General features: G+C 41.0%; 6 protein-coding genes, 2 long non-coding RNA genes and 2 pseudogenes across 21 annotated transcripts; 5 read left to right on the plus strand and 5 right to left on the minus strand.

Annotated features, from left to right (window-relative positions):
* Positions 1-2,754: 2,754 nt before the first annotated feature.
* Positions 2,755-3,684, minus strand: LOC139076959 (olfactory receptor 5H2-like). Its single transcript, XM_070582152.1, has one exon. The coding sequence runs from the start codon at positions 3,682-3,684 to the stop codon at positions 2,755-2,757; it is 930 nt and encodes a 309-aa protein (XP_070438253.1).
* A 10,756-nt stretch (positions 3,685-14,440) lies between these two features.
* Positions 14,441-15,364, minus strand: LOC103543317 (olfactory receptor 5AC1-like). The gene has a single exon (XM_008510204.2). It carries the CDS (start codon positions 15,362-15,364, stop codon positions 14,441-14,443), a length of 924 nt encoding a protein of 307 aa, XP_008508426.2.
* Positions 15,365-29,555: 14,191 nt separating this feature from the next.
* On the minus strand, positions 29,556-30,479 carry LOC103543318 (olfactory receptor 5AC1-like). The gene has a single exon (XM_070582154.1). The coding sequence runs from the start codon at positions 30,477-30,479 to the stop codon at positions 29,556-29,558; it is 924 nt and encodes a 307-aa protein (XP_070438255.1).
* A 7,187-nt stretch (positions 30,480-37,666) lies between these two features.
* On the minus strand, positions 37,667-38,603 carry LOC103543319 (olfactory receptor 5AC1-like; annotated as a pseudogene).
* A 12,482-nt stretch (positions 38,604-51,085) lies between these two features.
* GABRR3 (gamma-aminobutyric acid type A receptor subunit rho3) lies at positions 51,086-108,436 on the plus strand. Of its 7 annotated transcripts, none has more exons than XM_070582898.1 (9): positions 51,086-51,383; positions 72,242-72,360; positions 78,816-78,883; positions 82,881-83,104; positions 86,342-86,424; positions 87,376-87,516; positions 93,065-93,217; positions 102,154-102,350; positions 106,870-108,436. In XM_070582898.1, exons 2-9 carry the CDS (start codon positions 72,264-72,266, stop codon positions 107,170-107,172), a joined length of 1,266 nt encoding a protein of 421 aa, XP_070438999.1. In that variant the 5' UTR covers positions 51,086-51,383; positions 72,242-72,263; the 3' UTR covers positions 107,173-108,436. The 7 variants fall into 7 exon arrangements, with proteins under 7 accessions (XP_070438999.1, XP_070438994.1, XP_070438993.1 ...); XM_070582894.1 differs by lacking the exons at positions 51,086-51,383; positions 72,242-72,360 and adding exons at positions 72,827-73,406; positions 76,929-76,973; XM_070582891.1 differs by lacking the exons at positions 51,086-51,383; positions 72,242-72,360 and adding exons at positions 73,242-73,406; positions 76,929-77,019.
* LOC139076960 (olfactory receptor 5H2-like) lies at positions 61,360-62,311 on the plus strand (annotated as a pseudogene).
* Positions 108,437-118,715: 10,279 nt separating the features above from the next.
* Positions 118,716-136,717, plus strand: RIOX2 (ribosomal oxygenase 2). 5 transcript variants are annotated; one of them, XM_008541692.2, is made up of 10 exons: positions 118,716-119,164; positions 120,744-121,214; positions 125,822-125,941; positions 126,916-127,044; positions 127,884-127,987; positions 131,675-131,777; positions 132,517-132,688; positions 134,066-134,154; positions 135,664-135,750; positions 136,230-136,717. In XM_008541692.2, the coding sequence occupies exons 2-10, from the start codon at positions 120,783-120,785 to the stop codon at positions 136,386-136,388; spliced, it is 1,395 nt and encodes a 464-aa protein (XP_008539914.2). In that variant the 5' UTR covers positions 118,716-119,164; positions 120,744-120,782; the 3' UTR covers positions 136,389-136,717. The 5 variants fall into 5 exon arrangements, with proteins under 5 accessions (XP_008539914.2, XP_070439003.1, XP_008539915.2 ...); XM_070582902.1 differs by having other exon boundaries at positions 118,755-119,164; positions 136,215-136,717; XM_008541693.2 differs by having other exon boundaries at positions 118,764-119,164; positions 132,520-132,688.
* On the minus strand, positions 136,642-243,567 carry CRYBG3 (crystallin beta-gamma domain containing 3). 4 transcript variants are annotated; one of them, XR_011529242.1, is made up of 22 exons: positions 243,203-243,567; positions 225,079-225,145; positions 215,067-215,497; positions 202,618-208,918; positions 200,931-200,975; positions 200,335-200,450; positions 199,309-199,456; positions 193,719-193,855; positions 191,311-191,425; positions 190,109-190,144; positions 187,770-187,903; positions 184,731-184,857; positions 168,197-168,339; positions 167,963-168,089; positions 167,071-167,103; positions 161,429-161,538; positions 159,953-160,154; positions 147,571-147,710; positions 144,781-144,904; positions 140,363-140,521; positions 139,233-139,392; positions 136,642-138,392 (listed from the first exon to the last, which is right to left on the minus strand). XR_011529242.1 is itself a non-coding variant. In XM_070582899.1 (22 exons), exons 1-22 carry the CDS (start codon positions 243,346-243,348, stop codon positions 138,304-138,306), a joined length of 9,015 nt encoding a protein of 3,004 aa, XP_070439000.1. In that variant the 5' UTR covers positions 243,349-243,567; the 3' UTR covers positions 136,642-138,303. The 4 variants fall into 4 exon arrangements, 3 of the variants coding, with proteins under 3 accessions (XP_070439000.1, XP_070439001.1, XP_070439002.1); XM_070582899.1 differs by having other exon boundaries at positions 159,953-160,079; XM_070582900.1 differs by lacking the exon at positions 225,079-225,145 and having other exon boundaries at positions 159,953-160,079; positions 243,203-243,518.
* LOC139077056 (uncharacterized) lies at positions 156,849-179,867 on the plus strand. The gene is made up of 5 exons (XR_011529243.1): positions 156,849-157,836; positions 165,405-165,541; positions 177,572-177,966; positions 178,504-178,907; positions 179,508-179,867. It is a non-coding gene; the product is annotated as an uncharacterized lncRNA (long non-coding RNA).
* On the plus strand, positions 218,471-218,910 carry LOC139077057 (uncharacterized). The gene is made up of 2 exons (XR_011529244.1): positions 218,471-218,595; positions 218,766-218,910. It is a non-coding gene; the product is annotated as an uncharacterized lncRNA (long non-coding RNA).
* Positions 243,568-243,793: the final 226 nt, after the last annotated feature.

Below are 243,793 nucleotides of genomic sequence, written 5' to 3' on the forward strand. Positions count from 1 at the left end.
GATATACACACCAGATGCTTATGTTTTCAGTTAGTCTTTGGATCATAGCAATGTATGAAGAAGCAAAAATATTAATAATTGACAGACAGGAAACCAACAATGGAAATGTTGTACCGAAATGACAATCAGTGAACAATGGACATATGCAAAAACAATGATTCTGTAGGGAGAAAGGGGAAAAGCAACTGAAATGTGACCAATCCATCCCTTTTCTGTGCCTTCAGGGATCCCTCCGAGGAGCAAAAAGAAGGCAGATGACCTGGGCTCATCTTGTGAACCGGACCTCAAGGAAGACAGGGTCATGATATTTGTTTTGAATACCTATATGTTTGGTATTTTTAAAACAAACTTCTAATGAAGGGGCTTCTCCCTGATATTTTGTCATACTCTATCCCAGCAGCCAATCCTAGTGATAAGAAGATCAAGAATAATCCACTTCAGGTGTATGATGTTTGTGATTGTCATGAAAGAAACTTAAGAAGGTGAGTTGGTGTGCAGCATTCATCCCAGGCCCAGAAATCTCCCAGCTTATTACAAGACTGAAAATGAGTGATGCCCTCTTACTGCATTCTATGTCTTTGTGCTGTCAGGTTAATTTAGTTTTACAAATATTTCACGAATACTTATTTAGGACCTCATGTGTGTAAGCCACTGGGTGACCTACTCCAAAAGATAAACTGCTAAATTATAACCTAAAAGAGCTCGTAGGCCAAAAATAAGAATTACAGAGGCCAAGTATGGCCTAAGCGGAATAAATAAACTGCTAAAAGTTCAAAATGAGTGAGCATTCCTGTCTTGTTAGAAGTGATCTGGAAATGCATCACAAAAATTGTAACGTTTGGGAGAGACTGAAGATGTGATGCTGTTTCAATTTTACAGGAACAGGGCAGATGAGTGGGGAGGAATCTCCGTGGAGATTCTTGAATGCAAAAGCTTGACACTGAGAGAGTAAGATTTGTCTAAAGGCTTTCAGTACTCAATTTGAGTACAACAGAGTCCATGAGGAGAATTGTGGAGGAAAAGACTCAGAGTTAAACCAACGTTTTATTTGAAAGAACCGCAAATAGTGCCAGTGAACAAATGCAGCTTGAAATAGAAATAAATAAATAAATGCATTTAGATACCATATAATCTGTATATATAGGTACAGTCGTGGCCCAATTAATGACGTCTTGGTCGACAGACTGCATGCACAATGGTAGTCCCATAATCTTAGTACTATCTAGTCTAGATGTGTAGTAGGCTATACCATCCAGGTTGCGTAAGCGCACTCCATGACGTTCACACAATGATGAAATTGCCTAACAATTCATTTCTCAGAACACTTCCTCACGTTAAATGATGCATCACTGTATATTTGTGTACCTGTATCTATATATGACGTTCTAGATATATTTACCATATATGTGTATAATTTGGTAGCTATGATAATCCATTGAAAGTTATCAAAGAGGGATATGATATAAGGAGAGTTTGTTTACAAAGACTAATCTAGCAGCTATGTTTAGAAAGTAAGAGAATATCAGCAGGATGAACGAGATAAGTAACTAGAGTTTTACAAAACAGAGGCAGGTAGTTTTCAGGATAAAGGCCTCAGTGGTACCAGTAGGAATGTGTATAGAAGCAGTGGTGAGAGAGGAAGGACAGACATGGACCTGAAGATGGATCACCTGTTATATTTAAATAGCATGGAATAGCATGGAATTTTAGGGCACAAAACATCCAAACTCCTGCTCATTTTCGTTTCGTGTCTTCCCCAGACCCCACTGAACCCTGTGACATCACATCACCCTAACAATATGTGAATTTTGGTAACATGCATTTAAAGCTCCTCCTTGTCAACAACATAGTCCAATAACATTTACATATTACTCATTTCTTTATATTACCAGCTTCATTTTTTTTTTAATTCTAGGAAGATTGAGACCTTTTCCTTCCTATTCTGCTGCTTCTCTTTTCTTCACTGTGCCCATCTCAACTTAGGTCTCCAATCTTGTCTTTCAACTTTCTGAATTAGTGAAAGCTTTAAGATTACCCAACAACATACAAGTAGAGCTACAAAGGGCCTTGGAAGGCATCATAGACACTGAGAGGCAACTCTCTTCTGGCTCCTCATGGAATCACCTCGGTGAAGAGCTGCCTCTTACAGTCTGGCGCTGTCTTCACTGTCTTAACTCATTTCTCATGTTTTCCTCATTGCTTTCCCATTCTGTTTATTTCTCTGTGTGACATGAGAGTTGAACCCCACAAGAAGTGACATTCACCATGTCCCAAATAAAGTGAAATGAAAGGCCTTTGCTGGCTAGCAGAATTACTGGGATTTGCCTCTGTTCACCCAAACACAAACCTGCCTCCACTGTGGAGTTCAGTGTGATATGAGCCTCCAGGCTGCCCAGCTGTATTATAATCAAAAACATTATAGTCGAGTCCTGTTCAGAGGAACTCCACTATTTTAGTACTTAATGCACTTATGAAGCCACGTTGAAAATGTACAATCATATAAAATATTATATTTGCTTTCCTGTTTAATTATTTTAGTATGACATGACCATCTGATTAAAATTCTCTCTCTGTTTTTGAATAACGTACACACATATATTAAAGAGTTTATTAGGTACTCCCACTTTAAGTCAATAAAACAGTAGGACAATCACAATTACAAAAAACTTTGCACACTAACCAAACAAAGCCACATCTCATCTGCACAATTGTGTAACAGTTTTAATAGAAAGAGAACAGATATTAGTGTGAAATCTAAACACTTCTCTTTAACAGTTTTGTCAGTGAATCTATGACTTTCTTATTTCTCAGGCTGTAGATAATTGGATTTAACAAAGGAATGATGACAGTGTAAAATAGAGAGTCCATCATATCTTGGTCATCTCTCTGTGCAGATCCAGGGCGCACATACATGAAGAGGAGAGGGCCATAGTATAAAGAGACAGAGAAGAGATGGGCTCCACAGGTGGAGAAGGCTTTCCTGATGCCTTGTGCAGACTTCCTTTTTAAGATTGTGAAGAGAACAAGTGTATAAGAGACAAGAACTATCATAATGGTGAACACCTGTATTGACCCAGAGGAAATAAAAACCATCAGAACATTAATAGAAGGGTCAGTACAGGAAATCTTAAACAATGGCATGATGTCACAGTAAAAGTGATGTATTATGTTAGAATTACAGAAGGTTAATCTGAGTAAAAAAAGTACATGAAATGCGGAATGAATAAGGCCACACAGAAATAATGCCACTAACAGTCGGATGCATAGTCTATTGGTCATAATCACCGGATAAAGTAAAGGTTTGCATATGGCCACATAGCGATCATATGCCATTGCTGCCAAAAGAAAACATTCTGTGGTTGCACTGAATGCAAAGGAAAAAAATTGTAACATGCATTCAGAGAGAGAGATCATCTGATTTGTGGCAAAGAAGTTGACCAGCATCTTGGGGGTCACTGTGGATGATATCCAAGCATCCATGAAGGCTAAACTCCCAAGGAACAAGTACATGGGAGTGTGAAGGTGAGGGTCATTGCAGATGAGTGCAATTAGTCCAAGGTTTCCCACAATAGTGATGAGATATATCACCAAGAACACCAGAAACAGGGGGATTTGCCACTCCAGTTGATATGAAAGTCCTGTGAGAACAAACTCTGTCAGCAATGTTGCATTTCTAGTTTCCATATCCTTAATAGATTGCCCCTGAAATAAAATGTAATCAAAGTAAAAAAGAATATTCACCAAGGTTTTATCGAAGAAAATTTGGTGAGGGCAATTGAAATAAAACCCTACACTAGCCCGAATGCCATTAATTTTATTTGCTGTGACTTTAATACATGGAAACTATCCACGGAATCGTTATATTGGAAAAATCCAATTATTTCTATTCAAACTAGGTGCTGGAATGAACAGACTGAGACGAGAAGGAAGACATGCTAAACATGAGCATCCTTGTGGGGAAACTATTGAATGAGGAGGGAAATCTGTGTTTAGGACATGGAAGCAGCATAAAAAGTAAAAATATTAGAAGGGCCTGGATTATAAAATGAATTGAAGGCCATGTGAAAAATCTTAAAATTTATTCTTCAATCAGTAGGCAAGCACTGAAAGCTTTTAAGACAAGTAGTGGCATCATTAGATATTTTTAAAATTATGTATTAGGTTGTGTAACATAGGCTTCAGGGAGGAGAACCTAGCATCAGGGATGCTGTTAGGAAGTTGTTATTATTATCCAGGGACTCAAGCCAGATTACATATTGGAATGGTCTGGGGGATTTTTTGTGCAAAACACAGCTTCTGAGGTATTACTGTAGAAATTGACCCAGTAGGTTAAGAATGGGGGTTAATAATATGCATTTTTTCCATGGGCCCCCGTTGATTAAAGTGCACGTTCAGTTCATAGTCCACGTGTGATATCACATTGGGAGTGGGAAGGATGTCAAAGAGATAGATTAAGAAAAATGAGAATGAAGAGTCACTGGGACTTGGTGACAAACTAGATGAGAAGGCTGGTCAGTTAAGAGATGATCACTGAAAACTGAGACTGAGAACTCAGGTGCGTTGGCCAGTATATGGAGAGAGCATCCTCTGAACATCCAGGTGAGATGTACTTAGTAGCGTGAGTCTACCAGAGCTTAATAGAAATGATGACGTGAGGGTGTTCAGGATGGCTGAAAGCATAATTATGGATTCCTGTCCTTTGGAGAGGGAGCATATGGTAAAAAGAAGGAGAGCATGGATAGAAACTTGAAGAAGTTATACTAAAGAGATGACAAAATGGATATACATCATTTATCAGATGGATCACATCTGATCCTCTTTCTACCACATGAGTCTTGGTGTCAGACAAAATCTGTCATCCACGCTAGAAGCCAAAAGTTCTAGAAGCTGACTTTCCCATCCCCCTTGCACCTAGAGTAGAGGACTTAATCTAGGATTAGCCACTCAAAGCCACCCACACTGGATTTGAAATATGGGGAGAGGAAGAAAAGGGGTCAAATGAAGACAAAGAGAATTTTGGTTGCAAAGTCAACCAAGGGAACAATATCAAGACCCTGGAAAACGCAGCCTGCACCCACAACAGTGGCATCCTCAGTGTGAGCTGTGACAATCCAAATGCAGCAGCAACGACAGCATCTCTTACTGAGCTAGAGTTGGGACATGATTTTGGCTGTTGAAGGGCTGCCTTATTTCTTTGTTTCTTCCCATTTCTCAAGTGGTTTTCTCCTCCTTGCCTAACATTTCTATTTAATTTCCATTCCATGAACTAATTTCCTTTTGCAACCCAGAGCTCTGGCTCACACAAAAGGAGACAAGGGAGAGACAGAGAAGGATATGAGCAGAGTGATCAGAAAAGCAGGAGGAATTGGGAAGCTGAGTGTTGTGGACTTACAGAGAGGAAAATACTCGAGGACAACGTGAAGTACAGTGCCAAAAGTGAAATAAATGCTCTGGTAGGATAAGGAGTGACCAGATTTCACTGAGTGTGGAAATTAAGACATCTTAGTGTGTTTAGTGAAAGCAATTTCCATTTAGTGATAGAGTTGAGGTCAGAGAATAATGAGAAGTGATTGGGAAAAGTGGCAGTGCAGTAGGAGAATGAAGAGAGTTCTCCAAGATGTGGACAACAGTTTGCACCTGTCCACTGCCCATAGACAGATTTGAATTTTCCTTCTGTAGAACAATGTCATGAAGTTTTCAAAAGAGAGAGGAAAGCACTGCAAAGAGAAAGGGGATAGAAGTGGAATGGGAAATTTGGTGGGTGAAAGGGCAGGAAGAGAAGAAGGTAGAGAATACCAGTCAGAGACGGTCAGTGTCAGGAAGACAAGGCCAGGCAGAGGGAGAGAGGAAGTCTCTCTGAGGCCTGAGGGGAAGACAGGGAGGCTCAGAGGCCGGGGTGAATGTTTGTCTTCATCTCGGTTTTCATGGAAAGTGTCAACATTGGGAGTCCTTTCTTTTTCTTTTAGTAAAAATTCCATGTTTATTTTCCCTACAGATTTGTGTATGAAACAGATTTTCATTTTAAATTTTACCTTAGAAAGTCTGTACTGTTCATAAATATACTGGCACTGCCTGAAAGTTGTTTCTATATTTAAAAGTTGCCGTGTCTTTCTGTGACTGTCATTAGAACTGTCTTGCCCAGAGATCCTGCTGGTTTTACTTGAGAGCACCGTCTTCACCAGTTTTATTAGCAGAATAGAACTGAGCCAAAGACTAGAACCTAACTCAGACAACATGAATAACCAATGCCAATAATTGTAGTCGTTAAACGTATTTTTACTTAGAATGGTCTTCCTTCCATGCAATCGCAAATCACTTAAATAAGCAAAAATTCTCAAATTCAATATGTGGATACTTATTAAGTCATAAAGCTGGAAAGAGCAGGAAAGGGACATTTTCCACATTTGTCCTCTTCTCCATAGGTATAATATGTATATTTATATCATTTTATAAATCACATGTACATAAAAAATACTCAGTTAAATTTTTGTCAGAAGTAGGTGGGAGGTAGGGAGGTTAATATCCAAGTGATTTAACTTAAGAGTTAGTCAGAGAATGTCGTTAATTAAATGGAATAAACGTTTTCATCAGAATCCTCAGAAAGATTTCTTATGTAGGAATCATGATGGCCTGAATCCTTAAATTCACTTTTAAATTGTTGAATGTTCTAGTTTACCAAAACGTATGTTATGTAGTCGTTATAATTGTGCTAGCCATATAACTAAATATCATTAAAGAGTACAATTCACTCTCAGAGCTATTTTGTTTATCTAGATTTTCCTCACAATAATAAAGTAATACAGATTATTCACTATTTGTTTTCCACTTCAACTGGCTAGGGCATCCTGTAAACCAAATCAAAATTATTATGAACAGTATTATTTTCAACTTTCTATAAAAAATAATGAATATTATAGAAATCATTATCTCTTACAAATACCTGTTAAGAAATAGTGGAGATCTTTTCAAAGAGTTAGGCTTTCTAAAGTAGAAAATTATACAGCAGCACAGGAAATCACAATAACATAGGTAGCAGTTCTTTGCACACTGATTCATTGTGGAGGCTTCATTTCTCAAGCTCAGTAAGATATTGTTTGTATTAATTGTTTTGAATAGAAGAGTCAACTAATTATACAACTGTGTGCCTTTTGCCAGAAGAGGAAGGAGTAAAGAACTGAAATTCCCCTGGCAGCACCCAAGGATCCCCTCTAGGACAAAGCTAAGCTGCTCCTCTGGGCACTGTGGACTTGGACATGCGTGAGAAGTCCAGGCTGTCCCTCAGGGCATTACAGACTCCGAAATCCTAAACATCAACTCATTGCAGACAATGCTAGTTTTAACACTTGAAACTGCACTTTATGTCACTATTTTCCACCACAGATAACACTTCTGACAAGGTTATGCAAACTCCAGTTTATCTATACATTTTGGTGTTCTGAGTGCTTTGATCGGCGTGGTCTTGTCTGAGATAATCATACATGATCTTGATGAGGCCAGAGTTCTAGATTCCCTTCAGGAGCCAACCCCAGAAAGTTGTTCTCATGCAAACCGGAGCGCACATCCAGACCTGTATCTAACTCCCCAGTTCAAGCCGAAATCTGATGAGAGACCTTATTAGGCAAATGTCAGGAAGGAGCAAAGGAAAAAAGGGCAAAGGACCACAGTGGAAGGAGGCGCGGATCAGAACTTCCCAAACTTTACAGACTGTGAATCTCCTGGAGATCTTGATAAAAGGCAGATTCTGTTTCAGAGGTCTGGGTGGGGTGAGGGCCTTCATTCCCAGCAAGGTGATGCCTGTGGACATTTGCCTTCCACAGGGCCTCCTTCATTGGAGGACCTAGATTATCGGAGAGCTAGATCCCTGGAGAAGCTCAACATGGTCAATGGAGCTGGCATGCCAAGAGAGAAGCAGGAGCCAGATTGGGGCAGGGAGGCCAGCCTGGGTGGGCTCACAGGGGTTCTGGAGGCCAGGTAGGGCCTTTGTGCTGTACGCCAAATTAAAGGAACTTTATTGAGGAATTTTGAACGTGGTTGTAATGTGTTCAGCTTTCTCTTTCATGCATTAGCAGAGAATGTTTTCAAAGAGCATTCATTCAGAAAAATAAAACAATTTACTCATCTGTAACATTTTAATTTGTTATCTAAAAAATAGAAAATAAATTAACCTCCAGTGGCTACACTGGGGAAAAAAGGATACATTTTTTAATACTCATTCATCTATTTTCCTGCTTCCTTAAAATTTTGCTAATGAAAGAGAAAGAAGTGGTGCAAAAATAACATAGACAAAACAGCATTCACTGGGAACTCTGCAGAAGGGTGGGGTGAGCAGTGTGATGGGCACAGGTAGCTTCGACATGACCCGAACTTGACTTAAATTTACTGCCCCCTTCAATCTTGTGAAATCATCTCCTAACTCGCTGGTTTGCCTCTCTGTGAGCACAGAGGTCTGCATTGCTCCTTCCGGTATGGATTGTCCTTGCAATTTTAGTTATTTCAATAGGTGGGTTGGGGTATCTCACTGTGGTCTCCATTTGTATTTCTCTAATAACTAATGATGGTTAGCATCTTTTCCTGCCCTTATTGACATCTGTATGCTATCTCCAGTGAAGTGTCTGCTCAAATCTTTTACTCATTTTTTAATTGGCTTGTTTGTTTTCTAATTTTTGAGCTTTGAGAGTTCTTCATATTTCCTGGATATCTTTTATCAGATATATGATTTATACATATTATCTGAAAATCTGTGGTTTGTCATTTCATTTTAGCAATGTTTTTTGAACAGCAATTCTCTTATTTTAATGAAGTTATCAATTTTATTCTTTTATGGATTGTGCTTTTGGTATTATATTTCTTGGTTGTACATAAGGTCTATGATCCATCTTGAGTTAATTTTTTTATATTATCTGGATGAGAGCTCATTTTTCTTTTGCACATAGATAGCCAATTGTTCCAGCATCATTTGCTGAGGAAATTATTTTTTCTCCACTGAATTACCCCTGCACCTTTGTCCAAAATCAGTTGTCCATATACTTATGGGTTTACTTCTGGACTCTACTCTGTTCCACTCGTATAGTGCTCTATCTTGACAATGATGCTACACTGTCTTGATACTGGAGTTCTACCTTAAGTCCTGGAAGCAGATAGTGTTAGACCTCTAACTTTGTTCTTCTTTCTCAAAGTTATCTTGGCTATTCTACATCCTTCACATTTCCATGTAAATATTGGAATCAGCTTGTCAATTTTTACAAGAAATCCTACTGAGATTTTGATTGGCATTTTATTAAATCTATACATGCATTTGGGGAGAACTTATTTTTTTTCAATATTGAATAACCCAATTCATCTTCGCCTTTACTTATCCTTTAATTTCTCTCAGAAAAGCTTTTTGTTGTTCTACTATGTATAGGTCTTGCCCATCATTTGTCAGATTTATCACTAAGTTTTCATAAGATTATGACTATTGTACATAGTATAGACACATACATACATCTGTCTGCTAATAAAGAAATTATGCAGTGTACACACACTTCTGCAACCTACTTTTCCTGCTTCCTGTATTGAGAGTGATAGCTCAAGAGAAAGGGATTCAAGTCCCTACCTGGATTCTTTCTGCTCTTCCCTTTTTCCTTTTCCTGATTTAAGGAGACATTAATATGATGTATGAAAAGACAAGATTCTGGTGGGACCACATGGGTTGGTTTTGGGGGCATCCTAAGGTCAGCCTGTGGCTCTTACTTACCATTGCTTTTCTCTTCTTTTACCAGAAATTCTAAGTAGCTCCCCAGGCATGCTCCCTTGAACCAGGCTGTCATCTCTCTCTTCTTTCTGACCAGAGAAGTAAGCTCATGCATAGACATCCTTCCAGACATGGCCACCCCCACTTCACTTTTTCTTCTTCTAGCTGGCCACCAGGCTTAGGTCTGGCGAGCCCGGGCCAGCCTTGTGCACCATGGGTAACATGTTCTCCTCTGGCTCCATCTCTTCTAGCACCAGAGATTCAGATAGCATGCACAGGACCTCTTGACCAGGCCACAATTTCCTGTCTTACTTTGACAGCTCAGAAGACAATATATTTTACTTTGCTTTCTTTTCCCTGCACTTACATCTGTCTCTAGAATGTCTGAAAGAAAATTCAGGTACTCCTCCCAAAAACTCCTGGAAGATGATTCAGCTACTTAGGCTTATCTGTTTTGTATAAAATATATGGACTTGGACTTTGTTTGAAGATCTTTAACTAAAAATCTGAATTTTAAAAAAGCACACAAGTATTCAGGTTATCTACTTCCTAAATAAGCTTTTGTAGTTTGTGTTCTTTTCAGGGAATTTGTTCATTTCATCTAGGTTGACAAGTTTTTGGACATTAATTTGTTCAAAATATTTCTTTATTGTCTTTTAAACATGCAGCATCCGTAATGATGTTCCTTCTTTCTCTCCTGATATTTGCATTTTCTGTCATTTAACAGTTTAAGTCTTTTCTTTTTCTTTCTTGGTCAATTTGGCTAGAAGTTTGTCAATTTTATTGATCTTTTCAGAGAACCAGTTTTTTATTTCAAAGAACTAGGTTTTCATTTCATTGATTTTCTCTACTATTCTTCCCTCAAATTAATCGATTTCTGCTCTTATATTTATATATTTCTTTCTGCTTGCTTTGAGTTTAATTTGCTCTTCTTTTGTAGCATCTCAATGTGGAAACTTAGAACATTGATTTAATTCTTTCTTCTTTTCTAATATAAGCATTTGATGCTATAAATTTATCTTTAAACACTATTTTAGCTGTACCCCACACATTTAAATATCTGTGTTTTTATTTTCATTTAAATTCAATTCATTGAATTTAAAATATATTCTTTTCTCCTCTGTGACTATCTCTTTGATCCATGAGTATTTAGAAGGATGGTTTTTAATTGCCAAATATGTAGAGATTTTACACATGCTTTTCGCATTGATTTTTAGTTTAAGTCTGTTATGGGTTATATTTTGTATTAATTCAATTATTTCAAATATCAACCAGAATAGGGTTTATTTTGGTGAATGTTCAATGTGTACATAAAAATACTGTGTACCCTGCTACTGTTTGAAGGAGTGTTCTATAAATATAATGTTGGTTGACAGTACTTTTCAGATCTTCTCTACTTTTAGTGATATTCTACTTATTCTATCAATTATTGAAAAAGGAATATTGAAATCAATCTGTAATTGTAGATTTGTCCGTTTCTCCCTTCTATCAGTTTTTGCTTCAAGTATTTTGAAGCTCCATTGTTCAGTGCTTCCATACTTAGTGTTATTTTGTCTTCTTGATGAGTTACACCCTTTTTCACTTTGCAGTGTTCCTCTCTATCTCTGGTGATATTCCTGGATCTGAGGTCCGTATTTTGTTTGATCACCACTCCAGCTTTCTTTTGGTTAGTGTTTGCGAGTATATCTGTTTTCCATCCTTTTAGCTCTAATTTACCTAGGGCTTTATGTTTTATGTATGCTGCTTCTCAACAGTATGTAGTTAGACCTTGCTTTTGAATCCAATGTGACAATCTATTTTTATTTGGTGTATTATACCTTTCAGATTTAATAAATTATTGATATGGTTGGATTAAAAGCTATCATTTTTGTGTGGGGGTTTTTTTTGGTTTTTGTGAGGAAGATTCACCACGAGCTAAAATGTGTTGCTGATCCTCCTCATTTTTTGCTTGAGGAAGATTAGCCCTGAGCTAACATCTGTGCCAGTTTTCCTCTGTTTTGTATATGGGTCACTGCCATAGTATGGCTGATGAGTGGTGTAGGTCTGAGCCTGGGATCTGAACCCAGAAACCTAGGCCACTGAAGTGGAGCACGCCAAACTTAACCACTATGCCACAGGGTCGGCCCCAAAGGCTATCATTATGCTAGATTTTTTTCTATCCATTTCATCTATCTCTTGTTCTCCTTCTTTTGTCCCACCTGCTGTTGGATTAATAGACTTTTTTGTGATTCCATTCTATATCCACATTTGGCATATTATTTATATATTGTCTCTTTTTTTTGGTGATTCCCTTAGGGTATACAAGTGAGTCATAGCATACAATTTATACTACATAACACTTTACAGAGGGCCTCTTAACTGGAAGAGAGTCTCCTCTGATATTTGCCAAAATTCCCCTAAAAGAATGATTAATGTCATTTAATTTATTTTATACTCTTTAAAATCTAAATACACACTTATAAATAGTTCCCCATCACATTATCATCATCCATTGACTCAGCGTTCTGACACAGAACAGCCAGCCACACAATATGGTGTCATGAATAGTGCCCTGCATTGAGCAGTGCACACAGCCTGTACGGCATTCACAATCCCTCTGTGTACACTTTGTTTCAATACTATGCATGGAACTTATTAGTTTTCCATGAATAGTTCATAAATGTTGTCCCATTGTCTTTGTACTTTCAGTGCAATTGATAGGAAGTCAAATGTTACTGTACTTATCCTTCCTTTCTTAGTAACCCAGTATCTCTGTCTGGAAGCTTGTAGGTCTTCTCTTTACCCCTGGTGTCTGGGGCTGTTTGCCAGGAGCATATTCTCCTTGTGGTTAGTATACCATAAGTGCTATCCACTGCTTCCAGGAAATGGTTTGATGAGCCGTATTTTAGACTGAGTGAGCCTGAATTGCCAATTCTAGAATCTCCAGCTTAGAGGGTATAAATGCTCTATAGATGCCCTCCAATAGGAGATTGTCTCCCAAATACTCTTAAAGATAAATACTACAAGGTATGAGGTTTTCTGATGAGTTTAAATATTATATGGCTTCACAACACTTGTGTTTTGAGGTAGTAGTGGCCTTATTCACCATCTAAACCTTTCCCATGCCTGATTGAAGAGAGAGCAGAGAACTTTCCAGAAACGTGGATGGTTTAGGCACTTGAATCTCCATCAGCACCAAAGATGCCTCTGTGAAGTCCACCCAGTTATATGACAAGGACCATTTCCCCCGGTACTGATTGGATCTGTGGAAATTTGAATTTGTTGGCTTCAATGTGTACAGAGCACTGCTGCCTTCAGAGCTCAGCCTTGCATCCTGCTACTTTGCATACTGTTACGTCCACACATCAGGTTTTCTATATATGTGATTTTTCCTCTTAATTCTTCCTTACTGCTCAACAATATCAGGCCATCATCTGGGATTTTGCAGCAGTAACGGGCACCCAAAAATACTACAGATTCAAACATTAAATTTGGGAGATGGCCAACGAAGAAAGTCACTACACATTCCTTACAAAGCAGTCAACGAAAGAAAAATGATTATGACATTGAAGGTTTTTGCAATCATTTCAGAAATGAGAACCATTCCACAGTGTCACCCAAATTAAGATGTGTTGCATCATGTAAGTGTGAAAGTAACCTTTGTTGTTGTTTTTTGTGAGGAAGATTCACCCTGAGCTAACATTCATTGCCAATCCTCCTCTTTTTTGCTTGAGGAAAATTAGTCCTGAGCTAATATCAGTGCCCATCTTCCTTCTCTTTGTATGTGGGGTGCCTCCACAGCATGGCTGATGAGTGTTGCTAGGTCTGCACCCTGGATCAGAACTCGCAAACCCTAGGCCACCGAAGCAGAACACGCAGAACTCCAGCCACTCGGCCATGGGGCCCGCCCAAAAGTAAATTATTTTCACTTAAATAATAACAAACATGTAAGAGATTATAAGAAGAGTGACAACTATGCAGGTTTCTGAGTTTCTGCTTTATTAATCATGTAAAGATAAGTATAGTAGACTTCAAATGTCTGAGGGGATATATCCTAAAATCTTCCAAAATCTGCAAATTCTTGAATATCAATATTGCCTATATTTTCCCTGATAAAATGTACTATGTATTTTCACATATTTGAGCCATACTTTTACTCAATAGTCCACTCTTATTTTTCCACAACTTTCATTATTCTCGATAAAAGCCACGAATCTCTTATATTCCACACTTTTTAAACATTTTTTTTTACTACAAAGAAAATTTTCTCTTCAGGGGGACAATTGCCTTCAAGAAGTCACTTCACTTGAGTCTTTGAACAGTTGAGAAGCAGAAAGAATTTTGACATGCAAGCTCTGTGCAATTGCATTGGCTCAGTTACACCAGCCTCAAACAAAGAAACTTGCACATCTGCCACAGTAAAATTACAAACTACTAGATCTAATTTAGTGGGAGTTTACAAAGAGTCAAAAATTGAAAATTCTAAATGCTTAATTTAAAAAGGGATGTTCTATTTTTCATAAAGAGTTCAGTTTTATGTGATATGAAGATCTTCCATTGAAGCAAGTATCTGCTGAAGCTGACTTTCATCACACAGTCCTCAGAACCTGCCCTAGACACAGCCCTCTGTTAAAACTTAAAAAGCTAAGGTTAACTTGCACAACTCCAGACCCCCTGTATTCTGCAAAGTTTGAAAAGAACAAGTTTGAAATTTACCTTGAGAACTGTTTATTTACTTATTATTCTCCTCAAGGCACCTATAACCTCTTTGTTCCTCAGACTGTAGATAAAAGGATTTAGCAGGGGAATTATGACTGTGTAAAACAAAGAATACATTTTATCCTGATCTTCAGCTGGTCCAGACCCAGGACGCACGTACATGAGGAAGAGAGTGCCATAGAACAAGGAGACAGAGAGCAGGTGGGCACTGCACGTGGAGAAGGCTTTGCTCCTGCCCTTTGCAGACTTCTTTTTCAGGATGGCAAAAAGGACACGCATATAAGACACTATGATGGTCAGAAAAGTAAAAGATTGTATAAAGACTGAAAATATAAAAATCAGGAGCATATTAACTCTAGGGTCAGTACAGGAAATTTTAAACAGTTGTAAAATTTCACAGTAGAAATAATGTATTACATTGGACTTGCAGAAAGTTAATCTAAATAACAAACCCACATGCATCATGGGATGAAGAAACCCAATAATACATGAAACAACTAGTAATTGGATGCAGAAGGTATTGGACATCACCGCTGGATAAAGCAAGGGGTTGCATATGGCCACGTAGCGGTCATAGGCCATCACCACCAGGAGGAAACATTCTGTGCTTGCACTGGAAGCAAGAGTATAAAATTGAGTGATGCACCCAACTAGGGATATCATATGATTCTTAGATAAAAATGTCGTTAGCATCCTGGGGGTCACGGAGGATGAAGAACAAGCATCTGCAAAGGCCAAGCTGCCGAGGAATAAGTACATGGGGCTGTGCAGACGTGGATCCTTCCAGATGAGAGCAGCCAGTCCGAGGTTGCCCACCATGGTGGTGAGGTAGGTGAGCAGGAACACCAGGAACAGAGGGACCTGCAGCCCTGGACGCTCTGTCAGTCCTGTGAGAACAAACTCGGTCACCAGCGTCTTGTTTGCGTCCATCATATCCCCTCAGGCTGATCACTGCAGTGAGAGAACAGATGAAGGCCACGGTCACAAAAGACCATGAAAATAATCACATTTTACATGAAAAAAAAATGCATTTTCCTTGTTTATGTACCCCCTTTAATCAGAACACTTACCTTTTACCCTTGAGTAAGTATTTTTCACAAACAGTAAGTATTTGGGAAACTTTCCTAAAAATTAGAAGGAAAAAATGTATATATAATATAGAAAGATTTCATTACTTGTATAAAAGAAGTGAGCTTATTTTTTAATTGATTGCAATTTAATAATCATCTTCTAATTTAAAAATCTTTAAAAATAGAGATAGAATTAAGCTATTCAAATATACTAAAGATTAGTTATCAAAACTACTAGCATGCATTCTAAATAATACGGCACTTCCCTACAAATTAAGAACATACTGAAATGCTTCCTCTGACCATTATTATGTGGTGCTATCTTAGAAATTACAATGCATCTAAGATAAGAAAATTAAATAAAACAATATAATAAAGATATAATCTATCATAAAAAATTTTAGGAGAAAAATTCATATTTCTTGCTGATGTTATATTTGTATAATTAAAAAAATAACATTATGACTTTAATAAGTACCAGTACAGCACGGAAACATCATCACCAGATTTTTTTCTATGCAAGCAATAACCAACCAGAGAGAAGAGAAAGAGAAATTAAAGGGAAATATTTCAATTATAAGAGCCATAACACTTTAAAATACATTGAAATAACTTTTAAAATATGTAAGACCTATGTGAAGAAAATTACAAAACTTACCAAAGGGCGTTATACAATTTCTGAAGAAATAGGCAGCAAAATGTGTTCTTAGATAAGAAAATTTCGTGTTATAAATATATCAGTAGAATTGGAATTAATTTCGATTAGAATCCTAATTGTTTTTTAATAAATAGCATAAGCATAAAATTTACATAGCGTAAAGTTATTTTTAAAAGACAAGGAAAACATGAACAGTAAGAAAGTCAACTGTGCAGGATTAAGTATTAAAACATTAAGCCATTCCACAGAATATTATACGACATGGAAATAGGGAAATTTAATAGTGAAACCAAATAAAGATTCAAGTATATATTGTGATTTGATACTTTATATGAATGATTTTTTAATCGAGAAAAGCGATGATTTATTTAATAAATTGTATGGTTATATTTGCCAATCTACCCAGAAAAAAATGTAAGTATGGCTCCCTATTTTAAAACTGCTCCTGAATCAAGCACTTAAAAGTAAAAAACAAAACAAACAAACAAACAAAAAACCACTTAAAATATTCTAAGAAAATTTATGAAATAAATATAACTTAAATATATTACAAAAATCTTTGACTAATATAAGAAACATAAATTATAAAGATATAGTATATTTAATCTAATTTTAATTGTATGAAACTGGATTATGTATTAAATCTGTAAAAAGGAGAAAGATAAATAAAACTTTGAAAGCAATATGTGCAATAAGTATGAGAGACAAAATATTTGAACCTATCACATTCAAAGAAATCTTACAAATTGGTAAGAAAAGTCAAATAACTCAATAGGAAAATGGAATTGAATAGGCAAGTCACTGAAAAATATGTCAACACGTTCAATAGTGCAGGAAAAGAAGCTCACCTTCCCCTGCGCTCAGGCTGCACAAATAACAATAAGACATCACTTTTCACTCCTCAGATCCGCACTGCTTAGGGAGAGAAGTCGCCTGTAGCATTGTTCATGGTGGCAAAGACTGGAAATAACATGAAAACCAATCGGGATTAAGTAACAGTCAAACAAATCCTGATGTAAGCATACTAGTGAATATTATATCAGGCATTTAATAATGAGTTATTGATCTACCAGTTGACTCAAGGAAATTTCCACAATTGTTAGGAAAGTGAGAAAAGTAAGATGAAGAGAAATGTATATGAGATGATCGCATTAAACAGACAATAAAGTCTTACAATTTTCACTGTATGTCTATCTATGAACACATGCACACATATGTATTTGCAAATAGCCATATGAACATAAAGATTATATGAAATGATAGACCCCAGGTTGATAATATTTACTGTCTTTGTGTAGGTAAGAAGAGAGAATAAAGGAGGGGAAGAGAGAAATAAACAGTGTAAACAGAATTTTTAAAATTTGTGATAAAAACACTAAATGTTATCATCCTGGTCATTCAATTATAGATATTTCTCTAGGTACAGAGACATATACTCAAGGATAGTCATAAGAGTGTTAATAGGGAGAAAGAGAAAAGGAAAGAAACAAGAATAATAATGCTATTATTAATTTTAATGAAAAAATAGACATTAGTCATAAGTAATTTTTTTGTAAAAATACATCAAGTTCAGAAAACTTTTTGGGTTATGTAACACATGCTTTTGAATATTTTCAGTGGTATCTGACTTCAACCATTGAGAATGATTTCTTCCTTTCTCTCTCTCTTATTTGGGGGGGACAGTGGATAGTCAAAAGGTATCTTGTAAATGAATAAAGTTAAGTGTACAAGTTTTTCTTACAGTTTTATTCATATCCAAGTATCTTTGTTTTTTGGTATATCACTAAATATTTTATAATTTTTGTCAATATTGCAGATGGAAGTAGTTGATGTGATATTTAAATAATTTGTTGATTTTGTTCGTAACATGTAAATTTTATCTAAAAGTAAATCCTAAAGGAGAGATCCCAAGGTATTTGGAGGTGAATGCAGAGACTCTTAGATTACCTAGAAGGAGAAAATCCACCTATAATTTGGTTTGTAAGTTCCATTGTTTCCTAAGATAAATGAATAACAATTTTATACACATACTTCTTGTTGATTAAAATACATGAAAAGTTTACCTATTTACCAAAATTGGATTTGTTTAACCTTAAAATAAATCCAAAGGCAATATTTTTCCTAATGGTTCACATAAGGAAAATGGTGAGCTGTTATTTCCCACTTTGACTGATTGTAGAACAAGAAAAAAATAGCTTTAAAAATTTACTATTCAAAGTGTACACCTGCAAGGAGCCCTGGAAGCACAACACAGCAGCATGTAGACTGACTGACACGTCTCCACTGAAAATTGGCCTTATGGACGCTGAGGGCAGACCATTTCATTTCCAAGTTGAAATTTTGTCCTGAGTGGGTCTACCTAGCTTTCTTGCCAAACTAAACCTATAATTGATATTTCCGATTTTCATAATTAGGTCAAGAGCTATTAAATGTTTTGGATCTTTATCCTTAAGATATATGTATATCTCCCCATCCATTTGGAATTAAGGGGCCTAAGAAAGTTATCATTGGTGACTTTATCTCATCTTCTCATGATTCCGTGAATAAATTAAAGAAGTTTGAGCAGCATAGTTTAGTTGTCCATATCCTAATGAAGAGAATTTTCTGTAGCATGAAATAATTTATGAAACTTTTGTCATTATCATTATTTTTTTCTATTTGTCTCACTCTACTATTATTCCAAGTTTACTATTTAAAATGTCTTATTATGCATGTCTCCTCAAAAGTAGAACATCTAGTATTTATGACAGATATCTAGAATTGTCTGTCCTGAAAAGAAACAGAACATCTCATACAGTTTCCAGGATTTTCATTTCTTACCTGGATATTTCAGTAATAGGCAAATTGGAAAACTACAAATAAAGAAAACTAGACAGGTCCCGGTATTGTCACTCGGTTCTTGTAAGTCCTTTGGAAATTGAGAAACTGGTGATTTTCTTGAAGGAAAGACAGTAGGTTTCCAATGGAAAAAAAAGAAGAAACGCAAATTTCCCTCCCCCATACTCCACAACAGGGCCAGAGTCATCGTTATGGATTGCCAAACTGATGAGGCTGCTACTGCTCTCACATCCACAACTGAATCTCCTCTTAAAACCTTTAAATGAAGAAAAGTAGAAGGTGCAGAATGAAGTGATGTTTACTTATGCAAAGAATTTTCTTAGAAATCTCAACTGCAGGAACATTTATTTGCACTTTTTCAAATGATTTCATGAAAAAGTAGAAAGAGCCTTGGGATTCCCTCGGTGAAAGTTAACAATGGATTCCCTGTAGGATGAAGGCAAAGTTGTTCTACTGGGCATTGTGAGCTAGTCAGCCAATCACCCCAGACACACAAGAGTGTGACAATTAGAACCACACTCTGTGCCATCAGGGTTCACCGTGAGGGCAACTTGACAAACTGCTTCTGAGCAGTTTTTAGGACATATTAATTTCCTTTATTTTATTACTCTTGATGTTGCCACATTCCATCTACCTAATAGTTTCTTTGAACATCCCAAAGACTCATCAAGCTCAACACGTCCAAACCCAAATTTAGAGTCTTTGCAAACCCTATCATTAAACATGGGCCTCATCCTGTCTTTCCATTCTCAGTAGTGGCATCACCATCTACACCATTTTTAAAGAAACAAACTGGAGAGTCCTCCTTGACACTGAATTCCCCCTCAAACCCATGTCAAAACCATTATGAAACCCACAACTTCTCTCTCTTCAATGTCTGTTGAAACCATCCACTTCTCTCCAAATTCAAGAAAACTCCATCTCCTTAAATTAAAATGAAAATACAACCTACCAACTCTTACGGGATGGAGCAAAAGTGGTCATGAGAGGGAAATTCAGAGTAATACAGGCCTACCTCAAAAGCAAGAAAAATCTCAAATAAGTAATCTTAAAGTGCACCTAACAGAACTAGAAAAAGAAGAACAAACAAAGCCTGAAGTCAGCAGAATGAAGAAAATAATAAAAATCAGAACAGAAATAAATGAAAAAGAAACTACAAAAAACAGTAAAAAGGATTAATGAAACTAAGAGCTGGTTCTTTGAGAAGATAAACATAATTGACAGCTAGAATCACCAAGAAAAAAAGAGAGAAGAGTTAAATAAATAAAATGAGGAATGAAAGAGAAGAAATTACAACAGAAATACAGAAATACAAAGGATTATAAGAGAATACTATGAAAAACTGTATGCTCACAAATTGGATAACCTAGAAGAAATGGATAAGTTCTTAGACTCATACAACCTCCCAAAACTGAATCAAGAAGAAATAGAGAATCTGGATAGACCAATCACAAGTAAAGAAATTGAAACAGAAATCAAAAGCCTCCCATAAAACAAAAGTCCAGGATCAGATGGCTTCTCTGGAGAATTCTACCAAACATTCAAATAAGACTTAATACCTATTCTTCCCAAACTATTCCAAAAGATTGAAGAAGATGGAACACTTCCTAACTCATTCTATGAGGTTAACATTACCCTGATGCCAGACAAGGACAATACAAAGAAGGAAAGTTACAGACAAATATCACTGATGAACATCAATGCTAAAATCCTCAACAAAATGCTAGCAAATTGAATACAACAATACATTAAAAAGATTATACATCATGATCAAGTGGGCTTCATTCCAGGGATGCAGGGGTGGTTCAACATCCGCAAATCTATCAACGTGATACACCACATTAACAAAATGAAGAATAAAAATCACATGATCATCTCAATAGATGCAGAGAAAGCATTTTACAAGATGCAACATCCATTTATGACAAAAACTCTAAATAAAATGGGTATAGAAGAAAAACACCTCAACATAATAAAGGCCATATATGACAAACCCACAGCAAACATCATTCTCAATGGAGAAAAACTGAAAGCTCTTCCTCTAAGAACAGGAACCAGACAAGGATGCCCACTGTCACCACTCTTATTTAACATAGTATTGGAAGTCCTGGCCAGAGCAGTCAGGCAAGAAAAAGAAATAAAAGGGATACAAATCCCTTTTATTTGGAAAAGAAGCAGTGAGACTGTCACTCTTTGCAGATGACATGATTTTATATATTGAAATCCCTAAAGAATCTACTAAAAAGCATTTAGGAATAATAAATAAATACAGTCAAGTCTCAGGATACAAAATCAACATACAAAAATCGGTTGCATCTCTATACACTAACAATGAAGTAGCAGAAAGAGAAATTAAGAATACAATCCCATTTACAATTGCAACAAAAAAGATTAAAATACCTAGAAATAAACTTAACCAAAGAGGTGAGAGATCTATACACCAAAAACTATAAAACATTGTTGAAAGAAATTGAAGAAGACACAAGGAAATGGAAAAATATTCCATGCTCTAGGATTAGAAGAATTAACATAGTTAAAATGTCCATACTTCCTAAAGTAATCTATAGATTCAATGCAATCCCTGTCAAAGTCCCAACAACATTTTTCACATAAATAGAACAAAGAATCCTAAAATTTATATGGAATAAATAGCCAAAGCAATCCTGAGGAAAAAGAACAAAGCTGGAGGTATCACACTCCCTGATTTCAAAATATACTACAAAGCTATAGTAACCAAAACAGCATGGTACTGTCACAGAAACAGGCACACAGATCAATGGAACAGAATCAAGAGCCCAGAAATAAACCCACACATTTATGGACAGCTAAGATTCAACAAGGAAGCCGAGAGCATACGATGGAGAAAGGAGAGTCTCTTCAATAAATGGTGTTGGGAAAACTGGACAGCCACAAGCAAAAGAATGAAAGCAGACCATTACCTTACACCATGCACAAAAGTCAACTCAAAATGGTTTAAAGACTGGAATGCAAGACCTGGAACCATGAAACTTCTAGAAGAAAACATAGGCAGTACACTCTTTGACATCGGTCTTAGCAGAATATTTTCAAGTCCCATGTCTGACCAGGCAAGGGAAACAAAAGAAAAAATGAACAAATGGGACTACATCAAACTAAAAAGCTTCTGCACAGCAAAGGAAACCATCAACAAAACAAAAAGACAACCTCACAATTGGGAGAAGATATTTGCAAACGATATATCTGATAAGGGGTTAATATCTAAAATATAAAAAGAACTCATACAGCTCAACAACAAAAAACCAACAACCCAATTAAAAAATAGGCAAGAGATCTGAACAGAGATTTCTCCAAAGAAGATATATGGATGGCCAACAGGCACATGAAAATTTGTTCAACATCATTAGCTATCAGAGAAATGCAAATTAAAACCACAATGAGGTATCACCTCATTCCAGTCATAATGGCTATAATTAACAAGACAGGAAATGATAAGTGTTGGAGAGGATGTTAAGTGAAATAAGCCAGACAGAGAAAGACAAATACTGCATGATTTCACTCATATGTGGAAGATAACAAATACATGGATAAAGAGAACAGATTAGTGGTTACCAGAGAGGAAGGGGGTTGGGGAGTGAGCAAAAGGGATAAAGGAGCACATATGTACTGTGATGGACAAAAATTAGACTACTGGTGGTGAGCACAATGAAGTCTATTCAGAAATTGATAAATAATAATGTACACCTGAAGTTACACAATATTATAAACCATTCTGATCTCGATAGAATTACTTGGAAAAAAAAAGAAGCTGCTTCCGCTTTTGGATCTAGAGGGATCACATGGAGAGAGAACCGAAAGACTGTAGTATCTCAGCTGAGCCCGGTGTCTCAGCCATCTTCATTAAGGAACCAGATTTGTGAATGAGCCATGTTGGAAAATCCAGACCAATTGAGCCTTCAGGTGACTGCAGACTAGCTGACATTTCATGGAGCAAAATAACCACCCATTTTAAGCTTGGCAAAACCAGAGAATTGTGAGAGGTAATAATTAATTAGATTATTGGTAGGTCATTAAAGTTTGGTCTTTTTATGCTTATATAAATAATAGAAAAATGGAACAACTGAAACATTGAGAAAAGTCATGAAATCAACCAAGTGGGAAAAACAAAAGTAAAAAGAGGTAGAAAATAATCCGAGAAAAAATGATAGATATATCTGATAGGCAAAAAACTCCAACATATGTATATAATGAGTCCCTATGGAAGAAAAATAAATTAATTAAATAGAATTATTAACGTTTTTAAATGAGAAAACCTTATGTAAATAAAAATATGTGAATCTATATATTAATAAATCCATTATATACCTTGGGAAATTAAGTGAAGTATTCAACTTGCGGCATGGCATATTAAAACTATTTAATTTTAAAGTAAAGAGAATATCCTCTGGGTTTCCAGACAAAGGAGAGAAAACCAGGTGGGCATCGTAATTTTTCAATGGCAACATATAAATCCAGACATATTCAGTGGAGCAATATTTACAGAAACTCAGGGAAATAAATTTTCAATGATTTGTAAATATAACCTTATTTTTCTGTCTCCAATTTTGCTTCATTTTCAATCTATTTTTTATGCCATCACCAGAATTGAGCTTTCCAGATGTAGTTTCTATCTTGCTCATCACCTTTCATTGATACCCCTTTTTATGTGTAATAAAGACCAACTAATTAGCCTGACATAAATGATTTTCCATTGTCTGATCTTGCTTACATTTCCAGTCTTAGCTATGATACTCCCACCCCCATCACCTTACGTTCCATGTATATTTAAACACAGTCAAACTGGGAACACCATTTTTACATATTGTGCTTCTTCATTCTAGAATCAGTGCCTTGTGGACTCCTGCTGACTCTCCCTTATGCCTCCTGTCCTGCATCAGTGCCATCTCTTCTAGGAAGTTATCTTTGATTCTCCTCCGTTGTTGCCATGAAAGAGAGTTGAGCAGTACCTCCTTTGAACCATACAAGCATACTTTATACTTACTTCTTTTTTAGGACTGTCATTCTCCGTTGCAGTCAACATTTTTAGAAATCTATTTTTGTGTAAGTAATAAAAATTAAAGCTGCAAGAGGCAACTGATCACTTTTGAGGTGGTCAAGCTTCTTAGAAGTCTAATGGGCACAGTTTGGAAAATGATAAAGAAGAAGAAAACTTGCCATTTGAGGAAGAAGGGAGCAATAGGAGGAGAGTCACAGAAACAAGTAAATTATCTATTCAATGCAGGAATGCAGAATATTTGCTTAGGTTCTTTATGAGTCTTCATACCAAGGAACGTAGACTCTATCATGTAGCCAGAAAAGAAGTATGAGGAGATTGTAGTGAGAGATAAGAAATGGCAAAAAGCAGTGTCTTGTGATCTATTTCCCCTAGTGAAAAAGTATCTGCTATGGGATTTGCACTTCCACTGTAAACAGAGAGAAAACTTGACAAAATATATGAAATATGTGAAACAGCTATTTTTTCAGGACATTTCTCTGGCGTTGCTCATACACAATGCTTATCTCAAGTTTTAAAAGTATCTTCTGTCTTTCCACAGAGGGAACTGTTTCCACCAGAGCCTAATAACAGACCTGCACTTGTCTTTCAGAAGGACTCTTCATTGCTTTGCATCAAGTAATTCGCAAGTCCTAAATCCCCAGTGGATGCCATTGTGTGGTAGTGCTGATGTTTGCCAGAGACTCCAATCTTCGCGCACCTGCGTAGCAGACACCTTTGAAATCATTTGTGACTTAGGATGATACAGTTCCAAAGAGACTGTTTGGGCTCAGATTATAAGTCTCTAAAGTTTTTCTGTTTTCCCAACTCCATTGAAATTCGTATTTCTTTCTAGGGACTCAATATAGGGCTTAATAAAATGCTCAAGTGCAGTATACACACTCACCAACACACAAGTAGCCCTCTTCTTATCTAGAGGGTCTGCAAAGACAGTAATTTGTTTCATGTTATGTTTAGAATATCTACTGTGGTCCCAGGTCAGCTTGTTCTCCCAGATTTTATGGACTGGCCAAGGCCCTATGTTGTAGCTGGATAGATTAGTGATTTTGGATTAATCTTGTGTGTCACCACAGTTCTTAGTTCCTAGGTGTCATACTCCTCTGAGAGATAAATTATCATAGTATTTTCCACATAATGAACTAGCTTGCTCTTTATAGGAATCTAATCTGTATCTTATCTAACCGAGGTGTATGTCTACACTGGAGTGATTAACTATCTCAAACATGTGTTGGAGGCTTTTCCAGATGAAAGAACATTGTTTGAATTTCTTCTAAAATTAGAATAACAACACAAGTCCTTGGCCAATTCCATGGTAGCACAGCAGCCACCTTCAGCTCACTGTACTTCGTGAACAGCTGTCACCATCCCTGGTACAGAGAAATCTCCCAGTAGAACTATTTAGTACTCAGTCAGCGTGGATAATCTCCATGAACTATCTTTTTTCTTAGAGACCAGACAGAACTTTTATATAATTAGCCAATGAGGATTAATGTCCCTATTTCTACCACCTTTAAATCAAAACAGAAATTTATTGTTGTCCTCCAAGGGTTTGGCATCGCCTAATATCCACTACAGAGGAGAGTTTGCACAATTCTAAAGGTTCTCATTTGCGTGTCAGATTAGAAAAGGTGGGGGCAGACTTGACTAACACCCGGTTAGAAATCGGCAAACATTGACAAAGCCCTCCATCGCCACAACATTTCAAATCTGACAAAACGTTCCTTTCGACAGGATGTTCTTACTTTCACATTTCCTAGTTTGTAAGTTAATAGAACCCTGATACCTACTACCAGAGCATCACATTACCCTCAAAGTTTTGTCTTTGGCCCTCTGATGTTGCCCTCTCTGTGTCTTACTGACATCACCATGTACTGTGTCCCAGTTTCTGTTAATCCCAGAAAGCCACTTGCACCACCCTAAAGCCATTCAACTTAAACCAATCATCCATCTTCAGAGTCCCTTGCTGAAATTTTGCAAGCAGATTGCAACTCCCTTTTATTCTGTTGCCTTAACCAGTGGAGTGTCCCTGCACCTTACTCACTCACTGTGTTTTCCCTATACCCTTTGACACATTCCGAGCAGGTGTAAACAGAGCAAATTTACCACGGTCTTCTCAGCAAGGCAAGCGCAGTCGCCCAAACTACCAGGAGTTTTCCACCTCCTAGCCAGTAAAACTTCATCATCAAATTTTGTATAGCACAGCACCTTCACCAATTTATTTCTTTTTCACCATACTTTCATTAGCCACCAAAATAATTCCATGTAGCTAGGCCATCTTTGGTCACTTCTTTTCTTTTGAAAAGCACAGACTTTTTTTCCATCATTGAGCCCCAGGAGCAGGAGCTTGCTGATAAGTTTGCCATGGCTGTCTCTATGGCATTCTGTTCTCCTACGAGAAAGATTACGTAAGGGGACCAAGCATGGTGAACTGTCCTTATCCCTGAATTTATCGTAGTTTGCTTTAGAGGCATTTTTCATTGAGTGATTGTAAGGTTTATCTATACGTGATCTAAAGCACCTGCAGTTAGAACATTTCTACTATTTATGCAGGGATCTTTCATTTACTACCAAGTGAAAGAACTAGACAAGTACCTTTGTTGGTGTAAACTTGTTAGATTTCTCCCTTAACCATGGTGTTTCATTATTTGGAATGAGAAACATATACTGAAGTCCACAGGAGTCAGGCCGTTTAATTCCCTCTGTCAGACTCAGTGGATTCCCCACTATTAAACTATCACGCCCTTGATCATGCAGTCTGAGTATCCAGGCTAACAAAAACTCATCAGGTTTCTAGTGTTTATTTGTTGGCAAGATGTCCCAATTATTTAACAGTACCCCCCTGTTTCTGTAGTCCCCTGGCCTTATCCCTCTTGGATAATGAGTATGTTGACTTCTAGTTGACCAGGTAAATGTAATATCTGGAGGATCCCAGTGAAATATCTCGTAACTCGTCTTCTATTTTGTGTATTGACTCATCTCTCCTAGGTCAGTCTATTTCTTTGTGTTCTCCTGATAGAATTTCTGTTTTGTTAATGCCATTAATAACAAACAAGCAATGGTTCTACCCATTTTCCCTATTTGCCTTTGTTTACTAACTTATTTTGCTAAATCCTAGAGGTTGGAAGCTATACCATCTAAACTCCATTAACAAGATTTGTCCTCCATAATTTGCCCCAAAAAACTTCCACTACGTCAAACCAAGGATTAGTTTACAGTTGTCACAGCACCAAAGTCTCAAAAGATCCTCCCTTCCCATCCTTCTGGGCATGAGCCATTTAATAAGACCACTGTAGTAGACTTCAGATGTAGAATGATAATCAAGGCACAAGATGCAATAGACTTATCCAGTGTTTATTGACCCAGATTTATTACTTAGGTTCACTTAGCCTTAAGCAAGAATGCCCAACAGGGGAAAGAGCAACAGATGACAGAGGCTATGGGTACCCAGACACAGCTTCCAAACTCAGTCTCTGGATGCAAACTTACGTAAGTACAGAGCGCTCAGCACAGGGAAGGTGCAGGCTCGACGATCTCTCTGCTTAAGTAACTTGCTTGTCACCTAGCACCTAGAGGCCTGTTTGCCTTAAGTCCATTTTTCAGTGCAGCTGCATTCCGTAAAATACAGGCTACACAATCAACAACCTTTACATACTTGACGTACGACATACTTAGGAATGTTTCGGGGCAGCAGTCAGTTCTTACTGACCCAGCAAGAATCTAATTCCTCCCAAGTGGATGCATATCTTGAGTTGACGTTGCAGCTCTGTCTAAATGTCAGTTCCTCAGGGAGCCCGCAGACTGGAGGAGAGGACTGCAGCTCAGTTTGTAACTCTTTATTTCCAAGGTAATAAGATAGCTGGGATTTTACAGAGAAGAATTCTGATAAAGTCGTGTATTCCATGATAAAGATAGTACAATTATAAAGATAGCAAAAGAGTGTAAAAATTGTAAGACAGTTGTTTTTTGCAAATACTCCAAATAAAACATTTTATACCATGTACCTTAAGGAATAAATGGATTTACATTTACAGGTAATAAGAAGTATTTATGGGATTACTTCAAAAAGACCAATAGTAAATTATAGAAAAATGGTTTTACTCAAAAAGAAAAATGTTAAGGAAACAGATCTAGCTTATAGTGTTTGCAAAATGAGCCACAAAGGCTGTAAAATTGCTAAAGGTCACCTGCAAGTATGGATACTTTTTAAACAGAATAAATTTAATCATGAGGGATAATTTTAAAAGAAATTTTGTTATTGAGGATCAATTGGAATTAATCTTGAGAACATACAAATAAGTTGACTTTTTCCGATAATGTTTATATGATAAATGCATTTAAGTGATAAAAAATATTTATCTTATGCCTAAATTCTTGGATATTTTTAGTCTATTTGTTGAAACTGTTGACTCAACAAGGGCTAAAGCATTTTAAAAATACTAGAACAATGGGTATATTTTTATTCTTCAACAGCTTAAACATAATTCTCATTTCATATAATTATTTTTCCTAAATGAATATTTTTTAAAAACACAGATTGTTCAAGGAATATAATTTTTTTGCTAAAAGAGGAGTTGAATCATGTATGTCTATACAAGGATTCTAAAACAAATTGGAATATACATATTTTTAAGTGATCATGTCCCTGAATTGGAAGTAAATTAGTGGTATAGAATTCGCTCATGCATGTCTTCACCCATCTGTATAAACTAACCCAGGTTCTCGCCTCTAATCCAGGCTCCTTGCCTTCTACTCAGTCAGCTCCTGCTAAAACTGATAGGAACAGACACGCGATCACAGGACTGATCTCTGAAATTGCTTTTTATTACACTCAAATATTTCTAAATGTATAAATTATTGAATATCGTGCTACATGCAATATTCTGATAAAAATAGTATGTGGAGTTATAAATATAAGCTGTGATTAATTTTGATGCTCCTTTCTTTAATTCACGCCAGCTTCCATTTTTCTTCCTAAAATCCACCAATTTTTTTAGAACTTTTCACTTTTTCCTGACTTTTATCACTAAACAGCACATTTCTTCGCAGGAGTATATTCTACGAAGAGGCAGAATGTTATTTTCATCAATCTGCCCAGAGTTACTGTGTATGGCAGAGAACAACACAGCCTTATTAACTTACAGGTCCACAGCGGTGGGCTGGGCTCACTGATGAACCAAATGACTAGCCCTACAGACCAGCCTCGGTTACAGCTATTTCTCAGTAAAATTCTCAATTACTACCTGGAATTTTGGAAGTTGCTAGAAAATAGTTAATTTGCAAAAGCTACATGCTCAGATAGAAATGGAGCACAATGTTTCTAAATAAGCTAGTTATGGGTAATGCTACCAAACTCTCACTGGACCCACATCCAAGAAAACACAATAGGAGGCTGGGCTCCTGCACGTGTAGCTCACGGACTGCCCTGACCGCGGGCCCTCTGGTGCAATGGCAGAGGCATGGCTAATCTGTATGATTTGGGCTGGTTTCTGTAGCTTTGAAGAAACAGTTTGAAAATTATCTGGCAGCTATTTATTTCTTCATTATTTTTCTCAAGGCACTTATAACCTCTTTGTTCCTCAGACAGTAAATAAAAGGATTAAGTAGAGGAATTATTATCGTGTAAAATAAAGAAAACATTTTGTCATGGTCTTCAGCTGGGCCAGACCCAGGACGCACGTACGTGAGGAAGAGAGTGCCGTAGAACAAGGAGACAGAGAGCAGGTGGGCGCTGCACGTGGAGAAGGCTTTGCTCCTGCCCTTTGCAGACTTCTGTTTCAGGATGTCAAACAGGACACAGGAGTAAGAGACCATGATGGTCATAAAAGTGAAGACTTGTATAAAGGCTGAAAAGATTAAAACCAGAAGAGTATTAACTGTGGGATCAGTGCAAGAAATTCTGAACAGTTGTAAAATTTCACAGTAGAAATAATGTATTACATTGGACTTGCAGAAGGTTAATCTAAATAACAAACCCACATGAATTGCTGAATGTAGAAAACCAATGACGTAAGACACACTTATAAGCCAAGTGCAGAGTCTGCTGGACATCACTGCTGGATAAAGCAAGGGGTTGCATATGGCCACGGAGCGGTCATAGGCCATCACCACCAGGAGGAAACATTCTGTGGTGGCACTGGAACCAAAAAAGTAAAATTGGGCCCAGCAGTCAAGGAGAGGTATCACATGATTCTTAGATAAAAAATGTATAAGCATCCTGGGGGTCACTGAGGATGAAGAACAAGCATCTGCAAAGGCCAAGCTGCCGAGGAGTAAGTACATGGGGCTGTGCAGACGGGCGTCCTTCCAGATGAGAGCAGCCAGTCCGAGGTTGCCCACCATGGTGGTGAGGTAGGTGAGCAGGAACACCAGGAACAGAGGGACCTGCAGCCCTGGACGCTCTGTCAGTCCTGTGAGAACAAACTCGGTCACCAGCGTCTTGTTTTCTTCTGACATTTCCAACCTGGCCAATCACTAAAATAAAAGAATAAGTGAGGAAACATTCACAAAATAATCACAAAAACGGTGAATTTTTTATGTGACTAACATATTCATAGGAGGCACTTCTCATTCAATTAGTAGTCCTTAATTTTTACCTTCATTTGTCTGTTTTTTACACATAAAATTATCCATAATAAATGCTTTAAAATAATATTCTCCTAAAGTGACAAGAAAATTTAATGTAAATCCCTTTCAACCTCACAGGGGTTAGAGGCAGTGCTCAGAACTGTGTACACTCATCTTAAAATTCATATAAAAGAAAATAATTCCCACTTTCCCCAAGAAAAAAATAAATAGTAAAAGTAGTCAGAGTACCTTAGCAGCTATATAATACAGAGATATAATAATCAAAACATTAAGATAATGGCATAAGAAAAGACAACAGGGCCAGTACAATAGAACAGATAGCTCAGAAATCAATTCCAGTATATACAGAATGTGGCACGAGACAAATATGACATTTCAATTCAGTAGGAAAAGGATGATTGATTTAATGGATTGTTCTGACACTGTTGGCTGTCTGTCTGGAAGTAAGTAAGATTAAGCTCCTACCCTGCACCGTAGATATTTTCTGAGAAATTTAGGAGGCAATAATGTAACATAGAGATTAGAGAAATCCTTATCCAGGAGAAGAAAGCCAGTCTAAAATCATAGCTACCGGGGCCAGCCCTGCGGCCAGGCGGTTTAAGTTTGTGCACTCCGCTTTGGCGGCCCAGGGTTTCCCCGGTTTGGGTCCTGGGCCCCGACCTAGCACCGCTCCTCAGGCCATACTGAGGCAACATCCCACATAGCACAGCCAGAAGGACCTACAACTAGAATATACAGCTATGTACTGGGGGGCTTTGGGGAGAAGAAGAAAAACATAGTTAACATATAATTTTAATGCATAGCAAAAGAATGTCTAAGAGAGTCAAAGGGCATATAATAGGTTGGGAAATATATTTTGCCATGTATATGAAAGATATAGATTTATATCTGTAATACAAAAATAACTGTTGAAAATAGATAAGGAAAAGGCTAACAACCGGAACGAAGAATGAGTGAAGGAGACGATTAGCACGCGTCAGTGAACAAAGCAAAATGGCCAATAAATAAAATGAAAAGATGCCTAAATTTCTGTATGTTATAGATACACACGTGCACGTGCATGGACACACACACACAGAGATACCTCCTTTCTCCACTATCAGACTAGCAGAAATTAAAATGAACAAAAATACTCTGAATGAGGAAAGAACAGTGGTACCTTTGGAAATATGAACTGCAACAGCCTTTTTGAAATGCGATTTTATATGATCCCATTTAGTTTTTTTAATTATATACACCCTTTCATCTACCATTGTCTTTCAGCTATACCCTAGAAATAAAAGTGCCACTGCACAAGGATAAATATACACAGACTGCTGAGTACATTATTGTTCAAGGTAGTGAAGGCCAGATGCATCAACAGTGAAATGATGAGTGAATCTCAGAACATTCCTATAATGGAACATAATGCAGCCCTTAAAAAGAGCGATTCTACCTGATTTTGATTTTGGAATTTCCACATTGTATAGTTATCTGAGAAGAGTAAGACACAAAGAAGTATGAAAAATATGATCTCATTATTATAAAACAAGCAATGCACTTGAAATCCCTCTTTTACATGGAGAAACAAGTGGATAATAGACACTGAGTTTATAGCACTGATTTTCCTGGGAAGGGAGCAGAGGTAGGAATGAGGGAAGTGGAGGAGAGGGGAATCAAAATCAGAGTTCCATGAGAAAAACAGCATGTATGTTATGACTCCTTTCACCTAAAATTGTGTAAGTGACTCATGTGTGTGTATGCATCTGTATACACATTTAAAAGAGGTGTGAGAGAATGGTCTCCAACATGTTAGTAATGGAGACAGGAAAAAAGAACTCTGAAATCCTATTATTGCCTTTTTAAGGAGATGTTTTGGCACTGAAAATTCCAATATAAAATTAGGACGTAATCCTCTCTAAATTTTTGTGGATAAATATCAGTTAAATTCACAAACAGCCTTCAGAGAAATTAGCATTTTCTTTTAGGTATTAGCAATGGAAGCCAACTTTTGACCATTGAGAGTAGACGTGATTTTTTTTCAATATTCCAAGGTTTCCTGTAATTGTATAAGGTAAGGATTCAAATAGAGTAAGAGAGTTTTTTAGAGGCTTTTTTTCTGGAATTTCAGTAATTTTGTTGTTAAATTTATTCCTGTATACTTATTGTTTTGTCACTGTTGTGAATTTAATATTTGATGTTTGCATGAAGTAATGACATTGATTTTTCTTCGTCATATAAATAGTCTCTGAAAGAACTCCAAAAAGGATTTTTCTGGTGAATATGGATTCTTTTAGATTATCTTGAAAATAAAAATAAATCCATTTAGGTAAACAGATTGTTATGGTATTTCCATGCATGAAAAATATTTTCATATTTTTATAGTCATACCTCTTGATAGTTACAGAACACAAAAAATTTTTACTATGAGAATATATTAGAAAAGCTGGGTTTGTCTAATTTATAAATATGAATAGAGCTCTTTTCCTAAAAATCAATCATCAGGAGAATAAAAGATCATGAGATATTATCCTATCTTCAATAAAAATAAAGGAAGAATGAGTTTTAGACTTTTTACTTTTAAATATATACCCACAGGGAGCCTAGTATGTACAACACAGGCAAAAACATTAGTTGAAAATTAGAACCTTAAGGGATTTTTACCCTCCATAAACTGGCCCAACTTTCTTTATAACCTTAAATAAACCAAATTATTGCTATTCTTAGTTTTAATTCCTGTAATGTATAATTTAGCCAAGAATCAGTAAGCTTTGTGAGTTTTTTCTCATGAGTTATATGACAGATAACCCAAGGAGTCTTTTGAAGTTGCTCTCCGTGACTTTAGCCCATATTCTCATGATTCCATAAAATTTAAGATTTTTTTATCGTACTCAGCCACAAACCATAAGCCAGAATTTCCCATTCTAAAAAATTACAAATAAGATAGATTTTAGTTGCACAGCTTTTAGCTATGCACAGCTGCACAGCTCAATTAAGAAAACTTCACATTATAAAATAAACTCTGAATTTTTCTTATTGTTTAATTTTTAATTTTTCATTCTTCCATTAATGAAGTTTTATTATTTAAAAACTTCCCAATAAATGTATCTACACAGTAAAAATTCTAACTGAATATACATGTTCAGACAAATACGTACTTCTGTTTGTCCAGATTTCTGTTGCTGATTTCAAAAAGAAAAAAGCCTATCTATAATTTTAATTTCTTACCTAGAAGTTTTGATGTTATACAGACAAATTACAATGCTATAATAATGAACTTTATCAAAACCTCTGCACTCTTACCCAGTTCCTGTAGAACATGGGGAACTGGGAATGTGTTGGTTTTCTCGAAGTAACACAGAAAGTACAGAAAGGAAGCAGTATGATGTATGCATTGATTTTCCTTGGAAACTACAAACTGGAAGGAGATGGCATTTCTTCCTTCTATCTGCAGACCCATTCTTTACAAACTCTGAAATTCCCTTAATGCTTCCAAAAGATTCCCAGTGGGGTGAAATCAAAGTTGTTCTACTGAGCATTGTGAGCTAATTGTCAAATCATCCATACACAGCTCGTTATAACAACTAAAACGACATGCTGTGTCCTCAAGGTTCGCTGTAGGGGCATGTTAATAAAATGTCACTGAATGGAGTTTAGAATAAGCTTGTTTTTCTTCTTATTATTTCTTTTAATGATGCCACTACCCAACTACCTACGTGACTTGTCCATTTGGAAATCCCAAGGGTACCTTAGAATTAACATGTGTAAACATGAAATTAAGACCTTCCTCTACGCCCCCCCAAACCTGGTATCTTCCCGTGTTCCCTGTCTCAGGGAATAGGGTCACCAGACAATCATTTATGCAAATCATAAACCGGGAACAGCTCCGTGGCACTAAATTCTCCCTCACTTCCATTGTTTTGACCATTGTCTCTAGATTTTATCTACTAAAGATGTCTGAAATCCAATTATTTCTTTCTATCTGTACAGTTGGTCCTAAAATCCAGGATGTATTCATGTCTTGCCTGGGCTCATTAAATAACCTCCTAACTACACATCTGCTTCTGCTGACACAGTCATCCAATCCATTTTCCACACTGACACCAGGCTCATTTTTATAAAATGTACACCATTTCACTACTACCCCATATACGCACACACACTGCCCACTTAAAATTAAAAATAACTTCTCATTGCACATAGAATAACAACTAAAATTCTTAAGCCTAAATATCCACGTCCCTATACTGAGAAATAGACACAATAATTAACGTATACAGTTGGAAAGGTTTTTTGCTTTGCATGTGTATATTGTTTACAGTAACTCTACCTGAATTTAGAGATAATCCCCAATATTTTAGTGGATGGACGTAACAGAAGTTTAGTTCTCCCTTATGATGAGTATAAAGCATGTTCCCAACTGAAAGATTATTCTCCTCCCATTGATGATTCAGAGTCCCAGACTCTTCCCAACTTGTCACTCAAGCATTTTCCATGCTTGACTTCTTTCAGTGTTTGTGTTTTCCACTGGGTCATGCTAGAATGGAAAATTCACAGAGGATTCCAAATCTGAGGTCCTTGTGAGCCAGAATGTAAGTGATGTCTACCACTTCCAATCTAAACTCAATCATAGGACTGCAGGCAACTGAAACATGTGTCTAGGATGAAAAGAAAGTGGATTTGGTGATCAGCTAACAGTTTCTACTCTGCACTTCTGATTATCATTTACCACTCTGTCCACTCATATCCTATGACTCTTCTGGACTGGTCATTTATCTTCTTTTGCAGCCAAAGTCAATGCCTGTTGGAACTTGTGATCTACTCTTTCTTCAATGGAACAGGGCCTGGCTGTCCTCCAGGGCTTTCTGCCCCCTCAGCAATGTGGTATCTGTTACACCCTCCATCTACACGCCCCAACCCACCCTCTGCAAACACCTCATCCTTTGCAGGAGGGGGTCTCCTGATTACTCTCAGACATCTCCAAGAATTTTCAGGTCCTGGCCATGCAACATAGTAATGGGGAGCAGCCTCCAAAACTAAACTTCAATGCTCTCCTGCCTTCATACTCTATAGGACCAAGTTTATTTTGATGTAGCCAGATAAGAAAGGAGAAAAGCCTGAAATGATTCCTTTCCAGTGCCCTAATTGGAATCTAGGCAAAAGTCCCTCTTTTCTAAGGCTACCTGTGATAGACAAAATAACAGCCCCCAAAGATGTGAACCTGTGAATATATTAGGTTACATGGAAAAGGGGAATTAATATTACAGATGGAATTACAGTTGCTAATCAGCTGAACTTAAAGTAGGGAGATTGTCCTGGATTATCTGGGTGGGTCCATTGTAATCACAAGGTCCTTAAAGCAAAAGAGGGCCATGGAAGAGTCAGTGTCAAAGGAAGACATGACTATAAAAGGCACAGAGAGATGCAACAGTGCTGGCTTTGAAAGTGGAGGCAGGGGCCCACCAGCCAAAGATTGTAGGTAGCCTCTAGAAGCTGGAAAAGGAAAGGAAACAGATTGTCTCTCAGAGCCCACAGAAAGGAATTCAGCCCTACTGACACCTTGATTTTAGCCCAGTGAGATCCCTGTCAGACTTCTGAAATACAGAACTGTAATAAAACCTTGCGTTGCTTAACGACAGAGATACATTTTGAGAATGAGTCGTTAGGCAATTTCATCATTGTGTGACCATCATAGAGTGTACTTACACAAGCGTAGATGGTATAGCTTGCCATATACCTAGGCTATAGGGTGCTAATCTTATGGGGCCACTGTTGTGTGTGCTATTCATCTTTGATGGAAACATCATTACGCCACGCATGACGATAGAATAAATTTATGTGGTTTTAAGCCACTAAATTTGTGGTAATTTGTACAACAGCAATAGAAAACACACTGCCTCATGCCTGCCTACCATGGCCATCTTCTGTTTCTCCCTCATAATCTCCTGGGGCCAGAAGAGGTGGACTCTCCTCCCTATTCCCACACGACCTCCTTCTAACAGAGTAGCAAGTTCAAGACCCCCTAGTCATCTTTCACCTTCTTTGTTGAAAGATACACCAAAGAAGACAATAAATAAATTTAGAAAGTCTACTCTTAAGAATTGCTAAAAACCCAAGTACTAGCTTTTTCCAACTGTGAGTACCATGAGAAGAAACATGTTAAAATGGGAAATTAAATTTCCATTGTTTAATATTTGTAAAAATATTATCTCCATTGACTGTGGAACTTTCTGTGACTGTTTTTCTCCAGGGGGACTGTGACAATGGATGGCAGTCCTGCTATTATCAGCATGTGCTGACAAAACCATGTAGAATATAATAATCTACCACTAGATGACACCCAAGTTAGTAACAGTTTTTCTAGAAATAATAAAGGTATGAAGGTGACAGAGAAAGTCTACATTTGACATATAGCAATTGTAGAGTCAAGACTGCACAGTCTTACAGCACATGAGAAAAAGATGAGAAAGCCTTGCCTCTGGCCTTGGCTGCAGAGAGATGCAGACAAGAACTTTACTGAGATGCTGCAACCACGGGGAGCAACGTGCTTGGAAAGAGCCCCCAGGGCAGAAGGCAGAGCTCCAGGCAGAGAGAGGAACCAGGCTCTGAGCAAACTTGACGCATACACACTCGCTGGAGCCGGTCTGCCCCACCTTGGGCTTTGGGTTTTGTGACTCAACAATCGTTTATTTCTTCAAATAAAAACAATAGGCTAGGGATGAGGCAAACGTGTCGTGTATATGGGATATCTTTTCTTTTATTTTTCACTAGGATATTCACAAGTCCATAAGTAATAAAGTCAGGAAGCCAAAGAGGCAGAAGGGCCAGACAGAAAGCCCGCGGTTTTTCTGAGGAAAAAAAATCAATTTAAGTTACATATTTAAGAGATGATCAAGCACTCCTGCAATTTGCTAAAGATGTAATAATACATTTAAATCACATTTATATATTTTACAAGTAACATATTATTCATAATAATAGTCAGCCATAAAGTTATTGCCAATGCATAGATACACAACAATTTATACAAAATACGCGTGTAATTGTCACACTTCAATTGTTATGTTAATAAACCCTTAGTCTTTTTCAAGGGGGAAAATAATTAACACTTTTCTCAGGGCACCTAAGACTTCCTTGTTTCTTAGGCTGTAAATAAAGGCGTTTAGCAGGGGAATTATAATCGTGTAGAACAGGGAATACATTTTATCCTGATACTGATGTGGATCAGACCCAGGATGCACATACATGAGGAAGAGAGTGCCGTAGAACAAGGACACGGAGAGCAGGTGGGCGCTGCACGTGGAGAAGGCTTTGCTCCTGCCCTTTGCAGACTTCTTTTTCAGGATGGCAAAGAGGACACGCGTATAAGACACTATGATAGTCATAAAAGTAAAAGCTTGTATAACAGCAGCAAAAATACAAACCACCAATGCATTAATAGATGGGTCAGTGCAAGACATTGAATATAGTGGCAAGATTTCACAGTAGAAATGATGTATTACATTGGAACTGCAGAAGGTTAATCTAAATAATAGTCCTACATGAACTATGGGGTGCAGAGAACCAATTACATAGGGCACACTTATCAGCCAAGCGCAGTCTGCTGGACATCGCCACCGGATAAAGCAAGGGGTTGCATATGGCTACAAAGCGGTCATAGGCCATCACCACCAGGAGGAAACATTCTGTGGTGGCACTGGAAGCAAAGAAATAGTATTGGGCCATGCACTCAAAGAGGGATATCATTTGCCTCTTGTCTAAGATGTTGACAAGCATTCTGGGAGTCACGGAGGATGAAGAACAAGCATCTGCACAGGCCAAGCTGCCGAGGAATAAGTACATGGGGCTGTGCAGACGGGCGTCCTTCCAGAGGAGAGCAGCCAGTCCGAGGTTGCCCACCATGGTGGTGAGGTAGGTGAGCAGGAACACCAGGAACAGAGGGGCCTGCAGCCCTGGACGCTCTGTCAGTCCTGTGAGAACAAACTCGGTCACCAGCGTCGTGTTTGCCTCCATCGTATCCCCTCTGGCTGATCACTGCAGTGAGAGAACAGGTGAAGAAAAAAATTAACCAAGCTTCGTGACCACTGGTGTTGGATTGCAATATCTGTTCCTCTACATCAGATGCCCCTTTAGCAAGAAACGTGAATACACTCTGTTGTCCTTTTTAAAAAGACACCAAAGATTATTAAGTATATTGTAAATAATTTTGAGAATTAAAGGCTCCTTTTAAAGGGCTTTATTTTAAAATATATAATTACCTGAAGGATTATTCAGGAGATTATAGACACCAATTTGACTTTGTCCAATAATTCGTCACTCACAAATACCTTAAATTGAATGTATTGACAGTGCAATGTTATACAAAATTAAGAATAAAAAATACATAATACATTTTGTACTAAAATCTCTTAAAGCTAGACGCTGGTTTGGGTTAAAAAGTGCTTTCACACTATCTCAGAAACTCTTTCATATCTTTCCTATTGAACAAAGAATGGGATCCCTTTTTGGTACAAATGACATAGATATGATATATATACCATTATTTCCTCCTAAGACATTGATGAGTAGAATAATGAGAGTAAGTTAAAATGCCATTTCTGCTGTTTCTGTCCATTACTATATGTTACTTGATTATATATTCATCAGAACCACCCCAAATTTATAATATACTCTTTTGATTATACTGTCCTCAAAACCACTCCAAATTTCAACTGGGATCTTTTAGGTTTTCACACTAAACCTCACATGGAATCACAATCATTCATTCAGTCAACAAATATCTATTTACTGCCTTCTCAGTTAGAGCGCTGTCATTCTTAGCTTAGTCACACACAGAACCTCTCACTCTGCTGTTATGTTCACGAGGCTAAAAGAATACCTCTTTAACAGGAGAGAAGAAACAAAGACACTAGCAGCTTATCTGCAGATTGGAGATCAACCTAAGAGTTGTCATTAAACAAGCCAATGAGACAATTATTATCGAGTTAACCAAGAATGTTTTTCATATTTCAGAAGCACATAATTCTAAAATCAGAATTAGGATTTTCTTTTCCTGCTCTTTTTTTTTTTTTTCGGTGAGGAAGATTGGCTCTGAGCTAATATCTGTCATCAATTTTCCTCTTTTTGCTTGAGGAAGATTGTCACTGAGCTAACATCTGTGCCAATCCTCTTCTATTTTGCATGTGAGATGCTGCCACAATGTGGCTTGATGAGCAGTGTGTAGGTCCCGTTGGGGATCTGAATCTGTGAACCCAGGGCCGCCTAAGCAGAGGGGGAGAACTTAACCACTACACCACCGGGCAGGCCCCTTCCTGCTCTTTTTGAGATTACAAGCAGGCCTGTAAGGTCAGAGCGGAATGAAACGTTAGAAAAGACACCACAGCAGAAAGAAGAGTCAGTGTTTCTAATATCTGGATTCAATTTAAATAGTAAAAACTATAAATTTTGTTTAAACAGCAAATCAAATGAGGAGAAGAGATGAACCATGTTAATGGGCAATGAGTAGCAGACAGCTAGACAGGCAGAAAAGAGCCCCAAACTGAAAATGCATCCATGAGATCTATAAGCCTGGGAAGCGAGCGAGAAGCCTGGATCCTGCGGAAACCCAGGAACAACCTAAGCCCATGTCGTCATAATACATTTCATCAATACCAGTCGTACACAGTTCTGAACACAAAATGTGTTCTGTATATTGAAATCCCTGCCTTGGTTATCTACGGCAGGGTCTACCCATTTAGAAACAGCCCGTCTGAGAATGTGACAAGTGCTCACAAGTCTAGGAGTCACAGCTCCCGGGACAAGTCCAGCCAGGTGGGGGTGACTCCAGCACCGATTTTCCTTCTGTAACCTAGTCAGTAGTTCTTACAATGTAGCTGAAGACTTCACTCCCAGGTCTCTGCTGGCCTGAAACGTTTGTTCAGAGCGCCTGCTTTGTAATTCAAAGACAGGGAACAATGTGGAAAATTTCAGGAAGATAGAGTTTGCGAAAAATTCGGTTCTGACAAGGATAATCTTTGAACAGTAAAAATATGTATAGAAGAATTGGGATGTTTTCCATAAAAAAGTATCTAGAGTCTTTTCCCCTTAAAAAGAGAGGCTGTTGCAAGGAAAACGGTTCTCTCCATCGTCATTGGGAATAGGAAAAGAGAAAATTTGTTTGGAATTTATATTTGATGTTAAAAGGTGCTGATAGAGAAGCTGGTGACGCTGGCAGTAACCGGTGAGTGAGCACACGCTGTCAGAGCCACATTCTCCTCACTTTATGCTCTTCAGAGAAAACGACAATGAGGTGTGGCTCTTGGCAGATCTGGTGAGCTCTTTTTTTCTGCAAATTTCCAGAGAAGTACTATCGGAACAAGAACTGTGTTGAGAGGGGAGGCGTAGACTGCCCTTAAAAGCCCCAGAATTCTATGATTCTTAACCGTTGGATAAATCTCCCGATTCTATGAGTTTCCAAAGCACAGTAAAGGCCAGAATGAATTTGACTTTTAAAGACACAAAGTATTAAATATTTTTTCTGCAATTCATTTTCCTGGCAAAGAAAATTTTGGAAGCTTTGAGTCTCGATTCCACCTCTAACTTACTAAGTGATTATGCCAAAGCCACATTATGCCCCGTGTGTTAAGGTTCTCATCTGTGACGCACTGGGTTTTCTAAGGAACGTCCGCCCACAGTCCAGGAGAGTCTGTGACTCTGCTGTTTAGGGGGTAGCCTGGCACAGTGCTTCACCACACGGACTCTATAACCAAACTGCACGAGTTCAAGTCTTCATTCTATAAACATACAGCTTCTTATCCGTAAGAGCTCAGAGGAATTGAACATAATGTTTATTTAGCCATTCGGTTCAGGATTGCTTTCTGTTCCATTCAGCAGACAAATCATCTGAAAAAACTTTTTTCAGATATTTTGACAGCTCAGGAGAAACTCTTGGTACTAAAATGATATGTTCTATCACTTTTCATGGAAAGAATAATGACAATAAAATAAAGCAGTGCAATCTCACCCAATTCCTATAAGAAGGTGCAGAGATGTCATAAAATACAAATTTTCCTGAAGAACTCTTAAGGTACAAGAATGAACGTGTCAAAGATAGTTATCCATCTCACAGTAATTTTCTTTGAGAAATGCAGTTTGGGGGGGAAGGTATTTATATTTTCCCATCTTCAAGCTGTTTGGGAAGATAATGTTGAAACTCCCTCAACGCCACCAAAAGATTCCCCGTGGGATAAAGTCAATCTACGGGGCATTATAGACTGATCAACAAATCACGTCTAACACACTCTTTGTAACTATTAGTTTTATAGCTTGTTTCTTTCTTCTGAAAACAAAAGCATTACAGGTTAATTGTAGGAAAAAAATGTAGAAAATACAAAGAAAAAAATTACTGTAACCTCACTAATCATTAATAAATACAGTTAATTTTTTCATTTATTTTTCTCCCACCTTTAACCCATGCATTTAGCTATAAATAATAATTTATATATATTTATGTAAACATAATTCATATAAAAATGTTTATATACATAAAAATAAAATTATGACACTACTATACATAATTTGTCATTAACTATTTTTAACTTAATGTATCATTTACACTTTTCTATATCATTAGTTTGAAAAAATGTGGGGTTTTCCATGGTCACATAACTTTTCATAGAAATCTGTAATTATAAATTCCTATAATTGAAGCTAATTTTTCCAAGTAGGTGCACGCTGTTAAGGATCTTTTTTACAAATCTGCAATGGGACCTCTGGGTAATTGTACCAATTTGCACTTAAAATTTTCAAACAACTCATTTATCAACCTTTACACTAGCAACAAGGAAAAAATACATATATACACACACACAAACACACATATTCACATAATCGTATAGATCTATATCAATGTGTATGATTAAACTTGGCAAGAAATATATCTAACCTATATGTTTTTGGCAAAAATGTAGAACTATTAGGAGGTATAAAAATTTAATGTATGAAAACCTATCATTTTGCCTAAATAGAAAGACTTGATCCAGTAAAAGTATTGATTTTCCCAAACTAATATACAAATTTGATGCAATCTCAAACAAAATCATTGAGAGATAATTTGACTAGTAAATTCTAATTCATCTGGAAGAGCAAATGGATTTTTTAAAGAATTTTTCAAAAAAAAACAAGGAAGGGAGATGTTTCATGTCAGATACAGCCATATATCATAAAGTTAGCTGTAACAATTGAAATTATGCTTGATGTCCTTAAGCTTCACCACAGGCACAAATTCTCTGAAACTGAGTATCTGCTTCTAGACATTAGGAGGAAGAGGAGGAAAGTTGACTAAGGGCATGGACTTCATGAAGACAGGTGGGTTCAGATCTGGGTTTGCCTCTAAGGCTTTGGTTGATAACATATTCTCCAAGTTTTGATTTCCTGATTTTGAAATAAAGCTAATAATGTACAGTCACAAGGTTGTTCAAGAATCGAATGAGAGGATGTGTGTCAAGCCCCTGATGCTGTACTTGACAGATGGTAAGGGCTCACTAAACAGTGACTTTAACCACTCGTGTCAATTATTTTAGTTATGCATAAGCAAAGCAGCTAAGCTCTTTTGTTAAGGGATGTGTTTTGGTGAGCAAAATCGAGACGTTTCAGAGTGCATATTTAACAAATAAGGCCATTTTCCTTCCTAATCATGATGCCATTTTGACATGAGACAAAATTAATACTGTTCTTCTAATACCATCTAATAGTCAGTCTATATTCACATTTCTCCACTTGTTCCCAAATTGTCTTTTACAGCACTGCATGGCATTTGTTGTTTCTATCAGGACTTTTAATCCAGCACAGTCTCATTTCTTCCCCGTCCTTTACTTACTTTTGTTAATCTCAATGATTTCTTGCTTTTTTTCCATAGTGGTCATGACTCATTGGAGAAATTGGGCCAATATTCAGTTGTTTTGTGGCATTTCCACATTCTGGATTTGTCTCCTTGCCTTTGTTTGATTTGTCCTCCTATTCCCTGTATTTTCCTGTTCCCAGTGGAAATTATGTCTAAAGGCTTGATTAAGCATTTTTGGCAAGTTCCCTTCCGAGACAACACCATGAACTTCACGTTCCTCGCATCAGGAAGCACAGAAGGTGTGCTTGTCTCACTGTCGGGGAGACTCAGTGGCACCCCTGGGTGCAGGTGTAACAGCCAGCTCTCTGCCCTGCAAAGTCACCCATCTTCCTTACACCTACCAAGTGACTAGCGACACGATCCTTTAGCGCATTGCAAATATCCGGGTCTCCACCCACTTTTTGGCTAAGATTTTTAGCCTCCTTTCCTGATCTTTGCCAGAACTAATTATGTCATCAGGCGTTTTCTAAGGTAATTTTTTAATTCTATCATTTGCTCTACATTATTTAACTGGCATATTTTAACACAACTACAATATAAAAGGAAAATATGACAACAAAGTTTTGAAATGCACCATGTAAAAAGAAACAGCAATTTCAAGCAAATGTCTAAATGTTGTTTAGACTTAGTTGACCTTGCCAGAAGTTCACAGCTGCTTCTCGAGTCCCCCACACCCCCGCTTCCTTCTTGGACGTAGTCCAACTGTTAGTGATTCAGGAAAGTCTCGTCTGGAATAGCTTAGTCTCCAGTCAACAAATATGTTTGAGTGTCTGTTATCACGGACCCTAGTCTGCAATCTTTCCAGTCCTTTCCTTTGAAAGGAAAGAGATGAGTCAATTAAAATCCAAATTCTGTCTGGTCCAATGATTCTTGTTTCTCACACTTTGTAAAAAACTGGTTTTTCTATCTGTTTAAGGATCAAATTATTTCTTGCCAGAAAATGTCCATTTGAGGCATTGTTGCTTTTTAACACCTTTCTCCCAAAGAGAAATTTTATAGGTATGTGCTTTTTTTTAGGTCTCCTAAGGCTAATTTTTTAACTTATATTTGTTTAATTAAAAAAATAATTATAATAATAATATATTTTATCATGTTTTTACATTTAACTTTCAACCAAAACTTATTCATATAAACTATCTTAATTTCTCAACAGTACTAGAGCACTTGAGAGCCTGACATTTCTGTCATTACCTCGCTGTAATGAAAAGAATCCTGGAGTGGTCACATCGGCTGTCTCTGGTAGTGCAGTTTGTGACCGTGGCTCTCATCTTGGCGTGGCCCTTCGTTGGTTATATAATTTGGAAAGTCGAATTTTCACTCCCTCAGGAAAATAAATCCTATATTTGTATAGTGATTTATGCGCCATAACGTACTCCCACCTGGGTTGAATCACCTGATCAGCTGAACGTGGATACGGGTACATATTCTTGTCCTAATTTCGCAAATGAAGAAATTAAGGCACTGCCCCTTAAATTAGCATGGAACACTCATTATTCCCTTCTCTCAAACTCACTAGCAGAATTACAGGAGGCTGTCGTGGTCATTTTAGCCTCATCTGAGACTTAGGAAAAATAACACGTCTTCTGATGTGTTTTTTCTGCTATTCCAAGCTGCCTCACTTGTAAGTGGAAGAAATACCACCTCCTTTCCATTCTTCCAAAGTGTCTTAAAGTATCAAATAAGAGGTCATGAACATACTTTAAAGGCCTTGATTTAATATTTAAATATGAGGTAGGCTTTCTGACTAAGAAGAAATAGGAATTCAAAATCGAAGTGTTCATCGTGAATGTCTGAGCAATTTTAGTGATTTGACCCTCAAAATGTGGCCCAAGGCTCACCTGCATCAGAATCACCTGGGATGTTTCTGAATAATGCGGAACCTCAGGCCCGCCTGGATCTGCTGAATCCAATCCCTGTGGGCTCAGGCGCACTGAAGTTCGAGAATGACCATCTCAGGTGAAAAATCTCTGTGTCACCAGCTCCTCTTCTGCCCAAGTGACCAGTTGTAAATGTGAGATAGAGGCTCTTCACTCCAACTGTGTAAATTAAGTGCCTAGTGGACACTTTGCAATAGCTCAATGATATTCGATGGATTGATTATTCTACAGTATAATATGGCCAAAAATCGAGAACTGTCCGCCATAAATAAAATATCTGCTGAAATACGGGACACTAAGAAGGCAGGAGAAACATTTGTCAGGAAAGAACTGCAGTTTGCTTTTTTCTTTTGCTGAGGAAGATTCACCCTGAGCTAACATCTGTTGCCAGTCTTCCTCTATTTTGTATATGAGATGCCACCACAGCATGGCTGACGAGTGGTGTAAGTCCACACGCGGGATCTGAACCTGTAAACCCAGTCTGCCGAAGTGGAGCACACTGAACTTAACCGTTATGCCAGGGGACCAGCCCCACAGTTAGCTTTTTGTGAACTGTCTGGATGTGCACAGCCAGTCCCCCCAAACTGATTGTCTGATGGCAATGTGAAATAAATTGGTGTCATCTACATTTTTTTCATGAGTGCATTTGTTTCCAAACAGCAGACTCCAGGTTCTTATTTACTCCATAGAGACAGTTGGGCTGGACCTCCAAAAACAATAAAAGGATATTCGTGTGGTGAAAAATGGTGATGCTCTGTATACATCTTACACCAATATATTTAAAACAACTAAGGCCATAACTTTCCTTTACCAAGCATTTATTTATTTGAGCCCCCACCATCTGCCAGGCCCTATGCTCTGTGGCTTCATGCGTACCCACTCACAGCCACTGGCGGTTCCTAGGAATAGTAACAGCCTTGCTAAACTGTCACAGGGTAAGTCACTGGATCATCATGTAAAACAGTGCATATAGGGTACGGTCACAAGGCCGTTTAAGGAGGTGTGTCAGGAGGCAGGTGGGGAGATGAAGGATGCTCTGTAAGAGGAACCCTACAGGGTTTGTCTACGCAGAGGCTGATGGAAAACAGATTCAGTCACTGGCTTTTTCTTTAGCCACACCTGGAAGAAGAAACAGTACGAACTGAACGTATTCAAGAGAGAACAGTGTTTATCAAGAGCAGCATTAAGCTGCTTTGGAGGAGGGGTTTTGTTAATGCAGATTTTTATCATAGCATTGTCACCTGTTGTTATAAATGAAATAATGTAAGCCATGCTCTTGAGTCTGTCTTATTTCACTCAGCGTAACGCTTTTGAGATTCACCCACATCTTTGTGTACCGTGAGTTTAATCAATTTACTGTTGCGTAGAAGTCCATTCTTTTTAAACACCACAGCTTTTCCATCTTCCTATTGATGGACAGTTGGGTTGTTTTCAGTGCTTGGCTGTAAATAAACTAGCTATGAATTCATCTCTCAGCAGACGTGTGCACTCACCTCCTTGGATTTCCCCCAGGAATAGATGGGAACTGCTGTTTCATAGGACAGTCAGGGCCAGTGGCATAACTTGCTTATTTGACAGATGGAGTCGATAATTTCTTAGCAACGCCTCCGCTGTATGATAAAATTATTCTCAGTAAAAATCACAAAATAAAACAAATAAAATGGTCAGAAATAGAATGCAAACCATAAAAAATTTCTTTTATTGAACTTCGTGTTGTGGTAGTAAAAAATAAAAAATAAAGTAAGTATTATGGCATAAAACTGAAAAAGTAACAGATTAATACTTTTAATTACATTTATATATTTTTAAAAAGAAAAATAATACATTTACATTTTGATCTGTCACAGTGATGAGTAATTAATATTAGTTTCTCTTTTTGTGCCTCAACTGCAAATTTGTCAATGATTTTCCCAATTTTTATACTCTTTATACATTTATATTCAACATACTCTATAAGCAGATTCATCAATATCTCTGCTTATAGTAGATTGAAGAACTAAAATATACCCTTTGCAAGCAAAAATATTGTACTTTTCAATTAGCATGCTGTGTCGCTGCTGTAAATTTGAAACACATGTAAAAATTTCAAGTGGTCCCCTACAGTGACAGGATTAAAGTAACTCAAAATCTATTTGTCTTCACAACTGATGTGCTCTCATTGTTTTATTCCGACACTTAAATATGAGAGTATGTAATACCAATGGGACTGGAGACAAAGTAATTTAATCTAAGTAATTCCAAACTGTTATGAATTTATTCTTAAAAGGAGTTCCTACAGCTGAATTCCCAGCCATCCGGAGTGCTTGTCAAACTGAAAGTTCTCTGAATAAACTTCTAAGCGGAATGTAATGTTTACAGGTGTTTATGCAATAAAACATGCTAACGTGAAACACACATGCCTACAAGTGGGAACAGGAATGGCAGCAAGTGTTTCAAACACGCACAATATTTTCTTCAGGGAGGAATATTTTATCACTGACATTGTTTAGAATTTCTAGCCAATGTTGACAAGAAAAAGCAGGCTTACTTTTGATCACTTTAACATTGTTTTTAAATTTCATGTTTATAGCAGTTCCTTTTACCTAGCACATCGTGTCCAACTATCAATAGAAAATTACCAGGCACACCGAAAGACAAAAAGCGCAGCTTGAAGAGGCAGAGCAAGCAGCAGAACCAGACATGGCAGGGGTGTTGGAATTATTGACCAGGAGTTTAAAACTATGATTAACCTGCTAAGGGCTTTAATCGATGACGTAGACAACACGCAAGAACAAATCGGCAATGTCAACAGAGAGACGGAATTCCTAAGAGCCCAAAAGAAACGCTAAAGATCAAAAACACTATAACAGAAATGAAAAATGCCTTTGATGGGCTTAGCAGTAGACCAGACATGGCTGAGGAGAGAGTCTCTGAGCTAGAGGATATATCACTGGAATCCTCAAAAGGTGAAAAGCAAAGAGAATTTTTCCTCCAGAGGAGGAAAAATATCCAAGGACCGTGGGACAACTGAAAAAGCTGTAACAGACACATGATGGGAATGTCAGAAAGAAAAGGAAAAGAGGAAGGAGCAGAAGAAATATTTGAAGTGGTAATGACTGAGAATTTCCCCCAGGTTAAAGTCAGACACCAAACCGCAGATCAGGAAGCTCAGAGAACTCCAAGAAGGATAAATGTAAAAACTACTCCTAGGCATATCATTTTCAAAGTACACAATATCAAAGATAAAGAAAAAATCCTAAAAGAAGCCAGAGGATAAAACCCCTCACCTACAGAGGAAGGAAGAGAAGAATTACATCTGTGTTCGGAGTTGAGTTCAACTGCTCCATAATACTGATGTCTTGGCTTCCATTCTGTGTGGCTAAGTGCCCCAGATAGCAGCCCACAGAGTCACAAGTAAGTGTAAGTTCCTGGTGTGACTTCCCCAGTGCCCCTGGTGATACAGTCTCTCCTGCTTTCCAGATCCTTCCCTTTGTGCCCTCCTTAGATAAGACCACCTCAGAGCTTACCAAAACCCCACTCTTTGGTTTGAATTGAGCAAGCCTGCCTTAGCCTGGGAACCCCAGAAACATCCACCCACAGAACCTAATAAAGGCACATGCCCCAGATCCTGGTGCCTCCACTCTGCCTGCGCTCTGCTGTGACATCCCATGTAGCCCCTTGAGGTGGGCCATGTACCTCGTCCAGGACCTGTGAGTAATCAACTTCTCTGTTTCACTTTCCCTTGTGGTCTTTGTTGAACCATGGCTCACCATCCAACACCCCACTTGGAGCTCTAAACAAATGTTAATTTAACCAAATCACAACAATCTGAATTACCCTCAGAAACAATGCAAGCAAGAATACAGAGTGAAATAGTTTGTCTTGAGCCATCCAGACAATGGAATATTACTCGGTGCTAAAAAAAGAAATGAGCTATCAAGCCGTGAAGAGACATAGATGAACCTTAACTGCATATTGCCAAGCAAAAGAAGCCAATCTGAAAAGTCTGCATACTGTATGATTCCAACTTTATGACATTCTGAAAAAAGCAAAACTGTGGACACAGCAAAAAAGTCAATGGTTTCCAGGGGCTGAGGGGAGAGGGATGAATAGGTGGGGCACAGAGGGTTTTTAGGGCATTCTGTATGATACCAAAATGATGGATACATGTCATTATACATTTGTCCAAACCCGTAGAATATACAACATCACGAGTGGACCCTAATGTAAAGCATGGACTTTGGGTGATTGTGACATATCAGTGCAGGTCCATCAACTGTAACAAATGTACTGATCTGGCGAGGGATGTTGATAATGAGGGAGGCTACGCATGTCAGGAGGAAGGGGGTACCTAGGAATTCTCTGTACCTTCCTCTCAATTTTGGTATGACCCTTAAACTTCTCTGAAAAGATTGTCTTCAATGTTTCTTAAAAAGAATTTTGGAGATGAATGATGGCAATGGTTACACAATAATTTGAATGTACTTAATACCACCAAACAGTACACCAAAAAATGGGTGGGATGGTAAATTTTATGATATACGTAATTTGCCACAATTTTTAAAATTAAAGAAAAAAGTCAATCCTATTTCCATGTACTAGCAATGTAGGATTGGAAGCCAAAATTTTAAAATCAATGCGATTTACAATCCACAAACACGAAATACTTAAGTATAAACCTAACAAAAGATATCCAAGATCTATATGCTGAAAACTAGAACATGATGAATTAAATCGTAAAAGGTCCAAGTAGAGACCTTTTCTCTACTTCTCACTGACTGGGAGATTCAACGTAGCCAAGTGTCAGTTCTCACCAAAGTGATCTACAGGTTTGATGCAATGCCAATCAAAATTCTCAGAATTTTTTGTAGATAGAAAAACTGCCTCTAAAACATATACCAAAGGGCAAAGGAACTAGAATTACCAAAACGGCTTTGGTTGGAGAAGAAGAAAGTTGGAGGGTTTTTAGATGTATTTACTATGAAGCGATAGTGATCAAGACAGTATGGTATTGGCAAGAGAGAGTCGGGTAGACCGATGCAACGGAAGACATTCTGCTATTGGCAACAGGAAAACGTTTCAGCTAGAGAAAATAAATTAGCAAAGGAAGTGTCATTAATATAAATTCTGCAACTGCGTACAGAAGAGAGGAAAGCAGAGAGACGTGGGGCAAGGAGGCTGCCTGAGAAATACATGTGCATTAGAGAAAGAGTCTAGTGCCGATGGGAAGACAAAGGAACTGCCGAAGAAGTGTCGAAGCAAAAAAGGAAACATTTTTAAAAAACAGAAAAAAAAAACACATCTTTTTTAAAAACAGAAAAAAATCAAATCTTGAAAAGGGAGGGATCAAAGATGACTTCAGATTTTCAGGCGTGGGAGATGGGAAGGATGGTGGTAATTGTGACCAAAATCATGATGTTGGAAATGCAAAGAAGTTAATAGAGATGAAGATTGGCAGCTAACATTTGTGTTAATTATTGTATTTTCAATTACCAGATAATGTGCCAACTCCCTAGTATTCTCTCACTAATTCTGAGTCTACTCCTAAGACACAGGTCCTAGGGGTGTCACCCCTAATCGGCATGTAAGGTAACCAACTCGGAAAACTTTAGCCGTTGCCAGTGCGCACACAACAGTCAGGGGGAGAATTAGGACTTCCACCCAGGACGTCTGACGCCAAAGATCACATTCTCAAGCACTATGTTTTATTGTCTCCTCAGGAATTTCAAAAGTCGCCTAAATCCATCTGCCTGAGGAACACAGAAGAGCGATGGAAGTGCAGGGAGGTTAAGCAGCTTCCTAAAGACGGAGCAGTGAATGCCACAGCCCGTCCCAGAGCCGGGTCTCCAGCTCCTTATCTATTGTCCTTCCAGTACGTCACTCATGACAGGCACTTCATTTTGACAGAAAGTGTCGTTTTCCACAGTGTTCACCTTGATCTCCCAGCATTTCCACGGAAAAACAAAATGCTGTTCTTCCATCTAGGAAAGAGGCGAAACCTTAAAAATATCCTCAGTGTTCAGAGAAACCAGCAGACATCATCAATCTTCATTCAAGGTAAGTAATTGCATTTTCCTCGACAACAGCGCTTCTTCTTCTTTTTTTTTTTCCTGCCTGAATCATTTGGCGTTATACCATTAACCTTTTCATTTAATTTTGCCTGTATTGGTAAACGCCAAGTATCGGAGTCTTCCTTTCCTAAGGAAGAGAATCTTTAAACCCTAGCGTGGTCTGGACGGGAACGTCTGGCCTGTGCCGCCATCTGGTGGTCGCATTGCACTACTGCACTGTGATGAAGCTGGCTCTGCTCCGGTGTCGCCCACTTTCTCTAAAGCAGAGCAGTGCTTCAGGGTCCCGCACCCGCCGCCGCAGCGGGCTCTGTATCTCAGGAAAAAGGTGGGAGGGGAGTGAAAGAGGCTATGCAAAGGAAAGATGCTCTCCTGGGCCTCCGGTAATTCTGGGAAACGGAAGAGAAAACGCCATTTCTGGGAGCAAGGTTTTTGGAGGGATAGCAGATGCCCGTTACCAGCTGCTCTTGCATGACCAGGTGATATATTTCCGGTGAACCGAAGCAACAGAAGAAAGAAAAAAGCAAATGAACTGTGCACTTAATCACTCTACTATAAGTTTCCCTATACATAAAAAAGAGAGACTGGGCCAGTCTGAATAGTCTCAAGATCTCTCCCCATCAACGTTCTGGCTGCAATTCCCCACTCAAGATATTTGCCTACGTGACAACACGCAGACACAAGAAATTTCTGAAAGCTTAGAATTTGTGGTTGTCAGATGTTCTCGATCCAGTCTAAATAAGACCTTCACTTTCGTTTCGTTTCCTCTTTGTAGGCAAAATAATAGCTACATATCCCAAGATGAATACTGAGGACACAGCCATCCCAGCTTTCTCCTTGGCTCCTTGCCAAAAGAATAGAAGCGAGCTGACGTCATCAGAGTGGGGGAAGAGGGGACAGGAGGCAGCTGTGCGAGAGGGAGCTTAAACCAACGCAAAATTCTCCAGTGACCCTGTGATTCATTTTGTTTCCTGGTAGTTACCACTTTCTAATTTTGACAGATGTGGTTTTCTGCTCTTTCCTAAGAAGCTTACAGGGCTTGCAAAGAAAGCACGAAAGGGATAAGGTTAAGGAGCCGATTCTGCATCAAGAGACAGATGCCTCACTGTAATTGAACTGAAACCCCAAGACCTCCTGTGGGCCAGCTCTGTGTAGCCTGGGCCATTGCCTTATTGTTATGCAAACCATTCCCCACTTAAGATTAATAAGTGACAAAATATAAACTGCTTTTACTCCTCCCTGAATGTTAATATTGACACGTGCAGTTGGTCCAGCAAAGCTTATTCGATAAGGAGGTCGGATAGATTTGCCTCCGTGATTCATCCCCGCAGTGTGGGGAGGGGCACCCTGACGTGACTGACGTGCTGGTGAGGAGGCACATGATCCGCCAGGTGTTTCTGAAAACTCGTGCCCTCAAATAGCTCCACTGGTGGCCTAAGAGACAGACAGCTCCTGCTTCAGGCTTCATCCCCTTAAGTCAAAGGATGGCTTCCAGAAGACCCCTGGGAATGTCTTGCTTATTCTTTATCGGCCGCCACTGTTTGATTGTGACTTTCACAGTTAGCAGGCACCAAAATAGTCCCGAGACGATTGGACATAGAATTTTGATAAGGAGGATGTGATGTGTAAAGCACAGATTTATCTATAAATCAGAATTTCCCATACTGGATGCTCTGGAGGAGCACTCTTTTTGAAAAATATTCGTAAGCAATGTGGATTTTTTTTATAAAGGAGATCCGAGGTCAACGAAGTTGGGGAAACATGGAATTCAGCAGCACTAAACAGGCTTTTTTACTGAAGCCTTTAATGTGTTAATAATCATTCAACAGCTATATATTAAACACTAATTATATGCCAAAAATAGTTAGAAGCGTTTGGGATTCCCTCGGGACAGAGACGGCTTGCTCGCAGAGCTTCCCTTCTGGCCGGATTAGAGGGACGTGAATAACAGGCATGAAAGTGAGCTGTACCCCGTCCTCCCTGCGGGGTGCGGGGTCGGCTGGTAGCACAGGCGGTCGGAGGTGTAGGGTGCTTCACTGAGCGTGTGACATTCGAGCGGAGATTTAAGCTGGTTGGAGGAGTCAGTCACATAGACTCCTGGATGAAGAGAGTGTCCGCAAGCGGGCGGCCAGCGCCCGGCCCCGAGGGAGGAATGTGCTAGGTGTGTCTGAGGAGCAGCTGGAGGGGGTGGAGGAGGAGAAAGAGGCGAGGACGAGGAGGGAGCTGCAGATTCCGCAGGGTCTTCCCAGCCATCCTAAAGACTTTAAACTGAGGAAAACGAGGAGCCACTGCAGAGTTTTGAAGACAGGAGTAATTGATGTGACTGAGATTTTTAAGGGCTCACTGGTGGCTGGCTGTGTTGAGAACTGACAAACAGGACACAGGAAGAAGCAGGGAGACCTGTTCGCGGGGCGACCGCGAGCATTCAAGCAGGCGGTGACGGCGACCAGGCCAGGCAGGTCGCTGCCGTGTGGTGAGAGGCTCCGGATCCAGGATCTATTTTTAAGGTGGTTGGACTGGATGGATGTGCATTGTGAGAGAGGAGTCACGAAATGACAGTGTTGTTATGTGTTGAGAAACAGAAGGTTACAGGCGGATGTGGGAAATACTAACAAGCTTACTGTTGGACACCACGCTGGAGGTACTTGTCAGCCACCCAAGTAGAAACATTAGCAGGCGGTTGGATATGTGTCTCCGTCCGATTGGGCGGCTATAACGCCTCACCACAGACTGGGTGGCTTGTAAACCACAGAAGTTTATTCCTCACAGTTCTGGAAGCTGAAAGCCTGAGGTCAGAGGCCACCTTGCATGAGGGCCGCCTTCCAGGTCGCAGACTTCTCGTTGGGTCCTCACGTGGTGGAAGTGGTGAGGAAGCTCCCTGGGGTCGCTTTCGTAAGAGCACTAACTCCATTCGCGAGGGCTCCACCCTCACGGCCTAATCACTCACCAAAGGTCCCCCTTCCAGAGCCATCACCTTTGGGAGGTAGAACTTCCACATATGAATTTTGAGAGACAAAAACATTGAGACCATAGCAATATGAGATGGAATTTTGGGAAAAAAGACTGGACTGATGCTATAAATTTGGGAGTGTTTGGTGCATATATGGTTTTTAAAGCGTCCAGACTGGATGAGATCACTAAAGGAGTGCGTTGATGGAAAAGACAAGTACTGGAGTACTGCAGTACAGGAGTACTGATGTACCGAAGTACTGAGTGCAGGGCTGCTCCGCGTGACGAGGTCTGATCAAGGAGGGGGATCAGATCACGGGACTGAGGGAGGACGAGCCAGGAGGTAAAAGAAATCAGGAGAGCAGCATCCCGGAAGGCAGGTGAAGAACACGTCCCGATAGGAGGGAGACACTGGGGTGTCAGGGCTTCCGGTGGATCGAGGGAGATAAGGACGGAGACTGGACCATGGGATGCACGGCCGCCATCCTCCACGTTGCTGAAGGACCAGAGCACTCTCCCTGTACCATGCACTGTGAACTGTGCATCCCTGAGAGGCAATAAGACCGTGTGTCCCACACTCTCTTCAAGCAGAACATTGTTCCACAAAATGTCTCCAGTGTAGCCAAGAACTACCGTGGGAGATGGAGGGTTAGACACCAAACCTCGAAGCATCCTTCGAAATGAAGAGAACAGGCCCTGCCGGGGTCAGGGGTCAGTGCCCTGGAGCTCCCGAGAACCCTGAGGTGGAAAGCATGGAAAACAAACTTTGACCCCAGTGGAGTCCCCCAGCAGCCAAAGGGACAGCAGCTCAAGACCAGCAACCCCTCTTACATTTCTTCTGTCGACTGGCTCTTCGCAGAAGACGAAAGCTTACTGGCCCAGAAATACATGCAACAAAGCCTCAAACTGCTCTAGCCAGTAGGGGAGTTAAAATTAAAACCACAACATCCATTGGATTGGGCAACATTTAAAAGCCTTATAATACCAGTGTTAAAAAAGATTTTACGAATTGAGAAGCCTCATTCACGGCAAGTGCAGTTGTAAATTGGTAAATCACTTTTTGCCCCAAATTCAAAATGGATCATAGACCTTACATACAACCAAGAAATATAATACCAAAAGCACAATCCATAAAAGAATAAAATTGATAACTTCATTAAAATAAGAGAATTACTGTTCAAAAAACATTGCTAAAATGAAATGACAAACCACAGATTTTCAGATAATATGTGTAAATTGTATATCTGATAAAAGATATCCGGGAAATACGAAGAACTCTCAAAGCTCAAAAATTAGAAAACAAACAAGCCAATTAAAAAATGAGCAAAAGATTTGAGCAGACACTTCACTGGAGATAGCATACGAATGTCAATAAGGGCAGGAAAAGATGCTAACCATCATTAGTTATTAGAGAAATACAAATGGAGACCACAGTGAGATACCCCAACCCACCTATTGAAATAACTAAAATTGCAAGGACAATCCATACCGGAAGGAGCAATGCAGACCTCTGTGCTCACAGAGAGGCAACCCAGAGAGTTAGGAGATGATTTCACAAGATTGAAGGGGGCAGTAAATTTAAGTCAAGTTCGGGTCATGTCGAAGCTACCTGTGCCCATCACACTGATGAGGATTTTTAGGCTGCTTAATTTTAAAACAGTTTATGATGAGGATTTTTAGGCTGGTTACTTTTAAAACTACAGATAAGAAGCAGGCTCCGAGGAGTGGAATTTGTTTGCCCTTTGATCAGAGACAATTGCATTTGTGAAGGAAATCTCCATGCCTCCCTCTCTGCGCCAGGAGGAAGGGGGGATGGCTTTATCTCTGGAAACTCTTAATGGGGAAGGCAAGAACTTAAGTTGTTTACTGTCTGGCAACCTCATGTAACTGACCCCCCACCCCAAAATCCTCCTTTGCCTTTAGTTGAAGATAATATTTGAGCGGTGACTTCTGCCATTTACTCAATCCGGTTTGATTCTTATCTAAAAGTTGTGGGACCGCCCAATGGCCGGACCCTACCGGCACTGGTACCATTTTAACTTTTTTTCCTTTGTCTTGTAAAGAGATGACTCGCATACCCATGCCTTAAATTTAGCCCTAACCCTCAACTCGGGGCAGCAGCAGGAGCTCTGACTGCCCGTGGGTCCTGTCCCCACGCACCAGCTCTGCCTGCCCATGGGTCCTGTCCCCATGCCAGCGGGGGCAGCAGAAGCGGCAGCAGCAGAAGCTCTGACTGCCCATGGGTCCTGTCCCCATGCTATTCCACACTATTCTCTAAATAAAAGAGCACTACTGCCAGATCTTGAGAGTCTAAGAAATCTTTCTTTCGACTCCTCGGCTCACCGACCCCGCATCAACACTGCTCACCCCACCCTTCCGCAGAGTTCCCAGTGAATGCTGTTTTGTCTATGTTATTTTTGCACCACTTCTTTCTCTTTCATTAGCAAAATTTTAAGGAAGCAGGAAAATAGATGAATGAGTATTAAAAAATATATCCTTTTTTCCCCAGTGTAGCCACTGGAGGTTAATTTATTTTTTACTTTTTAGGTAACAAATGAAAATGTTACAGATGAGTAAATTGTTTTATTTTTCTGAATGAATGCTCTTTGAAAACATTCTCTGCTAACGCATGAAAGACAAAGCTGAACACATTACAACCACGTTCAAAATTCCTCAATAAAGTTCCTTTAATTTGGTGTACAGCACAAAGGCCCTACCTGGCCTCTAGACCCCCTGTGAGCCCACCCAGGCTGGCCTCCCTGCCCCAATCTGGCTCCTGCTTCTCTCTTGGCATGCCAGCTCCATTGACCATGTTGAGCTTCTCCAGGGATCCAGGTCTCCGGATAATTCAGGCCCTCCAATGAAGAAGGCCCTGTGGAAGGCAAATGTCCACAGGCATCACCTTGCTGGAAATGAAGGCCCTCACCCTACCCTGACCTCTGAGACAGAATCTGCATTTTAACAAGATCTCCAGGAGATTCAGTCTGTAAAGTTTGGGAAGTTCTGATCCGCACCTCCTTCCACTGTGGTCCTTTGCCCTTTTTTCCTTTGCTCCTTCCTGACATTTGCCTAGTAAGGTCTCTCATCAGATTTCGGCTTAAATTGGGGAGTTAGATACAGGTCTGGATGTGCGCTCCGGTTTGCATGAGAACAACTTTCTGGGGTTGGCTCCTGAAGGGAATCTAGAACTCTGGCCTCATCAAGATCATGTATGATTATCTCAGACAAGACCATGCCGATCAAAGCACTCAGAACACCAAAATGTATAGATAAGCTGGAGTTTGCATAACCTTGTCAGAAGTGTTATCTGTGGTGGAAAATAGTGGCATAAAGTGCAGTTTCAAGTGTTCAAACTAGCATTGTCTGCGATGAGTTGATGTTTAGGATTTCGGAGTCTCTAATGCCCTGAGGGACAGCCTGGACTTCTCACGCATGTCCAAGTCCACAGTGCCCAGAGGAGCAGCTTAGCTTTGTCCTAGAGGGGATCCTTGGGTGCTGCCAGGGGAATTTTAGGTCTTCACTCCTTCCTCTTCTGGAAAAGGCACACAGTTGTATAATTAGTTGACTCTTCTGTTCAAAACAATTAATACAAACAATATCTTACTGAGCTTGGGAAATGAAGCCTCCACAATGAATCAGTGTGCAAAGAACTGCTACCTATGTTATTGTGATTTCCTGTGCTGCTGTATAATTTTCTACTTTAGAAAGCCTAGCTCTTTGAAAGGATCTCCACTATTTCTTAACAGGTATTTGTAAGAGATAATGATTTCTATAATATTCATTATTTTTTATAGAAAGTTGAAAATAATGCTGTTCATAATAATTTTGATTTGGTTTACAGGATTCCCTAGCCAGTTGAGATGGAAAACAAATAGTGAATAATCTGTGTTACTTTATTACTGTGAGGAAAATCTAGATAAACAAAATAGCTCTGAGAGTGAATTGTACTCTTTAATGATATTTAGTTATCTGGCTAGCACAATTATAACGACTACATAACATATGTTTTGGTAAACAAGAACGTTCAACAATTTAAAAGTGAATTTAAGGATTCAGGTCGTCATGATTCCTACATAAGAAATCTTGCTGAGGATTCTGATGAAAACGTTTATTCCATTTAATTAACGACATTCTCTGACTAACTCTTAAGTTAAATCACTTGGATATTAACCTCCCTACCTCCCACCTACTTCTGACAAAAATTTAATTGAGTATTTTTATGTACATGTGATTTATAAAATGATATAAATATACATATTATACCTATGGAGAAGAGGACAAATGTGGAAAATGTCCCTTGCCTGCTCTTTCCAGCTTTATGACTTAATATGTATCCACATATTGAATTTGAGAATTTTTGCTTATTTAAGTGATTTAGGATTGCATGGAAGGAAGACCATTCTAAGTAAAAATATGTTTAACGACTACAATTATTGGCATTGGTTATTCATGTTGTCTGAGTTAGGTTCTAGTCTTTGGCTCAGTTTTATTCTGCTAATAAAACTGGTGAAGACGGTGCTCTCAAGTAAAACCAGCAGGATCTCTGGGCAAGACAGTTCTAATGACAGTCACAGAAAGATACGGCAACTTTTAAATATAGAAACAACTTTCAGGCAGTGCCAGTATATTTATGAACAGTACAGACTTTCTAAGGTAAAATTTAAAATGAAAATCTGTTTCATACACAAATCTGTAGGGAAAATAAACATGGAATTTTGACTAAAAGAAAAAGAAAGGACTCCCAGTGTTGACACTTTTAATGAAAACTGAGGTGAAGACAAACATTCACCCCGGCCTCTGAGCCTCCCCGTCTTCCCCTCAGGCCTCAGAGAGACTTCCTCTCTCCCTCTGCCTGGCCTTGTCTTCCTGACACTGACCGTCTCTGACTGGTATTCTCTACCTTCTTCTCTTCCTGCCCTTGTTTTCTTTTCACCCACCAAATTTCCCATTCCACTTCTTTCCCCTCTATCTTCTCAGTGCTTTCCTCTCTCTTTTGAAAACTTCATGACATTGTTCTACAGAAGGAAAATTCAAATCTGTCTATGGGCAGTGGACAGGTGCAAACTGTTGTCCACATCTTGGAGAACTCTCTTCATTCTCCTACTGCACTGCCACTTCTTTCCCAATCACTTCTCCTTATTCTCTGACCTCAACTCTATCACTAAATGGAAATTGCTTTCACTAAACACACTAAGATGTCTTAATTTCCACACTCAGTGAAATCTGGTCACTCCTTATCCTACCAGAGCATTTATTTCACTTTTGGCACTGTACTTCACGTTGTCCTCGAGTATTTTCCTCTCTGTAAGTCCACAACACTCAGCTTCCCAATTCCTCCTGCTTTTCTGATCACTCTGCTCATATCCTTCTCTGTCTCTCCCTTGTCTCCTTTTGTGTGAGCCAGAGCTCTGGGTTGCAAAAGGAAATTAGTTCATGGAATGGAAATTAAATAGAAATGTTAGGCAAGGAGGAGAAAACCACTTGAGAAATGGGAAGAAACAAAGAAATAAGGCAGCCCTTCAACAGCCAAAATCATGTCCCAACTTTAGCTCAATAAGAGCTGCTGTCATTGCTGCTGCATTTGGATTGTCACAGCTCACACTGAAGATGCCACTGTTGTGGGTGCAGGATGCGTTTTCCAGGGTCTTGATCTGGTTCCCTTGGTTGACTTTGCAACCAATATTCTCCTTGTCCTCATTTGACCCCTTTTCTTCCTCTCCCCATATTTCAAATCCAGTGTGGATGGCTTTGGGTGGCTAATCCTAGATTAAGTCCTCTACTCTAGCTGCAAGGGGGATGGGAAAGTCAGCTTCTAGAACTTTTGGCTTCTAGCGTGGATGACAGATTTTGTCTGACACCAAGACTCATGTGGTAGAAAGAGGATCAGATGTGATCCATCTGATAAATGATGTATATCCATTTTGTCATCTCTTTAGTATAACTTCTTCAAGTTTCTATCCATGCTCTCCTTCTTTTTACCATATGCTCCCTCTCCAAAGGGCAGGAATCCATAATTATGCTTTCAGCCATCCTGAACACCCTCACGTCATCATTTCTATTAAGCTCTGGTAGACTCATGCTACTAAGTACATCTCACCTGGATGTTCAGAGGATGCTCTCTCCATATACTGGCCAATGCACCTGAGTTCTCAGTCTCAATTTTCAGTGATCATCTATCAGTCACCAAATGACTCATCTCCTAGCTGACCAGCCCTTCTCATCTAGTTTGTCACCAAGTCCCAGTGACTCTTCATTCTCATTTTTCTTAATCTATCTCTTTGACATCCTCCCCACTCCCAATGTGATATCACACGTGGACTATGAACTGCACATGCACTTTAATCAACTGGGGCCCATGTAAAAAATGCATATTATTAGACCCCATTCTTAACCTACTGGGTCAATTTCTACAGAAATACCTCAGAATCTATATTTTGCACAAAAATATTCCCAAGACCATTCCGATATGTAATCTGGCTTGAGTCCCTGGATAATAATAACAACTTCCTAACAGCATCCCTGATGCTAGGTTCTCCTCCCTGAAGCCTATGTTATACAACCTAATACATAATTTTAAAAATATCTAATGATGCCACTACTTTTATTAAAAGCTTTCAGTGCTTGCCTACTGATTGAAGAATAAATTTCAAGATTTTTCACATGGCCTTCAATTCATTTTATAATCCAGGCTCTTCTAATATCTTTATTTTTTATGCTTCTTCCATGTCCTACACACAGATTTCCCTCCTCATTCAATAGTTTCCCCACAAGGATGCTCATGTTTAGCATGTCTTCCTTCTCTTCTCAATCTGTTCATTCCAGCACATAGTTTGAATAGAAATAATTGGATTTTTCTAATATAACGATTACTCCAGATAGTTTCCATGTATTAGAGTAAGAGCAAATAAAATTAATGGCATTTGGGCTAGTGCAGGGTTTTATTTCAATTACCCTCACCAAATTTTCTTCTATAAAACCTTGGTGAATATTCTTTTTACTTCGATTACATTTTATTTCAGGGGTCATCTATTAAGGATATGGAAACTAAAAATGCAACTTTGCTGACAGAGTTTGTTCTCACAGGACTTGCATATCAACTGGAGTGGCAAATCCCCCTGTTTCTGGTGTTCTTGGTGATATATCTCATCACCATTATGGGAAACCTTGGACTAATTGCACTCATCTGCAATGACCCTCACCTTCACACTCCCATGTACTTGTTCCTTGGGAGTTTAGCCTTCATGGATGCTTGGATATCATCCACAGTGACCCCCAAGATGCTGGTCAACTTCTTTGCCACAAATCAGATGATCTCTCTCTCTGAATGCACGTTACAATTTTTTTCCTTTGCATTCAGTGCAACCACAGAATGTTTTCTTTTGGCAGCAATGGCATATGATCGCTATGTGGCCATATGCAAACCTTTACTTTATCCAGTGATTATGACCGATAGACTATGCATCCGACTGTTAGTCGCCTTATTTGTGTGTGGCCTTATTCATCCCGCATTTCATCTACTTTTTTTACTCAGATTAACCTTCTGTAATTCTAACATAATACATCACTTTTACTGTGACATCATGCCATTGTTTAAGATTTCCTGTACTGACCCTTCTATTAATGTTCTGATGGTTTTTATCTCCTCTGGGTCAATACAGGTGTTCACCATTCTGACTGTTCTTGTCTCTTATACACTTGTTCTCTTTACAATCTTAAAAAGGAAGTCTGTACAAGGCATCAGGAAAGCCTTCTCCACCTGTGGAGCCCATCTCTTCTCTGTCTCTTTATACTATGGCCCTCTCCTCTTCATGTATGTGCGCCCTAGATCTGCACAGAGCAGATGACCAAGATATGATGGACTCTCTATTTTACACTGTCATCATTCCGTTGTTAAATCCAATTATCTACAGCCTGAGAAATAGGAAAGTCATAGATTCACTGACAAAACTGTTGAAGAGAAGTGTTTAGATTTCATACTAATATCTGTTCTCTTTCTACTAAAACTGTCACACAATTGTGCAGATGAGATGTGGCTTTGTTTGGTTAGTGTGCAAAGTTTTTTATAATTGTGATTGTCCTACTGTTTTATGGACTTAAAGTGGGAGTACCTAATAAACTCTTTAATATATGTGTGTATGTTATTCAAAAACAGGGAGAGAATTTTAATCAGATGTTCATGTCATACTATTATAATTAAACAGGAAAGCAAATATAATGTTTTATATGACTGTATGTTTTCAATGTGGCTTCATAAGTGCATTAAGTACTAAAATAGTGGAGTTCCTCTGAACAGGACTCGATTATAATGTCTTTGATTATAATACAGCTGGGCAGCCTGGAGGCTCATATCACATTGAACTCCACAGTGGAGGCAGGTTTGTGTTTGGGTGAACAGAGGCAAATCCCAGTAATTCTGCTAGCCACCAAAGGCCTTTCATTCCACTTTGTTTGGGACATGGTGAATGTCACTTCTTGTGTGGTTCAACTCTCATGTCACACAGAGAAATAAACAGAATGGGAAAGCAATGAGGAAAACATGAGAAATGAGTTAAGACAGTGAAGACAGCGCCAGACTGTAAGAGGCAGCTCTTCACCGAGGTGATTCCATGAGGAGCCAGAAGTGAGTTGCCTCTCAGTGTCTATGATGCCTTCCAAGGCCCTTTGTAGCTCTACTTGTATGTTGTTGGGTAATCTTAAAGGTTTCACTAATTCAGAAAGTTGAAAGACAAGATTGGAGACCTAAGTTGAGATGGGCACAGTGAAGAAGAGAGAAGCAGCAGAATAGGAAGAAAATGGTCTCAATCTTCCTAGAATTAAAAAAAAAAAAATGAAGCTGGTAATATAAAGAAATGAGTAATATGTAAATGTTATTGGACTATGTTGTTGACAAGGAGGAGCTTTAAATGCATGTTACCAAAATTCACATAATGTTAGGGTGATATGATGTCACAGGATTCAGTGGGGTCTGGGGAAGACATGAAAATGAGCAGGAGTTTGGATGTTTTGTGCCCTAAAAGTCCTTGAAAGGTAGCTTTCCTCACATTCCATGCTATTGAAATATAACAGGTGATCCATCTTCAGGTCCATGTCTGTCCTTCCTCTCTCAGCCACTGCTTCTATACACATTCCTACTGGTACCACTGAGGCCTTTATCCTGAAAACTACCTGCCTCTGTTTTGTAAAACTCTAGTTACTTATCTCGTTCATCCTGCTGATATTCTCTTACTTTCTAAACATAGCTGCTAGATTAATCTTTGTAAACAAACTCTCCTTATATCATATCCCTCTTTGATAACTTTCAATGGATTATCATAGCTACCAAATTATACACATATATGGTAAACATATCTAGAATGTCATATATAGATACAGGTACACAAATATACAGTGATGCATCATTTAACGTGAGGATGTGTTCTGAGAAATGAATTGTTAGGCAATTTCATCATTGTGTGAACGTCATGGAGTGCACTTACGCAACCTGGATGGTATAGCCTACTACACATCTAGACTAGATAGTACTAAGATTATGGGACTACCATTGTACATGCAGTCTGTCGACCAAGACGTCATTAATTGGGCCATGACTGTAGCTATATATACAGATTATATGGTATCTAAATGCATTTATTTATTTATTTCTACTTCAAGCTGCATTTGTTCACTGGCACTATTTGAGGTTCTTTCAAATAAAACATTGGTTTAACTCTGAGCCTTTTCCTCCACAATTCTCCTCATGGACTCTGTTATACTCAAATTGAGTACTGAAAAGCCTTTAGACAAATCTTACTCTCTCAGTTTCAAGCTTTTGCATTCAAGAATTTCCACGGAGACTCCTCCCCACTCATCTGCCCTGTTCCTGTAAAATTGAAACTGCATCACATCTTCAGTCTCTCCCAAACGTTACAATTTTTGTGATGCATTTCCAGATCACTTCTAACAAGACAGGAATGCTCACTCATTTTGAACTTTTAGCAGTTTATTTATTCCGCTTAGGCCATACTTGGCCTCTGTAATTCTTATTTTTGGCCTACGAGCTCTTTTAGGTTATAATTTAGAAGTTTATCTTTTGGAGTAGGTTGCCCAGTGGCTTACACACATGAGGTCCTAAGTAAGTATGTGTGAAATATTTGTAAAACTAAATTAATCTGACAGCACAAAGACATAGAATGCAGTAAGAGGGCATCACTCATTTTCAATCTTGTAATGAGCTGGGAGATTTCTGGGCCTGGGATGAATGCTGCACACCAACTCACCTTTTTAAGTTTCTTTCATGACAATCACAAACATCATACACCTGAAATGGATTATTCTTGATCCTCTTATCACTAGGATTGGCTGCTGGGATAGAGTATGACAAAATACCAGGGAGAAGCCCCTTCATTAAAAGTTTGTTTTAAAAGTACCAAACATGTAGGTATTCAAAACAAATATCATGACCCTATCTTCCTTGAGGTCCGGTTCACAAGATGAGCCCAGGTCATCTGCCTTCTTTTTGCTCCTCGGAGGGATCCCTGAAGCCACAGAAAAGGGATGGATTGGTCATATTTCAGTTGCTTTTCCCCTTTCTCCCTAAAGAATCATCGTTATTGCATATGTCCATTGTTCACTGATTGTCATTTCGATACAACATTTCCATTGTTGGTTTCCTGTCAATTATTAATATTTTTGCTTCTTCATACATTGCTGTGATCCAAAGACTAACTGAAAACATAAGCATCTGGTGTGTATATCTTCCGCCATCGCAAAGGCCGTTTTCTAATGGATTTTTTTTAGCTGTCAGACTTGCATGCATTGATTCTCTTTCTCTTTCCTAAGGGGGGGCCACAATTTTAACATGTGCACAAGGAAATATTTACAAAAATTCACTGCAGGATTGTTTATGACAGAAAAATAAGAAATAAATGTCTATCAACAAAATAATGAATAAATAAAATGTTAGTTATCCACACACTGAAATATCATATAGCAGCTAAAATTAACTAGAGCTATATCCAGCAACATCATAAATTTCTAAGCACAATGCTGAAAGAAAAAGTAGGCTGTAGAAATAAAAGTGTAATATGACACCATTTATGTAAATTTTTTTGAAACATGCACGTTTGTACATTATTTATGAATAATATATATAATAACAGTATAGCTATATATAATGATGAACACTAGATAGAGGTTGAGAGGGAAGTAAGGATTTATTCCATCATTCTGTAATATTTTATACTAAACATATATTTTAAAGAGGAAAGATATGCCTAAGAAACATAGGAGGAGGTTTTAATCCACGGGCTGAGAAGACATAACCCAAGCTAAGGAAATTACCATGATAACGCAATAACTCAGGATACAAGGTGTCAAGGAGACAAATCAATTCCAGGAAGTGTAAGAATTTCCTTCACACTATATTTCTGGGAAGGAAATGACATTCTTAACTCCTAGTGAGCAGGTCAGCTGTCGCTGTGTTGCTCACCTTGTGGTATTCCAGCTGGGGAAGTGTAATTTCACTGACATACCCACTCATTAGTACTTTGCACACATAGAGGAAGTATTTCCAGTGAGTATTTCTATTGCATGTGTGCCAAGTACCTGTAGGAGCCATAACTTAACAGTGATAGTGTGCTCCTGTCCCTCTGCCCGAGACTAATTTATTTTTTATTTATCAGGCTGTTTACCATGCTAACCTTAATCTGAACCACTTTTGATATGAAAGGAATAAACCATCATCTTAAAATGTGCTTATTTATTTGACAAAAATAATCATATAATTTTTTGTTTGTACTAATGGCAATCTGTATGCATTTGGGGAGTGAAAGATTCCTTCCTGGATTAAAAATGAGCCAGGAGATAATTTAATGTGTAATAAAAATTAAATTAATCATCTTTGTTCTCATAAGCATATTATATTGCTAAGTCATTAAACATACTCAAACGATATGGTGCTGGATTAAGGGGATTTCGTGGCCAACCTCACTGCTTTGTCTGCCGGGACGGCAGCTGAGACCCTATCAAGCAGGGATCGAGTGTCCGCAAAGAACCTCCTCTGGAAAGAGCACTGCAGGATGGAAATTGAAAATGAAAAATCTGCTCTGTATTCCTTAAATTGCTGATGATCCAGACAGATGTCTGCCTGTAAGTGACGCACATCTGTCTAATCTACTAAGACAAGAGATGCCGCATTGAAGGCCGTGTCTCTCTTTTTACTTTGATACATTTTACCTGGTACTGTTTACTTTTAAAAAGACACATGAAGAAGCAACATTGATAACAGTACTGGAAAGGGTCTACATCCCTTTCGTTTGGAAGAGATGATCCTGGCTTCCCAGTTGGTCCTCTTCACCTGCATCTGGATCACATTGATGCCAAATGCCTTTGCTGCTTCTGAAATCAAGAAGCTGCCCCAGCGGTGCTCCTCTTCAAGGAAACCAACCCGGTAAGACGCCCAGAGTGGTCCATGCATCGTTGCCCAGTTTCTCTCACCAGCTGCCTCAGACCTACGGGAACCCTAGAAACACATTTTTGGTGGTAGCACATCTTGCAGCAGTGATTGTCTCTAGGGAGAGCATTCACACTTCAGATATATCACTTCTGGTTATTATCAGAAAGAGCAGAATCTTGGGTCTCTGCTGGCGTTTGTATGCTTATTTTGGGAGAAAACAGTTAAAGGGCTCATGTAGAGATCTTCTTTCAGGGAACATATTTCTTCAATGAGTAATGAATTCATTACTAATGATGACACATGTTAAATGTTTCTTCAATTTTTTTACAGTAGAAATTAATCTAAGCCTCAGCTTCTAATGCCCAGTCCTTGTAGAGTGGATAGTTCCGTATAGTGATGAGACAGTATTGAAGGGCATTAAAGCCATTTGTTTTCTTTCAAAATTTGTTTTTAAAATATCATCCTGAATGTCAGCACATCCTCATTATTATCTTGTCGTCAATAATCAAGCGCATCTTTGGACATTGTGGTGAAGGAGCATAGCTCTCTACCAGAGTGACCAGTTCATCCTGATTTGTGGGGACTTCGAGGGTCTCAGCACTGAAATTCCCGGGAATCCCCCAGTCCCAGGCAAACGGGAACTATGAGTCACCCTACTGCCCATGTTCCTCCAATAACCAAGGAATGACCTCGTGTCTTGGGAAAGTCTTTCCTTGTCCCCAAGCACAAGATTTCCAAAATGACCCCCCAGGAGAAATTGAGGAATGAAAGTGAGTGGTATCACCCAGCTGACTTGGCAATCAACGAGGTGACAGATGTTTCAGCCAGATTCCTCTCAATGATGAATATTTATGAAGCGCTCACAATAAGATCAGGAAAGAGAACAAAAAAATTTAATAAATCCTTTGAAGCCTCAGGTTAACGACCTAAAACAAAAGAGGTGTGTGGGGTCAGAGGGGAAAGAGGGAACTAGAGTCCTGATTTCTGCTCTGCTCCTGAAAGTCAAGGCCCACCTCCCACACTCTCCCCCCGTGCTTCCACTCGCACACTCAGATCTAGATGACACGGAGTCTTGTCCAGTTTAACCACTTTCTGAGTCTTCCTCAAGGCAATTAGACAAGCAATACTGGGGATACGGTGGGTTATAACACCAGACTATGTTTTTTCAGGTTGTTTATAACAGCTGCATGGTATATTTTATCTAACTTTGAAATCAATGGAGACTGCGCAAAATACCGTCTGCCCCTCCAGCAGCAGCAGATTTGTCCAGCTTGTTTGGTGGATATGTGGATGAGGAGAAGGGAGATTGTCCTGGGAGCAAATCCGTCACACCGGCTCACTATTGGTGGCAGAGTCACTGCAGAAAAATCCACCACGTGTATTATTTAGGTGTCATGTGAGGGACAAAAGGAGGACATCTGTTCCTTGTGTGGGGTGGGAATTTTTTTCTTACGGTAGATGTCTCATTTTTAGACTCCTAAGTGAAAAGGGAACCCCAGGGTTCTGCTACACGGGCCCAGCCTGCTTGTTGTCACTTCTCCATATCCTAAATGAGGTACCCCTTTCAGCAACAAGCTAGAATACAGTTCGTTAAAATTTACATCTTCGTCTTTTGTTCTTCAGAGGAAAAATCCCCTAGGGCACTAGGCATTGAGTAAACCATCAACAAGCTTCAGAAGCAGCCGCTTGGAATGAGAGCCAGGCATCTTTCCCCAGTGAAGAGAGGAATCCCACCGGCCAGTCTCTGAGCCGTCCCTCGGCCTTTCTCATGCAGGTCCTAAGGCATTCTGACAAAAATGCAGAAACTACTGTGGAGTGTCGTTTCTAGAGCAAGAAGCCCAGGTTCTTCCAACCTTAGTATGTGAATAAATACTGTGACGTTCTCTGCCCCATACCAATCTGATAATCAATAAGTAATGAATGGATTCATAATCCACTCTTACAACTCAAGAGATCTAACAGCATGGACATGGAAGAAAGGCATGATCTGTCTTTGAAAATTATGAGTGGATTTATACACATCACCTCACATTTATGCGCATCATTTTGAGTCAGTTTTCATACAATCAGGCCCTTAAAGGCTTTGCTAATAACTATTTTCATTCAGAATATAATCTTACTTTTTACCCTAAAATTCTTTTTTTATCCAAATATTTTTTAAATATTTTATTCAAAGATCTCCTTTATTTTTAAAAAACAAAATGGGGGGACAGGTTGGTGAATAAAGTTAGTTACGGCAGGGGGAAAAGTTCCCTGTTTTGCCTGCCTGAGGAAGAGCTTTAGCTCCCTAGGGACGAAAGAGGATCAGGCGTATAGACCCACTGAATATTTATCCATTCTCTCAACAATTGTATCGAGGGCCCTCTATACGCCGAGGGCCGGGTTGGGAGTTAAGGATCCTAGGGGAACAGCACACCGTTTCTGACCTTAAGAACATGAGCAGAGTGCGGAGTCTGCTTAAATCAGTTTACAAGAGCCAATTGTTAAACACTGAGGCCGTTAAAAATAAGCATTATTAAAAATTAAATTATATAAACATAGAATTAAATATATTATTTTTAAAATAAAGGCAATAAATACTCAAAACTCACCCCTTCCTAATTTCTTTACTACAGTTTGCTGTTACTTTTGTTCTTGAGGTTATTTCCGTGCATCGTATCAGTATGGTGGAAACACCACACTCTACTCTACCTGCTCTCCTACCCTTTACTATACCATATTGTATTATTCTACATCACACTATGGGCTACGCACAGCTCTGTCATGTCTATATGGGTTGTGTTTTGCTCCATTTGTAATAGTCATTGAAGCTAAAAAAGTTAATTTTAATGTGTATACGTATACTCTTGCAAAGCAGTATGATGCAGCAATAAAATTCTATGAAAGAAACAAAATGGAAATACAAGTTCAAAGAAAACAAGGGATGATATCAAATTTCTTATTTTTAAAGAAGAGCTTATTTGTGTCTTTTAATGTGGGTATTTAGATTCATTGGATACAGTAAAAGGAGGAATATGTTTTATTTTAAATTATCACTATTTAAGTGATAAGTTTTTATAAAGTGATAAAATTTTATAATGAGAAAATTGTAGGGGCCGGCCCTGTGGCCGAGTGGTTAAGTTTGCGCACTCCGCTGTGGCGGCCCAGGGTTTCGCTGGTTCAGATCCTGCGCGTGGACATGGCACTGCTCGTCAGGCCACGTTGAGGCAGCATCCCACATGCTACAACTAGAAGGACCTGCAACTAAAAAATATACAACTATGTACTGGGGGGATTTGGGGAGAAAAAGCAGGGGAAAAAAAGATTGGCAACAGTTGTTAGCTCAGGTGCCAATCTTTAAAAAAAAAAAAATGTAGATGTCTAAATACGTGTGAAGGAGTATATAGAGTTTCGAAATTCTTTTTGAGGGTCTGTAAGCCACATAATCCTTTTTGAGAAATAGATGAGGTATAAATGCCGTCAGAAATATGTAAAATTTGGGGATGTCTGCTTGTACATCAGGAGCCCCCGTGTGTACATCAGGAGCCCCCGTGAGAACAGGTGCGTGCTGTCAGGTACTGTGGAGAGAGTGTCTCCCGCAGGCTGTGTGCGCAGTGTTCTTGGGGTCCTTAATTAAGTTCTATCCCTTCCAATCTCACAGAGAAGTTTGCCTCTGAAAAGACACATCAGTGACAGGCCATTTAGTTGTATTCCATTTCAAAGGAGTTCACAAATTGTCGCAGGTATCCACCCAAAGTTATATTCCCTTTTTCCTAAAATAATAACTAGCCAGCTTTTAATAAACGTCTACTATTTTCCAGACCAGGGGTTCTCCTGAGAAATTGCTGTCGATGCAAATCTTCATACCCCAAATGACTGAATCAGAAACTCCGGGCATGGGGCCCAGCACAGCGAGTGACTCAGATGCATGCCAAGGAAGGGAATACTCACAAAACATCTGGAGTGGGGCCTTCAACATAGGAGGCATTTAATAAAAACCAACTGCTATTGCATTTTCAATAAATAGTTCATTCTAGCTCCTGGGAAGATGTTTTCTAGTTAATTTGAGATCCTTGGAAGAAATAATTCTATGCGTTCAATTATTCATAGGATATAATGATTTATGTTTAAAATCAAACTCTGTCTTCCACCCAAAGCATATTTCTTCCTCCAATTTCCCCATCTATCAATGGCAAAAATACAAACATAGGTGTCTGAGGGTCTCAACCAGAAACTTCCCTATTGAAAGACCACACTGGGTGACGTCAGGTGCCCATAGGCCTGACACAGCTTTTTAACCAGATGCTTCAGGATGTGAAATTCTCACCATCAAAGTCACTTCACTGAGTTAGGACATTGCATCCACGAGTCAGTTCTCTGTTAAAATTTGCATCTCTTTCCTGGAGAAGACATTTATTAATGCAAAAGCATATCAGGAATTCAGAGTAGCTAGACTCCATCTGGTAGACCCCTCGGGGTCTTGTGCTTTTGCTGCTGCTGACAACGATGATGGTGATGCTGTCAGGCACATTGTTCTGAAAGGAGATGCTGAGCCAAGTCTCCAGCACCCGGGACAAGAGGACGGCTGTGTGTCACTTACAGAGGAGCTGTGCTCACACTCTGCTCCTCTCTGGACTGTCGCTGGGAAGCTTGCATCACAGGACTGAAACAAGTCAGGGAGACCCAGGACGTGCCTGGGTCCACAGACCAGGGAATAACAGGCTCCAGTTGCAGGTCAGCACCCTCCACACCCCGAGAGGCCACCCCCTGCTCTGCTTTGCCCTGGAGAACTGCAGGTGGACAGGGACCTCACTGACCTCATTATGGGACCCGGCATCCGGCCCAATCTGTTGTCACATCTGTTCATTTGTCCTTTGGATTCCTCCCCACTCCCATTGCCATCCCTCAAGTTCTAGAACCTACTGCAGTGATCCCACCTCTAACCTCAACCTGCACCTATACGTTCTGCTCATTTCGTCTCTGGAAAAACACTCTTTTCACCGGTTTTGCAATTTTGCAGTGCTCTTGTTCTTTTGTCTCAGTGAAGAGGCAGTTTTACTTGAGTGACTCCAGGAGTCACTCAGGTGCATACTTAATGCGGATTCCCAGGCCGCGTCTCATGGTACTCTGCTTTAGGTGATTGGAGGTGAAGTTTGTGGACCTAAATCTTGATCACCTCCACCCAGCGATAGTGACCAGGTTTTCCTGATGTAAAAACCATACTCCGAGAAACACTGCCTGACAGGGCATTACATCCAAACTCAGTTTGTCATTTAAGGTGCCCCAAAATTTGGCTTACCATACCTGCCCCACCCTTATACAATAAAGAGTACATGTTGACAGATCTGTGGCCGTGTGTAACATGAGCTGAGAGTACGAGCTCTTAAGTATATATTTCAGAGGACACCGTATGAACACAGAAGTCTAACCTAAATCAGAATATCCAGAAGCACATGTATCTCAAAGTATTTTTTTCCCCTTTGGAGGGTCAGCAAACAAGGAACCAGAATGAGGAAAGACGACAGCACCAAAGTGTGGCCTCTGAAATACAAGCAACTTTTCCATATCGAGGACCACGACTTCGCAACGAGACCTGGATTTGGAGGTGAGTATTATCTTTACAATACTCTTATGTCACAATCCATTGCACTGCCCAAATGGACTTGAACATTTGAAGCAATTAAGACCAAAACACAAGCAAAGATCATCAATTAAAAAAAGCAAACTTTTACAATGATATTCTCTCGAGGGAGAACAACTGATACTTCATGCATTTTAAATTGACCAAAAAACAGAGGAATATCTTTAGTAAATATCCTTACTGCTTACTAATTATAAATAGTGTGTGTTCAATAGATAGTGAATGGCTACATCCTGCCTACACACCAGCTTATTGTTTCAGCTAAAACCTGGAAATTGGATCACGTGATGATGTTCATGAAGTCTTACTGAATATTCTCGTAAGCTGGGACGCCCGGCGTTCCTAGGGGAACTAGCACGTCAAACGCCACGGCTCCCTGGGAAACACTCCGCCCAGGATTTTTCACCACATCTGGCAGCTGAAATTGTTTGACACGTTGGAGCGCCGGGGCCTGTGCTGAGCCCTCGGCTGCACCAGCTCCTTCCACCCACAGGGCCCCCAGGAAGCGGCCCTGTCACGACCCCTCATGTTCCAGTGTGGAAACTGGCTCAGAGAGGTTCGATCTGCTCCAGGCCGTGAAAACAGCAGCGAGTGGTGGAACCAAGATGCAGCGGCGGGAAGCGGGTGGAGAAGGCCATTCGAACGACATACTTGGAACAGTCTTTCCTCCCCAGATGCTCCAACGTGGGAGCAGCTGCATCACTGGGGGCGCCGAGTTTTCGAGAGACCCACGGGATGTGGTGACATCAGCCGGTTAAATTGAACTCCGCGCCTCGCTGTAAACCCGCGTTGCCCTCAAGTCTCGCGCTCCCGCAGTTCCTGCAGGGAGGACGCTCGGAGTCCCGGGGATGCGGCCGGAAGAGCAGCGGACGCGAGGGCGGGAAGGCGGCATCCTGCGGCCCTGGAACAGGGGCAGCTTTCCGATAAATGACCAGGACTTCCCGTTCTGGGGAGGCGGGACTTGATCCGAGCTCGACCGTGGTCCTGACCAGGGGAGGCGAGGCAAGCAGGCAGGTGCCACGGGGGACTGATTTATTGACGTAATATTATTACGTAGATAAAATCCAAGCTACGTCAGGTGGGGGTGAGCGGCAGGTTGTTAGTTTTCTTTTCCTGGAATCCATTGGGTTGCAGTTCTCCGGGTCTGGCTCTGACTTTATTAGATTAGTGACTCAACTTATAATCACCTGGGGGACTTAACGCCCCATCGCTGGGCCCCACCCCCGGGGGTCCACTCCCTAGTTGGGGGAGGAGCGGGAAGCTTGCTTTGTGAGTCAATTGCTAGGGGATGCGGGTGCTGCTGGTCTGGGAATCACATTTGATAACTAGGAACTGACTTAGTTTAGCAGCTTCAGATGAAATCTTGGTGGGTTTAATTTTTTGTTTTTCCAGAGCATTTCTCACATTTATTGAACCTAACTTAAGGTTTTAGAAGCCTCGAAATTAACCAGGTTTAAAGAGCCGTCCGTTTTTACTGCTGGGAGTGCTTCCTCATCTCCTTTTCTTCACATCGCTCCTCCTCAGCTGTCGCGTCCTCACCGCGATTCGAAAGACGCCTGAGCCCTGAGCTACCGTTCCCAATAGACCGTTTCCTTCCCCAACCAAATTCGCCCAAAGTTGGCACAGTATGCTCTCCAACTACCACGTAGGGATTCTGTCCCTTGGTCTCTATGATTTCATAAAAAGTTTCTAAAATCTTTTCCCGCCGCTGTCTGGAGAAAATCTAAAGATAAACGTGCGCGGCCGCGGGCCCTTTGCGCCACCAGGGGGCGCCGGTCGCACAGGAATGACTTGGACGCCCGGAATGAGGTTCTCTTCCACGCTAAGGCAAAAAGCTGCCCAAGTTCCTGTCCGGTTGGGCTCCTCAGTTAAACGAATTCCTATCCTAGAGGAAATGGTTTTTATGGGTCTATTTCAGACCGTTGAAAGCCAGAAAGATTGAGAGAAAAATGACTGTCCTTGAATTTGGACCTTGAAAGGTTGTGTCGCTCCAAGTGGCCCGAGGACCAGCCCCAGGAGGCCCAGGGAGTTAGACATGCACGAGCTCAGGCTCCACGCCGGGCTTTCTGAATCAAAATCTGCGTTTTAAGCAGATCCCCAGGTGTGTTGAATACACGGTACAATTTGAGAAACGCAGCTATAGATTACGAGGAGCCGCCCTCCGCTTTCGTTTTAAAACACGTGTGCCTTCATTCTGCCTTCCCTGTTATCATCCGCATCCCCCAGAAAAACAGAACATTGACCTTAAATTTCCACTTCTCTTGATGTGTTAGAGATACGTCTTAGGATTTTTTTTCTGAGTGAAAAAGCTTTTTTAAAACAATTTTTTTTTTCCTGAGGCTACTTTGTGAGGTTATTAAAAATGCAATTGAAGTGTGCTACTTAGTGGCAGGTGGCAAATCACCACATGATTAAGAAATTTTTCTGACAGTCATGGACGGGGGCTAAATGGTGTCCGAATGGCTTGTGTGCTCAGTCACTTCAGGCGGAAAAATCCATAAATCCAGTCAGAAACGTCAGTCTGGTGTCCGTCTGTGAAATACAGTCGCTGGCCCTCTCTTGTCTCAGTCAGAACGGCTTCCTATCCCGTGACCCATGCCCTGCTCTCTGCAGGCTGCCTTCCTGGGGAAGTCAGGCCACAGGATACAGAGACAGGCTCTGATTTATCTTCGCTTTCTCCATCCCGTCCGTAACACAGACACGCACAGGCTGCTTCCCTCTTGAGCCAAATGTAACTTCAGCACTTCTCCTGCCTTAATGTGTTTTCCTAATTAGCTTTAACATTAAAACCAGCTGCTACCGCAGTGTTTCTTACTCTGATAACACATTAGAAGATTAATTGACTCATTATGTGGAAACAGGAGGATGTAAATTTAGGGGAGCCTTTGTTTCACTTGGGTTATAAATTGCAGCTCATTTTCTTTCTTTATGTGCTCCCTACCCTTTACATCTCCCATAACTAAAGGCTTTTTGTGTTGTCTTAGAGATGATCATTTCTTTGTTTCTTTAAAGGGAAATCTGTTCAGCATCTAGAGACTGGCTACTGAGTCAAGACAAAAGCTAAGATGCAAAAGCCACTTGTAGAGTCTTTGCTTGTCTAACCAGAGGAGGGATGGGAGCCACAGTACCGGGCTGTGGTCCTGCAGTCAGCAGCTCTAGGTTTCAGGCAGTGTCTCTGGTCTCTGACCTCTCTGAGTGATTCCCTCATGGCTCAGATGGGGCTAAAGTCGGCTCGACCCAGCTAACTGAGGGCTGTAATGACCATATGAGATAGTATACATGATGGATCTTAAATGCACTGTGCAGATAAGATGTTTAACTTTTGGTTAACTCTCCTTGTCCCAGCATGCATAAAAGCCAGATTGCTGATCTATCTTTATGTTATAAAAAGAACTGCAAACGTGTGTGCTGCTACCTCATTAGCGATCCTGGGAAAGCAACACCATAATCGTAACAGTTGATATTTATTGAATTCTTACCACATTTCAAATGCTTTATATAGAAAGTTAATAAAAGTGTTTATGAAATTGTTAATATTCATGCTGTTGCATGTATTACTGATCCAATGGATAATGAGTAAGTTGTCCAGACATTTGAATGGGGTTAGGCTACGGGCCCAAGCGTCCTTCCGTTTAGTCTCACAGCAACCCTATCAGGTAGGGGCTGTGTACTTATTTCTCTCTTTTACAGATGAGCAAACTGAGCTTCCGGGCTGTGAAGGGATTTACAGAAGTCTGGCTTTCACTTGGGTTTATGTGGCTACGAATTCCATGATTCTCAGCCCATCTGCTTTATCTCCACCTTCCCTCTGGGACTCAGCTCCTTATCTGTAAAAAGAATGATCTTTGGAGCTTTTATCCAGCTCCAAAATCCTTTGATTCTGCGTCTTGCCTTTGCATGTCCCTAACCCTCCTCTCTGTCCTCAGGAGTGTCAGAGCGCAGTGTAGATTCCTAGACCCAGGAGTGAGGTGCACTTGGGCGTGGAGCACAGAGGAGACAAAAATGGGGTCAGAGAGCATCTGAGGGCAAGCACGGCCCCTTGAAATGGAAGAGCTCAGCCCCACGAGAAGAGAATAAACCAGAAGGAGGAAAGAAGAAATCTCAGACATTTCTGGGAACCCATTCCTAACAGACAAGCCATGTTTTCACCCCACTCTCAGACCAGCCTTCACACAACACTGAGGGCCAAGTGTCCAGTGATGGCATGAGTATATCCTTGTGTGGTGGCTTCACAAAACTGTCCCCAGGCTTGCAGAGAGAGTCATCAGCAACTAGCATCCACCTGAAAGTCATGAGATCCTAAATTCACGTTGCTCTCAGTTTTTGTCATGAAATAAGTGCTCTATGAGAAGCACTTATCATTTTTCGGGGCGGAGTGGACTGATTATTCACGTCTGAGTGTAGGCCTGGGAGTAGTGACTTGCATTCGTGGGAGGAGTTTCGCATTTTTGCTGAATTGCAGTAGCAATAACATTTGTTTAGTGTCATTTATTGAGCTCCAGTTAAGTTTACTAACTGTGTATTATTTCTAGTCCTCAAAGAAGTCTGGAAGGTGAACTACCACTCGGAGTTTATAGGTGAGGAAGCTCGGCTCGGAGATGTTCCTACCCGGGATCGCACGTGGTGGGTGGAGCTCAGTTCAAACTCTAGTCTGTGGCTCTGAGGCCAGAACTGTCTCCAGGACATTCTGCTACCTCTCAATACCTCTCCAGACCTTTTAGTCCCTTAAGTATTGGAGTTAAGGGGAAGATTTGCTCATCCTCAAGGGCCAGGTAGGGCCATGGATGAGATCTTTCCATGACTTTCTACTTTGATATCTCTACTAATTAAAGAAAAAAGGCAAACAAAACAAAAGCGTCAGAGCTAAGGCTGATAAAATAATAATACTGAGCTGTTCCCAAGTTAATGCTTAATCGTAATTATCATTAAACAATTTTTTAATAGAGTTATCATGATTAATGTTATAGAAAGTAATTGATCAAATATGGCAGGAGGTAGTTGGTGGTTAAGACGTAAGTGAGGCGTCCCCGAAGCCTGAAGCAGAGAGGTGTTTGAGTGACAGGCCCAGTGCTGGCTGGCTGGAGCCCTTGTAAGTGAGGAATGCTACTGAGGGTCTGGACTCACAGGACAGGAAAATCTGTGCTGATAAAGTGAAAGTAACATCAGCCATTAAAAAATGGGGGAGTCATAGATGGTGAACAGGGACTGGTGAGGCATATCTTGTTTTATCGTTTGTTGTGAATTTAAAACACAATGATAGGTGCTTTATTGAATTGTAAGCACATATATGTCACATGTAGCACATCCAGACATTAATTAGCCTCAGTAAAGAAGCTTTTCTAACCTGACCCTTCTAAATCCCAGAATCTTGACTAAAGCAGCCACCTGGGATCCATGTAGGCAAGATTTCTATTTTTCAACCATATTTTTAACTCTGGACTATACAGAGACAATAAAATTTAATTGAGAATTGGTCACTATGGAAAGAAAACATATAAAGACTATATGCATAAATATATAAATTATTTTAACATATATGTGCATCACGTTTCATACACAACACTGAACAACAAAGTTACTAACGTCGCTATCCCCTCACGGGGGAACTGGTGAAACCCTCTGTGAGGTGTAGCAAGGAGGCGTCTGGTCTCAGTCTGGGCTGGATTCCCGTGCGTCGTTATCCGGGTTCTCTGGCCCCGTGACCCTGGTTCTGTGAGACCCAATGGCAAGTGGATCTCAGCAGTCATCTGTCTGAAGTTGTTCCAGTTCTGACTTTCAGTTTGTTCTCACCAGTGCATTCCTAAGGATGTTTTCTTCATCCCAGTGAAGCTTGTGGTTACTGATGACCCGGGAGGGGCATTTGTGCATGTGCATCCCTGTGCAGCACTGTGCTGTCACCGTGTTCCTCTGACCCGTAGGCACTGCCCAAGTGGGAGAGGCTGATTTTGTGGCAGGAGAGGAAAGGCTCCCCATATATCCCACAGTCATCAACTCCATGACTACTCCACTGCCTGACTATAAAACACAGCTATTCCCATAGAGAATGCACAATTCTATGTACTCTTAGACAGGCTTTCAAAACATTGTTCCTTTCTAAATCACTGTTAGCTAAAAAAAAAGCACAAAAAACAAAAAGCAAAAAAAACTGAAAACACCACTTCTATACTAGAAGTATATTATAAGAAGGAAACTATTGTTTTTCCCAAGCAAATGTGTAACAATTATTGAAATAGCGTTTATTTATACATGTGCCTTTATATTATAATTGAATGTATACTAATATATCAATAGATTATGGAGAAATTTGTTTTAAAAAGTTTGAAAGTCATCTATTTGCAACATTGATCTCTCTCTGCTTTGAATGTTTCAAAAATAATTTTAATGATTTCTCAGTATATTACCCATCCTTCTTTCTGAAGGGTCTCCAGTCCCAGTGGGTATAGATGTCCAGGTTGAAAGCATTGACAGCATTTCAGAGGTTAACATGGTAAGTCTTTCCGTGAGATATTGGTCTTTTTCTGAAAGGACAGAAACTCAGTATTCTCCAAATCAATGGTGTTTTAATAAATCATTTTAATTATGTATATTACCTATTTTTTCCTACTTTGCTTATTAGAGTTGATGTTGCTTTCCTCTCTTCCACCCACTTCCTTCTGCCCTTGATTACAACTCCCATTGCTTCCCTGCCCCTCTCTTATCCTTCTAATGGTCTTGCAGGGGTGGACACCGTAGGACAGCGTGATATATTGACCTCTGTAACACGAACCAGGAAGAAATGTACAAGAAGAAAGGATGATCATAATTATGTGAAATATGAAATCACAACCATGAGTCTTTACCCGTAAAATGATAGACAGTTGACCCTGACTTGGTGGACTACTTCCAAATGTTTCAATTAATATTAACTTTGCTTATCCGTAGGCAAACAATAGCAAAGGACAAAGGATTTTTAAAAATTCATGGGACTAAAACTTTAATTAAGAAAACTTTGTCCACTCCCTTATAGTTTCTAGAAATCTGGAAGAGACTGACGTTGTTTTCTTTTGCAATGGAATATCTGTGTTTTGACGGAGTACGGCTTGCAAACCGCTCTTCCTAAAATCGGAAGCTGATCAACTGTAATTACGCTCGCCTCCCTCTTAGCCTTTTTCTGCCTTCTTTGCCCTTTCGTATGCTGGCTTTTTCGTTTCCTCTTCCGCCCCCCTTAACCTGGATTTACCCCCTCAGCTATTTTTATGTTTTACCGCCCCCTCCCATCATTCTTCCATTCTGTATCTCTCACTTTAGAACCACCTTCCTTGTCTACATAGTTACCGGAGCCAGTTATTATTTAAGTAATTTTAAGGTTTTTCAGGATTTTACTTTAAGAAATAATGGCTAACACCACAGCTGACTTACATGCACAAGCGAGTTATCTGTTTTCAGATGTATTTCCTTTTTACCTACTATTATTCTAACTTGTTAATATCTCAGAGCTTTTTGTAGCCCATTTTAGTATCTTTTTCTATGCCAAATAAAGAGTGCTTTATAGTTTCAAATTTTCAGTGTCCATTTCCTCGTTCTTAACTAATTCATGTGTATTCTCATATTTGAATCGCTCTTCCATCTCATTTTGTTCTCTTCAGTTGTGCTGTTTTTTCCATCATCCCGGGAGCTGCATTTCTTTCGTTTCTCATCAGTGCTTCACTGTGTGCACCTGTTCGCGACAAGGGCCCTCCCAGGTCCTCCCTGGTGAGAGGCAGCTCTGAATGTGTTTGGTTCAATTTTGGATTTGGTTTGAATTTTAGTTTTGTTCCCACCTCCCCCAAAAGTATTAAGCAGTTTACTTGTGAAAGCCTTTAGATGGGGCCTGTGCCCTCCCTTCTACCTGGGAACTCACACTTGGCTTTTCTCTTAGGTTCATCCTGCTTCATTCATTGATGTCGCCTCCCTGGTCCTGGCAGTCATTTGAAGTTGCAATTCTTAACCAAATGCTTATTGTCCTTCATTTTCTACTTTAAATATGGAAGCTTGGTTTTGGGGGAGTTTTAATAATAAAACCGGGGAATACCTCCTCCATGAATAGGGAGGCTGGAAATTACTGTCATTTCAAACTCTATTTTCCCTCTGGAGAGATCTAGTTTGTTGTTTATCCAGTGTAGTCATTTCATGTGGGTTGTTATGTGCATTAATCCTTGCATTTGGTTCCCTTTTCTGGAAGCCTTTACATGTGTGTTCTTGTGAAATTTTCAAAAGTTGCTTTGGGATACTTTTTGGAATAAAAGTGTTTTTGATACATGAACTGTAGTTTATATGTAGTGTTTTTCATAGAATTAAGTTTTGAAATTTAGATTCTGTATATAATTTTTGTAATATGCAAGTACCGCAACTAAAGATAAAAATGTAAAATACAGAGAGAGAGAGAACAAACTAGGGATCTCTTAAGGAAGCAGGGCCTGGAAAATATAAATTACTTAAATTGAAAGATCAAATAATCTCCTCATATGTATACTTAATTAATATTTTTATTATAATGATTCCTCCAACTAATCATTGCCATCCAAATACTGAGTGAAAAATTATAGGACACATAAAAATTCTAGAAAAGTCTAAACAAAATTTATGACCTGTTACATCTTGTTTCAATCTTCAGTTAATGTCTTTCTAGTCCTTATTATTTAACCCAATATTTATTTCAGTTCAGTACCAAGCCTTAAATGAAACTTTCTTTGTTTTAACCACCCAGCTCCCAAAGGGAATAGCACCAACACTACTCACTACTCAAAAATGCCTTGTTGAGAAAGTTTCAGCTCTTCCCCAACCAAAAACAGCTTTTACTGGCATTTCCTTGAGTGTCTTGCACTCCGGGAGTAGGCTCTCATTTCCCCTCTCCTGGTATAATCTGTAAGTCATCCCTGAATGACTCAGCATGCATCTAAAATTCTCATTGTCTGCACCCCGCAGCCCCCACAACTGGACCCCATCCTTCCCCCCGAATGAGGTTAGCTTTGGTATTCAGTATCGGCTGAAACTAGACTGGGTTCTCCATGCCTGATCTGAAAATGCTGTCTAATTATCAGTGACCTCCACTGTTGGCTTCTTTTACTTCTCATTTATCATCTTCCCACTCTCCCTTGTCCCACCCTGATTCATGTTAAGTGCCTGTAAGTTTTGTCCTGCTCCCCACTCAACATGCTACTCAGCCTGCTTCTCAGGATAATGCCAACAGTGGTGAGGCTGGAGTATCACTGATGTGCGCCAGTGTCTGCCATCTGACTTCAGGCTCAGTGTCTGCCCACTGACCTTCAGATCAGACTGAGCATCTAATTCTAAATATATGCTCACTGAAGCAATCCATGCAATCACCTACACCATTCTCTGAGAGTCGTGTTATGGCAATGGATTAACTACTCCATTTATTTGCCCCTACACTAATCCAAAATTACACATGGCCAATGCTCCAGATTAACCAAAAGCGGTAGCAAGATGTACCTCTATTCTGAACCTAAGGAAACAATCTCGTCTTTAATTGGTGACTGATTTGTAGTTTACTGAGATTTGTCCTTTGTTTATGTAATAAATGTCAAAATCCTATTATATATGTTAGTTCAAGAAAAACAAGTATTGTTGGGAAATAAATGATAGCAAGAAGTAGGTAATTGCAAAAGGTGGAACACGTTGTCATTGTCCACACCCAGTGACTCGGCCGAAGCTAGGAGGGCTTCTGTTCAAACAAACAAATTACTAAATGTAGCATCTGAGAGCCAAACAAAACTCAGATTATTGACCAACCAAATTCTTTCTGCTAAAATAATGTTAATATTGCTTTTTCCCCTCATCCTTACCCCCTTATAACTGGGACGCACATTAACAATTCAAATCCTGAGCCATGCTGGGTCAGAATCCAGGAACCAGCTTCGGGTGAACGTGCCGCTTTTATAAATTCACAGTAGAGTTGGAGAACCACCATGTCGTGGTATTCTCTCTGTCTCCCAAGCTGAGGAAGAGCATTGTCCCTGGCCCAGGACCTCTGACAACATGCTTTTCACTAACAGCTCAAATAAATGCCGTATCCAGGCTTCTGTGGGACTGCAGTTTATTCAACATGGAGGGCCTTCTTTAACAAAAACAATACAAATTTATGGATTCAAAATCAATTATAAAAGTGAAAATATATATTTACAATGAGAAAATAGATCAAAATGAGACACTGGGCCATGGAGTTTTGGGTCCCTTTCTTGTGAGCTCTCTTTAGGTGATAGACCAGAACACTTACATAGAAAAGCTTTCCATTTACAACCTGGCTTCCCTTCGCCTACTTGAGTACACTGTAGTTCCCAGAAAGTCTCAGAATTCACCAGAGACCAGGTGAGAAAGAGGCTCTGCAACTTGAGCTCACCGGCGTCATCCTAAGTCTACCTGAAAACACAAGATGAGCCATTCGCTTATAGGTCCTGAGACGTATTCCTACTGGCTTTGACCTGTCCCTTTTTCTCTTTGCCTAGGACTTCACCATGACTTTTTATCTCAGACACTACTGGAAAGATGAGAGACTCTCCTTTCCTAGCACAACAAACAGAAGCATGACCTTTGATCACAGATTGATCAAAAAGATTTGGGTGCCTGATATCTTTTTTGTCCATTCTAAAAGATCTTTCATCCATGATACAACTATGGAGAACATCATGCTGCGTGTACACCCTGATGGAAATGTCCTCTTCAGTCTCAGGTAGGGAGAGCTGTCTACTGCTTTTGGCTTCCTTGACCCATGGCCCTCTGCACCAAAGCTGGTGGGTCTCACTTCACACTAAACTGACAATAGTGCTGACTGTGTAGTGATGCTGGAGACTGTGACACAAGCAGAAGATGTGATTTTTCCTGATTCTAACTTCCAGATTTTAAAGCATGGTTTCCTAGTCTAACTATACACACTCTGGGTATATGTTGAGAGTGACAGGAAATAAGCTTGGACAAACAGAATTGGAGCTGAATTATGGAAATCCTCAAAAGTCTGGCCACAACTTTATAGCTACACAAAACTGCTTTTCCTCCTAACCAACTTCACCCTACCCTGCACCCCACCAAGCAGTCTTGGAATCTTGGATTAGCCCAATAATTTTCTTAACTATCTCCTTCATTTTTCATGGGAAGTTATAGTCATCATCCAAATTATCGCTAATTTCCTTACTTCCTTTTTCGTTTTTTTTTTTTTACTCAAAACGTTTGTTCTGACACTAAGCTATAACATCCCCCATTTTTAATGTGCCATATGTTCTTTTAGCCTGAGTCCTATGCATTCTGAGTGGTTTATCATAGGTAATTCTAAAAATGTTTGGTAAATACAAGCAATTCAGTTTTGTTCATGTCTTAGAAATCCCAGAAAGATTCTGTGGTAAACTGAAAAAAAATGCCTCCCCAAGAAATATCCATGTGCTACTCCCTGGAGCTTGCGAAGGTTATCTTATCTGGCAAAAAAAAAAAAAAAAAAAGAAGGATCTTTGTAGATGTGATTAAGTCAAGTGTCTTGAGATGGGGAAAATGTCCTGGATTATCTGGTTGGGACCTAAATGCAATCATAAGTATCCTCTCAAGAGAAAGGCAGAGGCAGATGTGACACACACACAGAGTAGAAGGTAATGGACCATGAAGTCAGAGCTTGGAGCATTGAAGCCGCCAGCCTAGGAATGCTGGCCGCTGCCAGAAGCTGTAAGAGGCAGGCAATGAGTTTCCCCCAGAGCCTCGGGAGGGATCAGGGCCTCTCCGACACTGCGGTTTCAGCCCAGTGTTACAGCTTCACACTTCCGGCCTCCGGAACTGGGAGAGAATACATTTCCGTTGTTTTACGTCACCAAGGTTGCAGTAATTTGTTAGTTATTAGCTAATAATCCAATTAGGATTCGAATATGGTTCTTTTGGTTCATTAAAAACATCTTGCTCATTTAGTACAGAGGTGCAACCCCCACACATTTCATAGAGGCCGTCCATAAAAAACACAGTTAAAGGAAAGTACTACCTTCAACAGGACCTTTACACCTGGAGTAACATAGGCCTCACTGGAGTCAAGCCTCTCCAGGAATCAGGAGCAGAACGGAGACACCTGGCCAAGGAATCTACTGTTTTAAATTACGTATTTTGATGAGGGGATGTCCTCTAAAGAATTAACTCACTGGATTGTCCTTACCCTGCACATTCCAAAGATAGACTTGGCCCGTGCCAGGCTCCTGGGAGGTAACCTCCAAGCCCTTGGAATGTCCTGCCTGATAAGAGCGTCTTTGTTTATGGCGGCCTTGGGCCACACCCAGAGTCAAGCTAACAATGGGATCCATGGTGGGGGCCTTGAGCCGGGTGTCAGCTGGGCCTCGGAGGAGATGGAGACTAAGGTCAGCCAGACCTCAGTGACCAACCCTCAATAAATATTTTGGACCCCAAGTCTTGGTAGCTTCCCTGGTTGGCAGTACCCGACGGGTGTTGTCACACGCTGTTCCTGGGAGAATCAAGCACTGTCCATAGCACTCCACTGGAGCAGGACAAGTGGGAACCTGTTCCTGTCTCTCCAGGACCTGCCCTGTGTTCCTTTCCCATTGCTGGTTTTCATTTGTATCCTTCCCTCGCAATAAACTGTACCTGCACGTATAACAGCTCGGATGAGTTCTGTGAGTGCCCCATCCTCTGTCTCTGATCACCCTCCACATCTGATCAAGCTCCCCATCTCCCCCACCCCAGGTGATGTCTCATCACCCCAGCTGCCTCAGCAAGAGCCCTGTGACGTGCATTTAGCCAGCATCCCCTCTTACTCCTGCAGTTTCCTCTGAGTAATTTTCCCTCCACTGACCACCGCAACCCTGCTCCTTGGCTGTAAATCCCACTTTTCCTTGTTATGTTTGGAGTTGAGCCCGATCTCTCTCCCTTCTGAAAAAACCCATTACAGTAGCCCCCTGCATAAAGTCTTCCTTACTATTCTTTAACAGGTGTCATGAATAATTTTTTCTTTACCACCACCCACCTAACCTCCTTGGTCATTAATTTATTCATGTGTCTATGAAGGAGATAGACTCAAAGACCTCAGAGGTCCCCCCAGCTTTAAAGTACTAGGAATATGCCAAAATGAGTATGTTTCGTGACGCAGTCATGCAGACCCCTCCCTGGCTTGGCTGTCTATTGATGGAGAAGACTGTGGACGGTAGAGTTCCACCCACAGGAGATGAAGTGCTTCCACTTCTCTGGTTAGCTTGGGGGCGCCGTGGGCAGGAGCAGCTGCTGCCTTTGTCATTTGCAGACTTGCTCAGGGGCCTTTTATGAACCTCTGATCTGCTATGGCGGGTACCAGAGTCTGTACTTTGAGGCAGCATCATAACACAGCAGCCTCTGCCTGAAGCTGGGAACATCTAGGAGGACATAAAATTTGAAAACAGCATCCTCATCAATATGCAAGCTTCTCAACTTAATAACACCTGAATTATGCATTGTGCACATAAATCTATAACTGAAAATGCTCTGGGCTTTTCCCGCACTCCTGGAAAGAGAACTTCCTCAGGTAAACTTGCTTTTTACCCATAGGTTTTATTACCACCATTCCAGCCTTTATTACTAGAAACTGTTTAAGTTTGCCTCTTCCAAAAAGCAGAAAATATTTAAACCTATTTAAAAGTCTTCTCACTTTGAAGTGTGGGTTTTTTTTAAGACATCAGAGCCAGAAAATATAGAGGGGGCTGGCCAGGAAATGGGGAGGCCAGAAGCGTTATTCGAACAGCAATTCACTCATTAACTCTGTCTTCAGCAAGTCACTCACCTTCCTGGCTTTGCTTCCCTGACCTCATTTGCATAGGAGATGGTGGGGGTGACGTGTGTTTTGCATTATTCCCGAAAGGCTCACAAAGGGCAAAGGGGAGGAGAGCTTCAGTGTTGCGTGCTCCTTGGCCATATGGTTAAATGATCTGCAGTTTTCTTTTTCTCGTTCTTTTGACAGGATAACTGTTTCTGCGATGTGCTTTATGGATTTTGGCAGGTTTCCTCTTGACACTCAAAACTGCTCCCTTGAACTGGAAAGCTGTAAGTCCTGCTTCCTGATGGAGCGAGTACACGTGATCTGAACACACCGTCACACGCTCGCATGTAAAAATCTTGATATAAGTTAGACCTCTTTACCCAGAACAGTTGGATTTTTTTCTCCTAAGGATAGTGGCAGATTGTCTCCCAAATAACAAAAAAATTCAGGGGAAAAAACACTTTGATAATCACACATTCTACAGTTTCCACACGGTTATAAAGGAACAGCTCCCTAAAAAGGTGTATTCTTGGTAACATTATTAACGTAGACTGACACAGACTCCCCAAATTTGGAAAGCTCGGGAATTCGTGTTCCTGCATGAATCACAATCTTCCACTAAGTGGACTTGCATTCCCAGAAAAACCCCGCTGTAGACAGAGACCCCAGTTCAAAGCCCTGGAGAAGGGTATCTGAGCCAGCTCCCTGTCAACTACTTTGACCCATCAGCTGTTTTTGACATGACATCTTAGAAGCTGACGGCAGTTTTTCATAATGGGGGTAAAACGCTGGGATGCCCACTGGGTAGCTCCCACACAGCTGCTCCTCCCAAGTCCCTTAGAGACTTTCTGTAACACTGTTTGGTTTCTGAAGAAAAGTCTTTATAAGCTTGGCTCGCTTTGGAATTTCATCCAAGAGAGCTACAAACTAAAGGGGTCTTAAGACCCGGGTCAGGCCTGTCACTGTGAGGCTGTGACATCCCTCAGTGCACACAGATATGGGAACAACCATGTGGGCACAAGAAAAGCCTGCACACTGTACCAGTCATCGGGGTCTGATCTTTGGAAATTTCTTCTTTTTGAACACGTGGGCATTATCAGTCCATTAGCAAACATATTTTTCCTCATCTAGTTTACACAGGTCATTGGACACAGCACTGGGGACAGAGCCTTATAAAACGTGGGTATAGAGCTCATGGAGCCTGCAGTTACGAGAACACTGTTTCCTCGTTGTAGATGCCTACAATGAGGAGGACCTAATGCTCTACTGGAAACACGGAAACAAGTCCCTAAACACGGACGAGCACATCTCCCTTTCTCAGTTCTTCGTGGAGGAGTTCAGTGCATCCAGTGGATTCGCCTTCTATAGCAGCACAGGTATGCTATTTTATGTGGACAAGTCATCAGCTTTTATTAAGCATCTACTGTGTGCAAAGCACCACAACATGTGAAGAGACCTGGATCCAAACAATTGTCCCATTAGGTCAATAAGATCCTCCTCCTTTTAAGGTGCATTTCCAATGCACCATTCCTTTCCTCTATTTAGACGCCTCCAACTAGATGCCTTGCTTCCGTGCTTGGTCCTGCACACTCAAAATAGCAGAGAGAGTGAACCTTTGAAAACAGAAATAGCACAGTTCTTTCCTGCTGAAAACCCTCCAGTGCTTTTCCATCACACTTACTATAAAATTCCAGCGTCTCAACAGGACCTCCCAGGACTGCATGATCTCCCTCTGAGCTCCCCCTTGATCCCGCCTCTCCTCCACATCCTGCTCTCCCCGCCTGGCCTCTTGCTTGTAGTCAAACACCCCCACCTCGTTCCACCTGCAGGGCTTCTGCTGGGCCTGCTCCTCCCTCCGCCTGGACCTTCTCAGGACCCGCTACTCATTTCATTCAGGGCTCTGTTCAGATACCACCTCCCCGGAAGCCTTGCCTCTCTAACCGTCCTTTCTCCGTAGACCGCCCTCCAAACACTCCCCCTCTGTATTTGTCTGCAGAGCACTCACCACCACGTGAAGCACATATTTACTTGGCCGCTTTATTGTCTGAGTGCCTGACTAGAAAGAAGTCAGGGACTGTCTGCCTTGTTCACCATTTCTTCCCCAGCACCTGGAATGTGCCTGGCACACGGTAGACGCTCAATAAATCTCAGCTGAAGAAATCAATCAAGTGCGCCGTTGCCCCAAATAGAAAATCTGTTCTGGGGCCACCTGGTGGCCCAGTGGTTACGTTTGCGTGCTCCACTTTGGTGGCCCAGGGTTATGCAGGTTCGGATCCTGGGCACAGACATGGCACCGCTGGTCAAGCCATGCTGAGGCAGCATCCCACATAGCAGAACCAGAGACAGTCAGGGCTAGGATATACAATTATGTACTGGGGGGCTTTGGGGAGAAGAAGAAGGAAAAAAAAGAGTATCGGCAGCAGATGTTAGCTCAGGTGCCAATCTTTAAAAAAAAAGAACTTTAAAAAAAAAGAATGAGAACTCAAGAGATTTTAAAAAAATTAACATTAAAAAAAAGGAAGAAAGAGGGCCAGCCCGGTGGCACAGTGGTTAAGTTCGCACATTCCACTTCAGTGACCCGGGGTTCGCCGGTTCGGATCCCGGGTGTGACATAGCACCACTTGGCAAGCCATGCTGTGGCAGGCGTCCCACATATAAAGTAGAGGAAGATGGGCACGGATGTTAGCTCAGGGCCAGCCTTCCTCAGCAAAAAGAGGAGGATTGGCGGCAGATGTTAGCTCTGGGCTAATCTTCCTCAAAAAAAAAGAAAGAAAGAAAATCTGTTCAAAATTGGGCCTGTATTGTATACTCTTTGCTATAACAGATCTGTTATTGGTTTGGCGACATTTATCCAAGACACTTTCTAAAATTATACTTGATCCCCATTCCCTAAAGTTAGAAGTAGCCTCCTCTTCCCTGATTGTTAGCATTCTGGGTCACTTCAGGCAGAACCCATGAAAATACCATTTTAGCTTCTTGAAGCCACACTCAGGGCAGAAAGTGTGCCACCAGCTGCCCTGAGGGTCAGCGCCGCCCTGGCTAGAGTCCTTTCACCTCCTCTGCTTTGACAATGGAGACTTTCCTCCCCAGAGGCGCTCTTCTCTGCCCTTGGACCTTGGAGAGAAGCTATCAGTTGTTATCTATAAGCCTTCATCATTAACAGAGAAACCAAACTTTTCATCAGGAGAAGCTAAACGGCTTTCTAAGACCAATAGCTGTTTAGCTCTTTAGATCCAGAAGAGATGCTCTATTTTACTCCATTATTTGTTTACATTGCTTGGGGTTCAACAGATGATGCTATGAATTGTAATAATGCTTATTGCCTTTTCTGATTTTAAATATAACACATATTTATTTTGTTTTGATCATTGGTTTATCTCTGGCATATAGTAGATGCCCAATAGCTAATTGTTGAATGAATGAATAAATGGTAGATAATTTGAAAAGAATTCAGAAAAATTTAAAGAAAAAAACCTTGTAAGCCTACTTCATGGAGATAAACTATGTTGTTATTTTTATATATTTTCTCTTCCTCATTCTTCGTCTTTTCTCTTTTTGTCTTTTTGTCTATAAATAATTATAGATATGTTTTTGTTAGGATTTTTCATTCTCAGTGCTAATTTAAATTAATGTTTAAATAAAGGAATGCATGCAGTAAACAATGATACATATTAAAATATAAATTTATAGTTTTTTTCACTTTATTATTATGATGATGAAATACCTTTGGCACATGATAAATTGTGAATAGGACTTTCTAATGTTTGACGCTATTAAAATGTAATTCATATGACGCGTATCCAAGCATATGAAGAAATCCAAGAGTATTGTTTCCTGCACAGAACATATACAGCATATATAATGATAGTAGCAATGACATTTCTTCAGGTTTTGAAGCACAGGTATCCATTAATATACATCCAGCTATCCTCTTAAAAAGAAGAGGTTAAATTTCACTTCCAAATTCCAGCTTCCCCCCTAAGCCATTGCATTGGCTCTGCTGTCTCTTTATTTGTGCTTGTCGGCCCTTTTGAGCCCTACCATGCTGGGCCAACACTGGTTGATTTTTATCTTCTTCTGGTCATGTTTTAGAGTCTATCTAAAGCCAGGCAAAATACTTGAGTTGAAAAACTTACTGCTCAGAAATGCAGTAAAACTTCTAGACTTTCCAGTGTAGTTACATTTTTAAGAAATAGCATTTTGGTTTCTAAAAAAAATTAGGTTCAAATATACATGGTTTGTGCAGTATGGGATAGTGATCCACAATCAATTAAAATTTTAAGGAGCCAGAGGACAGTTATGGTTGTAGAGCTGAGTTTCCACTTTATAGCTGAACTGCCTTCCCCACGGCCCGTCAGTGTGAACAAGCAGGTGAGGGCTGCTGTCCCCACACCCCCTTCAGCGCCCCTGGAACTCATGCACCGTGCTAGATTTACAAAGGAAAAAGAGACGACTCCCGCCCCTGAGGAATGCGCTGAACAATTACTCTCTATCGAAGCATAACGCAGAGGCTGAAAGCATAATTTCTGTAGAGAGACGGCCTGTACTGGCTCTACCACTTGGAAATGCCACCTTGGACAAGTTGACTCCTTCTCTAAGCCTCAATTCCCTCATCTTTAAATTGGTTTCATAATACTCTCTACCTCACACGGTTGTGAGGATACATGATTTACTATGTTTAAATCACTTGGAAAACTGTCTGCCCTGCGGGAAGTGCTCAATAAATACTAGCTAGCAGCTGTCATCCTCACCATTTTCATCAACATGGTCATCTTGATCCTTTCAACACAGAATGAGCCTTAGCATCAACAGGCCATTGAAGGTGACAGTCTCCAGGTGTAAAAACCTTCTTGAAGGCAAGCCTGGTGGCACAGCGGTTAAGTTCGCATGTTCTGCTTCGGCAGCCCGGGATTTGCCAGTTCAGATCCCGGGTGCGGACATGGCACCACTTGGCAAGCCATGCTGTGCTAGGCATCCCACATACAAAGCAGAGGATGATGGGCATGGATGTTAGCTCAGGGCCAGCCTTCCTCAGCAAAAAGAGGAGGATTGACGACAGATGTTAGCTCAGGGCTAATCTTCCTCAAAAAAAAAAGACCTCCTTGAATCTTGTCTTGGGACTGACTCCCCAATTTCTGCCCCTCTCTCCTATTTTCATGGCTTCCAACTCTCCAGCCCTTTTCTCTCTTTCATAAACTCACCTTCTTTCTACTGTGTGGCAACCTGAAGGAGGTGGATAGACCCTTACACCCAAAATTTGTTTCAGATGTGAAAAACAATGACTCCACACACTTAGCAAAAGGGTAGAAAGAGTCTTATTACTCACATAATGAGGTTTTCAAGAGAGAGCAGGACGGGCTCTCAAGCAGGTCTGAAAATGGCTTGAGAGAACAGGGAGAGGCGACTGGCTTGAGGGTTTACGGTGGTGGCAGTGTGGGGCTGGCGTGAGGGTTCCCTTGCACACGGCAAAGAGTGCATGGTTTGAATTTTGCTTGAGTGCCAAAGGAGGGGCTGGAGAGCTATCAGCAGTCAAATGTCGAAAAAGGAGTCAGGCACTTTGTTACGATATCCAAGGTGAGGGCTCCTCACCTCTCAGGCAGCGCCATCCTTCCTCGTTGGTAAAGGGAGCTCTTCCGGACCCACAGCTTCAACCACAGTACCGCCCCTTGGCTCCCCTTCCCCGGAGAACCACAGACAGTGCAGCATGTGTCCTGCTTGGTTGCCAAATGAATAAATAAATAAATTGTTGTTCAGAAAATTGTGAGTAGAGAAAGGACCCTATTATCTAAATTTATTTTAAGACTTAAAACCACATTCATTAACAGTGTCTTTCTTTATGAAGTACTTTCACAGCTCTTCCTTGTCTCTTTTAATCTCACAATAATTATATAAATCTATAACATGGGAGTTATGGTTATCCCACTACAGCTGCAATCAAAACTCTCAATTGCACACAGTAAAAAGCGAGGCTGTGATATGAGTAATACAAGACAATGAGTAGCTTAAAAAATAATGTCTGTTTTGACTTTAGAATACACTATGTATCTTCTATTACCCTTGGTAAGGAAATTATTTGATATTCCTGGAACGCATGTCAGCTGATGGTGAGAGAGACCTCAGAGCAGGGAGGGAAGAGAAGGCACTTACGGGAGAACAGAAGAGTCAGCGGGGGCTGCCAGGCCTAGGTCTTGGGCTGGCAGCCTGAACGTTGACCTCACCTGTCTCATCAGTTTGCCATCTCGGGTCTTCTAAGAAACTACTACTGAGACTAGCAGAAGGGTTCTGCAACTTTGCAACGCCTATGATTTTCGTACAATTTTTAACCTACAGTCCCTGTATTTGGTTATTTTTTTGCAGATTTATCACAGATAAATATATGGTGTCCTGACACCCTGAAATGATAAAAATAGTAAAACAGTCTACCAATACGCCTTCCTTCCACCTGTCTGGGAATCCGTACCTGTCTCGAGCCCAACCTGGGATCCACTGATGTAGTAACTACTGTGAGTCTTTTCCTCTAGAGGAAATGTCTCAGGTCACTCCTTATAGCTAGTAAACGGTTTATTGACTATTGCATGCGGTCGTTAGCCAGGTTTTGCACACTTGCCCACTTGCAGAAATGCTGCAAACACAGTATATTTTGGAGAAAGTTCTTTAAAGGCCATCCCACAAAATATAATTACCATTCATTCCTGAACAGCAGGTATGAAACGGAAGGGGGATCTCTGACGCACATCACTGAGCAGCCTGCAGTGAAGTTAGTTCAGGAAACACTGATGGAGCGCCAGGCCCAGGCCCTGTGCTAGTGCTGGGCAAGCGAGGGGAGCATGTTGAGTCCACGTCCCCAAGGAGCTCGCAGTTCACTGAGTGTCTTATTTCCACGAAGGAGCCTGTTCTAATAAAAACTTCGGCTTTTCCTCACAGGTTGGTACAATAGGCTTTTCATCAACTTTGTGCTGAGGAGGCATATTTTCTTCTTCATGCTGCAAACCTATTTCCCGGCTGTGTTGATGGTAATGCTTTCGTGGGTGTCATTTTGGATTGACCGAAGAGCTGTTCCTGCGAGAGTTTCCCTGGGTAAGTCTTCCCATGCCTTTGTGAAATGCTAATAAGGAGACAGGTCGTGGCGGAAGGTAAATAAGAAGGTGATAAGTGGAGAGGAAAAGAGAATGATGGTTTAGTGGGGATGCTCGGAGATGTGCACTCAGGTCACGGTTCGCATCTTGACAGCCTCCAGGGCAAATTACAATTGCACTTTTGCCTCGGGACCCCAGAGCTTAGGTATGAAGGCCACACTGACTGACCAACGCCTGGGTGATAGTAAGGAGGGAGGGTGAAATTATGAAGCGTGAGCAGCCTCACCTTACGAATCCGTCTCTTCTCCCTTTTGCGGAAACTCCGCTTCCCTTGCCCAGGTCCATTTCATTTTGCATCACAAACCTTTGCATCCTAGAAGAAAGAACCTTCAAGCTAATTCACGCTATCCTGTCTGTATCTTAATAAATTACTTTAGTGGGGGATGCTTGAATTTGGAAACATTAGTGCTAATTAGAAATAGGAGCTTTAACCTAAACTCCAAAATTGGAATCAACCGCAGTGGAATTTTAGGTATTGTGGCATTTTAGTTGGCAAGAGATTTCAAGTGGGGAGACATTGCCAGCCTCATTCAGTCACCACACCAGTGTGATTATCTACTTCACCTAGCATGTTATACGCCACTGTCATACATACCGGTTTGTGGGAACCATTTCAGACCCACTCAGCAGTTATTGAGTCCTTGCAGAGTGGAAGGGGCCAAGCCAGGCGTTTAGATAACATGCTACTTGACGAGGACTCAGGAGTCAACCTCACTTGCCCTCTGGGCTGGTACAGGGCAGAACTCCCTCATTTCGGCTGATGCTCTTTCACCTGTAACTCTCTATCCAGAGAGAAGATTGTTTTAAGTGGTTCACAATCATTATAATTATCACCCAATTCATTCCAGAAAGGGTGATTTCTAAGTTAATGTTCACAAATTGTATGCATACTTCAAAAAATCATTTGAAAGACATAATTTGTCATTAATATTAATAATTCCTCGCCCCCCTTCCCCTATTAAAAGCTTCAATCTAAAAGCATTTGAGGCTTGAGTATCTTCAAGGGAAAAAATACCATCTGAATTAGTAATTAAATTATTGTGGCTGTTCCTTTGTGTCGGAGCAGCCTTGGGCTGACCTCAGTGAGGCCATGGGGCAGCGTCGACCCGGATGGGACAGCAACGACACGTTTCCAGCTCTCAAGACAGGATGAGAAAGACATTCTGTCTCTAAAGGTTTATGAACATGATTTTCAGTAGGATTCCCGAAGCTGACTGCTCAGCTCTTACACTTGGAAAATGACAGCAGTGAAAGCTGGTTCCAGGGCAGGTGGGATGAATGCAGAACACTGAAATGCATTGAAGTTGCCCCTGAAATTATGTGCTTCTTGCATCTACATCTGATCCCTCTGGGTTAGGAAATCGCTATCCAGATTTATATAAAATAGACAAACCAGAAGTGTCCCTCTCCCCTCCTTTTTATTGTTTTTATTTTATTTTTTTAAAGATGTGCTGCCCTTTTTGGGTTTTTTGTGTGTGTGTGTGAGTAAGATTGGCCCTGAGCTAACATCTGTTGCCAATCTTCCTCTTTTTTTTTCCTCCCCAAAACCTCAGTACATAGTTGTATATCCTAGCTGTAGGTCATACTAGTTCTTCTGTGTGGGATGCTGCTGCAGCACAGCTTGACGGGCCGTGTGTAGGTCTGAGCCCAGGATCCAAACCTGGCAAACCCCAGGTGCTGAAGCAGAGTGTGCAAACTTAACCACTGGGCCACAGGCCTGGCCCCTCTGCCCCTTTTTAGTAAAGACACCTGCAGTATTCCCAAAACACAGCTTCCTACCACCTTCCAGTTCTTTCAAAGATGCTTTGCCCTCTGCTTTTCTGACTCTTCCCAAATGCTGTCTACCTGATTCTCCAGAGGGCCCCTCTGACTATCCCTCTGTCTGTCCCACTTGTCTTTTCTCAGTTGTTCCCCTCCTTCACTTCCTCTGAAGCTTGGACATTATTAAGCATCCTCTCCAAATCCAGGAGCAGTGCAGTGGTCAAGGGCCCAGCCTCATCTTTACCTCCTGAGGTGGCTGTGAGCATGAAATGGGAGCATGCATGTCAGCTGCCTAGGCTGATGCCTGGCCCACAGGGTTTGATAAAACCAATCAAACAATAAATTCGTCTTCATTGCTCTGCACTAGTCTGGTTTTTCTCTTCCTTTAGACTTTTCTTTCATTTCTCTTTCCCACTTTTTACTTCTTCCTTTTGCTCCTTAAGTCTGGGTAATTCCCTCCCAAAGCTTTGCTCAGTTTTGTTTCTCTCAACAACTGGAACAAGCTCCTTGCTTCCAATGACTGTCCCTATGAAAGTAAATCCCAAATCTGTGCCCTTATCTCAAATCTTGGTCTCAAGTCCCGATGGTGTTCCCAGCTGCTGCAGGATTTCGCCTGCAGGCACTCCAGGCACTCGACGTGTTCCAAACCAAACCGAGCCGACTGCTATTCCCCCCACACTCAGATCCCACTTATTCTCTGGACTTTCCTCATTCTGTTAAGGCCCCCAATCCATTGAGGCTTTCAATTTGAGCCTTCAGTTCCCTCCTTAGTCCCTGCCAGTGGTTATCAAACTCTGGTCTTAGGACCCACGTACGCTCTTAAAAATTATTAAGGACTCAGAGAGCTTTTGTTTTTGTAGGTTACATCTATCATTACTAGCCAGGGTGGATATTAAAACAGAATTTTTAAAAATACGTATTAATCCACTTAAAAATAGCAATAATAAACTCATTACAAGTTAACATAACATATTGCATGAAAAAGTAATTTTTTTTCTAAGCCAAAAAAATTTGGTAGGAAAAGTGGCACTGTTTTACCCATTTTTGCAAACCTTTAATGTCTGGCTTTATAAAAGGCAACTGGATTCTCATCTCTGGTCCTTCGTTCAATCTGTTGCACTTGGTTTTAGTTGAAATATAGGAAAATATCTGGCATCGCTCAGATATGCAGTTGGAGAAAGAGTCGTATTTTGATAGTCTTTCCAGATAATTGTGCATAGATTTCTTTGATGTTGCCCCAAACCTCAGCAAGTAACAGCTTCTTAAAGGTTAGTTGCAATGTGGAATCTGAAATGATGCCAGTGAATTTTTTTACTCTATTTGATTAAAATCTGTTGATCTATCTGACACTGACTAGATCTTTTTACCGTGCATTCGTCATTTGAAAATATCGATGCACCAAGTTATACAGATCTTACAAATGTTTACATAATTCATTACACAATATCTAAATAATCCCATTCATCAATATCACCATTAATCTCATCACAGAGTGTTTGAGCATTGGGAAGCTCTCAAGCTCATACTAATGGATACAAATTTAACAACACCTAATTTGGGCTTGAAAGCTCAAATTTTATCATTTGTCAAGAAATACCATTACTTATTTTCCTTGAAGTGGTAGGTCTACTTCACCAAGTTTTGAGAATATGTCTGCCAAATACCCAAGTCGAACAACCGTGGTTTGCTGTCAGCTGTTCTTCTGAGGGAAAGTGGTGTTCTAGTTAAAAACGTCTGGCTGTCAGCTCAGAACCCAGCTGCTGGAGCACTTTTCCTCAGGACAGCGTTGTACTTGCAGGCGCGGAAGTGCTTTCCACATCCTTCTCACCTCACCAACCACAGTGTTTCAAGGGCGTTAACACTCAAGAGCTGTAATTTAATACAATTAATTTTTACCAATTTTCTTTATGATGAGTGTGGGAGCTGAGGAACACAGGGACCACGCACGGGTCAGCTGGCCGCTGCTGCCCTGGTCCAGCTGGGGCAAGAGCACTTCTTCCCACCAGTGCTTTATGCCCATCAGTGCAGTGTCAACATAGTGAAAAAAGTTAATAATGTCTTAGTATTGTTAACAAACTCATTTCACTACACAGACCCTTTGAAAATGTCTTGGAGACCCCAAGGGATCCACTGAGCACCCTCAGAGAATGGCAGCTGTAAGGTATCTAACTCTGAGAGTCAGCCTTCTCAATAAAAAGTCCTCAGAGATGCTTATCCTGGATTCTCCATTCCTCTGCCTTGACCAGTGTGGGGCCCTTGTTAACCTTCCCCTGGGCTGCCCAAATAGACCCCTATGTGCCCAGGCCATCCTGCAAGGCTTTGTGACATCAGACCTGGGGCGGGGGGATGGGAGCAGAAATGCAGCCCCAGCTCCATGGGACATGGTTTGGGGTAACATCCTCTAGAGAGAGGCTGCCTTTTACTTACTGCACAAAGCTCTAGCCTGGGCTTAAGGAGGGCTCTCAATTGCTCATTTCACCTCCCGTTCTTCTTGCCCCGGTTCAGCTCTGCCACCAGAGTAATGTCCCTAAAACGCAATCACGGTGCCCTCACCTCGAATGCCATTGGAGTAAACGCTATCAGTTTGGATTCCAAGGGGTCCCCTGAGGGCTGTCAGATGAAATACAGGACACTTGGTTATATTTTAATTTTAGATAAGCACCAAATAAGGCTTTACTTTAGGTATTATCCCAATACTGCATGGGGCATACTTATACTGAGACATTATTCCTTGTTTATCTTGAACTTCTTGTTTATCTGGAATTCAAATGTAACTGACTGTCCTGTGTTTTTATTTGGTAAATCGTCAACCGTACCCCTGCCCCAATATACTTGCCCTGAGTTTCAACCAATTTGCGTATTCAGTGTTCTCAAACAGACCCCCGTGCCTAACTGCTTACCTCACCTCCATGCATTTGTTCTGGCTCTCACTCTGCCTAGAATGCCCTCCCTCCAGTCAAACGTTGGCCATCTCTCAACAGCCAGAAGCCTTTACTGATGGCTCCAGGCAGACATGGTCTCTCCCGTCTTCGAGCCACATGGCACGTTGTCTCTCTCGCTTCCACTGTTTTGAGCTTAGCTGTGGGGTGGGTTGGTGGCTTATCCTATCTCCTCTATTAGAATTTGAGTTCCTTACGGACAAGGATCATTATTACCCTCATTTTTGCCCCTGTAGTGACCAGCACAGTGCCCTGCACACATTTTGTGCTCAATGCGTAGTTGTTAAATTGCCGGTGGTTAGCCCACCAGTTTTTTAATAGCTGTATTTCAGTTACTAACTGAAAACAATGATGATTCATTGCTGGTTAAGACCCTTCCACATTTGTCGTGTTTCAAATAAAGGACAATAGAAGCCGATCAGCACAGAAGTATCCATTGCGATTAGGCAATTCTCATAGAGATAATAACTATCATAACTTGGAATGTGTCATGGGCTGCAAAACCTATTCCATCTTTCTGTTGTTCTGGTGTGGAGAGAGCGAGACTATTCTGAAGCTGCTCAAGGGTGTGTTAACCCTCCTGGAAGGTGGGGGAGTGTTGTGCTTTCTTCTCTCCCTTCTACCTCCCTTCTTCTTTCCTTGCCTCCATCTCGCTTGGTCCTTCTGCATGAGGTGTGCCATTCATGTACAATGTATTTAGTAGTGGGATCATTTACCAGGAAACACACGTGACAGAGAAAGGCAACTCAAGCTTGCAGGCATGTAGTCACCCACAAAGAAAAATGTCTAACGGAGGATATGCCATGTACCTGGAGAAGTAAATACTTAGGAGGAATTCACTTAACCATCAGAGAGGTTACCACAACTTCTAGGTAGTGGACTCTGGCGCACCTCTGTGGGATGATGGTTGTTGGATTCTGGTCGTGGAGCAGTGTTGGGATATCCAGCCTATCTTCCTTTCCCGTACATCACTTAATATTTTCTTTCTGCCCAGGCCTACAGGGAAAATGTTTTATTCATTTAAAGGTGAATGTAGACACCTCTCCCTTCAAAAGAACCACCCACAACATGGCTACTGCAGGGCAGGAACCGACTCCACGGTTCTGTAAGTGATGCCCTGGGCCATCACACTGGTCGACAAGCCTCTCCATTATGCACAGGACGACCAATGAGACACAGGATGAAGAACTCTCCCCAGACTGAAGTGTTCTTAGGACCTCACACATGTCCCTGAGTGTTAATATGGTGAGACTGTGGGGGCTCAGGGGAGCTGAGTCCCCAGGCCAAACTAACTATTGTCTCATCACACTTTCCTGACCATGCACAGCAATGCCAGTAGGTGGGAAGTCATTTTCTAATCCCAAGACAGGACCTTCCTTTGACTAAATGGTCATTTCACATAATTCACAACTCCCTTACTGAGTTGTTAACTTAGTGGATTTGGAAGGAAGACAATTTGTCAAGATCAGTGCATTTCAAAGGGGTGGCTCAAGACATAGTGAGTGTGTTTAATGCAGCTGTCTTAAGACTCCTGACTCTCAGCGCTGAGTTCTAGGAATTTATGTGTCAGTTTTCTCATCCTTCATTCCCTGTAGTCAACAATCCCTCCTTCTCACTCTCTGTTTTATTTCTGTTTTTCTTTTTCTTTTTTGGTGAGGAAGATCGTTGCTGAGCTAACACCTATGCTGGTCCTCCTCTATTTTGTATGGGGGACTCCACCACAGCATGGCTAGACATGTAGGTCCACGCTCAGGATCCAAACCTGTGAACCCCAGGCCACCGAAGCAAAGCGCACAAACTTAACCGTATGCCACCAGGCCAGCCCCTATTTTTTTTTTTTATTGCTCATTTTAAACAAGGAAAATCTAGAATTCTTATTTCAAAATAAAACTACAGTAAATTAATTGGAGTGAGCACTCTTTTAAGGAAAATGACTGATAGTTTATTGCTCTCTGGCAAATATAGATAATGCAATTTCCTTTTATTGGCCAACAGCCTTTGATTTAAGACACATGACAGGATCTGTCTGCAGGTAAACTCCTGTGTTTGTTCTAAACCCTTACTTTGTCCATTAAGCCCCATGTTACTGTCTGTTGAAAAAAATCAAGTTCTATCTTCCATATCTTTGAAAAACCACTAAGAGAAGACACTTTTAAATTTTAAAACTAATGAAGTAAGCTACTAAGTAGGAGTGTTAGTTTAGATGCATTCAGTTTTAGGAGTGAAATCCTGAAGAGAACAAGCCTCTTGGCCTGTTGAAAAGCACAAAGTCCCTTCACACTTCCTGACATCATTCTAAACTCAGTCTCCTAGCATCTTGTCTCAGAGATGCTCCAAACACAGAGATTGGTTTATAATCTTAAAAACAACAGGAATTCTCTTTTCAGGCCCAGAATGAGAGGCAGCAGGTTTACATGTAAACAGCTTGGGTCCTATACTCAGAGAGAAATGTTTCACTCCTGCTCCTGACAAAACTCGGAGCAATTACTCTCAGCTCATATTTCTTTCCTGCAACTTGTGGCTAATAGTATTTACCTAGGTTTGTGGTGGGTAAACATTCAACACAAGAAAGCAAGTTTTATTTAATCATCTTGGCTTCAGCTACACACACACCTGTAAGGTTAATAAAAATTTCACATCTCCATATTTATGTAGCAAGGAATGCAAACAGTGTTGGCTGATATGCAGATTGTTGACATTACATTGTAGAGGAACCTGGGACTCAATGAGATGGTGGCTGCCTTTAATGAGGAGAGCTGGAACAGCATTTAGGGTTCTTATTCTGCAGTTCAAAGCAGTGGGAGGATGCGATTCCGGCTCTCCCACAGCGACTGTCCAATTGCCAAGTTGTGTTGGTCTTGATCATACAAACTACAAACAGAAAAACTTAATTTAAAATCGAATAGCTCTGTAGAGTTGTGACTGTCTTTGGTACGGGCCTCCCTCAGAGGAGACCCTTGCAGACTTATTACAGACGTGTGTTGGTGAAGCCTGTGCACATTCTGCATCTGAGCCATGAGGAGTAAATCACGCTGTTCTTCCTGCTGCTCAGACTCTGTCTGCTGACATTAAAATGTCCTCACAACTTATAAAAATCATTAAGGATTCCATTTGCGCCTCCCTGGTGGGAAGTTAAGAAATAAATCCGTGCCAGCCAGTGTACATTTCAAATATTTACAATATGATACTTTCTCTCCAGGTGGTGCTCTTGCAGCCTCCCTCTGAGAAATTAGTGTAGACACAGAAGAGGCCCCCCAAGACCAGCATTTTATTAAGGAAAGCTCAGAGTCACTTCTTTCTCCATTGTCCCCCAGAACCCTGATCTCGTTACCCTTGATGCTCATGCCAGAGAATAAAGAAGGGAAAGGAAGAGAAGAAAGAGGAAAAGGAAGGAGAAGAGGATGGCAGTGGGAAGCCAGAGGAAGGGAAGAGGGGTGAAAGGGGGAGGGGAGGGGAGGAGTGTCGCGGAGGGGAGGAGAGGGAGTGACGGGGGAGGAAGGGAGAGGCCGATAGGGAAAAAAGTAACTGGCATTTGGCATTTGCTTAGTAAACAGACACTGAGCTGAGCCTCCCCTAGCACGCCCAGTCTCAGGCTCAGCTGAACTGCAGTTTCGGTAACAAGGCACAAAGCAATAGCAACAATGATGGCTTGTAAGTATTCCATATGAAAGAAAAACATGGAGAATATCATTCTTTAATGCTACTCAAGACCAGTCCCTGACAGATGGAAGATTAAAGGTTGACACGAAGACAATTTCTTAACAGTAAAAGTCGTGAAAGGATGGGGACGGGGAGTGGAAATGGTTTTGGAATTTCTTTCCTAGAAGAATATTTTAAAATTGAGTCCGTTTTACCTTTCTGAGAAGCTTAGAAGAGGAGCATGTGAGGGCAGGAAGCACTGAGTCCCTCAGACCTGTCTGACTCTGTGAAGCCTTTAGAAGGAGGAAGGAAGCATTATGGACAACAGGAATGAGGGCAAGACAAGGAGGCTGGAAGAGAAATCCAAGGAGATCTTCTTGCTTAGGCTCAAGCTGTGAACTAGGTTAACAAGCAGGATTCCTCCCCCGCTTGGATCACCAGATATTGTTCTGGAAACGTGCCCTCTGGTGTAATCCAGCACCAGATCCTGGCACTGAATAGTTACGTCACTGAGCTCATCACTGTTCTCCAATGGCAGGAATCACCACGGTGCTGACCATGTCCACGATCGTCTCCGGAGTAAGTGCCTCCATGCCCCAGGTGTCCTACGTGAAGGCCGTGGATGTGTACCTGTGGGTCAGCTCCCTCTTTGTGTTCCTGTCAGTCATTGAGTACGCAGCTGTGAACTACCTGACCACAGTGGAGGAGCAGCACCGATTCGAGAAGACAGGGAAGGTACTGCCCTGCTTTGACCCTCGGGTCCCGTCTGCAATGTGAGAAAGATTGTCCTCATCTATGTCCCTCTCCTGTCAGCACTGGGGCCCTTGGATTAAGCCCGTTTGCCTTGGCAAGATGCAAGATTACGTGGTGGTAACAATTTAACATTGAACTTTATTCTCTTGCTCTGTGCTGGCTGGTTTCTGAGCATCCTCATCCAACTCTGCCAGGAGTCTAGCGTGAGGGGTTTCTCTCAGAGTGCTCCTCCCCATTGGCTCTGTCCCTTGAAAAGAAGAGGTTGCTTCAAGTAGATGATGACGATGACGATGACAGCTAACATCTAATGAGTATTTATTACGTATTGGTGTTGTGCTAACCACCTAATGTACATTATGTCATTTAATTTTCAAAGTAACCCCAAGAGGTCGGTACTTTACCGCCCTCGTTTTACAGAGGTGAAATAGCAGATGGTCAAGGTCACGCAGCTCAAGGGGAATCAGGATTTGCTTCTGGGTCTTCCTGCTCCAAAGGCTGTGCTCTCCACCAATACATGATATGTTTCTCTCCACCCAGAGCTAGGACTGATTTTTCTCTTCTCGTCACTCGGGACAGTGATAAAGCCTAAAGGGAGGCTCTTCTCCCCACAGTATATATACTGGGAATGAGGTGCCTTCTGGGCTCTGAATGTTACCACATGTCTCTGGTGACATTGCTTAATAAATACGGATAGACGGACCTCCACTGCTCCACTTCACAGAGGCTGGAGCACCAGTGCCCCACTATTAGGAGAACTGACATAAGAGGTTCAGAAACCCAACTGATCAAATTAATTCGTTTGCTAGCCTACACTTGAGACTACACATGCACACACACACACACACACAGTTTTAATGCCATACGATCACATTGGTTTAAGAAATTCTTATATGAGCATTTATACACACCCAAAATATTACTTAACATTTTTTGTACTTCTGGTGCGAACGTTTCATCCTTTTCAGAGTATTTTTATATCCTCTTCTCCCAGTGAACCCTCATATCAGCTCCCTGATGTAGGCCTTGCAGACACTATTATCTCTATTTTTAAGATGCAGAGGCAGAGTTTTAGGGAAGTAAAGTGATTTGCCAAAAGATTCACAGTCAACAGAGCTGCACCTGCAACTCAGATCTGGAATGCGAACTCCACTCTTTCACGTCCTTGAGTGAAGGCTGAAATAGGATCTGATTTTGCTTTATTGCAGACACTTAAATTTGTTTGGTTGGCAGCATGTGAGTATGTGCCCCTGTCACATACATAGCCCCAGTAACTGCCATGCAGGTGGAGCTTTTAGACAAGCATGCAGCAAAGGTGTGTGTGCATCGCCTGGATTTGTTAAGATTTCCTTTCCGCAGATCTGGGTGGGACCCGAGAGTCTGCATTGCTAACAAGCCCCAGATGCTGCCGATCCCCTGCCCACACTGTGAACAGCAGAGATCTAGACAATCTGTGAGTGAAAGGTGACAGAGAAAAACGTGTGACAAGGGAAAGAATTTTGTTGTTCTTGTTTTGTTTCATTTTTTATGTGTGGAATGGTTAACCTAAGAAAGAGGCTCTGAAATAATTTTGGCCCACCTCCACCTAGTGCTTTGACTTCAAAGTCTCGATGTCTCCTGCCCCCACCTGCCACGCTACACACCTGCTCGCCCGATCTCAATTCTTTCTTCATTCACTGGGATTGTACAGTCTTCTGTGTATCTCTAAGAAGAGATTCTTTGGAGTTATCAATCATCATTCATTTTTAAAATTATTTTTTGTTGTAGTTGTGGTGAAACACATATAACATAAAACTTACGGTCTTAGCTGTTTTCAAGTGTCCGGTTCAGCACCATTAAGTATATTCACATTACTGTGCAACCAATCTCCAGAACTTTTTCCTCTTGCAAAACTGAAACTCTGCACACATTAAACAACTCCCGTTTCCCCCTCGCTCAGCCTCTGGAAACCACCATTCTAGGCATTCTCCTCCAAAGCTACAATTATGTCGAAGAAACGTTCTACCTGCGATTCGTGGAGTTGTGGGACAAAATGAAAGAGCACAGGATTCGGAGTCAGAAGGGGTGATGCCAAACCTCAGGCCGCCACTTCCTCGCTGTGTGTTCCAGGCTAATTCTCCTAAACCTCGTTCCGCATTTGCAAAATGGTGGGATTTCTTCCCTATTTACCTCACACGGCTGTTGTGCAGATCAAGTGATATAATAAATAAGTCTGAAACTTTGCACACTATAAAGTACTTACACAAAGGTTATGTTCTTATTGTGATTAGTACCCAGAGCATCAGCTCGGAAGGGACAGGAGTTTTCACAGGGATAGTGGGAACAGGCTGTCCAAGATGAGAGCTCTTTAAAGGGACTGGATGCCCTGGTGAGGGGCAGGTGTAAAGATATGTCTGTGGGTTTGGGGCTAATCAATGGTACCTCTCTCCTCTATACCTGAGTTGGGAAACCAGTTTGAGAGAGAGAGATGAGAGCCAGACAGATGGATATGATGGTGTCACTTTTGTTATTGGTAAAGCCATTTGGAGAAAGTGGCTTAGATCTGTGAGCAGGAGGGCTGACACTTCATCACTGAATTAAATGTACTTACTTTCTTGGTCACTGGTGAAGCTAGACAATTGGGACCCTCTCTGGAAGGACAGTCTCCTTTTACCTTATTTCAGAGAACAAACCTGGACTCCAGTGCAGAGCTCAAAGGGAGGACTCAAAAGGGACTGAGTCACACATGCCAGTTCCTCCTCCAAACCCCTAAGGTGTTGTGGTTGGGGACAGTGAGAAAGGCCAGGAATGTTAGGTTCCTCCCTGTGAAACCAGGGAGTCAGGCAAAGCTCATTTCCTACCGTCAGACATGTCCCAACCACCCGGCAGACACCAAGAGCTGAGAGAACAGCAGGGCCTCGGAAAAAGTGTCCCTGGTGGTGGCCTTTGCCCAGAAAGGAGAAAGGAGGCTATTTTCTTTCCTATCATTTCACCCAAATATTTTCCCATTTCCAGGACTTAGAACTCAGTCCAAAACAGTCAAATCTGTATTTGAGATATAACATGCCTCAGCTATGTGCTTACTTGTAGGCTGGAGTGAAAAACTGAAGACCAGTTCTAAAACTGTTTCTATTGAAACAACCAACTTATAAACTTGTGGAAATCAGAAGCCTACTAGTAAAATTGTGTATTGCAAGATTTGATCAACCATATAGATAGTTCTCAAGTATCATCATGGATAAAGAAAATGGCACCCTTGCTTTTCAAAGAAGATTACGTCTTCTTTAAGACATTAAAGACATTTTCATCAGGATAAAAAAGTGGATGTCCAGTGTGATGACGCAGCAGCGTTCTGGGTGGCTAGTGAGCCACTGTCCCTAGTTATACCCTCGGATCCAGAGATGAATGTATTATTCATGTTATTATTGGCTATCTGAGGTTAGTTACCGTCTTGATTTATTTCATGTTTATTTTGTCCATTTTCATTTTATTATGGAAAGTTTCTACAATTAAAATGAAAAGGGACAACATAGCTCAGTGTGGGTCTCTGGGTAGTTTACTAACCACACAAAATAGTCTCCACGTCTTCTGAATTCTGAATAAATTCACCCAGTAGTGGCCTGTCCCTATTTGTTCGTTTTTAACTTCCCTATAGATCAAGAAGTGATTTTGTGCTCTGAGAAAGCACCCAGTAACAGCCGCTTCCTAGACACGGCTCTGGACCAGTGAGAACCGCAGCCTCCCTCCGACTAAAACCTTAGAGGAGAACGGACTTCAGGCTCAATCTGGCACTGGAGCCGGAAAGCACCGAAATTCACTCTTTCCAAAAAATAAGCCAATTTCAAGTTGTTTGATCGGGCTGTGTTTTCAGCAAAAATGAGAAGGCTTGGCAATTTGCATTCTAGAAGAGCAGCTAAAATCATTCCGTACCCCCACCCCAGATTTATGCATAAATGGGTCACCAGATGATATTGTTCTGTTCTTGGACAAAAACACAGTGACTGGCATACTGCTACGTTTTCTCTAAAGAGGAAAAGTATGTTGAAAAACAAATCCAACTGGTTTATATTGCTCTTCTGATAAATCATATTCAATTTCAACTCACAGACTTATGGCAAACAATTCATACTGCTCAGAAACACAAGGGAAAACCCACAATAGTGTTCCCTCTGGGGAAACACACACTGAGTGCGACAGTCCATCAGGTCAGGATTAAATGAGAAACATTGACAATACCATTGTGTAACACTTATTTGTATAATACTCAAATATCTCTATGGAAATGATTACAAACCTCACTAAATCTGTGTTAAAAACAGATCTCTAAAGATAATGTTTTCCATATATTATTAAGATGATGTTTAGTCAGATACCAGAAGCAAAACCAGATTTCTGTTCTTTAAGCAAAACATTCTTAGCACTTATTGAAATTATCTATTTTTAAAATATGATTGTTTCGATTTTTACTGTAATTTCTGCTCATAAAACCATATTCATGACTTACTAACAAGAATCTTTTCTTTAGGTTTCCGGAATGTACAATATTGATGCAGTTCAAGCCATGGCCTTCGATGGTTGTTACCAGGACAGTGAGACTGACGTGGACCAGACTTCCTTTTCTCTACACTCAGAAGAGGACTCTGTGCCAGGAAGATGCACAGGCAGCCCCAGCGCAGATTCATCTCACACAAAGAGAAGAAAATCCCTCGGGGGGGACGTTGGTAAAGCCATTCTGGAGAACAACCATGTCATTGATACCTATGCCAGGATTTTATTTCCCATTGTGTATATTATATTTAATTTGTTTTACTGGGGTATATATGTGTGAAGAGGAACTCCCCATGTACACAACTTGTTTTGGAGTCAGATTATGTTAAAAACAACAACAACAAACAGCTCTTGACTATAAATTGGACGGTACTAGACTAAACTGCACGTCGGCCAGTCACCTCTCCTGACCTAAGAAGACTTGAAGTTGACTTTCAGTCGATTTCCATTTGGAAAGAGTTTAAGGCCCTGGAAGAATCTGCCTCCACAAATAAGAGTCACGAGCATACACACTATGGAAAACAGTTCCCATAGGGAAGGGCTTTGTAACTACTTCATCTGGGCCCTCCTTGCTTTCGAAAGGTAAATTTTCTGTATTTAACTAAGGAGTAAAGCTGGACTATGACAGTAATTCAAGGGGACTTCGTTCCTCCATGCTAGCCAACTCCCAGATTCCCAACAGAGCTGAATCCTCCTGGGGAAGAACATCGGCGCTGAGGTGGCACCACGGACACACGCGCTGAGATCCCCACGAGGAGCCTTCCTCTCCCATCTCCAGTCGAGTCTTTTATCTTATTTCACTATTAAGTTCCATATATTATTGAGTCCAAAGGGGACAAAAAAATCTAAACTTCACTCAGTCTTCCCATCCTAATGTTAAATTAATATACCAATCTTCAATAATAGCATCTTGTATTTTGTAGTTGAGGTATAGCTTTCATAGCTTCTTGGGAGTATTTAATTAATTAGTTACTTTATTTACCAAATGTTTCTTGACCTCCTACGTGTGCCAGGCACTTTATTAGGCATTATGTACTAAGAAACAAATCCGGAATGACATTCCTGCCATCAGTGAGTGCATAGCCTAGCAGGAACGGTGAACTGGTAGTCATAATAAATAATAAATGTAATGGATGTTAAAATGGAGCTGTGTACACTGTGCCGAAAAGGGAATCCCAAAAGAAGGAAAAGAACATCCACGAAGGGACGTGGACGCTAAATTTATATACAACTGAAGATGCTTCCAGACATGGTCTTGAGTGAAAAATTGAGTGAAATATACGTTTCCCATAGTAATCTTTAGTAACTTTGGTTGAACCAAGGAAATCAGGTCACGTGAGTATTAAATAAATGTTTGTTAAGTAGAAAAACCTCCAATGATCAGCATTCCTTTGGTAGACTGGCAGTGTGCATGCTTTTTTGTTGAGTGTTTTGTGAAAAACATTTCATTTAGAGATAAGCCCTTGGTAGGAAGTATGAAATATTTCCCGTCCTATTTTGATTTCTGGGATTGGATTAAGAAAAATAAATTAAACAGTATATTACTTTCAGTGTATTGCCATTTATTTCACCATAAAGTAAACCAAAATGATTTGAATTATGTCATGCCAGGTGAAGAGACAAATAACTTCCTGCATGTTTACCAATAACATTGGTTTGGTTCTTTGCTGTCAATGACATAGGGTTCTAGAAACTTATTTTCCTCTTTGGTGAAAAAGATTTAAAGGCAAATTCTTTCTCTATCATGACTTCTCTCATGGGCAGGCTAATTCTAGAATACTTCATTGTATTGTCTTAAACAACTTTTCCAGTTCTTTCAAAACTTTCCAAGGATTATGTTTTTCCAGGAAACTGTCCAAAATTGAGCTAATATAATTTACTTAAAGTCTTTTTCCATTTAATTATAGATAAACCATAAATAAATTTTAGAACTATTTGCTTAATGTGACTTCAGAGGGATAGTATTTTTGTGGAATTATATTTTCAAAATACAGAACAAATTAATATCCTAAGTGGTTCTTTGGGAATTTGTAGCTATTATTTAACCAGAGTACTACAGCTGGATTAACACTTCTGATTCTGACATACTCTGTGTCTAATTGATATAACCAAAAAAAAAAAATGGACAAATCTACAAATGAACAGAAAAATCTACACTGTTCCCTTCTTCCAGTTCTCTGGTTCTTCAGACATTGCTGTTTTTCTTTTACTTTGACCAATAATATTCAGAATGTCTAATGCTGCCCCTGGGCATATTCACTTCACAATTTTAAATTAAACGCATCACTGAATACCTTTGGTGATCTTGGTTAGAGTGATGGGTCTCTGTCACACTACACATATACTCGGCATTCCTCTTGAGCAGCATTCATGCACAATTCTTGGCCAATCAAACATAACTTGTGTTAATGTCTAGAAACATGGTCACTCCATTTTTCAGCAATAAATGTCTAAAACATGTTTACTGCTCAAGAGAATTATTAGAGCATTCAGAATGAGCTCCAAGGATTTTAGCCAATTTTCTTCTTCTCAGATCAGTGGCTTGTGAAGACTGTGAAGACAGAGCTGTTTCTGCGAGCTTCCCTTCTTCCAGTGAGCAACAAGTTTTCTGGTTCGGTTCTTATTTCAAGAACAATGAAATCACAGTGACCTGGGAAATATATGAGTGACAGACAGTATATATTAGTTACCTCATTTTTATTTTCGCTTCATTTACTGATCACAATCTGAAACAGACTGTGCATGATTGTTCACTGAGGGATAAGCTTGGATAAAATGCAAGGATTTGAGAAAATAAGCTGCTTTCCAAGATTAAGAAAAAGCCAGCCAGCTCTGTGAACTGCCTAAATATAGAAACAGGCTGTTTTATGGGGACTGCTCTGGAAAACCAATGAAAAAAATATATTTTTAACTTAATTTTACTGTTTTTGTTCTACTTGCAAAAGAAATACAATCTCATTATAAAAATTAAAAATACCAATTGGCAAAAAAATGTATAATCTCCTCAGAATTAAACAGTTAACATTTTAATGTATATTTTTAGTTTTTCTATGCATAACATATATTTTACTAAGGTGATTACTTTGTGTATACTTTCACTTGTTGATTTAAACACTATCATACCAAACAGTGCACTAGGATACGGTAACAAAGGGTGGACACTCTGACTTACTGAACTTACATTCTATTCGGGAATGTGTGTAAATTATGCTATTTGTAGCCAGGTTTTCTTCTCTGGATCATAAACAACTTTTCTTTTTCAATTTTTTAATTTTTTTTTCATAAACAACTTCCTATGCCATTTTTTCCTGCAAACTAATTTTTGTACGCTGCAGAGCAGGCCACTGAATGTGCACCACACTTTAACCCATCTCTTGTGGGATAGCTGCTTCATTTCCTCTTGTGGGCTGCTATAATAGGTTGCCATTAGCAATATAAAGAACATTTAGAAGCAAAATCATCTTTGAAACAAATGAAATTTCTAGACATATCCAAATTTCAGCGTTTATTCCCTTATAAGAATTCCTGTTTGCCACTAGAATCTGCCATGTTAGAGTCAGATTCACTCACCTGTCTGTCCAGAAGCTCTGGGGTAGAAATACTGCAAGTGAAGAAATTATTTTATTTTTAGTTTATTTTTTCCCCAGACATTCATAGATGGGTATGCATACACTGGCATACGCTTCATATAAAAGAAGTTTTAGCATTGTATAAAATGCTTACATTAAAGCCGTCCTGTTTACTGAAACCCTGCTTCCTCTCATAACTGTTATCGCCACTACAAGCCTTCTTTGTAAGTAGGAGAGTAACTGAGATTGCAAATATTTGCATGAGTTGCTACAAAATCATAATTTATGGCTACATTGTCTTAATCCTTGCAGGTGAGTTAGTTTTCATGAGTAAGGTCTATCATTTTGAACTGTGCCACTCATAAGCCAGTTCAAATCACAAACACACCCACACATATACACACTTTTTTTTAACGTGGAGACTAATGAGGAAAGGAATTATATCTAATTCTATAATCATTATTAAGGTCAAAATTCCAATGAGATTAAATAACACCCTCAGAGAAGCCACAGAGCAGAGGTAAGGAAATTGCTGTTTCAGCTACGATTAACTACAGTTCTGTACCTGGTGCTGCTGTTTTTCCTGGCAGGGCCTCAGGAAAGCCGTCAGTGCTCCCCTCCAACTACCTCATTTGTGGAACGGAGCCACCTACTCCTTTCTTGTAAACATTGCTTTCAACCACTTGATCAGATCGTAAAATCCTGCTTCATTTCAAAGTCATATCACTTTCCAACTGCAATTTGACTTCCCTGGATTAACAAAGATCTTGAACATTTTTTTTTTCTTGTAAAGAAACTGTGACAGACAAAATGCACTGGACAATCAAGGAGATGATTCTATCAGGCTACTGCAATAGGAAGGACATTCGTTAATGAGAACGTCTCAAAGTAAAAGAAGGGGGCCAAGAAATCCAAAGAGGCAAACAGGAGTCCTGTTTCCTGAGGAAGGGCAGAGGTGGGTCTTACCTCAGAACACACAAGAGCAAGGTGGTCATTTCTCGGAAGACAAACAGTGGGGGGGGATTTTTCGATTCTTGCTACTTTCCAGGAACCCGGGGCTTCAGATAAAGCTCAACATTGTCAGTTGTTCTTCCATTTCAATCCACTGATGGATCATAATGCTTTTTGGTCAATGATGGGATCAAGTGTGCAAGATAGATTTCAGCCACTCAGAAGAATTACAGTAGTTTTCTTTTGAATATATTGATATTTAGCTTGTTGTAGGAAACATTGAACTATATTTTATTATCAGTTAGGTCATTCGAAGGATGAGATATTACTTTTAATCCTAAGATCAATACAATTCATTATAGAAACTTATTTTCTGCAAGTGTGCTTCAAAGGCTTTCTACAAATTTGTGCTGCTTGCTAGCTGATGACTCCTTGCCCTAGGCAATCAAAAGTAGATAAAGTTATAATGTCATTAGCAACTATTTCTAAATCTATTGCGAAGTAATAAGATTTTCTGAAGTTTGATACACAAGCTTATGCCCTTTAAAACTGACACACAGTTTCTAATATTTCCAAGAAGACCAGCTAAGTGAACAAGGCATCCTAAGAAAGGAAGAGCTTGCACCCGCATCCAATTCTTCTCTGACCTCTTCGCAGAGCATTACTGCAGGTGTTCCAAGTGCTTTGCACTTTAAAGAAGTGTCATAAACACAAACCTACACAGCAAATACATTTTTAGGGCAATCACACCACCCAAAAATAACTTAAAACATGTCTTGTTAATTGGGTTGTATCTAATTGTTAATTATGTTTTGTTAATTAGGTTGAGTGAGGTCATGTTTAAATTAAATGTTTTTAGATAAATATGCAGATCAGGTAAACAGAAGAGAAAGAGAAACTTTTGTGAAAATGACCTCTAAGGCCTCAATTCCGCTAATGAAGATAACATGAATTCTAATTCTAATAAAAGAAAAGACAAAGGCTGGAGCTGAAAATGTGGTTGATCCACAAAATAATTCCTTAAAGTCCCATAGCATATCTCTTGGGGCAAGACTTAGATTTGAATGTAGAATTAATTATATTTTATTATTTTGGATAATATCCTGGTCTAGATTAGTTCAATCAGATAATTATTGCTCATTTGTACAAAAGATGGGTTATCTTTGGGCAATCCAAGCAATTAATAGCATGTTGGTCACCAAGTAATCAATGCAATATGCCATCGTGATTGAAATAATCAGCCCATTTCAAATTATTCAAGTTATTAGGATCACTTGATTCTCTCATAGCACTATCACTTACTCCTGAGTGAATTTACTGGTGGAATTTCTGATGAGTTCAACTTGGTTAATGCAGGTTATCCATTTATTATATTGCATGAACCATATGAAACAATCTGAACTTGTTGTGGGTACAGAGAGAAAGTGGCTTTATTTTTCATCAATCACTGTCCAACATGCTTAATTGGCTATTCCTTCTCCACCTTTCGCCAGCATCTCAGGTAGATCCCACAGCTTTTTGGATACTTTGAGTCATCAATCAATAAATCCATCAGTCCATCGAGCACATACATAGATATAGACAGACAGACAAAACACTCACTTTAGTGATAGAGATTCATTCTCAGCTTTAAAGCCTAGGCTGATTCAAGTCTCTTTTCCCTCCTCCCAGCTCAGGCCTAAACCCTGAGCTGAGGAAACTGTCCTAGGAAGCAGGGAGAATCTGCTCTTTAATACATACCCTCTCTCCCACCCTCCTCCATTCCACCAGGTTCAGGGGCAAGAAATGGATGGCGAGGTTAGGGAAAGATGTGGTGAAAGTCTTTTTACTTAAATGATACGTACTTTAGCTCTTTTGGCTCCTTGACGTCCTCTGGGTGGCAGGTAGGGCCAGCTTCGTGGGCATGCAACCAGTGCCCTCACACAGGGCCTCACCCTTGGGGCTTCCTGCTCTGCAGTCGCCATCTTGAAACTCTTAATTATGTAATCTTTGAATTTGTTTTGCGAGTGAAGACTTTTGGAACAAAGGAGCCTGTACCAGGGCTTGGCATTCGCAGTTCTGCTTCCGGCCCTGTGGGATGGGTTCCAGACTTCCCTTCCCACTCCCTCTGCGCCGCCCCACCTGATACCAATGGCCCCCTCCGCCCCTGGCAGGAGTCTGTGCACAGGTGCAGGCAGGGTTGGGATGGGGCACACATGCCATGGCTTTTCCCCCCGCCCTGGGCTGGCCCTGCCACGGAGTTTGGAGGGTGGCTGGACTGGAGCAAGCCTCCCATCCAGCCCCATCCGGGTAAGGAGCTGCCTGGCTAGGAGGCTGCAGGCTCCTGAGGTTCGCAGGTCTGCGGTGGGTTGGGGCCCTGACCAGGGCATCAGGAAGTCTGGTTTCCCCACCCCCGGCCGGGGCACAGTAGTGTTAGTCCGGCCTTCAGCAGGATGGGAATGTGGCAGCCTGAGGGCCACATGCTCCTGTGCATATGCCGGTGCGAGTGGCGCTACAGGGTCCCCCAGGGCCCTGAAGTCTGCCTTCGCCTTTCAAGTCCCCCTGTGCTGGCGACAGCACGACATTAAATAGTAAATGAAAAACACCACCGTGATAGTGAAGAGAGAGACTGCAGAAGAAAGGAATTGTTATATATTTTAGTACCTTTAATGCACTTTTTCCCTACTTTCAGAACAGGGAGCTCCACATTTTCATTTTGCACTGGGCCCCACCAATTATGTAGCTGGCCCTGGGGGCAAGTGTTTGAATATTGAAGCTTTCAGGGGACATAGGGGGAGGTTCTTGTGGAGGGTCACGCTGCGGGTTCACTCACATTAACCTCAAGATCTCTGGCTGACCTCGTGTGACCCCACATCTTTCCTGTCCATGCCAGTGGACCCACCACCTCCTAATGCTTGGCTTTCCTCACCCGCTATGTCACGCCCTTCGGTACTTTCCACAGCTCTCACTCAGCCCAGCAAGTGTTCAAAGACCCCTGACGTGACACAGGGTTGACATACAGTAGGTTGCCCCATGCTGCCTTTTTGCCTCAGAGAGGTGCTGTGAGGGTACCTCCTGCCTCTTTCTTTAGGATCCTCCAGGCAAGAAGCAGCCACTTGTCTGTTCACAAATCGTCCCCAAACTCCCACGGCCGCATCTCAGGGAGCCAAGAACTTTGTGACCACACTGGGATCTTCTCTGATAGCAGCCCCAGAGCAGACCAGCAGACCCCACAGCTCAGCAAGCAGACACCTGAACCTCTCTGCTGGCTCCAGAGTCCCTGTCACTCGGCTGCGGGGAGGAAGGGAAATGCCACAGCATCTCCCCTAGGCTGATGATCTGCTCTTCCCATGTATTCCCTTTCCCCACAAACCTCCCCACTGTTTCTAGTCTTCTCTCTGTGTGCTCTGAACATGGGTGATGGCGGAACTTGTTGGGGCCCTTTTAGAGAGTCCTAAGAGCCATGTCTCCTCTTGAGAATGTGGTGGACTTACCTGCAGGACAGTGTGAGGGTAAAAGCTGTCATAATGGCGACATTCTCTCACCCATCCATAACTTTCTCTGTTAGTCTCCCAGGAAACGTTTCGTGTAGGAGCTTGTTTACTTTATACAAAACGATCAATGAGTGTGAACCTAAAGCACCTGTGCAAGAGTACATCTGGTTTTTATAAGAATCCTGGACAAGTCCATTTCAGGGTTTATGGGTAACATGGTAAGAGGACAACTCTGTAAGGAAAAGAGTCACTGGCCACAGCCCGAGGTGTGTGTTCACCCACAAGTGCTGGGCTGTTGGAGAAGGAAGGCCTGCAGTATCATTTGCTCTAGAAAGTTACGCGGCCTGTCGCTGACGCTCTTAGAGACGCAGGCGCCATAAGACACTGGATGGTAAGCAAGCAAAGAAAATTGGAGTACTAACCCAATGCGATTTGGTAGACCTTGAGTAACCAGTCTCAGAATGGGAGAAAGCCATTTCCTGCCTCCAGGGAGTTCAATACATAGTTATAGACACGTGTAAAATATAATTCCAAACGGTGATGGTATACTTTTTTTAAGTTAAATATATTGATTTCCGTGAGATGTATCATAACTATAATTTTGGAAGACTTCCGCCTGAGCCATTCTTTAAAAAAATTGGCTCTTCTGAAGTTATCATAAACCCAAGGTAATTCCACGGTGATATGGCTATGTCAATTTGAAGGTGTCTCTCTTGATGAGTTTTGTCAATGGAGTGAGGCATATACGTGTAAAAGGCTCAGTTGCATTTAATTAATTCTATGGATCATGTTCAAGATGCCATAAAGGATTTAACAGTAATGCCTCTCAGGTGAATTGCGTTTTACAGTTTTAAAACTCTTCTGCCCTCTCTCTCTCACCTGAGACTCATAGCAGCTTTATGAGTTAGAAAGCAAAATTCACCATTTTTACAGATGCAGAAACAGAGGTCCAAAGAGAGGATTTGTTGATAGGCAACATGGGGCTTTGATTTAAGTCTCAGATCTGCTATCCAACGGCTGTACAATTTGGAGCCAGTTAGTCAACTTCACTATGCCTCAGTTTCCATATATATATAAATATATATATAAATTATGTATGTATACATACATATATAAATTAGTCTAATATGTATATGTTACATAGTAGGTTAATATATACATATTAGACTAATGTTGTTTGTAAAAAGTCAGGATAATAATAATGGTATAGATATTAAATAAAGTTATATATAAGAAAGAAATTACTTAGATCTTTTCTGGATCAAAGTGAATACAAATACAGAGTGGGCACCAGTCATGTAATTTAAAAAAAATGTATGTGCTTCCTGGAGTTCTGCAATGTGATGGCTCTATGAAATAAAAGAAAATTTTAAAACAAAAATTCCTAATACAAATATTAGTCATTTTACAAGCTCTTCAATGTTTGTAGGTTGAATGAGTGATTCCAGTCAGACTGATTTTTCTCCTGATACCCTATGGAAGCTGGCTTACAGAATTTCAGAGCCAATAGGGCCAACACAGAACATCTGGTTCAATCTCACATTATAAATGAGGAAATAGCCTTGGCAAAGAGAGAGATGTCCGAGTTCATGTACTTGTTAAACCCAATAACCTGAAAAAGCACATTCACACCCCCTGCCTCTTAGATTCTTTGTGTCCAGCATCACTCTGATAGGAGGTGGAGGTAGGACAGTGATGCATTTTTGCAGCCTGACACCTGGGCAGGGCAGGCCTGCTCACCACGAGGTGGCTAAGAACCTAAAGCTCTGCCTAGGAGACCACAGGAGGGATGACAAACTTGTCTCTGAAAAGTTTTTTAACAAAGCAACCCAAAGAGTACGAAAGTAAAGCACCCCTGCTGGAGTGTAACTGATTTTCATGAGAATCATGGACAAGTCTATTTCAGAGTTTATGCGCAAAGTAAGATAAGGAAGGAATGCTCTCTTTCCTCTTACTGTCTTGCATCTTGTTCCCAGGATCCACAGGAGGATCATCAGTCTATTGATCACTGGTCTATTAACTCAGAAATCTGGGGGCTTCTGCAAGCTCTTCTGGGCGGGTCTGGGTTGCTGAGTCATCTATGACCATTGTTTCCATGAGAAAATGAATTACGGGAACAAAATAACTGGCTTTTAATGATTCTTTAGAATAAATGAGTTGGGGACTGCATAGTAGTCTGCTTCTTGCCCTCTGGAAGAACTTTAAACTCAATGGACTAAAAGCAAAAGATAAAAAAACAAAGTACTACTCAAGACAGTACATTAGGAATACATAAATTCTGGAAGTTCCCTGGGCAAGATAATGGGCTAGTCTCCACTCTCACCCCCTCTTCCTTACTCTATCTCTCCTCTTCTTCTTTACAGACATGCCAGGCACCGTGTGTAGGTCTGACAAGAATGACATTTTTTTGCTTGCCATGCTAAGAAATCTGGATTATAATGAGAATATCAGAGAGACTCCTGAAAGACTAATTTTGCATCAGGGGAACTCCTATGCAAAATCTTTGATTTTCCCAGAAGAGCTGACTTCAGTACGTACTTTTGTTCTGTTAGACATCCTATGGACTATTCAATATACTGGGAGATGTTTTTTGTGTTGACATTGGAACTTCTCCATGACAGACACAAAGTACTGCTTTTCCATGTAATGGACATGTGTAAGAATTTTCCATTTTCTGAATCCCTGTAACATTAATGCTGTTCTATATTATCTCATGTAGATGTTTTGAAGTCAAAACAAAGAGCAAAGTACATCACCAATATCATGTCAAGTATATCAGAATTTTTTTGTAGTTTTTTCTGAAAGGGCTAAATTTAATGTGAACCCTGAGTTCCCTGACAAATCTGACAGGTGGCTTTTGGGTTATAGTGGGAGACAGATACAGTGAAAAAGGGCTGACAGTTGACTGACTGGTTCGACTCCAGTCTTGTTTCTGCCACTTCCTAGCTGTTTTACCTTGTACAACTTACTTAACTTCTCCTGACTCAGTTTCCTCAACTGTAAAATGGAGGCAATCACAAGGTTGTGGTGAGGGTGAAGTGAGGAGTCCATGAAATACCTGCAGGGTGCCCGACAAACAGGAAGAACCCAATTCAAGGCTTGCCATTACAGTTAGTTTTGGACAAGTGGCAGACAAGGGTGCCTTTTGTTCATTTGCTCATGCGTCACTTGACCACCAGAAACAACTGCTGGTTTCAATCGTCTTGCCAGAATGAAATAACGACTTCCTTTGGGTCCTCTTCGGCTGTCTGCAGAGCAAAGAAGGGCACAGGCCAGAGCAGAGGTGTGCCACTCACCCCTGCCCAGTCGCTGGAGCCTTCCCAGACAAACATCTTGATAAAGAGTCAAAAGCAGAGAGTGTTAGGCCAAAATTACTCAAATAATTGCTTTCTTGCTGTCACCTTAAAAGGCAAATTCACCTGTTATTCTAAAATGTGTTTATTTGGGAATAGCCAAAAGAACAGCAATTCAGGCTATCCATACTATGGCAAACCCTAGGCAAATTCAGAAAACAAACCAGGGGGGCTGCTTTCACAGAGAAAATGGGGGGAGGGGCTGTTCTAAAGGGAAGTCTATTGGGGGAGAGTGACAGTTCAGGGCAGCAACGGCTTCTCATTGGCGGAACTGTGGCGTTTCTGATTGGCTGAGCTGTGGCATTTCTGATTGGCTGACATGTGGAGTTTCTGATTGGCTGAGCTGTGCAGTTTCTCATTGGTTGAGCTGCAGTGTTTCTCATTGGCTGAGTTGCGGTTTCTCATTGGCTGAGCTGTGCTTTCTCATTTGCTGAGTTGCGATGTTTCTGATTGGCTGGGCTGTTGGCTGGTGGGAGAGAAGTCTTCCTTCAGGAGTAAAGTAGTTGCACTTCCTGTGCCGATGCCAGTGTGAACAACACACGCACTACAGTTGACTTAGTGCACGGCAGGACAGCATGAGGAGCCCACGGAAAGGGATGGGAGAACCTGGGCAACCGCCTCCCTCAACTTGGGCAGGGCTCTTCCCCCTCCGGGCCTCAATTTCTCCATTCATTAAAGCAACAGGGTTGTACTAAATACTTCCCCAAATCCCGAGCCTCATCCTGCCCCCAACTTAGAAAAGAAAACCTCATTTATTTCCTTCAACACCAAAGAAGGGGCCGCGTGGACCCAAAAACAGAACACTCGTGGGTTTCCAGGCGGCGGAAGGACCCACCACCCGGCGCAGCGTGGGCAAGGGAAGCCGGCCGCCCCGCGCATGCGCACGCCCCGCCCCGTCAGCTCGGGCCGCGTGCACGGCCGAGCCGGTGAGTGCCTGGTCTGCCGCGCCGCTGCTGGCGGGGTCGTGTCCTCCTCCGGGCGCCCGAGTGCGGGGGTGGCGGGGCAGTGGCGGGGCAGCGGCGGGGGCGGGCCGCACAGCCGGCGTGGGGATGCCGGCCCGAGGCCGGGGCGCACAGTCTGGGCCCCGGGGCAGCCGCGTGCGCGGCCTGGGCCCGCGGGAGAGCGCCCGGGCGCGGCGGGAGGGAGGCGGCCGTCCAGACGGGGCCCCGGCTCGCGTCAGCCCCCGGGTCGGCACAGGCTTCCGGAAGGCGCCGGCGGCGGGGTCCAGCGGGCCGGTGGGCGCAGGCGGCCCGCGTGTTTTCGGCCCGGGCCCCGAGATCGCTGGGCGCCGGGCCGACCCCGCCCTCCTACGAGAGGAGGAGCCGGGTCACCGGCCGCCGCTGCACGCTGGTCGCCTCCCTGGCCCTTCTCTGGGACTTGACGGTCACCAAAGTCCTCACTGACGAGGGACAAGCCACTTCTCCCTAAGACAGAACCGGAAAGGGGACTGCCCATCTCCGCGTGGGCCAGCCGAGAGCCCCTGCCCGCTGCGGGCCGGCAGGACAGTCCCGGGCGCCCGGCACCCGCCTGGGCGGTGGTTGAGGGCTGGGCGCGCTGAGAGGTGGCCGTGGGCCCCGGGAGTGACCCGAAGCTCGGGTGGAAAACTGCTCACGCGGGTTCCCGGGCCGGCTGCCGGAGGTGCCTGTTCACGGGCCCCGCTGGACCAGGGGCAGCACGGGGCGCTGTTAGGCAGGCGGGCTGCACCCCACCGGGTCTGGATGCCCGGGCGCTGGGTCACAGCTTAGTGATGTTGGTATTTTGTCTTATTCTAGTTAAAAAGCTCTAGCTTTTGAAAGACTCGGGATCGAACTATCTTTAACCTTCACTTTTCAGCTCCTAATTCGTTTTTGGGGTTTTTTAAATGGCAGGTTTCTGATAATGTGGCAATTTTTATGAATAAGCTGAGATTTGGAAGTGAGGTTCAGGGGGTGGAGGAAGTTTGGGAGCGGGCACTTCTTGCTCCAGCCACCAGGTGACACCGCTGGCCCAGGTGCCCTCCTTGGGCGGGCATGGTGCTCTGGTGAGGAGCACCTGGCTGGGGGCGGCTCTTGGTAGTTCTTGAGTCAAGTGCTTGCAGCTCAGAGAACAGCTCATTAGATTTGGGATGCCACACTGATTGAAGCCAAGTTAAAGATTTTTGACTTTGCTGTATCGCTGGCCATAGGCTGAAACTGTGCCTAGGATCTGCTGAGATAAGTTGAATTGATTAATTTGGGATAATCATATCTTCTAGTAAATAATGAATTTAGTGACACAGTGCTTGTGTACAAGAAAGACATGCTTTCCTTTAGATGAATATATAATCTGAGTGGTGTTTGAGGCTGAGTTGTATCTTGGAAGAAATGGTGTTGGTTTAAAACTGTATGATATCCTGGAGAAATGGCAGTGACCACGTAGTGTTCTCACGGAGGCGCATGAGTCATGCAAGCTGCGTGTGCACGATGCACTAACACCAACACTGGCACTCCTGGTAGACTTAACCACGTGTGTTTTGTTCTCTTGTAGGTTTGCATTTCCTCACTGCTTTGTCTTGAAGACAGCACGATGCCAAAGAAAGCGAAGCCTGCAGAGAATGGGAAGGAAGAGGGGCCTGCCCCCTGTAAGCGGGTGAAAGTGGAGGCAGCTGGCGGGCCTTCCGCTTTAAACTTTGACAGCCCCAGTGGGCTCTTTGAAAGTTTAATCTCACCCATCAAGACAGAGACTTTTTTTAAGGAATTCTGGGAGCAGAAGCCCCTTCTTATTCAGAGAGATGACCCTGCACTGGCCACATATTACCAGTCCCTGTTCAGGCTGTCAGATCTGAAGAGTCTGTGCAGCCGGGGTATGTACTATGGAAGAGACATAAATGTCTGCCGGTGTGTCAATGGGAAGAAGAAGGTCTTAAATAAAGATGGCAAAGTGCACTTTCTTCAGCTGAGAAAAGATTTTGATCAGAAAAGGGCAACAATTCAGTTTCACCAACCTCAGAGATTTAAGGTAACAGGTCCTCCCCATTGAGAATCCTCATATGGATTAAACTGCTAACGTTGGGCCACAGATCAGCGCAGGGATGAACTTGTGGTTTGATGCTGCTTAGCCTCCTGCTAGCTTGAAGAGGTAGCACCTGTTTGCTCTTTTTGTGTGTTATCTTTTGGCTAAACTGTTAGAATCTGCAACGTCTCAGGGTGGTTACGCATCCTGAGCTGCAAAAACTAAATTATATTGCCAGTTTATTAAACTGACATCACACCTCCGGGAACATGTTCTGTGGGCTGGTTTATGTTTTGACGTATGGTAGACATTTCTATTTGTTTTGCCCTGTCAATATAACTTCAGGCATGATAGCCTCAAGGTGATCATTTTCTTCTTGAAGTTGCCTCCTTTTACTGCCTACATCTACCTAAGTAGAGGCTTCAGTGCCATGACTGGATCACATACCAGATGCATCTTCAAGACAGAGACTTCACCCTTACTAACAGCCACCCAGGTGGCATTGAGGGGCAGGGTCCTGGCACTGCTCCTGGGGAGGCAGTCATAGGTGGAGGATAGCTTTGATTTGCAAGCCTAGAAGACTGGCTAAGTTTTTATTTATTCCACATCAGTGATTGATGTTTGAAAATTAATTTGCCTCCTCTGTGCTCAGTTTCTGCTTTATAAAATACAGGTGTAGAATGAGCTAACCTGCTTTTGTAGAGGTTTGAGATCTTTACATGATAGGTGGCCCAGAACAGTTGAGGGCCTGTTCTGAGTTTCAGATAAAGTTTTATCCCCCATTCAGAAATCCCCTTCTGTGACCCATGGCTGAATCAAAATGGCACCCTGGAGAAGGAGAGCGGTTCATGAGGTTCCAGATCGAGGGGAGTGGGTTCTGGCTGTGTGATGCCTCCTGGGACCTCGTCATCGCTCACCAGTAGTGTTTCCCATGACTGAACTCAAAAGGTGCTTTGTTAGATCCCATTAGGCCTCACCTGGTGAATGCCTTTCTCTTTCTTGTCTGAAGGCCGCTGAACCTATTTGTACTCTCGAGAAAGTGTAAGTACTCTTAGATTTTTCAGTACAAGTCCTCATTCCAGAGTATCCATCTCAGGCAATCAGAAGCAATTGAAATGTCCCTGGAATGCCAGCCTTTGGGCCCAAGCACCCAAAAGGACTTTAGAAATCACTTGCCAGACCAAGTCATGATTTGAATTCAGAAAACGTGGACGCCGTGGTGCTTCTCTCTGAGCTAGTCCTTGACTCTTTACTTGGCTAGAAGATGCACTTTTGTAAAACGTGGTTTTTAGACACCTAAGAACTGTGACCATAGAAGATCAGTGAAGTTGACTATATGTAATTTGGTCACAGACCATCAGAAAGTTATTATTTGCCGTACGTGTGGTGTCCTCTGGTTGTCATTTCTGTACTTTAGAATTGTCTTGGGTTTTTCTCTGTTCATCTACTTAAGCCCTGCACATTCCTGTTCCCCAATTCCAGGTGGCCAAGAATGTGTTTCCTTTGCCCTGTTGATGCAGCTCTTGGGCCGTGTTTATTTTTTTTAAAGATTTTATTTTTTCCTTTTTCTCCCCAAAGCCCCCCGGTACATAGTTGTGTATTCTTCGTTGTGGGTTCCTCTAGTTGTGGCATGTGGGACGCTGCCTCAGTGTGGTCTGACGAGCAGTGCCATGTCCGCGCCCAGGATTCGAACCAACGAAACACTGGGCCGCCTGCAGCAGAGCGCGCGAACTTAACCACTCGGCCACGGGGCCAGCCCCTTGGGCCGTGTTTATTAAAGCAGGAAGGACGAGCTTCTCAGTGTAGGCTCAGCCCCCAGCCAGACCAGGATGCACTGTGCTCTCTCCACCTCCAGTACTTGCGAGACCTATAAGCTGTAGGAGCTCACCTCTTACACTAGCAGCTGGGTTCTAAATATTGTACTACGAGATTTAGTGTGTGTCTGACGTTAATAATGTCAGGTTGGAAGAAGCCTAGGGGCAGTTCACCACTGGCCAGGTTGAGAGACCATCAAAGAACAGTTAGCCCTTTGTTCATCGGGTCTTAGAAGGTGCACAGCTTATTGGTCTAGTTAGTCTGGAAATGAGTAGGGAGGTAACCAGAGATCCATAAGTTGTTCCCCACCTGCTTTGGGAATGCATGTATCAAAAGTCTGGATGCGTTTACCAAATTCTTACACACGTGTGCACTCCTGAACCTTCCAGCAGACATTTGAAGTAGGGCGGTCACTGCGGTCTCCATTGTACAGGTGAAAGACGAGTTCCCAGGTGTGACTTTTCCGTAGCTACTAAGTAAGGACTTCTGACTCCAAACTTAAGGCATTTTCTACCATGATTCTAAAGATGTTAAGTGAAATGTAGGGCTTTGGCCTGTTTTTGCCTTCCTTTAGGCGTACACGTGGGCTTCTGCTCTTAGCCTTGGCATCAGGTCTGATTCTCTGGGGAGGTCAGTGGAGGGAAGAGGTCGTACCCAGCCAGGAGAGGCTTCCACCTTCCCTGTTTCGTTGTTCTGGGGTCTTCCTGGGCATCTCCAGACGTCATTGGGAGTCAGGAGTTAGAGGAGAAGACAGGTTTTGGGAACCTTGTTTATGCCTAAGTCGGTGTTGTGGAGCAGTAATACTTGATACTGCTTTGCGGTTTAAATAGGATTTGAGAGCAGCTTTGTGCTGTTCCCTGCAGCCTTAGGGTGGGAGCCTTCATTTTACAAATAAAGAAGTTGAAGTCACCTAGCTTATAACTACAACTTGGGCTGAGGTGGTGTGACTCCACATCTCTTTCTGGTGGGCCACGCTCGGCAGATTGCAAAGCTAAAGGTCCAGGAGAAATGGAAAAATTGTATAATTGATAGGGTTTTCGGTAACCTTTAAGAAGAAAAGAGACATAAACTCATCAATTACAGACCCAGATGCTTGAGTTGGGAGCCATAAAGTCACCCTTAGGGCCCTGAGACGCCTCTCAGGCCATCGGAGAGAGAGAGCAGCCCTGGTTTGCGGCGGCTCCAATGACTGTGCCCATAAATGTAATCACATCCGGGTCCTGCTGGCCCCTCCCGGCGTTCGTTAGCTGCTGGGGAGGTCTGCTACCTCACTGAGCTGCCGGGCATTGCCGTCTCCTTCCCGTGTAAGGACCAGCCCGCCAACCCTGAGTGGAGTGGCCCGGTGCTGTATGTGAAGATGTCTCCTAAAGCTTCTTTCATGCTGACCCAGTTCATCATGACCCAGTTCACTGCTGCATCCCGGTGTCTGGCGCGTAAGAGCTGTGTGATGATGACTTTTCCCACTGGGTGTTTTTAATGCTGTAGATTTTTTTTAATATTCAGTGGTAGGATTGACTCGCAAGTTGTGGTCATTGGTTTACTCAGCAAATGTCTTAAATGTTTTAGTGTCTTCCATGTGCCAGGCACTATCCATTCACGTCCTTGAAACTTGGGGCTCTCCACTGTCCTTTGTAGGTGACTTGTCTTTTCTTTAATCTCTTAGTGAGGCAACATAGAGTCGTGGTTAAAGGTTTGGACTCCAGAGCCAGGCTGCATGGATTTTGAATCCTGGCTCCATCATTTATCAGCTATGTGTCCTTGTGCCTTAGTTTCCTCATCTGTAGACTGGATGTCACACTAGCACTCACCTTCTGAGTCAGGGTTGCCAAGTGGGTCGTATAACTGGTGTCCTTTTAGCACTTAGAAACAGTGCTGGGCACATAGGAAGTGCTGAGGTCCATCTGCCCTAATGCTTCCTCCCCTCTTCTCACCTGCCCTGGGGAAAATCAGGTTTCTTTGTTTCTTGCAGAAAAATGTGGCTCCTTTCTGGGCCCCTCCGTCTGACTTAGGCCGTGAAGAGCCGTTAGTGACTGGAGGGAGCATGGCTCTGCCCTCGTCCTCCCCCCTGTCTGTACCCTCTTAGCTCATCACTGCTCCCGTTGAATACCAGTCTTGTGCAGTCAGTTCCCAGACGCAGATCTCTAGCCCTTCCGTCTTGCCAGAACTTCAGACTGTAAAACATGTCCACATGGGGTCTTCGCAGCTCAAACCTAACATTTCTAATGTGGAACTTTTCTTTTTTACCCCTGAAAACTTGTCTTCCAGCACGTCTTGCCCGTTTCAGTAGGTGGAACCGGGAGCTGGCTGACTGCGCCAGGAGAACCCCAGGAGTGTTCTCCCCCTTCCCATCGGCCCCGTAGTGTTCACTCCTGGCAGGGCCTGTCAGTGCTGCGTCCAGAGGCCCCTCCGCCAGGTCTCTCCTCTCTCCCTCCTCCACTGCCCGGGTCATCGCTCACCTGGGCTGCTCCCTCAGGAGCGTCCCCCTGATCCTTCTCGCTTTTCTGCCATCCATTCTCCGCGTAGGAGCCAGAGTGTCCCGGTCCTGCCGGGAGCCCCCAAGACTCCGTGTTGCCTGCCTTGCAGGCTTTCTTTTGTCGGCTCCTGTCTGTTCCGGGGTGCTGCGCGTTAGAGGGAAGGTTGCTGAGGGCAGAGGTGTGGACTCTTCACTGCTGCGTCCCGGTGTCTGGCGCGTAAGAGCTGTGTGATGATGACTTGCTAAGCGGTCGAGCACGTGTTCCTCCGCTTATTTGCGATATTTCTTTCTTCTTCCCCCCACCTTCGTTTTTTGTCTTTTAAAGGATGAGCTTTGGAGGATCCAGGAGAAGCTGGAATGCTACTTCGGCTCCTTGGTCGGCTCGAATGTGTACATCACGCCTGCGGGATCCCAGGGCCTGCCGCCCCATTATGATGATGTGGAGGTGAGAGGGGGGTGGCTGCGAGCCCGGGTCGGATCGCTTTCGGGGCTCGGTTCCGCGCTCGGCCGGGTCTCCGTCCGCGCTGCCTGTGCCCTCTCTGGGGATCTCAACCTCGCCCGAATGTTGGGCCAAACTCAAGCCCACCAAACTGGTTTCTTCTCCTCGAAAGGGAGGGCGTGTCACCAACATTACAAATGCACAGAGCTGCACATTCCTGTGAAGCAGGCCTTTGTTGAGTTTATCTGCAGAAAAGTGCGATTGGCTTTTGCTTTAATTTCACAGCGTATGGTCTTTAATAAGGTCAGTAATCCTTACGTCTGCTTTCATTCTGTTCTTTTCCTGGAGCTGCCAAAAATAGCTATCTTTTTCCATTTGTGAAACTCGGGGCAGCTTGATGAAGGCCGTGGTTTCACTGAAGCGCTGGGGCCCTCTCAGGTGTTGGGCTCACCCTCGAGTGGCTGCCAGAGTCGGCTCTGTTCCTTACGTATTTCCTAGTTTTATTCTTGTACTAATTCAGGGTGTAAACACAAAGTTATTAGTAAAAAGCTCGCTTTTCACCCTTGGAGAGCAGTGTGATATATATTTTCCAAAAGTTTTTTTTTTTTTAGTATATATTTTTAACAGAGTTTTCAAATATCTTTGGCTGAATGAAGAATAAAAATCTTGAAGTTTTCCCAGCCGCCAAGGGTTACCTGCAGGTGTTGGGCCTTCAGTAGTGTCTGAGCCTGGCTCATCCTCAGGTGGCGGGCTGTGAGCGGGGACGGGGCCGTGAGGAGGGAGACGGTGGGATGCGAAGAACGCCCGAGGCTTGAGGACGGCGGGAGCAGCGACTCCCTCCCGGTGTCAGGTCACGGGGCCTGTCCTCAAACAGGAAACCGGTGGCGGCATTCGTTCCGTGCGGAGTGCAGCGCGCACTCGGTGCCCCTGGCGGGCGGGGGTGGGAGGCCGTCCGCTGACTCGCCCGGCCGCGGCCCTAGGTTCTCATCCTGCAGCTGGAGGGCGAGAAGCGCTGGCGCCTCTACCGCCCGACCGTGCCCCTGGCTCGCGAGTACGGCGTGGAGGCCGAGGACAGCATCGGGAGCCCGGCGCGCGAGTTCACCTTGAAGGTACTGGGCTTCCGCGTGCGCGCCGCTCCTGGAGCAAGCTGCTTGAGGTTGCTGTTTGTGCGGTGTGTGTGGTCCCCATGGGAACGTGGCCGAGACTGCGGTGGCTCTCCTTCCCGTCCGCCAGCACACGCAACTTCTGAAGGAGGCTTGGTGTTTGTACCTAGAGAAATGAGCCGAGGGAGAATTAAGTTCCTTTTTCAAATAAGCTGTCTCCAAAGATAATCACAGTTCGTCAGGATCGAGTTAGGAATTCAGTGCCCACCGACTTCTCTACAGAAGCAGTGGAAGGTGTGGCCTCGGGCAGCTTTGCCCTGTCTGGGACGAGGGTCAGCCCTGGGCTGTAGGCTGCTCAGGCAGAGCACAGGCAGGGACCTCCTTTCATCCTAAAAATAATCTGTGAGGTTTGGAGCTGTTGTCTCCATTTTACAGATAAAGAAACTGAGGCTTCGGGGTGTTAACTCACAGCCAGTAAGTGGCAGCGTCTGTGTGACTTGGAGCTTCCAAGAAGCTCCGTGGAGGGCAGAGGCGGAGGGAACAGGGTTCCCAGGCACAGGATGTCATCCTTGACCTTGGGTCGGGGCGGGTGGCTTCCGGGGTATCTGGTCTCAGGCTGTGGATAGGACAGTGACTTCAGGTGCTGCACCCTCTGCAGGATTGAGCTTCACAGTGACAGGCCCCCAGGCACAGTGAAGCTGGACCAGTGGGATGGCCTGGGAGCCCAGCAGGCAGCTTGGCCCTTGAATCACAAAGGAGAGGTTTCCAAAATGGAGAACTGAAACTCCATATACAGCACTGAGAAGACATCCTAACTCCCTCCTCTTTTCTTTTTCTTCTTTTAGCCGGGTGATTTCCTGTACTTTCCCAGAGGGACCATTCATCAAGCTGACACTCCTCCAGGCCTGGCCCACTCTACTCACTTGACCATCAGCACCTACCAGAACAAGTAAACACTGCCTCCCAGCCTAGTGTCCTGGGACAGCTCTGAGTTCTGGCCCATAGCAGCCACGTTCAGAAGGGACATGAGGCAGTTGGCACTTCTCTCCCCCTTATCCACCCCGGGAGCCTCTGGCTCCCTTGCTGATGTCATAGTCCTTTAGGGTCCTGTCCATGCCATTGGTCCATCTGGGCTTCCTCCTGGGAGCACCATGAATCGATATAGAAAACCAGGAGGTGCCCAAATAAAGGGACCCATAGTCTGGGAAGACAGAGCTGTAGCTGTGGGTATGGCAGTGTGTTGGTGAGGCCAGGCTGGACTCATAGTCTCTCTCTTTTTAAAATAATTTGTATTGTGGTAAAATAATTATAGCACAGAAAATGCCATTTTAACCTTTTTTGTTTGTTTATTTTTTGAGGAAGATTGGCCCTGAACTAACATCTGCTGCCAATCCTCCTCTTTTTGCTGAGGAAGATTGGCCCTAAGCCAACATCCGTGCCCATCTTCCTCTACTTTATGTGGGACGCCTGCCACAGCATGGCTTGATGAGCAGTGTGTAGGTCCGCATCTAGGATCTGAATCAGCAAACCCTGGGCCACCGAAGCAGGATGTAAGAACTTAACCACTGCGCCACCGGGCTAGCACCTTAACTATTTTTAAGTGTACACTTCAGTGACATAAGTTACATTCACACTGTTGTGTAGCTGTCACCACTGTCTGTTTCCAAAACATCTTCATTGCTCCAAACAGAAACTGTCCGTTGAAATCTCTGGGTCTCTTAAGGTTACCACTTTTCACAGCTCATGAAGTTAAAGGAGGAAAGGCCCTCTGGGATGGTCAGACTTAGAAGCACACGCGCTGAAAACAGTTCCAGTTACAACCGTGTTCCTTTCTGGCGAGCGCCTCATCACATGACAGGACCTGGGCCGCAGCACCTTGTCAGTGGTTTATCATCCAAACCCATTAAAAGATCCCCGTCGTTAATTAGTGTGTTCAGCGTGCGGGCGCTGGGAATGCAGGCGCTGTGCTGAAGGGGCTCTGAGAGCACTTACTCCCTGGCGGAGGTGGTAGCAGGGAGACAGGCTTGTACACAGTACCAGAGTGTGACCATCCGAGCGCAGGTCTGCCGATGAGACTCTTGAATGGAGGGATGCCCGTAGCCAGGCTGGGGCTGAGGGAGGGCTTCAGGAAGGACTTGACACCCACGCTGAGCGGGACTCAGAGGATGAGTAAGGAGAGGAGCGTCAGCAGGTCAGAGGAGGAGAGGACATTTCCAGGCCCGAGGGACAGCAAGTCCCCTGCTTCAAAGCCCTAAGTTGCAAAACGAGTTAGTAAGCATACCTCTGCTTCCTCCTCTGGCTTTGCAGTGTGAAATTAACCCTGTGTGTAAGAGACTGGAGGAACCAGCTGGAGCCTGGCCTGAAGTTAGGGCTGTCTTTGCCCACAAGTAGAAGGCCAAAGCTTGTATTAAGATTCCTTTATGAAAAAGGCCCTGTCGCTGCGTTCAGGTTCCTTGCACAGCAAGGAACAGGTCACTGAGGCCAGCTCCAGAAGAGCAGGGGCATCGAGGGAGTGGGCCATAGAAGGGTGGCCGCAGGGAGGCTGGAGCCAGGAGTTCAGTGTACAAGCAGCTCTGGGCCTTGGCAGCCACATCGTGCCCCCATGAACATCCATGTGTCTTCTGGTCCTGCCATCAACATTACTCAGCTGCTGTCTTTCCCTAATTCTCTGTCTTCCGTTTCTCTTATTGCCGCCACTGGTTTTCCAGTAATTGGTTGTCGCTCCCTTGTTTTCCTTCCTGAGCTTCTGTCTACGCACAGCATTGCCTCATCATACGCTGCCATCACTTCTCTGACCTCCCTCTAGTTCCTTGAGTCTATTAGCTTTGGCTTCCACTAAGTGCCTGACTCACTATTTTACAGTCCCAAGAATGAAGTTCTGGTAGGCTGCGCTGGGTCCCCCTATCCCTTCTCCAGTCAGCTGGGGCTGGGGAAGAGCTCTCTAGGTTCTGGAAGCTGCCTGCCTAGGACTGTGGGTGGGCACCATGATTGATGTGTTAAGGCTGGACTGTGACCTGTGCCCTTGTCGGTGGTGCTGGAGCTAGAATGGGAAAAATGTAACTTAAGGACCATTGCTCCCCAGAGATGTCTCTGTGCTTTGGTCCTGATGCTCCCTAAGGTCCAGTGGCAGGTGAGGATTTGGGACCTTTTCCTAATACCTCTCAAGGGTAGCATTATTAGAACATTTGGGGCCAGCTGTGTGGGACAGTAGCAGGTTGCTTTGGCTGCTTTACCAAATTGAACTCCTCAAGAGGTGGTATTCCCAAATTTTGGAAAGGGCCAAGATCCATTCCAACTCTTAGAGCACAGAGCTCTGTTTCACTGCGATTGAATTCCTCCACGAGCTATTGCTGTAGACTTCCACCTATGACCCTGCAAAGGAAGAGCAGGCTTATTGTATGCTGTTGAAAGAGCTGCGTGTGTCTCCAGGTTGAAGTTCAATCAAAGATGGGAGGTTGGGGGGCCGGCCCATGGCATAGTGGTTAAGTTTGGCACACTCCACTTCAGCGGCCCGGGTTTGTGGGTTCAGATCCCTGGTGAGGACCTACATCACTCGTCAGCCATGCTGTGGCAGTGACCTACATATAAAGCAGAGAAAGATGGGCACAGATGTTAGCTCAGGGCTAATCATCCTCAGCAAAGAAAAAAAAAGAAAGATGTGAGATTGGGTGTAACATTAAGTCGCAAACCAGTGAGGCCACCAAGTAGTTGTGGGTGTCTTCAGGAGAGTCTGTGGCTTTTGTCCTCCTTTGCCACTTTCCGCGCAGGAAGCATGAAAGTGTTAATTTTGCTTACTGGGTGAGAAGCCAAAGGCCCGCTGACTCTCTGTTTTGTACATAGTTGGAAATTTGAAGTCTGCTGGTGACACAGGAAAATTTTAGATAGGTGAGAAGTGTTTTAAGAGGGCAGTTATATTGGCACACCTTTAGGAGCGAGCTGGTTCTAAATGCCCCAGAGAAAGCAAAGGTCACTGAACACTGATGCTCATTCCTGGAGGTTATTTTTGGCCACTGGCTTCTACCTTCTACTCCAGTAAAACCATTGCTCGAGTTTAACGAGTTACAAAATCAATTGTTTTAAAATTGTTGATGTTGGATGTTTCACTGCAGAACACTGCTCTCTTTTATAAGGAAAATACAAAGGAAAATGTGAGGTTTAACTGTTCAGATAATTACACAGTTCAGGGATCTTGCTGTTACCCTAAATGTATTGCTTTTGGTTTTTTTGCACATAAAATTTTTTTTAGATTGTTAAAATTTCCTACAAAGCTTTCTTCATAGACACTTGTCTCTGCTACAGTTGGAAACAAAAGAAACAATTGGTTCCTTGAACTTCCTACTTTGTCAGAGTATATGGTTAATTCTCTGATGTCTTTAAATTTAAGAGAAGTCGTGGATAATGCCTGGCTTCCACCTTTAACATTCCACGTGAGCGTCTGGGAGTGGGGAGGGAGGGCAGCAGTGTGATTGACGGAGGTCTTAAGTTTTTATGCTGAGTACTGTCAAATTAATTGAACTCAGAATGCCTAGATGGGGGAGTTGGAACACAATTTGTGGCTTCTGGCTTTACTAGTAATCAGTATTTTATGTATATGTCATATGTGTTCACTGTGTGTTTTTCTTGGTGTGTGTTTCAGCTCGTGGGGAGATTTCCTTTTGGACACCATTTCAGGGCTTGTGTTTGATACTGCGAAGGAAGATCTGGAGTTACGGGCTGGTCTACCCCGGCAGCTGCTCCTGGTGAGGAGAGGAGGCGGGTGGGAGAGGAGCACTGGCCACAGGCCAGGCCAGCATGGATCCCAGGTCCTTCTTCCCACAGGAGCCAGGCTTGACTCCTCCAGAATGGAGTGCTGCACGTTATGCACAACCCAAAGAATGAGGGTGTTGTGCAGACAGTCCGCTTTCTGTATTTCACAGTGGCAGTAGCAGGCACTGTGGGAATGTTGGCTGAATAAATGGCAGAATGACTGAAGAATGTGGCTTGGAGAATGGTAGATTCAGCACCCACGAGATTCCTAGTTAGGAGAGACCACTGGAGATCCTGGCCTTGGTGTATTCCCTGGCTTTCTTGTCTGTCCTGGTTTTCTGTTTGAAACAGCAGCACTGTTTGGCTAGTTTTGAGAACATGAGTGAATTAGTGCTGAGTTGAGCACAGGTTATTTTCACTGTCTGAAGCAGCCCTCCCTAGGACAGTGGCTTGCTTCCCAAAAGGCAGAGCTGAGACTGCATTATATTCCCAAGGATCCCTCTTTCTAGGCAAAGTCCTGATAGTTGATCTTTCTGGCAAACAATAGGCAGCTTAAGGTGAACAGTGGTTACAAGGAAATAATGGGATATTGTTCTTATGGGCCCCGGTTGTGTGTGTTTGTGTCCCCGTGTGTCTATACTGGGTAGTTGTGCTCAGCATACTGCTCTGGAGCCTGGAAGCTAGGCGGTAATCTGCTGGAGTCTGGGCTGGGCCTCACTTCTGTGTTTCTAGCAGGTGGAAACCACAGCTGTTGCAAGAAGAAGAGTAAGTGGCTTTCTGAGGATGCTTGCAGACAAGCTGGAGGGCACCAAAGAGCTGCTTTCAGCAGACATGAAGAAGGATTTCATTATGAACAGACTCCCACCTTACTGTGTGGGAGACGGAGCAGAGCTGTCAACGCCAGGTGGAGCTTGCTGTTTTCTTCTGGCTGGTTAGGGGCTAGCATGGGATATGTTGAGGCCTGCCTGGGTGGGCTCCTCTTTGAGCAGATGGAAAGTATGAAGCATTTTAGAAGGAACGTGGACCTAGATCTATCTTTAGTGTGTTATGGTTGGACAAGACATGTGAATTATAGCGGTTCTATGATCGAGTCCCTGTCAGTTTCATAGTAGGAGGAGGAAGGAAATGAGGCTGGAATTAGAACTGGAGAAGCAGCAGCAGTCACTGCGATTAGCCAGGATGGGGGCTATTTGGTCACTTTTGTGGTTTGGACGGTGTTCGTACTTCTGCCCGAGTGCTGACATGATTATGGAGTGATCTTGGTTTTGTCTTCATCTCCCACAGTCATAGTGGCTCTGTTGGATGCTGGTGTTCTGTGAAACTGTCTGTTCAACAGGAGAACAGAGTGAGATGTAGCTCTGAGTGTCAGGCCAGCGCTTGGGCAGAAATTCTCTTTCTCAGTAGAGTAGAATGAGAGTATGATTTTTACTAACTTTCATAAAAGCCTTATTGAGAACCACTGAAACAGACAATCTGTAAGTTCCCTTCTAACATTGATTCTATTTACATTTTTGTTATAATCTTTGGAGGAAATTTAGAATTTGTTTTTGATTGCATCTATTCAAAATAGCAAATGTTTTACCAGCACATATTCTAGTCTTTAGCAGAACAGAGTTTTCTGAGTATCAGCTTGTGGCCCAGAATATTTTATCTAAAGTTTTCCTCGTCATAACCATTGTAGTCAACAAAGCTATGATCCCTCAAGACTTTTGCCTCAACCAGGTGACCCTGTAAGGCTAGTTTGGTTTTAGTGGCTGCTTTTTCACTAAGAGGAATCCAGTTTTGGAAAGTTTTTTTTTTCTGTGAACTTTATTAGGTGGCTTTTACATGACACTATGCTTGACCTACATAGACTGAATAATTTGCCACGGTAATGCAACTAGTAATTGGTGGGATGGTGCACTTTGGACTCAGGTGGCCCTTCTGGAGGCCACGTGTAGAGCAAGAGGCGAGAGAGGTAGAGACCTGAGAAGTGGGAGTTCTGTCTGTGCTGTGACAGCTACTGCACTTCAATGGGATTGTTTCTGTCCGTTGAATGGACCTCTCAACTTCTGTTGTTCATCTCATTGTGAGTCTGTCTTCACTGTAAGAATGAGCTCCAGGAGCAGGTAAACTATAATCTCTCTCTGACTGGGGGGGTAAGCGAGTACTTGCAGAGCCTGCCCCAGGCTTGGGTTCACCTGCAAACCATTAGTAAACGTGTTTCTTGAATAGCTCCTCCTGCAAGCAGATTGAGCCTGCTGGCTTCCTCCTCTGAAGGCTGGTGCTCTGGGTTTTCCAGGTGGACAGCTACCGAGGTTGGACAGCACAGTGAGACTGCAGTTTAAAGACCACATCGTCCTCACTCTGGGGCCAGATCAGGATCGCTCGGTGAGTATCCAGAGGGGAAGAGGCTTCCTCTTTCCTCTGGGCATTTCCATCGCAGGCCCAGGTCATCCCACTGACAGATGGCCCCCACTTCTCCTCTGGGAATTCATCTGTTCTCATGGCATAATGCCATCACCTTAGGTCAGATGATGCCCAAATCTCACTCTTCTTGTTGGGCATTTGAGGTCTTGCTCTCATCCCCACAGAACCCTCCTCTGTTCCCCTCATTAGTGATTGACATCTGTCTGCTTCCCTCCTCATTCAGGCCACATTGCTTTTGCTGGGACCACTGCAGACACTGCTCATGTGCCTCCCTCTCAGTCCCTCTCCCATTCTCTTCACTGTGCACATCTATCATTACATATGGGTTTGTCGATATTTCTTAAAAAAATCTCTATCCTGTAGATCATGAAGAGGAAAATCTATATTCCATAACCTTGCCACCTAGTGCAGCTGTTCCTAAAACTGGTCAAACTGGCTAACGGATCCTAGCATCACCTGGAAAATTTTTAGGAGTTATAAGTTCCTGGGCTTCTTGTGGTCTGGGTTGGAGCCTCTGCATTTATTATTGAAAGTTCCTTATATAATCCTAAGGACCTTGGGAACCATCCCATGCCTTATCGCTTCACCCTGTTCCTCCTAATCATCTTTCTCGAGTGGTGCCCCATGAATGATCTTGGGGGGGAGGGTGATGAGATTGGGAGACCTAGATGTCTCCATATCCAGATTATTCCAGCCATCAGGGTCAGACCTGGAGAGGACTGGTTCATAATAATCGATAAAACCTCAAAGTATGTACTCCCACATCCCCATTAAAAACAAATCCTGCTTATTCTGATAAGCGATCCATTGGAGACATTCTATGTCAGACCAGGGTGTTTGACACTTATCTAAGCACTGACAAGGAATGACTGAAGATTCTGGTAGAGATGGTAACTGCACTGTGTAGGATGGAGAGCAAAGCGAAGTAGAGACTGGGAGGCTGCTGTAATTGGAATGGAAGTTTTAATAAATCACAGAGCAGGTCTTTCCCACAAGTTAATATTTTACTCCATGGTATTCATAAATTGTCAATTTATGTATACCTAGGATTGTCACATTTTTTTGATGCAAAAAAGTGCAGGCATGATGAAATGAAGAAACTTGAGTGTTTCATTGATATGTTGATATATAAATGGTTCTTTTTTCATTAAATCAAGTTTCTGAAGATGCTCTACCAGGTACACTCTATTTAATTTAAAAAAAGTCTTACGTACCTATTTACTTCACACAAATAGTAATCTGTGAGGACTACAGTGACATGTATATACATTATATCTCGGGGATGTGTGTATATATACACATACATATATATCATGACTTTTTGCCAAAAGGATTCTTTACAGTTTAATAAATTTCACGTAAGCATTGAGGTGTTAAGAGTTTTCTTAGTGTTGACCTGTTATTGGAATCTCTCCTAGTATTGAAGCACTCAATATTTTGTTTATGACTTAATGCTTTTTTTTTTTAAAGGATGAAACTCGAGAAAAGATGATTTACATCTATCATTCCTTAAAGAATAGGAGAGAGACGCACATGATGGGCAATGAGGAAACAGAGGTTTGTTCCAACTTAAATGTCTTTCCTGTGATTTGGTGGTGGCTGGGAACAATCAGTTACCTTTGATTTATGGGTAATGTGCTTTGTTATAACTGCAGTGTGGACATAACCTTTCACAAATCAAAGAGCCCTTGCATAGGGAGGATTAAATCAGACAGTTCTGTGATACAGATACATGTACCAGCTTTAAAAGATAGGAGCTGGGACCTGTAGGAAAGGTGTAATGTAACACATGGAAGCATTTCAAATGACTAATATTTCTTACTATACAAACCAGAATGCCTCCCGTGAAGTCTGAGTTTTCATATGGGAAGTGGCAAATGCTGGAAGTTATCTAATAGCTTCCCTGAGACAAATTTCAGACTTGTAAAGGATCTCAAAAACAGTGATTTATTGAGAATCGTGCAAGTTTATATGAAAATGCCACGTAAGTGACAAAATGCTGCTTATGTTTGACTCAATAGTTTATCCTTTTTCAGTCTCACGGACTTCGCTTTCCTTTATCACATATGGATGCACTGAAGCAAATTTGGAACAGTACAGCTATTTCTGTCAAGGACCTGAAGCTTACTACAGATGAGGAAAAGGAGAGCCTGGCATTGTCCCTCTGGACAGAGTGTTTAATCCAGGTAGTCTAGCGCCTTCACAGAGTCAGGTGTCTGCTGTTTATGTGCACATGTGAAAAGAAAAGCTAGGTTGATGTGCTGGGGAGTCCTGTTGCTTTGAGTCAACACATTGGGTAGGAGGGACGGTTGTATACAACTTTCCTTACCTGTGTATCTGATAACATGACCTACCTGTTACAGGTGGTCAGTTGGCCATGTGTATTAACAGAGGCACATGGAGGAAAGAATGGCAAGTTACTAAGTGTCCCAGAAAGTGACAAAACCATACTTTAAGACAAGTTTATTTAATCCAGTCTGGTAGAAAAGGCACAATTCCAATAAATGTATCATTTAAATTTAAAGGTTGTTGTTACCTGGCTTTGTCTTTGTTCTTTGGAAGAAATAACTTTTTTAAAGAGCCTCATTGGCTCTAGAAAAATTTCAAACAATTAACACAAAGAAAAATAATTTTAACTTGGATTTTTACAATGAAAATATACATACCTTTGCGTATAGACAAACCCCCCACCCCCATTAAAATAAAGTTACCCCTATAAGTTTCATTAAATAATACTGCCACACCAGTGAGAGGCACTCACATCTATGGGCATAAGGGAGTTTACAGGTGCTGCTTGAAAGATGACAAAAAAGCCTGAGATTGAAGGGAAAAAAACTAATAATACTTACATGGAAAGACCAAGTCTCTATTAAAAATACTCAAAATAGTGGGTCTTTGAGTTTAAACAAGTCACTGTTATTTTAAATTCTAAAGTGCATATAGATATTTTAAAAAATATCAGTGGTGTATTTCATCTTTCTATATAAAAATAGAGTAGACATGTTGGGATGAAGGGAACAACAGTTGTTTCAATCTGAGTTTAAAACCAACTCAGGAGAGAAAAATGCTTATGAGTTGCATAGTTAAAGCTGGTAATGATTACTTGAAATTAAGTCAAAGATGATATCCTACCTGATTTTGCTTAAATCAAAGCTATTTAAAATGGGAGTGAAAAACAGAGTTTTCTGTCATTGCGTAGATAAATCAACTCCACCTTTACTTGAAAAATAAAATGGTATGGTCAAGGCTCAATTGCTACTTGGTTTTAATCTGAACATTTGAAATTTCCCTTTACTTCAGGCAAAGAACAATTTGAGTACTCTTATACACAGGCGAAACAGTCTTTATAAACACTTCTTGAGGACAGATCAGGCAGGTCTAGAGGGAGGTCTCAGCACCAGGAGAGGTAGCCATTGGTTAGCGTTCTGTCACCCGTGAGGGTGCCTTTGTTAATACTTAGAGTGCAAGAATGGCCACAGTTGTTTGTGCTTTTTTAGTTTGAAGGACTGAGCAAAGAAGGGCCACAGAAAATACTCTAGTACTTGAGCCTTTTTCCTAACAAAGCTGAGGTCCCTCCCTGGGGTCAGTTACAAGTGTGAATACTTAGAAAAGCCTCAATAGAGAACCTTTAAGTTTAACGAATGCAGCAGCTAACAGCATATATGTTTTCAGATATTGCTAAAAAATTACTCATCTTTTTGCAAAAGTATAACTTGATCTATAGGGGTTTATTTCCCTGTGCCTTGCACTCACAGACGCATCTACCAGGATGTTAAAAACTAATACACGATGACAGCGCCTCCAGTGTCCTATCATGGCTGTTAGGAATAGGATTCGTGTGTGGTGGATAGGAGAGAAAAAACATAGACTGCAGGAAACATGGTCACCAAAACTGGAGATCACGCAGGAATGAACCTTTCCCAGCAATCATAACGTATGCTTCACGGGACACTGACTAATTGGCAAGTGCTTTGAGCTTTTCTGTGGGTAAGAGCAGTGGTCTTGGAGCTTGGTTCTGTCCAGTGATCAGGAGCGTGAGGATGGGGACTTCACTTCCGCGGGGCGTGAGCTTCCTTCTTCCTTTGCTCTTTCTAGGGACGCTGTGGATTCTTACAATATTTCAATGTCCCATTTCTGTGTTTCTTCTCCCTCCATGGACTGATTTACAATTACATGAGTCTTGTCATAATAATTTCCTCCTAAAATAGAAATTCCAAAAGAAAAGATTATTTGTTCACACAGGTGCGTAACAATTCCACAGGCTTTTGTTGACCCTGTTGGGATAGATTAATGTCATTCACAAAGCAGTCTGAAATGGGAAACTGAGTTTAAACAGGCTTAGCTATTACCCATCTCAAATCAGACCTTATTATGAGTCAATGGAAAAACTAAGAGGTATAATAGATGCTTGCATAGGCTGTGTCCCTAACTATGTGGCTCAAGCACAGAGTGCTCTGAGAGCTCTGGCTGCATGTCAGGGGCTGTGTCCCCTAACTATGTGGCTCAAGCACAGAGTGCTCTGAGAGCTCTGGCTGCATGTCAGGGGCTGCGTTTTTGTTTCTACACCAACAGTGACTATAATTAACCCAATTAAAGCAACAGCCCTGAATAATACTGGCCCTGACCTTGCTGGATTCAAAACCAAGGTTAAATGATACCTACCATAAATTCTAACTGAGGGCTCTTAAGGACTGCAGCAATGCACAGCAAAAAGTTAAGAGAAGTTTCATTCTAAGAAACAGATGACATTCATTTTATGGTTTATGTCATTTACATTTGTTCTCAAAGATCGTGCAGCAAATGAAAACTTTAAACTGTACTATATTAACAAAACCTAAGGCCTTTGTCCTAGGTTTTTTCTGCTTCATCCATATTGCTAATTGTTTTGTAGAGCATATCTTAACTTTTTTCAAGCATAATTAGAAATGACTTAACGTTTCTCTTATACATAAGGATTTCTTCTACCCAGGAGGAGGAGGAGGGCCGTAACTTAAAATGATACCTAGGGACACAAACATTGGGTTTCATCAAAGGCCCACCTTTCACATCAAGGACAAGTTGATCACTGAGATAGGAGCTGATGGTTCCATTTTTGTTCAGTCTCCACTTCTGCCTGAAGTGCCCGTGTTCAGTCCACAGGGCCACTTTAGCTCCGGGTGTGTCCCGACCACCAATCACATCGAGACATGTGTCATTGGCCTACAAGGGTTAAGAAATAAATTGGCAGCACTGTGTTTGCTGAAATCAATTGAATTGGGTCCCTTTTCTTTCATGTAAACAAATCAGACATTACATAACTGTGTCTTATCTAAAACAACTATATGGCATAATTATAATTTCTGTAAACTTTTTTTAAAGTCTTCTTTATGGCTGAAGAGGGGAGGAAATGGTACAGAAATAAACCTACTGAAACAGAGGTTACTTGTTTTTAAAAGGATATCTGCATCTGACAACATGTTCAGTAAAAGTTTGTTGAATTAGAATTAAATGCTAGACTCTGTGAGCTTACATGTATTGGGTCAAGCTTGGTTTTCTTACAAAACATCAGGTGATGTGCTAGATATCCAGACAATAAGTACTTTTAAATGCTTTTCATGTTTGTTGAAGCATAAGAAAAAAAGTAGATAATCCATCGGAGATACAATAAAATGGGTTCTGTTCCCCATCACATCAAACTAATGGAGGGGTCACCAAAAAACAGAGAAACCTACATTTTATTTTCTAAGCTTTCTCTAGTAACAGCTTCTTTCTTCTACTACTACTTCACTGTATGTTTTGAAAATGAGAAGTTTTCAACATGTTTGGAATCACAAAGTTGCTGATTTTTTCTGGGCTGTGGAATAAGGAATGTCTCACACAAGCACACTGTCCAAGTTGGATCCAGTGACTTTTATCATTGGTTTTAAATTATCATTTAGGCATATCCATAGTATGTGATAACTTTAGTTTTTACTTTAAAATAGAAACTGGATTTTCTAGATCAAAAAATTCCCGAAGTCCTCTCACTTAAATGCTTTAGTAATGCACCTCAGTGTTCATATGACTAAACAACAAAATGTTTGTAGGACATAGCATTATTTTATCATTCCATTTGATTTTGCAAGATTCTGGTTTCCAAAAGAAAAAAACAAAGACCAAAACTCAGGGTTCTGATCAGTGGGCCGGTTACCTTGGATTTAAAGAGTCCTCGACAGTAGTACCAGATCTGAGTATTCTTTCCACTGTAGGGAGAGACGCACACAGACGTGGCCCTTGTGTCAGCTGCATTTCCAGTGACTGTCAGATATTCATCCTGGGCTCGGTTCTTTATTCTAATATACACCGCAGGCTATGACGGGGAGAAACAGCCATTTAAAAAGCATCTTTTGAATCTGGATATCAATCCTTCCAAAGAAGGAAAGTGAGAGGTGACAGAATTTAGCTTATTTATATCAGTTTCACCCTTAGTCCCTTTAGCAAATATGTAAAATTAATATTTTCTATCGACAAATCCTTAGACCACCGAGCACAAAGCTTAAATTGTATAATCTCTGTTATACTTTTCTGAAAATGCCCTTTGGAGGGGTAAATGGTGAGTTTCGTTCACTAGAACCCCAGGTGGCAAGGGGCAGTGAAGAATTAGGGACTTGATGAGTTTAATTCAGTAACTACTGTGTCCTCCCTGGGCTTGACAAGGGCAAGGCACTACCTGCAGGGATCACCAACAGCTCATCAAAGACAACACAGTAATCAGACACACGGTCTGCAGCTGGGCCTGAGTGCCAAATGACGCCAGGGGAGGTCTTGAGACACCCAGGGAGCAGGGGCCCCCGAGCAGCTGTGGTAACACCTCTGTTTACATTTATACTTGGTTGAACTTTATACTTCTTTAGAGGAAGAGACCGTGCGTGTTTTAATCACTACTTAGGTATTCAAAAATTGAGTAACAAAGGACTTCATCCCCTGGACCTGGAATATATACAGGAAGTTTTAAAATAAAATATTAAATCTAGGATTTCCCTCTAAGGATAATAGCTAACATTTATTGAAAGCTTAGTATATGTCAAGCAGTGTGTGAAATGCTTTCTGGGCCACTCTGTTATCTATCAGAATTAAATAACCAGAACAACCCTTTAAGAAAGTACCATTATGTCTGGAATTTTACAAATAAGGTTAACACAGATGTGGAAAAGCCAGGGCCGTCTGCACCAAAACCCTCCCTCTTAACCAGGATGCTGTAAGGCCTGTGCTGAAATGCAATAGTTACTCTCACACACAGGGAATAAAAGACCAATTCCAAAGATGGCAGTGTGGCTTAAGTAAGATGAAGAAAGGACAGCACATGATGGAAGCTCCACAGAGACCATTCTTTCAGCCCCATGACTCAGGCCTCCAGTCTTAATATAATGAAACACAGGACACGAAACCTCCCCCACCTTGGGTCAGGTGTTGGCAACCCAATTAGAACCTTGCTAAATAACAACAACAAATGGTCTGTTGTTTAATAAGGGAGGACTTTCACTCTGAGAAGCCTAAGTGTTAGGTCAGTGCAACAAGGTGTCATGGTAAGACCAACAAGGAATACTCTACTATTTTGAAACTCAGGACAGATCAACATGGGCCAGCTGAATTTTGGTAAATTGCTGCCATGTAGCCTTCCTACAGAAATAAACATTCTGAGCACTTAAGCAAACAGAAGGACAAATTTTTGTCTGGTCATTTAAAGCAGGTGAAAAAGACCTCTACTTGGCAAAATGTTTTAAATGTTACAGATCACAACTTCAGCATTTATAGTGCAACAGGAATGTACTTAAATTTCTATGAATTCAGCCAGCTCCCACTGTAGTTATTAATTCTTGAGGCTTCAGTATATCTTTATTACAATTTACTTATTTTGTATATGTAACAAAACAGATGTGACCTTCACAGAGGACAGAGTTCCAATTATGTGAGGACCAAACATCACAGTTTTAATCAATTAACTCAAGCAAGGTACTAATTACCATTATTACAGACTTATAGTCTGACTCCTCTGTAATTATACTTTAAAACACTGATATGCATTATAAGTGCCTTGGTGACTTCCTAATTCCCAACCTCAATGAAGATTACATTTTAATTATTCCTGAATTCCTAAACAAGAATATGAACTGAAGCGGTACCAATAGCCCTACCCAAAGGAAATACAGCCTATAATACTGTTTTAGAAACTCAGATTCCTTTGCTGGGTTTCAAAGCTGTGCCTAAATAAACAACAAGGAAAATAATCTATTAAAATATTATTTTGAAATTAAATGTTAAACCAGAATAGGAATCAGGTAGTTGCTAAAGCACAACGCAAGAAGATTAACACACACAATGTTAATTGTCAAAAAACTTCTGTGTAAGATCAGAGGCTATTGTTCTGGCCATCCTTTATCTCAGGGCCCTGAACAATGGGCAGAGACATCTTCCCCAGCAAGGAACCACCTTCAAAAGTGAGGCAAATATTCTCAGCTTCCAACCTGGCTTTTAAAGTTTTTAACAACAGGATTAAGTATTATTATAGAGTTGGTAAAAGCTAAACTGAATTCCCACTTCTGCCTTGCTTATTCATAGCTTTTCAGTGGGATTACCCATCATCCAATGGGGCAGGACTGAGGAATAAGCAAGGTGTGAAGATCATGAAATCTTGCACCACACACTCCACCAGGAAAGCCCACTAATGCTTAGTATCTCTCAGAAGAGCATCTCCCGTTCCCTCCAGGGACGTGTGAATGGTGACCTATCAAAATAAATGTGCTCCCACAGTAGTATGAGCCAGATGTGTGTCAGACTCTTTACATACATCATCATATTTAGTCCTCACATGAGGCCCAGAGGTGAGCACTGGGAGCAGAACTTCACCGGTGAGGAATCTGAGGTGCCAAGAAATGAAGGACTCACCCAAAGTCACACTGCTGACAAGTGGCAGAGCTGAGAGCTGAGCCAACAACCAGAGTGGTGGGAGTGAGCACAGGGTGTGGGGTGGTGGGGGTGGGTGTGTGTGTGGGTGTGTGTGTGTGTGTGTGAAGGGGGCAGCAAGACCAATCAGGTTGATTTTTATTGTCAGTGTGTCAGATCTGAGCATCAGAGCCTCAGCACTTCCATCCACTTGCCACACTCAGCTCAGGTCCTGGAACATAGAGTTCCACTCTGTAACTCTTGATCCTGTTCTGGAGGAAAGTAGGGTGAGGTTGCTTAAGAACAAAGATTTTACAGCAGCATAGATTTGGGTTCCAATCCTGATTCTGACACTTGGACGACTTTTGCCAATTTGCTTTAACTCTCTGAGTCTTATTTTTCCATCTAGAAATTGGGAATAATAATTCCTACCTTAAAGAACTGTTGTTGGAATCAAGTGAGAAAGTGTTTCTAAAGGGATAGGAGAGAAGTACAAATGACATCTCCACTGACCAAGCTTAGCCCACCTGGGGTTTTCCCCCTCCATGGAACCTCCCACCACCCCACACATGTTCACTACTTCCTTTCTCTGAACCAGGCATTGCCTATGGCCTTTTGATGATTTCACATTGTTTCATATTTTATGTTACTATTTTGAGTTGGACTTGTTTTACTCAACAAAAATTGTAAGTTCCAATAAGGCAGAAATCATAGATATCCTTATATCTTCTGTAATTCTGTGCACAATGTCAAACATTCATTCAACCATTTATACATTAATTCCTTCATTAAACAAATTGTCCCTGAGTCCCTGCAATGTGGCAGATGCTGTGACAGGCCCTAGGGTAGAGTAATAAGCAAAACGTGCACAGCCCCTGCCTTCACAGGTGAGGAGGTGCCCCATCCAGCCACGACTATATGATGACCGTGTCCAGTGTCTTGGAGAGAAAGAACTAGGTCTTTTAGGATCTAATTTAGATTAGGAGAGAGGGTGAAAGAGGCACCCTGGAGGACCTGACCCTTAAGCTGAATTTAGAGGGATGAGTAAGAACTAGCCAAACAAAGAATGAGGAAAGACATTTCAAGACAGAGGGCACAGCCTGTGTTAGGAGTCCGAGTGGGAAAGCAGGACAGTGCCTGTGACAGACATGGTGAATAAGGAGGAGACAGTGACGGAGGAGGCTGGGGAAGTGGGGGCGGGGGGCGCGGGGGGGGAGCAGATCACACAGACCACGCTGAGGGGATTAAACTTGTTCCCCAGGTGCAGTGGGAGGCTTCTGAACAGATGACTGACAGGCAGTAGGTGTGCAATAAATACTGTTTTAATTAAATTGCCAGGATCCATCCTGAGTGTAAGGAGGGGGAAAATTCTAAATACTTAGAAAGTGAAACTAGTGCAGTCTCAGAGTTCTTGTTTCCAAGGCTTGCCATGGAGCTTACAATACTTACTTTTCCACGAAAAGTCACCAAGGTCACTAAGACTTTGGACTCAAAGCTAAAATCGTGTTGACCTTAGATACAATTTTATGAATTGGTTAAAATCTGTAAGATTCCCCATCCTAATCTGATTCCCTGTAACATAAACGGCAAACTAAATTAAGTAGTCAATATTTCAGATGCTGTGGTTTATGACATTTCTACTAGAAAATCGAGTTATTTGGGATCTTATGGTTCTTTTCTCCTTACCTGCTTCATAGGACGGAGGGAACCAACTGTTTTCCATCCACTGAATGCTGTCCAATTTGGGATTTCATTAGGCTCGAGGAGGATCTGTCTTCCCAAGAAATTGGATCCTTCATAAGCTATCCACCTGTATGAGAGCAGGAAAGAAAAAAGTGGGTGCTTAAAAACAGAAAGCAAGCTCCTATCAAAAATACCTGCTATCAGACCAAACAGCTTTAAGACTTCTAGGTTTGTAGATTTTTTAAGAAAAAAATGTACAATTCTATTTTTTAACAAAAGAACAGGGAGAACTAGGAGAAAGCCCACGGGACTGAGGCTCAGAGCAGCTGGATTTCAGTTAGGATTTTGTTTCCTCACTTCTCAAACAAGGTTCCCTCCAGCTCTGAAAGTGTACGTTCCTTTGATAATACAAAGTCTTTTTTCATCAACATTTTATTATTCAGAGATAGACCATAACTGCTCACTACTACCCAGTTAATGAACACTAGTTTACTCTTCCATCTTGGGCTCTTCATTATTTGTCTGTTGGGGCCTCTTCAATGGCTCCAGTGACTTCTCCAGACACACGTCCTCCCACAACTTCTCCAAGGCCATCAAGGACCACTTAAAATTATTCACAGAAATCCCCTGGCTTACTCTTCCTTCAAGGCCTGGCTCCTTTGCAAATCCTTCTGAAAATCCCAGGGGCCTTCACCTTGGGCCAAGATAAAGTGTGTAAAGTGTACACAGCCTGCGGTGAGTGTCTAGAGTATCGAGACTCACTTAATGGCGCACAGTCACACCCATTCCTTTACAGATTGACACTGGTTGCTTTTGTGCCACACTGGCACATTGAATAGTTGTCACAGAGACAGGATGGCCAACCAACTGAAAAGACCATCTGATCCTTTTCAGAAAAAGTTTGCCAAGCCCCGCTGTAGATAGTTATCAAGCTGGATGGCTAAGGAGAATAAGCTGTGAGTGCGATGAGGATCTGAAATTCTCAGCAGGACTCAAGGTCACTGCCAACAGTGCTTTCAGAAAGTATGTGTGGAAGATGAGGTGCTGCCTTGCCTGGTCCAGACAAAGAACTCTGCTCCCCACACCCGAGATTGGGCCTGGCCAAATTATGGACATGAACAAGACAGACAACCTTCCCTCTACCCCTTCTTGCCTTAGACACAGGTCTAAAACATCAGACTGGAGCAGAGTCAGGACAACATGACTATGGAGGTGCTTGTCCACCTCTCCAGCTTTGCAGCTTCTTTAACAGGCAGAGAAGTTTCAGTGTAACACCTGGGCAAGTTAATAACTATACTTCATTATATATTAATGTACATGAATCCCACAGTTGAAAAGCATTGAAGCTTGGCCTTTGTTACCATCACAGATCAGAGATATGGGACAATATGGGGATTAAAAAAAGCAAATGAAATTTGCCGCTGAGGGTAGCTGGCTGTGCATAAGTCGTATTCTATGAGCCATATGTTTCTAGCAAACCCCTCAAACAGCTTTCCCTATTCCTTGCTCTGTGTACCAATTCTCTTATGCAGAATCCAGAACAGTGAGAATAGGTGAATAATAAGCTACAGGGGAGAAATACGAATGTCAAGGTGAAATGGCACCAGTTTTCTACGAAAGAGTGAAGTAAGCTGGTGAGAAATTTCCAGAGGGGAGTCAATAATTATCAGTTCCACATAGGAATATAAAGAAAAGAAATGTTTAGAAATGCCGTGAAAGTCCTATATCACAGGGATGTAGAATTCAGTTCAAACAGACTTGGTGAAGTGGTAAATAATATGCTGGAATAATATGGGGATTATTATGCTTAGAGTAAATCAATTTATATTTAATAAACACCAAAACATGTGAAATGCTTTGCAGAAGAAAATGTAACCTGCTATACATGTGAATAATACAAAAGCCATTTATTATAATAGACTAATTTTCTTTATATCTTTATCACTTTATATTCTTGGCTTTCTCTTTCATTATCTCCAGATACTTAAACAAGCAGAGTTGATTATCACACAATTTAGTCCTAGGAAATAAAAACAGTCATCTTTATATGAATCATTGAGACCTTTCCGCTGACTTTTGGCATCAAACACCTACGTGCAGGAGGAGGGCCAGGCCTCCAGCCGCACTCCAGCATGGTCTGCGAGGCCGACTTTCCAGGAGGCATGAGAGCTTCAGCCTCAGGGCCCCTCACTTGCAGGCTTCTTATCACTTTCATTCACACCTAATTGATGTATCCAGAGTCTCCCCAGACTGTAAAAGTGCAGGCCCCACACAACCTGGGTCCACCTGACAGACAGCCTGAAGGAACAGCAAGTCTGGTAAGTGTGCTGGGTCAACCAGGGTACTCAGCACGAAAACAAGTACCCTGGAGCAAACAGCTGTCGGACAAACAAGAGATCAAAACAAAATACAACAAAACACTGTCAGTCTTACAAGCAGGAGATGGTCCCACCAGTCAAAGTCACTGATTTAATCAAGTTTCTCCTGAAAGGAAAGTGTACTCAACCAGCTAAGGTCATCTGGTCTACCAGCTCTAGGGCACGTGCTTTGAACACATGGCTTTGGACACCCTCTTCCAAAGGGTCTTCCCCCAGACCACTACGGGCCACCACCTCCTGGACGTGGTCCACAGTCTTCTCGGATTTCTACAGAAACCATGATTATTACACTGAGCAAGACAAGGAGTGAGAGTCCCATCAGAGCAAAGCCAGCAGCCGTTGGGGAGCACAGAGCAACTGTGCACCTGTCCTAAGATGGTGGCCCCAGCAGGCTACACCCTCATCCTGCACTTACAGTCCACTTTTCACCCACACCGACTGGGTGTAGAAGTGCAGGTCCTTGTTCAGAACAGAGTTCACAGCCTCTTCTAGATGTAACTCTCTTCCCTCACAATGTTCCAGAGCAAAAAGGCTGATGGAGGGTTCTTCAAAAACCTAAGGGTACAGAGAAGAGAGAGTGTCACCATACAGGGCAGCAGACCTCAGGGACATCTAGCCCCAACGCGGGGACCCTGGCTTCACTGTACTCTCAAATGCATCATTTACTGCGCTATCCTCTAATGACATTACACTTGAAACCGCACTGGTGAGATTAGAGTCTATCGATAATTTTTATTCACTTTTTGTACATTAAAATAAAAGTGTCGGAAAAGCAATCTTAATCTCATAGTAAAAATGGACACCTGGTTCCAACACATATTAAGGTCTGGCTGTGCTCTCACATGGACCACATATTGGACCTGACAATGCTTTTAGGAATAGAATAAACACGGAACAGACTGGCAGCCTCATTCCCAGGAGGCCACATGAGCAGTCACTGAGAATTTAAGACTCTATGGCTCCAGGCTCCTAAAAACATTCCTAGGAGGGAGGAAAAGGCATTTTTAATTTAACAACAAGCTAGAATGCATAGGAACAGGACTGATTTCTACATTAAAAGTAAGTATTCCTCGGGGCTGGCCCCGTGGCCGAGTGGTTGAGTTTGCACGCTCCGCTGCAGGCGGCCCAGTGTTTCGTTGGTTCGAATCCTGGGCGCGAACATGGCACTGCTCATCAAACCACGCTGAGGCAGCGTCCCACATGCCACAACTAGAGGGACCCACAACGAAGAATATACAACCATGTACTGGGGCGCTTTGGGGAGAGAAAGGAAAAAATAAAATCTTTAAAAAAAAAAAAAAGTAAGTATTCCTCCAACCCCTCATGTCAGACAAGAAGAGAATCAATTCTGCTCTTTTTCATTCATTAATACATGCAAGACACCATACTAGGAGACTCTAGGGGGATGAGAAATCAAAACAAAGATGGAAAACAAGGATCAGGATCAGACACCATTCTTGTATTCAGGGCATTACCAACTAGTAGCTAAATTAAGAGGATTGCACAGATGTAATGCAGCCCAGGGTAGAAGAGGATACGGCCTGTGAGGGCGCTCAGTGGAAGGCTAGATTATTTTTAGCAGAAAGGAACAGGAATCAAGGAAGCTTTGTGGACATGGTAGTGTGTGAGCTTGGGCTCATAGGATGCAATGGATTTGGACAGGCCAGAAAAGAGAGGGAAAGCACTCTGCAAAAAGGAAGGGAGACACAGTGCCTGCGACTTGTTGGGGAACAGTAAGTACGCTCATTCAGCCAGCACACAGACCCCACAGAAAACAGTATCCAGTGCTCCCACTGTCTCCTGTTGCATGTTGAGTTGCCTGCTTCTTGATACTGACAGGGCAGAGTCAGATTCATTGCCAATGGGGGGGTCTGTGAAGGATTTTGGACTGGGGACAAGGAGTGGACTGCAGTATCTGTAACTCGGTACATGAGGAGCAGAGCACTAACAGCAGGGACTGTGGCCGGTCAGGAAGCAGTAAATAAACAGTCCAAACACTGGTCTCACAAGGGGCCTGCAGACAGACTCACATTAAGAGCAAAAGGAATTCCGAAAGCGTCATTCCTGGCAGCAGTGTTTGGCATAGCAAAAGATGAGGAATGACTTAAATGTCCCTCTCAAGGAACTGGTTAAGTAAATTCTGGTACATGCACAGAGGAATTCTATACAGCTGTAAAAAAGAATGAGGAAATCTTTAAGAAAGACACCAAGAAATAGTCTTTAGAGGCAAATACAAAGTGAAGAATAGTGTACAATAGTGCACTTCCTATGCTACCACAAAGAAAAGGGAAAGTTCATGCACACACACACACACATATCTATGTGCCTGTATATACATTAAAAATTTTCTTAAATAAATAAACTCGTACCCATGCCTACACTTTGGAAGAATAGGGTCTGAGAAGAGAAAGGCATGAGAGGGAGCAAAGGTCTTCACCGCACGCCTTCTGGTACCTTCTTTTTTTTGGACCATAGGAATATATTGTTTATCCCAAAATTTAAATTGGTAATTATTATGCATATGTTTGTATGTGCATGTGTGTTTGTATTTTCTTTAATGGCCTTCAGGAAATGTATTGGCAACAACATGAGTGAAAAAGAGAGAGAATGGAAGTAAAAGTACAGTGTACGGGGAGAATACTCCAGGGCAAAACCAGAATCAGACCTAAAGTGGGGAGGGGGAAGGGGGGAAGGTTAGCATCGACAATAAGGGATGCCCAGATAAACTATCACAGCGATAAAACAGACATGGTGAGGCAAACAAACGGAATGAGTAAGTAAGCAAAACGACGTGCAGAGATGTGGCTGGGGGCAAAGTGGTATAGTGTGTAACATGCAAGGAAATATGGAGGGAAAATATGCCCAGGAGCTAAGAACTTAGATTTAGAACTGGATATTTTGAATTGAGATAGAGGCAAGATAATCTTAACAGAAATGTCCAACAAACACTGGACCTTTTGATCCCGAGTCCAGGGAAAAGGCCAAGTGTAGAGATGATAAGTTCAGCGACTCTCAGCATCCAGGAAATAAGGAAAGCCGGATACAGGTGAGAGAATGCAAACAGAAGGAGGCAAGAGGAGAGGGGCGCTGTCATATGATGGAGGTGGTGATGCAAGACGGGCCAGGGAGGTACTGAACTGATGAACGAATGAGGAGACGAGGGCCCAAGGGAAACGTCATAGGAGTAAAGGGGAGAGACAATTACAAGGAGGAGCTGTCCACAGACTCAAACGCTTCCCAGTGGAGGACAGGCTGTCTGGACTTGGCAGTCAGGAGGTAGCTGGGGGCCTGTAAGAGCTGTTTGTGTGGCGTGTGGGAGACGACGGTGGAGCCTAGGCTGTGAGGGCTGAGGAATGTGTGGCAAGAAGTTGCAGACAGGTGCACATGCTATGGTCTAGAGAAGTTGGGATAAAGAGCAGGAGGGAAATGGGCTGGTGGCCAATGAGAATGCCATGGGCGGGGGGAGGTGGCAGTGGACTAGAAAGAAGCTGAATAATGCAGGACAAGAGGAAGCAAGAGTCCAGTCCACTGTTTCCCAACTGTTCAGAACCTCTGACTGTGATCAGTCCATGAGAGAAAGGATTGCTTTGGAAAGGATGAACTATGCTTCCTCTGAAACACAAGGAAAGACAGAAAAAGAATGCTGAGAAATTCCCAGATTTTTAAAGTAGGTAAACGTGTGAGTAATTTTCTCTTTACATTGTGTAGCAAAGCTTACTTGCTGATCAGGGAAAGTCTGAAGCACATCCGGCAGAACTTTCTGCAGTGATAGGAGTGTTGTAATCTGCACTCTTCTCTGTGGTAGCTACTAGCCGCACATAGCCACTGAGCATTTGAAACGTAGCTTGTGTGACCAAGGGACTGAATTCCTTTTATTTAATTTTAACTTACTTAAGTTTAAGTAACCACATGAGGCTAGTGCTATGGTATTGGACAGTACAGAGGTAGGGATCAGAAGATGCTGGAAAAGAACGCAGCAATCCCCGCATGCAGTGAGGCAGTCAGCTAAGCATGAACAAGCTGCCCAGAAGCACTGGTTCTCCCTCAGTAAACACATAAACTGGGCCAGGAATAGAAATTCCTCTCTAGTCATTTAGTTACTAAGTGGCCACAGTCAAGATTAGGCACCTCTTCTGCTACCTGCAAAAATGAAAATTGGAAGTGTCTCAACAGTGCACAGAGGAAACGTCCTTACAGGAGCCAGAACAGCAGTAGGTTAGAAATGTAGCCAAGAGCAGACTCTGAATTACCCACTGAAAATGAATGGACAGTCAAAATCCACAGATAAGCCCCTGACTTTATCGTTGGACTTTCCTCAACATCTTCTTTTAAGCAAGCATTTCAGCTCACCTCTTTACACAGCTACTTGTTGTGTTACTAACTAGTAGAGAAGGACAGACAGGCAAGGAGCCTGGCACAGCTCACAATCAACCATCACAACCCTCCCTCACCCATCAAGAGTCTGCTGAGTAAGAGTGACTGACACATTCAAGGCACTGAACAGTGACATGATGTAGCTATTTTAAATCACAAAGGGGAAAAACTAAAAGCTTATTGTGAGAATGTAATTTAAATGCTAAGCATTATTCTATGAAAAACAGGAGCTGTATACATTTTCCTCTTCCTTTTGCAGAATGCCCACAAAGGTGTTTTCTAAAAGGCTGCCATTATCACTCAAACTGCATCAAATTCACTCCCCAATTCCAAGACAATCTAGCAATTCTGTATCTAGAAATTTATCTTAAGGAAACAATGAAAAATTTGATGGAGGGGTCAAAAAGTTGTTTAAAAATGATGCAGGGAGGTTGAGAAAAAATGTAGAAGGTGACTGAAGTAATATTTTTTATGAGTTTACATAACTCAGCAAGGATGCACTAAGAGACCCAATACATAAATGGGCAAGGAACATAACCAACAGCATTAACCTAGGAAGAAATACGATGGACGGACTGGCGTGGAAAATATCCCACTTCTCCTTTAACAACGAGATATCATCATGTGGCCAATCTACCAAATGTTTCATTTGAGAACATCTATTGCTTCCAAGCTTAAAGTTATTCACCCTCTAGAGGTGTGATATATCTCTAACTTGATTTTTCTCTGTTTAAATTGTTTTAATTTAAATGGTCTTAATTTATAAATAAATTTAAATTTATAAAGACACGATTTATAAATGTACTTAATGGTTAGGAAGACTAGGAAGGTTGGTATTAGCACTAAGGTGGGCAGGGTGGTGGGGAGTGGCTAATAGATAATCACTCAGAAATAAAGAGTGCTGAAGAACTATTTTAAAATCATAGTTCCATGATACATTTTCCAAACGTGAAAGTAGGAAGAGATGTAAACTATTAATAATCTTCAAAACTGAAGAAGACAGAGTAATCTGAACTTTCCGAGGACACGACAAAGCACTATAATTTAATTACGCTTTGAGCTCCACAAACGTGTTGGTCTCAGTCCATGTTGACTTAGAAGACAGCTAACATCTGGGGCCAAATGTTCTTAGGTGTCAGCAGGAACAGGACATTCCTGCTGGGTCAGGTCTAAGCCATGCAAAGAGGACACAGTTCCTAAGAGGAGGACGTGGTTAAGAAATAAAAACAATACTTGAATACATTGTATAAATGAAACTTTCAGTAAGAAAAGAAACCTCATCGCTCCTCATCTAAAATAATTAAATGACAATAATAGTAATAACATAGCACTTATTACTTATAAATATGAATGATATTACTGTTTAAAATGTGAAAAATTCCAAATCCCAAAACACATTCAGATTTCGGATTGTGACCCGTATTCACTCCTCTAATCCACAGTCTCCCTCTGGTGTGGGGAGAGTTACTATCCCCACCAAACAGATGAAGAACTCTCTCTCAGACTGCAAGGGAAGAGCTGGCTTGCGAGTCTAGACAGTGTGGCCCCAGAGACTGGGCTCTTACCCTAACACTATGGTTGTAAAACATTCCGAGTCCCAGTGATTTCGATGTAGACTATTGGCACGTGTGATATTATCTGAGGCGCTGGACTTCAGCTTGCTCAGCTGGGCAATGCATGTGACCCTCTTCTTACCCACCCCTCTGGCTTCCCAAGTGTGTCTCTGCCCTCTGAATGTGAAGTTCTGAGATCCTGGTATGAATACTCCACTAGGAGGACTACATTCCCATCAACACATCTTCAGATTAAATTTTTAAATCGAAGCAACTGATTTTTGACTTAAAAAAACACTACACAGACTTGTACCTTGGCTGCGTAGTTCTTTGAGTTTCAAATCACCGCTTGTGTAGAAAAGGTGTTGATAGGACCTCTGAGATACATTAATTGGTTAGACTCTAAATATAACATATACTTTCATTTAAAAAATATTTAGCAATCAGCCATGGAGAACAGCCGTATCCGTACATCCCGCCAATATCACTTCATCTCAGACTTTGCCAAACGAACTATGACTAAAAAACTAAGTGCAACTGGACTGAATTAAAGGAAAGTAACCATAATTTATACCTCACACACCATTCTATCTCACAGAAATACCAGAAAGTGTGCTGGCAGAAAGTTACTTGAAATGATAAAAGTTTAATAGAAGGCTCATAAATCTCTACTAAGACTCTAATCTGGAATCTTCTAAGTTTGGCCTATTTAAAACAAAATCATATAAATACCTTCAGCCTACCAAGTCTTGATGTTGCATAACAAATATTAATCATTGTCTGTGAACTGTTATATTATTGAGCGCTTACCACGTGCTGAAGGCTTCCCATCACCAGCTCATTTAAACCTCACATTTTATTTGATGAGAGAGTCGAGGCTTAGAGAGGTCAGAAACACACCGGGTCACTCAGCTAACACGTGATGGTCTGCAGACACCAAACCAAACTCCTCACCAGTGAACCATAACTCTTCTCAGAGAGCCTCTTCCTTTTGGCTTAGAAAATCAGTTTCATTATAGATTCACCTTTCTAACTGGGCTTCTTTTTTTTTTTTTATTTAAAGATTTTTTGTTTTTGTTTTTTTCCTTTTTCCCCCCAAAGCCCCCCGGTACATAGTTGTATATTCTTCGTTGTGGGTCCTTCTAGTTGTGGCATGTGGGATGCTGCCTCAGTGTGATTTGATGAGCAGAGCCATGTCCGCTCCCAGGATTCGAACTGACGATACACTGGGCCGCCTGCAGCGGAGCACGCGAACTTAGCCACTCGGCCACAGGGCCAGCCCCTGGGCTTCTTTTTTATCCCCTTTTTAAGAAATATTATAATACATCTCCAAAAAGAATGAGTAATATATAGATGACCATGTGCCCAACACCCAAAAGGAGTACATTTTAATTTTACTATATTTGTATCAAATTTTATAAATATATAAAACATAATAGCTACAGCTGAATTTGAATCACCCCCTCCCTAGAGGTAACCACAATGCTGAGGTGGTTGGGACTCCTTCCTGCTCATGTTTGTATACTTTACCAGTGGTGATGCATCCTTTGTTTTTGAATTTCACAGAACTGTATCTTACCGTAACATGCTTGAGTACCACATGGAGCTCGCCTTCCTTCACTGTAACTACTGGACTGCATTTCCTTGCAGGAACGTGCTGTACTGTTTCATCCATCAACGCTCCAACAACCATCCTTGTCCCCTCATCATAACTGACCCTCCTTCCACCAGCTGTGTATGAATAAGCCCACTTCTCTGCCACTAAACCGAACTTGGTGTTGTCCGATTTTCAAATGTTTGTATTGAAAGGTAATGTCATCTAATTATTGTTTTAATTTTCATTTACTTGATCACTAGTGAGGTGTAATATCCTTTGTACGTCCATAGCCATTTTTCTCTCCTCTATGAACTGCCTATTCACATCCTTTGCCAATTTTTGAAATAATTTTTTCTTTCCTGTCAATTGATTTGAAAGAGTTCTTTTCATGTTCTGTTCACTAACCCTTTGCAGGTTAAAGGGCTGCAAATGTATTGTCCCAGTCTGTAGCTTGCTGTGGAAGGCCGAATGATTAATGTTCCCCAACTTTCACCCCCCTGTGAAAATGTCCACATCCTAATCCCTGCAACCTGTGACTATGTTACCTGACATGGTGAGAGGGACTTTGCAGATGTGATGAAGAGTGAAGAACCTTGAGATGAGGATATCAGTCTGGATTATCCAGATAGGCCTACCATAATCAGAGCCCTTCTAAGAGGGAGGAAGAGGGTCAGAGATGGAGGAGAGAGCAGACCCTGGAGGGATGCACTGTGAAGCTGGAAGAGGTGAGGAAACAGAGTCACCCCTGGTGTCTTCCACAGGACTGAGTCCTGCCGATATCTTAATTTACACCAGGGAGACCCATTTCAGACTCTTCACCTCTACAACTCTAAGAGAGTTTGTTGTTTTCAGTCACTAAATTTGGGGTAATTTGTTACAGCAGCCATAGGAAACCCATACACTTGTCTTTTGCCTTTCTCTTACTGACATTTGTTGATTTATGTTTAAATTCATCCTACTCCAATATCATTAGGATAGTTTCCTAAATTTTCTTCTAAGTTTTAAAGTTTGTTTTTCACATTTAGGTTGCCATTAATCCATCTGGAACTTATTTTTGTGTTTGTGGTAAAGCAAGATTCTAACTGTATCTTTTTCCATGGAAAGGGCCAACTGTCTCAACATCATTTATGTAATAGTTCATAACAGCCCCATTGTAAAGCTATTTCCGTCACCTCCCAAATTCCATTATTTATGTAGGTCAGTTCCTGTGCTCACCCATCCCATTGTTCTATTGTATCTCCTTGCACCAATGCCCAATATTTTAATTATCATTGCTGTATAATGTAATCTACATATGGTGGGACAAGTGATCCCGCCTGTTGCTCTTAACAATTATCTTGGCTACTTTGGACCCCTATCTTTTCCAAATCAATTTTAGGATAAGCTTGTCATGTTTTATCACTCCACCCCCTAAAAAAGACAAAAGATTCTGTAAGCATTTTCCCTGAAATTTTATTAATTTGGAGAAGACCACATCTTTACAGTATTGAATCTTTTCATCTATAAAATAACTCTGCATCTTTTGTCTTTCAATGTTTTTATAATTTTCCTCATAAAGGACTTACTTGTCTTGTATTAGATTTATTCCTAAGTACTCTATAGTTTAATTGCTCTTTATCTTGTATCCAGCAACTTTTAAAAATTCATATTAACCCTAATATCTTATCTGTACATACTCTTGACAATTTTGTTTCTTCCTTTCTACCTTTTTAGGTTTTAATCTTATTAAAGTGTCTAGACTCCAGAATAATGTTGAATAGAAGTGGTGATAGCAGAGACCTTCTCTTCTGCCTGAATTTAAAGGGAAAAGTTTTGAATGTCTCACTAGGAAGTGTGATTTTACTGTAGCTTTTTGTTAGCCTTCATTTTCAAAATGTACACAGTAGTTAATACTATTAAATATATATGGGTTCAGCTGAAAATTTAATAGTAACAAAACTCTTCTATACTTTATGAACTCATGGCTTCCTCTTGTCCTGTGGCTGAATTTACAGTCCTCTCTATTCATACCTGTGCCTCTTATTCAGGACTCTTGCACAGAATGAATCACTGTCTTGCCCATTCTTATTCTGCCTCTTAAGATCATTTATGTCATCACCATCATAATTTCATTTGAAGCTTTTCTACAGCCTCTTGTTATAATGTTTCTTTTGCTTTGCCTGCTTACAGCTGCCAGGATTGGATTATTACTTCAAAGGAGGCCAAACTTCCATGCCAAGCCACCCTGGAGACACTAAAGGAGCAATGAGCAGACTCCTGCTCCCATGGAAACATGATGAAAGCAGGTTACCCCACACACTGCCAGGCTGATGCTTAAAACATTTTCTTAGGTTTCCCACCCACCTCCAGCTCCTAACCCACTGTTTTGGGGCTGTTATATAGCATAAACTTATTGATAGTTAATACACCATCGAATTCTCTCAGACCATGTGAGTCCTAAGGCTGGACACATTCTTTCTCATTTCCAATTAGAAATATGCCCAAAATACTTATTTGCAACAGAACTGGAGGCTGTCAAAGATTTGAAAATTTACAGATGAGTTAACGGAGGTCCCAATAAATTAAGTGATTTGCCCAAGGTCACGTTAGTGAGAAGCAGAACTGTAAACTATGCTCCCAGCTCCTTTCACTGTTAAAGGACATCCTCTGCACGATAACAAATGTCTGTGCACACAGAGATCAGCCTGGAGCAGACGTCATCTGCAAGACATACTGATCTCCTGTGGAGATGAAGTCTTAAGACTCCTCAACATTGTACCACTGTGATTCTTTAGCACTTTGTTACAGCACATCTTGGAATGCCAACTACAGGAAATGTCCTCAGAATTCTGAAGTTTTAACTAATAAAAGCAAAATCAAAGGATTAGCTCATATATATGGAAAAGTCAAACCAACTGGACAGAAACCTTTCCCAGAATGAATCCGGAATCACACTAGATAATGGCATATCCAGTGATATTAACAAATCTATGGAAAAAGGCATATCAATCCCTAAGTAAGAACACAGGAGTGGGAGAGGAGATACAGAAGGAATCAGAGAAGCAGCATAGCCAGAGTGCATCCAGCATTTTCCAGGGAAAGAAGATACAGAATCTGGAGAATATGAGCAATTGAGACCCTGGGCAGTCAGTCTCCTTTGTGGGGAATGTTAGCCTAGGTAAGTTAACCCCAAGACATTGACCTTATTTTATCCAAATCTTGAGCTCAACAAATAACCTTCTGATGACTAATGTAGTTTCCCATGTTCTTCCAGAGAGGTAGAAAAATGCCCAGGACAGAATTCTCAAAGCATTCCAGTCACCAGAGTCCACCAGCTACAAATTACCAAGTTGACCTTCTGGCTTACATATCACTCTCCCAGGTCTGATCAAGTCGGAGTTTCAGGGCCACCAAGGTGAAGCATGGTTGACTTCACCAAGGAAATTCTACCTCTTGAGGCCACTTCATGGTCAATCTGAGGGTGTTTGCTGGGATGCCCAATCTTGTCTCATATTCCTTCCACTTCAGCACCAAACCTACTACCTAGACATGCCTTCAACAAAGATCTTTCAATGATTTAAAACATACCATGTAAAGGCATTAAGAAAACAAATGTGCTGTCCTTACAGAAACTGAATATACTCTTTAATCAGTTCTTGGAGTGAAAAGGCTATAGCACTCAAGTCCTTCCCCAGAGGCCCCTCCACCTACACCACCTGGATTCCACGGGACTGAAACAGGGAGGCGCAACTGTACATCACAACTTATGTGAAAACAATTCTTTCTCTCCATTTCACTCAATTTTAATGACTCATTTTTGACTTCATGGATGTAAAAGAACTGTAATTGTTAAAAGAAAACTATTAATACTTAGTAATTTTTACTCTTTTTCTAAAATACCTCCCTAGAAATTTAGTTTGTTTAGCTCATTGACTTAGGAGTCCTGCAAAATCCTCTCAAGATGGTACTTTCATATTTAGAACTACATATTTTGCTTTTATAATTAATACCAAATAAACATCTGTCTGTTAGTTTGACCACTAAAAATTGCTATGAAAGCTCCTTTCCCAGGAAATGTGGACTACTTTCCAGTGCCTTTTTCAGCCTCATCAATACTTGGAGAAGCTGACTGGACCACATTATTATTATTATTATTTTTTTTACTAGTTTTCCTCCAACAGACAAAAAGCATTGGTAGCCATTTAGTCTTTCCAAGTTGGTGTCTAAGAGGCCACTGAGAGAAACCAAGGATTCTATTTCTATCCTTGTTCCTCAGCCAAGACTCTATTCTTAGCCTGATACCAAGAATACTCTATCCAGGAATGCCTTGTGAAATTAGACTACATTGCTGAGGTTGGTTCAAAGATCCTAAGTATGGCCATCATCCCTGGAGCAGCTGTGGCTGAAAGGTCTGAGTCACTCTTACCACTATTTAGGGCTTCCAATCATCTCTGTGTAAATCTCAGCTTCGGCAAATGCTCGTTGGGAGTCATCATAACTAGACATGTTGAAAACATCCCAGACCCTCACTATTTCCCAGACCCTACTAACTCAGAGCCCAGAATTGATGCCCCAGAGTAGCGATCCTGTTTTTCTCACATTTAAAATTATGAATAAATGTGATAGAAAGGAGAAACCACTTACTCTATAAATGTGGGCCTCCAAGGTGACCCAGATAATTTTGCACAGCACAGGCAGGAAAGCCCTAGTTCCCCAAAACAAGGTTTAAAATCAATACCAGTGGTGATCCATTTCTTAAATAAGTAACACTGTAAACCTGAGTAGCAGACCATGTGATTTATCTAACAGAATCATAAAATTATCAGGTTATTATTTTTATTAAGCAGCTATAACAATTACAATCATGACATCAATAGCTCGTCCTGACTGAGTGCTCACCATGTGCTGGGCATTTTACAAGCACTGTCTGATTTAACATCCCAGTGGCCTTATAAAATACTATTATCTTTTATAGATGAGGAAACTAGGTGACTTTGCCAACATCATCCAAATTGGTTAAAGTATCAAACTGGGAGTTAAGCCAAGGCCTATATTACTCTAGTTCCTGAGTTTAGCATTCCTGCTCAAAAAAAGCCCAAGAAAAATATATATAATATATAAAATAAACAAACTATATAAAAATAATATAAAAATATAATATATATTATATATAATATATATTTTATTTTTTATATTTGCCTATGTATCATTTCTTGCAACTTCACATTATCATTCATGGTAATTAAACTGGACAAGAAAAAGTCTTATAAATATGCATTCAGCAAAGTACTTACATAGTCAATGGGCTTGAGAGATTTGACTCTAGATGTTGGGCAGCCACAAGAAGTGAGGTCAGCATAGAGGCCTTCTTCTAACACACACTGATTGTTAGAAAAATCCTCTTGGTAATACAGGAGCCAGCTAAAAACCAAGCAGTCAGACAGTCAGTCAAACTGCCTCAGTTGGCAATGTGGGCTCATCATCCTGCTGTGGGAACTGGGGTGGGAGGAGGGCAGAAAAATCTGGTGTTCACCAGCAGCAAATACTCAGCATCAGTTAAAAATACAAGTTACCACCACCATTTATTGACTACCATGTACCAACATAGGCTAGGCACTTTACATGTATTATTTCACTGTGTCCTCAGTAATTCTATGGGTAGAAACATATGCTTATTTTTATGGGCAACAAAACTAAGGATTAGAAAGGTTAGATGATTTGCCCAAGGTTTAAATGATAGAGATGAAATTTTAAATAAGACATCTGTTTTAAGCTAAAAACCTTCACTTCATTCAGTACATTCAAATACAAAATCCTGGGATCAAATTATAGTGATTATCCTTATCTAATGGTGAGCTTGCTCCAGTCTAGGTGAGTACAGCAGCTAGATTCCTAGAACCACACATCAGTATATAAAATCTGTGCCCTGTACATCTGATAGTTAGCGGAGGTTTTAAAAAAGAAATGAACCCTTTAGAATCTTCAATAGTGAGTTATCTTCAATACAGCACTCACAAAAAACTTGGTTCAGACATGCCCTTTTGAAAAGAAGGAGCCCAAGGGAGAAATTACTTGGCTAATACTACTTCATTTTGCTGCATTTAGGGCCTAGCCCTATATTTTAAAATCACCAGAAGTGTATTCTGGCTGGACCAGGTTAGCTCTAGATAACCACAGAAATGCCCTGTGACCTTATAATGAACAAAAAGATCTTTTAAAATTTTAATATTTCTTCACTAGACAAAAACATTAATTTTTGATAGCATTCTATTACCTATACAATAAACATACAATATAAACATTCAAAATATTTAGGAAATAATCTAAAATAACAGTAAGACAAAAAATCACCCAGATGCTGCAGAAGTTGGCTCATCAGTGTTCTGTTTCTCTCTATTACACAATGGCTCATAAACAAGTTGGGCAAAGTTAGGAGAGGCTAATTAGCAGTTGATCAATGATTAAAAAAAATTGAGGCGGGGGTCAGCCCTACGGTATAGTGGCTAAGTTTGGCAAACTGCTTTGGTGGCCCAGGTTCATGGGTTCAGATTCTGGGTGCAGACCTACACCATTTGTCAGCCATGCCGTGGTGGCAATGCACATATAAAGTGGAGGAAGACTGGTACAGATGTTAGCTCAGGGCTAATCTTCCTCAAGTGAAAAAAAAAATAATTTCACCATGTAAAAAAACAAAACAAGTAAATCTCTGTAAATTTAAAAGAAATTTCGTTTTTAAACAACAGTAAAAAACACTCAATAAGCATACTTACCAACCCCGAAGAACTTTAAAAGAACATGGAGTGAATGAAGTCAAATCAGAAATCTCTTTTGTAAAATCTATACATTCACCTTGGAAGCTGGGTTTACTGAATGCTTTGAGCTACAAAAACAACAAACAACAATTACACAGAAAACAAGTGTTTGACACCACCACAAAAGCAAATTAAAACCTTTAGTTTTATGTCTTTATAAAAAGTTCAGCAAAATACGATACTCACTCATGTTAAGAATGATATTTTGCTTAAACTCACAATCTTTTTTCCTTACACATTTCCAGGAATGTTACATTTATCATTTTTATCTATTTCTTGCACCAGATTCTGGGTTCACATACTAAAGTGTGGCCCTTGTCCATTGTATCAAATAATTATTATCCCCTGTGGTGAGACTACATGCATAAAACAAGGAGCAATTTAGCGCTGAACACAAAGGAGGTCTGGATGGTATGCGGTGTGGTTGGTATGCCTTTTCTCTCCCCAAGTCTCCTGATCCACAGTTAATAAAGAGAAGGAGAGAGTGTAAGCTGCCTGTGAAAGCACAGGAGCAGATGGCAGGAAAGACAGCAATGACAGGATTAGTGGATGACTTATGGTGAAGAAAGACAGACGTGTGCATCATGCATTTCAGCTTACAGGCTTCAGTTTGCGGATAAAAATACCTTGAATATACAGCTTACAGTTACATACAACTAAATTTCTGCTTTAGTCCTTTTTGTCAAGAAAAATCCATGAAATCTCAGCTATAATTCCCTTTAAACCAGAGATATAATAATCTGCAACTCTAGTGGCCTTGCATCTTTAATAGGCAAGAAAAAATTAATGAGCCCTATAAATATTTCATAACACATGGGAGCCTTGAAATAACAAGGCCCACAGGTCCACCCTGCACTGACAGGCCTGCATTGTAGACTGTAGCTAAGGACGCATCCTAATGAACAGACCGCCTTCTCTCCTGCTCACAGTGCCACTGAGAACAAAGCTTCTTTGAGCAGCTGATGTTCACCTCCTTCATCTTCACAAGGGTCCTCTTAGAGACTGATGGTCTCTGAGTTCTGAGGAATCTTTTCTTAGCTATCTCTGCTCTGACCTTGCTTAGTCTGATATCAAAAATCAGCCAAAACCAGGAAGGTGAGAGAACCAATTTCCCTGGTGAACTGTGGCTTGCCTGCCAGGACTTCCTAGCATGAAACCAGGCTTTATGTGGAGCACTGCAACGCTCAGGGACTCCCTGCCTTGAGGAGGTCCAATCCAGCAAGTTCTATCATGGTCCCTCTGGTGGATACAGAAGAGAGCAAGAAAAAGGAAGTCCACAATGAGAGAGACCTCTGGAACAAGTCCCTCTATAAGAACCATTCTATGTGTCCAGGGAAAATGCCCCCAAATTCCTGGATAAGAGTATATATTTTGGTTAGTGGTTTCTTGGACTATGTTTTTTAACTTAAAGGTTTATAAAGCATGAGGCTGAAAAGTAAATCACATTTAATTTCCAAAAACGTAGGATAATCTCTCCTACATGCAAATATTATCTTAATTCACAATAAGAACTGGAAAAACCACATGAGAACAGAGGTCATGGCTGACTCATTCACGACTTATGTTCCCACTTTGTTGAATTAGTTATTTTTATATTGCTGAGCTTAAGAGTTCCATTTCAATCCATAACCATTAAGCCACAAAATGTCAAATTCTGGTCAAGTGACACTGCAAGGTAAGCATACTGCAGATGGTATAGACAGCAGCCACTTCTAGTTGTTAGTCTCAGTATTCATACTCAGAAGCATTAATTAAAATCCACACAGACACACACATACACTCACACAATCTGCCATAAAGTATCTTTTTTATTTGATGGGTTAAAATATTCTTTGATCAAACTACAAAACCAGGCTTAATGCTGATCTGAGTTTATTTTTCCTGCAAAAATGAGATATGGTATATGGTTCACCCAAAATTTGACCAGCCCTGGAAAAGTAACACCTCATTTTGACTACCTTGTAAATGCCCCCAGAATAGAATAATTCTCATAATAATGTTCTGAGGATGGTCCATAAAGAAACCAACTCTGTGTTTACTAACTATAATAATTAAATTGTAGTTTCTACTCTTGATGAAATTAAGTCATGGGAAAAAGCCATTTTGATAAATCACTACTTTGGTTTCCTTTCCAGATTAATGGAGAATAAATGTACAAACTAACTCAGATAGGTTGCTTAGAACATAGGTGAATAGTGAGATGAACAAGATGAGTTTATTTCAAACTACACCCATCACTCCATGCCATCTGGGCATGGCTCAATTCCTAACAGAACTTTTGTTCTGCTGTTTTGCTTTTGTACAGAAGCAAAAAAACCAGACGGGCACCACTGGCTTGAAAGCTGCCTTTTACACGTCTTATTTTGTATCTTCTTTAGAACTACCATCTGAGGTAGAAATTACCATCACTTTATAATGAAGATTTTGCAGAAATTCTTTTTAGTATGTACTTTTTCATTTGTGATATACATGAAGATATTTAATAGGTCTTTAATCTGACAAACTAAAAACTCAAGAATTAATTGCTGACCAGAGACAGAAGTCGTGCTTGTTCTACAATATCACAGTAAGTTTTTGAGTGTAACTTTACTTATTCCAATGCTAACATAATTTCTATGAGAAACTTTCTCTCCTGTCCAGACGAGACTGTGGCCCCCTGGACCTCCCTCACACAAACACGCCAACAAAGAACAGTCCATTCCCATTCTTCTATAAATTACACTGCCTCATCTTGTAGTGTTTTGTAGTTCTAACATTAATTACATATTATACAATAAGTTTACTTCCCTGATTACTCAGAGAGGCTTCCTTTACTTAGATAAGTAGTACTTCCTGAGTGTTTCTGGCCCTCAGAGTCTATAAAAATGATCCTGTTGTAGAACCACAAAGAAGTGTTTTCCTCTACTGCTCTTAAATCTGACTGATATTTGATTAAAACTTATATTTTCCTATCTCCCATACATCAGAAAAGTAACCCAACTGGTTAAAGATCCTGCGACCACTCTAAAAATCAATGCGGCCAAATTATCCAATATGAGAAAATATTTGGTTGTTTTTTCTTGGCCAGAATCATGTATAAAATGGAAGAGGGGTTCAATATTTAAAGAAATACAAATTTCTAATTACATCTGCAAATGGACTTGAAAAAGATTCTAGAAGAGAAAGGTCCCTGAGGGTTGGCCCAGTGGTGTAGCGGTTAAGTTCACATCCTCTGCTTCGGTGGCTGGGGGTTCACCAGTTCAGATCCCGGGCACAGACCTACGCACTGCTTATCAAGCCATGCTGTGGCAGTGTCCCACATATAAAATAGGGGAAGATGGGCAAAGATGTTAGCTCAGAGCTAATCTTCCTCAAAAAAAAAAAGGAGGGGAAGAAATGTCCTTAGTTGGGTCAAAGAGGGGAACTGGTTATAATTCCTAGAGAATGGCTGACTATAACCTGCCTGAAAACTAAACTCATTTTTATAAGATTTAATCTAATGAGATGTCTGATATTCAGGACTTGCTGAGAGAGGCAGAGATGATGACATTATGAACATAATACACATTCTGTTTATTTTTTGTTTCGTTTGGTAAAAAACTAAAAACAAAAATAAAATGCCACCTAATTATGAAGAACCATATAACGATCCTGCACATTTTGAGTTGGCACTAAGACTTAGTGATTGATCTTCAGATGCAGGAAAAAAACAATCTTCTCAATAAAAGGAGGTGTTCTGTGTCCCAAATAAGATATATCTCATCATAATATGCTGACACATCAGCAGTAATATTTTTATTAGCATAACTCTCACGATGTATATTAACCTCTACACACAAATATTTTCTGGCTTTTCTCTTCTTAGGTTGCATGAGGCTCCCTTTAAAATCACCAGCATAAAAAAATTCCTTCTCTGACTTGAACTCTGAGATGTAACCTCCTTCTTATTCCTCAGACAGGAAAAAGAACTACCCCATCTGAACACAGCATCTGAATTGTCAATCCCATCACAGCTACTTGTGAAGGAGAAAATACTTCCTAGTCACTGAGTGGAACCAGAGTGTCAGCCAAGACCCATTTGTTTTTCTCTGGGTAAGTACAAAAACAAGCACAACATTCTGAAAATTTGGTCCAATAGAAATAAGAAGAGCTTTGATACTGGGTAAACTAAGGAGGCTTTGTCTGCATGTTACCAAATATCCAGCAATCATATACCTGTCAGAACCGTTTATTTCACAAGGAAATAGCTGAGCCACATCCAGAAACATGAAGTGGGGTGATTTCACTGGGCGTTTTCTACTGCTTCCTTTCTCTTCAAGTTGGACTGGAAATACTGTAAAGAAAATCCTCCGAGCAATCCGCCCCAAACCAAACAAGGAAGTCCGTAAAAAAGAGCAGAGACATAGGAGGGGAGAAACAGGGCTTAAAAGAATGTGACTTTTTATCTGCACTTAAAACTCAGATGATGTGCAGGTTGGAATTATCCCTGTTTGACTCTTTAATTTACTCATGTTATCTTGATTGATGGGGAAAAAGTACTTTAAAATTGCACAGTTGGAGTTTTCAAAGATTCAAAATAAAGCTCTGGCAGGAAGTGTCTCCAGATAAAACAACTCAACATATTCAGAAAGGAAACGTGCCCAATAGGCCTGAGCTCATCAGAAAATAATAAAACATGAAAACTCTGAACAGAAACATGGTTAAACTCAGCTGATTTGAAATAAACACTGACGTGAACACAAAAAACATACACTCCAAGAAAAAGATTCAGCATTATGTAAAGCTAGCAAATGTCAAATATTATAAATGAATCACTGTTTTGGCTCTTTGAAAGAAATTTTCCCAAATTTCTTATTTAAAATGAGACTGAGGAAGCAATGTCTGTCACCCTCTCTTCCCTCGATGGCTGGACTGCTCATATTGTGATATGTCTTTCCTTGATGTAAAATCCTGAAAATGTGGTTAAGTGGAGTCAGACACTAAGAAAAATGCCTGTTTTGCTACTTCTAGCTGGGTGAAATGACACAAATTCTCAATCTTGGTTTCCTCATTAATAAATCGGGTTAATCCTGACCTCACAGAGCTATCAGAAGCACTAAATGAGCAAAATTTCTAGCCCCCAATAGATAACACACAAACATTAGGCTCCAGAGCATCAGTGGATCCTTTAAACAATGAACGCACTAGAAATGAAGCAGCAGGGCAGCAATGTTACCAGCGCTTTTAAGAAACATTTGATTCGGGTATTAGAAATACATTTACATAATAAGCATGCCAAGACAGCCATTTCTCTACAGTGAGTGGGCTCCTCCAAAGACAACGTAAAATACTGTGCTGAATAAGAATGTGATACTGAAGAATGGTGGGCAGTAGGACAGAAAGAGTGGCAAAGGTTCAAAACGACTCCAACATGGTCAGAGCTGACACCCTGCCATGACTGTGACAGATCCAGGCCAACATCCCCCGTAACAGAGATGGGCATCTCCTGCTCACGGGTACCAAGTGACTGCCCTGCACATGGACACATAAAAGTTATCCAGGGGAAAGAGAAAGACTGAAGAGAAGGGGAATAAATACTTTTACTAACAATTGAACAATTGTAAGAATATTTTTAAACATACCAAATGTGGAGGTTCATTTATCCCAAGTGGTTCCTGAAAAGTATATTAAAACATGTTTAAAATTGCAATCATATAATCTTTCAAACAGCAAATTTGAAAAGATTTTGAGTTTTGAAAATATCCTTTGGAAAATGAAAAAAAATGGTCTGGCCACTTTACTAGATTCCTTGAACTAGCTATGACCCTCAAAGAACTCACTGAATTACCTTATAATAATTTTAGTATTTATTACTAATTCATTTCTAGTAATATTGTATCTGGAAGAACATGTGCCCCTGTGTCCACTAGAAGATTGTGTCTGAGCTTCCACCATTCCCTTTCCCACACCATCATCTCATGGGCACCTTACTGTTCTGCACTGTTTGTTATCCACACTGGCCATCTGCACACGAGGAGATCATTCCCTCCTTGTGGATTGCCTTTCCAGCCCCACTTCCCTACCTGGCAAAATATCCCTTAAGATGTTACTCGCTGGCATGGTCCCCAACTCCCAGCTCTGGATGCCCTCTCCCCTGCTCTCTCAGCACTGCTCACATGTTACTTTCTCAGAAATAATACTGTAATTACTTATCCAGACATCTGTCTCCTCTAAGAGACAGACCTATCAGGCCTGTCTCGTTCATCTTCTGTCTCCAGTGGTCAGTGGTATTTGACATATCAGAGGCACTAAATAAATGCTGAATGAATGAACTGATCAGATTACAGAGCCATACCATCTATGTGCTAATGCCACCTACCAGCTCTCTATGGAGTCTATAGAAACTCATATGCTGTTGCATTTTTTCTCTATATACACATAATGCAACAGTTCCACTTTTAAAAAGAATGTTCCACATATTCAGTCATATGACATTACGTGCCCTGGCATTGGTTATGTTCAGACTTAACTCACCAGTTGGATAGGTCGTATTGACATGATCGTATTATTTGATCCTCCCCAGTCAAAAAAGCATTTGTATTTCCCTTTCTCTAAAATGTATTGTTCTCCACAGAAGAACTTCTGCTGGTAGGCAACCCATCTAGTAGGGAAAAAAGGAAGAGGAACAGAGGTGATGTAGAACCAAGCAACCAACCATTTTAAACACCAAAGAATCTCTCGAGGTTCTCAGAGCAGGAGACTACTTACACGCCACTTTTAACGTGAACAGATCTTGTTTCACTGCCAAAGCCAATTTCTTCTAAGTCAGAAACTTCCTGATTTGTAATGTCAATAAACTTCCCACTTTCTAGGTCAGATTCGAACAGCATGATAGAAGATTCTATAAAATTCTAAAAACGGGAAGAGCAAAGTTTAGGAAAATATATGCATTTTGTTTTATGGATTCCTGTATCTTAGCACAATTTTCACATACTTGGGGGACAATTTTCACACAAATAACTCCAGGAAGAATTTAAATGGCACTGGAAATAATTTTAATAGTCACTACTCCTAAATAATTTAAAGGAAAAAATAAGTCTGAATTTACCTTAGTCAGGAAAACATAACATTTTTGTACAAATGGAAGCTTGTCAACAGTTGGTAAACTGCTGGGACTGACAGGTTGTGACATGTAACACTAACTGTAGAGGAAGCTACAGGCTCTCTTGTTCTAAAGAGTGAGGGCCCCATGAAACAGTGCCCTGCAGGAACTGTGGGAGAGGAGTTATGAGCTTAAATGAAACAGAAAAAATAAAATTGGCTCGACAAAAAGATTGTTTATTAAAGAATCAAAATGAGAGGAAATTTTAAAAGCTTTTATAGTCAGACAACATATTTAAAACAAAAATACCAGAAACATTCTAAGACCCAACTTGATAAATCTGCAAAAGACACAGACAACTGACAAAAAAGATTAACATTAAAAACAAATAAGCAAATGTCTAATTTCACTACAAAAAATAAAGAAATTCAAATTAAAACTAGATACAATTTTCACTTTTTAAATTAAGAAGGATCTAAAAATCCAGTTTTGTCAGGGAACATTGCCAGTGGAAATATAAATTGGACAGCTATTTTAGAAGATAATTTAAAAATATATTTAAAAGACTCTTTGAGCCTGAAATTCCCTTTTTTAAGTTTCCTAAAACTAAATGATGGGCAATTTATATGCAAAGATGCTTATGATGGTGAAAAGCTTTTGGACAGTATAAATGTCCAAAAGATGCATAAACATAAGCCTTTATGCATCCACCATTTGATGGAATAAATATTACTAAGAAGAGTTTTTCATGAGCTAACAATTAAAAACACATTCTATACTTACTACTGGCCAGCAGCCTTACATGTGCCGCCATACACCACATCGATTCTCTTACTATCACCCCAGTTTACAGCTAAGGAAACTGAGTGATTTTCCTGAGGTCATACAGCTACTGTGCGGCAAAGATTGAATTTGAGTCCAAATATGTCTATTTATGTACCCTAAGCAATTATCACTGTTAGACAGTAATGTAAGAATGAAAGAGCAGGGCAAAAACTCAAACTTATGAATTTGGTAAGATTACAAACATGCAAAAACACTCAACTTTTCATTAAAAAAGCTAGAAGAAAAAATGCCCAAGAGTGGTTGTGTTTGGATGCAGGGAAGTTGGACAATTTTACCCTATGTTTTTTTTGAAATCTTTATAATAGGAATATTTTTTATTGGAAAATATAGAAAACGTTAAAAAAAAACCCGAGCCAAAGCCTCTTCCCCTCCCCATTCCTTCACTGTTGGTAAAACAAGTCTTAGACCTATGGGAAATGTCACCAACCTCTACAAGTCTCAACATCATCACTTTCTCCCCTTTGTAATATATTACAAATATAATCTCATAATAGAAGATTTCTAGGATAAACACTCATTTTATATAAACATTTTATATAAATAAACATTTTATATAAAATAGTGTCCAAAGAAACCAAAGCATCTATAACCAGAGAAAGGAAAGACATTTTTTAAAAAATTTGAGATTATGACGGTTTACAATCTTGTGAAATTTCAGTTGTACATTATTGTTTGTCATTCGTGTTGTAGGTGCACCACTTCACCCTTTGTGCCCAGCCCCCACCCCCGCCTTTCCCTTGGTAGCCACTAATCTGTTCTCCGTCTACATGTTTAACTTCCACTTATGAGTGGAGTCATACAGAGATTGTCTTTCTCTGTCTGGCTTATTTCACTTAACATAATTCCCTCAAGGTCCATCCATGTTGTTGTGAATGGGACAATTTGTTTTTATGCCTGAGTAGTATTCCATTGTATATATATACCAAATCTTCTTTATCTAATCATCAGTTGACAGGCACTTAGGTTGCCTCCACACCTTGGCTATTGTAAATAATATTGCAATGAACAGAGGGGTGCATGGGACTTTTGGAATTGCTGATTTCAAGTTCTTTGGATAGATACCCAGTAGTGGGATGGCTGGGTCATATGGTATTTCTATTTTTAATTTTTTGAGAAATCTCCACACTGTTTTCCATAGTGGCTGCACCAGTTTGCATTCCCACCAGCAGTGTATGAGGGTTCCTTTTTCTCCACAACCTCTCCAACATTTGTTATTTTTTGTTTTGGTTATTTTTGCCATTCTAACAGGTGTAAGGTGATATCCTAGTGTAGTTTTGATTTGCATTTCCCTGATGATCAGTGATGATGAACATCTTTTCATGTGCTTATTGGCCATCTGTATATCTTCTTTGGAGAAATGTCTGTTCATGTCTCCAGCCCATTTTTTGATTGGGTTGTTTGATTTTTTGTTGTTGAGTTGTGTGAGTTCTTTATATATTATGGAGATTAACCCTTTGTCAGATATATGACTTGCAAATATTTCTTCCCAATTACTGGGGTTTTTTTTGTTTAAATCCTATTTTCCCTTGCCTTGAAGAAGTCCCATTTGTTTATTCTTTTTATTGTTTCCCTTGTCTGAGAAGACATGGTGTCCGAAAAGATCCTTCTAATACTGATGTCAAAGAGTGTACTGCCTATATTTTCTTTTAGAAGCCTTATGGTTTCAGGTCTTACATTTAGGTCTTTGATCCATTTTGATCCATTTTTGAGTTTATTTTTGTGAATGGTGAAAATGAATGGTCAGTTTTCATTCTTTTACATGTGGGTTTCCAGTTTTCCCAGCACCATTTGTTGAAGAGACTTTCTTTTCTCCATTGTATGCCCTCAGTAACTCTGTCAAAGATTAGCTGTCCATAGACGTGTGGTTTTATTTCTGGGCTTTCAATTCTGTTCCATTGATCTGTGCACCTGTTTTTGTACCAGTACCATGCTGTTTTGATTAGTGTAGCTTCTTAGTATGTTTTGAAGTCAGGGATTGTGATGCCTCCAGCTTTGTTCTTTTTACTCAGGATTGCTTTAGCAATTTGGGGTCTTTTCTTGTCCCATATGAATTTTAGGATTCTTTGTTCTATTTCTGTAAAGAATGTCATTGGGATTCTGATTGGGATTGCATTGAATCTGTAGGTTGCGTTAGGTAGTATGGACATTTTAACTATGTTTATTCCTCCAATCCATGTGCATGGAATGTCTTTCCATCTCTTTATGTCATCATCAATTTCTTTCAGGAAAGTCTTGTAGTTTTCATTGTATAGGTCTTTCACTTCCTTAGTTAAATTCACCCCAAAGTATTTTACTCTTTTTGTTGCAATTGTAAATGGTATTGTGTTCTTGAGTTCTTTTTCCGTTAGTTCGTTATTAGAGCATAGAAATGCTACTGATTTATGTAAGTTGATTTTATACCCTGCAACTTTGCTGTAGTTGTTGATTATTTCTAATAGTTTTCCAATGGCTTCTTTGGGGTTTTCTACATATAAGATCATGTCATCTGCAAACAGTGAGAGTTTCACTTCTTCACTCCCTATTTGGATTCCTTTTATTCCTTTCTCTTGCCTAATTGCTCTGGACAAAACCTCCAGTAATATGTTGAATAAGAGTGGTGATAGAGGGTATCCTTGTCTCGTTCCTGTTCTCAGAGGGATGGTGCCCAGTTTTTGCTCATTGAGTATGATGTTGGCTGTGGATTTGTCATATATGGCCTTTATCATGTTGAGGTAAAAGAAAGACATTTTTAAAAAATTCTCTTGTTCTTAATTACTTACTTGTCAGCTTTCAAGGATCTAAAAATTGCTGACACAGCTAGATCACATTTCATTTGAGACCTAAGGATAAAAGATAAAGGCTTTTTCCTGAATTTTGTATTATAAAATAATTTCTAACCCATAATTGTGTTTTTAATTCCTCCTTGAGAGTAAACCTTTGGAACTTGAGAATACCTGTCACCTCGTTACTTTCACATGGTTCTTACAAAACGGGAGCCAGTGGATTTGTTCTTCATCACTCTTGCCATCCCTTCTTTTATTAACATAATGCTTTATTTTCAAAACACATGCACTTGCTGTCTCTTTGACCTCCCCTAAACCCCAATTTTACACATAAACATACGTGTGTGTATGTATATGTGTACACATGTACATACATACACACACATATCTATATTTATCTCAATATAGACATAGACCTGCCATTTTCCAGATATAAATCTGGAATATATATATATAAAATCAAGGCTTTAACAGCCTATAAATGACTTGCATTAAAGTCCCCAGGACAAGCCTCCCAATTGAAATATGATGTTTAGAGCCTGGGTGCCACACCAACAAACCTGGTTATACTGATGACATAAATGCTCATCACCCCCAGAAAGCTGAACAGGCCTGTTTCTTTCAACCTGAAAGTGTGTAACCAGCTCAAGGCACCTGTGAGGGTACCATGTCATGATGGTGGGTGAAGGGGCCCAGTCTGGGTCCTAGTCAGGAACTGGTATCATCAGCCACCAGCCAAGTCAAGTCCAACCATAATGGGGTAATGGGTCTTCAGCAGCTGTCAATTATATGGCCCTTTCTTCTCCTACTCTGGTGACTCTGGAATGTTCCATCTCTGCTTTTACTTCTTCTGCCCCTATAACTGTTCATTACTGCCTGTTAGGGTGGTAGGAAGGGGGAGTGGGGATATGCTGAAATAGTCCACGGGTCATTGTATTATGCTGGAGTAAAATGGGACAAAGATATAAAAAGATAAATACAGATGTGTGCATGTGTGCTGTTTGTGCTCTTTAATTAAGAAATAACTTATGTTATGATGTGATGTGCTTTACTTGAGCAACAATTTGCAGAAATCATAGGGTGTGGGTGGTAGGAGGATGGTAGCAGTGAGCAGGGTGAGCTGGGAAGCAAGTGGAAGGCACATGTCACTTGACAATGATGCTGCCTGGAGCTGAGCAGAGAGAGGGATCCATTGTCACAATGTTACTGGGCACAAACACAGGTTCTTTTTAGCTGAGACGAGAGTAAGCCCACGAATTTTTCTCCTGGCTGACGTCACCTGAAATAAAGCCCTTTCCTTGCCATAAGCCTGGCATTCTAGTTTTTACTTTGGCCCCTCTCGTGTGATGGGTAAGAAGAACCTGTGTTTGTGGCCAGTAACAATTTGGCAAGCCAGCCAGGAGGCTCTTTGCCAGTAGCTCCACAGCCCTGGGCCAACTGGGATTTCCTGGGAAGCGGTCCAGCAGCTGCCTAGGCGATTTGCCCTAGGGACTGCCCCCAGTACTTTCCGTCTGACCCAGCACTGATGGCCCTAGGCACATGTTTCTTGTGGCAGGGAAACAGGTTCTAGATTTGTTTGTTTGTTTTGCTTCTGGTGAGTTGATAGGCTCAGTCTGGAATAGGGTAAGCCACCTCAGGGAAGCCTTCCCCTTCCATTTATGGCAGGGCCATCTGGGGTCCAATAGGACCATCTGGGCACGCATATGGAGAGGGAAGAGTTGTAAGACTTTCTACACCAAATCTGGGAACTAGTTCACTGGTGTCTAGTTTTCCTGTGTCTCTATCTGTGTATCTGTCCATCTCTGTGTATCGGAATGGGGAACACGCCATCTGTCCCCAAGCAGAGCCTATTGGGGCTGATTCTGAGTAGATGGTCTAATTAAAATTTTAAGCCAATATCTAAAAAAGGATAATTTCCTTTTGTAACACCAGATGACCACAAAATTCTTTAGATTCCGGTGAAAAGAAATGGCCCAACAATGGATCCTTAAGTTGAAAAATTTTTAGAGAACTCTCATCAAAAACAGCTGTTTTATTGGTACCTATGAAAAAGACCAAATTAAAAGGAAAATACAATGGCTAGTCTTGAGAATGTAAACTTGGGGTCTCAGCTTCTTCTCACAGTTATACAGATGCTAATGAAAACATTAAATTAACAAAAGAATAAAAGGAAGCTAAGGAAAAATAAAGGGACTCTTTTCAACAAAGTGGAAATTTTTAAAGGAGTTTTTAAATAATAATAATAAGGTGAATAAGATAAAGGGAAAAAAACCAAAGAGAAATCAGAAAGGGAAGAGTGACAGGACTCATCCCTGCAGGATGGAAATCTTTCGCTAGTCATTAAAAACGAAAATGGGATGAATACAACAGACATGAATGAAGTTAAAACAAAGGTTTTAATAAAACACTGCCTAAGCTTGGGTGGGCTAAAGGGACCCCTAACTGGCCCCCCAAAATTAAAGGACCTCAGAAAGACCTGTTCTATTCACCTAAGTTTAAAAAAAACTTTAAAAGCCAGAAGACAAAAATCATGAGAAACCTAACCAACAATTTGTTTGGGGCAACAGTTAGAACACTAAGGTTAATAAGATTATAAAAATTAAAGTGTTTAAGCTAATATTATATAAAAAAAGTCATGTCAACATTGCCTAAATGTTTTTTTAGAAATGGATGTAATGTCTGGCTGGGAATGCTTCCCCTACACAGTATTATAATACTGAAACTTGTTAATGGAATCCTAATAAAAGTTACAATTAGAGGTATAAGAGTTGACAAAATTAAGATAAAGTTTTGTAAAACTTAATATATTTAAACGAGCTTTATATAAAATGACTACATCTCTTTTTGCCTGATTGTACTGTGGGGATAAATCACCCTTCAGACAATGTTAATTAACTATACTAAAGGGAAGGCAATAAAGTTGACTGAGCCCACACCATATGAAATAAAACTAGAGGCTAATATCAAGTACTAGAAAGATAATAAAGGCCCCCCACCAAGGTAAACTGGTGTAAGGTTAAATTATACACTTAGAAAGAGGGCCTTTGTTAAATGCTTTGTACAGACTTTTAAAGATGTGATACATTGTCCTAATTTTTTAAAACAATGACTATGGAGTCTTTGTGTGAATGTTTGTCTATATGTTATATATATATCAAATATATCATTTATATCAAATATAAATATATTTTTTATATATATATGATGTTTTACCTCCAGATGCTATGGTCAAACTTAACAGTTCCATTTAATTGAGTTAAAGTAAGCACTTACATAAGTTATTTTTAAACGTAACAGAAACGAACCCAAATATCTTTCAAGTTAACATGATAGGAAATAATCTTTGGTAAATAAAGTCTTGTTTAAGTTTGTTGGTTTGATTAAAATAGGCACATCTTCAGAATCATCAACATTAGATATAATGCAGACAAACAGCCTGAATTTACTAGTGAAATAAGCTCATGGTAACCCTGCTACAAATTTGTCAGCAAAATAACAGGTTAGAATGATAACTGATTTTTGTCTGATGTGTCAAAACCTTTACATACAATCTAAATAATTATTAAAAAAAAGGTAAACTAGGGGCCAGCCCAGTGGCATAGGGTTAAGTTCGCATGCTCCACTTTGGAGGCCCAGGGTTCACAGGTTCAGATCCCAGGCAGGACCCAGCACCACTCGTCAAGCCATGCTGTGGCAGCATTACACATTAAAAAATAGAGGAAGATTAGCAGAGATGTTAGCTCAGTCACAATCTTCCTCAAGCAAAAAGAGGAGGATTGGCAACAGATGTTAGCTCAGGGCCAATCCTCCTCACAAAAAAGCAAAACAAAAAAAGGTAAACTAATTAGATGTGAAAAAGATAAAAGTTTTTGGATGAACTTTTTAACAATAATTATGCGTTATGGTATATGTACTTAAAATAACTTCAAAACCTTTTGATAACTTAAAACCTTAGAGTTTTACAAAATTAAGTTAAATGATAAGAATTTATTAAATATCTAGGTCATTCCCACATAAGAAAAAATATTAAAACAATTAATAAACATAAAATTTATCTACTTTTGGCTTATCTCAGAGAAACTAAAAAGACTTAGATTTATCAATAAACATGTTTTGTACACAGTGAGAAATTTTCTATGAGAAAAGACATGTTTCTAGGAAGTCTGTATACAAGAAAAGTAAGGTGAATATTTTCAGTAAAAAAGATATAAAGCATAAAAATACTTCTGTTTGCTTTGTTAAGAAAGACAAATTTATCCTAAAGTACTAGGAAATAAAACAAAAGAAAGAAGATACGGGACAAATTCTACATGTAAAAATTAAGTGACAAAAGATGTATAAAAGTAAAACCCTGAAAAAAAAAGTTTTGTACATGGTCTTTTGGATGAGATTAAAATGAACTCAATTAAGTGAACGAGTTTTAATATAAAAAAATAAGCTGTTACAAAATTAAAATTTGGTTCTCTCTCGTAAAAGAATACTTTTCTTGGGGCAGGCCCGGTGGCTAAGTGGTTAAGTTCGCATGCTCTGCTTTGGCAGCCCAGGGTTTCGCCAGTTCGAATCCTGGGCGCGGACATGGCACCACTCATCAGGCCATGCTGAGGCGGCATCCCACATGCCACAACTGGAAGGACCCACAACTAAAAATACACATCTATGTACGGGGGGCGCTTTGGGGAGAAAAAGGAAAAGTAAAATCTTTTAAAAAAAAAAGAATAATTTTCTTGAACTTTTAGTCTGTTCTTGATAAAGAGATTATGAAGTTTTTTTTTATTTTGAGTAGCCTACCAGAAGGGTAAGGATTTTATGTTTTACTGAAATAAATTTCCTCTATTGTTTTTATCAGGTCTTTAATCACAGGTGCTAAGATTTTTCTTACAGCTATTTAATTTTCTGTATTGGCCTCAAAATCTTTGTCACCATGGTTAAATGAATAACTAAACATTGTTTCATAGGGCCTTATGATACTATGTAGATAAATGTTATTGATATAATGTTCAAAAAGTTATATAACATTCCTAAAATTCTCATCTGTCTTGGTTGTCAGGCATAATTCTAGTTAGTATCTTGAAATGTTATATGTCACAGAAATGGTCAAATTTCTTTATCAACTGCCATTTTTAAATGTTTTATTATTTACAGACAGTTGTTTTACTCTGATGCTTTTACAAATATGTTTCATCTTCAGAGAGATTCATGAAAAGGACTCTGACACTTGCTAGAATACAAGTTTTTGATAAACTTTCAGATTATAAAACTGAGCTGGATAAGAAATTACAAAACTGCAATGGAGAAACTGATGGCCTCATAGAACTGCTAACAAAAGATCAAGAGTTGATCTCATGGGACTAAATGAACTGATAAAGATAATTATAATATCTATGACTTTTTCTTTTGCAATATGTCTGATTTTTTAATGTTTTGTTTTTTCAGGTTCAAGGAAAACTTTTTCTCTTTTCTGTCAAGCTAACTATGACTTATAACAGTTTGGAGGATTATACCTTTGTAAACAAAATTGGAGCATTTATCTTTTTCTCCATACCCGATCCCTCCAGAATTTGGAAACTCTCAGTGAGTAAATATTGTTTTCGTGACTATACAGTTATTTACATAAGTTCAATAAGAATCTGTTCTCCTCATAACAGGAAATAATTGGAAACACTGGTTATATTACCGTGGCTTTAACTGGAATATTATATTTAAGAAAAATGTACAGACAGATATGACCAGACAGCTTTTGATGAACAAAGATTGGACTTTATGGAATAAAACCACTTGGAAATATTGGCCTACTGCCTTGCTTACAGGGTTCCCAGTAACCTTACCAGGTGAGTAAAAAAGGTCAGTTCTCTGAAAGGTGCGAGGAACCTGAGAATATTTTGGGGTACCTCGAGAGAAAAGGGGAATTCACCCAGACCTGTAGGTATTACAGGCTGAGTCTGATGACAAGTTCTTGTTCTGGCTTTCCTGGCCTTGAGAGGCCTTCAAAGTTAAATCTGAGATTTTTTATAAAAGCTTCCAACAAAACAGACTTATAGTACCTATATGATCAATTACTATTCTTGCTGTACTTATGTCAATAATTGGGCCAAGTTTATTAAAACTAGACTTATTTTACAAACCAATGAGTCTTAATTTGGCTATCTTTGGTAAAAATGAGAGTGATTTTAGAGAGAAAAATTATGTTTCAATAAAAAACTATAATACCCATTTGTGGATATTAAATTCTAGTTCTGTCAATTGTCTTTGAGGTTTTCTTTTCTACCTGTAAACTGGACTAGATCCTGAATTCTTCTAGTCTCCTGAAATATCTGGCTACAAATCTCCAAACTAACATTTTCAATTTTTTCTACCGTTTTCATTAGGAAACATTCAGAACTGCAACTGCCCTTTTTCCTGAAGTCCTGCAAACTGAAGTTGGACATCTTAACATAAACTTAAGATTCATGTCTGTTACTATGTAAGCCACTCAGAAAGATACCTGAACACCCGATGACACCATCAGAGACATTTCAAATTTCAAAAGATGCTTTGACTCTGACTTCTAAAAATCTTCTTGACTGGCTGCCCCCTGGGCTCAGGAACTGGTTTATAATTTGCTCAAACCGTTAACTTTGTTTTTCTTTTTGTCTCTCTAGAAATGCTTCTTATTAAATACCTGGTTACTTGCTTATACAATATAGGCCTAACTTTGGGAGCCCACCTGCATCATTGCCTTACTAGGAGACTGTTTCAGTCAGATGGACCAACCTACGCCCCTTATAAACAGGTATCCCCAGAGGTACCAGGTCCAGACTAGTTTTCAGGACTGTTTTATTGGATTCTCCAAGGAATTAAGCCTGTTTTTCAGGGACTGTTAAAATTTGGGTTGTCTATACTTCTTATCCTTCTGGTCAGACATGTAATGTGCCTTTAAATATTGTTTCAAAACTGCTGAACAAGGTACAAAAATTCTAATAATACAAAATGTCAACCTAAAGCTGGGGACAAAAAAATTTTCCAAATAAGTGTTAAACAGTATCATTCCTCTAACCAGACCTATGCCCCAATTCAACAAGAAGTAACTAGACCAGTCATCGCCCCAAATCCCTCAAGAGTGAGGAACAAATAAAATAGGGGAGAATTGATGCCGACCTTGACATCAGTTCCCCTGCATTAAACCCAGCATATATGGGGTTAAAACCAAAAGCACCACCCCCTTTCTCTGCTTCTCTAGTTACATTCATATGTAAATAGCCACTTCTTTAACTTTTGTATCCTCATAACCTTTGAACCTCATAAGGCAAACAGAAATTACAAATTGTTAAAAGCTCAGGTGGCCTCATGCTGGACTCACACTAAAGTTTTAGCTAATTATGGTATCTTGAAGTTTATTACAGGGAAACTGATATCCAGAGAATATCAAGAAGCTGAAGCTTCCCAGAGCCCAATTCTTCAGCTTCCCGGCACCAGAATCCACCATCCATCATGGAGGCAAACAACCAAGGATGCCCACCTGTGGATTCCCTTATCTCACCATCCCGTCTCTGAAAGCAGCCTCACAAGGCCAGAGGCAGGCTGGTAGGAAAGCACCAACCAGCAAGGCCACAGGCTCCCCCTGCCTAAAGCAGCTGCACTCCTCACAACCTTTAAAAACCTTTTCCTTCCATCTTTCAAGGAGAAAAATTTGAGGACTTACTCTCATCTCCCAGCTAACGTCACCCAAAATAAACCCCTTTCCTTGCCATAAGCCTAGCATTCCAGTTTTTTGTTTGGCCCCTCTTGTGTGACAGGTAAAAGAACCTGTGTTTGTGTCTGGTAACAACAGGACCCAGTGCCAAGTACAAGTGCTGACAGCATGTGAGTTCACAAATAAATTGACTCACATGGCTTGAGTCTGTGTCCTTCCCACTCTGTCTACCATTCCCAGGGACCTGGCTGAGGGCCACAGGAGTCTCCTCAGTGTCATCACTCTCCTCTTCCCATCTTCTGCTTTTGTTTACTCATGGCTTCTCTTGCCTTATAGCTTTTGGCTTCCTTTTTTTTCTAAGTGCCTTTCTGAGCCACTCTCCTGGTTTTGACTCTCTCTGCATTCTTCATTCAAGCCTACTAACTATGTAATATCTGACCTAGTGGACCAGTTGCTATCAATGGTGCCTCTGCTGGGCAGAGCTCTACCTCTAAGCCAGCTCCCACCACCTGGGGCTAAGTCTCCAGGGGTCACATGTACAAAGTGAGGTATAAAATATGCAAAAAAACCCCACAGAAAGCAAAAACCAAAACATCTAACTGCATTGTGCAGGAGGTGATCACAACAGGCACTCAGGGTCACGTCCAGGGGCAGCCTTATGAGGTTCCTAGCTTACCATCATCCCTACTTTACTAGGCACAATTAAATAACTTTGAAAGTCACACATGGGGCCGGCTCCATGGCCAAGTGGTTAAGTTTGCGCGCTCTGCTGCAGCAGCCCAGGGTTTGGATCCTGGGTGTGGACATGGCACCACACATCAGGCCACGTTGAGGCAGCGTCCCACATACCACAACTAGAAGGACGTGCAACTAAGATATACAACTGTGTACAGGGGGGGTTTGGGGAGATAAAGCAGAAAAAAGAAAAAAAAGATTGGCAACAGTTGTTAGCCCAGGTGCCAATCTTTAAAAAATAAAATAAAATAAAAATAAAAATAAATTAAAAAAAGAAAGTCACACAGACTTAAGTGAAGTTCTGTTGCTCAAGAAGAATGAAAAATGAGGGAATGACCTCATATCTGTACTCCCATTTCATATTTTTAAAGTACTTAAATCCACTGAAAAATCTGGACAGTTTAATACACTCTCAGGTACAGTACTCCCTATTGTGAGACAAAACTAATGAAGCAACTCCAGTTGCTTCAGGACCAAAGATAAGTCTTAAGGATCAGTAATTTGATTTTTTTTAAATTCCATACAATCCCTCAGCTCACTGGGCCCTGGAGCTCTGATGCTACAAACTCCTGATGGGCAATGTAATGAGACACCAGTGGAGATCTGGTATATCAATCAATTTAGGAGAAATAACCATTGCATATCACCTGGTTTCGGAGATCTGAAAAGAGGTACAAAGTCTGAAAATCATAACAAAAGCAAACTCAAAAGTTAAACTAGTATAAAATTGAGGAATAAGAAGCATACCAAGAAAGTTTGATCAAGGAAGCCAAAGAACAAAAATTCTTTCTTTAATCCCTGGAGTCTAATACTGCTATATTCCTTCTGGCCTCCTTTTAAAAAAATAATCAACTCCAAGTCAATATATCTGCCTGACTCATTTGGAATTAGGAACACATTTCTGGTTGTCTGCTCCAAAGCACTCCATGACACAGATCACATTATCCCTAAGAGATATGTCCAGGATTTGACCTTAGTAGATTCAGAGTGTTCCACCTACAGGAGCGAGGACATTAGAAAGTGCAGTTTTCTATCTGTCCTTTTGTTTATTTTATATTAGATCTTAGATCTTAAATGTAGCTCTTCACTCTTTCCAGGTTAGAGATGTCTGAAAGTTTAGATGGGGAAGACACATTAACTCACGGAGGCTGTGACAACCACAAGAGCTTTAAATCTTACGTCTAATGACACTTTTCCATAGACTTACAATTTTCAAGGAGGGTAGATCTTATGTTGCACTCTTATCACAAAAAATTAATAACAACAATAAAAGGGACTAGAAGAAACTCTGGGAGGAGATGGATTTGTCTACGGCCTTGGTGGTGGTGATGGGTTCACAGGCCTCTACTTATCCCCAAATTCATTGAGTATATACCTTAAATATGTAAGCTTTTTACATGTCAATCATACCTCAATAAAGCGGTTTTAAAAAAAGAGAACTTCTCCTCAATTACATGCTATGCCGTATAAAATTTTTAAGTATAACTTGATAAGTTTAAGCATTCTTATAACATATGCATATATATAATTCTAAATTGTCTAAATGTGTATAGATATTTTTAGTATATTTCATCTGAAAATATTTTAGTGAACATAAATTTAAATTATAAATAAGTTGTCTGAAAGTCATGTCAAGAATTATTCACTATATACATGTATTGTTTTGCAATGTGACCATAGCTTTATAGCTACAAATGAAATGCTAAGCAGCCTCTGGGTGAATACAATCCAGTTTTCCACTGGCAAGGTGCTCTTTTAGTCTAAGCATTCCGTAACAGAGGGAAACAGACAATACAACGTGGACTCTAGAGTAGGACAGACTTGTCCTCAAATCCCAGCTCCACGATACCCTCTGAGATGCTCAGTGTCTGTATCTATGAGATGGGAATCATGAGTCTATCTCATCGGCTCTGTGAAGATTAAGTGTAAGCATGCACGCAAAGCCATTATAAGTACTTGACAAATGTTAGGATTATTATAATGAGGATTATGATAACATCTTTAACCAGGAGCTAACGACCAATCTTTTAATTTTTAAAAAATCTAATTTAAAGAGAACAGAAGATTTTCTTTGAAGGGCATTTTTACTTATTTATATAAAAACTGTCATCATTTTTGTAAGTGCCCAAAACTTCTGTGTGCAGCAGTATTAACATGCCCATTTATGCCAATTTTTCCAATGTATATTACCATAGACTATCTATATCAAATATCTCTTAATTATTTAGTTATCCAGTGACAGGATTTACATCTTTTCATATTTTCTACTTTTTGGAGATTTCAACTAGTGACTTGGAGTTTTGTTTTTCGTTTGTTTGCTTGTTTCAGTCACAGTCAACTTTGGAAGATACAATCACATTCAATGATAACATTTCTAGGATTGGCAATACTTCAATTCTCTTTTTTAAAAGAGGAGAGAAAAAATTAAAAATTATTCACTAGTAGATGGAAGATGATTTGAATCATGACCCATAATTTCCTCAGTGTGGGTGGTCACACCTACCTAAAATTAAAAAGATGAAGGCTCTGTCTTCTTTTAGCTTGCTTGCCTTTTAGTGGTCAAGAGTGGCAGGTAGAGAAAACCCACGGCCCTTGTTTTTGTGGACTAATTATCTCAAAAATTATCTATCCATTGCTCAAGCAAACTCAGTGCCCAATCTTCAGTGGACTGTCCTATATTTCTTTCAGGTAGAAATGGTTTCCAACTCACTTTCTTACTGACAAGGATCCTTCTAGAATAAAAAATGCTCCCTTGTTCCCTGTGCTGCTTCTCCTATTCCAGCTCCTCCTAACTGATGGGGTGAGGGGTTGCTGGCCCACAGACAGAACCCTAAAGGGGCAACCCACACCACCCCTGTGCTCATCCAGAGTACACGTGGACCCAATAATTACCCTTCACTTTGTTATCACTTCCTTCACAGAGGGCTTCAGAGGCCTTGCCAGATAGTTTAGAGTTTATTTGGGTAAAGATTATTTTGGAAAGAGATTGCAGTGGTTAACTCCTGAATGATAAGAATACATCCCCTCTGAACACATTAAAAAGTCTCCAGAGCTCATCAGAAAAATGAGCAACATTTGATAAGTCCTGATAGCCTATAGAACTCTCTAATATCTCTCTCCTCTTCTCTCTGCCTTCATCAGCTTCAACCTAGAGTCCTGTAACATTCTGGACCCCTTGCCTCCAGACAACCTCCTTCACCCTTGCCTTTTCTTGATATAGTCACCAAAAAGATCTTTCTAAACTGCTAATCTAATCATGCTCACTAGGCCTAAAATCCATCAGTGTCTCATAGTCAAGTCAAGAAAAAGAACCTGAATTTCTCAACACGGCATATAAGGCCCTTCATTGTCTGGTCCTGGACTCATCCTCCCAAAGTTCTCCCTAATATCCTGACTTACCTGCATTTCCCAAACACACCAATTTCACTGATGTGAGGGTTTCTCAACCTCAGCACTATTAACATTTTGGGCCTGATGACTCTGTTGTCGGGGCTGTCCTGTGCATTGCAGGAGTGAAGCAGCATCCCTGGCCCCTACCCACTAGATGTCAGTAGCACTCCCCCCATCAAATAAGGACAATCCAAAACGTCTCCTGACACTGCCAAAGCCCCCCGGGGGTAAAGTCACACCAGCTGAGAAACACTGGCTCACAGCCTTGCCTTCTTATATGTTCATCTCTTGCTAAAACAGCACCTATCTTTCCCCTTGAGCCTGTCCTGGAATTTCTCCACTTGGCGAACTCTTGAACTTGAAACCTCAGCTCAGCTGTCTCTACTTCCAAGTGGGAGTAATTGACCTTTCTCTGGGTACCATGAGTACTTTGTGCTCAATCCAACTACAGTCAAACAATATCAAACATTTACGTAAGTGCTGTCTTCACTAGCAAACTGCCTGCTCTGAAAATGCAGGGACTGAGTCCCTGCCACTGTTTCTCCAGCACCCAGCACAATACATCTAACAAAGCAGGTGCTCAGAAAATGATTATGGAATCAACGGATGAAGAGTAAACATCGGTATTCTACAATAATCATGACAGTTAAGAAAAACTGGCAAGTCATATAAGCAGTTCAGTTTAATGCTCTCAGGTTTCAGAAACATGTTATAACCTCATGTTCAGTCAGAGGTCATGTCCAGTTTTCATGGAAACATAAGACAGATAGAAAATTAAGAATAAGGAAGCTAACTTACAGCTTGTAAATACCGGAAAGACAGGATGGGACCACTTAATGCTCCACAGGCATTACTGTCTTCGAAATCTCCTTCTTCAAGCAAGAACTGCTGGCCTTTAAAATGTTCTTTTTCATAGGCAACCCACCTAAAAATACAGAGGACACCCAATCGAGCCATTAATAAAACCGTAGTCAAGAAAGCAAGAGAGAAAATCATGACAAAGCACCTGGTTGCACATCACTGTATTTTTAAAAGCACCACATTTGTTTTGTTACCATTTACAAAGACAGACAAATGGTGTATGCTTCATGCCTCAATAATTTTTATAGTTTGGAGGCTTTTCCCAACAAAAGGTTAACTGTTGTAGAATTGCAACAGAGCAACACTCGTTAAATGGCATGACCTGATATCACATATCAATGTGGAGAATAGTTTGCCAAGTAAGAAAAAAGGGAAAGCACAAATAGCCAATGAGAAAAGTTACAAACCCACACTGAAATCCAAAGATAATCATTCTTGTTTTACTGATTAAACCCTTCTGAAAACACAGAATGATCACTATATTAAACATTTATTCAGGGTTTAATCAAAGGGACCTCTCACCAGGCTTCAGATCTAAAACAGAGTACAAGTGGTTTAGCAAAGAGGAACTGGGGCACGCAACCGGGCTGGTATTAGCCCTGGTGGCCTACGTGTATACAAAGACTTCTGTAAATATTTACAGGTGGGAAATGGTGCTCCCAACATTTTATCAGTAGTGATAATGGAAACAGGAAGCACTGTGGCAGAGTACTTTCCAGAGACACTGGTTTCTTGACTTCTCATCTAAAACTATCAGTATAGGACACCGAAGTTCTGCCATGGAACTTATTTTTTTTGTAGAGTAATCTACAGTATCTAATGCAATGTGAGAAGAGATGGTTCTAATACATGTGAACCTGCTTACATCTGCCTTCAGTTGCACTGTGTAGTCAGAGAGGGACCTCTCCAACGAGGCAGATTCCAAGGATGACTACTCTGAGTTCCTGGGTTGGAGACTTCTGAATACCAGAACTTGACGAAATGAAGCCTTGTAGGGCTGACTACTACTGTCTTTCCTTTCTCCACCCCATGATAGTTGTGAAGATATAAAAATTATTCCAAAGCACTGTTTTCATAGGGTCCAAAATAACAGAAGCCACACAGTAATCATGCATCCCTCCTTGATTTCTGTGTGTAGGTGTGCATACAGGAAGGAAGGGGGGGAGGAGTCCACAAGTGGGAATAAACATATTTTATGCATTGTAGAATATTTGTCATATGTAAAGAAACTAACATTATTTTACTCTTCAACTATTATGTGAAAATAAATTTCACAAGAAACCTTTCAAATCCTAAGCGTTCTTTTATATAAATATAGCTAGTCAGAGCATGTTTTTATTACCTGAATGGGAAAAAGAATAAAATGTATAGAAGATCTTAATATTAAAGGAGAAATTAGTAAACTACTATATAATGATGGTTCTAAAATCTTCTGCCCAGTTTTTCTCAATAGATTGTTTTTATTAAGATTCAATTTATATATCCATCTGATTTAAAAATAGATGTCATCCAACAAAAATTAAGAACCATCAACCGCACTTTCCACAGATTCCTCAAGACAACAGAGATGAGGAAGAGTCTGTACTACCTACAGATAAAGTTAAACATCTAACAAAAGTGGAAAATGGCAGAATAGTGAAAAAATAATGAAGTCAGCTGTTCAGCTCTAAATAGTGACACCATTTTTCTCCTGCAGTTGCCATATAGAAAAATGAAAGTGTGTATGTTGTACTACAAACCACATATTTTTTTTGAGATTTTTATAAAATAATTGCAAAAAAAACTTAGAAAATAACAATGCAAATCACAGTCTAGTTAATGGGAAAAACATTCAGAGCCCACAGGGAAGAAAAGACAAAAACATTTTATAGCAGGATTAACAAGAAGCATGTGTGTTTACAGATCAGAGAACACTGCAAATAAACACAACACAGTAAGAATTTGTTTATCCAAAACATATTTGTTCTCCAAGCCCCTATTACATTTTTAAAACTCAAGAATAAGAAATTAAATAATACCAATATGTCATACCAATTATGAATATGGCCTACACAGCTAACATACTGCAAAGTCTGTTATATTTCCAATTTGGCTGGTATTGCCATCACTTGATGTATGGATAGAAATTGTGAAGTCTGTTCCTAAATGTAAACCCTTGAGTGACCTTAGGTCATTTAATTTCTGTGAATAAAATATTTTAGTAGCATCTTTTGCTACAATAGCATGAACAAGTTATGTGATATTACCACAAATAACAAGAGATAACAATGCTTACATTAAAATGAACCAACATTCCAAACAAACCAATGTATCAACAGAGAGACTGACAGATGTTTCTGGAGGGATTCTAGGACCAGGTTCACAATGGCAATAAGCCATGAGGAAAGCTTCTCCATGATTTTACCCACTGGGATACAAACACAAGGCAGGTTCTAGCTCTAGTAACCGCTGACTGAGACTGGGATAGTAGTGATGACGGTTACACTGAGTTATACTTAGGGGTTCTTAGGGAGCTTCCTCAAAAGCAGTTCAGGGCCCAGGGGTAACCAATATCAAAAATTGTTGACTTTAGAAACACAGACTCAGGCTACTTCTTTAATGAGGGAGGGCTCATGGCCAATGTCCTTGGCATCGAAATTCAACTAAGATCAACAGAAGAGGATAAAACCTGGGGCTTCACTGATGTTCACAATCTGTGAAAAAATAATTTTATCTTGCAATTCTTCTACATTGCATTCAGAAATACTAGCTGTTGAAGTTTCAGAAACCATTTTCTACATTTCATCTATCCCCAAATCTCTACTACCAACAAGAGTTCACAGAAAGCTGTCAGTAACTAACATTTTTTATTTCCCACATTACAGAAGGGATATATGTTTTTAGATTAAGGCAGGTTGTTTTTGTGCTGCTTAGCACATTTTTTTGTGATCTTCAAAAACAGACTACTAAATCAAATATTGAAAATATAAAACTCACACTCCACCAATGACACGAATTGATCCAATTCCATGAAAATCCCCATCATCTTTTAAAAAATTAGGGACAGAATCTATATGTTCACTAAACTCTTTGGCTTGTCCATGAAAGTGAGGTTTTTCAAAAATAATAACCTGAAAAACATGAAAGGAAATTACTTAACATGCTCATATTTTAGAATAGATATATATTGTCTTAAGTGACGTTAAAGACCACAACATGAATAGGGACCATTGTCCATTTTTTTATTGATATACACTTACAATATAGTACTTTTTCTGATATTCACAAGGAATATATGAGTCTTTATTATCTTAAAGGTAAAATATCTTAATTGATAGTAAATTTCACTCCTATTAATATACCCAAGTATGATTACACTATTCAGATTACCCAAACTGTAGGAACATCTCATAGGGTAAACTGCCTTATAACTGGTTCTTGAATCATCTTTCTAAGTTCATTCCTCTGTTTAGAATTCAATACAGACTGGCCTTACATTTTTTGAATTTTCCATATAAGAAACAAAAACTCTCTTGAGGTTCCAGGTCATAAAGATAAATTATCTATTGATTTGAGAAAACATATGCTATTTTTTCTTATAACACTAACTGCTTCTGTAGTCATTACTGTTCACTGAGAAGAAATAGACATGCAAATTCCTGAATTTAAATACAAAACTTCCTAAGAATAAGAAATGACTGGAAACTTAATAGCATTTGTATTCCATATTCGATTCAAATTGTGGGGATAGTAATCGTAGTGGGAAACAAATTTCTAGCATTTCATTTACTTCACATTTGGGTCAGTACAACTATTTCTCTTATACCACTCTGCTGCTTGTTACTTCCTGAAGATGAGCTGCTCTTAGTACATGCAAGTGATAACAGTGGTGACAGTGCCAATCTACCCACACCATCACCTGGTCCTCTTTGTGACTAATGGCATAATTTGTGTCCACCTGGCTACCTATGACCTTGGTGAATAAGACCCCATGCTTAAACACACTAAACCAGCAGGCTATAGCTTCCTTGTTTCCAAAAACTCTAACATTATACAGATGGAAAAAAAATACGTAGTACTGCTCCTGCTGTTTTCTACACAGTAAATTTTCACAGGGTGCTGTATTTGACATAAAGTTTTATTTGGGTTTAGTACATACTACAGATGCTGAATACACTCAGACTAAGAAGCAATAACTCTTCAATGAGTAAGCCACAAACTAACATCTAACAACTTGAAAATTGTGACTCTATGATAGGCATTTCATTCATACACCTCTACAACCTGTCAGACTGCGAATGTCCAAGACCCAGCCTGCTGCACCTGAACTTCTGACTCAGCAGATGAGGAGATGTAGACAGGAGTTACTCAGCGAGAGTCACAGCTAATTCTGCAGCTATTAGATTGCTGATTCAAAACCTTGGCTACATGTTAGAATCACCTGGGGAGCTTTGAAAAATTTTCATCACACCCCAGAACAAAGTATTTCTGAGAGTGGAACCCAGGCATAAGCAATTTTTTTAAGCTCAGATATGTATGATCCCCTCATATAGCCAAGATCTATTAGACACATTCAGATGCTAAGTTTTAGAAGACTCCATCTATGTGATTGGGAGAATGGTAGTCAGTTCTACAAATTAGGAAGCCCAGAAATGGGAGGGTTGGAAGAGTTGTGTCTTGTTTTGGAGGAGAAAAGGATGGCTGAATCCCTGTTTCCACATCTCTGGAGGTGCTATGCCTAACTAAACAGAGGCCTATTTGCTTCTTTGATCACTGCACTGCTTTTCTTCCTCTCTCTCTTTACAAACATTTTATAATTCCATCTCTTCTTTTCTTTCCCCAAATGTGCTTAATCCCGGCACCACTACCACCCCAGTTTTTACTGCCTCTACTGTTCCCTTCAGATACTCATACTTACAGACTAGCATCTACCTAAAAGGAGCTATCTACACCCCTTTCTCATCATCCTTGATCTCTTTCCTGAGCATCACTCCCAAATGCCTGTTAGATATCTCCACCTGAATGTCTGGCTGCCACCTCAAACACTCCAGTACAAAAACCCAACCTATCACCTTTCCACCCCATATTAGATGCTCATCAAACGTGGCTGGGTTGTCAGTCCAGACCCCCATCTTTGCATCCTGACCTCCCTCCCAATCCACAGCGTGGGCCTCCACAATCATTTTGTGCAGTCACTTCCTACCACACAACATCCATTACCTAGGGGTTATTAACATATATTTAGGGGTTTTTTTTTTTTCCATTTTAACAGTTGGAAATACTTAGATTAATACTCACACAATTTAGTCTGCTAAAAAAGTCTGTTCGAGACTTACCTTCAAGTTCATAGGCATTTCCACTTTCAGTCCACCCTTAAGATGATGACAAGAAATTTTAATATTAGATATGTAAATATTTAAAGTGTTCAAAAGTAACTAAGTGATGTATGCAGGTTATATAAAAATCTAATTAGTGAAGATTACATACCAGTCAAGTTTAAGTTGCGGTAAATTTTAAATTTTAATTATAGAACTCTGCAGTGGTCACAATCAAGTCAGGATGCTCTACATCAATGTAGATGGGGCAAGAAATCTTAAAAAGATATTTCCCAGATTACAACCACTACAAGGAAGGAAACTGAGCTTTAGTCCTTAAGCAAATGTGACCAATTAAAGATTTAATCCCACGGCCAGGTATCCCAAAAAGAAGAGTAGAGTTGCTAGAAGATTAAAAATCTGATTTGGCAAAGTAGATTTCTAAGCCACTTAATACTAAATTTCTTTTCTACAATTGCTTCTGCTTTCTAAGTTAGAGAGAGTACTTCCTCTTCCAAGTTCTGTCAACACTTTCATCACACTTCATGTCTGTGACCACAAATTGCAGAGCATAAACAGTGACCCTCTCCCCACAAAAACCCGAATTCTATAATTTCCCTGTTTATAAATGCTACTCCACATTGTGATATTTCTTAAAATTTCTTAGTCTGTCCTGGTTTTCATTTTGTTTTTAAAGCACAGAACAACCCAAAATGGTTTATCATAGCTAACATTTAATTGAACAGTTTACCCCTCAAAGAAAAATGTTTGCAACAAAAATAAATACTGCAGGCACTTATTATCTTTAAGAAAGAGCACTGACAGAACTCCCCACTTATTATTAATGCTGAGTTTATCAATCATTACTGCAATGGAAGAGTATAATTTACAAGTAATTTTCTAATAAACATCAAAAAAACAAAGTCAGAAGTTTATGAAATATTCAAAATTTTAACAGAACTGCACTTATGAGGAAACTGCACATATTGTCATAAACTCAGCACAAAGTAAATTCAGACATTTGTCTTCTAAAAAACACTAAAACGTTCTCACACAGATATTCTCTACAATATAAAGAAATAGAAAAACAATGTATAAATAGTTTGCAGACTCAGTAGTATACATACGCATTTCTCAAGATTGAGATACATGAGCAATCATCATGGCTATTTAATTTTGGATTCATGGGGCCTTGGGAAAATGCTTCTTTTAAATTTGCTCACCATTTGAAGTGGATGCAACGATTTCATTTCTGCTGCAGAAATCTCAAAGAGTCCGCAGTCTTCCTCCAAAACTGTAGCTTGCCCCTTAAAATTAATATCTGGGTAGGCAAGCCAACTAAACAAGAAATGAATGGTTGGTTACAGTATAATAAGAATACCTGGGTCTGATTCTATAAGAACTAAAAGTAAAAACAACAACCCTCCATCACAGAATCACGCTAGCAAAACACACTAGCCAGACAGCACATGCTAGTGAGTTAACAAGTTAGTAAGTACTGACATTCTAATACTTTCTATCCTGTAGTAAGTCTATTACATATTTTCCAAGCACTAGGTATTACTTTCCTTAGAATTTCCAATATTCCAATATTTAAAAGGTGTGATACCTTAAATTCAAGCAGAGTATAATTGCAATAGCAATACCTTTTATGACTCCCATTCTTTTTTAAACTGGGGCAGTCAGATGTAGGGATTCCACCAGGCATTTTACATCTTCGACTTTTATGTTTAGAATCAATATCAGTTCTATTGGCTGCCTCAGGAACACTATCTGAAATAAGATTCCTGAAAGATCCAGCTAGCTTCCAGCTAAACTTGATAATGACAGACATTTCTCATGGATACGGTCAATGGGTCTGCCCAAGAGTTCTAACCTATGGTTGGGGGAGATGAAGAAAGATGTTTTTAAAAATTCTACACAACCATCATCAGAGCAGATGAAAACGCAAGGAGAGAAGAGAGATGCAGGTTGAACCAGGCATCACAGAATCTGTGATTAGAGCCAGTCTGGGACTGGATTAAGGCTCAACTCAGACCATAGTCATGAAGACACCTTTGGAATCAGAAAGGCTTAGTATCAAATTCATGCATACCAACTGCTAGCCTTGGACAAACCAGTTAATTTCCTCATTTATGACCTGAGAGTAGCTCCACCTGCCTTGCAGGAATAGAGGAGTAATAAACAAAAAAGTACCGTGTGGGGGCCCTGTGGGGGCCTCAATATGTACGAGCACTGAGACACTCGAGAAATAGTTCTGGCTCCAAAATCTTAGGCCAGGGACGTGTTTTTATTTCTCAGTGCCAAAATTTGGTGGACAAAATGACGATGGATGCATCTATCAAGAACCACGTCTGAATCAGTATTAAAAGGATCTTTTCGGACACCATGCCTTCTCAGAGAAGGGGAACAATAGAAAGAATAAACAAATGGGACTTCATCAGATTAAAGAGCTTCTTCAAGGCAAATGAAAACAGGATTGAAACAAAAAAACAACCCACTAACTGGGAAAAAATATTTGCAAGTCATATATCTGACAAAGGCTTAATATCCTTAATATATAAAGAACTCTCGCAACTCAACCACAAAACATCAAACAACCCAATCAAAAAATGGGCTGGAGACATGAACAGACATTTCTCCAAAGAAGATATACAGATGGCCAATAGGCACATGAAAAGATGCTCATCATCGCTGATCATCAGGGAAATGCAAATCAAAACTACACTAAGATATCACCTTACACCCATTAGAATGACAAAAATATCTAAAACTAATAGCAACAAGTGTTGGAGAGGTTGCGGAGAAAAAGGAACCCTCATACACTGCTGGTGGGAATGCAAACTGGTGCAGCCACTATGGAAAACAGTACGGAGATTCCTCAAAAAACTAAAAATAGAACTACCATGCGATCCAGCCATCCCACTACTGGGTATTTATCCAAAGAGCCTGAAGTCAACAATCCCAAAAGTCCTGTGCACCCCAATGTTTATTGCAGCACTGTTTACAATAGCCAAGACATGGAAGCAACCTAAGTGCCCATCAACAGACGAATGGATAAAGAAGATGTGGTACATATATACAATGGAATACTACTCAGCTGCAAAACAGAACAAAATCATTCCATTTGCAATAACATGGATGGACCTTGAGAGAATTATGTTAAGTGAAATAAGCAAGCGAGAGAAAGATAATCTGTGTATGACTCCACTCATATGAGGAATTTAAAACTATGGACCAAAAACAGTTTAGTGGATACCAGGGGAAAGGTGGGGTGGGGGGTGGGCACAAAGGGTGAAGCGGTGCACCTACAACATGACTGATAAGCATTAACGTACAATTGAAATTTCACAAGATTGTAACCTATCAATAACTCAATAAAAAAAAAAAAAAAAAGAACCACGTCTGAGAATCTATATCTGCTCTGATGAGTCATACATCAAAGACTTAATTGGATCCAAAGAATGACAGAATCTGTTTTAATCCCTGCAATCGTCTTTCTTGGGTATCCAGGAGTATAAATGAAATTAACTAAAACTTCATAAACATGTATGTCACCTATTGAAATATGAAACAAAAAGTGAACTTTAGTGGCCATCAATCACTGTAATAAAGAGAAGTTGATACATACACTCCTGACTTCACAGTGAAGGACACAGATTTGGGGATGTTCAGCTCTTCCAAATTGGGGACAGCTCGCTGTAGGTAGACAGGACAACATGCTGGATCAGACTGTGGGCAAAGTTCTATCTCGGGAATGCTGCAATCCTGAAAAAAAATTTGGCTTTAAAATCATCACGAGACACACACAGTCAGTTTTCTCAGCACCCAGACACGCAGCTACAATGATTCTCATTGTTCAGTTGAATTTCTCCACAAAACAACATGAAGGAAATACTGTTTTTCCTTTCTGTTTTTAAAAATAAATTTTTCTAAGGAGTTACATTGGTAATATAAAAATTATAAATAGTACTTATTGAAAAAGTATTACCCCAATTCTTTCTGCTTTGTTTTTACAAGTCTTGTTCCATTAAGCAATGTTCAGAGTTACCAAACTATTTGAGTGCCAGAAGCCTGTAAGCCTTCCTTCTTAGAAGCATAACAAAGCCACAGGGAGGAAGGGACTTAAATAAAAGGTGATCTCAGGGGGGACATAAAAAATAAATAACAGAGAGGCTACTCCCTCAGTGTGTTATCTAATTTACACTGACAAAAGAAGTAGGAATTAGAAGTGAGGGTAAAGGAAATCTGTTTTCCTACTTGTGAGATTCTATTTATTTTCTTTAGTGCAGGTTGGTTGGAAGAAGAAAGGCATCAGGAAACCTGACCCTACACTCCATCACACATCCACTGTCACCATGTCCTGTCAAAGCTTCCTTTAAAATTTCACTTGTGTATATCTCTTCTTATCTATTCCTACTGTCAAGGCACTTTGTCAAGGCCAAGACTTCAATTATGGGTCCAGTCACAACCACCAGTCAAGTACTGGTTACTCTTCATACAGCTGGGCTTGTTAGAACACCACTTTCCTCGTGACGTTCCTTGGCTCAAGACCCAAGCACGTCAAACATACACTTCTGTTTGTCTGTCTACAACATTGCATCAACCTATCGATCTACACTAACGCCCACAGCTCTTCAGTCATCTCCACTCCCCCTTCTGGCCTCTCTAAGCTTTGTAAATGTCTCCCCCATTGCTACTAAAGAGATAATTCTCTGTATTCTTATTTATGAAAATCTTTTAATAGTTGAATCCCATCTCAAAGAAGACCTCATCTTTTCTTAGAGAATCAAAACTACTGTTATTTCTTCCTTCTCTGAAATTTCAGATGTGTTTCTACCTGAACACACAATCTACCCTAGTCATCACGAATGTTGAATTATGCAACTCAAGTTTCAGCAGCATAATTCTCATCTAGGGCATTGTGAAATTCAAATGATTACGTTTTAATGAAACAGGTAAATGCAATAACAATCAGAGGTGACATTTACTAGACAGAACAATTGTATTTTTAAAATTATAATCAATTTTACAATTTTTTTTTGGAGGAAGATTAGCCCTGAGCTAGCATCTGCCTCCAATCCTCCTCTTTGTTTTTTATGAACTTTTTTTTTTTAGGAAGATTAGCCTGAGCTAACATCTGCCACCAATCCTTCTCTTTTTGCTGAGGAAGACTGGCCCTGAGCTAACATCCATGCCCATCTTCCTCTACTTTATATGTGGGACGCCCACCACAGCATGGCTCGACAAGTGTTGCCATGTCCACACCCGAGATCCAAACCAGCAAACCTCAGACTGCTGAAGCGCAACATGCACACTTAACCACTGCACTACCAGGTGGCCCCGAATCCTCCTCTGTTTGATGAGGAAGATTGGCCCTGAGCTAACATCTGTGACCATCTTCCTCTATTTTATATGTGGGACACCTGCCCTAGCATGGCTTGATAAGTGGTGCAGAGGTCTGCACTCAGGATCTAAACCGGTGAACCCTGGGCCACCAAAGTGGAGTGCATGAGCTTAACCACTATGCCACTGGGCTGGCCCCCAGTTTTACAATTTTAAAGCTGCAATTTTCTGATTTTTTAACCTTTCTCCAAACTGAGGTCTCTTAGTAATAATTATTAATCATTCTTATTAATATATATAAGCAAGTAAATTGATACATCTTATTTTCAGAAAGTTAGTTCTATAATGTAATACAGTAAAAAACATAATCTAACATATTCTTTAAAGTATAAAAGTACATTTCCTTCTAAAGTTTCATTTCAAAAGTAGCCAGAAACAACCAGAACAGTCACCTGTCAATCTTCAAGGCTCTTTTGTTTGCTATTCATAATAGAGTTCTAGTAACATTATTTAAAATGCTGCCATATTAACGTCCCCCCAGGGATCTGAGGCATAGTCCCAGCACACATTACCAAGTGTCTCACACGAACAAGCTTCCTCTGCATTGTGTTATACAACAATGTTTGGGTGGTGGGCTTTGAGTCAACCTCAACACAGAAGGAAACCGCCTAACACCAAAAGCATAACAATGGTTAAAAAATGGAAAATAAACAAAAACAAGAACACATGTTCTCAACTATCTCACAAAAGGCCCAAGTTCTCCTCAAGCTGACTGAAAAAGATTTCACTAAGTTCCATCTTCTTCATGGTGGCTATTCACAGAAATGATTTCTTTTGGAAGACTTGTATAATCCTGGATGGGCAAAAACAGTCAACACTGGCAGCAGAAGGACACTTTATGGTAACCTAGCAACAAGACACCATTTACGCTGAGTGAGGAAATGTTTATGTGGCTTCCTCCCAGGCTTCCCTAGGCATGAGACACTTCACAAATATATCTCCATGAAATGTGCAAGCTTAGACTAATAAAGCAGTTAGTAGGAACGGAGACAAGGCTATCAGCAACAGGGTAGGAAAGAGTTAGTTAACAAAAACAGTAAGAAAATCTACTTGTTTCCACCTTACGTAAGATCAGTCCCTGATCTAGCAGAGCTCTCTTTTCTTGGCTCATTAATGAAGTTACCTAAGTAACTTCTGACCATGAGAAAAATGTCATTCCTTTAAAAAGAACATTAAATGCATCGTAAACACAATAATTTGCAATTTCCACTTCTATTTGACAAAAGAAAGCACCTGACTTAAGATTCACTGCCCTGCTACCCCACTGCCAATTACGGCCACTGGAGCAAAGAGGACCTTGAGCAGAATCTACAGTTGCTGGTAACATGGTATCTTCTGCATCTGCTATACCTGTTCACAGGAAAGTGAAGATATTATGAAAGTATTATCTTTAAAGAACATTAAAGTTTTAATGACTCAGATTAGAGCAACTAAGATTAAGATGATGAAACAAGATAAAGCTGAATAAAGCTGGCACAGGCCTAGGTGAATTTGGAATAGCAACCACTACAATGAAAACGGAGCAGTCAATAGGCAGAATTTTGACAACACTGGAGAAAGGAAGCAGTCTGATGCCTGATTCACTTTGTAAAATATTTAGAACAATGCTAATGCCTTTTCCATTCAATGACGAATAGTTTTATTTTCCTTCCTCACTAAAAGTTGCTAGCCTACTCAAGATGTGGGCACTAACACCTCAATTTACAAAATGACTCCAAGAACAAACAATGGAAGAAGGAAAAAATGCAAGCATGACTTACTCTTTCTTGTAAAATATTCTAAGCAAATGGCAGATATGCAAATACCCATTTATATATCCATGCTCAAAAGACTGAATTTTTTGTTTGATTTTATTGTTGTTGGATTTGGAGGGGGTGATGAGGAAGTTGCTATCTGCAATTCTTGTTTTTTCTCCTTCTCCTTTTTCTCCCCAAATTCCCCCAGTACATAGTTGTATATTTCAGTTGTGGGTCCTTCTGGTTGTGGCACGTGGGCTGCTGCCTCAGCATGGCTTGATGAGCAGTGCCAGGTCCATGCCCAGGATCCGAACCAGGGAAACCCCAGGCCACTGAAGCGGAGCACGCGAATGTAACCCCTTGGCCATGATGCCGGCCCCTGCAACTCGTATTCATCTTTTCTTTTCCCACTAGGCCTGGCATGATGCCTGACGCTCACAAGGAAGGCACAAAACTCTACGTTATTTAAGTCTTAGAAGATTCCACCTACAAACTATTCATTTCAAGGAATTTCTGGTGAGTTAACTAATTAAGTGAGCATTCACTGCTTGCTGAGCTGAACTGCTTGCAGTTAAATTTTTCAAGGAACATGAGCACTGCCATTTATGCTATAACCATCCATCTCCTTGTAGTACCACCAAGCCACTAACATTCACCTCTGTATCTGACACAAGTGGCTCTGCCAGGAACACCCTCACATCTCCCATGCTGCCCAACTCCTGTTTCCTCTCTCGAAACTCCCATCAGGTGCCAACTGGTCCAGGGGAGGTGCCTCTTCTTTGTGCACCTGTAAAGCCCTGCAGAGCACTGCTCACGTCAGGTGGTTATGTGACTCAGCTGTCTCTCCCCTAGACTAGAAGCAAGCTGAAGTAAGAGATCATATTTCACTGTATTTCTATTCACAGTAACTACTGCAGCAGGGGTCCAAAAGCAGGCAAAATATTTGTTAGATATAAGCTTACAGTTTTGCAGAAAGTATTAATTCACACAAAATATACACAACACCTTTTAATGACAGTTGTGAGTTTTTCTGCGTGCTGTCTTTAATTTGTATGCTATCTGCAACTATCAAGGATTCAATAATATCAATGCAAATTATCATGACAGGGTCTACCTCATTTCATATGTTTAAACATATAAAGGAAATCTCCATTACTTGAAAAAATACATATCCATGACTGTCAGAGGAGGAACTGGACTAAATGGCATACTACGTTACTACTGAAGGAACTTTAAGACGACATGGGGATTCTGCCCTTATCACTAATTCACTCCTCCTCTAAACCAGAAAATGTTTTATTACACTGGAAGACCTTCCTCATCCAAGTATTAAATAGTATTTTCTAAAAATAAAACAAAAAAGCAACACTTTCCCTTCCTCTCCGCATCCTTCCTTCTCTAATTCCCCCTAACATGCACACACTCACAAACACACACGCTTGCTCATACACACACATGCACACACAGCTACACTGAGGAGTAGAAATCTACACTAGAAAAGGAAGTATTTGGAAATATCTGCTCTTTTCCTGAAGATATCTGGATGGCATACTCCTACTACTATTAAAGTAGATATATATTTTATATCACATACATTTTATTGGCCAGATTACAGGTTAATGTTTTTAATTATCATTCAGTCTAACAGTTTATAAGTTTAAATGATTATCATTGGGGCTGGCCCAGTGGTGCAGTGGTTAAGTTCACACGTTCCACTTTGGTAGCCTGGGGTTCCCCAGTTCAGATCCCAGGTGTGGACCTGTGCACCGCTCATCGAGCCATGCTGTGACAAGCGTCCCACATATAAAGTAGAGGAAGATAGGCATGGATGTTAGCCCAAGGCCAGTCTTCCTCAGCAAAAAAGTTAGGATTGGTGGCAGATGTTAGCTCAAGGCTGGTCTTCCTCAAAAAAAAGAAAAAAGGAGAAAAAAAAGAATAAAAAGATTATCATTAATATGATAGTGAAGATTAATAAGCACAGATATTAGCAACCATTTCTAAGCACTGCTGGGACACAGTACAGCTTTACTACATGACAAACAAAACAAAAAATAGGGGAAAAATCAACAGTTCTGTTACCTTTAAGACACGTTTGACAGAACCAAATACAAAGCTTCTCTGTGGACGATTTCTGTGTTGAAGGGCCCAGTCATTATTTAACACCTTTTCCCCTTCTTCTAACACACACTTCTGACCTTGGAAATGTGGTTTCTCATATAAAATCCAGCTGGACAAATATAAAAGCGTGATTAGTTATAATCAATTTTCTAAGAAATGAGGCATAAAACAAATGATACTTAGTAAATTACAGACTATCTTATCTACTTAAATTTTTTAGGCTGGGTCATTTCCCACTCTCAGCATTTTGAAACAATGATATATGCTAATTTGAGTATAGACAAACAATATAAGAATAAAAGTGTACACAACTTGGAAATGATACTTCCTGAACACAGCACCACAACCCCAGCCTCTGCCTGTATTTACATACATGTGCACTTTATAGATGCCGTCTACACAAAGCTGTTCATTTATACTAAAAACAATAGTTTAGCAATTCCAAATTCCTCTTCTATGCTAAATTTCCTGTCACCTGGGTAATAGAACGCATGTCCCATTTTATTACATGAAGACAGGTGGCATAATAACAGAGATTTTCCCTCATTTTTACACAGTACAAAGAATCCTTCAGTTCCTGAGCATGTCCACTAAACAGTGATTTTAACTATGTGGCCTTCACATTCCTTAGCATTCCACAAATTTTGAACTCACTTTCAAAGCTATGCCTCGTTCAACTGAGGACTTCAGCTCAACTCATCAACTCTGTTCTGCTAATAATACAGTTACAAAATGGTACTGAGGACATGCACTGTATATATTAGGTGCTGCTACTTACTGCTGGCTTTATGCACAAAAACAGCCTATATTTTCTGCCACAGTAAATAAAGAAAACAAGTTATAAAACATTAATAATACTTTTAAATATTCTGTCAAAAACTAGAGGAAAGTGAATGTGACTTTAATAAAAAATACAAAAAGCATTTAGCAAAAAAATACACTTAATTTTGGGAAAAAAAAGTCATAAAATTTTGAGAGATCTCTTACCAGCCCCTTACAACTTTTATCAGTACTCCATTTGGAAAGGACCATGATGTAGCATCAGGAATATTACAGTAGATCTCTTGTTTATCTCTACTTCCCTGGAGATCATAGACAACCATCTGCAACATACAGTAAGTAGGCACAATAACTAGTTTTAAGAATGCATTTAAAATTGCAAAATGTCCTAGCACATAGAAAATAAAATATCCTAAATATATAAAAGGAAACATTACTTTAAAGATTTTATTTTTCCTTTTTCTCCCAAAGCCCCTCAATACAAAGTTATGTATTTTTAGTTATGGGTCCTTCTAGTTGTGCATGTGGGACGCTGCCTCAGCATGGCTTGATGAACAGTGCCATGTCTGTGCCCAGGATTCGAACCGGTGAAACCTTGGGCAGCTGAAGCAGAGCATGCGAACTTAACTACTCGGCCACGGGGCCGGCCCCCATAAAAGTAAATATTACTTTAGATGCTAAATCTTTGAGTAAAACAATCCTTTTCTAAGTCAGCCAGAAGTGTTTACTTTAAACTTCCCAAACCTACAAGTAATCTTACTTTCCGTATTTTACCTCAGTCTACCTAAGAAAGTTACTCTTACCTTCCCAGGTCTTGGGTTACACTTCAGAGTTTGTCTGTCAACATTCTGAAATAACAAAAGTGAAAGAAGTAAGCCCTAAGAAACATCAGCAAAAAGATATATAGTTCATTTTCTCAGCAGTTACAAATCCAATCACATATTTACTTGACAGACCATTATGTGCAAGGTGCTACAGAGGAACTACAGAGACACAAAGGTAAATACAAAGGAAAACAATGCGTTGTCTCTGCCCCCTAGAAGCTTGCAGCTTAGAAGGGGGAGATGGACGATCCCATTCACGTGACAGAATCTTCTAAGTGGGGACTAAGTTAAACCTCTAGGTGAAATACGAGGAAAAGGCCAGGTCATGGAAGTCAAGGGGTATGGCAGCAGCATGGAGGTGAAGTGATGGCACAGAGAGGGTCACAAGAGGCTTCTCTGTGGAAGTGGCACTGAGAATACCTTGAAAATTAGGATTTCAATAAGTGAGGAAATGTAGCAGGTTAAGTTGGGGATAGCAGAGAAAAAAGTTCCAGGAAGAGAACATCTTGAGAAAAAGTATGGTGGGAGGAAACAGAGTGTGTAACCAGACCTCAAGGAGACAAGGCTGGGCAAACAGAATTGGTGGCTCTGTACTACAAAGTGAAGAGAGCCCACTTGAGTCAGTAGGCAATAGGGACCATTAAAGAAAGATTTCTTCCAATCTCATCATTTCTTTTAAAACGACTTTGCCTTGCAAGCTACTGGCTGGTATTCAAGTATTACTATTTGCTACTAAGGCTATTCCAGGTAAAGATACAGGTCTTGGGAATCCTAGAGAAAGTCCCATGATCTTGGGAATGCCAGAAAGGAAAGTCCCTGTTCAATGAATATTCTACATTAGACTTTAAATATTTCTAAGTCAAAGGAAAATTTAACTAAATTTTAAGACATTTTCCAGCTATAATGCTTTCAGTTCTTTTTCTTTGAATGAGGCTGTTCATTGCCCTGCTTTGTATGAACAACAACAGGAACAACTACAGTGAGCGGTTGTTGTCAAACACAAAATATTTTTAAGTATTTAAAATAGTTTTAAATATTAGGAAATATTTTCATGAGACACATAAACTCAATGGAAAGTGACAATTTTCCCACATACAGTACCTGGAGAAATTCAAAATGTTGCCACTTAATTTAATTTGAAAACTAAATATTAGCAAAAAACTGGGAAATAATTTGCTTCTCTCTTACGCCTTTTAAATTATGACTAAGCAATTTTGTTTTCTCAATGTAAAACAGTCCTGCAAAAATACACAAGAGACGATACACTTCAACCAAAGCATAATCTCTGATTTTTTTTTTTTTTTTTGAGGAAGATTAGCCCTGAGCTAACATCCACTGCCAATCCTCCTTTTTGCTAAGGAAGCCTAGCCCTGAGCTAACATCCGTGCCCTTCTTCCTCTACTTTATATGTGGGACGCCTGCCACAGCATGGCTTGATAAGCAGTGCATAGGTCTGTGCCCAGGATCCGAACTGGCAAACAGGCACTTCAGGCAGCTGAAGCAGAGCACATGAACTTATCTGCTACGCCACAGGGCCAGCCCCTAATCTCTCATTTTTTTAAAATAATCTTTACACAACCTCAAAACACTGATTTTCTTAATAAGCTTTGAGATCATTTTATGAACCAAAGCACTACTTCATTAGTTAATCATCAAAATCACTCACCTCCGTGAACGGGCTTAATCTGCCTGAGTTGTCCTGAGCATGGAAGTATTTTGACGCTGGTTCATGAAAAATCCCACCAAATCTGGCTCCTTTTTCCAAGGAATGGGTTTTGGAAGTCTGTAAATACTGATGATAAGCACTCTTTAAAGAAGAATGTAACTTAGAAGTAAGGTCAGATTTTTGTAGAAACAAGGCCTTTTCTGGCCACAGACCAATTTGCAGATTAGAGGTAGTAGGTTCATTTGACATTACATATGCATTCTTAGAAAGTCCAGTCCTTTCCTGGTCATCATCAGGGTAAAATGTGATGGAAGGATCTGGCAGCTTGAAGGTAATGGCTTCCCTCCTTCTAGCTCTCAGACTTCCTTTATGCAATGGTTCTTCCTCCTCCTCCTCCTCCTCTTCCTCCTCCTCTTCCCTCTCCCCTCCTACCTCCTGTCCATCATCTTCATCAAAATTCATCTTCAGACGCTCTGATACTGACTGGAGAAGTGATAAGACAGAAGAGGGCTGGTATGCACTCTCTCTTGATTTTGTGGAGCTGTGATGTCCAGGTGACACCTCACTGGACAGAATGTCCTCCTGAGAGCTGTCATCTTCATAAATGGGAGACAAGGCTAAGGGATAAATTTTGTACCTTTTAGCCTCCACTGATAAGAACACTTCTGAACTATCACTACCAAATGTCTCACCTAATTTAGTATCCTTTTCAAAATGATGGACGAGGTCAGTTCTGCTCTCAGACCTTTCACATGCAAGAACAGGCATGCTGTCAGCAGAAGTATCAGAAAACAAGAGCGAGTGTGTCCTTCTGACTTCTGTGGTAGCATGTTTGTCCTCCTCTTGGAGGGGTTCCTCATATAAGATAGTAAAGGAAGAATTTTCTTGTTCATCCTGAGAAACGAAGGCTAAGTTTGAGTCTTCTCTTTCCTTGTTATAATGTAGATCTCTGGTTTTGTCATCTACTGCAGTAACAGATGTTTTTTTGTCAAGCATTCTTATGGCCTCAGGTTGAAAATTCGGCATTGCTAAGGATGGGTAGCCTTCATAATCCTTACTTAGTGTAGGTGATTCATATCCCCTGAAATAGGAGGTGAGTCTGCTGTCACGCACCATTAAGCCTTCCTTTATTCCAGTGGGCTCTTCCTCCATTTTTCCAACACCCACTTCAGTATACTCGTGGGATGCTTTTTCATCCTCAAATATGGGAGGCATGGCCTCTGCTTGTGTAATGGGCAATTCCAGACCTGTTTCATTCGTTTTCTCAATGTTTACGACTGTAGATAACTCTTTGTGTTTCCTGATAGTCCCATCAGAGTCTTCTGGGGATGTTCTTTCCATTTCTAACACAGAGAGCATGGGCACAAGCGTTCCGCTTGTCTCTTTAGCATCTCTCTGGCATGCTTTTCCAATTTCTAAGGAGGCAGGTCCTGCCTTCTTGTGTGCTTCTTTCACTTCTAACACAAAAGGTACCACTTCAGTTTTCCTAATCACCCTTTCGGCACCCTTTTGGTAAGTGTTTTCCATTTCCGATATAGGCCTTTCAGTCTTTCCAGTGATCCCCTCCGTATCCTTTTGGTAGATATTTCCCACTTCTAACATAATGGGCATCACCTCAGGTTTGTCCACATCTCCCTCAGCATCCTTTGGGTAACTATTTTCCACTTCTAACCTATCAGATGACACCTCGGTCTTTGCAATAACCCCTTCAGCATCCTTTGGGTAAGAATCTTCCATTCCTAATGTAGCAGGTATCACCTCAGCCTTTTCAGTAATCCCCTCAGCATCTTTTTGGTAGATATTTTCCATTTCTGACCTAACCGATGTCACCCCAGTCTTGCCAACATCCCCTTCAGCATGCTTCTGGTAAATATTTTCCATTTCTAATGTAACGGGTGTCATCTCAGTCTTTGCAATATCCCCTTCAGCATCCTTTGGGTAAATATTTTCCATTTCTAACATAACAGGTCTCACTTCCGTCTTTCCAGAAATTACCTCAGCATCTTTTTGGTGAACATTTTTCACCTCTGACATAATAGGCATCACATCACTTCTGCCAATATCCCTTTCAGTATCCCTTGTTTTACAACCTTTTTCCATTTCTAATATGGTAGGTAATCCCTCAGTTTCTTCAATATACCTCTCAGAATCTATTTGGTATGCTTCATGCATTTTAAAAATGTCAGCTATGGGCTCAGTTTTTATGGTATTCAATTCAGCATCCTTTTCATGTGCTCTTCCCATTTCTGACATAGGAGGGACTGCCTCACGTTTCATAATATTCAAGTCAGCATCCTTTTTATATGTTTTTCCCATTTCTAACATGGAAGGTATAAGCTCTATTTTTCCCATATTTACTTCAGTATCCATCTTATGTACTTTCCCTACTTCAGACATCGTGAGGGGTGTACTTTTATTACCATGTCCTGGCAAGGTTTTTTCAGATACACATACAAGACTATCAGACAAACTGCTTTTGGATGTCCCAGGCACATGGATGTCATCATTTGCAAATGGAGGCCATCTGAAATTTAATACAAGAGTTCTAGTATCCTCTCGTCCAGTTTTGTGATTATCCACACACTCTATTTCCATTTTATCTTTAGAGTCCTCTTGGAGAAAGAAATGTGTTTTTATATTATCATCTAACCCTTTATGGGGTGTGTCTTCAGCTAGTAAAACAGTTTCTGATTCCTGCAAATCTATACTATCAGACTGTCCCACTCCATTTCCAGAAAATGAGGATTTTTGGTAGAGAACTACTTCTCTTCCTTTAATAGACTCTGTGTCACTAACTAAGTTACTTACAGAGAATAATCTACCTAACGCTTTATTTTCACTAATTTCACATGTGCTTCGATTTATTGCCTGTTCTGACACCAAGAACTCCCTGACTATATCATGTGGCTTACCACCATCACTGTTCAGGATTTTTGAAGGGTTAGCCTGAAGTTCATAAGTGCAGGTATCTTCAGTATCTTCAAAAGCATTTGTCAGACTTTCTTGGGCTGAATAAATAATCTCATTGACTAATTTCCTAGCTTGATCTTCTAACAAACAAGACACATTCATTCTATCAGAATCAAAAAGGAGACTCTTCTCACCAGCTGTAGGTGAAACACGGGCTTTTTCTTCCCCTTGGACTTCCAACATGTTTTTCATGACCTGCTCTTCCAAATGCTCTGCCAGCCGGATGCCAGCCCGTGTCACTTCTTGTGGGTTTTTCTCAGGGGTGTCTTCTTTCAGGGTACCTGGATTCATTATGCTGTCTATGGCTATATGCTCCTGGCAGGTATCAACTGTATGTTTGGATTTTAGTTCCTCCCTGACAGAATTAAAAATCTCACCAATCAATGTGTCAGCCTTTTTAAGTAAACCACATTTGAAGTCCAAAAGTTGGTCATGTGCTCTCCCCCTTGCTTCTATGTGCTCAGCAGATGCTTCAGAACACTGCAGGCTTGAGCTGTTAACTGACGCTGAAGGCTCAGCAACTGCTCCAGGCTCAGCTTCCATGGGACTGTCAAATTGGGCAGCAGTTGGGAAATTGAGATACTTTCCAGGAGGATTCCCAACATATTCCTGAAATGGAGTCACTTCTGCCTCTGTTGAGACAGATGTTTCAAATTCCAAATAAGAGCTGTTAGGGTCCAGCAGGTTAGCTAAGGAGGCACCTTCCTGTGTGACATCTGTGGTGACTTTTACAGAACCAAAATTATTGGGAGGGTTATGTGAATGTGCAGCCATGCTAGCTTCTTCAGAGCAACTAGAGGAAGATGACACCCTACCAATACCACCACTTAAGAAATGAGGGTTCTCTTTCTCTCTGAGAGACATGACTTTCTTTTCTGATCTCAGCTCAGAAGGAACATTACAAAAGCTTGAATCCTCAGAAGCAAAAGCCTTTTTTTCCAAACTGGTATCAGAACCCAGAAGAGGTGAATTTACTTTTGTGTTGTCAGTTTCTTGGAATTTTGGGGAAGTATTAGTTAAGCTGAGTTCTGCCATTTCTGAGAAACCAGAAATCTTTTTAGTCCCACAAATATCTAAAGGTTGGCAAATCACCCAAGCACTGGCTTCACAATTTTGCATCATTTGCTTAGTGACATTTTCATCACGAACAGGAGGTAAAATCCCTGATATATTACTTTTGAGAAAAGCAGAAGGATAACCTAAGGCTTCTACCTCTGTTTCCTGTATACCTTGATATTTGGAGGCCAAAGAAGAAATCTCAATTTGGCAATTCTCTTTAAGGCCAGCATTTTGATATTTCTCTGTCACCTCCTTATGATCTATCAATTGAAAACTTTTGTCCTGTTCAAACTCTAGGGAAGTTAATTCTGATAAAATAGGCTTTGCTGGCACATCTGTAATTTCGAATGAAGAAGAAACTGTATCCTGAGAAATGTCTCTGGGCTCTGTTTGGGAAATGGATATCTTGGAGACAGCTACAGTTTTTCCTCTTCCAGAATGTGACTCAACAGGAACACTGTACTGACCATCAACTTCTAAGAAAATCTTAGCAATGTTATCACTTTTTGTTTCGAAGGAAAGAGAATCAGACCTCTTTATGGTGTTCTCACTTGCTTTGGTGTTTGAAAGCATTAACTCTGTTTTATTAGGGTGTTGAGATAAAATGGAACTGCAGTCCTTAGAGATGTGTTCAGACTCAAATCTCGAGTCCACTCCAGTTAAGTGGGTGTCACTTACTTTAAGATCTAGTGGAACCTGGCATTTTTCACTATCAGGAAGAACTTCCTTGGATTCAGGAATTGCAGATGCATGCTCAAGGCGAAGGCAAGCAGGCCTTCCTGCAGCCACGACTTGTTTTGCCACATTTTCTTCTTTACACTTACTAGACTGATTGGAAATACCACCAGTGTTGACATCCTCAGTTTCAATGAGCAAAGAATAACTCTCATTCTTTAAAAGAGGAATGTCCAACTTGCTCAGCATGCCAACTCCAGAGACAAAGGTAGCGGGTGAAACGGTGAAATTTGATTCTTTAGAGTCTTGGGTAAGAGATGTTCTGGCATCAGGTGACACTTTGGCTTGTTGAGGACACTCAGAGCCAAGAATAGATTCTGAAATGTGACTTCTATTAAGTTCAAAATTCAGTTCTGGTGTTATTTTATTGTCTAAGCATGCTGCAACCACTGGTTCACTGATACATTTTACAGAGGCAGGGTCCTTTTGATTTATTCTAATAGCCTGAGGCAATTTGCCATGTGGCCTAAAATCAAGCTTTTTGTCTTCTGTTATAAACAATTGGTCATTATCTTTGAGTAATGACTCAATTCTACCTTCTGGAGCTTTTACATGACTTGAAATTGTGGGTTCACCAACTGAGGCACTTTCTGTTTCTTGCCTGATTTCTGTACAAACCAAATTTTCCTGTGAGTCTTGGGCAGATGACCTATTTCCTTCATTGACAAGTTCTGCGTCTGTCTCAGCCTGCATCTGAAAAGCAGGGGTGCTGTTGTGACCGGCAGCCTGCTCTGAGGAGTTCCCTACAGTCTGCTTGTCAGAACACCTACTCTCTGGCAACCGCAGATCTCCATGCCTAACTGGTTTATTTGAACTTGGAAAATGTGTACTTTCCTGTTTGGTAGTGTCACTTCCATCAGCTTCACTCCAAGAGAAGGCAGAAACACCAGGACTCTCAGGCTCAACATGGTGTTCTCTGTGCACCAATGTCCCATCACTCATCACAGAGCTATTTTCTTTTATTATAGTTTCTGTTGTAATTATCCTCTGAAAGTCTGGACTGGAAGGAACTTCACTACTGTTACTTCCTGTAAACAATGCTAAACATTCCAAATTTCTGTCAGTCTGAGAAACCGGTACACAACTTAAATGGTGCTGTGAGTCAGATTCTCCAGCAGTGGAGCTGGAGTTAGTCACAGAAGAAGGCGATGACCTACTTCTCTCCGGTCCCCCAGGATCGTTTTTATTTAAGACATCCTTGTAAGAAGAAATATTCTCCAGTTCTGGGTCGTTTGTCGGATGTCTTCCTGTGCTGAGATTTATTTTGCTACAATCACAGTCTTCTAATGGACACTCGAGCAAATGTCCTTTCATAGCTATGTCTGTGCAAGCTGATGATGATGGCACCATCCCAGCTTCAATGTCACTTCCAGGGCCAATATATGTGCTTGCACTAGAGTCAGAATTTTCATTTTCTCTGCCCAAGGCATTCACGGTTTCTAATGCAGTCTGTTGCCTCAAATATTTCCTGATTTGTCTGGGGCCTCGATACGTTGCATATGTTACTGAAGGCCTCTCTAGTTTACCATTCATTTGTCTGTAAAAAGAAACAGCATGAGAGTATCAGAAAATATAATAAGTAACACCTAACAAGTAAGCCCAGAAATTGTGGTGAAGTATATCTTCCAAATACTCCTACTCTTAATATGTACTAATTTGGGGAGGAAATCCTAACATGCTTTAGTTAAATCTATCTTTACTAAAAATAATAACAATAAAGATTTGACAAGCAGCATGTGAATGTCAAGGCAGCATGACTGTCTGAGCTCCTTAGAACTGTTCCCTGTCAGTTGATCATATGCATCTCTCACCAGTTAACGGAGAACACAGGCGGACAAGGCAGGGGCTTGGGTTCCAGTTCTAATCTCAAAGGAGCATTTGTCTGAAAGGAACCACTCTGCCTTTGTGCCTCACATTGGTACCACAAGATCATGGGGATACATGACTGATTTCTCCACCATATCAGAGCATCATAGTGAGCTTCTCTTCCTTTAAACTTAGATGTGAATTTGAACAGCAACTTTGAGCACACAGGAGAAGAGGTTTTAAAGGAAACCACCTTGCAAGATGTCTAGCCCACGGTACATACTCGGTATGTATTTAACTCAATGAATGACAAAATCTCCTCAAAAATCCCCTCTCGTGTTAAGTTTTTCAAATATTCAATTAGTGTAATGAGTATTAAATTGTTTGGGTAAATGAAGAAATGAAAAAGGATTTCTAGAAAAAGTTCTCCACTTTTTCTCAACCCCAGCATGAAGTTCCTGATGCTCTCAACACCCAGCCTCCTCTGAAGAACCCACCTCTGGGAGTCCTCACGCTGTGCTGTGCCACCTTCCAGCCCTTTACACACACCATTCTTTCCCCTTTAATTCCAGCCCTGGGGAGAAACTCCAGTGTCCTCCAGGGCTCAGTTCACAAGTTTTCTCCAATGCAAAGCTACTCCGGGACCCCTTCATTCCTAAAATGGGCAGTTAGCCTCTGATCTGTGGGGGCAAAGGACCCTGAGCATTTGTCATATTACATTAAAAAGATCTTTGCATGACCTTCTGCACGAGCCTGGCAGCTATTAGAAGGAAGGCACTATGTCTTAATCATCTTTGTATTTTTAAGTGCCCCATACAAGATTTGGCAAATGGTATGTGTTTCATAACTTTTTGTGAATTAATGAATGACTTAGTAAAGCAATGATAACAAATGCTGAGAAATTTATTTCAGACTGTGTTAATTCTTATAGATATAAAAGTCTTATATTCTGAACTCTAGCCGCATTTCAGTGCCCTGACCATAAAAACGTATGGTAGAAAAATTTGATGTGTGTTCTCATTTTTTCAGATTAAACATATAATTAATAAAACATTATAGAATCCATATGAATAAGAAATCCAGTTATCAGTACTCCAATAGCTAAAATAATGTATTTTCTTCTCAACTTTAAAGCAATAACATTCAGAATACTAGATTTGTCTAAATGATAAAACAGAAAGTAAACTTCCTTTGACATGTAAAATCTTCACCAACTATGCCTTTTATATATTTCTTGAATTTTAGCTGAAATAATTTATTTCAATCTGTAACTGCTGGCCCCTAAAATCATATCACACCACTACTATAAAAAATTGTACTAGTGACATTCACTTGTTTTTACTGCCCACTATAAAGCAGCTAAAGGAGATGTATAGAGAAATGTTTTGCCTTGCAAAAGTGGTTTCGGCTGCCTGAGTTTCAGGCTGGATCAAAGACTGTCATGAAACAAACTCAAAAGCTGAATAAAGTAACCTGTCTAAGAAAACATGCAAGAAGGGATAAATACATACAGGTAAATTAATGTTACTGGAGAAATCCCATATCAAAATACATAAATTATTCAGAAAATATAAGAGCCTTTCAGAGCAACATATGAACATCCAGAAGTCTGAATAAATGACAACAAATTTTACTATTTGGTTGGTTTTTCTTTCAAAGCTTTAACATTTTATACTTAAAACCTACTTTCAAAAGGCTGCCAATTTTCCCCCCAAAAGATCACCAAAATAATTCTGAAGAAATGAATACACAAAGAAATGTACACAATGTCCACAGAAATAGGCAATGAGAGATAAGGACCAGAATTTATCCTTCAAGTACAATAAACAGAGATTCTCTAACTTCCGACTCCCTCCTAACGAGACCTCAAGGCATTATATCTGCATCAACCCAGAAATGTTACTTTTGATCTAAAATGACTTCTAATAAAATAAACTACAGGCAAAAGTCCACTAAATTTCAACTCATTGTAATAATGCCTTTTGGTAGATTTGGGGTCCTTTGTTGGGGGGATCATGTTTTCTATTTTTTCAGGCTTTCTGGGTACTTTCAACTAAAATGATTAAATTGAATTACATTAACTAGTTTAAATTTCTAACTAGATAATCTCCTGTGGCACCCTGGGTGGAAATGTTAAATGCTTGTAACTAAAACGTGCATTCTTTATATACTAAACAACTATGTTATCATGTTTAAAGCATTGAACATTGACGTTTCAAGCTTAGCTTCACGTGTTATATTTAGTTTTTGCAAGTACTCATGAGCTACACTCCCACTTTTTAAAAGGTTAGTCGCACCAAAATAGTCTATTTTCTACATCATTCTTTCACAATTTGTGGTTGAGTTTCCATAATTAAATAGAATTAAGAACATAAAACTGTTCTTTAATTGGTAAATTTTTGCCTAGTAAATAAAATAGAAAATGGAAATGTCAACATATAATTTTAAAAATAAACTGAAGATGGAAAATTAAACAAAAAGATTTATTTTCACAAGCTGAAGAGAGAAAAGGGAGTATTAATTTCATGCATTAGTCATTGTGCATGGTTTGTGCATTGTGCATGGATCTATAGTTTATCCTATATAACCAAAGGTATGTGATCCAAACAATAGTAAATGGAAATGTCTAGAAATTTCAAATATTTAAGAAATTTGAAAAAATTTTACGCATTTCAGCCTAGACATAACTACCCATCTCGTGAAGGTTTACTAAGCCACCAGGTGCTGCATACAGCTGTGTGCAATTCTGGACAAATCTGGACACACCTGACACCACAAAGGTCCACCAAAGTCATGCGCCATTCTGCAAAGAAATTCTATAATAGCAGCCTGAAAATAATAGCCTCAGAGCAAAATTTTCTAATTCACTTTTAGGAAAGTATGACTGAGCTACTTTTTTAGTGTTAAGATTTATTTCTTTTCAAATTGCCTAGTTAACACTATCTTCTCTCACAATAGGGAAGGCTTTTAATTTTTCTACGTAAAGAAAAGCTGCAAAACCAGCAATTTTTTTTAAATCACAATAAAGCTTGGACGATGGCTATGAATGTTGAAAATACAAGAATTATAGCACTTTTTAAAGAATTTCAACCCAACAATGAAGTAGCTTCCTATACAGTCATGAGTCGCTTAACAATGAGCACATGTTCTGAAAGGCATCATTAGGTGATTTCGTCATTGTGTGAACATCAACTACATATAGTAAAAACAATTACAAAGCTGCTTATTATTTCTAATTAAGTGAAGATGAAATCATTTACAATGCCTTTTGATGAGGATTTTTTAAAACACACTTCAAATTATAGGTAATAACTCATCTAAATTTCGAAAACTGTATTAATAGTGACTAATAGTGATCAAAAAATTACATCTGATACTAGAGTAAGGGACAGCGCCTGTCTTTGCTCAGGTCATTCTGGTGAATTGCTTTAAGCAATTATTCTATTGATAAGGAGAGGTTTGCTAACAAGAAACAAGAAGCAATTAGCCTCTTCCATGTTCTATCATCTAGTAGTTCAGGTTTGTTTCTTCAGTACTAATCAAAACCAAAGGAGAAAAAGCACAAACTTTCCCTTCTGCCTCATTCCCATATAACAGCCTCAAAATCCCCACAATTTTAAATTACTTTGGAACTGAACAATCACCTGGAGAGGTTGTTAGAAAACTGCTGGGCCCCATTCCCAAAGATTCTGATTCAGTGGGTCTGAATCAGATTATGTGCATTTCTAATGTTTCCCAGGTGATGCTGATGCTGCTTATTGAAGGACCACACTGAATAGCACTGCTTTACACAATCCATCACAGATGTACCCCAGTTTAACCATTTTTCTGCTGTTGGACATTTGTTTCCAATTATACGTTCCTATAAATGTTTCAGTAAACATCTTTTTACATCATTAGAAATAACTTACAAGATTTTTAAAAGTTCTTGACAGATACTGCCCTAAAATGTGCCCTCCACCCTCGCACTGTATGCAAGCATCAGCCATATCAACACTGACTCATACAGAGTATGATCATTTATTATTAGTTATCAATTTAACAGGACAAAAGTTATCTTATCTTAGTTTACATCTCCTTGATTGCTAGTGAGACTAAACCTTCCTTCCACTTATTTATTAGCAGTTCACATTTCTTTTATTTGAATGATATGTTTATATTGTTTGCCCATTTTTTTTCTCTTGGTGACTTAGTATCTAAAATGCTTACCAGTTAAAGCATTCTTGGACATTTTCTGTATATAATTTTCTCATCTGCCAATTTAACATATCATTGTTTAAGTTATTTGACATAATCGAGTTTGAAAATTAGTAGTAATCTAACCTCTGATCTTTTCTCTCCTGATACTTTCCATTGTGATCATGCTTACAAAATTTTCTCACCAAAATAAAACAATAATTCACACTTAGCTACTTTTAGTTTTGTATGGTTTTTAAATATTTGCTACTCTATTTTAATTAATTTTAATATAAAAATGAGATAAGTATCAGGGATGGCCCTGTGGCCGAGTGGTTGAGTTCGTGCGCTCTGCTGCAGGCGGCCCAGTGTTTTGTTTGTTCGAATCCTGGGCGAGGACATGGCACTGCTCATCAGGCCACGCTGGGGTGGTGTCCCGCATGCCACAGCTAGAAGGACCCACAACGAAGAATGTACAGCTATGTACTGGGGGGCTTTGGAGAGAAAAAGGAAAAAAATAAAATCTTTAAAAAAAAAATGAGATAAGTATCTTTTATTTTTTTCTCCAAATTGTTAACCAATTTCCCCAAGTCCTCCTTTCTACAAGAGTACACAATGCCATCATATTCAAAGGTTCAAATCACAAAAATATGAAGGTCTATTTGTAGACTGTCTATTCTGTTCCACTTAGAAGTCTAGCAAATATTACATCAGTATGACATTGTTTCAATTAGTGTAGCTTTATCGGTACATTTTAATATCTGGTAGGGCAAGCCCCACAACAGTCTTGACGGGCAAACTCAAAGCTATCTGGGTATCAGTCCTCACCACTGTAAGATGGGTGTGTGTCTACCTCATAAGTTTGCTAAGAGGAATTAACTGAAAACACACACATGAACACACATGGAGACACTTTGGAACTACAAAGTTACAAGTTTTCATCTATATCTGACTACAGTATTACTGATGACCTTTTCAAATAATAAAAATAATCCTTAGGTAGAAATTAAATTAAAATCAGTAAGACAGACCCTTATTAGTAATAAGTGAATACTTTTATGTTACACAAAATGTCTAATGGACTCAACACTGTTATAAATATTTTTGGGGTAGAAAATATTCCTTCCAGCTCATTTGAGTAAAATGAAAAATAAGTTAGTGCTTGTTTGTTAATCAAAGAAAGAAAAAAAGGGTGGTAAAATGCTCCTTAAATTTGTGCAAGATTTCAGTTTCTTAGAGCTGTGAAAAAGGTTCATAAGGCTAGTTTTACAAATAGCATTCAATTTAATTTCTTTTCTTAACCCCTTTAATTGGATTCCACAAAGAAAAGATATTAATAGAATGTGAATACAAACCTTAGAACCATTTTTGTTCCCAAAATGCAGACACTGAACACACTGCCTGTCCTAATACAAGCAGAATTCAGACAACAGAAAACACACCCGTTCAAGGAAGTCTTAAATTAGAAATAAATCTTGTACTATGACAGAGTTAGCACCTAAAAGGTATTAATACCACTCCATAAAATAGCTCAAAAGGCCCTAGATTATATGAATGGTACACAGAATCATATAATCTTTACCCAGTAGCAGGCACATTACAGAATACTTTTTCCAGTGCTCTCAGTTAATAGAAGTAGAACTAAGTCTCGACAGCTAGGTCCAAAAGCTCAATTTTTTGGCTCAAGTAAATTTTAAACTTACTTTAACAAATCACTGGTTTCCTGTTCACTGTCTTGTGTTGTATCCAAAGAACAGGCGTCTGAGAGTTTAGCTGCATGGGACTCCTGTTCCTCTGCAGGAAGTGCCTGGGCTCCCAGGGAGCCGTTGACAGTCTCCTGCTCCCTTCTGACCCCTTCCTCATGCCGGTCACTGGGATTTCGTAAATCTTTCTCAGTTTTGTCATGGTTGTCTTTGAAAGAAGATTGCTTGGCTTCCCCAAGAGATGATTTTCCTGAAATATTGAATAAGGTACCAAGAAACTGAAAAAAGCTTTCTTTTGGCTGTCTATCGCTTTCTCCTATTTTGGCATCTGGAGCAGAACTGGAAAAGTCATTTGGCTTTTTGGAACCTTCCGGCGTTGGAAGAGTGACTGGCTTCTCAGCACAGTTCCTTTTGTCCTCAGTTTGGGGAATCTTTGAAAACAAAATAGAGAATAATAAGTATTATCATTTTAAAAACAACATATTTTGACTGAGAATCTATTACATGGCAAACTGTGCTAGATGCCAGGATATACTTGTGAGTAAGACTGATGGCTTCTTTTCCCTCAGGCAGTTTACAATCTACTGAAGGGCACAGTCAGCACACCTTTAACAAAGCTACATAGTTATATCATGAAGGGAGAAGCATAGCCCAGTGGGAACTCAGAACAGGAGTAACTAGTCCAGATGTGATGGTGGTGGAAGCAGAGGAGCAACTGAGGGGATGCTTCCTAAAGGAAGTGCCCTCTGAAGGAAGGAGACCTAAGAAATGACTGTGTGACTCCTGTGAATCTTCCTCCCTCTCCCTCTCCTCATCTTCCTTCCCCCAGCCCCCTCTCTGTGGTTAGTGAGGTGCCAGCTTCTAAGGAGTTAATATGACTGGAGGTTAGGGTACCAAATGAGAAGACTGAGAGGTAAGTATGGAGAGAGAAGTAAAGAGTCAGATCACAGCAAACCTTATGTGCATTTAAATTTAGCCTTTATTATTACAGAGCTAATGGACAGGATTTTCAAACACTCAGGACATCAGACAACACCTAAATAGACCTCAACATTTCAGCATCTCATCAACCCATGAAGCCACCACCTTGTGTAAAATTGTTGTTCAAGAAGACAAGGAAGGACAGCAGCATGGTGTATTCACTCAGATGAAAAGACCACCGTGAACTCTTCATGTTAAAGCACAAAGTCCTCACATGGGCATTAATGCAAACCGCAGACAGCGCCAGGAATTCCTGCAGAATTAAACACTTCCAGGAGTGCCTTTAACCTGCTCATAATTAAGTTACTACTAGAGCAAACTCACATTCACGTGCACTGTGTGAGGAGAGACTGAACACACTGGCAGTCCGAGTCGCACTCTTCCCGAAAGCTTCATTAGCTTTTGGCCAACGCGCGAACTCACCCTGCCCTCCAAACACGCTCCTCAACTACTTGCAAAAGGAATGTGACCCCAACAGTATCTGTCAGATGTCACGCTCACCAGTCCTTACAAAAGGAAAGCTCAAGTGTGCACCAGAAAAGACCAGGTCACCAAGATAAAACCACCTCAGGACACTGTAGGGTCACCTGATAAAGTTTGTAAGAAGCTGATCTTCAAGAAGGCAAAAGCATTGTAATCATAATGTCATTTATTCACTTCATTTCATGTTTTAATCCAAATTTAGAACAGTTTAAGGAGTGTTCCACTAACCACTAATAAAATTTAGCACATGAAAAGTTGAGAAAATGTTTAGAAACCATTAGCTCAGGAAATTAATTTCAAGCAAACAATATGTTAAATTTTCTCCCACCTTAGGAGTCAGAGGGTATTTTTGAGTGAACACATCCTGTTTCCTAAGTGTTAGGACCTTAATATAACTTGTGAGCTTCTACATTTAGAAGTCACCAGCCTCTAGAGTCACTCAAGTTCTCACCTTTTCCTGGTTTCAACACCAACCTGATCCCACTTGTCTCCACATCCTCCATCTAGCCTTCTGCTCATCAGGAACCTGCACTATAAACTGGCTTCCCGCTCCCTCCTATACACAGCAGGAAGGACCTCTTGGTTTGGCAGAAGATATGCTAGTTGGCATTTTGAAAATGCTCACGTGTACGAAAGATGTTCCTTTTTTGTCCTTTCACTTCTCCACTTAATTTGTTGTAACTGCCAATCACAAAATTTCTTCCTGAGTCAAGATGAATCAAGTCTTTAACATGAACAGAACAGGGATTCTTCCTACAACTAGTAAGAATGCTGGTCGTGCTAGGGAGCTACTTGAAGAAAGTGAACGACAGGCTGCTCACTGAAACATCATCAATATTCTTAAAACACTTTAGAGATTCATAAAAGAGTCTTATAAAATTGCGCCAGTGGTTTAAAAAAAAGAAAAATTAAAAGAACATGGAAATTACATTTTTTGACATCAATAAAATCTCAAGACAAATAATATCTGTCCAAAATACTATTTATTTCACAGCCTCTATTATTTTTACTTGACAATTCCTTTCAAAATATAATAGACGGCTTTCTAAACAAGGAAGATACATTTTGCTAAAGTAGTGAAAACCTTCATATTTAACCTTTAAAAGTAAAAATCATTTGTTTCTCCTTCCCCTTTTCATGTTCTTTGCTATTCTGGAACCCCTATATCTTAAATTCCCTGAAGGGCAGTTTTTTTTCAGTTTCCTTAATCTCTGAGTTGCTTAATTTTTCCCTATTAATCTTATAAGAAATTTGTACCAGTAATTAAAATATCCTCAACAAGAAAAAAAGTATCTGAATTTAGAAGCAAAAACTAGTGGAAAAAAAACACTACCATTCAGAGCAAACACAATAAATTCTGTATTTATATAATTAAGTTTTTAAGTCTGATCTCAAACAGCTGCTCTTTGCCCTCAGACAGTTCAGCTGGCCATAAGCTGGGGCCAATCTTGCCAGCCAACAGGATGGTCTGCCAGTGTTCTAACAAGAGAGTAGAAGGAAAGTGCTCAGGATTCAAGCAAACACCAACAAAACTTCAGCTCCCCATTGCTCTGAAAGATGTTGGTACTCTGCATATAACATATAAAAGCTACTGATGAAGGCATATGTATCTTGGGAATTTTAAATTTTTTCCTTTGTATTCAAATATGTGTAATTCAGTGCCCTTAGGTCTAAATTCATCCATCCACCTCTTCTCTTTGCTAAGCACCCAATACAGGAACCATAAGAAAGCATTAAACATGTAGATTAATAAGACTCAGCTATGGCTTCAGTGAGCTCACAATCCAGCAAGACACCCATCATCATGTCACTGTGTGAGGCTTAGGAGAGGGATGTACACAATGGAGGACAATGAACATGACTGGGGATGAGAAGAACCCACTGCAGAAGGGAGGTAACAGTGAGCTTGCTCCTGACGGGTGAGAAGAGCATTCCAGACACAGATACGGCATAGACAAAGACACAGAAGTGTGTGCAGTACGTTTGTTATCACATGGGGTAGCTGAAGATGATCGGGGCATGGAGGACAGAGAATGAGGTTGACAAGACCAATTAGAAGTGGAGGGTGAGTGTAAGAAAGCCACAGGGGACTGCCTTTTCTAAATCAGGCAACTATTTGAGAACGCAGGGCAAAAATGGATCTGGGAAACCCAAGTAGGTGAGATTACGGACTTTGTTGGGGTGGGAGAGGTATGGCAACCAACTATTTAGATGTCAAACATGTTGGATATTTAGTCCCCGGGTAACGTACAAGTTGCGATGTCCAGAAAGCGGTCAGAAGCACAGTTTAAAAATGCAATTTGGCAATACTCAGTGTGTGCGGGGAAAGGAGGATCAAGAAAAGAGCCCTGGAGAAAAGAAGATTAAAAGGCAGCACAAAGAAGGGAAGAAATCAATGAAAGATAGAGAAGGCCCATATGAGACCAGGTCATCCCTCCCTCCAGAACACTAGTCTCCAAAGGACAAAGGATATCTCCAAAAGCAAAAGGGAGTAAATGCCCAATGCCACGTGAGGTCAAGAAAGATGAGGACTGTCCTGACTGTCCTTCAGAATCAGGCACACTCACACCTCAGGAGCCATGCGCTTCCTCCTCTCTCTGCTCAGGATGTTCTTCCCCCAGAGGGCTCTATGGCTTGCTCCCCTCACCTCCTTCAGACCTCTACTTAAAAGTCATCTCTTCGTTGAAGGTTTCCCCGTCACTCTATCTAAAATAGTAAACTCCTCCACTCTGACACTACTATCTCCCTTCTGTGCTTTATTTTTCTTCTTTGTCCTTACTAGTATCGAATACACACACACACTTGCATGATGTAATATCTCTTTCTTCCTCCAGAGAGTAAAAGCCACAAGGCCAGGGCCTTCCATCTGCTGTATTCACTGCAGTATCTCTAGTACCTTGAAATGTGCCTGACAATCAGAGGTGCTCAAATATTTGCTGGATTAACAAATGAAGGAAGGAGGGCTAGAGAGAAGCCCTAGGAATGCCCAGTTGGGAAAGAGTCATGACAGTTCAGGAACGTGTGGGTACAGCCCCAGACTCAAGGTGGGAAGCAGTGCACAGGCAGCAAGAAAATGGGAATAGTCGGTAAAGAGAAGGGAACATTTTTTAACTAGAAAAAAAATTTTTAACTAGGAAAAAAGAAAAACATAAGATGACCATTTAAGGTCCAAGACAGAAGAAATGGCTTTTAGTCCCTATTTTGTCGATCAGCTCTACACCTGTTGGAAAGGGAGTAACTGCTGTCCAAGAGAGAAGGATGACAGGTTCCAGAAAAAAAAACAGAAGATGATGAGATAAAGAGACCAGAACAATCTCTAACACTTCTAATAAAGGCAAAGTAGTAGCCTTGGAGGGAGTAGGGACCTTTCCTCTTCCAAGGAAAGTGGTAAGGAAGTGGCTAAAGCCTGAGCAATTCAGTAAGCAGAGAAGACGGCGAGCGAGGTCCCACAAGTGGCTGTGACCCAGTAAAGCGAGAGGAGAGATGACAAGCTGAAGGAGAGGCACAGAGATGGAGCTGGAGCTGGGCTCCCAAAATAGAGAAGACCTGGAAGAGTCCTTCTGGGAAACATAGCAACAAGCTGAAACTAGGTGTACCAAGCAGCAGTTAGGGTCAATGAAAACTTTAAAGTATTCACTCACTCAATAAGTAATGAAAGAGCAAAATACTGTTCTAGGTGCTTAGATGCACCAGTGAAAAAATACACCAAAAGTCTTGCTTTCATGGAGCCTAGAACTCCATGAAAGAACTTATTTGCAGGTCTGGCATTAGTTTGTTACTTCCTATAGCAGGTGGAAGCTGCTGACCCAACATGGTGAGTGGCACAGGGAGCAAGGTCAAGAAGGTCGACAGGTAGAGAGTATGGCCAAAGAGTCTGTTGAGTGGGAAATAGTGAAGTGGCAGACAACTCTACTGTCTCAAGCACCTGGCTTGGGCATCCTTTTTCCCTCAGGCTCTGCCTTCATTGTGAATAGCAAGCATAATCCTTCTGAACACCCTGACCCCTCAGTTCCTCAGTACCCTCAACTCCAATGACCTCCACTTCTACTCTACTTGTCCCTACGGCCAAGCCTGGCCTTTGACTACCATAACCCCCCCACGCCTCAATCTCAATCTCAGGCATTCCCCATGTTCACACCCTCTCACCTTTCCAGCTCTCTTAGCCCACTGTCCCAGGTGTACCCAGCACACCAGTTCTCCTGCCTCATCACAGCTTCTGTGACTTCTCCAACTCTTACTCTGAACCCTTTCAGTTCCTACAAGTTTTCAGGTATTTTCTATCCAGCCATGAAATATGGCCAATAACCTCAAACCCTCTTTTCTTTGTTCCTTGGACATTCCCACCAATAAAAATTCCAGTTTTATCTTTTCCACATAAGTGAATGAGTCTTGCTTTAAAAATCCACAGGGAGACGCACAGCAATGAAGATTCAGGTTGCCAACAACTCAAGATTTACAGCCTCCACTAGGAATCAGTCTGCAACCTTCCCCCACTTTCCACAGCAGCTATTTCAAACCTATCCCACATTCCTTAAGCCACCCCCTCAATTACCCTGTACCCTGGCTCAGCAGAGGACCCTACTTTCTATTTCATGGAAATACTCCCTCACAGTCCTGACTCCACCTCTCCTCCACCTACATCACAGCAGCAATAGAACCCGCTTCCTTCACTCTCCTCACAATGAGTGGAGGAAGGACTCCTCCTCCCAAGGCTAATCCCTCCACCAGGGCACCAGTTCAGAATCCTTGGTGTCTCCTCAGGAACCTCAGTTCCTCATATGCCCTTTCTGGAAGCCTATCATTCAAAAGTATTAAGTCCAGGGACAGCCTTCTCCTCCCTCTTCACTACAAACCTTCTTAAAAGGGAGTTACCCACCCTCACTGTTTCCTTTCCCTTCCACCCAACCACTCCTGAAGCCCCTGCAATCTGCCTTCCATCCCAGGCATGCTCTGACCAGGACATCTCAGAGACACTGTCTAATTCAACGAACTTCTCTGTCTTGGTCCTCTATTATCTGTCTGCAGAACGTGAGACTGAATCTTTTCCTGAAAATCATTCTTCCTTTGGCTCCCATGACATCATTCTGAGGTTTCTTTTCCCTTCTTCCTCTCTGAATGCCCTCTCCATCTCCTTCAAGCTCACAGCCTTCTAGCCACCCCTTATATAGCATGTTTCTCTGATTTCGAGCCTGGGCCTGCTTTACTTCATGCTCTTTGCATAAGGTCTCATTTTCCACAGATTCGATTCCCAGATTAGTATTCTCAGCTCAGACTGTATGTCCAACTATCAACCAGACATCAATATTCACCTGGATGCTTCCCTGGAACCTCAAACTCAAAACATCCAAAACTGAACTTGACCATGTTGTATCTCCATTCTTCCATCTTCTGTAAGCTACAAAATTCCCATTGTTAAAAAGCCAGACAAAACATCAGGACACTGTGACCTCTCCCCCAGAACACTGCCAGCAGTGACTTAACCTATTTCCTTGCTTCTGCTCCTACTGTCCCCTAGCCTACTCTCCAGATAAAAGCCAGAGCAATCTTTTAGAATTCAAATCTGATCAACCTGAAAGGCCTCCAATGGCTGTGCACTGCCATCAGGATAGGATACAGACTCCCCAGCAGGGCATCAAGGTCTTGGTGGATCTAGCCCTGTGTTCTTGAACTGCATCTCTTGCCACTCACAATGCTTGTAATACCTAGTGTCATCATGAGCATCCTCATTCATTCTCTCCCCTCTCCTTCCCTCTCTCTCTTACTCTAGTATGACTTTGCATAATGCTATTCTCCTTGCTGGGGCCACTTATCCCTTGCTCTCACTGCCTAGGAAATGCCTACTACAACTCAAGTCTTTCATATTGGAAGTTGCCTATATATGTTCTTCCAATGGACAGCCCTAAAATCCTGTTTTCCTTGTCACCACAGAGGGAAGGCAAACAACTTCATATGCTTTCATCATGAGTAGCACTATTACCTAAATTAACAGCTACTAAAATTGGGCATTCATAAACCAGAACCAATTGCTTACTAGAGAATCCTAGTAAGTCTTCTCCTAAGACATCCGGCTGCAACACATTACTTGGCAAACTTGTCAACAGTTGAAATTCTTTCACCAATTGTTGAAATTTCCTCAATTTTGAGGAAAATATTTATTATCAGTTTATTATTACTGATATCTTGAGCTAATTATAGTTGAAGTGCTAAAATTTTAAATCAAAATCACTCTTCATTTATCTTTATCATAACTAATTTAGTTTGTGGTGGGTTGTCTAATTAACTCCACAGAGACCACTGACACATATTTGCATCAGTATTTTTCAATAAATGGATTTTACAACTAATTGTAAAGTGCAGAGATGAGCTATTTATACCCCCACTGTTAAAGAAATTTTGCTTGAGGGAGAACATTCCACTTTTATGGCAAAATTACTTTTCCACTAAAAAGTTAGAACAGGCAAGGCACGTGGGCTGTCATCTATTTTGCCCTGAGCTGGTCATCATTTAACAAAAAAAATAAGTCATGTACAACTTCTATGTTATGATATACCAGTGCTGTGATCAGTTCTGAGATGTCATAAATAATTTATTACTAAAATTAGTTAAAAAGCTGAAATTTCACTTTTTAAAAATGCTCTAGAATGGAATCAAAGTTATATCTGTAGTGTTACTTCCAGTTTTCCATTTCCATATACTTTCTGATAAAGGGATGTAGTTATACATAGTGTACCAAATAAGTACCCTTACCTGTAAGTGACCCAAGACAGTCATCCATCATATGTGATAGAGAGAAAAAAATAGGGGTAAAAACTGCTGGTATAAATAGGAAAAGTCTGAGCTACACATAGCAACGGGTACAGGCAGGAAGGCAGGGCTGTTGATGGGGCTGGAACACTGAGGAGGGAGACAAAACATGAGAATCATTCCAGGTGTCAAGACTGGGTAACTGGTGGCACCCTTTAGTGGAATAGAAATACAGAAAGAGAAGGCAATTAGGATAAAATACACTGAGTTCAGCAATGAGTATGACACACCCCACATTTGCAGGAAAGGTCCATCAAAGACTTGGCTCTACCTCCCCGAAGCTCAGGAGAACACCCTGGGTTGAAGGGACAGATGTGAGCTTTGTCACAGACTAAGATGTAGATAGAAATCAAATCAGCCAGGGCAGGTGTGTAAGGTGAGAGGTGAAAGGAATAAGATGACATACACAGGAGAAAAGCCATTCCTTCCTGTTAGGATATAAGGACTTCGATGAGAACACTGGGCCAGAATAATAAATGTGTTTAATTCTCTGAGAGCTTTTTGGAAACCCCTCTAATGTTCCTGAGTCAGTATCTGGCAGCCATGGAAGCAAATTTACTCACAAGAATCTAGAGTATGTACACAATAAGGTACACCACAAGTAGGACCATTCCAGGTCTACGACAGGTTGGAGCTGCTGTAAACCAAACCAGATATCTTACACTACATTCAACACCCAAAAACTCCGAGATAGCAAGGCCTCAGACTGGCCCCAGCCATACTGATAGGCTTCAGCTCTGGCAGGCCCCCTGGTCATCTGGACTGCATACTGACACACAGTGCAATCTCCATTTTGGGCGCCTTGACAGCACTGAGTTTTGATAGAAGCAATCAAGGGGTAAGAATTCTGACTTCTAGCTAAAGTTCAATATGTATACTTTCATGTATGCCCTCTTTTCCAATGTTACAGAGAATCAACGTTTCTAATAGCTGGTTTCTATACCATTCACCCGGAAAAAATGAGCACCATTCTCAAGCAGAGAGTTAATTTTCTAAGTTTTAGCCAGATTTTATAAGGCAAGAAGGCAACTCTTTTCCTAAGTACCTACTTAACATATACAGGCCATTGCACAAAATATATCCTACAGCTACCAAAACTTGATCATAACCCAGCTTCACATCACCAAACAACCCAAAGATCCAATTTCTAGAAAATCACTTATGAGTAAAAAGAAATGTTACAAAGTTTAGTGATTTTCAGGGATTGTTAACCACACTTATTGATGACTGTCTAGGTAGCTGTGTACCTTATACACTTTCCATGCTTATCCTGTAGGAGCAAAGAAAGCCAGTTCACAGGTGAGCTGACCAAACACATCCATGACATAGTAATGACATGTGAGAACATGTTATTAACTTCTACCATCCAAAAGCACTATTAGCTGTTAGCAGCATTTGAGAAAACATAACACAAATCAAAGAACTTACTTAGGCAAAGAGACGGTAGGAAGTCAGGTGACTCAATTCACAGATTTGAAAACTAAGGCACAAAGAAGCTTAATGCCACACAGCTTGTTGGGGGATGAGCTGGGATAAGACTACCACTGTCTATACCCCTCAGCACTCTCTTTCCCACCCCATCCTAAGATGCAAATGTCCCACAGAGCTGGGCTGGAGTTCCATGTAAAGTAATAACATGGTTCTCTTTTTGAAATGTAAAAAGAGATGATAGAATCTAAAAGAAGGAGAAGAAATTAAGAAAAATATTTGCTTAACATAAAATAATATGAATTTAAAACTATACCTTGACTGCTTCTGATGAAAGTACATTTTCCTTTTTCTGACTTGTGCTCATGGGCTCATTTTCAACACTGAAAAACAAAAACCACAGTTTCTTCTGAAATTAAAAATTAAAATCATACAGTTTCTGTGTAGAAAGCAAAAATTGAAAGGTCCTAGATCTGCAATGCTCAAAAGATTCATACACAAAATGTTTTATGTTGATTGAAACCTCTACACTTGAAAAACACATTCAAAAATGCTCATCTGAGCTTCAGAAATGTCTGAGTCCATGATGCATCATATTTTCTTATGTCGATAATCAGCGTCATGGTAATGATGCGACTGAACAACACAGCACCATGCATGACCATCATCATCTTAGAAAGTGTTAGCTCTCTTTGATTTTATTTATATTAAGGCTCGCCATAGCCTGATTTTTTTTAGTGTTTTTTTTTGAGCTGAGTGTTATTTGGAATGTATTTCTACACAGTAAATTTTTATAAACATGTAGGGTTGTCTAGAAAATTTAGGCAATACTCAAAAATAGATGCAGGCTTTTCTAGCCCCAAATGTGTCCCAGATGGCACCTTAAGGATCTGAGATTCCAGACAGTCACTTCTAATTGTCTTTTCTGCAAAACCTTCACAGATGTCTTGTGAGATGTCATAATAAACAACTTTGCCTATAAGCACATATATATGTTAGATCTAAATATTTATATCTCTGTTTCTGTGTTACCTTGTTTTCATACTTTCATAATCCTAGACCAATTGAGTAGCTCCACTCCAAGGATTATCATGATAATCTGTCCCCCATGTGCGGGGACTGTGTTTGACCTCAAGGATGTAAGAACAAGTAGGTCAGGGTTTCGTACAGTGCAGTCTGCAGGGAAGACTGACACACAAACAAACGAATAACACAGTCTGGTGCAAGTTATGACTGCTGAAGAACAAAACGCTGTGGGGCACAGCGGAAACAGGAGCAGAAATTCTGCCTGCTCAGTGAAGTGCCCCCAGAGGAGACACATGGCAGGGGAATGGAGAAGGCGGCATTTTTGGGAAACCATGTCTTATTTGTTTGCTTTTAATATAAGACTGGAGCACAGGAACTTGTGACAGCAGAGATAATCCTGCTAGAAAGGAGAATGAGACCAGAAGTTAGTGGATGCCAGGGCATGAAGAACCTGCCTGACCTGTTACAGAATCTGATCTTTGACCTCCCAGAACCGGGAAGGCTTTGTGAGGAAACAAACACAAAGCAGGAGGATGACTGAGAGCAGGGAAAACATGGAATCCTGGCGGTGGGTGTAGAGGGAATGGGGAAGACCAGGTGTCAAGAGCTCTGACCAGATGGATGGGAAGAGAAGACATGATTTATGCTACTTAGACTTTCTATCCACAAAATCCAGTGCAATTATGCAGGGAACAAATGGTAATGATAAAAAGACAGAAAGATCATGAACACATGGAAAATACAATGGATTAAAATTTCATCAAGTTGCAGACTCTACACAGGAATACTTGGACCAACAAGATACACATGCTCTTAAGCCTTTTAAAGTTGACAGGAAAAGAAAGCAAGTAAAGATAAACATGTGGGCTATGTGTTCAACACGTGGAAATCCTGTAGGAATAACCAGGGACAAAAGTGGAAAATAATATTGTACAATACACAATTGTAGCCTTTATACATACCTATAAAATAAGAAGGTCTTAACTGGTTGCTGTTTTAAAAGTACGGGGTTCTTACCTCTTTTTTTCTATTTTACTAGCTTTATCTTTTGCCACAAGGTTGTTTATAATTCAGTTTTTTAAATTAAATGTCACTTGGTACTGGTCTATTTAAGCTCAAACCAAAGAAATGAGACTGGCAAAATACATTTAAAATACATGTTATAAGGATCTGCAGTATAATCAAGAATAGTATTGACCTTTATAATGCTACTGGCTCAACACAAGGTTGACATAAGGGAAGCCATATTGTAGAAAAGAAACCATAGTGTAACTTTAAATGACCTCTGACCAACCAGCCCAGACACGCTCTGTAGATTTTGTGGCCACCCCCCAGCTGCTTTAAGAGGACAATTTTTGTTCTTTTGAGTTCCTTAGGAATGTGGTGACCCTCAGGGAGACAGCCTATGCTGATAGCCATCCTCAATGACAACTGAAAGATCAGGGTATAGGGCAGCTGCTCCATTCTCTGACGCACATCCAGTAAAACAAAGGACTATCAGGAACTGGGACCAGATGTCTGCCCCACCCAGAGACCAGCCACCTCCCGCACCTAGAGATGGGCCAGTATATAACCGGCCTGTAGTCTTTGTTCCGTGAGATGGTTCTTTTGGACTTGAGTCGGCCATCTTCCCTCTTGCTAGCAAGCTGTACTAAAGTCCTTCCTCTCCTACCACCTTGCCTCCTGACTATTGGCATGTCTTGCGGTGAGCAGATGAGCCTACTTGGGTGGTAACAATAACTTTATAAGTGCAATCTCTAACTACAATCTATTTTGAATGACCTACCTAAAAATTATCTAAACAAACAAGAAGCATTTAATGTTAGTCTCCTAGTTTCTGCTTCAAGATTTCTGGAATTCTACTTATTTGGAGTGTTTAGAGGGCTTTCTATAAACTTACTGCCTTAGCAAGATTGCAAATGAAAACGGTAAAAGTTTCTTTTCCAATACAAAAGCTTTGCAGAAAATGCAGCTCTAAATCCATGGGATTAAGGCAGAACTCAGTATTTCCAAGAGGCTGTAATTACTTCCATGCTACAAACACATACAAAGTGCCAGAAAAACACAGTTGTAAGTCAGCATGTAAGTATTTTGCATTGAGCAAACAATTGAACAATTTAAAGCTGCAATCACCAAAAGAAGTAACACTTGACACTTCATAACTTTCTGAAACTTATATCCTACGTTAAGTTTCATGAATCTTATTGCTAAACCAAAATTTCAAAATGTGTTTAGTTTTAAAGCGAACAACGCATTTTGAAATTTTAGTTTAGCTATAAAAGTCACTGCTTCAAGTAAAGCTTTTTTTCCTAGATCACTAGCATCCGTCCGTTCTTAATTGGTCTCTGGCACCCTCACAATTGCTCTGCTTCAATCCATTCTTCCTGTCACAGTGAGCATTAATCTGATCAAGACACACTCTTGTCCAAATTCCTTCAGCAAATCTCCATCAGGTGATGAATAAAATGAGTGGTCCTCAGCATAGACACAGAAGGGTATTCATGACCTGGCTCCAGATACCCCTGTCACATAGAACCACTCCTTATTCTTACAATATGCCAAGTTCACAGACCAGCAAACCTCTTTCTTCTGCCCTTCAACATCCTTCCCCATGCTCCACATCTCCTAATCCTTCACAATTTAGTTCTAGCTTAATCTGTATTTTTTTTTTGTGCTCCCACTGCACCCAGTGATACCCCTCATACATTTCTGCTGTTTACCATAATAGCTGGTTGTCCATTTGTCTAACTAGAATTTGAATTCATTAAATTGAGAAACTATATCATTCATGTCTGTATCATTCCAGCACTCATATCTATAGCACACATCTAGCACTGATCTCTAACTACTTCATTCTAGCATTGTGCCTGACACTGTGAAGCCACTCAAATATTATTTGGAAAATGAATATAAAAATAATCGAGATCAAACAGGTTCTCCATTTGGAGTGCCTGCTTACCTTATTCAGAAAACACTGCTCCATCGAGCACAATGTAATAATATACATTAGCCTTTTTTCTTAATGAAGTAGTACACAAGTCTCTTGAAAGAACAGACCATCCACTTTCATTCTGCATCATCTTTCTCTAAAGGTATAAGGAGGGAGTGGGGCTGGGGAAGAAAATTATTCACAGCAGGAACAAGGTCATTTTCAGTCTATTTAAAAATAAAACACAGCAGCCAGCCGGTGGCACAGCGGTTAAGTGCGCATGTTCCTCTTCGGGAGCCTGGGTTTCGCCGGTTCAGATCCCAGGTACGGACATGGCACCACTCATCAAGCCATGCTGTGGCAAGCGTCCCACATATAAAGTAGAGGAAGATGGGTACGGATGTTAGCTTAGGGTCAGTCTTCCTCAGCAAAAAGAGGAGGATTGGCAGCAGTTAGCTCAGGGCTAATCTTCCTCAAAAAAAAAAAAAAGGAAAAAACAAAACACAGCAAAATCAGAATACAGTAGATAAAAATACTCAAAAGACTAGACACTTAGATGTCTGCTTAGTAAAAACAATTAACAGAAAAGACTGAACTGGTTGGAATGGCACTCTCAGACTCAAAAACAGGAGGGAAAGAGAAACCTGATCAAATTCAGATGATCTCAAACCTCACAAAAGAGGATAACCCATTCCTATTGTTCTCTCACAATATAACCCCCTTAGGGACCAGGGAACACTTGAATAGCAGTATTTTTAGAAAGCACACATTTTGCTCACGGCAGGGGGTGAGGGGTAGGAATCACAATCACATGTAGGCACAAATAAGACTATGTTGCATTTCTAAATAGCTTTATCGTACTTCACTAACAGAACTCTGGAAATTAATCTTTCAAAATAGCCCAGATAAATATCAAGGTCAAAGTAACCTGGAAGCTCCTCATTTTTGAAGCATCCTTATTTAGACCACAGCTGAAAACCAGGAATCCACCATGCAGCCATTGAGCATCTACTTTATGCCAGACATAAAACAAAACCACCCTCTGGCCATGAAAACAATGGGGCATGTTCCCATTCTAAAGTTCAAATAATTCACATAGAAGAGAACCCCTATCCTGTTACTTTATATATCTTATACTCCTATCTTTTATTAATTTCTAAGATGATTCCCTAACTCATAGTGGATCAGAAGCAGAAAACTAGCACAAGAACTCACTCACTCCCCAGCTGTCTACTGCGTTCTTTTTATGCGCCAGGCACTGTTCTTGATGCTGGGGGCTTAGCAGAGAACACACCAGACAGAATCCTTCCCTCACTCCTTCGCAACCGCTATCTAGGTGCACCATAATCACCTGGGAAACTGTTTATAAAGCAGATTTCTGGGCCTAACTGTCAAGGATGTCAACTGGAGTGGGGCCCAGGAACCCACATTGCCAACCAATGACTCCCCCTCCCTGGTTGTTCTGAAGCTGGTTGCCCTCGGACCACAATCTTGATGGACGAAGATCTGAGACTCTCAGCTGAAACCAACAACTCAGAGCTGCACAGGGAGAAGAATCATCTGGTCGGAGGGCTCTCCACTTAAATCATTCAAATGTGTCAAGTGTTGATACTTAAAGGGTAAGTATCAATTAGAGAACTCACTTATGTGAAACTTTACCCCTTTTCCAACTCCAATGCCCAGCAGAGCTCCTGGCCCCAGCAAAGAACTGCCACCCTAATGAGCATGCCGAGTATCATAGTACAGAATGGGACCAAGAGAAAAACACCCTTCTTTCAGTGCATCCCACAGACTGAAGCACGGGGATTCTGCTGGGCCCTCCCAGAGTCAGTTGCTCACATGGTAAGAACGCAGCTGCCTAGATGGTCAAAGGACAGATATACAGGAACAACCTACATGGAGGAGAGGGGTCGGGGCACAGAGAGGGAGATCTAAGCTCTTCACGCCTATCTTCCTGGAACACAGCTGCTGGGGAACGCCTCCTACTGTGCTTTCCTCTCGCACATCCTCACTGTGGCCATAACCAAAAAATCTGGAAATGCTAAAGAACTGAACACAGCTTCTGTAACTGCCTTCCAGAGGTTTGCCCACTTCCCTATGAATGCAGGAAGGAGGCTATGATTTCTCGCCATTTCCATAAAGGAGGCAATTTTGGGTGCTGATGACAACACTGGCAGTAATTCTGAGCATTCCTTCCTAAATACAAAGCCACTTAATAGAAGGTAGACCCTGATTTGGGAATGCCCTGACATCTAAACCATCACCCCAATCCACTGTCCATGGGGACTTTCCACCTTTCCCAGGGTCTTCTGCTGAGGATTTCCCTTCTCTCCTTCCTCTCCATCCCAGTCTACCTGATGCTGCCTAAAATGATCTTCCCACGGTAGATGTTCACTTCCTCTGGACAAGGTGTGGTCTGCAGTAGAGGAACCAGCAATATTGTTGAGGACAGGAAAGAGAATCAAGGCACACCTCTGTCATTTTCTCTGCCCCGCTAACATAAAACTGCTGGTTCCAGATGCCTAGTCTGCTAAGCAGCATCTCCCTCTCTACCACAGCTTCATTAGGGCTCCCTTCCTGGCGCGTTGCTCCTCATCTCAGAGCCCACTTGACACAACTCCTGTGATGAAACCCTAGAAGCAGCCAGAATCTGGCCTGCCCTTGGAATGTGGTCAAGCTACACTTTAGTCCTCCAGGTGTGACTTCACCTTGGAGGACTACATGAAAAATAACATGGAACAAGAAGGAGTCTTTTCCATACCCACTCCCTTTCCCACTGTCATAAGCAGCAAAATGCTTTGCAAAAAACTCAAAATGGACATATGTCTGTTTCAGGACAGCACCTTTGGGACAAACGCACTCTAGTGAAAATGCACCTTTCTGGATCTGATTTTTCAATTAAAAGCATCAGACCAGCTCTCTGCCAGATCTAAAAGCCTATGTGATCCTCCAGCAGTGAGGTGAGTGGGAAAACAAACAGGTAGACTAACCTTGAGGCTTTTGTGGTAAAGGAAGAGAGACTATGACCAAGAAACCAACTCAGAGTCAAAATTAATACCAGGGCGTTATGACAAAAAGGCAGAAACTTCTACTGTCCCTTAATTCAAAGTTACTGAGGCCACCTCCAGGCCTGTCCTCTATTCTCTTAGACTCCACCCTCTCGACCCTCACTTAGGTCTTTAAATACAGTATGGACTTGATCCCCAAACTCCCCCAAGGGTCTGCTTACGCCTTGGGGGCCACCTATGCTCCCTTGGGGATTTTTTTCTTAGAAACACAGCTTCACATGACAAACCTAGAGTTCTTTGTTCAATGCTATCCTGCAGGCACCATTAAACTGCCTTTTGTGCACTGGCCTGGAGCCCCACCCAGCATCTCCAACCCTGTTGCAATGCCGATAAAGACAGAGTTCCACACCAACAATTTACAAACAACCATCTGGAAAACTGCCCATTCATAAATGGGGACTGCTGGTGGTAGAGGAGCACTTGTAACTTTTAATGACCATTAACAGAATATAAAACAGGTGTTTACTGCACTATTTCTGGGCTTCAAATTAAAAGGTAACTAAAAGCTGCAATTTTAAGACAGTCAACAGCATGTATTTTAGCTCACACATCTGGCATTTGAATCTCAGAACTCTTTGGAGAAAGATCAGGAACAGGGAGGGAAGGTAGCAGACATGATTATGAAACTGCTGCTTCGAGATCTTAGACTCTCTGACAGACCCTGCTCTTTCCTATAATTTAGGGATCTGCCTCGAAGCTAATTTACTTCCTGTCCCCCAACTCATGCCCCCAAAACAAGACCCATAATTACAGTTCAACCACCAGCTATAGAGAGAATCTTAGTAGTCTGATGTGTACCTCAGCTGTCTGCCTACATGTGACATCAGTGACTGCTCTCTTCTCCCCAAGTCCTCAACTCACGCTCTTCAGATTCTGAACATGTGTGACCCGCCTCATAAGAATCAACACCCTGAATCTCTTGCTCTTTTTGACATGAACTCACAGTATTCCAGCTGCCTTCTAAAATGGGCCACTCATGTGCCATTCAGCAAATCGTCCTGAGGGAGAGGCACTGGTCCAAGGACAGGGAGACCGTGCCTTCCCTGAGCCTGACTAAGGCTGACCTCACCTCCAACCTCCAACTCAAATCCTTCCTTCTCTGTAAATTCTTCCAGACACCAATAAACCAATGTATGTGAGAATATACAAACTGTATACACATACATAAACCCGTGCCCTAGTGATGCTTTCAAAAAGTGAATTTTATCATCTCAACTCCTCAATGTGGCCTCCCTCATCTCAACCCTGGCTCCTTCCCCACATCAGCAACACCTGCTCTCCCTTCCCTTCTGTTGTCTTTGCCCACGCTGGCATCTCTGCCAACATGATCCTACCCCAGGACCTTGGAATTGGCTGTTTCCTCCACCTGGAAAGTTCCTTCCTCAGATTTGTTCATGTCCCACTCCCAAATATCCTGCAGGTCTTTGCTCAAGTGTTACCCAACAAAGAGGCCTTTCATGAGCATCCTGTCTACACCTTACTCCAGACTCACTACCTCCCCATCATGTCTCACTTCCTTACTCTACACTATTTTATTCAAAGCACACTATACATTAATTTATATAATTTGTTTTCTGCTCTTTCCCATTAGAATATTATAAGCAGAGACATATTTAGATATTCAAACTAGATTCTGAAAAATGATGACACAATTAAGATTTCCAAAAGATTAAATATAAAATTTTTATAATTTGTATAAATATATGTACTATCATAGAAAATGCTAAAGCATCATAGTTAAGTGAAAAAAAATTCAAGTTTCAAAATCCTGACAAGCACTTTTACTTGTAAAAATGTGTATACATGTAGACACTCCCATAATGATGTAGAAGTACATCCCTTGTCTCTGAGTGGGGGAATAAGTGGTGTGCTTGTTTTCTTTTTGATTTTCTTATAATTTCATACCTGTTTTACAAAAGTATATATTTCTATTAAAAAGGCAAAAAATTATGAAATATTGCAATCGATTTTAAAATGCAAATATAAACAAGTTAGAGAAAAAAGTAAGCAATAAATTTAGAATAGACAAATAACAAAACATGAATACTACAAATATTACACAATGGTAATTTCTTTGTATCACAGTATATACCACACTGCCAAATAAGAGCCTTATCAGCCCACCTAGAACAATAAAACCACCCAAACGATCCCAGCACACGCTTCAGCGCTGCCTGATGAAGCACAAGGCCGCCTTGTAGCCAGGGCCGGCTCCGGGAACTGTGACAGCCACAACAGCAAGGGCTGAGGGGCTGCATCTCACCTAAGTTGTTCCCAGTTATCAAAATATAAAATTCACAATATTTCATTCCTTAAGAAGCATGAGAAGCATGGCAGTTACAAAAAATTAGGATCTGTCATAAGGTAGTATCCACATTTTGCATAAATTTTAATTCAAAGAGTAAAGCAGACATTCCTAACATATATCTTGTAGAAATTATAAGAAACTAGCATTTGTGAGAGCATTCAAATACCATTTCATGTCATTTCGGGCACTGTCATTTGTGCTACTTGTCATAAAGGACACATGAAAGATAAGCTCCTTGAAAAGCATGCTGTACTAATGAACCCAAAACTCTACTTTGTAAACATCTAAAGTTTGGTTTTTGATTAAATCCCAAAATTCTAACAATCATTTTGGCTGGATAAGTCAAGGGAAGCAGGAAGAGGTCTAAGATAGCTGCCTTCACCTACCATAACCAGAAGTCTAAAGTTTATAAATCATGAAACAACAGTAAAGTATTATTTAGATACATGTACACAAATATCAGAAGAAACAGCTTAAATGAGATTAAAACAATTTCCCCTAAGAAGAGAGTCTCAGAAACAAGCCTACATCTATTAAACGCTCCTACAGCCCCTGCGCGACACCTTGGCACTATTTTAGGAGGGGAAGAAAGATTGTGCTATGTCTGCCTTCCCTCAAAACCACATGAGCGCTTGAGCCAAAAACCATCTTGCATCTGGTTCACTGCTGGATTCCCAGAGCTGCCTGGCGAGAGGGGTACTACATGCCTTCTTGTTAAACACTGGTGACGTTTCACATCAAAGGATCAAAATGTTTGGATCACGCAGGGGAGTTAACCAACACATCTTCATATGTGACTTTGCCAGTAAAACACAAGTCTTCCTAATCCATAAGGCATATTTCTTTATTTTGTACACACCTATTACACCCTATGGAGTTTTGGCTGGTACGCTACAGCTGGAAGAGACCTCAGAGATGAGGTCACCTCCTCCACTTTATAACAAGACTCTGAGAGGGCTAATGACCCACCCAGAATCACACTGTCACTCAAGCAAATGATAGGTGATCTCACAAAAGAGTTGATATTTTTGAGGCTCTGTTAACTCCACCCAGTTTCACATTATAGATTAATAATATATAAGCCACATTTATACTTATAGAAAGTTTCAAAATATCAAATTACTCTGCATTATAAATATTATTTGTATTTTATTTGTAGCCTTAATTGTAACTTTCTCACTTGAACAAGTTAACATAGTTCATTCTCTCTTTGGAGAATTTTTGACAACTCAGGGTCATAAACTCTCTTGGTTTTTTCCTCCTTATCTATATCCATATCTTTATCTACATCTATATCTTTATCTATATCTTTATCTTTCTCTTTATCAATATCTTATAAACAGATATTCACCAGGTCTTAAATTAGTCCTTTTTTTCTGAAATAGGTAATTCACATAATTTATGTATAAAAAGGTACAAAATTACAAAATGAAAAGTCGCCCTCTTGTCCCTCATCCCTTCACCCAGTCTTTCATCCCTCCAAGACAGTGAACACACCACTAGGAACAGACTTATTTTGTCCTCCTCCATTTTTCATATACAAATGGGACAATATCCACAATGGTTTGCATCTTGCTTTTTTTCCTTAATGTATCTTGAAGATACCTCCTTATCAGTACATAAAAAGCTTTCTCATTCTTTTTGACACCTATGTAATATTCCATTATGTTAGTACCACTGTGTATCAGTTAGACCACTCTTTTTTTCACCTTTGCTATTAAAACAACAATGCAATGACTAGACTTATACAGAGTACTCTGGGCCTCTTTGTAAATTGTATATGTCTGATGGAAGTCCTAAAGGGGACTGCTGAGTCAGAGGATAGGAATCTGTAAACTTGACAGAACTTGTCAAATTTCCCTCCAAAGTGGAATATCAATTTACACTTCCTCCAGTAGTGAATGAGAGCTCTGGTTCCCCCACATCAAATTCAAGTTTTGTTTATCAAATAGGTAGAATATGGTATCTTGCTATAGTTTCAATTTGTCACTCTTTTGAAGGAGACTGACCTTTTTCACATGTTTAAATTTGCGAGTTGTATAAATATATACACTTATTTTCCTTCTCTCAACTGCCAGGACCATAAATTCTTTACTGCACAGAACAGTGACCCAGGCCATCTGGGCAGACGTCCAGCTGCATGCCATTGTCTTTTATTTCCATTAGAAACCATTTTCTAAGGCAAGCCTTCTTTTATGGGTCTTCCCAAGTGAAGCAGAGAAGCTGTCATGTAATGCTGGAGGCTTTGAATTCAGAAAGGACACTCTGATCCCTGACTCTAGCACAGACGCTGTGAGACTTCTGATTAGCTACTGCACCTCTCCAAGCCTTAAATTATAGATCTGTAAAATGCAGTAAGTGCGGGACTTGGGGCTGATCAGGGCCTCAGTAAAGAATGGGTTTGTTTTGTCATCACTAATCTGCAGGGCAAAAAAAAAAAAAAAAAAAAAAACCCTTACTAAGCAAACAGTTGTGTCACTGCTTTGGAATACTTCCAATTAAATACCCCCAGGGGTTAAACACTGGGGACAGTCCTGCTGGAGTTGTACCATCTATGCCATTTATGCCTGCCAAACAGACATTAAGAATGAGTTATCTCTGGTCACAAAACTTCAGCTTGTTTCTCAATCAACATCAAGCTATTCTGTGTAAGGATCTCCACTCACTTGGAATGTTGATTCCTGAAAGGATGCCCTTTTCTGCCTCTAGGACTGGCCAAGCCTGCGGGGTCAAGGAAGAGTTGGAGGGATGAGGGGAAAGCATCTCCATTCACACTGCTGGTACAGTTATGATCACATCTCCCCACTCTCCCGGTTTGGCAGACGGTGCTCTCAAACCACGCTCAGAGGAAGGGAATAACTTGAGAAGATAGTTTGAAAGCCCAATTAAAGTACTCATGAAACAATGAGTGTGTTCTGAACCAAACAAGTCACACACACCAAAAACACTTTTGGCTTACAATGAGCTCATCTTGACAACAGAGATGTACACGTCATCTCCTCCATTAATTTACTAACTCTTTGAGGGCAGTTTGGGTCATTCATTCATCTTTGTGTCCCCACTGCTTGGCACCATACCTGACACATATCAGCCACTCAAATTTATGGGATGAACAGACTCAAAATGAATATGACTTCTTTAACTTTTATTTCATGCTGATCCTCTCTTTTCAGGAGATAGCATGAATTATTTTCCTGAGATAAAATTTACATCAGCCATGTTTTCTTGCTACCATAGTTGTACTGGCATTTCTGGTAAATCTGGGCTTCACTGTATTTCATCAGAACTCTGGTTACGAAATGAAATATCTTGTCTAAGGGAATATTATTTTCCTTTTACTTTACAAAATTTGCTATTATCCTTTTTACATATTTTCCACTGAAAGGAAAAAAGAACTCAAAAATGTTATCATTGTTTCAATAAAATGAGAAGTCCTGATTATATAAATCTATTGTGGGCCAATCTGAGGTACACTTGAGACTCTAACACATTTAGAGTGTACAACTGAGTTAGTTTTCAAGGAATGCCCTCAGTAAGAAACAGAATCCCTCGATTAGACATCGGGCAGACACCCTGTTAAACCCAAAAACAGAAATCTCACTTGAAAAAAAGTATGGTTTCAACAACCTAAAACAGTCTACATTTCTACTCTGCTGCCGAGAGTAGGTTCACTGCTTTCTGTTAACCTGGAGCTCAAGATTCTCAGAATACACACTGCTGAGGACTTCTGGAATTTTCCAGTCATCTTTATCACTGCAGGAATGAACTGCTGATATGGTCCTTCAACACCACACAGGTATCTCCTATTCAACTAACCTAGTTACCAATTATTTTCTATAGTGCTTTCAAATCAATGAAAATACAGTCACTATGAAAATTCAGAGAACAAAGCTCCCTTTCCTCACATAACTAATGCTGTGGTCAACACTGGTACTTTAACATGAAGGCCAACAGCTCTCATGCATCAGGGGCACTAGTGACATGTTTTATGAGAATATCTCCTGCACAGTAAGCCATTAGCATCACCCATTTAACACCCTCAGCCACAGTGATAAGCAAAAATTCTCTCAAATTTAAACTGAGAGCCAAACATTGTCAAGAGACCTTTAAGATCCCCCATGTTTCTAAATGCCCACTTCGAGGGTCGGGGTATCCTACTCCTAGCTGAAAAACCACTAAGTGCTTTAATGGCCATCAACAGAGATTCACTCCTCACCTGAGCCAGGTAAAGGGGATACTAAGATGAATAAGACACAGCCCCTGTCCTTGGGTCTAGTGGTCCCGTCTTACCTTATTTCCATCAATAACATTATAGTGGGACACTCAAAGGAATAGCCAAAAAGAATATATCTGAAATGGGAGACATCGCCATGCATTCAGTAACAAAGTAAGGAAAGGTCCAATTGACTTAAATGTTCAAATGGGTTTTGAAGGAGCATAGTTCACAAGGGTGGTAGGCAGGATGGTGTGGAAAAAAACCCCAGAGCTTTGGAGTCAGAGAAACCCAAGTTCAAATCTCACCCCTGAGACTTACTCTTTTCATGATTGGGGTAAATCCTCCTCCCTCCTGCCCATCTGGCTGGAGGTGTTTTGGGTTATCCCAATGACTGGAGGATGCTGTTGGCAATTAGTGGGTGGGGTCACAGATGCCAAATGTCCTGCAAAGGACACGAGAGTCCAGTTCAACAAAGAATCGTTCCACCTAAGTTGCCAACAGGCTCCACCACTCTCCCGCCCTGTTTCCTCAACTGTCAGAATAGTGATAAGCACCCCAACCTTCCAGGCTGAGGGTGAGGTCTCATGAGATGCTGCAAGTAGAAATACCCGGCCCCGGAACAAGCCCACAGGCAGCCCTTGACAAATGCTTTTCTCACCTTACTACCTGATCCCCAGTTGCAAATGTTGTACAGAGCTCATTTTAAACAGGTGCATCATGTGTGATACAGCAAAGAAACAAAACCGAGCATTTTCTCAAAGTGAAGAAAACCAGAAGGCACATATCCTCCAAATTTCACATTTTAGCAGTGTCTGCTTAACAGGCTTTCGCAAAAATTCTCTAACCTTTAAACCAAGAGCCAAACACTGTCTAGAGGCTGTTATGACCCAGCCCCCATCAATTCTCTTACTGCCTCTTTCACTCTGTCTCACTAAGGTATGTAGCCCCCAACAGATCATAACATCCTATAGGCCTCTAGTTAGCGTAGAAGGCCTGTTCCCTAGTTCTATCTTCCTAAGTTCTCTACTTATTGAAACACCATCAGTGCTGCGAAGGCCCAAGTAAAAACACCTCAAACATGAAGCCCTCTCTGTTCTCCCCTATCACTTCTGAGTCCATTCCCTGTGTGCTCATAAACTGGGCTAAACATTACAGCAGTGATTCTCAAACTGGGATCCACAGAACTTGGAGTTCTCAAGTCTCCTATGAAAACCTTAATTGTAGTTTTCATGGCTATAATCTAAAATAAATTAATATAAGCATTCCCGGGTCTGGTCAACCACTCAAGATGTGAGTACTGACAAGCAATTCAAGCGCCCAAACCTGAACTCACATATGCAACAGTGTTGATGCTTACAGGCCTTCTTTAATTGATGAAGGTTAAGGAGACTGGAACAGAGCAAACTCAATACATAAACAATGTGTTCACACCAAAGGAAGCCCAAATAACTTATAGCACGCCATAAAAGCAAAGGTTTTCCTTGGCTCCTTAGCGGAATACTCAAAAACCTGAATTGTGGCCTGGTACAGACATGGTGACCCCCAAAGACTCTGTGTTTGTCCCACTGGTACCATATGCATTTTGTGAGTAGCCAGCAAACAGTTATCGGGATAATGCTGTAAGTTTCACTTTTATTGGTCTTGTGATTATGTTTGTGTTTAATTTTTAATTCTGTTCTTAAGGAATTATTAAAGAATTCTGTTCTTAAGAAAATTTATGTCCCACTTTGTATTTGTACTCCTATAAGTTTCATAATAAAATTCACACAAGTCAACACTGGGAGTGCAGAAAAGGAGACTATACAATCCAAGTTCAGGAGAACGCACTTCATTTCAAGTACACTGAAAAATCAGAATGCAGGCACTAATCCTTAATTAATGTTAAGGGACCTCAGAGCTGCAGGCACAGCCTGGGCCTTGATACTTGCTCACTGACTGAAAAGTAGCAATGTGACTTTGGGCAAGTTTCTTTGTTTTTTATAGTAAAATGAGGATACTGATCATATAGATTTGTCCAACCTAAGGTGTAATTATATCATGAAAAGTACTTTGTAAATTGTAAGGTGCTAGATGCACGACAGGTGCTAGTATTACTGTTTTCAAGTGGTCTCCTCAGCTTCTCACAGTTTCTTGAAAGTAAGTACCCTTTTCTCAGTCCAGCCAAGCACTGCGTGTCTACTGAACCAACTCCCCTGCATCTAAAATCACCAGTGCAAAAAGTAAATCGGAGTCACACTAAAACTACAAGTTTTTACTGCTTCTAAGAGAAACAGCCAAAATGCTCTTGCATTTTGAAGTAAGATGACAGTGACAAATCGCAATTCTGTTTCCAGTCAAGTTAACACCGGGGTGTTGTGTTGTTACGACGTTCGGTACTACTGAGCGTTTCCATTTGTTTCATTAAACTTTCAGTGAAGGTTTTGTGTGTTTACATCCTTGAGAAGAAAGATTTAAGCTCACTGACAAGGTAAAACACCCACGCAAAGGATTATTTGCTATCCCCTTAACATCTGGCAAGTTATAAAGAAGATGAGGACAAAATTAGTGTTCGATAAGCACAATTAAAATTTTCATTGTCCAAAAGCCACAGTGTGAGCCCATCCGGAGACGGGAGAAGAGAAGCAGTAGGTAGACAGGAGACTAGTCGCTACAGCGGTTAGAGACGAGGTTAGATTTGATACATGCCTTAAGAAGCCAAAATAGGGCAAGAAGGCAGGTAGGGTTTCAGCACGATTCTGGCATGAACCTGAAGTTGGGCTGCCCCTTCCTTAGGAGACCGCTCCAGCGCCCACCGTCGCCGAGAGTACCTGGGGTTTCTCCTAAACGCGGCTGCCCCAGCACCCAGGCTGCCCGCGTGTCGCCCCGCAGGCTGCCCGCCCACGCCGGCAGACCAGACGCTGGGCTGAGCCCCGTCCACTGCACAACTATTTTTAACTCCTGCGTAACTGAATTTCCAACTCTCCCTTAACAGCCAGGGCAGTGATGGCTGCAGCCTCCCAGGAGAAGTTTTCCAATTAGAGCAGGAGCTTTCCCGGAAAGACGCGGTACTTCATTAACAGAGGGTCACAGAGGAGACGCTGAGGAACACACAGCGAGACGCGTCAGACCACGCACCCCGCACGCTCAGGGCGCCGCCCGGGCCGGGTCGCAGTCGGTTTCGCACCCTCTCCCGGAGGCCCTGCCCGGAGCGCGGCCCCGGAGGTGGCTCCGCGCTCAGCCTCCAGCCCGCTCCTCAAGGAGACTACACCAGCGGGGACGGACCGACGGGCAGACTCAGGTCAGGGCTTCCCACGGGACACGTCTAAGGAAACGGGGCTTTACGGCGGGTGCGGGAGCGGAAAAGACTGCGGCGGGGCCGGTTCCATTCCCGGACCGGGAGGGCGGGTCTGCCCCCGGGACCTCGGGACGCTCCCGAGACGGGGAGAAGGCAGGCGGCGGCATTCAGACGTGCCCGCGCGGAAGGAAGACCGCGACGAAGGCTTGGGGACCCTATCACAATTCTTTTGGAAAACAATCATTTTGAGAAAACTCCAGTAAGCTGGCAGAATACCAGCCGAGGGTGGCGCCCCCAGGCTTCACCTTCCCTGCTCCAGCGGTCTTGGGATGGCGTCCGCCCGCCCCATCACCATGTCCCACCCCATGTCCCGTCACAACGCGTCCCAATCACCGTGTGCCACCCCGTGTCCCGTCACAACGCGTCCCAATCACCGTGTCCCACCCCATGTCCCCTCACACCTTGTCCCGTCACATCGCGTCCCCTCACCGTCTCCCACCCCGTGTCCCGTCACATCGCGTCCCCATCACCGTGTCCCACCCCGTGTCCCGTCACACCGCGTCCCCATCACCGTGTCCCACCCCGTGTCCCGTCACACCGCGTCCCCATCACCGTGTCCCACCCCGTGTCCCGTCACATCGCGTCCCCATCACCGTGTCCCACCCCGTGTCCCGTCACATCGCGTCCCCATCACCGTGTCCCACCCCGTGTCCCGTCACACCGCGTCCCCATCACCGTGTCCCACCCCGTGTCCCGTCACACCGCGTCCCCATCACCGTGTCCCACCCCGTGTCCCGTCACATCGCGTCCCCATCACCGTGTCCCACCCCGTGTCCCGTCACATCGCGTCCCCATCACCGTGTCCCACCCCGTGTCCCGTCACACCGCGTCCCCATCACCGTGTCCCACCCCGTGTCCCGTCACACCGCGTCCCCATCACCGTGTCCCACCCCGTGTCCCGTCACATCGCGTCCCCATCACCGTGTCCCACCCCGTGTCCCGTCACATCGCGTCCCCATCACCGTGTCCCACCCCGTGTCCCGTCACATCGCGTCCCCTCACCGTCTCCCACCCCGTGTCCCGTCACATCGCGTCCCCATCACCGTGTCCCACCCCGTGCCCCGTCACATCGCGTCCCCATCACCGTGTCCCACCCCGTGTCCCGTCACACCGCGTCCCCTCACCGTGTCCCACCCCGTGCCCCGTCACACCGCGTCCCCTCACCGTGTCCCACCCCGTGTCCCGTCACACCGCGTCCCCTCACCGTGTCCCACCCCGTGTCCCGTCACACCGCGTCCCCTCACCGTGTCCCACCGCGTCCCCTCATCGTGTCCCACCCCGTGTCCCGTCACACCGCGTCCCATCACCGCGTCCCACCACGGCCGGCCGGGTACTCGCTTCGCCCCAGAAGTGGAGCGGACGCAGGTGTGGACCGGAGCAGAGTCACGGGCCGGGGTGGGGGCCGCCCGTCCGGGTCCCCGCGTCCCCAGATGAGGGAGCCGAGGGAGGGGACGGGCGCGCAGGGACCTCCGCAGCGGAGGGAGCGGGACGGAAGCGCCCGCCCAGAGCCGCCCGGCCGAGAGCGGCCGCCCGGAGCGCACCCGACGCCCCGCTCCCACCTGGCGGCGCCCCGGCCCGGAGCGGGCGGCGCGCTGGCGCCCGGCCTCTCTTCCTCCTCCTCCTTGTCCCGGGAAGCGCTTCGGGGCCCGAAGAGCCGGGAGAAGCTGTGCCAGGGGGCGCCGCCCCGCCTCCGGCCGCCCGACATGGCCCGCGGTGCGCCCGAGCCCGTCCGCAGGAGCGACGCGGGCTCCGACCCGGCGCTCAGTGCAACCCGGATCCGGCGGAGAGGGGTCCGCGGCGCCTCCTCCCGGCGCCCGCCAGCCCCAGGGAGGACGAGGAGCGGGGAGGAGCCGGGCGGCGCCACGCCCCCATTCAGACCCCGCCCCAACCCGCGCGGCGCGGCTCCTTCTCCTCCTGCCCCCGCCGGCCTGCCCGCCGGAGGGAGGACGAGGATGGGGAGGAGCCGGGAGGCGCCCCGCTCCCAGCCCGCCCCGAGGCCCCGCCCCAACCCGCGCTGCGCGGCTCCTCGCGGCGCCCCCGCCCCCGGGGAGGACGAGGAGGAGGAAGAGGAGCCGGGAGGTGCCCCGCTCCCGGCCCTCCCCGAGGCCCCGCCCCAACCCGCGCTGCGCGGCTCCTCGCGGGGCGCCCGC

Source organism: Equus przewalskii, chromosome 18 (assembly GCF_037783145.1).
Source record: "Equus przewalskii isolate Varuska chromosome 18, EquPr2, whole genome shotgun sequence".
Classification (NCBI taxonomy): Eukaryota; Metazoa; Chordata; class Mammalia; order Perissodactyla; family Equidae; genus Equus; species Equus przewalskii.

What these genes read in the sequence shown, in the direction of transcription:
- LOC103543318 (XM_070582154.1), bottom strand. Translation starts at nt 30,479, where the DNA reads ATGTCAGAAGAAAACAAGACGCTGGTGACCGAGTTTGTTCTCACAGGA.
- GABRR3 (XM_070582898.1), top strand. Translation starts at nt 72,264, where the DNA reads ATGAGGAAAGACGACAGCACCAAAGTGTGGCCTCTGAAATACAAGCAA. An exon ending in GCATTTCAGAGGTTAACATG is followed by an intron (nt 78,884 to 82,880) that starts GTAAGTCTTTCC and finishes CTCTTTGCCTAG; the next exon opens with GACTTCACCATGACTTTTTA. An exon ending in GATTCGAGAAGACAGGGAAG is followed by an intron (nt 102,351 to 106,869) that starts GTACTGCCCTGC and finishes TCTTTTCTTTAG; the next exon opens with GTTTCCGGAATGTACAATAT.
- LOC139076959 (XM_070582152.1), bottom strand. Translation starts at nt 3,684, where the DNA reads ATGGAAACTAGAAATGCAACATTGCTGACAGAGTTTGTTCTCACAGGA.
- RIOX2 (XM_070582902.1), top strand. Translation starts at nt 120,783, where the DNA reads ATGCCAAAGAAAGCGAAGCCTGCAGAGAATGGGAAGGAAGAGGGGCCT. An exon ending in CCCATTATGATGATGTGGAG is followed by an intron (nt 125,942 to 126,915) that starts GTGAGAGGGGGG and finishes CCGCGGCCCTAG; the next exon opens with GTTCTCATCCTGCAGCTGGA. An exon ending in CGCGCGAGTTCACCTTGAAG is followed by an intron (nt 127,045 to 127,883) that starts GTACTGGGCTTC and finishes TTCTTCTTTTAG; the next exon opens with CCGGGTGATTTCCTGTACTT.
- CRYBG3 (XM_070582899.1), bottom strand. Translation starts at nt 243,348, where the DNA reads ATGTCGGGCGGCCGGAGGCGGGGCGGCGCCCCCTGGCACAGCTTCTCC. An exon ending in CTTTCCGGTATTTACAAGCT is followed by an intron (nt 168,340 to 184,730) that starts GTAAGTTAGCTT and finishes TCCCGTTTTTAG; the next exon opens with AATTTTATAGAATCTTCTAT. An exon ending in CTCTCAAGCCCATTGACTAT is followed by an intron (nt 147,711 to 159,952) that starts GTAAGTACTTTG and finishes CTGTACCCTTAG; the next exon opens with GTTTTTGAAGAACCCTCCAT.
- LOC103543317 (XM_008510204.2), bottom strand. Translation starts at nt 15,364, where the DNA reads ATGATGGACGCAAACAAGACGCTGGTGACCGAGTTTGTTCTCACAGGA.